This window comes from Protopterus annectens, chromosome 6.part0 (assembly GCF_019279795.1).
Source record: "Protopterus annectens isolate FY-2018-M chromosome 6.part0, PAN1.0, whole genome shotgun sequence".
In the NCBI taxonomy this organism is placed as follows: domain Eukaryota; kingdom Metazoa; phylum Chordata; order Ceratodontiformes; family Protopteridae; genus Protopterus; species Protopterus annectens.
Window position 1 is genome coordinate 924,599,060 of NC_056737.1, and position 288,358 is coordinate 924,887,417.

Consider the following 288,358-nt stretch of genomic DNA (forward strand, 5'->3'; position numbering starts at 1 on the left):
AAAACAATTGTGATCTGAACTATTCACTGCATGGCTGATTTAGAGTACAAAAGCACCTTCAGTGATCACTGTACACAAGCTACAGGAATGCGCTCTACCCACACAACTACAAGCCAGTTAGTATTTGCCAACCAATTAATAGGTGGTGTGGATATCCTGCCACTGCCGAACAATTAATATGTGATGCCCGTGCTCTGGCCCAGCAATCAAGGAGCCTCAATCTTCACCTCTAACACCAGTGTGGGGCGTCCATATAAGGAAAGGATAATAAATTCACACACAATAAAGTACAATTTCCCTTAAGAGCACACAGAGATCACAGTCAGTCTGGGGCTGATTTCTCCCTTTCTCTCCAGGTCCCCAATAAGACTCCCCACTGGCACAGCTATAGGGTCCAGATCTCAGCCTAGTGGGCAAGCTGAAACCTCTCTCTCTGTCCAAGCAGTGCTTCTTGTCCCTGAACAAGTAGCTGAGACACACACACTTTGAGATAAGAGTTATATACAACCACACAGACACTCCTGGGGAAGGCTGTCACAGGTTCTCCAGCTGTGCCCCTTTTACTATACAGTAGAAATCACTGCCACCACCCAGCTAATATTTATCAGCTAGTCAAAGGTCCTTATGAAAGGGCATTCAGTTATTACTGTGCAATATTATTATCCAAATGGTAAGTGTGACTGAACAGCAAAGCTTATTTGGAGTGACTTGGTACAGTATCACTATATACATGCAATGTACTCTTAGAGCTTAAATTATCTGTACACAAAACAGGCATAGTTGAAAGGTTTAAAATATCTAATAATAAATAAAAACATAAGATAATATTTCTTACTACACAGTGCTGGTCAAGAGTTCAAAGTTCACAGAGAAATGTTTAAAATAATACAGTAGAAAAGTTCTGACATCACAGCAAAATGCTTAGTCTAATCTTCTTAATTCCTAGCTATTTCTAAGAGAAACACAGTTCTACAATCCTACTTACATATAGACCAAGACAGTGCTGGTGATGTTGAATGTCCTCAAGACAAATGCTGTCATGCTCTCATTCTTTCTCTCCTTAAATTGATAACACTGTACCACTGATTCATTTCAGATTACATAATTTCTTTCTGGTTCCCAGGCTAACAGAACTCAGAGGTTAATAGCCCTACAGATATTGCAGCTGGTCAGGAAGCCAGGCAATAAAATAAATTATACATGCAAATTCTAGCCATTAACTCTGGCCTCAGAACAATAGGCAGGATGCCTCCCTCTAGACATCTTGGCTCCGAATTTTGACATCAAAGAATTGACTTATCAGCTTTGTTACAGCAGAGAGTACTGTTACATTTTTGCAGTTCCACATCTAACAGCATTTTTTCCCATTTAAAAGAACAAGCATGTGGCTTATATTAATATTTACAAATAATAGAATTGTCTACAAAATTCTATCTGGCTAGGCTGGTAGCCTTTACCTATCTTCACATAAAATAAGTGCCTTTCCATTGTAATATTAATTTGGGGGTTACATAGTTCTCTAAATTTACATTTCAAGCACTCGGGGTTTTCCCTTTACTCAGCTGGTACCACTATATTTCTGTGTTCCCCCTCCACTGCAAATACAGCAGGTGCATACACAAATGAGGCATTCCTTAAAAGGGAGAACATCGACATCTGTGCAGTGACAGAGAACTGGTTCAAAGCTCCAGAGAGCACCCCTGCATTACCAGGCTATAATTCATACCACACCTTTTGGCCACTTAACCTGGACAGAAACACTAAAGATGGAGGTGTGTCCATATTCATTAAGGATATTCACACCTCCAGGCTAGTTTCTCAGCATAATGCATCCGACATTATCCAAGTGCAACTAACTCTGGGCAAGACCGCAACGTAAATTGTAACTTGCTACAGATACCCCACCATTCCCCAGGATTCCCACTCCTCATTTCTTGATACACTGGAAAATATTAGAGTACAACACAGCACCCTAATAATGGGCGATTTCAACTACCCCACCATTAACTGGGAAAACTACTTATGTACCAACTCTTTTGCTCAACGTTTTCTGGAATTCATAAATTCCATAGCCTTGGATCCACTTATCCTCACCCTCACCAGAAGCAGCAATATCCTAGACCTGGTCATTACCAACATGGGCGACCGGTGTTCCACACCAGAGGTCAATTCCTCATTGGTCAGTTCCGACCAAAAGCGAATCAGCCTAGACATCCACATCCCGCCCCTGCCCCCCATTAGGGAAACCACCGTAAAAAATTTCTCCAAAGCCAACTTCACGCTTCTTAAGACAGAAGTGGCAAACTTCACAACACCCATGCAGATGGACAATAGAGGTACGACTGCTAAATCCTACACAAATGCACTTTATAAGCACTTACATGAGTGCATGGATCATGCTCAGAACCAAGATGCTATCCTCCAAAAAAAGGAAGCCAATCTGGTGGTTCCCTGCCATAAACAAACTCTACAACAGAAGAAAGAAACTGTTGCAAAAAAAAGTAAAATCCCATGATTGGAAGAACTCCCTGGTCAGCCTCAGTAAGAAGCTGAGATCCCTCATAAAATCCTCCTAAGCTAGTTATGAAAACAAAGTCACCACTTATTCTAAAGACAACCACAAAGCATTCTATAGCTATATCAAGAATCTCAATGGCAACACTCAGATCTGCTCTGAGTTACAGCACAATGGCACTAAATATACAGAACCAACTGATATTGCCAACATCCTGGCAGATAGTTTCAGTGCTAACTTTACCCCCCCACCCCCTAAAGTGCCCATCTCTATACCAGAAGAATGCAAAGTTCCTGTAATCACGGCTGCACAGGTAAAAACAACACTCTCCAAAGCCAAGAACACAGCATCCATGGGACCTGACAACATCCCAGGCTGCGTTCTACATGAATTACAGAATGAACTGGCACCCCACCTAAGCACCATGTTCAATCATAGCCTCACCTCAGGCTTTGTGCCCACTGAATGGCATCCCAGTGGTTATGCCACTCCACAAAGGCGGAGCCACCATGGACCCCAGGAACTACCGCCTCATTAGCCTAATGAGCCTGGTCTGCAAGGCCATGGAATGTATCATTATGGAACTTATAAACAAAGACATTGGTAATCTCCAAACTCTGGACTTACCCAGTTCGAGTTTGTAAAAGGCAGATCATGTCTTCTAAACCTGATTGACTTCTTTGAAGCAGTCACCAAAGCCATAGACAAGGGTAAGGTGGTTCACACAGCCTATGTAGATCTCGCCAAGGCTATTGACACCATCCTCCACTCTGGAATTATAGATAAACTCACTAAACTAGGTATAAATCCCAATGTCACAAGATGGGTTGCAAACTGGCTCACTGACAGAACCCACACTGTGAAAGTAGCAGACTCCAAATCCGACTTCAGAGCAGTGACAAGTGAAGTACCACAGGGTTCAATCCTGGGTCCTCTCCTGTTTGGTATCTACTTTTCTGAAGTACAGGCTAACACAGAAGGTCTTTGACTAATGAAGTTCACAGATGACTGCAAACTAGGAGCCATAATTGAAACTCCTAATGATGTGGACATCCTACAAAAGGGCCTCACTGAGACAGATGCCTGGTGTCAAAGCCATGGCCTCAAGCTCACTGCCAAAAAGTGCATTGTCATCCCCTTTGGTAAAACCTCTGTACCCATGAGCTACCACATAGGTAGTAATCTACTTAACACCGAAAGTGTGATAAGAGACCTTGGGACACAGGTGGACAGTAGTCTCTCCTTTGATAATCACATCACCACAGTAGTCAGGAAATTCTTCTATGTGGCATACCTCACCACAAAAGGTTTCTCATCGAGGAAAAAAAAGGTCATTGTTCCCCTCTACTCATCACTCATTAGACCCATTGTAGAGTACAATGCCCCTTTTGGTATGTACCTCACAAGACATCTACAACTGGAAAGGCCAAAGAAATACCTCACAAAGAGGATTACTGGCCTCAAACAGATGCCTTACTCAGACCGACTCAAAAAACTCCAGCTTTACTCTGTCCTCTGCCTAACATACAAAGCTATGCCAAACCCAGAGCTGTTGGACATGCTCCACTTAAAGAAATCCCAATCCCTCTGAGCTACACGCTCTAAGGACCTAAACCTTGTCACCAGAATAAACAGAACATGCTGGAGGGATAGATTCCTGTCCCAGAGACTTCCCATACTCTGGAACAAATTACCTATCTATATCAAACAAAGCTCCTCATTAGCAGTCTTCAAAAAAATCTTGATGATTGGATGGGAAATAGGAAATTCACCCCAGGGATAACCTCTGTGTCTCTGCTCAACAGGGGCACAGGAAAATCATTTTCTTGGGTGGTGAAAGCCAGGGTACCTTTTTGATTAGGCTTGTATAGGCCCTAGGGCAGATAGCCTAGTACCTACCTATGAACAATCTCTTTGTATGGCTTCTGAACCAGCTAAATTAAGCAGAATAAATGTATGGTCATATTTATCAGAAAATGCAGCTTGTATGAAAATATCATACTCTTGCTCAAACACTCTCCAATTCTCTGCAATATTATTATCAAATGGAAGCGGAGCTGGTCTACAAAATCTTTCAGCTATCCCAACAAATTATAGTAAAACACAATGCGGTCCAGGCCCCTTTGTAATTATATATGAACATGCACACACAGCCAGTACTTGCAATAACATTCCAATGCACAATAAACTCTTCAGAATACTGTAGTTTGTGAAATATGCTTTGGAATGGCAGTATTTTGCAAATCATTGTATTGTAATACTGCACAAACTTGCAAACACTCTGTATACTTCGGATATCTCGAATAGCTTTAATCAATGTGAAAAAGTAGCTCATAGTGGAAAAATGGGGTTGTTTTCCTTATTTTATGTGATTTGGATTTTATTTCAAACATTTTGCAGTGTTATTTGAATATTTTTATCAATCTGTCACAGTTTTGGACATTTCATTTACTTAGAAATTCATTTAGAGAGTTCTGAGTGCTTTGTTTTATATTTTTTGAGCAAGAAATCATTTAAGCAAGCTTTGATACCTGAAATAAATTTCTGACCTTTTTTGCGAGTTATACATGCAGTAGGGATGACACATTCTTCTATATTCCTCTACCATTAACTGGATCCCTTCTGGTCTTGATTCTGGATTTCTGCCTCCCATTCTGACATCATGTTGCTTGTCTTGGTTTACTATTGAAGACAAACAGGTGGGGTAGTTGATTTATATGCTTTATTACATAGAAACACACCAGGATGGATAGCAGCAGTACAAAATATAAATGAACTGATTGACAGACTGCACAGATATACATGCTTACATCTCAACAACTTACTACAAAATGGCAGTCAGGCTCACAAGTGCTCAGTATTTATACACTTGTGCAAGCACCTAGAAAGCTTCTTACATGTATACATACATATTGATCTACACCACCGATTGGCACAAGTTGTGCTTAACTAGGGATAGGGATGAACTATGCTTCACATGGATAGGGAGCCTGTTCCAGAGAATGAGAATTCTCTGAGAAGCATATCTGCCTCTCCAACATGTTCTATTTATGTTGCAAGCAAAATTTAGTATTTTAATCTGGTAGTTCTGATGCTGTTCATTTTGCGGATGTGCAAAAGATTCATCAAAACAGGGTCCAAGGATGCCTTGCATGCCAGGCAAAGATCACCTCTCAGAAGTATGTGTAATACTGAGTAAAGAGACAGGGCTATGATGCAATCAGTGTAGGGCAGTGTGTTTACTCCCTATATTCTATTTGTAAGGCACCTTTCTGGATGTTCCAATTTCTGCATGTGTCTGGTCTGGTACATACCGAAGGGGACAGTATATTCTATGATGATGAGTCTGATGAGGGCCAAGTACAGTGGTGGTATGACTTCTCTGGACCTAGAGCCCATGCCCTTGCTTATAAGTTGAGCAACATAGAAGTATTTCTTGCTACTTTGGACACGTTGGTCAAAGGCTAGGTTACTATCTACATGAGTTCCCAAATCCCTGACTAGTGAATTCACTTTTATGGGTGTTTTATTGATGATGTAGCTACTCGGGATGGCAGACCTCCCAAATGGTACTGTGATGCATTTCTTGGTATTGGGTTTTAAGTCATGGCTTTAGCACCAAGTGTTTGTATTAGACCTTCCTGAAGGGTGTTCTCATCTTGGGGGGATTTAGTGACTGCTCCCAGTTTGCAATCATCTGTGAACTTAATTAGCCAGAGACCTTTGACATTGGCTTTGGCATCTAAGAAGTAGATTCCAAAGAGAAGTGGGCTTAGCACAGAGCCCTTGGAAACTACACAGGTGAATGCCCTCTTTGTGGAGATAGACTCACCAGTTCTAACATCCTGGGTCTTATCAGTGAGCAAGGTAGCTAGCTATTCAGCATATTATAAAGGGGGGATGTTAAGTTGTCAATCTCGCCTTCATTCTTGCTTGATGGGTTCGGAGCCGATCCCTCGGCTCCGACTCGGCACTTGCTTTAGCTCGAGAACTCCTTTTACCAGCTCGAGGCAGCCCCATATCCCATGATGCAAGGCAGGAAGTACCCAGATCTCGTTTGCCGCTTCGCTTGGGAGGTCTTCTCTTTACCAGCTCCTGGTAAGTAATTCACATTTGTGACATTTAAGCCCCTTTTAGTTAAAAACTATTTGTTTTGATAGTTTAACTTTAAATTTAACTTTTTCTGACAGAATTCCCTGTCTCTTTTAAATTTTTTTAGTCAGTTAGTTTCCCTATCCCATCCCCCCCCTGTTAGGGTGTGTGTGTTGGTGTTTTTTACTAAATACCTTTTGGTATTAGTTTAATTTATTTGGACTGGTGTGTGTGTGTTGTGTTAGGGCACCATGTCTAAAGAGAGGGTTTCAGGTTTTAAGAAGTGTGACTCGTGCTGTCAGAAGATGTCTCTGACAGACGGTCACACTTCTTGCCTGTACTGTTTGGGCCCTCTTCACCTGCAGGACTCCTGTGCTATTTGTCACTCCTTCAGCCAGAGAGTCCTGCAGGAGAGACGGAATAAGTTGATTCTCAGGGGCCTTCTTAAGCCGGAGGGCTCTCCGGCTAAGTCGGCCCCTCAAAAGTCAACTAAATCTGCCAAGACCCAGGCTTCTGTTTCTAAGCCTGTGGCCTCGGCTCCGACTCGTATAGAGTCGAGATCGGCTCCGGCTGGAGCCGATTCTGGATCCACTAAGCTTTCGGCTCCGATGGCTATCGGTGCCGAATCTGCTTTGACCACTGTGGGGTCGGTTCCAACCGGCTCCGACACCCACGTGGCACGGGCATCGGTGTCGGCTCCGATCGGCTCCGACACCCATGTGGCACAGGCATCGGTGTCGGCTCCGATCGGCTCCGACACCGTTACTTTGGTGGCTGTATCGGCTCCGGCTGGAGCCGATACATCGAGACGTTCTGTCGGCTCCCGGAAGTCGGTGCCGACAGGATCTGTAGTATCGGCTCCGATGGCCCATTCCAGGAAGAGGTCGAGGTCTCCTTCCTTGGAGCCGATACTTTCGGCTCCGGCCTCGCCTCTTCTATCAGAGCGGAGCCATCGGAGCCGATCTTCAAGGTCATCCAGGTTGTCAGATCATGACCTCGAGAGAGTGGTCAGTAGATTGCTCAAGTCACAGGTACTGGCCCAAATGCTACACAGTCCGTCTCAGCAGGCGACTGTTGGTCCACACCCCGTTACAGTTCCTCCTTCAACTCTACCCCAGAGCTTGGAGTTGGAGTCTTCGGGTTTGGTTACTGCTACGGCTGGAGGACGGATACCCCCTTCTGTTCCTTCAGCCCCTACTCTTATCTCCTCTTCCTTAGAGGGATTCGGTGGTCGGGCTTCCATGGTCTCCTCCGAGGGGGTGAGTGGCATCGGACCCTTGTCCGAGCCCGCTCTTCCCCTTGGAGCCTCGGCCTTGGTGAGCTCGGCTCCGACATCTGCCTCGGAGACTTCCCTTTCGGTGGCCCCTGGAGTTCCTAGCTCTTCAGAGCGGGGCCTCTCGGACCTGCCTGGGAGGGGAGCATTCGAGGTGATGAAGAGTGTACTGGCAACTAGTATCAGTCAGCAGTCTCTTCCCGTAGCTCCTCCCTCTATTGTACCTGTTGACATCTCTGCCACTTCTCTTGCTACAGGACCCAGAGATCCTCCGCCTCAGGTTTCCCCATTGGGAATTTCCCCCTCTTCCGAGGATTCTCCTGATGTTTCGGGAGATCCTCCTAGGAAGAGGACTTGTAAGAGGAAGCATGTAGACTCCCCCGAGTCTGTCACTTCGGATACTGACTTTGATGAGTCAGAGGGATCCCCTAGATCCCCTCTGAGGATGTCTCCTTCTCAGACATCCTAGAACTTCTGAAACAGAGGGAAACTGGCCCACCAACAATCCCTCTGAGGATGAGTCAGTATACCTAGAGGCGTTTGGATCTCGGCCCTCCACCTCCTGGGTGTCTCCGCCTTTCGACCCCTGATGCAGGTTATTGCTCGAAAGGCGTGGACAGCTCCTGACTCTGTAGAGCCAGTCCCTAGGAGGCCTTCTAAATTTATAACTGCCCCTAGTGACAAGCTATTCCTTACCAAGGGTGTCCCCGCTGATGCCATGGTGGTGGCTGCGGCCACCAAAAAGGAACTTGCAGATCCTTCTGTGCCTGTCCATCCTCCTAATAAGGACTCTAGGACCATGGATAGGTACGGCAAGCGGATGTTTTCCTCAGCGACCTTTGCTATGCGTTCGCTGAATTATCTTTGTCACTTCACCAGACTCCAGAGAGATATCCTGAAGGAGCTGGGAGAAGTAGTTCAGGATCCTACAGCTGCAGGGGCCCAAGAAAAGATTGCTTCGCAGCTAGGAACCCTCAATTCCATTGCTAACTCCTCCATGCGGCTAATATCTTATGCTGCTGATGGAGCGAGTAGAGCCGCAGGCACAGGTGTGGCTCTTAGACGCCAAGCCTGGATGCGGCTATGTGATTTTTGGATCCCTTTAAGGCGTCCTTCACAAATTCTCCCTTTGATGGGTCAGCTTTGTTTGGCCCTCAGGTGAAGGAAACCTTGACCAGGTGTGAGCAGGACGGCAAGACTCTTTCTGCTGTTGGAGTCCGTTTTTCCACCCCTTCTAGGCCTTATCCCAAAGGACAGAAGGGTGGGAAGATGTGGTTCCGTAAATCCCAAGGAGTCACGCCGATTCACGTGGTCAGTTTACCCCTAGAGGCAGAGGGGTAACAACAACAGACGCTCTAGAGGCAGAGGGGGACCTAAGAACCAGGGCAACAGGGAGTCTCTTCCTGAGCAGTCCTTTCAGCATCTCTGAGGTGTTGCCCGGCTGTCCCTCCTTGGAGGCAGTCGGGGGAAGACTATCACTGTACCCAGAAGCCTGGCATTCCCTCACTCAAGACAGATGGGTACAGTCGATCATATCCAAGGGTTACATAATTCCTTTCGAGGAAAGTCCCTTCCCCTCAAGTTCCCTTCCAGATGTACCACCCGGTCTAAGGGACATTGCAGAGTTAGAAATCGCAAAACTACTGCAAAAAAGAGCCATTCAGCCAGTTACACTAGACCATTCAGAGCCGGAATCTACTCAAGGTTCTTTTGGTCCCCAAAAGACGGGAGACTGGAGACCAATATTGGATCTCAGCAGACTCAACAAGTCTGTCAGGAAGACAAGATTCCGAATGGTCACTCTTCAGTCAATTCTGCCCTTCTTACAGAAGGACAACTGGATGTGCTCAATAGATCTTCAGGATGCGTACTATCACATCAAAATTCACAGACGCTCCAGGAGATTTCTCCGCTTTCGGCTGGGGTCCAGTCATTTCCAGTTCAGAGCCCTGCCCTTTGGTCTCACTACAGCCCCCAGAGTGTTCACCAAATGCATGGCAGTGGTCACGGCTCACCTGAGACGTCAAGGATTCCAGGTGTTTCCGTATCTCGACGACTGGCTCCTGTCAGCCACCACCAGGCATCAGCTTATACAAGCCAGGGATTACACAATAGACCTTTGTTCTCATTTAGGCATCTCAATCAACATGCAAAAGTCATCCTTATCGCCCTGCCAATCTATTACCTTCATAGGCGCAAACTTAGACACTGTTCGGATGTCAGCTACCCTTACAGAACAAAGAGTTTCAGACATTCAGACTCATGTCAGGATCATTCTGGCCAGCAAGAAAGTACAGGCCAGGATGGTTCTAAAGGTATTAGGTCTCATGGCTGCGGCCATTACTCTTCTTCCCCTGGCTCGATTCTACATGCGCCTCCTTCAGTGGATGCTGTTCACACAGTGGTCATACCAGCAACTCCCTATGCGTCACCAGATTCTGGTGACACAGACATGCAAAGAACATCTTGCTTGGTGGATCACATCGTCTCAGGTTCACCAAGGCAGGTGCTTTGTTCCCCCGTCCCCGATAGCCACTGTCACCACGGATGCCTCCCTGATCGGGTGGGGGGGTCATTATCAGGGCAGGATGGTTCATGGGACGTGGCAACCGTTTGAGTACCATCTGCACATAAATGTCCTGGAGATGAGAGCAGTGCTTTTAATGTTGCAAGCCCTCAATGACTTTCTTCCCGTAGGGACAATTGCAGTCCACACAGACAACATGTCTGTAGTTTGGTATATCAACAAACAGGGCGGAACCAAGTCCTACCCCTTGTGTCGAGAAGCGCTCAGACTATGGCAATGGGCGATCTCCTCTCATCGGTTTCTGGTAGCAACGCATATCCCTGGGAAAACCAACATTCTAGCGGACAGATTGAGCAGAGCTATTCTCATGCCTCACGAGTGGTCTCTCAAGCAATCCATAGCGGAAGAGATTTTTCTGGAATGGGGTCGTCCATGTTGCGATCTTCTTGCTACTCCCCAAAACAGCAAATGTCCAGACTCCTTCAGCCTCTTCCCTCTATCAGGCCATCCCCAGAGACGCTCTGACCCAGGATTGGCCCCAGGGACTTCTTTATGCCTTCCCCATTTCCTCTGATCCCTCAGGTCATCCAGAAAGCTACCGTTTTGAGAGCCAAATTGATTCTCATTGCCCCTTACTGGCCTCGACAAGTTTGGTTCCCGTTCCTCCATCATCACCTTTTGGTGCAGCCGTGGCATCTGGACCCAGTGCCAGATCTACTGATTCACCAATCCGGTCAGCTGCACCGGTCAATCCCTTCTCTCAACCTCACAGCATGGTTGCTCCACTTCCTTCCCTAGCCAGGCTTCCTTTGATCTCTAACCCTGTTAGAGATATCATAGTAGCTTCACTAAAATCCTCTACCAGGAGGATTTACACGAGCAAATGGAAACGTTTCTCTTATTGGGCTAAGGCCCAAAATATTGATCCTTTACTGCCCCTGTTCAGGCAGTTCTGGACTTCTTAGCAGAGATTTTTCATGCAGGCTCTTCTTCTTCCACAGTCAGAGTTCAGTTGGCTGCTATTTCTAATTTTCATGTTGGGATAGCAGATCATAATATCATGTCCCATAGGCTCTGCAGGGCCTTCTTGAAAGGAATTTTCCTACTAAAGCCTCCAATCAGGAATCCTCCTCCTCAGTGGGATCTAAATTTAGTGCTGACATCCTTGATTCTTCCCCCCTTCGAGCCAGCTGTTTCTTGTTCCCTGAAATATCTTTCTTGGAAAACTTTATTCCTAGTGGCTATTACATCTGCCAGGAGGGTGTCTGAACTTCATGCTCTTTCGGTTCGACCCCCCTATTTGGTTTTTCACAAAGACTGAGTATCTTTGAGAACTAATCCATCATTTTTACCTAAGGTCGCTTCAAAAAACAATCTGAATCAATCCATTGATCTCCCTGTATTTTTTCCTAACTATTCAGATAGAGCTGAACAAAAGCTACATTATCTTGACGTCCACCGTCAGCTTAGATATTATTTGGACAGAACAAAAATTTAGGAAATCTGATCAACTTTTCGCTTCCTATGCGGATAATAAAAAGGCCTTCCTGTTTCTAAAGTGACTTTGTCCAGATGGCTTTCTTCGGTCATCACTGAAATTTATACGATCAGGGGAAAACAGCTGTGCTCAAAACCTAAAGCACATTCAACTAGGAGTTTAGCTACTTCTACAGCTTTTCAAGCTAGACTGCCTTTGGACACTATTTGTGCAGCGGCCACTTGGGCCACTCCTCACACTTTTGTTTCCCATTACAAATTGGACTTGGCCTCCAGGGACAGAGCCAGTTTTGGCTCTACAGTCCTCAAGAGTTTGTTCCATTGAGCCACCCAGGATAGAGGTGCTAGGGGCGGTCCCATCAAGCAAGAATGAAGGCGAGATTGACAACTTAACATTAAGAAGTTATGTTCCTACCATAACGTTCCATGTTAGTTGTCTTCTCTCGCCTTCTTTCTTGACCCTCCCTCCTTCCCCCTGGCCTGGACAGACCTTGTATAAGAAACTATTATGCTAAAGACCATTCTAACCTGGTCCTTTTTCCATCTGTAAGTTTCTTCTTCCTTTGGGAAGTATTTTTATGCTTGGTGTGATTGCCCTTTTGTCAACAAACGAGATCTGGGTACTTCCTGCCTTGCATCATGGGATATGGGGCTGCCTCGAGCTGGTAAAAGGAGTTCTCGAGCTAAAGCAAGTGCCGAGTCGGAGCCGAGGGATCGGCTCCGAACCCATCAAGCAAGAAAGAAGGCGAGAGAAGACAACTAACATGGAACGTTATGGTAGGAACATAACTTCTTATTACATTACTTTGTTGACAATGCCTTAGTGGGATATTGTATCAAGTGCCTTAGCCAGACCTAGGCAGGCACTATGCACCATCTCATCCATTGCCTTAGTGACCTTTTCAGAGAAGTCCATCAGATTCAGTAAGCATGACCTTCCTTAAACAAAGCAAAACTGGGATGGATCCAGTGTCTTGAGATCTCCTATGTCCTTGTTGAGAATTTCCGTGATAATTCTTTCTATGGCTTTGCAAACAAGACAGTGGAACAAAGCCTGTTTTAAGACTATAGTTAAATAATGACTGGGGGGGTTTGATAAGTCATATTTTAGACTGTCCAGGAGGCATCCTGTGATGTTATTGGGCCCATTGAGACCATATTCATGGCTTTAGTGAGTGCAGCCAGTACATGCTCCGTGGTTATAGTTTGAGAGGGTTATGTTTATGTTTAAGTGTATTTTTGGGGGCTGTCTGGGGGTGAGAGGAGGTAAACTTATAACTGAATTTGTCCACTAACAATTTCGCTATATCACCACGCTCAGTGAATGTGGCACCATTAACCACCTGTTCAGCGCACTGACGTTTGCTGTCCTTGAGGTTTCTGACATAGCAGTAGAAGGCCTTAAGGTTATCATTCACCTGGGAGGCTATCTTAATCTCAAAGTTGACTTTGCTTGACCTAATTAGCCCTCTTATTTGCCTATTTACTTTGATGGGAGCGTGTTTATCTTTATGGAAATTACCCTTCCTGATTTTTGCTAGAATTATTTTCCTTTTGTTGTATATCCTGTTTAATTTGAGATTCCACCAGGACAGTTAGTTTCTAGGGCTACTCCTGGGCTTACTTTTGGTAGGTATAGCAGCCTGTATGCAGCCACTGACATGGCTGTACAGAGTTTCTGAAAGCAATTCAGCACAGGCTACTGTGTTCTCTTTTGATTTTGAAGGAGACAGCTTTATGGTCAGACCCTACCAGGGAGGATGAGACATTGGGGGGGGGGTGCAGTATTCTCCCATATTTATATGCATGAGGTCCAGTATGTTGGAGCCTGTAGTGGTCTATTCATTCTTTGTACCTGTAGATTTGAGGTTGTGTAGGATTCCCAGTCTACAGAGGGGTAATTAAAGTCTCCCATGAGTACAGTGTTAAGGTGAATGGTTTCTTCAATATGTCAAAGTATGCATTTTAAGCTTTTGGGGACATGGAGGGTGACCTATAGCTGGCTAGGATATGGTGTGGGATTTTGTCTATGGTGGTCTGCATGTGGAAGAACTCTAGTAAGTCATTCTGTCTGCCCACCTTAGAGGAATGCTTGTTATTGATATTTATTGAGACACCTCTACCTTTAGCTCTTGTCTGTGCAGCTACTGGTCTAAAAGTGTGGAAGGCAGTGAAACCTTGCAATGCCAGGATACTGTCTGATGTTTTAAACCATGTCTTGGTAACTGTACAGATGTCTATATTTTCGAGTAAGAGGAGGGCTTGGAGGGAGTGTAGTTGTTTATTTAGCCTCCTGGCATTGAGCAGTAACACCTTGAGGTTCAGCTGAGTTGATTTTACTATGTCAGAAGGTTTGTCAATTTGGCAATGCCTAAAAAGGCATTACAGCGTAAATAAAATTTTAGCCAGTATTCAAAAGCCTAGAGGGAAAAGGTGCAGACTGTCTTTGGCAAAGTGACTTGGTCTGTTGACCTTGTCCCCCAAAGCTGACAAATATTGGATCCCCTTAGTATGACACCAGAAAGACAGCCAGTTGTTGAAATCATTCATTTTGTGTGCCCATATTGTGGGATCATCCTTGATGCTGATAATACGCTGCTTCCATTTGGGAGTCAGCCATCACCAATTTAGAGCCCTGCCATTTGGTCTTACCACAGCTCCCAGGGTGTTCACCAAATGCATGGCAGTAGTAGCAACTCATCTACGACATCAGGGATTCAAAATGTTCCCATATCTAGATGACTGGCTCATGGATGCTGTATCCAATGAATCCCTCCTCCAGATGAGACATTATTTTCTCTAGTTGTGTGTATCCATGGGAATCCCCATGAATTTAGCAAAATCCAGTTTGGTCCCCACTCAAAGTTTATTTTTTTCTAGGGTGTCTGTTGGACGATAATATAACAAAATCTTACTTTCATTTGAGAGAATTTCACCTTTGAGACAGGCTGAGTCCTTATAGATGCAGACTGCCCTACAGCACAGTTGATGATAGCTTTATGTTTAATTGCAGTATCTATATTTATGGTTCAGTTTGCACAGTATCACATGATGATTCTGCAATGGTTGCTTCAATCTCAGCGGTGTCAGAAGTATGATCTTTTTCCACTTCCTATATGAATAACACCATCTTGTCAAGCCCATCTGTAGTGGTGCCTCCACTCTTCTTTCATAACAACAGGAAGACCTTTCCAAGTTGCTCCACCAGTAGCAGTCATAACCACAGATGCCTTCTCCCTAGGGTAGAAAAGGCATTGTGAAGACAGAATGGTCCAAGGTATATGGTCAGAATTTGAAGTTTGTCTTCACATCAATGTTGTGAAAATGAGGCAGTTCTCCTTGTGTTGCAGTAATTTCAGGACTGGTTTCCTCTAGGTGTAGTAGTACACATTCAGACAAACAACATGATACTGATCTGGTATATACGCATGCAAGAAGGAGACAGATCTTATCTGCTCTGCCCCAAAGCCATGAGAGTGTGGCAGTGGGCAATGGCCTTTCATCAGTTTCTGACAGTAAGACACATCCCTGGAGGCTTAACAACCTTGTGGAGAGGTTGAGCAGAACTCTTCTAATTCCTCATGAGATGTCCCTAAATCAGACTGTGGCAAAGGAGATATTTGACCATTGAGGCGAATTGTGCTATGATCTGTTTGCAACCCCAAAAATTCCAAGTGCAGCAGCTATTTCACCATCCTCCCAAATGCAGAATTGAACCCCAGGGATGCTTCATCCAATCCTTGGCTTCTCTGGCTACTTTATGCTTTTTTCCTTCATCCCCTCATGACCAAGTTCAAACAGAAAGCAATTCAATGAAAGGACAAAATCATCCTCATTGCACCTTATTGGTCCAGAATTGGTTTCACCTTCTGAAACCCTACCCAAAGAAATCCATTTGGTTCCTAGATCCAATTCCAGACTGGATATCTCACCCATCTGGAAATCCTGTGCCTTCCCAATGTGGGATTAACCTCTTGATTTCTCCATTTCTGATGATGACATATGGCAACTCCTTTTCCTCTGATATTTTGCAGATTCTCACAGCTTCCCAAAAGTCTTCTACCTGGAAGGTGTACCATAGTAAATGGAAAATATTTACCATACAGGGTGAATCTTGGAACATAAACTCCATTACAGCCACAGTAGTGGACATTCTCCTGCTATCTTCCATATTTTCAGTAAGTTCTAGCTTCTCTACCATTAAGGTTCGGTTAGCTGCCATCTCCACTTTCCATGTGGATTTTCAAGACTAGTCCTTGGCTACTCATAAGTTGTGCAAACCTTTTCTCAAGGGACTATTTCACTTAAGACCGCCTATCAAGGATTCAGCTCCCACATGGGAGTTGAATTTAGTATTAGAAGCCTTGTCCAAACCTCCTTTTAAACCAGCAACTTTAGTGGATTTAAAGCTGTTGTCATAGAAAACATTTCTGTTATTGGCAGTCACTTCAGCCGAGAGGGTATCAGAACTCCATGTCCTGTTTTTGGTTCTCCATATATAATTTTCCATAAAGATAGGGATACTCTCAGAACTAGTCCTTCCTTTCTTCCAGAAGTAGCATTGGTGAGTAACTGTGCCTACCCTATTCAGCCTCCTCTTTTCTTACTGAATTATCAAATCAGAGGAAAATATATTCTGCACTCACTAGATGTTCACAGACAACTTTGCTTTAATCCACACAGGACTGCCTCCTTCAGAAAAAACGAACAGTTATTTTTTTCTTTTATACAGATTGTCTAGGGAGTTTAAAAAGTTTCCCTGTCACTGGGGATGTCAGATTGTTTTTCCTTTATTTATATTTTGACTCAAGCCCAAGGCCCACTTGACTACAGCAGTTTTTACTTCAGCAGCCTCTTTGAGGTTGTTGTTCATAGATAAGATTTGTATTCTTCTATGGCCAGTGCTTTCTTCAAGGCTTCCATCCTGAAAGGTCTTCTGTTTTGAGGCCACGCAGGACTCCAGTAGCTTGGGATTCTGACCCATATGTTGGATTGGATGGACTGAATGAACAGGATGCTAAAGTACTTACCATAATGATGCTTGTTTTCATTCCAGTCTGTCCGATATGACAACCTGCCCTCCTTCCTCCTGCCATTGTACATCTATCACATCTATCAGAGAACCTTATTCCTGAACCAAAAACAGTACAGATGTTCTCCAACTGGGTGCCAAACCTGATATGAATTAGTCAGGAGGGAGCAGGCCATTATAGGATAAGAAAAACTTGGAAAGGCTCGAGGCTGGGAACACTAAATTGGCCAGATCAGATCCAAGCAAGGGCTCGAGGACCCATGTGTCATACCAGAATGAAAGGATCTATCATTGTGGTAAAAAACATAATTTTCATTCCACTAATTATCTTTGCCTTAATAGAGACACACTAAGTTTCTGCAGAAGCAAAATTCAGGCTCCAAACTGAGAAATAGGGGATATGCATATTTTAGAGTCAAATGAGCAAAAATTTAGGCAAACCATGAAGTCTCTTCTGCATACTTTTGGAAGGCTAAGGTGAAGAAAATTGTAAATAAAGTAATTAGCAGTAACAACCCTAGTCTGATAATGATGTTAGGTACTCTGTTACCTGACCTAATTCAACAACATCTGAAAGAATTCATGATGTGCATGCCAATTATATGACAATGACAAGTCTTTATCAATGTAGAATGTAGCTGTTGTGGAGATCTTCTTAGCAACAAGAGATCCCAGACACATTCTTTAATGACAAGCTTGGCAGTAGTTCTGTCATCGAGTCACTTTGGAAGTCCAAAATTCAAGTAAATAGAACAGACAAGTGACAGACGTAGCTTTGTGGTAAAAAATCATTCAGGTGAAAAAGGCAGTGATGACATTTCGGCTTCTAATTGATGAAAGGAAACCACACATGCCAAAGCAGGAAGGGCTGCTAAGAATATTAATACAACAATGACAAACTGTTGGTAAAGCTGGATTTATCAGTCTTCAATGCAGCTAGAGTGGGTAGACATTGCTGCTTCTGGGTAAACCTGGATTAATTCGTGTGGAAGGCCATTATTGCTATATTACAAATGAAGCTGTTTTAAGAATAACAACTTTACTGTATCATGGCTCTCCTTTCTGTAACAGGCTCTGCAGTGGTGTAACCTGAGTGTGTGTTCTCAGGTGTGTGTATATGTATAATATAATACTTATACTGGACAAGCTGATGTCAAAAGTAAGGACATTTGCATACATTTCCTAGAGACAGAGAATTGTTCCTTTACAGTTGCATTTGTGGCTTTAGGGAAAACAGGTGAAAATAATAATTTATTACATGGATATGGCCAACATTTGGAGAAATATTTTGCACATTTTTTATAATTTGAGGTGGAAGTGAAACAGCATGGGTTTGTGAGTGCACAGTAAAAGATGTTCTTCATTAGATCACTGCTGCCATAGGCTAAGTTATATGGGTTTTATCCTGCCTAGTATATAACAGCCAACAACTGTACAAAAGCTTTGGAACACCTCTCATGCACCCAGACTGTTTTTCTTATTAATATTAAACACCTTTATTGAGTTATCACTTGTAACATAGGCACATGTTTTACTAAACACCTTTATTGAATTATCACTTGTAACATAGGCAAACTTACATTTATATAAAAGTAATCAAATTATATTAAGTTCACATTTACAAACATTATACTTCACATCTATTGCTATATATCATATAACCTAAGAAACATTAAGTAAATTATTCAATTCCTGCCCTTTTTTTAAACAAGAAACATCTTTATTAAACCATCACTTATGACATAGGAAATCATACATTTATATAAAAGAAAACAAACCACGCCGACACAATCCTAGTTGAAAGCATTTTACGTCACAAACCATACTGACACACTCCCAGTTGCAAACATTATACAACACTTACAGTCTACCCAATCATTTTCAGTCAAACATTACATAGTTCTCTTGAGTCCTGCCTTCAATTAAACTTCATTCCTCCCCTGTATGTATTGTTCCCACAATTCCCATTTTTTCCTATGTAGTTTGCTACCCTTTTCTAAAGATCTCAATTCCAGTTGTTTTATCTCTGTTACTATATTCACTACTTCTAGTATAGTTGGTTTAGATTTTGATTTCCATTTTCTAGTAATTTTTTTGGCAGCCAACATAATGAGACACAGCAAGACCTTACCATGTCTAGGCAATTCTGATTCTGTATCATAGCTCAGAAAAATCATCTCCCCATCACACCAATATGCCCACCCAGCATCTTCGTGCATCCCTCAGGGAATCCTTAAAGTCCACCATGCACCCAAATTGTTGATGTCTCAAGCACTGTTGGAAAAAAAAATTGTGGTCTTAGCACCAAACCCTTCAGAATTGTCCTCCAAAGTGCACTCCTCTTGTGGGCTTCAGAGGATTGACGGTCAGCTAATGCTTCTCCATTGTTAGGCAGATAAGTACCATTCAAGGAAGACCTTCTACTTTTATTACTTTTCTTAGCATTACAGTGAAGTCTATGACAAAATCTGTATTTTTTGCTAGGTTTAACGTTTATGTGACTGACTCAAGACACTTTTGTCAGACAAGGGAATTTGTCTTGTCAAAATACTTCTAATGCTAATTTTTTGTTTTAAACTGTTTTAAAAGACTTTTCTGCTTTATTGTAGAGATTGTATCTAGGAGGTGGGGGTTGTTTGTTTTGTGATTGTCACTGTGTATTTTGTCTGGGAATAGTACTTTTTTTTGTTTATCTCTGATTCCTTCAGGCTTCGCTAATCACTTTTCAGGGTTTTTTGTCAGTAGTATCATGACACTAAAAAACAACTAAACCCACACCAGAATAGAGTTTTTTTCCCTGTGTCAGTGTATTTCAGTTGCTTTTTTTTTTTTTTTTTTTTTTTTTTTTTTTTTTGTTAGAATCATGGAACAACCTAAAGGTCCCTCACTTCCTCTCTTCTCCAGATTCAAGAAAAAGAAAAGTATTAGACCCTGCCAACACAGCAGGCTCCTTTGCCCAGCTGCTGGTGGGTGACTCTATAGTGGCCATTTCAGGTTCCTCACACCATTCATTTTTATTCTTTAAATCTATCTGGTGCAGCCCTTTCAGCCACTAAGGACCAAAGGTTAGGCATGTCCTCTGTAGCTGTTGTAGTATCCCTTGTGTACATGGGAGAACCACTCTTGTTGGTATTGGAGGATGGAACAGGAAAAGCTTCTGTGCACAGCCAGACTGGCATGCTTGTGTCACGAAAGGAGATACTACCAGCACAACTGTCTGGAATTTTGTAAATGGTTATGTGTCATTTGTGAATGTCAGCATGCTTCATATAAGATGCTTGTGTTACAACTGCATTAAAACTATATGTTATGTGTATATCAAACGTGTGTATAGACGTATGTGTTGAAAAGGGTTTGTAAAGTACTGAGCTTAAAAATGCATCCACAGTGTGCCCTGCTGGAAGAGAACAGAAATGTACATACACTATTGTAACTGTTCAAATGTATATATTTTAACAGTGGAAACTGGAACACGGGAGGTTAACCTCAGTCTAGTAAATTTCAGAAAAATAGCTGAAATTAAATTACATTATGGCATCAAGGAGACATAATGTTTGCTCTGAGAAGCTTTCTTTATTGTCGTGGAAGTGTTTTATTGTTTTATGACTTCCATTCTCTGCCAAAGATCTGAGGTGTATGTATTTTCACAGGTAGATGCTAAATACTGCTAGCTCCAGCAGTGGCGGTTTCACCTGGAATAGAGTCAGATGACAAGAAATGATATAACTCTGCAAGCTATCCCAGCAGTAATATTTAAGATATTAATTTAAGAAGTCTCTTGAGTGAGACACAGCATTCTGTATTCTGTCTTGGACCTGACAAGAAAACTCAATCACCACACGTCTGCCTTACTCTGATGAAGTAAGTTACTAGGGAATAGTAATTCTCTTAGATAAAGTCAGGAGTACAGCAAAGTTTAGTTTAGATATTTTTCTTTATTTATTTGAGACTGTCCTGTAATGTTGTTTTAAATATTTCCTGTGATTTTGAACTCTGATGTCACTGTAAATATATATTTAGTATTGTTTTGTTCTTTTATTTTTTATTATTAAATATATTTAAACTTTTCACTGTGGCTGATCTGTGTAGAGATATTTAAGTTCTGAGAGTACTTGCATATTTATTTGGTGACACTGTGGGCCACTCCTAATAGCCTTGCTCTTGGTCAGGCTACCATTTGTATTGATAATAACATTACACAGTAAGATTTGTTAAGGTCCTTAAGTAGCTGCTAAGGAGCTGGCTGTTGGCAGTGATAGCTACCTTATAGTCTGGGCAAAAGGGAGCATAGCTAGTAAACCTGTGCCAGCCTTTCCCAGGTGTGTGTATAAATCAAATCTCAAAGAATGTATGTGTCAGCTACTTGGGCAGGGACACAAAGCACTGGTTGGACAGAAAGGGTGCTGGAGGTCTTGGCTTGGCCACTCAGTTGAGATCTCAACTCTATAGCTGTGCCAGTGGGGAGTCTTACTGGGGATCCAGAGAAAGAGGGAGAAACCAGCCCCAGACTGACTGTGGTCTCTGTGTGCTCCTAAGGGAAATTGCACTTGATGCAGAGAGCTGCATCTGGAAATACTGTGTGCGCATCCGTCATCCTCCCATTGTACACCCCCCTCGGTTCCCAGTGATGAGGATTGAGGCTTCTTGATTACTGGTCCAGTGGTGGGGCATCACATTTATTGGTTGGCAGTGGTGGGATATCCACATATTGGGATTCAGTGGTATGGATATTGAACTCATGTAGCCTGTAAACAGTGGTCACTAAAGAAGGTGTTTGTAACTCTCAAGCAGCCACACAGTGAACATTCAGAGTTTCAATTCACAATAGTTTTATTCATTTTTTGTTAGCTTAGTTAGTCAGGGAGAGCAGGCAAGGATGTTAGCAGAGGGGTATGGCAATCTGACAAAGAGCCATTTGGCTGAGATGTGCCAAGCCAAAGGACTGGGGTATGCCAACCTAACTAAAGCAGAAATAATAGCAGCCTTAGTCACAGCTGCATCACAGACCAGCAACCAGACTGGCCTTGGGGATGTACAACTCTCAGAAAATGGGCAGTTCAACTTTGCCTCAGAGGACTTAAAAATCCACCTGGAGTTAAAGAGACTTGAACAGAAGGCCAAACAGTTTAAACTAGAATCAGCAGAGAAACTGTGGTGTTTGAAGGCTGAAGAAAAGGAGAAACAGATAGCATTAGAATCAGTAGACAGACTGAGACATTTGGAAGCTGACGAAAATGAGAGGCAGAGGCAACATGAAAAAGAGATGCTGACTAGCCAGGGTCATGGAGGTAATGGGGAAGGGAGTAACCAAACCCTAGAAGCAATAAAGGTCAGTAAATTTCTTCCACAATTTACAGAGGTTGATAATTTTGATAGCTTTATTCATATGTTTGAAAGGGTATGTAAACAGTATAATTTTGACCACGGGCTCTGAGTATGGTTCTTGATCCCATTACTCCATGGTAAAGCTGTAACTGCTGTTTCTAAATTGTCTGATACTTCTTCTTCTTTCAGCTTTTTCCCGGTTAGGGGTCGCCACAGTGGATCACCTGTCTGCTCATAATTGGCAGTGGAGTTTTATGGTGTCAAGTTGCCAGCCCAGCGCCCAACCTTCCACGGAAGGCACACACATGCATGCACTCATGCCTAGAGCCAATTTAGAGTATCCAATTGACCTACAGCATGTCTTTGGGATGTGGGAGGAAACCGAAGCACCTGGAGGAAACCCACGCAACCACAGGGAGGACATGCAGACTCCATACAGAAGGCACCCCAGCCGAGGATCGAACTGGAGAACCTCTTGCTGTGAGATGCTAAATTGTCTGATACTGATTGCTTAAATTATAATACTGATAAAAATTGTTAACATCTGAAGCTTACAGAAAAAAAGTTTTGTGAGCATAGACGCAAGGCAGATGAAAGTGTGTGTGAATATATTGCTAAGTTAAGCACTTATTTTCATAGATGGTAGTGGATGTCAGGTCACCACTTTTGAAGGGCTGGCAGACCTTTTGGTGAGGAAACAAGCCCTTAGCACTTTGCCTGAGGACATAAGAATCTAGTTAGCAGATAGAGAATGCAATACTGCAGATGAGTTGGGGAAAAAGGGAGACCTATACCTAGCAAGCAGGGCATCCCTGCACAGGAAAGGGATGCCCAGTGCTGCACATGGGTGTAAGGGGAACCCATGGTGGGCAGCCCAAGCTGCCCCAACAGGGTCTGCCAGTAGCAGGGGAAGCCACTAGTCCAGGTACACAGCCAGGATCAAGGGTTAAATGTTTTAAATGCAACCAGTGGGGCCATGTAGCATATAGATTTCTGTGGAGGTAAGGTAGGGAAGAAAGGTGGGAGAGCCTGTAAGTGGGAATGACAGAATGCCAGCAGTAAGTTGTCTGGAGACAACAAGGGTACCAGACTACCACAAGAGGTTATATCTTATCTTAGTAGATGGAATACAGGCCACTGCTGAGAGAGACACAGCCTCTGACCTAATCATTATGAAGCCTGCAATGGTTACAGAGGAGCACTACTTGCTTGGGCAGTCAACTCCAGTCAGAGCTTTAGGAGGGACCCCATTCCAAATACCTTTGGCCAGGGTTCACCTTGACTGGGAGGGTGGAAAAGGAAGCAAGCAAGTAGGTATGTTTGATGATATCCATGCAGATGTCCTGATAGAGAATGATTTTGATAATGCAGTACCTTGTGTGCATGCAGTGACACTCAGTCAGGCTTGGGGACAAGCATGTGGATCTGGTAGACTGGCGGGAATCCAGAGAGACCACACATTTAAAGCCAGACTGGTGAGGTGGTTACTTCAGGGAGGGAGCTACCCAGCAGCAGTGAGACTGAAGGTGAGCTACAGCTGCTTGTGGGTACTGATGTTCCCTTGGACAGAGTGACTGCAAGGGCAGAGGTGAGTAGTAGTACCCAGGCTGACAGTGAGGCACCACTGTCAGCGAATACCAGATTTCCTGTGGAAGGGGAGCTGGAAAGGGTTACAAAGAGAGAGTTGAGACAGGCTCAGTTCTCAGACCCTAGATTACAAGGCCTGAGGGAAGTAGCTAGGGAGGCACCTGATTTTCAAGCAAAAGGGGAAGCTGCATACTGGTACAAAGGGTTACTGTATAGAGAGTGGACCCCTGGGGGAATGCTAGAGGGTGAGAGAATACAACAGCTGGTAGTGCCCAGAGCCTACCATCTGGCACTTCTAGCCATAGCCCATGATACTCCTTTTGCAGGTTATATGGGCATAAAGCATACCTATAGATGTATTATCCAGAACCTTTATTGGCCTGGAATTTCCAGAGATGTGACAGGGTACTGCAGGACCTGTGAGCAGTGCCAAAAAGTAGGCAAGGCAGGAGACAAGGACAAGGCTCCTTTTATGCCTTTGCCTGTGATTGAGGAGCTGTTTCAGAGGGTAGCTATGGATATTGTGAGGCCTCTGAGTACCCCAAGTTCCACAGGGAAGACGTATATCCTAGTGGCAGTAGAGTATGCTACCAGATACCCTGAGGTGGTGGCCCTGTCCTCCATTGAGGCCAAAAAGGTGGTAAATGCTTTGTTAGAGATTTTCAGCAGGGTAGGTTTCCCAAAAAAAAATACTGACTGACAAAGGTGACAATTTCATGTCAGATCTGCTGGCTTATCTGTGGGAGTGCTGTAGGGTGACGCACCTAAAGACCACCCCTACCACTCCCAGACTAATGGACTGGTGGAGAGGTTAAACTCTACACTCAAGACCATGCTACAGGCATTTGCAGACCAGTTTAAGAGGGAGTGGGACAAATATTTGCCCCATCTGTTGTTTACTTACAGGGAGGTGCTCCAGGAATTCACATGTTTTTCGTCATTTCAGTTGCTGTATGGGCATAGAGTGAGGGGACCTCTAGATTTAATTAGTGATGAGTGGGAGGGTGAGTGTGAATCTCACAAGGAGTGTGTTGTGGCATATGTCCTAAACCTTAGGGTAAGACTCGGGGAACTCATGGGCTTGGCCCAGGAGAACCTGACAAAAGGCCAACAGCAGAAAAAGGTCTGGTATGACAGGAATGCTCACACTAGAGAGTATGCTGTAGGCAGCAGGTTATGGTTCTCATTCCTGTCAGACACAACAAGCTTCAGGGCAGCTTGGAAGGGACCCTTCAAAGTGGTAAGGAAGGTCAGTGATGTGAACTACATGGTAGAACTGCTAGGCAGGAGGCAGGGGCACAAGCTGTACCATGTTAACATGATGAAACCTAAACACAATAGAGAGGCCCTTGTGCTGAGTATTTGCAGTGGATGGCAGGAGGAGTCTGAGGGGGATCTGGTGACTGATGTCCTCAGTGAGGCTTGGACTGACACCTCAGTGGAAGGGGTAGCACTCTCCTAGCTGCTATCCCCTACCCAGGTTTGAGAAATCTGAGCAGTGTTACAGGAGTTTGGGGGCATGTTCACTGGGAAACCAGGTGCACCCACCTGGTGCAGCACCATCTGGATACAGGACACCAAAAGCCTATTAAGCAGGCCCCTTATAGGGTGCCTGAGAGAGTCAAACAGGCTCTGAGGGAGGAGATAAAGGAAATGTTGGAACTAGGGGTAATCCAGAAGTCCAGCAGTCCCTGGGCCTCCCCAGTGGTGCTGGTACCAAAGAAAGATGACAGCACCAGGTTATGTGTGGACTACAGGAAATTAATAGTGACACAGAGTCAGATGCTTACCCCATGGCTAGGACAGATGAAGCCCTAGAACAGCTGGGTGGGGCTATGTATCTTACCACTATTGATCTTAGCAAGGGCTACTGGCATGTGCCCTTGACTCCCAAAGCTAGAGAGAGAGGTCAGCCTTTGTCACTCCCTTTCAGCTTGTATGAGTTCACAAAGATATCCTTTGGGATGAAAAATGCCCCAGCAACTTTCCAGAGGTTGGTAGATTGTATCATAGCAGGAACTTTTGCTCTTGCTTACCTGGATGATATTGCTATCTACAGCCATTCCTGGCAAAAGCACCTTCAGCATGTCACGGAGGTGCTGGCTGTGCAGACTACAGAGGGCAGGGTTGACCATTAAGTCCAGTAAGTGTCAGGTGGGTATGGCAGAGGTCTCCTAGCTGGGACATAGAGTGGGTAGTGGTAAGATCAGAACAGAACCTTCCAAAGTGGAATCCATTCAGGCATGGCCTGCCCCTCTTACCAAAAAGCAGGTGTGGGCATTCTTAGGGACAACAGGGTACTACAGAAAGTTTGTCCCCAATTATAGTACCATAGCTGCTCCCCTCCCAAATCTGACAAAGAAAAACAGGCCAGATACGGTAGTGTGGACCCCAGCATGTGAGCAGGCATTCCAGAAGCTTAAAGGAGCTTTGTGAGGACCCCCCTATGTTAGCCAGTCCAGAGTACAGCAAAGAATTTGTTGTGCAGGTGGATGCTTCAAACCATGGGTTGGGAGCTGTACTTAGCCAGGTCTCCTCAGAGGGAGAAGAGCACCCAGTGGTATATGTCAGACATAGGCTTCAACCCAGGGAGGAAGCGTCTATATTATACCTGATCGAACATTTAGGTTAGCAAATACTTAAACGTTGAACTGGTAATATCGAAAAATTAAAACAGTGAACAGCCGATTTAAAGTAGAAAATGAATTCCCTCGACCACAAAAAAAATTTTTAAACCAAAATGAAGTGGGGTCTTTGCCCCCCCCCATACCCCCCCTAACTAAATATACCAACTCCGAGATGACTCTACAGTGGGGAAAGGGGCAAAATTCACATTACGGCCAAGGGAATTCTTTCCCTGCATTAAAGCGGCAGTTCACTTTTTTTGCTGTCGCTATTACCAGATTGATGTTTAGGTATTCGCTAACCTAAATGTTCAATCAGGTAATAGGAACCTGGGAGGAATGCTATGCAGCTGTAGAAAAGGAATGTCTAGCCATAGTGTGGGCACTGCAGAAACTTCTTTATCTGTATGGAAGGAAATTCACTGTAGTTACAGACCACAATCCCTTAACATGGCTACATCGAGCCAGCCAGCAAAATGCAAAGTTACTAAGGTGGAGCCTAGGATTGCAGGGATATGATATGACAGTGCAGCACCACAGTGGGGTTATCAATGCCAACACAGATAGGCTGTCAAGACAGGGACTGGCATAAGTTATTCACAGATAGGCTCATCCCTCTCGAGCAACATTAGCTTAAGTCTTCTAGGGGGGAGTGTCATAAAGGAGATACTGCCAGCACTGCTGTCTGGAATTTTGTAAATGGTTATGTTTTTGTGATTGTCAACATGCTTCATATAAGATGCCTGTGTTACAAATGTATTAGAACTGTATGTTATGTGTATATCAAACTTGTTTGTAGAGACGTGTGTTGAAAAGGGTTTGTAAAATACTAAGCTTAAAGATGTAGCCACAGTGTGCCCTGCTGGAAGAGAACAGAAATGTACATACACTATTGTAACTGTTTAACTGTATATATTTTAACAGTGGAAACTGGAACACAGGAGGTTAACCTCAGTCTAGTAAATTTCAGAAAAAAATAGCTGAAATAAAATTACTTTATGGCATCAAAGAGACACAATGTCTGTGCTGAGAAGCTTTCTGTATTGTCTTGGAAGTGTTTTATTGTTTTATGACTTCCATTCTCTGTCAAAGATCTGAGGTCTATGTATTTTCACAGGTTGATGCTAAATACTGCTAGCTCCAGCATTGGGGGTTTCACCTGCGGTAGAGTCAGATGACAAGAAATGAGGTCATTCTGCAAGTTATCCCAGCAGCAATATTTAAGATATTAATTTAAGAACTCTCTTGAGTGAGACACAACATTCTGTATTCTGCCTTGGACCTGACAAGAAGACCCAATCACCAAACATCTGCTTTGCTCTGATGAAGTAAGTTACTAGGGAATAGTAATTCTCTTAGATACAGTCATGACTATAGCAAAGCTTAGATTAGATATTTTTCTTTATTTATTTGAGACTGTCCTGCAATGTTGTTTTAAATATTTTCTGTGATTTTGAACTCTGTCACTGTAAATATATATTTAGTATTATCTTGTTCTCTTATAATTCATTATTAAATATATTTAAAGCTTTCACTGTAGCTGATCTGTGTAGAGATATTTAAGTTCTGAGAGTACTTGCATATTTATTTGGTGACACTGTGGGCCACTTCTAATATCCCTGCTCTTGGTCAAACTACCAATTGTATTATAGGTTCATAGGTTGGTACTAGGCTATCGGCCCTAGGGCCTATGCAAGCCTAGCCATAACAAATCCCTGGATATTTCTTCCCACAATATTTACTTCTCCAGGCCCCTGTCTAGCAGGGTGACTGACATGATCCCTGGGGTGAATTTCCTATCTCCCATCCAATAATCAAGGTTCCTTTTGAAGAGGGCCAAAGAGGCGCTCTGCTTGATATGTATGGGCAGTCTATTCCAGAGTATGGGGAGTCTCTGGGTCAGGAACCTATCCCTCCAGCATGTTTTGTTCATTGTGATGACAAGGTTTTGATCCCTGGGGCGTGTGGCTCTGAGGTATTGGGATTTCTTTAAGTGGAGCATGTCCAACAGCTCAGGGTTTGACATGGCCTTGTATGTTAAGCAGAGATCGCCTCTGAGTAGACGATATGCCACAGAGTATAGCTGGAGTTTTTTAGACGGTCAGTGTATGGCATCTGCTTTAGGCCTGTGATTCTTTTAGTGAGGTATTTCTGTGGCCTTTCCAGCTGTTGCAGATGTCTTGTGAGGTACATACCAAACGGGGCATTATACTCTATAATGGGTCTAATGAGGGATGAGTACAGTGGGACAATGACCTCCTTTTTTCTGGATGAAAAGCCCTTAGTGATGATGTGTGCCACATAGAAGGATTTCCTGACTGTTGCGGCAATGTGGTTATCGAAAGTGAGACCACTGTCCACCTGTGTCCCTAAGTCTCTCATCACACTTTCGATGTTTAGTGTCCTGCCACCTATGTGGTAATTCATGGGTGCATGTTTTTTTTTCAAAGCGGATAACTATACATTTCTTGGCATTAAGCTTGAGCCCATGGCTCTGGCAGCAGGCATCTGTTTCTGTAAGGTCCTTTTGTAGAATATCCACATCATTTGGGGATTCAATAATGGCTCCCAGTTTGCAGTCATCTGCAAACTTTGTTAGCCAGAGTCCCTTAGTGTTGGCCTGTGCTTCAGAGAAGTAGATGCCAAACAAGAGTGGTCCCAGGACTGAACCCTGAGGTACTCCACTTGTCACTTGTCTGGAGCTGGATTTGGAGTTGGCTACTTTTACTGTCTGGGTTCTGTCAGTAAGCCAGTTAGCAACCCATCGAGTGACGTAGGGATTTATGCCCAGCTTAGTAAGTTTATCTATGATTCCAGAGTGGGGGATGGTGTCAAATGCCTTGGCAAGGTCCAGATAGGCTGTGTGGACTGCCTTACCCTCGTCCACAGCTCTGGAGACTGATTCGAAGAAGTCAATCAGATTCAGGAGACAAGATCGGCCCTTCACAAACCCAAACTGGGTGGGGTGTAGTGTTTGAAGGTTGCCAATGTCTTTGTTTATAAGTTCCATGATAATGCATTCCATGCCCTTGCAAATCAGGCTTGTCGGACTGATGGGATGGTAGTTCCCGGGATCCAAGGTGGATCCTCCCTTGTGGAGCAGGATAACTGTAGCTGTGCGCCACTCAGTGTTGATAGTAACATTACACAGTAAGATTGGACACCCTTTGTTAAGGGCCTTAAAGTAGCTGATAAGGAGCAGCTGGTGGCAGTAATAACTACCTTATAATCTGGGCAAAAGGGAGCATAGCTAGTAAACTTGTGCAAGCCTTTCCCAGGTGTGTGTGTGTGTGTGTGTGTGTGTGCGTGTAAATCAAACCTCAAAGAGCGTGTGTGTCAGCTACTTGGGCAATGACACAAAGCACTGGCTGTACAGAGAGGATGCTGAAGGTCTTGGGTTGGCCACTCAGCTGAGATCTTAACTCTATAGCTGTGCCACTGGGGAGTCTTATTGGGGATCTGGAGAAAGAGGGAGAAACCAGCCCCGAACTGACTGTTCTCTGTGTGCTCTTAAGGGAAATTGTACTTGATGCAGAGAGCTGCATCTGGAAATACTGTGTGTATGTACCTGTTATCCTCCCAATGTACGTCCTCCACTGTTGCCAGTGGTAAGGATTGAGGCTCCTTGATTACTGGTTCAGTGGTGGGGTGTCACTGCTTGATTCCTGCATTAGTGTTCCTGCTGGTAGTTGGTCTACTTCCAAGGACTCTCCTAGAAAAAAAAACAGAAAGGTAAATATACATCTTCCCCAGTATCAGTTTCACTTGACTAAGAATACTTGTTGGGCTTTGCCCAGGCCTTATTGTAGGCACTTAAACCCTTAAATTCTGATCCTTTTTATGGTGATAAAAGAAAAACAGAATGTTTTCTACTTCTGTAGACACCCAGTCTAAAGATCAGGGACTGGACTAGAGGGAAATTCTGTTATTTCTTCTCAAGCAACATTCTAATTCTGAAGAGAATGTTCATTTTGAAATTTCCTCTGGGGAATTTTATTTTTCTTGAAATCGTTTAAAGAATGAATCAGTTGTTTCAATGAGAACACAATTACATTCCAGTTTCGCTGAAAAATATGATTTATTATAACTAGATTTCCTCAACCTGCAGATGATCATGTTGTTTTACCAGTCTTGGAGGATGTTTTTCTACTAGCCTGCAGCCTGTCAGACAGCTAGCCTTCTGCCCCTAAAAATGCAGATAAATATTTATAAGACTGAGGAACTTGACATAGTCTATTTCTTATCCCAGGTCCGGCACTGCAGTGTTTTCCGTGACAAATCCTGCTGCAGATAAAACATTTTGTGAATGCTAACCCTACTCTTCTAATAAGGATGGAAAATTATTTGACAGATTTGGAAAAAAATTTATTATTCAGTCACATTAACATTTAGAATTCTCAGTTGTCAGGCTCACGTGTTAAAAGTTTTTGCTAACAACTTTTTGAGAATATTATTAGCATAACTGCCAGCTTTCTATCTACAGAAATCAAACATTCTATGAATTCTTTACTTGTTGCTGTTATTCAGGTAACCAAACCCTCTTTAAAGCATTCTTATAACTCTGTTGATGCTACAGCAGCTGCTGCTTCTGTTATAAGATTTACATGTTTACTTACACAAAGTTATCTGAAGATGTGAAAGCTGATAAGGACGTTTTTGACTATCTGCTGCTCAGGTCCCAAAAACATGATGAAAGAAGGAAACTGATCAATGGGTTACCCAAATGTTTTAATCCTCCTCCAAGTTTTTTAAAAAATTTCCCATCTAGGCAGTCACAGACAATTTCAGGCAAGGAGGCTGTAAAAAGAAGGAGCAAGCCTCCCAGAACCAAGGACAGCCCAATAAGTTGGAATGACTATCTATCCATCCAACTCCCCTTGCTCTCTCACCCTGGCAGTCCTTCAAACCTTTTCCAAAACTTGATAAGGAAGTCTTTGACTATCGGCTGCTCAGGTCCCAAAAAAAAAAAAAAAATGATGAAAGAAGGAAACTGATCAATGGGTTACCAAAATGTTTCAATCCTTCTCCAAGTTTGTTAAAAAATGTCCCATCTAACTCAGGATGTTTTTTTACAAATAATAGGCCGTCACAGCAAAATTCAGGCAAGGAGGCTGTAAAAAGAAGGATCAAGCCTCCCAGAACCAAGGACAGCCCAAATAAGTTGGAATGACTATCTATCCGTCCAACTCCCCTTGCTCTCTCACCCTGGCAATCCTTCAAACCTTTTCCAAAACTTGGATCTTCATTTCCCTCTTTGGATACAAGCTCAAACAAATGAGTTTTGAGTTCTCCAACAGGGATACAAATGGGAATGAAAGCCTCTTCCTCTTTTTCATGGGATTCCTCCACAGCTCCTAAATCAGACTTCCATATTTCCTCCAGTCATTCAGAAAATGCTGTCCCTGTATTGCAATAAGGGAAGGAGTTATATTCAAGAATATTATTTGTGACAAAGAGAAAAGCTTATTGGAGACAAGTTATTGATCTTTCCTTTTTCAACCAGTTTGTCAAAGTTCAAAATGCTGTCCCTTCAATACCTGTTACCACTTATGCCCCTTCTCAGTTTTATTGTAATTCTAGATTTAAAGGATGCTTATCATTACATACCAATTTCCTCAGAATTCAGGCAGAAATTCTCTGCATCTGCCTTACATGTTTAGTGTTATGCATCACCCTTTGGGTTATCTACTCCTCCAAGGATGTTTTACAACGTGTATCACTTCAGTGATGGCTCATTGCAGACTGCCATCACATTTTTTTCTTTTTTAGATGACTTTATTACCTTCAGGTTCCCTTTCAAAATGTCAGGAATCTCTTACTTGGGTAAGAAATCTCCTACTCAGATTGGGTTTCCAAGAGAATATTCAGAAATCTTTCATCCCTTCTCACAGGAGTGCTCTCCATTTGCCTTTTGGATACATTCATTTTATTTTATTTTTGCATTTAACTGCGCTAGTCCAACTGGGCCCAGAGAGTCCTTTTTCAGCAGAGACCCGAGGAGAAAAGCTCCAGGAAAGTAATTAAAAAAATAAGAAAAACCTAACAATTCAAGTTGTAAGATACTTAACAGTACAAAAACAGAGAGAAATATACAGTACGAATATATACAAGGCAAAAAATACAGTATTTTGAGAATGCAGTAACAATATGTTTGAGAAATTTGGTTAGCATTGTTATTCATAAGGAATGTAGCAACACCTAAAATAAAAAAAAAATTTCAGAGTAGCATCATGGTATAGTACAACAAAGATGGATTTAATAGCATAAGTACTAACTGCAGAGAGAGTAATATATATATAGACAGTTGAGGAAGACACCAGGTAGATATGTTAATTGAGAGAAGAAGAAAAATTCATTAGGTAATTTCTTGACAAGTACAGATCCACCCATGTTGCAAATGAATTTTAGTTGTTTTTTGAATTCGCCAATTTTGGTCATGGTGCGAAGGGACAATGGAAGTGTGTTCCATGAGTATGCAATTGAGTGACTGTAAAGTTGTTGTTGTTGTATCTTTCGGCTTTTCCCAGTTAGGGTATCGCCACAGCGGAACTCCGGTCCGCTAATAATTGGCAGTAGATTTTTACGTACCGACTTGCCAGGCCTGACGCACAACCTTCAACGAAGGTACGCCCATTCACGCATGTCTCCACACAGAAGATGCTTTAGCTGAGAATCGAACAGTACAACGTCTTACTGTGAGGCGACAACGCTACCTCAGTACCACCACCACTGTTAATTGAATGATTGTAAAGTATTTTTCCAAAATATTTGTTTGGCTTGGTCACCTGCAGAAGGTTTTGCTGTGTGCTTCTGATGTCACGATTGGATGTGTAGGGTGTAATTATGGATGTAAGGGCGGGGCAGGAATTGGAGCTATTTATGATGGTGTGTGTAATTTGTAGTTGTGACATTTGAAGCATATGGGGGAGCTCAGGCCATCTTAAGCTTTTCAGGGTTATACAGTGATGGCATTTGTAGCTATTACTGGCTCCAAATCTTGCTAGTGTGTTATAGGTGGTTTATTGTTTGGTTAAGAGATTATTTTGGAGGTTAGCATGCATGGAAGCAGCATACAGCAGGGATGGCAGAATAAATGTTTGAGCCAGTATAGGTCTAGATTTGGTAGGTATATATTTGTTGTTGCAGTATAGAAGATTTAGTTTTTGATTGGACTTTTTAATACATTTTAATATATGTAGGTAAAATTTTACTTGGTCATCTATAGTAACACCAAGCAATTTGGTTTTTGAGTCGGTGGTGATAATTGTATTATCCAAGGATGAGATGGTGAAGTTGTCTTTAGCTGGACTGAGGTTTTCTGGAAGGAAAAGGAGAAGCTTGGTCTTTTTGAGGTTGAGAAGCAGGTTGTTTTCAGTTAGCCATTGTTCTACTAGATGCAGAGATTGTTGAGTGACAGTGTGGACACTTTTTATATTGTCAGAGGTGCTAATAATTGTGGAATCATCTGCATATTGTGTTAAGGTAGAGTGAGGGCAGGAGACATGGAGGTTATTTGCAAATATATTAAAAAGTAGGGGGCCCAGGATAGAACCTTGGGGAACTTCGGTCTTAACAAGACGGAAAGGAGAGAAGGATGTTTGCCATCTGACGGACTGATACCTGTTTGAGAGGTAGCTGTTAAATCAGGAGGTAGTGGAGGTGTAGGATGGAAAGTTTGTTTAGGAGGATGGGATTGGAAACGGTATCAAATGCTCTGGATAGGTCAAGGAATAGAGCTGATACAAGTTTATTATTATCTCTGGCTTGGGCAATGTTGTGTGTGAAAGCTAGGGCACTGGTAGTACTGTGCGAGGGATAGAAACCATGCTGTGTGGGTGTAATTAGGTTTACTGTAAGAGGTGGTTTAGTATTTGTCTATGTATACATTTTTCCAGTATCTTGGATAAGGGGGATAATATGGCAATAGGCCTGTAATTTGAGGATTCTGTAGAATTTCCTCCCTTGTGGAGGGGTATTATGAAGAATTTTTTTCCAGATATCTGGTACTGTATTTTCTTGGATGGATCTATTGGTAAGTATAGATACAGGGTATGCTATGGATTCAGCTGCATGTTTAAGAAATAATGGAAAGTTTGTCAGCTCATGGGGAACAGGGTTTGAGTTTGTCAAGAAGTGATCTCATGAAGGCAGTTGCTACGGGTGCTAGGGAGAACAAGGGAAGAGATGAGGTGGAAGGTGGAGTCTTAATATCATGAGTTTCTGGTTTAGTAAGCTTTTCTATTGTTTTGATGAAAAAGTTGTTAAGTAGGGTTGCAATTTCATTAGAAGGTTTGTTATGGCAGGAGTTTGTTGAAGAGGGGTTCCCTGGAGATAGTAATTTGTTTATTGAGTGCCAGGATTTCTTTGGGTTGGAATGTGGGTTGCTCAGTGATTTTTGATAAAAATTTTTTTTGTCTAGTAGGACCTGCTTTTTTGTTTGGTTGTGAAGCTGTTTGTATAAGTTCAGGTGGAAAGTTGAGTTATTTTTTTCCATGTTCTCCAGGCACTGTCTCTCTTGTTCATAAGTGATCGAGTTGCCCCGTTTAGCCATGGTGAATAATTACATTTTAGCCTAATTTTTCTACTGGGAGACTGGGTGTTAATGGTTTCTAGGAATATATTGCTGAAGCTTTGGACAGCCTCATTAAGAGGTAATGTGTGTAGGAGTGACCAGTTTACAGTGGATAGTGATTTGTTTAGGGTGACAGGGTTATACTTTTTAAGGTTACGAGACTCTTTGTATTGGTGGCTCTTGTTTAGATTGGGAGAGTGTCTTACTACTGAGGTAGGGAGGTGGTCACTAAGGGAGCTAGGTAGGGTGGAAGGGTTATGATAGCACTGGAGATTGGATACTACTATCCAGTCGATGACTGAACCATTCTGGGAATTTTTTTGCTGGTGCGTGGGTGACGTGATCAATTGGGTAAAGCCATAATGGTTTGTAGAGTAGTTAGGGGATGCAGTATTAACAAGGTTCCATTTAATATTCATATCCTCAAGGATGATGGTTTCATAGGGAATGGATATAGAAATCCAAGAAAGAAACTGCTCAAGTATGGGAATGTTTTTACCTGAGGGTATGTAGATTGCTGCAATGACAATTAAGTTTTTTTGTGTTGATTTAGGTTACAGGTTGCTTTAAGTATTTCGTCAGGGCAGATAGCTATTGAGAGGGGGGGGAGAGAGAGAGCTGGTCAGAGTAGAGTATATCTACTCCTCCACCTTTTTTTTTTTTTTTAATTCTATCTAGTTGAACAATATTATAACCGAGGGGGGAGGGGTCGCAGTTTGTAATATGAGGTTTTAGCCATGTCTCAGATAGGGTAAGTATATCTGGGTTATACTGAGAAATCCAGGCGTGAAGGAGAGTACTTTTACTGACAATGCTTTGTATATTCATTAACAAAAAGATAGATTTTTGGAGGCTTGTAATCATAATAAGTTATTTGTGAGGCAGTTGGAAAGGGGGGGAGGGGTGCTGTATAAAAAGAAGTTATGTCTTACCATAACGCTCCATCTGCGTTGTTCATCTTCTTTCATTCATCACTGATCCACCTTTTCACCACTCTCGCACCAGCCAAAAACTCTCGCGATAAGCTTCTACCCAGAATGCCGTTTTCCCTGTTATCTCAGATTGAGTTTGCCAGAGATAGAGAAGTAAAGCCAAGGCCACTTCTGCGCAAATACCCTAGGACACAACTTGGACCCTACCCAAAGCATCCCCCAGGAGCCTTTGGAAGGGGAAGGAGGGTGGGAAGTGATGAATGAAAGAAGATGAACACAGATGGAACATTATGGTAAGACATAACTTCTTTATCTGATGTTGTTAATCTTCGTTCCATTCATCACTGATGGGACAGAATCCCAAGCTACCTTGAGGTCCATGGGCGGCCCTTATGGAAGAACATTCCTGAGTATCACTGAGCCGAAGGCAGCTCTCCCTCTGGAGACCAAGTCCAATTTGTAATGATTGATAAAGGTATCAGGCTTAGCCCAAGTGGCTGCTGTGCAAATGTCATCCATGGAAGCCATGGAATGGAAAGGTGCAGATGTTGCCATAGATCTAGTGGAGTAAGCCTTAACTTTTGGCATAGGTTTTTTTATGAGGGAATAGATGAAACGTATGCAGTCCCTTGGCCATTTTGATAATGTAACCTTGGAACAGCATTTCCCATTCTAGGCATAGCCGGCCTTAGGCATAGGCCAACTAGGCAGCCGCCTAGGGCGCCACTGTAGCAGGGGCGCTTTTCAAGTATTTATTTGGTGTAGGTAGACCAGAATGGGGGACTTGGGTGGTGTGGGGGGGCACCATGGAGCCCTTTTGCCTAGGACACCAGCTGACCTAAGGCCGCTGCTGATTCTAGGCCCAGAAAAGGAGCTGTTCAGACTTATGGATAGGTTTGGTCCTGTCTAGGTAAAATCTCAGTTGCCTATGTACATCCAAGGAGTGTAGACAGTACTCTCCTTTACTGAAAAAATTTGTAAAGAACACTGGTAGGTCAATGGTCTGGTTAATGGAAAATTCAGAAACAACTTTGGGTATGAAGGATGGATTCATCTGGAGTGATACTCTGTCTTTATGGAAGACCAGATAGGGCCTCTTGATACACAATTCCTGCAGCTCCGAGGCTCGTCTGGCTGACGTGATGGCTACTAAGAAAAAGGATTTCCAGGACAAGAACTTTAGGTCACATTTCGCTGTGGGTTCAAAGGGTTTTTGAGTCAAAGACTGAAGGACTAAAGTGAGGTTCCATGGTTCCACAGGCTGACAGGAGGCCTGATATGAGAGGTTCCCTTGAGAAAGGCTTTGCATAGATGTAAAGAGATGAGAGAGTGCCATCTATACCATTTTGTAAATTAGAAATTGCTGCCAGGTGTACTTGTATGGTAGAGGCAGAGGCTCCGTTATCAAAACACCCAAGTATTGCAGCACCGCAGTCACTGGAGCCGAATACGAGTCTAGCATGTTATCCTTAGACCAGATGGAGAGCCTTTTACATTTATCCTGGTATAGTCTTCTGGTGGATGGTTTATGAGAGGTCAGAATGATGTCTCAAACAGGTGAGTTGAGATTAGCTTGCCTGGCAACTAATGGAAGTGGAGAAACCAAACTGTCAGCTTGAGACTGGATAGATTTGGGTCGCTCAACCCTTGGGGGTGAGTAATCAGATCTGGAAGAGGGTCCATAATCCATGGCGGGTATACTAGGTAAGGCTGAAGGAAGGGGAACCAAACTTGTCGAGGCCAGAATGGAGCTATGAGGATCACCTTGCATCCCAACTGAAGAGCTTTCTTTAGAAATTGTGGAATCAGGGGAATGGGAGGATAAGCGTAAAGAAGTCCCGTGGGCCAATCATAGATTAGCGCGTCCCTCGGGGACTCCCCCTCCAGGGGAAACAGGGCAAAATAGCTGCTGAACTTGTTGTTCGATGGGGAGGCGAAAAGATCGCAGCAAGGCTGGCCCCAGTGGCTAAAGATTTTTGTCACCACCTCAGGATTGAGGGACCACTCGTGAGGCAGGAGGATGCATCTGCTCAGTTTGTCCGCAATTACGTTGGAGCTCCCCGGGATATACGTTGCTATCAGAAAGTGATTGGAAGCTATCACCCACTGCCAAATTCTCATGGCCTCTTGACACAGGGGGTAGGACTTGGTTCCTCCTTGCTTATTGATATACCAGACCACTGATGTTGTCAGACTGAATTGCAATTGTCCCAGAAGGGATAACCAAATGAAAAGCCTGCAAAGCTAACAGCACCGCTCTCAGTTCCAGAACATTGATATGCAGGTGGCCCTCTAAGGTGGACCATGGGCCTTGAACCATCTTTCCCTGGAAATGCCCCCCCCCACACACACCTGATCAGGGAAGCATCCGTGGTCACAATGAATGGCCCTGGGCTGAGGGGATTGAAATGGGCGATTCTAAAGTTCTGCATCTGGCCTCATCCACCAAAGGAGGTCCTGCCTGCAGGAGTTGGTTATTTGAATCTGGCAACTGAGGGGGGTCATAGTTTGGGAACCACTGACAAAAAAGGAGCCATTTTAGGATTCGCATGAGTAGCTTCGCTAGTGGTACTATTGAAATTGGAGCTGCCATGGATACTAGGGCCTGAAGAACTTCTCTTGCTGAAACTTGTTTGACAGAGTATCACTCAGAGCTGGAGCCTCAATTGCTGGTGTCTGTGATTTGGGAGTGACACTAGACAGGACCGGGTATTGAACACTGCTCCAATGAATTCTATTTGTTGTGTAGGAGTAAGGTTTGATTTCTCCCAATGTATTGTTATTCCCAAAATTTTTGCCAGAAAGAGTGTATAATGCAGTGCTGTAACCAAAAGATGCTTGTTGGGGGTGGTGAGGAGTCAGTTGTCCAAATATGAAACACTCAGAATCCTTGTAGTCTCAGGTGAGCTGTGACCACTGCCATATATTTTGTGAACACTCTGGGGGCTGTAGAGTGACTGAACAGCAGAGCATGAAATTGATAATGACTGGTCCCTAGCCAGAAGCGAAGCAGACTCCTGGAGCATGTCTATTTTGCTGTGTTAATACACATCCCGGAGATCTATCAAGCACATCCAATCACTTTCCCTTAAAAAGGGAGAATGGACTGAACCATGACCATCCAGAATTTGGTTTGGATGACAGACTTGTTTAAGCAGCTGAGATCCAAAATGGGTCTCCAGTCCCCTGTCTTTTTTGCCACCAAAAAGAATCTTGAGTAGAATCTGGATCCATGTTGGTCTGGTGGGACTGGTTGGATGACTCTTTTTTGAGACAGCTTTATTATCTCTGAAGCTGCCGCTTCTTCCCTTTGGCTGGGTGGAACATCAGGGAAGTTTTTTTGGAAGATTTGGTTAATAAGAAAGGGGAATAGTGTAACGTCTCATGATTATACTCTGCACCCAACGATCGGTGGTAATAGATTGCCAGGCAGCTTGGTGCAGAGAAAAATGACCCCCGACTGCTTCCAGAGGTAAGCAATTGGGCTGCTCCTCAGGAGCACTAGTAAGGCTGTGCAGTGAAGGAGTCCCTGGAGCTTTGGTTATGAGGACCCCCTCTGTCTCTGTAGGGGTGTCTTCCAGAATTATTACCCCCTCTCCCCTGGGGGTATCATCACCACGTGCATCACGAAAAGGACCCTAAGATATTTTGTGCCACATTTTTCCACTCCTCTGATTCCTGGAGAAGGTACTTTGAGAATTGGAAAATCATAGGCCTACAGCAGACAGGGTCTTGCCATCTTGCTCGCACATGGCTAGTGTGTCCTTCATTTTGGAGCCAAAAAAGGATGATGCTTCAATGGGAGCATTCAGAAAGGAAGACTTGAAGGGGTCCGCGAGGTCACAAATGCACATCCAGGCATGACGCCTCATGACAATGCCCGAACCAGCTGCTCTAGCCGCCCCTTTGGTCACATGTGATAGCAACCTCATGGATGAGTTGGAGATTGATTCCAGGGTTTCCAGCTGCGAGGTCACTTTGTCCCTGACCTCATCAGACAGCTGTCCTGTTTGTGTCCCAGAGAGTTCAGAGATCAAGTCCCTCTGGAGCCTCGTAAAATGTGCCAGATAGTTCAGTGACTGTATAGCAAAGGTTCCGATGCAAACACTCACTTCCCAAATCTGTCCACCACCCAGGACTCCCTGCTGGGTGGGTGGGCAGTGGGACTTTCCTCAGCCAAGTCCTTTTTCGTGGCCACTGCCACCACCATAGAGTCAACTGGTAACCCTCTTGACTAATGCAGGTTCTCCTCGGAAGGGGAAAGAATTTTGTCAGGTCTTTGAGGGATTGCCTTAATGAAATCAGGGTTCTTCCAAGCATGCTGCACAATGAGCTGGATGAGCTCGTTGGCAGGTGGGGTCACCGAAGAGGTAGAAGGCCGGGCATGGAAAGCCTGCAGGAACACGGACTCCTCAGATGAAGGGTTGGAGGGTGTCCAGTCACCTCTCTGTTTTAGCATTTCCAGGATGTCTCTGAAGGAGACATCATCAGGAGGTGACCGTGGGGACCCTTAACCTTCATCATAATCCATGTCTTCTGTTAAAGACTCCTTGGGTGAGTCCATGTGCTTCCTCTTGCACATCCTTTTTTGAGGGGGCTCCTCAGTGGGGGTCTCTGAGGAGGACTCTGAAGAGTGGGTACCCTGAACAGGGGGTGTCCTGTGGCTCCTCTGCTTGGTGCCCTGGGGGTGGACTGTGGCAGCTGTAGCTCAGGGGGCAAAAACTGTGGTTCCGATGTCAAAGGAGTGCTTCCAGAAGCGAGCCCTCTCCATCACGCGGAAAGCAGGTCTGCCTGAAGAGGGATGGGAGCCCAGAACAGAGAAAGACAACCTTGGGACCAGGGTCACACCCAGCTCCGATAAATCTGCCCCCATGGATGGAGCCTCAAGCAGGATCGGTACGGATGTGGCTATCGGCACCGAGGACGGAACTGAAGACAAACATGGATCCGTGCCCCAAACTGAGGCAGCCACCCCCCAATCCCTAGATTGAGGAAGGACCGGTTCCACAGGATCCGAAGACCAAAGGGACAAACCCGGAGCCTGAGTCAGGTCCACTATAGGAGCCGAGGTGATGGGTTCCGAGAAGGACATCGGAAAAGAAGGCTTCGGAACCAAAATGGTCAAAGGAGGAGTGTAAGAAGGAGTCTGTGGAGAAACCAACCCAAGTCCTGCAGACAGATGCATCTTAGAAAGTATGGGTATCCCCCTGGCTGCCAACAGCTGGTCCACAAGATGTACCACATCATGTTCTGACAGGCTCCTGGTGGATCTAGTGGATACTCTAGATGGAGAGTCAGGTTGGTCAATGAACGAGCTATACATCTGGCTCAGGAACATATCTATTGAAGGGGAGTATTAGGTCTGTGGTGCAAGGTCTGCAGGCACCGAAGTCTCAAGTTTTGAGACCAAGATTAATAGGGTCAAATCCAACTTGGTCGGAAAAACGCTTGGTGCCAAAGTGAGACTCAGAGCAGAAACAGTAGGTTCCAAAAAAAAAACTTACAAAGGTATCGAAGGCATGCCCTGAGCCATAGTGGCCACAGGTGCTGAAGTTGAAGTAGGCATAGTGAGGTCTATCATCAGTGCCGAAGCTGGCACCTGTATTGTAGGTTTCGAGATGCTCAGAGCCAAAAAGGACGGAACCATACAGGCAGATTTATGCCCCAATGACAACTTTGGGACCTATGATTTTACAGGCTTACCCTGATCACCCGCTGGGGAGGAGGGAACTGAGTGGGACCTCTTTTTGCCTTTTGTAGGAGGGGTTGAGACCTCCATCACAGAAATGTCCTCTGAAAAGGGAGACTTAAGTAACCCTTTCAGTATCAGTTTATTTTTGTGCTCATTAAGAATGCATTAACTGAAACTCTGACAAATGTCACAAGGAGGTTGCACCGAAAGGTGGGCACCCCCAAACAGTATAGACAATCATTGTGAGAATCACTATTCGGTAACTTGCCATTACAAGAAGCACAGTGCTTAAACCCTGAAGTACCTTTCTTATCCGACATCTTGACAGAGTGACACCACAGGCAAACAGTTTAACCAGTCTGTACTAATAAGTCAAAGATAGTACAAAAAGCCACACAGTTGTATCACTATAGCTATATATAAGTAAAACAGAAACACTTTACTAAAAAAAAAAAAAAACACTAACAGGCTAGGAAAGAAAGGAGAAATACCAGCTATGGTATTGAAGAAATACCACAAGGGTAGGGGGAGAAGGCTGTACCAACAATGGCACTTGAAAGTTTACCAATGGGTAGAGCAGAGAAGAAAGATCAAGGTCTGGCAGAAGAAACAAAACACTGTAGATACTAATCACTCACTAAAAGAGAAAATATCAAAAGTTTTTCACAGAAAATATCAAATAAATTTCCAGTTAGCTTAGAGCTGGGTTGAAACACGGCTTTACGGCTACACAGCAAATGAGATCTGAGGTAACAGGGAGAAGGGAATTCTGGGTAGAAGCTTAGCTTGAGAGTTGTTGGCTGGTGCGAGCTTGGTAAAAAGGCTGACTCGGTTCCGAGAGCACAGAACAGAACCCATCAGTGATGAATGGAAAGATTAACAACATCAGATGTATGGTTAGAGTGCTGTTGGCAAGGGCCTGGGTTGGGGTGAATATCACCAGAAAAGAGTGGTATTGTGCTTTGAAGTATTTGTACAAAGAAATATTTGCAAAGGAACTGATGTTTTGTTTTAATGAGAGATTGGGCATTTGGTATGTACAATAATTTGAACTTGTGAAATGATACAGTGGTATGGTTAAGGCGAGAGGAGGCAATAGGGGAGGAGTAGTTATTTGTATGGTGGTTAATGGGGTAAGAGAGTGTGGGAGATGGGGTGGTAAGTAGATGAGGAGTATGGTACGTGGTTAAAGCTGAGAGAAGAATTAGAAATAGGAGGGAGAGAAAGAGTTTTGAAAGCTATAGCCATGATTTAGTTTAAGATCAGAACTAATTAAAGGGTAACAGTTTATTTAAGGTTAGTAGAAGAAATCAGGATTGACTGAAGGAGTTTTATGAAGTGAGCGACTGAAAGAGTGAAAAGCAGGTAAGGCTCAGGAGGGGTGGGGAGTGGGTGTTACAGTTAATGGTGATGTGGGGTATGAGTAGAGAAAAGGGTGTATCTGTTGGCTAGTGCAGAGGTGGGGCAAAGCAGATATAGCTATAAAGGAAATGATGTCGGGGGTGGTGGAAATAGGGGTAGGGTAGAGGAGTACAGAGCGGGATGAATCAGAAAAAATGGACCAGGCCAGCTTCCAAAAAACAGTCAGGAAAACCAAGCTCAGTCAATTCCAGGCCACTGTGTTGTAGTATCTTCTTAATAACTAGAAATCTTGTGCTACTAATTTAGTACAGTGTGGTGAAAAGGACCACCACTTCTATAGGGAAAAACAATACAATTATAGGCTGCAGCTATATACGTAAACCTTTTCCAAGCGAAAGAAAGTAGTTTTAAGTAATTGACCTAGGAGTACAATAGGAAGAGAAAAAAAAAAAGAAAAATAGTGTTGCACACCTACAGTAAAATGCTATAGCAAAATGTCTTCAGTTTAGATGACAGATTAAATACAACTCTAAGATACACTAGTTTAGCTGAAAGCACTTTAACATTCCACCAATGCAGGGTCTCACAGTGCAGGGTAACCAGACAGCCTTTGCTTTATTGGAGGTTGGCCAGGACACAAAATAATACTTTTGCTGAGGCTAACTAGTTTAGCTGAAAGCACTTTAGTGTTCCACTGATGCAGAGTCTCACCATGCAGGGCAACCAGACAGTTTTTGGTTTATTGGAGGTTGGCCAGGACACAGAAAAATACTTTTGCTGAGGGGAATGTGAGCACACTACTGGGGATTCCAAAGAAGCAATGGTAGAAAAGCTAAGTCATAAGATGATGCCTTTCTACATCAGGTTTTTTTATTCCTCTTACATTCATTCAAAGAGCTTTTATCCCAGAAAGAAAATAAATCTATATTTAGATTTCTTCCTGACCTTTTTCCATTCAGTCAATGACTTCATCCAAAGAATTTGTCAGAATCTTAGGTTTTATGGCATCTATGATTCCAGACTCCATATGAAAAAAATCAGTGGTTCCAAAAATCTGTGTGGTCCTAACATCAACACCCCCTGACCTTTCAGATTTCAATTCTAGGATTTGTAAAAAGAGAGTTGTTGTTGGGGAGAGATCAGATCACAGCACTACAGTGATGTGGGACATGAACAGAGGGGTATCAGGTCTTACCCTCTGTGCAGAATAGCCATGGCAGCTTGAGATGTAGCAGTTCAACACTGTCTAACTTTACAGCCTTTTTATTTTCTGACAGAGTAAAACTTTGGAGCAAGCAAGCTGATAGACCCTCATGAAAGGAAACTGAAACCAAGACTCTTGCAGGATTTGATCCAGCTGTGGAAAATTCCTCAAACAGATCCATTTGCCTCAATTTACAAGACAATTAAAGACATTCTGCTCCAGGATTGCTTGCAGACTCTCTGGGATGGTAATGTTCCTGTATGCTATTCCATTGTTTCCACTGATAACTATGGCATTTCTGAAGATTCAGAAAGACTTTCAAAAAAATCATTGTGGTGCCTCCCTTCTTAAACAGGAGCAATGTGTTGCAGTACCAATTCTTATTCTTCTTGCCATACAGAAACCTGCAACAGGCCTGATTTCCAGAGTCCTTGCATCATCCCTAGCGGATAGACATCCAAAGACTGATACCTGATGTCTGGACATCAGGGTATAAGAAGGGAGTCCATCAGCACTATCTTCATTTCTTCCTAGCAGGAACAGAGGATCCAATGTAGCCTATTGTCATCCAATTTAACACATGGGTGGCTGGATCTGACCTCAGCACAGACTTTGAAGCTTGTTTTAATTCCAGGGTTATGACTCCACCCATACCCATAATTCCCTCTACTCCACCCTAATACCTCAGATCTTGGTTGCCACTGAAGACTTCAGATATGTTCTTGAGGGCTCCTTTTGCAGTGCGTGCCTTTCTGGATTTCAAACTATGACTTCTTCCCTACATAAAGTGCTTTTTGAAATTCTCTATTTTTTCTTGCTAAACTGTTGTTTCCTGTGTCCTGTGTCTTTAGTTTTTTTTCTATTAGAGATAATGTTAAGTAGCAGTAGATTAGTTCTGTTATTAAATAGCACTTATAGTAACTTTAGACAAGTATTTTAGTGTTTCTTTTCTAAGTAGTAGAAAACTTTTATACAGTATATAAACCTCTAGTGTGTTATTATAGTATGGAATATATATATATATAGTTTGATATTGTGTGATAAGGTAGCACAGTTTTTGGCTGTTTATCTTTGTGTTGTAACTTCAGCATGCTGGATTCCCAGGGGTTTAAGAAGTGTGCTCAGTGTGGGCACAAGCTGCCTCTTCATGATCCCTGTTTGCTCTGTTTATTGTTTGGGTCCTACCTACCTGGATTTGGATTGGCAGTCCTGTGCATCTTATAGGGCCTGGGCCCTACAAAATACATGAGAAAAAGTTATCGTGAAAGGATTACTCCCTCCACAGACAGGGCTTCAACTTCTGCAGGTTCTTCTTCCACTGCCACTTCTCCATCTAAGAGGTGGATAAATCTACGTCTAAGGAGAAGCCCAAGGATAAGGACAGAGCTAAGGAGAAAGATAAGCCTGAAAAGATCAAGAAACATGGGTCATATTCAACCAGGAAATGTTCTCTAGATCCAATGGTATTGGTTGGATCAGATCCAAAATCATCTTGGAGGTAAGAACCCTCAGCTCTGATTCTCTTCTCCTCGACCTTGGTTCTCACCGGAACTGGTAAGCCCAAGATTCCATTCTCCAATTCTCCAAGAAAGGAGCTTCTCTAGACCAGTGTTTTTCAACTGCCGGTCAGTGAACAGGGTCCTTTCCAACAGAAATTTCCTGCCTGTCCGTGAAAGATTAATTTTTTAAGGGTGTTCTTCTTTAAGAAGAATGCTGTTTGCATCTGGTCACGCAGACACAACAGGTGTGTGTGACCTGTTTGTGCAACCTGCTGTTTATATCTTTGTCTTCTGGATGCACACAGAATTTGAATGCCAAAAGATGTTTGGAATGCAGACAACGAATGGACATGTGAGAGGTAGGTGTGTGTGTTTGTTTAAGTGGTACATAGATAAGTGTGTGTGTATGTAAGAAGTAGGTAGGTAGGGATGTGTGTGTGTGTGTATGCAAAAATGAGGGAGGTGTCTCAACTGTCCAGATTTTTGCAGAATGTCCAAATTTTTGCCTCATAGTTTTAGTCTGGTCCTCATAAAATGTGTGTTTTTTGGGGGTTTATTGTGCCAAATCCGTAAGAATAGAATTCATTAAATAATGACAGGCATTTGAGTTTCAGACTTCATATCCTCCAGAAAATTCAAGATAATACATTTTATTCTAGCAACTTTATAAGCATGTGAGTGCAATATTTAAGGTTTGTCCCTATTTTGGGAGATTTGTCCCACCACTATTTTTAGCTTTGCCCAGATTTTTTGTGCTAAGACATGGAAAGGTATGGATAGAGTATATCAACACAACAAAAGGCTGGAAAAAATAGAAGAAGCTTTAAACAGATATTCAGATGAGATGATAAAGCTGCAAAAATCAGAGATCAAAATGAAGAAAAGGCTGGCTGAATAAGAGACTGCTCAAGAAGAAATATTTCAAACATATTAGAATTAGAAGACAGAGCATGTAGGGAAAACATGAGATTTTCAGCTTTACCAGAGAAGCTGGAAGAAACAGACTGCATTAATGAAAGCACAAATAAGCAACGGGGCTGGTATTACACAGCATGAGTTGAAAGAGCATATCATGTGTATGCTCCAAACCTGGTTATAAGAAAGCAGCCTAGGCCTTTAATAGTAAAGATGCAATCCTACCTACAAGCAGAAGGAGTTGATTCTGGCAAACCTGTGGCAGAAGGACAAAGTACTAAAAGTGGGAGATAGCAGAGTGTGTGGAGAATGATTATTCATTGTACAACAGACAGAACAAATTTATTCCACTATTCAGGGAATGTTGAGATGCAGGTGTGAGATTCAAACTGCTGTACCCAGCTGTCTTCAAGGTATTCTTCCCTGGAGGGCCAAAATCATTTTTTGATGAAGTACATGCTAAGGAGGAAATACAAAAGTTTGTCCAACAAAAAGTAAGCTGTGAAACAGAAGGAGATTCTGGTTCTTGTTCTACTGGTAATAAAAACCACAGAGGGACTGTCCCTGTAAACCTTTTTTAAAATTTTCAACGGAAAATGCTGGAGAGAAGGAAGGGATCATGAGAGTTGACTAGAAGAATCCAGAGTACATTGGAAATGAAGCAGAGACAGGATTTCAGAGATGAACAGTAATAAAACCAGTAACTTAATAAGGGATTACAATGCAATGATTATATTTTTGAAATATGACAGAACAAGAAAATCTGGAAATATTGGACTTTTTCAGAATTTGTTGGAATTGTGCCCTACTTCATGTCATTAATGTTCGGAAAAATGCTTTGGGGAGGGGAAGAGGAGGGAGTAAGTTAACTGTAAGTAAAGATTTTTTTCTTAAATAGTACTAATTTTGTGGCATCTGGTTTTCTTTACATGCTATAAAGTAAAGTTTTTTTAAGTGTAATGGGTATTGTAAATGGGTGCTGCTGTTCTTTTTTTCTCTCTTTCTTCTTGTTCAGTTTTAAGAAATGTAGGCATTACAATGTAAAAAAAAGCCTGGTTAAAAGCATGATAAAAGAAAAATTAATGTGCTTTTTCTCATTCTTGCATGGGTGAATGACTGTGTTAAAGACCTTAGATTTAGTAACAAGTTTTAAGAGAGAGAGTAAATGAAAAAGAACATTGAATATTATGAGCCTTTTTTCTAGCAAATACATATATGCTCAGTAATAATTCTGCAACTGGTCTTTATGTTTTCATGGAAACAACCTGAAAAAGAGAAACTGGCTGCCTGCTTCTCACATCTCCATGGAAACAATCTGATAAAGAGAAACTGACTACAGTCTGGTGGAGAGTGATTAGCTGAGGAAAAAATAATTGCCTAGGAGATAATGTTCTCTGAAAACATTCAGGGATTTTCCCAAGGTAGATAATGTTCCCTGAAAACATTCAGGGGCTTTCCCAAGGTAGTTAATGTTCTCTGAAAGTATTCATGGGTTTTCACAGCTGGGAGAGCTAAATATAAGACAAAACCAATCAGCACTTAGTAGAAGCACAGGCTGCACCATGCATCTTAGCATGGATAACATTTCTTCTTGGTTAACTCAAGTCTGTAAGTGTGGCTGTCAGTTTGGTACTTTTGTAAAAATGTCAGTATTTGAAGATGTACATAGTTTTGCATGTTAGTATTAAGTTAATAGGTTTTAGGGGGTATTGGAGATTTTTTTTTTTGAGAGAGCTTTTAATAAAACAAAATGTTTTATAAGATTTGACATAGGCTCAAATTGATATGACAAGAAACAACTTATAAAAGTTCAACCTGTCAAACAGTGTATGTATGTATCACAAAAGCTGGATATAGACATTTAACAAAAAAGGTGTTATACATAATAGGTGAGATTAATAACTTTTTAATACAATGATACTTTCTGTAATGTTTTTAAATGTAATAAATGGCCTCACAGATAAATACAAAAAGAAAGAGTAGTGAACTATATTAAAAAATGTAGAGTGCAAATAGTTATGTTACAAGAGACACACTTAGAAAGAATGGAACATGTGAATTTAATAAATTCAGTGGAATACCTGGGACAAAGGAAAAGAGGAGTACTTATATTAATTACAAGAGGAGCTCCAATAGTGATAGAAGAAGATAAAAAAAGATAATCATGGCAGATTTGTAGTGTTAAGGGACTACTGGCAAGGGAGGAGGATTACACTGGCATTCCACGTAAAACTGCCATTATGGAGCTTAAGAAAATTCTGGGAGAAATAATCAATTTTCATCAAGGAATATTACTTATAGGTGGGGACTGGAATTTGATTTGCATAAGTGAAGATGAGTCTGGGGGGCCCAGAAGAGAAAATATAACAAAGGAGGGTAGATTTTTGAAGAAATTTATGAAAATATTTGGCAGTGAAGATATGAATTCAGTAATAGAAGTTTGGAGTGAATTTACATACTATTTCTCAAGATATAAAACTGGGCTAGGCTAGACAGAATTTACATTTCACAGGAACACGTGCATTTAATTGAAGGTTTTGATACTCACCCAATAATTATTTCAGATCATGCGCCAATGATAGCTAAAATAAAAGCACAGGTTAATGAAATAAAAATGAGACCTTGGCTCTTTCCCACCTATCTGTTGAAAAGAGAGGAATTTAAGGAATGAGTACTGGAGATTATTCAAGAGCCATTTGAGAGGATAGAACTTTCTTCTGAAAATATAGCTAGGTAGTGGGATAAAATTAAGGTGGAATTTAAAAATAGCGTAGAAATAAAAAAAGAGAGCAATGGTTAAGAAGTAACAAGAATTATTTAGAGGGACTGACAAATGTTAAAGTATTGCAGAATAGGAGGAATCTCACAGAACAAGAAGAGTATCAACTGCAGAATGCTAAGCATAAAATAAGGGATTACCTTGATAATATCCACATGTTTAGAAAGATTGCTGTTAAGCAACTGTTTTTCGATAACACTAGAGCACAAAAACTTTTAGCACAACAACTCAAGCAACAGAAAGTAGAAAGGGCTGTCACCAAACTTAGGGAGCCTGAAACAAGGAAGGTAACAAGAGATCCTGTAAGGTATTAGAAATATTGCGGAGATTTTATGAGTGTCTATAAAGCAGAGAAATGTGAAACTCAAGAAAAGATACAAATGGGAATGTTTATGGAAGAATTAAATATGCCAAGGTTAGAGGTAGATGAGGCCCAATTACTAACAGTTAGGACAGGAGGAGATGAGATAAAAATTGTGATGTATAACCAATCTACAGGAAAGTCCCCAGAAATAGATGGTATTCCTGTGGAAGTTTGGAAGCTAGGAGAGGAAAAAAATTGATAAAGATCTGGAAGGTTTTATTTAACAGTATTTTAAGAGGAGAACTACCAATGTCCTGGAAGAAAGTAGTGGTAGCTGTGATACCTAAAGAGGGCAAAGATCCATCAGATCCAGCTACATACAGGCCCATGTCAATACTAAACCGTGATTATAAAGTGTTCATGCCTATAATAGCTAACTAAAATAATGGCAAAAGTAATGCCAAAACTGATAGATATGGGTTAATGTGTTTTTTTTGGAGGGGAGGCAAACATTTGACAACATTAATAGAACACTGGTGGTCCACGGGGAAGCAGAATGTAAGAAAATACCAGTGTTGTTGCTGGATCATGATCAGAGAAAGTATTTGACAGAGTAAGCTGGGACTTTATGAGCAGGGCAATGGAAACATTTGAATTTCCTGAAACAAAATTATAAAGTTGATTAGGAGGATATATGACAGACCAGAGGTGTAAATTAAAGTGGGTGGGGTCCTCTCTGATAATTTTTGCTTGAGAAGAGAACCACACAGAGGTGTTCTCTTTCCCCTTTATTATTTGTATTATATTTAGAACCACTGGCAAAAAAATAAAGGACTAAGAAATTCAAGGATATAATTGGTATGGTAAGTCAAGAAAAGCTGGCTTTATTTGCAGGCAATATTATTTTATACCTGACAAAACCAGAAAGAGACATTATAGTATTGTGGAACATTTTTTGACAGTTTCAGATCTTTTTGGGATACAAAATTAATGAAGCTAAGACATAGGCAATAGCGGTAAATTCTGTACCCACACACAAATTTGTTCAGGAATATCCATATTTATAGGGACATGATAAAATTAAGTATTTAGAAGTATGGATTAAAATGATTCTAGTGTGGCAGCCAAGGATATGTGGGAACAGACTAAACAAAAAATAATACAAAAACTGAGAAAATGGAAGCTTTGTTATATAGATATGGATAATATGATACAGGCAGTTAAAATGTTTTTAGCCCCTTTAGTCTTATACACAGGTCGGGGATATTTTTATTGACCAGAAGAGAAGATATGGATAGCAATTAATAAAGAGCTGAAGGACTTTATCTGGGAGGGAAAGATGGCAAGAGTCAAGTGGGATAAGCTGATTCTTCCAGTAGAACAGGGAGGATTGGGTTTACCCATTTTGAAGGGGTATTTCAGAGCTAAACAGTTAAGACTCCTAAACATAGCACAAGCAGAAGCAGAAAAAATATATTTCAAAGTGGAAAGAGATGATGATGAAACAGGGGGGAAGCTCAAGACGCAAGGAGACTAGGATTTTGGATGCAGGCCTTTAAGGAGAATAACAATAATCATACAGAATATTATACCCATAAAGTAGCAGAAAATATTCTAAGAACTATGCCAACATGGGATTGGAGAAAGGAGATTCTACCAATAGGTATAACTGCAATTAGGCATATAGGCAATAGGCAAGATGGGGCTGGAATTTATTGAAGAAAACTAGCAAAGGAACCAAGGTATTGGGAGGAAATAACTAAAGGGGGAAAGATTATAGAATAGGAAGATGCCAAGAATTTATTTGGACTGCAGAGGTTAGAGATTGCCTCCCATATCAGGGACTGATAGAGTATAGGCAAACAGAAAGAAATAGGGGATTCTAAACAAAAGTCCAGCACTGGTAGAGTTTTTAGTAGAATCTAGAACAGAAGCTGCCATTAAAAAAGGAATAATTAGTAGAGCATATGTAATATTGCAAGATAACTGTAAGAATCAATCAGAGGAGGTTAGGAAAGATTGGGAAGAGAGTGTGGATAAGCAGTTCACAGGGAAACAATGGGAGGATATATGTATGTCTCCCAAACATGCAACAAAATCTGGAAGATTTAGGATTCTTCCATGGAAAAGTAGACTCCAGAGAATTCTTCCTCAGGCAGACAGCAAATGTTGAATGTGTAACGGGGAAGAAAGAAATAACTGGAACATATTTCCTGGGAGTGCAGTGAACTGGCAGACTTTAAGGATTCCTTGTGGGATGCACTGTTGGAAATGATGGGTGGACAGATTGGTCTGATGAGGGAGATGATTTTTCTGAGCTATGATACAGAATCAGAATTGCCTAGGCATGGTAAGGCCTTGCTGTGTCTAATAATGTTGGCTGCCAAAAAAAGCAATTATTAGCAAATGGAAATCAAAATCTAAACCAACTATACTAGAAGTAGTGAATAGAGTAACAGAGATAAAACAACTGGAACTGAGATTTTTAGAAAAGGGTAGGACCAAACTACATAAGAAAAAATGGGAATTGTGGGAACAATACATACAAAGGAGGAATAAGATTTAAAAGGCAGCAGGACTTAAATGAGCTATGTAATGTTTGACTGAAAATTATTGGGTAGATTGTAAGTGATGTTTACAGATGGGAGTGTGTCAGTATGGTTTGTGATGTAAAATGCTTGCAACTGGGATTGTGTCAGTGTGGTTTGTTTTTATTTATATAAATGTATGATTACCTACGTTCATAGGTTGGTACTAGGCTATCAGCCCTAGGGCCTATACAAGCCTAGCCATAACAATTCCCTGGATATTTCTTCCCACAATATTTACTTCCCTGGACCCCTGTCTAGCAAGGAATGTAGTAAGTGAGGGTTTAATAAAGATGTTTCTTGTTAGAAAAAAGGCAGGAATTGAATAATTTATGTAATGTTACTTAGTTTATATGATATGTAGCAATATATGTGAAGTTAAATGTTTATGTTATTTATAGTGTGATTACTTTTATATGTATGTAGATTTGCCTATGTCACAAGTGATAATTCAATAAAGGTGTTTGGGGGAAAAAAAATTCCTTTTTTCTCTCAACTCTGATGCAGTTAGATCAGGGAGAGACTCAGAGCAAAAGCGTTAGTATCAGGTTCAAGGAGAGAGATCAACATTGAGGATATTGGAGTCATCTCTACCTGTCGAAGTCTCTGCCCTCGACAGCTTTGATCCAAGGTCAGCTTCAGGGTCGAGGTGCACTGGTGCCAAGGGATCTTTGTTGTCTATGGACAGGTGTAGGCCTTTGCATCAGATTGTATCCTTGGCTGTCGAGGCTTTTCACATGGTTTTAGCTATGCCTAAAGAGAAGACCCCTTCAACCAGTTTGGCTCCACTCAAACCCCAATACGACTCTTGCTCCTCTTCTTCCTCTTATCATTCTGCTGGATAAGGAAGGTCAGAACCATGAGGTTCTGAAATTCTGTGCTATGTTAGCACCCAGTCTAATTCTGAGCCTTCTTTGCCCCCATCAGAAACAGTACACAAGAAGCAGATGTGAAAGTAGAAACACACAGACTCATTTTCAGAGTGCTTCACAGAAGACACTGATTTGGATGAAGGTGAAGGACACCCCTCTCACTCCCACTCGGAAGACATCACCTTTGGTGAAATCCTTGAATTGATAAAGCAGAGCGGGGGATGGTCTGCCCAAGATCTCTCACCCGATGAGTCAGTTATCTTGGAAGCTTTTGGTTTTGGCCTAACATTGTCCTGAGTGATACCACCCATTGAACCCCTCATTGATCTTATGAGCAACAGGCATGGAAGGACCCTAATATAGTGGAAACATCTTAAGAAAGCAGACAGAATTTTGGTATCTCCAAAAGACAAAAAAAACATTGGAGCAAAGTCTTACAGCAGATGCAGTGGTGATAGCAGCAGCCACAAAAAAGGAATTATCTGAAAAATGTTCCTCTGTTCATTTCCTTAACAAGGAGTCTAGGGCAATGTACAGGTTTAGGAAACAGGCTTATACCTCAGCGATTTTTGGTGTCAGATTGCTGAATTGTTTGGCTCATGTTACTAGGTTCAAGAGGGATTTGACTAAGGAACCCTCTAAATCCCTTTCAAGTATCTCATCTGCAGATGTTCAGAAGACAGTGGACTCCCAGCTGTTTACCCTACAGTCAACCTCCAATGTAGCCATGTGACTGCTGTCCAATGCAGCTGATGGCATAGCCAAGGCAGCAGGCACTGGCATCACCACAATCTGTTATGCCTGGATGTGTCTTTGTGACTTTGTAGAAGGTTTCAAAACATCCTTTGTAAATGACCCAATAATGCGTCCACACCTTTGGGCTGAAACTCAAGAGATATACTTATCAGGAGTCAGCAGGATGGCAAGACGCCTTCTACAGTGGGAATCCATTTCTTCACTCCTGAAAGATCTTTTTCTAGGAATCAGAGGATGGGAAAGAAAATTTAGTAGCAAAACTCACAGAGTTCTTACCATGACTCTCCTAAAGATAGACCTCCTCATGTCAGAGGTGTACATCAGTGTTTTTCAACCTCTGGTCCGGCAGAAATTTCCTGCCGGTCCATGAAAGACTAGGGCTGACTGGCTGGTAGGGGGCCCCCAGTGGCTGGGAGGGGAGCCACTGGCCAGGAGACTTGTTTCTTAATTAAAAATAAAAAAAGTTTTTTTTTTTTTGTAAGGGTGTTCTTCTCTAAGAAGAAAGCCCTTTGCATCTGATCACACAGACATGACAGGTGTGTGTGACCTGCTATTTATGTCTTTGTCTTCTGCATGCAGAATTTGAATGCCAGAAGACATATGAAATGCAGACCATGAATGGACAAGTGAGAGGTAGGCGTGTGTGTTTAAGTGGGAGGTAGGCGTGTGTGTTTAAGTGGGAGGTAGGCGTGTGTTTAAGTGAGAGGTAGATAGGGGTGTGTATGTAAAAAGAGGGAGGTGTCTCTCAACTGTCCAGAGTTTTGCAGATGTTTACTTCATATTTTTAGTCTATTACTCATAATTTTTTTTTTGGTTTATTGTGGCAAATCTGTGAGGACAGAATTCACTAAATAATGACAGGCATTTAAGTTTCTGACTTCATATCCTTCAGAAAATTCACAGTAATGCAATACCTTTTATTTATTCTAACAACTTTATAAGTTTGTGAGAGCAATATTTAAAGTTTGTCCCTATTTTGGGGGCTTTGTCCCACCAATAATTTTGGCTTTGCCCAAATTTTTTGTGCTAAGGCGTTGAGAGGTATGGTCTGTGTGTATGTGTGTGTAAGAGGGAGGTAGGTAGCTGTGTTTGTGTGTGTGTAAGAAGGAGATAGGTAGGTGCATACCTCTCAGCTATCCCTGATTTTCAGGGACATCCCTGATTTTGAATTAAATTTTAGCCCTGTCCCTCTTAATCCCACCAAAAAGTGGTGACTTTTGGAGAAAAGGTAATGAATTGCACTTATTAAATAAAGACAATAATTAGAATTTCACACCTTTTACTTTAGAAAAAATACATATTCACACGTTCTATTATTTTTGTCAGTGCCTCAAGTTAGTAATACTAATATAAGAAAATTGTCCCTGGTTGTTTCTGGATTTGTCCCTGATTCTGTTAGGATTTGTCCCTTTTGGTTGAGAGGGGTGTGTGTGTGTGTGTGTGTGTGTGTGTGTGTGTGTGTGTGTGTGTACTCAGTTTTCCACATTTTTGCAGAAGATCCAGATTTTTGACCCATACATTTGTTCTGTACCTCATAAAACAGACTGAAGTTTCAGACTTCATATCTTTTGGCATACAACACTCAAACAATGATTGTTTTAATTGGTTCCTTATAAATAATGTTTTTATTTTTGCCTTAGCAGTCCCCAGAAAAATTCTCTTACTTTCACTGGTCCCCAAGTGTAAGAAAGTTAAAAACCACTAGTGTAGGCAACTCAAATCGACATGACCCTAGGAGCAGAGGCGAACAGCACAACTGGGGCTTCCGTGGACCTTTCTTAGAGAATTCCTATCAGCTCCCCTGAACAGTTGCCCAACTACTGCACTGTGGAGGCAGTCAGGGGGCATTTGATATGCACCCACATTCCTGTCAAAACATAACAGATTGTTGGGTGCTAAAGATGAGTAGCCCATGGAAATTAATTCCTTTTTCCCTTCCTTCTGAGGAAAAAGAGGAACATCCCCAATGTTCCACTCAATCAGTGGGAACCAGCAGCACCTAAAAGTTTTAAAACTACTAGAAAAAAATCATCTAACCAGACCCCCAAGAGCTGTTAGGATCTGGAGTCTACTCAAAGTTCTTTTTAGTACCAAAGAAAATGAGGGACCTCAGACTCCTGAATCAGTTCACGAAACAGACAAACCTCCAGATGGTCAAGCTTCAGTCCATATTGCCTTTGCTGAAGAAGGACAATTGGATGTGCTCAATAGACCTCCAGGATGCTTATTATCGTGTGAAAAAAATAGAAGCACTCCAGGAGATTCATCCATTTCTAGCTAGGAGCAAATCATTACCAATTCAGAACCCTGCCTTTCCATCTCAGGACAACCCCCAGGGCATTCACCAAGATAAAGGCAGTGGTGACAGTACATTTGCTAGGGATCCAAGTTTTCTCATATCTCAACGATTGGCTCCTAACTGCTACATCCAAGTATCCACTGTTATACCATATAGATCTTGTGCTCCATTAGTTGCAGAACTTAAGGCTAACAGTACATTTTCCCAAACACCATCTGACACCAACACAGCAAATCTAATTCATAGGATGCCACTTCAGTACCAACTTACAGATTGCCAGCCTTGCCCAAATCAGGGTTTTATCTCTGTGTCTAACAGAAATGCAGGTGCTTCGTCGTCCCTCACCTCCAAGACTGTCTTACATCTGTTGGGTCTAATAGCATCCACAAAATCGATGGTTCCACTAGTCATATACCACATTAGAGTACTTCAATGGACCTTAGCAGTACAATGGTCTCAGAGCATTCATTTGTTATGTATGAAGCTTTAGCTCACCCAAATATGCAGACGGCACATTGCCTGGTGGTTTATGTCCTCTTCAGTGACAGGTCACCCTTTTCACATGGACTCACCAGTAACAGTAGTAATCACAGACCCCTCCCTTGTAGAGCGGGTGGTGGGTATTTTAAAAAGGGAGAAGCATCCAAGGCACATGGTCACTCAGAGACTAACCCTCACATTAATATCATAGAGATGAGGGCAGACCTCCTAGTATTGAAAGCCTTTTAGGGTCTCTTCCCCAAGAGTGTGATTTCCATACAGATGGACAACATGACAGTGGTATAGTACAGCAACAACAAACAAGGAATAACATTCCTACCCACTGTGTCTAGAGGTCACAAGGGGCTGGCAGTGGGTGATGTCTTCACATTGCTTTCTGATAGCAATGCATATCCAGGGTTCACCCAGTGTCAGTGGACAGATTGAGCAGGATAATTCTGACACCTCACAAGTGGCCCCTCAACCCAACAGTGGCAACCCTGATCTTCCATTGCTGTGGCCATCTTTGCTGTAATCTCTTTTCCTCTTCTCTCAACAACAAATGCAGCAGTTACTTTGGACTGATCCCTTCACAGGGTCAGGGTCAATCTGTATGCTTTCCCCCTTATCTCTAATGAACGGGTTTATTCAGAAAGCTAGACAGTGCAAGGCCAGGGGGATCCTAATTGCTCCTTTCTGGCCCTGACAAACAATGGTTCCTCCTTCCTGTGGCCACTGTAGTACCCCCCATGGATGTTGAACCATTATCCAGATCTTCTGTCTTTATTTTAAACGAGGGGAACTGCAAAAGACCCACTGGGTAGTTTATATGGCTATTTGTGCTACATGCTTAAATTTTTATGTTGGTAAAACAGAAAGAGCTTTGAGGGTTAGGATTTATGAACATAATTACTATATGAATAAACATAATGAAAATAATGAACTTGACATGTTTAACAGACAAGGTTTTGAATTAATGAGATCCCTGATAAAGCACTATGAACATTTGACTTCTGTTATTTTAAAAGAAGTTGAACTTAATACTGGGATTAAAAATGATATATTGCTTTTCAGTATTACAAAAAGATATAATGTGATAATTTCTAAGGCTGATAAATATTGCCATTGTATTAAAAGTTGAAAGACTATAAAGATTTTAAGGGACATGAAACAATATGAACTTAATAACATGTACCCCCTAAGTAAAAACAAAAGAGACAAACATACCAATAGGTCTGATTAATTTTCTAATACTAAATCCCAACACAATAATCAGGATGAAGTAACTTCACACAATAAGGTCTTTGATTTAAACGGTGAAGGATTAGATCTTCATACAATCAACCCCTTAGAGTTTCCTTCCCATTGGTCAGAAATGATTGCACAGCAGACTGTGGGAGAGTATTATCACCTTCATCATGTTTCATTAGAAGGGCTGGTGAGGCCACCTACTTAGCCAAGGGACAGAGTAAAGGGAGGGGGTGAGGAACTACAGCCAGACAGACGGACACAGAACAGGCAAATCTCCAAATGGATGGCATAGTGTCTTCTATGAATTTCTTTTGTCCCTTCTCTTGGTTTAGCATTGAAGATGAACAGGAAGGGTAGTTCGTTTATATGCTTTATTATACAGAAGCACATCAGGATGGATAGCAGCAGTATAAAATATAAACAAACTGATTAACTAACAGACTGCACAGACATGTATGCTTACATCTCAACAGCTTACTACAAAATGGCAGTCAGGCTCGCACGTGCTCAGTATGTATACACTTGTGCAAGCCTCTGGAAAGCTTCTTAAGGGTATACATACATATTGAGCTACATCCTCCCTCTTTAATGAATCGCCCATAATAAAATGACATTTGGAAAAGAGACATGCAATCGTGTAGGCACTAACAAACAAACACAACACTTATGTCCTTATGTCCAAGTTGCCATGTATCTCGAAAATTATCTGGAAATGCGACCTGATCTAGTGATATAGCAATCAGACCTGGGTTTAGCAACAGAGACAGTCATTGGTGAGCAAACTGTTTCAGGAGTTTCAGGATTCTTCTCAGGAACAAGGATATTTACTGGAACGTCCTCTGGATAACTCACTCTAAGATTTAGAATCTTTCTCGCAGGTATGATACTGCAATACAGGCTCAGACACTGGGATCAAATGTTTCCGATTCCACCTAAATTCTGCTCCTTGTGATTCCACAATATACAGTCTCGGGTCAGGACATATACTTTTCATGACTCCAATCTGATCAAAACCTTTGGACGTCTGTATCCTCACCATCTCCCCTTCTCGTAATGGATTGAGCAGTTTGCTGGTCTTATGTCACTGATCTGTTGTATGGAACCAATAGATGACTGCTAATTGGTAGTGTGGCTCTGGTTTGTCTCAACAGAAGTCCCTGTACAGGTGAACCAAGATGTTTATCATGATGAGTATTTCTGAGATTCAAGAAAATGTTGCTATTGTCTTGTTTTGATTTCTCTAGTAATTGTTTTGCACTTTGACTGCAGATAATCAGGACTACTGATAATATGAGTAAAGTCCCATTCTTCAGCAAATCTTTTGAACTGTTAACTTGTAAACTGTGTACCATTGTCAGAAATAACTTTGTGCAGACTACCACGGACTGCAAAAATGATACTTTAACTTAGTAATGACAGCACTGGACACTAGATTAGGAAGTAGATCAATCTCGAACCAATTAGAATAAGAGTCTACTAACACGAAGTAATGCTAACCATTCCACTTGAAAATGCCCGTCACTAGTGTCAATCAAGGTAGTTCAGAAATCTGGTTTAGCTGAAGTGGTTCTTTCTGTTGATGTGGCTTAGTACTATTCATACAGAAAAACATGAAAGTACTATCTCAATATCCCTTGACATAGAAGACTAAAATACTAGATCTGTCACCCTTCTTTTGGGAGAATCAGTTCCTAGGTGGCCACAATGCACAATAGTAATATACTCTTGTTACAAGGACTTTGGGACAATCACTTTTGGACATTTCATGATGATACCATTGTCAAACAAAATCTCATCTCTGTAAGGAAAATATGGTTGCAGGTCATGAGGTAAACAAGATTGCTTCCATGGCCATCCTCGACTGATAAAGTGGTTGAGCTTCTGAAGAACTGGATCTGTGGCTGTTTGACTTCTAAGATCATCAAGATGGATGGAAGATAAATTTCTCCCTTCCATGACTTCAAAAATCAAGTTTCTCATTTTCATACTGTTCAGTGGTATTTCTGAGCTATCTGGATAATGTATTAGCAAGATAAAGAAGTTTGTCTTTTGTGTAGACAAAATGGAAATTATACTTTTGCAGTTTGAGCATCATGTGTTACAATCTAGCTATATGCATAGGCTTTCTCAAAATAGTGACTAGAGGTTGGTGATCTGTTTCAGTCTGGATAGGTCTACCATAAATATAATTATGGAACTTCGAACATGCAAGCACAATTGCCAAGAGCTCTTTCTCTACCTGTGTATACGGCATCTATGTTTGGGTTAGAGTTAGCTTGTACACTCTTTCAGGACTTCTAGTGAAGAACATGGTTTATCTACAACTATATAGAAAAAGAGTGTGCAAGCTAATCAATACGTACACAAGAACAGTATGCATGCTCCACATGTATTTCGCGGAGTAGTTAAGAGTGAGTAGGTTAAATACTGAGTAAGGAGGGTATATTCAACAGATGAAAGAAATAATGGAAGAATTTAAACAGAGAGGATATAGTCAGAGTTTATTACAAAATACCATGCATGAAGTGTCAACTAATAGGTCAGGTCAGGTCAGGCCAGGCCATATTTTGGGAGCAATGAAGTAAGCCTGGATGACTGTAATAGAGTATATAAAAAAAACGAGATAAACTAAGATATGTTATAAGATATAGTAGGAGAACTTCAGGGGGTGAAGGAAATAATAGCAAGGAATTGGCATATTCTAAAAGCTATGCCAGGTTTAGAAAAATTACAGATAGTGAACCCAGGTTTGCTTACAAAAATAGTAGGAGCTTGAAACAAAGGCTATGCTATAAGGAGATGAAATATCAGAAAACCATAAATATGAAGAGGAAGGGTACATGCCCATGTTATAATTGTGTTTGCTGTCCTTTTATTTTAATAAATAACAAATTTGTTCATTCCTTGACATCCCAGAACTATACCTTTTATCCCTATGCAACATGTAACACAGAGAATATAGCGCACCTCACTACTTGTATTGAATGTAATGCCTACTACATAGATAAATCTACAAGGAGGCTGAAAGATCGAATTATAGAACATCATTCTGATATACACAGGCAGATATTTAATAATGGATTGGCTAAACATGTAATAGATTTTGGTGTTAAACATGATTTTAAGCATAGAGCTATTGATGTAATAAGAAAAAATCCAAGAGGGGTAATATATGCAATGAAGTTGATATAAAAGAATATGAATGGATACTTAGATCAGCTTCAGACAATTATCCAGGACTTAATGTCGCCATTAGTTTGAAACCAGTTTTAGTGAAGAAACAAATGCAGTATAAATAATTGCAGTTATGTAAATATCTTAATTGTCACATGATGATGTTGTGGTCATGTGATTTTAATTAAATATAAAAGTGAATTGTGATTTTGATATGTTATTGCACTGAGGAAGGGCTGTTCCCAAAAGCTTTGCTTGATATTAATTGCGTTATTGTTTTATTAAACTATGGACTGACGCTCTTGGTCGAAGTTTTGTTTTTACTTGTTCTCTCAAATTGGCACTACTTTAGTAATGTCTTTTGACAGAGAGGGTGAAAATACTAGCCCTCTCGTCCTTTTGGTAGCTTCGGAACCTGGGTGGCCACGATGCAAAATCTGAATGCACTCATGTTGTAAGAAAGTAGGAACAATAACCTTAGGACCTTTGAAAATTATTCCATCATCTCATCTCTGTAAGGAAAATATGGTTGCACTTCTGTTGGTACACAAGATTGCTTTGACGGCCATCCAACATTGATGAAGTGGTTGAGCTTTTGCAAACCTGGATCAGTCTTTGTATGATCTCTTAGCTCATTAAGTCGTGTGGCAGAAAAATCATGCACCTCCATGACATCGAAGTCAAAATTTTCTGCATCAAGCTTATCTGTGGTATTTCTGGGTGATCTGTATAAGGTATCAGCCAGACAAAGAAGTCTGCCTTTTGTACAGTTTATTTTGAAGTTGTACTTTTGTAATCTTAGCATCATTCTTTGTAGTCATGCTGGAGCTGTATGCATAGGCTTCTTTAAAATAGTGACTAGAGGTTGATGATCAGTCTCGATCTGGATAGCTTGGCCATAAATATAATCATGGAACTTCGAACATGCGAACACAATTGCCAAAAGTTCCTTCTTAATTTGAGCATACTGCATCTCAGTTTGGGTAAGAGTTCTAGATACTGGTCTGTCTTCTTGAAGAATAACTGTGCCAAGACTGAACTTTGAAGCATCACAGGAAAGAATTACTGGTTTGTGGACATCATACTATCTCACCATAGGTGAACTGGCAATTTTCTGTTTAAGGTCATCAAATGCTCTCTGGTGTTGTTCCAAACATGACCAGGCAACATTTTTGCATGTAAGCTCTCTTAAAGGTGCTGATGATTCAGTGAATTCTGGTATAAACTTGCTCAAATAGTTAACCATATCAAGGAAACGCTGTAAGGCTTGGATATTGTCTGGAGCTGGCATCTCAAGAATGGCTGTTTGTTTGGAAGGGTTTGGTTGTAAGCCTGTATTGGTAAATGAATGACCTACATAAATAACTTGTGGCAGCCTGAATTTACATTTCAGGGGACTGAGCTTTAAATTCACTTCACTCCCTCTGTCAGGAACTTTCCTGAGCTTTCTATCATGCTCTGCTTCACCATTACTCCCAACTAGTAAATCATCTACTATTATAGCACACGGATAATCTGAAGAAATTTGCTCCACTGCACGCTGAAAGACTTCACCGGCAGAATTTATTCCAAAAGGCATTCTGAGAAATCTGTATCTACCAAATGTATCAAATGTAGTCAGTAATGAAGATTTACGATCAAGCATTACTTGCCAAAAATGAACTCGTTGCATCCAAGACAGAAAAAACTGTGGCATTTGGCATGAGGGTAGCAACCTCCTCGATTGTGCACATAGGATGGTGGGGCATCTTTAATGCATTAAGTCCCTTGGGTGAATATATACTCTGATTTCATCTGAGCTTTTCTTATGAGCAACTACCATGGAAGACACCCATTCAGTTGGTTCTGTAACTGGAAAAATCACACCTTGTTGCACCATTTTATCTGACTGGACCTTGACTTTGTCCTGTATAGCTATCAGAACTTTTCTTGCTGGTCTGACCAATGGACTGACCTCTGGGTCTAATTTCGTAGAGTATACATCTGGAAGTTTGCCTAGCTTGTCTTCGAAAAATCAGCATGCTCTGAGAAAATAGCATCAGTGAAACTGGAACAAGGACATGTGCTTACATGATGGACATCTTTGGTAAAAGGAAGCAGTTTCATTCTTAAACTGTCCCTGAGATCTAATAATGACTGCGCATGTCTTCTGACTACATAAAATTGCAAGCTGTAACTATTCCCAGCTGAATAGCATGAAAGTACTACAGAGCCTTTGGTTTGAATCTCTTCACCTCCATTAGCAACAAGCTTTGCACAATTGGCCAAATTAAATTGTTAACCAGCTCTTACTCTAGCAAATGTTTCTACTGACATAACATTGCACTTTGAACCAGTGTCTGCTTTGAGTTCCGTAAGTTTACCATCGATCAGAACATTACAAAACATTTCATTCTTTGCCAACAAATCTACTGCATTAACCTTTTCACCAACCACTGATACACCATCTACATAGAAAGCAGAGTTGCAGCTTTCTTTATGATCAACTTGCTTTTTTGAGTGACCTTTCTTAGTAAATGAATGAGGCTTGCCTGATTTACAAAACTTTTGAAAGTGGTTCCATTTTTTACACTTGTGGCATTGCTGACCAAATGCTAAGCACTTTTCTCTTTTAGACTCATGATTGGCACCACAACTATGACAGTTAATAATAAGACTTGAGTTAGATTTTGCTGACTCATCCTTGTGCTGCACTGAGCATGTTTGTTTTACTGACCTAGTTTTAGAACTTGCTGGAAAGTTACGGGCTCTCCCAGGAAATCCTGCAGGGGCTGCAGCTGCCATGTTCTTAGGCTTGTTTCTGTTAGACATGTGCTGCATGCTGTCTATGTTTCCTTTAGAAGCTGCTGAAACCATCATTGCAAGCATATCTGTGTGCCATTCTTTAAGCTCATGTATTTGACAAATCTCTATAGCTTTGCTCAACGTTAAATCTCTGTCACGAAGCAAAATCTTTCTCACAGCAGCATTATTAACACCACATACAAGCCTGTCCTTTATCAACTTGTCTTTCAGATCATCAAACCTGCACGTTTTAGCCTTGTTTCTTGAGTCAGTAATATAAGCTATAAAAGTTTCTCCTGGCTTTTGGTCTCTTGTATAAAATAGGTGCCTCTCCAATGTAACATTTGTCTGGGGGTTACACATTTCTCTAAATTTACATTTCAAACACTCAGGGTCTTCCCTTGACTGAGCTTGTACAACAATATGGTGGTTCTTCCCTTCTCCTGCATATACTGCTGGTGTATACACAAATGAACACTCTCTTTCACTGGCTTCTGATTCCATTAAGTTAAGCAAAATAAATGCCCCCTTGTACATGCATCTTTATCAGAAAAAGCTGCTTGTATGAAAATATCATAGTCCTGCTCAAATACTCTCCAGTTCTCTGCAATATTATGATCAAACACAAGTGGATTGGGTCTGCAAAATGCCTCTGCCATATCAACACACATTAATAAAGACCCTTGGAATTATGTATGAACATACACACATATATGTCAGAACTTGTAATTATGCCCAGTAGCACAACAGACTCTTTGAAATGACTGTACTTTGTGAAATAAGTCTCTGTAGAACAAGAACACTTCAAAATCAATATACATTGTGAAGCCACCCCTTATCATTGTAAGAAACACTTCGAAATGACTGCACTTTGCGAATGAGCTGTACACAGTACAAGAAACTTCTCAAAATGGCTGTACTTTGCAAAATAACTTTGTACAGTGTGAGAAACACTTTGAAATGACTGTGAAATTACTGCACTCTGTGAATGAAATGTACACAGCACAATAAACTTTTCGAAGTGACTGTATTCTTACTACACTTTGCAAAATAACTGTACTTTGCACACAGTAAACTCTTCAAGATAATTGCACTGTAATACAGCACACATTGCAAACACTGCACACTCTGAAATACTTCAAACAACTCAAGTTATACTTTGAATAGCTTTGGTCAGTGCGAAATAGTAGCTCATGTCAAAACATGGTCGTTTACTAAAAAACATGCAGTCGCCTTGCTTTTTTATGCTTATTTTGCCCTTTTATTGTACTTGGTATGCCCATTTGACCTCTTATCATGCTTGTTATACTTTTCTTGTGCTCATTTTACTTTAACATGCTGGTTATGCAAATCGGAAGTAACTCTGAACACCTACTTAAGTATTTCTGATTATTCTATCAAATATTGTGATTTCGAATATTTCATGTATTCAATAATGCTTTTTGCACCTTTCATTTGATTAATAATGCGTTATGTGCTTTGCGAATGCTTCGTATAATTTTATTTACAAAATAGATCATTTATGCGAGTTTTGGTTACCTGAAGTTCATTTCTGGCCTTTATTTTTAATCGTTTGAGCACTGTATCACCCAACCTGCTCAATGTACCTTCACTATTAACTCTGCACCTCATGGCTTGAAGAAGTTGCACTCTCTATCCTGGTTCTGACAATATCACTTATACAGTCAAGATAAAGCAGACAGTTGTGGGTTCGGTTCAAGCAGCTTTATTATACACAAACACATCAGGATTGAGGCTTAGTAACTTAAATAAACTTATAAACATACTGACTACTGCACTCATACATGTTAACAATCTGGCTGTTCTCTCAAAATGGCACTGCTGCCTGCACATGCTCTCTATCTACGTGCACGTGCCCTCACTTTGAAATGCTTCTTAAAGTTACAACACACACACTGTTCTACAATGAGGTCTTTTCAATGCCTTCTTCAAATCTCTAGGATCGATACATCATCTGAACTTTTCTTATGAGCTACCACCATGGAAGATACCCATTCAGTAGGTTCATGAACTGGACAAATTACGCCTTGCTGCACCATCTTTTTTCTAGCTCAGCCTTGACTCTGTTCTGCATAGCTACTGGAACTTGCCGGGCTGGTCTGACAACTGGATTGACTTCAGGGTCTAACTTCATGGAGTATATAATTGGTAGTTTGCCTAGTTTGTCTTCAAAAAGGCCAGCATAGGTAGAAAAAATAGACTGGGCAAAATTAGAACAGTGCTCTTTCAAGCTTACATGGTGCACTTCTTTATTAAATGAAAGTAGTCCCATTTTCAAACTGTCTCTGAGGCCTAATAATGAATGTATGTGCCTTTTGACTACGTAAAATTGCAAGTCATAGCTGTTCTCAGCAGAGTAACATGAAAGCACTACTGAATCTTCGGTTTGAATTTCTTCACCACCATAAACTACAAGCTTTGCACACTTTGCCAAATCAAGCTTCTCAGCAGCACATACTCTAGCAAATATTTCTGCTGACCTAACATTGCACTTTAAACCTGTGCCAACTTTGAGCTCTGTGGGTCTTCCATTTATCTGTATAGTACAAGATACTTCATTCTTTGCCCATAAATATACTGCATTGACTGTTTCATTAAGCACAGACAAACCATCGACATAAAATGAAGGGTCACAGCTTTCTAATTGATCAACTTGTCTCTGAATGTTCTATTTCAATAAAAGAATAAGCCTCTTTTGATTTACAAAATCTTTGGAAATGATTCCAACTTTTTACATCTGTGGCATTGCTGACCAAAAGCTAAGCATTTTCTCTTTTAGATACATGATGACCATGACAATTGCAACAGTTGACTATGAGGCTAGGTGAGGGAACATGCTTTGAATTTGCTAACTCACCCTTGTGCTTCACTGAGACTGTGTGCACTCTGGAATTTGCTAGAAAGCTACAGAGTTTCCCAGTAACTGTTGCACGGCTCACAGTTGCTGACATGTGCTTGGCCTGTTTCTTTTAAGCACATGCTGCATACTATCAACATGAGCACTAGAAGATACTGGAAGCATGCATTTCTCATTTGTAAGCATATTTGTGTGTTTTCTGTGAGCTCATATATCTGACAAATCTCAATGGCCTTATTCAAACTTAAATCACTGTCTTAAAGCAAAATCTTTCTCACAGCATCATCTTTAATACCACACACAAGTCTGTCTTTTATCAACTCATCTCTTAAATCACCAAATCTGCACGCTTTAGCTTTATTTCTCAAGTCAATTATATATACTGTAAAAGTTTCACCAGGCTTTTGTTCTCTTGTGTAAAATAAGTGCCTTTCCATCATAATGTTCATTTGGGGGTTATACATTTCTCTAAATTTACATTTTAAACACTTGGGTTCTTCCCTTGACTGAGCCAGTACCACTATATGGTGGTTTTCCCCCTTCCCTGCAAACACAGCAGGTGCATACACAAATGAATGCTCTCTTTCATTGGCTTCCGAACCAGCAAAATTAAGCAGAATAAATGCCTTTGTACCATCGTCTTTATCAGAAAATGCAGCGTGTATGAAAATATTGTACTCTTGTTCAAACACTCTCCAATTCTCTGCAATATTATTATCAAAGACAAGTGGACTGGGTTTTCGAAATCCTTCAGCAATGCCAACAAAGTATACACAAACACACAGAAAAAATGTCCCATATAATTATGAACGAACATGCACACACAGCTAGTACTTGTAATAACATTCAAATACTCAATAAATTCTTCAAAATAATGTGCTTTGAAATGGCTGTATTTTGCAAAATAACTGCACTGTAATACTACACAAACTTGCAAACACTGTATACTTCAGATATCTCAAATAGCTTTAATTAATGCAAAAAGGTAGCACATAGCAAACAATGTGGTCATTTTCCTTGTTTTATTCATTTTATGCTATTTGGACTTTATTTCAAACACATTTGCAACTCTTTTGAATATTTTTATCAATATGTCACAGTTTCGGACATTTCATTTAACTAGAAATTTGTTTTGAGTGTTCTGAGTTCTTTGTTTTATATTTTTGAGTATGAAATCATTTAAGCATGTTTTAGCACATGGAATTCGTTTTTGACCTGTTTTGAGCATTATACGTGCATTAGGGATAATCCATTCCTCTATATTTCTCCACCATTAACTGAGTGCCTTCTGGTCCTGAATCTGGATCTCTGGATCCCATTCTGACACCATGTCACTTGTCTTGGTTTACCATTGAAGATGAACAGGTGGGGTAGTTCGTTTATATGCTTTATTATACAGAAGCACATCAGGATGGATAGCAGCAGTATAAAATATAAACAAACTGATTAACTGACAGACTACACAGACATGCATGCTTACATCTCAACAGCTTACTACAAAATGGCAGTCAGGCTCGCAAGTGCTCAGTATTTATACACTTGTGCAAGCCCCTGGAAAGCTTCTTAAAGGTATATATACATATTGATCTACACTTTTCATATTTTTAATTACATTCATTTGGTAATTAAATGTACATACTTTTCCCTCTTTGAAAAGGGGCTCAATATGCCCCTAATTGTAACGTTATTGATTTTGATGATTTAATGTTTGAGTAAAAGCTATTTACATGGAAGCTTAACTTGATTTGTTATTTTAACCAAAATATTAAAGAACAGAGAACCTCACTGGATTTGAAACACAGGAAGAAAAGTTTTTCTTAATCCCCCTTTGAACCATATTTTTCAACTTTTTGAAAAAGCATGTGAGAGGACATTAGGTATTTATGACAGGCAGGGACCAACAGCAGAGTTATTTTTCAAAAGATGAAAACAACGTATTGAAATGTTAATCAATGACGAGCATTTTAGTTATGAAGCCTAATAAAGGGAGGTGGGGGCAGAAAAGTTTTATTCAACACAGATGACTAATCTGGGGTTATGTTAAATTTATTAAACAGTGATGGAACTTACATTCAGGTCTCTAGGAATGAAGTGAATATAGCCTATAGAAAGATATATATGGTTATTGAAGATTATCTATTGCAAAGATAGATTATTTTTTCTGGTAATAGTTTTTTTTTTCAGAAAAGCATCCATATGTTCTAACTATATTTGGAATCCCCAAAGTTCACAAGGATGTGGAAATATACACTTTTCAACCTATTGTTTCAGCACAAGGTTCCAAAACTTACCCTTTAGCTGAGTGTACAATCATACAAGTAAAATCTATTTTTGTGGTTTTTAAACATGTTAAAAAATTATTGACTCCTGTTAGGGAGAATGAACAGGGATGTAGGATAGTGAATTACTTTTTCTTACCATTGACAAGGGTGATTTATTCACATGTATCCCACAGGACATAGCGTTAGACTTTTTATTGCTTCACTCATGGACTATGTTTTTCTGAACAAGGAAAACTTGCTGGCTGACATGATGGGGCTGGGTGCTGGACAATTGTATACTTTTCAAAGAATAAATTTATAAATAAGTTAAAGGGATAGCTTATGGGGGCTAGTTGTACCCAAACATTTGCAAATCTGTTTCTTTCATCTTGGGAGCAGAAATATGTATTTATTTTAGAAATTTATGGGTTTTGTAAAATTTATCTTAGATACCCAGACAATATATTTATTCTGTGGAATGGCCCTTTTCACAAAATTGAGAATTTTATTGACTATATAAATAAATCAACAGATATATTTAAAGTTTACCTGTCAGGTTAACAGCACCTCAATGAATTATTTGGATATTACTAAAGGTGACCAAGGGTGTGTTTCAAACATATACTGAAAAATAACTTTTAGTAATACTTATTTACATTTTACAAGTTTGCATCCATATAGATAAAAAGAGGAGCATGGTGAAAGGGAAATTAATTAGGGTATCAGTTTTTGAAACTTTTGAGATTGAAAAGGAAAAGGTAGAAAATATTCTTTTAGCTAGGGGGTACTCAAAGGAAATGGTAAAAAAAAAAAAAAAATTAAGTAAACAAGTGGTGAAGCTAAGGAACACCAAATATCAACCCCTCATAGGGACTACATTGACAAAAACAACTGATGAAAAGGAGACAGAAAAGCACTTTCGGATACAGCTTGCTTTACCATATAATAATCAAGTAGGGAGTATAGTGAACATTATGTAGAACTGGAATATTTTGAAATGTGATGAAATTTGCAAAACTTTAGGTAAGGGTCCACAATACGTTTTTAAGATAGAACAAAATTGGTTAGAGTGTAAGAAATCAACATTTACCCACAAGGGTAAAAAGATATAATAGGACTAAATAGTGTGGGTACATGCTGGCAGTGTCCATGTTTTGGAAAATGAAAGTATTACCCTGAACAATGTATTTACATCAACTGTTTATTTTAAACCAGGGAACTGTAGGACCCAGAGGTAGTTTATATTTCTATTTGTGTTATATGCTTACGTTTTTATGTTGGTAAAATGGAAAGAGTTTTGAGGGTTAGGACTTATGAACACAATTATGATTTGAATAAACATAAGGAAAATAATGCACTATATGAACATTCATTGGTTTGCAATAGTTTTAGGAAGCCCGATTTTGTGATTTTTAGAACACATATCTAAAGATCATATGGGTAATATGTGGGAGATGAGACTTGAACACAAATAATTGCTATGGCAGTTGATATTAAGTGCCACACTACCCCTAAATGATAATATATCCATAAGTTCTGTTCTTCAGTTAAGAGCAGCTAAATTGTAACCAGCTATTTATTTATTGAGATTTATTGTTGGATTTTATTTATTATTTTGGCAAAAAAATGTTTGGAATTTTATGAGGAAATTATATATAAAAGATTAGTATATCAGCTGTTTAAGCCTCAGTGGTGCAGCAGTTAGCATTGTCACCTCACAGCAAGAGGTTCTCCCGTTTGATTCTCAGCTGGAGCGCCTTCTGTGTGGAGTCTGCAAGTCCTCCCTGTGGTCGAGTGATGTTAAAGACATGCAGGTAGGTGCGTGCATGAATGGGCATGTCTTCTTTGAAGGTTGGGCTTCAGGCTGGCAACTCAGCACTGTAAAAATCTACTGCCAATCATTAGCGGACGGGTGTTCCGCTGTGGCGACCCCTGAAAGACTTTTTTTAGTATATCAACTGTTTGGTTTTATTTTGAAAAAGTGATATTATTAAGAGAGGTCATATAGCTTTATGAGACCAGCATTTAAACAATAACTCTTATATATGCAATTCATTTCTGATGAAGTCCTGGTTTGAGATAGAAGAAAAGTGCTTAACATTTGTGGAATAAATTTTGTTGCTTTTATCTTTTTGCCAGTTTTATTTTGGCTCTTTCAACTTTTTTGAACTGAAACATTCATGGCATTTCCAGTAGGAGTTGTTGGATTGTGCTTTTTGTGGTTGCATGACTTTTTCAGACAACAGAATGTCATTTTTCAGTTATTCTTGAAAAGAAACTTACATTCATGTGGAACTTTGTAGAATCTGTCAGGACACTTTAGGGCTGTAGGCTGAGTCCAGAGCAGAGGACATGAATGTGAAAGAATCAAGCAAGGCATCCAGGACCACAGGGACAGTGGAAGGGGTTGGGGTACCCACTTCTAAAAGGCTGTAGTTATGTTTTCTGGACATCAGAGATTTGCTTAGACTTTCACTCAAAATGTTTCATATTTACAGTGGTCTCACCAAAAGAAGCCTCTTCCACAGAGGAAATGGTGGAGAGGGAATCATTATCTGAGAGTTCCTGACCGGGTGAATGAATTTAGAGGAGTATGCTAGGAATGATCATTTGAATCTAAGGCTTCCTCTTCATCTTCAGAGGAAGACTCCACATTAATCTTCTGTGGAGTGGACAGAGGGGTTGAAAAAGGAGGTTTAAGGGCCATAATGGCCTTGAAATGTCCCTATGAAAAGTCTATCTGCTCCTTCCTAGAAGTTTGGGGAAAGGGAATATGCTCAGCCTTCTGCCATTTCTTCTTAAGGGTAATATCCACATGGACCAAGCATGGAGGCTTTGATCCTTGATGTATCTTAATGATTCCAGAATCTCTTCTGGTACTAAAATTTGAGGGATACCTTCCATGCCCCTTTGAGATAACAATCTGAGGTTCTTCATTGCAGTAGCAGTCACTTTGTGTGGTCCTTGGATGTCATACTAGCCTCCAATGGGATAACAGTTGAGGGCATCTGAGGAAGAGTCAGATGTACTGTGTGTTCTGCAACTTCAGCGGATACGTTGGAATCTGCCTAAGCAGAGTGAACATCAGGCCTAGGCCTCTTGAATTTTTTTCTTTGGAGTGTAAAGTATGTCAGTTTTGTGTGTGTGTGTGTGTGTGTGTGTGTGTGTGTGTGGGGATCGGCCATCTTAGAATGGGCTGACCACTTTAGATGATAAGTCTCTGATAACGTATTCAGTGACGTCAAAAGGGAGGGCAAGGTCTTGGGTATGAAGCACTGGCAGATGGAATAAGATTTGTAGACATGCACTGTGTCTAAGCAGATAAAACACTAGGAATGGAGGTCTTTGTAGGGCATCTGTCAATCACACTCATGTTTTCCCCTCCTATCTGACATCTAACAAATTCAGAGATAAACAAGAAAGGAATGTTCCCCAATGGGGCACTTATCTGAATCCAAGAAGGCTTACAGTGCAAATGACCACAAGACCATCAGAGTAATGGGTGAGAGACCTGTGTTTGGGCTGGCAGTGTGATAGTCGGAGGATCTATGTTTATATGTCTGCTTATGTACCCTACTCCTATAGGCTGTCATACATCAGATGTATGGCTTACAGAGGTTTTAGGCTTTGGTACCCCAGATGGACATCAGTGGCAGAAACCCATCAGGAATACAGTAATAGTAGTTACAGTCAGTACATCAAAGAAATGCAAGTTATGTACTTACCATAATAGATATGTTTTGTTTTATTTTTCTCTGGTTCAACACGTGGGATGTCAGATCCAACCTCTGCACCTTATACCAGAGTATTGGATCTGAGAGTTCAAACTCTTCTCCTACCCATATAATTCCCCTCTCCTGTCTGAATTACATCAGATTGAATTTGCTGACTGAACCAGATGAAAATAAGACAACACAGATCTATTGTTATGGTAAGTACATAACTTAACATATCCAATGTTGTCTGTTTTCAATTGATTCAACATGTGTGACAGATTCCAAAGCTACCCAAAAAGGACCTGGGTGGACTCAAAGAATGACCTTCATGAATATGGCAGAGCCAAAGGAAGTGCAGGTCCTAGAGTGCACATCTAGCTAATGAGATACAAAGGTATGAGTTGTAGACCAAGTTGCAGCAGCAAATATATCACTGACAGGTACTCGTTTTGCAAATGTAATAGATGTTGCCATTGTTCTGGTAGAGTGAGCTTTGGGTTTAGAATATAAGGATAGCATAGCCCTTCTGACCTATAAATGAAGGAAATGCAATGTACTAACCATTTTGAAAGTGTAACTTTAGACACATTTGCCCAAGCTTTGTCTTAGAAAAGGATACAAATAATTGGTCAGACTTTCTGAAGCTCTTAGTACAGTGCAGATAGAATCAGAGTTGCCTATGGACGTCAAAGGTATGTTGGGTATAGTCTCCTTTGTTAGCAAAGGTTGGAAAGAATACTAGTAAATAAATTTATTTGTACAGGTTAGATTCTGAAACTTCCTTGGGAAGGAAGGAGGGGTTTGTCCTCAGTGAAACCATGTCCTTTTGAAAAAGAAGGACTGGTGGTTTGCAAGAAAGTGCTTGTAATTCCAACACACGTTTTGCTGTTGTAATGCAATCAGATAGACAGTTTTCCAAGAAAGGAGCTTCAGATTTGATGAAGCTACAGGTTCAAAGAGTTTTTGGGTCAAAGATTAAAACAAAATTGCAACATCCCAAGGAGGGACCAGATAATGAACCAGAGGTCTCAATAAAAATGTTCTTCCAAGAAAGACCTTGGTCACCTTAAAGGAAGCAATAGAGGAATCATGTCCCTTGTGAAAGTTTGAAATAGCAGCCATCTGGACTTTAATTGTAGAGTAGCTAGAGCCTCCTATAAAAAGGTCAGAAAAGAACTCTAGAACTGCTGGTAAAGGGGCTGAAAAGGGGGCTAATTATTTGAGGATGACCATACAGAACCAAGTTTCCATTTACTTTTGTAAGTCTTTTTGACTGAATACTTCTGAGAGGAAAATATTAAATGGACTGCAGGGGCAGAAAGCCTGGCATCTCTGGCAATTGCTAAAATTGGGGAAACCATACAGTTAGTTTTAGGGACTGGAGATCTGGTAGAGGCATCCTGGACAGGTGACTGTGGAGATCCAAGGTGGGATCCATAACCTATGGTGGGTGCAGAAGATGCCAAGGAAAGGGGAACGATATCTGCCGAAGCCAAAAGGGGGGGAATGAGGATTACCCTGGTCTTGCATTCCATGGCTTCCTGAATGAACTTGGTGGAAAGGCTTAAAGGAGACCTGGGACCCAAAAATGGACTAAAGCATCTCTTGGTGACTGTCCCTGTGGAGGGATGAGAGCAAAGTAACTGCTGCAGTTGTTATCTATGAAGCAAAGAGGATGTAGCAAAGTTAGCCCCACTGGCTGAAAATCTCCATTGCCACTGTGAGAGACCACTCATGAGGCAACAGTTCTGCTCAGCTTGTCCACTAGTATATTGGACATCCCAGGAATGTGTGTTGCTACTAGAAAATGGTTTGAAGACATTGTCCGCTGCCAAACTCACATGGCTTCCAGGAAAGAGGGCATGAATATGTTCCACTTTGTTTATATACCAGACCAATGACATATCAGAGTGGATGGCAATCACATCCTTGGGTAAATGGTCCTGAAAAGCCTGCAGTGTTAGGAGAGCCACCCACAGCTCCAATATATTGATGTAAAGTTTGGTCTCTGTTGATGACCGCATCTCTTGAACTGTGGTTCCTTTCATAATACCCCCTGCCCTAGAAGGGAGGCATCCTTGGTGACTGTGGCTTTGGGAGTAGGAGGACAAAATGATCTGCCCTGAACAACTGTCTGGGGCATAATCCACCACTGTATATGACCCCTGCAGATCTGCATAAGACAAATTCTGTTGTGAAGAGGGTGAAATTTCTGTAACCACTGCACTGCTAATGTCCACTATAGGACTCTTATCTGATATCTGGCAAAATGAATCAGAGTAATGGAAGAGGTCATTAGTCCTAAGAGTTGTAGAATAAGCCTTGCTTGTTGTCAAAAATGAGAAACCTCCTGAATTGCCTTTGGATCTTGATTTGATAGCAGGAGACCTAGAGATTGATACACCACATCCAATCATCCTTCCTCAAGAGGTAGAATGGACTGGACAGTGTCCTTCCAGAATGCTGTCTGTTTGACATACTGGTTTAAATTGCCGAGATCCAATATAGGTCTGAAGTCCTCTGTCTTTTTTGGAACTAAATGAACCTGGAATAGACTCTGATTCTAGTAGTGGGAGTACTGATGGAATGACTGACTTTTGTCGATTTTCATTTCCTCCTCGACGGGTGGGTCCATTTCCAAGTATTGGAACCAACTTGGCCATTATTACAGCTTGTGCTGGCCAAAAAGTCTCAAGCTATACCCTTACCCAGAATTCTCCTCTACCAGTTACCTCAGATCTTGTTTGTTGCTTTTCCTGACAGATGCTTTTGCCATCGCTCTCGAGCTAAGTAAACTTTAAAATATAGTTTTTCTGTTTTCACTTCTTATAATTCTCTTTTGCTAATTGCTTTCCTTTAAAACCCTACCCACTGTTATTTCCATCTAGTCTGAACTTCTCATCTCCCTTTTCTACATGCTGGTGTAATCTCATCTATCATCATTGATAGACTTTCCCTTTCTAATTCTCTTTCTTGCATGAGTATGTGTACTGGTGCCTTAGCTAACTGCATTTTTCACCATTGCTGACAACTTGTATTTGTTTGTCTCCATGGCTGATGAACCCAAGGTCCCTTCTGGTTTCAAATGATGCCAGAAATGTGGACAGAAAATATCTATCTATGTCAAATAATCACCTGTTATGTGCCTATTGCCTGGGTCCATCTTCAAGAAGACTGTTCATTATGTCATTGTTTTATTCACAGGGTACTTGTGGAAAGGAAAAATAAACTGATTTTGAAAGGTATGATACCCTCAGCCTTCAGTGAGGCTATATCTGGCTCAGACAAAACAAGGATCAAGACTGATGTGTTTTCCCCTTCTTCTTCATCTTCATCCACTAAAATGTCGGACAAGTCTAAGAAAAGAAGCCTGTAGGTTTCTTCTACCCCATTGGCACCTCCTTTGAAAAGATCAGAATCTTCGGTTCTGTTAGTATCCTTGGCACTGACTGCCTCCACAACTAAATTTTCTGCCCCAAAGGGTCCCATGGAACCAAATGTATCTATGCAGTCTAAATCTTTGACAGAGAAATTATCAGTGCAGATGTCTATCTCATTGCCAACTACTACGGCGCCGCATTTACAATCTGAGGAACCAAACATTGTGACTCTTGCAAGAACTTCGTATTCTCCCTCGATTGATTTATTTCATGGAAGACTACCATTACCTTTCTTGGAAAGATCAAAATTACCATCCACCCTGTCTGTTTGTTCCACCAAATGTTTAACTGAAGATGATGTGGAGACGATGGCGAATAAGATACTCTGGGCTAGAGAATTGTCTGGTACCTCCTCAGTTCCATCAGGTGTTGGAGATAAACCTTCCTTCACCCCTTCAGTTTTTCCTCCTCTGTCTTCATCTGAAGCATTAGAGTCTTTGGCTCTGAGCCTCCTGGTGCTGGCTGCATCAGCTCGAGATATCCATATCTTCTGAGCCAGTTCTCACTCTGAAATCTTCTGTCTATTTGGATCCAGAGACCTCTCAGGGCCAAATCTGTCCTGTCGGCTCCGAGGGGCAGGAGTCAACTCCTATTTTTTTGGGAGTCTTATCTGCACCTTGGGGCATCGTCATGGATCAGCTCAGCTCCGGCTTCTGTCTCTTCAGAGCGGGGAGTGACCACGGTTCTGAGGCAGTATTTCTCGGGTCTAGGCTCCTTTTCTTCTTCAGGATGGCCAGCTTTTGAGGTGATGGAGAGAGCTCTGACTGCCATAGTCAGACAGTCGACCCCTTCTACCTCGGCGAAAGTATCTCTTTCTTCCTCACGCCTAGATATTCAACCTGCACTCCCATTGGGTCAGTAGATGCCAAGGCCTCAGGAATCCCAGATAACAGTTCATCTGATGTCAATTTTCATTCCATCCTCGACTGATGGGTTTGGATCTGAGGCATCAGATCCCACCCATCCACTTGTAAAAGCTTGTGGCAATCCAAACCTCTCGAGCTTCTCCCTTACCCACACTGTATCCTCCTCATTAGCTCAGATTTCATTTGCCACCGTTGGGTGAAAGAGGTGGTTATTTCACTCTCATGCTACTAAGGTAGATAAGTGTGATTTTTGTGTTTTTTCTACCTTAAATTTTCTTCAGTTATCCTAATTTTTCTACCTTTGTAGTAGCGTACTCTAGATACTGTAATTAGTATATCTTCTCTGCACTTTTCCTTCTCCGTTGCCTTCTACATATAGTGTACCCTTACTACATTTGTAGGTAGTCCCCTTTTTTTCTCTTACTTGTTTAAAAAAACAAACATGTATATATGGATTCACTTTATAATCTCAAAATACTAACCAAAAAAATACAGAATTTTTATATCTCTGGACTATAAAGTCGAAAGCCCAAAAAACCGACACCCACAACCGTGAAATTCAAAATCGTGATCATTCACATACACACACCACCACACAAACAAGCACACATACACCTACCTAAAGACACTACAACAAACACAACATAAACAAACACACCTACCCTACTTATAACTGGGGGGAAGCCCCCCTACGACCCCACACCCCGCTTATATATACTAACTCTGAGGTCACATTAAACACACAAAACCCACCACTATACACACACTAAAATCCCTACCCAGTACCTTTAAAAGAACACCACTTACCTGAATCCTCAACTAAATCCACAAACCGCACTGCACGTCATGAACATGACAACACAATGGCAGATTCGACATTTCCGCATTCGATATTATGCAGTTTTGTGTAACTGCACTTTCGACTTTATAATCTCAAAATACTAAAATTCGGTATTTTAATATTTCGAGATTATAAAGTGAAACTATATATATATATATATATATATATATATATATATATAAAATATTAAGTTTTTTTTTCATTTTCTTGCTGCTGCTGTTAAGCCTTTCTGTACAGTTATTTACAGTCCTTTCTGTATGATTGCTGTTGCTGTGTATCATGGCTGAAAAAGAGAAAACACCAGCAGGGTTCAAGAAGTGTGGGAAATGCGACCAAAAGATTCCTTTTTCTGATGCATAAACTCTGTCTACTGTCTTGGTCCCCTTCACCTGCAAGAGAGTTGTGCAATCTGGCATGCCTTTAAACCCTGAGCATTGGCAGAGTGCAAAAATAAATTAATCTTGAAGGGACTTTTACCGTCCTCTTTTGGTGATGCCATTTCTGGAGAAACTTCCAAAAAGTTGCCTAAATCATCTCCGAGTTCTTTTTCAGTTTCATTGAAGACCTCGGAGAAAGTTTCAAAAAGGCCTTCTTCAGTTCAGACAGATTCTTTGGATCCATCTAAGAAGAAGAAAATTAAGTTGTCGGGTCCAACCCCCTCGGATCAGACAATAGGTTTATAGGATGATACCAGGCTATTGATCAGGAGGCCCTTATAAGCCTAGCCAAGAATTTCGTCCATGTTCCCATAAAGTCAGCACCTGTTTCCCCTGTCCAGCAGGGACACAGGTGGGATCCCAGGGGTGTTTTTTCTGTTTCCCATCCAGTTGTCCAGGTTCCTCTTAAAGAGGGCTAGAGAGGTGCACTGCTTGACATGTAAAGGGAGTCTGTTCCACAGATGGGGGAGTCTTTGGGACACAAATTTATCCAGCCAGCAAGTTCTATTAATGTCACAGACCATATTGAGGCCTTGCGTGCGGGTTGCTTAAGTGGAGTTTGACTTATGGATATGCAGCAACTCCATCAAGGCTGGGTCTGAGATGGCCTTGTATGCCAGACACAGATCAACACTGAACAGTCTGTATGAGACTGAGTAGAGGGACAGGGTTTTTAGCCTATCTGTATAGGATAGGTGTTTGAGACCCTGGATTTTCCTGGTCATGAATCTCTGTGGTCTCTGGATTTTCCTGGTCATGAACCTCTGTGGTCTCTCCAGCTGCTGCATGTGTTTGGCAAGGTACATGCCGAAGGAGGCATTGTACTCAGTAATGGGTCTGCTAATGGAGGAGTACAGGGATGTTATGACCTCCTTGTTCCTGGATGAAATACCCTTACTTATGAGGTGGCCATGTAGAAAACCTTCTATACAACAAAGGCAATATGGTGGTCAAAATTCAGGTTGCTATCAACCTGGGTGCCCAAATCCCTCACCACTCACAAAAAAAAGTACCTGTTCAGATTCAGATCTGAGGTCTCTGAAAAGACAGGATTCATCTGCTCCAAATACCTCCGATCCTCTTAATTTTTGGACACTACCTCAGACAAGGTACCCTGTCCAGTCAAGGGTGCCTTCTCCTTTTCTTTACAGACCAGACTCTCCCTCCAGGCAGTCCTCTTGCTCTTCTAGGAGCCTCATGGTAGAAGAAGTGGAGACGGTAGTAAGACAGATGCTTTCAGTGCACAGTCTCCCAGTTGTTTCAACTCCTACCCCTTCAGGTCAGGAAGCCCTTGTATCTAAGACTCCATCTTTGACTCTTCCTCCTCAGACTCCTTCTGTGGGTTTGGAGCCCTTGGTTCCAAGTCATCCAGGCTTGTCTTCTTTAGGTCCAAAGATCGTTGTAGCCTCAGATAACAAGTTTGCTCTGAGCTCCTCCATGCTATTGGATCCAGAGAGCTCTTAGAACCATTTCTATCCTGTCAAATTTGAGGTGTTTCAGTCAGCTCTGAGGGCTTCAGAGCCATCTCTTCACCTTGAGCTTTGGCAAGGGTTAGTTCAGCTCTAGCTTCTGCCTTGGGGAGCTTTCCTCAGGGCAGGGTGGGACCAGGGATCAGACCCAGGCTCCTATCCCTCTCCAGAAAGGTCAACCTTTAGGACCTTGGAGAGAGCCCTTTCAGCTTCCATGAAACAGATGGGTCCTATTCCCTCGGGTTCTGTATACCCTGCTGTGCTTCAGGAGTCTCAACTAACCCTCCCACAGGAGCAGCCAGTACCAAAATGTCAGGACACCCAGTTGGGTATTTCTACCTCTTCTGCTACCTCCTCAGATTATCCCAATAAAGAGGTTCCTCAGAAGAGGACACATAAGAGGAAGCATCTAGATTCCCCTGAATCTGTCACTGAAGACATGGATTTTGAGGAGGTTGAAGGATCCCCATGGTCACCTCCTATGGATGTCTCATTTGAAGACATCCTAGAAATCCTAAAACAGAGACATGGCTGGAAGCCCAGCAATCCTTTGTTGAAGGAATCTTTGAGGTGTTTGGTATGGGCCCATCTACATCTTGGGTGATTCTGCCTGGTGACAAGCTCCTAGATTTGGTCTCATGGCAGGCGTGGAAGGTGCCCGACTCCATTGAGCCCATACCAAAGAAGCCTGATAAAATTATGACCGTCTCCAGGAGACAGACAGTTCTGGACCAAGGGCCCCCTGTTGATGCCATGGACAAAGCAGCAGCCACCAGGAAGGAACTAGCTGGCAAAAGTACCTTGTTCATCCCCCAGACAAGGAGTCATTGGCCATGGACAGGTTTGGGAAGTGTGTCTACGCTTCAGGGACTTTTGCCTTCAGGTCCCTGAACTACCTTGCACATTTCATCAGATTGCAAAGGGATCTGATAAAGGAACACTCAGATACCCCTCTAGGAACCGGATCTGAGGAAGTGAATGACTCAGTCACCTCACAGCTGGCAACACTTCAATCAATATCAAACTCATCCATTAGGCTTATTTCCAATGTGGCAGAAGGAACCTCAAGGGCAGTGGGTTCAGGCATAGCCATCAGGAGACACACTTGGATGCACTTGTGTGACTTTGTGGAGCCTCTTAAGTCTACGTTTGTCAATGCTCCTTTTGAAGGCACCTCTCTTTTTGGCTACGTCCACATGTGAGAAGGATGGAAAGACTTTTTTCTGTCGTGAGAGTGCATTTTTCCACCCCCCCCCCCAAAGATCCTTCTCGAGGAATCATCAGGGAGGTGAAAAATGTGGTTTGAGAAATCAGAAGAATCTTTTCAAGACACACATGGGATGGACCTCCCCCAGAAGCAGAGGAGGAAACTCAAATGGTAGACGTTCTCCACATGGAAGAGGAGGTCCACAACATCAAGGGTCCAGAGAATCTTTCTTTGGCAAACCCTTCCAGTGCTCCTGAACAGAGGCCCAACTGTCCCCTTCCGGTGGCAATCGGGGATCATTTGTCCCTGCACCAGATAGCCTGGCTAGAGATAATAGAAGATACTTGGATGCAGAGGATATGTAATTCCATTTTCCCTTTCTCCTTTAATTTCCAGGAAAATCCCAGATGTTCCACCAAATCAGAGGGATCAAGCAGCCAGACAATTACAAAAGCTGTTAGACAAAAAGAGTCATCCAAGAGGTCTCCCCAGACAAGAAAGGATCTGGAACTTACTCAAGATTCTTTTTTGGGCTAAAGAAAACAGGGTACTGGACTCCAATTCTGGATCTCAGCAATCTAAACACATTTTTTCGAAACACAACATTTCGGATGGTCACAGTTCAGTCCATTCTTCTGTTTCTGGAAAAGGACCTCCAGGATGCATACTATCATATAAAAATAACCAGGCAATCCAGGAGATTCTTATGCTTCTGGCTAAGAGACAGTTATTATCAATTCAAAGCACTGCCCTTTGGCCTCACCACAGCCCCCAGGATGTTCAACAAATGTATGGCAGTGGTAGCAGCTCACTTGAGACTATAAGGATTCCATGCATTTCCATACTTAGACGACTGGCTCATTACCGTTCCTACCAGGAATCAACTCATTATGGCAAAAGAAGAGGTCATCCATGCTTGCACAAGATTAGGACTAACCATAAATTTTGAGAAGTCAAATCTTGTGCCAACTCAAATTCTAGAATTCATAGGAGATCTACTAGACACAAGGTCAACAATAGCCTCTCTTTCCCTTTCCAGAGTTCAAACTTTAAGGTCACAAGTCAACAAGATACTTTGCAGTACCACAATCTCGGCTCACCTAGTACTACAAGCTCTGGGATCAATGGCAGCAGTGATAACCCTTATTCCACTACCCAGGTTTCACATGGGAATTCTCCAATGGATACTGGCATCTCAGTGGTTGATTCATCAACTACCTTGTCAGCTCCAATATGAATTACAAACTCTTGCAAGAAAATTCTGATGTGGTGGATCCAATCGGTCAGGTACTACAGGGTTGTCCATTTGTCCCTGAAAACAGCCCAAGACCATTGTGACCATGGATGGTTCCCAGCTAGGGTGGTGGGGGCATTACCTGGAAAAGACAGTCCAAGGCATGTGGTCCGCTGAAGACGCCAATTTACATATTAACATTCTGGAGTTGACAGCAATGCTTTTAGCGTTGCAAGACTTTCAGGATGCTCTACCATCAGGAAGGACTGCAATTCAAATGGACAATATATCAGTGGTTTGGTACATCAACAAACAATGAGGAACCAGATTGTACCCCCTATGTCAAGAAGCGCTAAAGGTGAGGCAATGGGCACTATCTTCCAACCTCTTTCTCTTAGCAATGCATATTCTGGGAACTCCAGCATTCTAGCAGACAAGCTCAGCATCTGCATAATGTTACCTCATGAATGGTCCCTCAATCAGAAAGTGGTGGAACAAATTTTCTACAAATGGGCCTGGCCATGCTGCAGCCTCTTTGCATGCACCCTAAACAACAAATGCAGCAGCTATTTTGCCCTGAACCCCCCACAGAGAGAGTCACTGAGGGATGCTCTTCTCCATGACTGGTCCCCCGGATTACTTTACGCATATCCCCCAATTCCTCTAATCCCAAAATTCCTTCAGAGAGATGCCAGATTCAAGACCAAAGTTATCCTCATTGCCCCATTTTGGCCTTGACAGTTTTGGTTTCCCTTCCTGTTGCCTCACTTAGTTCAGAAACTTTGGATTCTAGACCCAGTTCCAGACCTCCTGTCTCATCTGATCGGCATGACACATCTGGACCTTCTGTGCCTCAAGCTGATGGCTTGGTTTCTCCAATTTCAATAATAGCCAGACAATCAATGCTCTCTTCCTTTTTGCGTCACATCTTACTATCTTCCCTTAAGCCATCCACTAGGAAACTTTACGCTACTAAGTGGAAAAGATTTGTACACTGGACTATTCAAAGGCATATAGACCCCTTCTCAGCACCAATTAATAATGTACTAGAGTTCTTGACACAGTTTTTCAACCAGGGGGCTAGTTCTTCACCAGCGAGAGTCCAGTTAGCAGCAATTTCTAATTTCTACAATGTATTTGATGGCCAGTCACTAGCCTCTCATAAACTATGTAAAGCCTTTTTGCGCAGCACAATTCTTCTTAAACCTCCTTTTAAAGATCCCACGCCACTGTGGGATCTCAAGTCCTTAATTCTACCACCCTTTGAGTCTGCCTATGATTGTGACCTAAAAGTTTTGTCTTGGAAGACCTTACTTTTAGTTGTCATCACCTCCACCAGACGAATTTTGGAAATTCAAAAGCATTGTCAGTGAAACGTCCATATCTCATTTTCCATAATGATAGAGTATCCTTACAAACTAATGCATCCTTTTAGTCCAAGGTGGTATTACAAATCAACATCAATGAATTAATTCTCCAGTATTCTTTCTGAACTATTCCAGCAAAGCAGAATGTTTGCTACACCTGCTAGATGTACATAGACAATATCCGTTCTATCTTCATAGGACAAAAGATATCACAAAAACTGATCACTTTGTATCATTTGCTAGATTGAAGTTGGGTGCACCTGTGTCTAAAAATCACCGTAGCTAAATGGCTCACTGACTGTATCTCTTATTTATAGTCTCCAGAAGTGGGATTGCCCCTTCCTGCCTGAGACTTCCTCTCTCTTTCTCTTCATCCAAATTGTACACACACACACACACACATATATATATATATATATATATATATATATATATATATATATATATATATATATATATATGTATATATATCTTAATTGTAAGAGTACATCTTTCTTTAGTGCTAAACAAGATCTGAGGTAATAGGGAGGATACATTATGGGTAAGGGAGAAGCTCAAGAGTTTTTGATTGCCATGAGTTTTTACAAGCAGCCAAGTCAGATCTGATGCCTCGGATCCGAACCCATCAGTCAAGGAAGAATGAAAAACGACAACACAGATGAATGCTGTGGTAAGTATATAACTTTTTTTCCTCTTCTGATACTTTTCCAGACCACCCCACTGAGGAGGTCCCTAAGAAGAGAAAGTGTAAGAGGAAACACTTGGATTCCCCGGAGGAATCAATCACCGAAGACACCGACTTCGATGAAGAAGAGGGATCTCCAAGGTCACTCCCTGAGGATGTCTCCTTTGGAGACATCCTGGAAATACTGAAGCAGAGGGGTGACTGGAAGTCCCAAAATCCTTCTTCTGAGGAGTCAATGCACTTGCAGGCTTTCAGCTTCTCTCTCAGTGGGCATGGAAGGCTCCTGATACTATAGAACCTATTTCCAGAAGACCTGATAAAATTCTCTCTGATCACAAAGACAAACAGTTCTGGGCTAAAGAGTTAGCTGTGGATGCCATGGTCATTGCTGTAGCTACAGAAAAGGAAATGGCCGATGAGAGCTCCTCTATCCATCCACCCAACAGAGAGTTTCAGGCAATGTATAGATTTGGGAAGCAGCTCTATGCATCATCGACCTTTGCCTTAAGGTCTTTGAATTTTTTGGCACACTTCACCAGACTTTGAAGGGATCTGGTCAAGGAGTTATCAGATACCCTGGCAGGATCTGTTTCAGAGGAAGTCCAAGATAAAGCATTTGACACCATTCCCCATTCGAGTATTATTGATAAGCTCACCAGCCTGGGCATAAACCCTTACGTCACAAGATGGATCACAAACTGGCTCTTAGACAGATCCCATAAAGTAAGAGTAGCAGGATCTATGTCCGAATCCAGACCAGTAATGAGTGGTGTGCCTCAGGGCTCTGTCCTGGGGCCCCTCCTGTTTAGCATATACTTCTCAGAAGTACTGGCAAGCATGGAAGGGCTGTGGCTGACTAAGTTTGCAGACGACTGCAAACTGGGTGCTATAATAGAGTCTCCGGCCGACATGGAGATCCTCCAGAAGGGCCTAAATGAGACTGATGCATGGTGCCAAAGCCATGGTCTCAAGCTAAATGCAAAAAAATGCGTAGTAATCCCCTTTGGAAAAAACAGAGTACCTGTAAACTACAACATAGGAGACAATCTCCTGAAATCTGAAGAAGAAATAAGGGATCTAGGGGACCCAAGTAGATAGCCAGTTTTCCTTTGATAACCATGTTGCCAAAGTGGTTAGAAAATCCTTCTATGTGACCCATCTGATCATGAAGGGGTTCGCATCAAGATCTAAGGATGTAATGGTGCCCCTCTACTCTTCCCTCATCAGACCCATTATTGAGTACAATGCACCAATTGGAATGTACCTGGCTAGACATCTCCAGCAGCTGGAGAGACCACAGAGGTACCTAACCAAGAGAATTACTGGCCTCAAACAGTTGCCCTATGCAGCATGATTGAAAAAGCGAAGACTGTTCTCTGTTGCATACTGCTTTCTCAGAGGCGATCTCTGTCTAACGTACAGAGCCATGTCCAACCCAGAATTGTTGAACATGCTCCATCTTAGCAAAACCAAATCTACTCGAGCTACACACTCTAGGGATATAAACCTCAACACAACAATGAATAGAACATGCTTGAGGGATAGATTCCCTTCACAGAAACTTCCCTTACTATGGAACAGGGTCCCGATCTACATAAGACAGAGCCCCTCACTATCACTCTTCAAGAGGAACCTTGATGAGTGGATGGGTAACAGAAAGTTCACACCGGGGATCACACCAACAGCACTATTAGATAGGGGCCAAGGGTACTAGCTGCTAGTACAAGGGTCTAGGGAACTACTAAAGGGATGGTGAATACCGCACAACGTGGCTGGGCTAATATATGCCTTCGGGCAGATAGCCCAGTACCAACCTATGAACCTATAAGGTTGCTTCTCAGTTGGGTACCCTGGAGTCTGGGTCTAACTTGTCCATGAGACTCATTGCTTATGCAGCCGAAGGGACCACTAGAGTGGCTGGTTTGGGTGTTACCATTAGGAGACAAACCTGGTTGCGCCTATGTGATTTTTTTGGAGTCATTTAAGTCTTCATTCATCAGTGCATCCTTTGATGAATCATCCATTTTTGGCCCAAAAGTTAAAGAAACTTTATCCAGGTGTGAGAAAGACCATTTCAGCCTTAGGCATACATTTTTCCACTCCCCAGTGATCCTTCTTGAAGAAGCAGAAAAGTAGCGGAAAGATGTGGTTCAAAAAGTCCCAAGGGCCTTTTCAGGACACACATGGAGGGAGTTCCCCTAGGGGCAGAGTGGGGCACTTTAATGGAAGACGCCATCCATATGGCAGAAGTGGGCCGTAGAACCAGAGTTTCAGGGATTCTTTTCCAGGAAAACCCCACCAGTGCTCCTGAATGGAGGCCCAATTGTCTTCCTTTGGAGGCAGTCAGGGGACACTTATCCTTGCTCAAAAACACCTGGCTACAAATAATGTCAGATACTTGGGTGTAGAGGATCATTTCCAGAGGCTATTCAATTCCCTTTTCCCTTCCTGTCCCATTATGCAAAAAAATACCCGATGTTCCACCCAGAGGAAATGAGCAGTTCTAGAAATCCAAAAACTGATAGAAATAAGAGTCATGCAAGAAGTCCAATCAGACCATATAGAGTCCAGAACTTACTTGAGATTCTTTTTAGTGCCAAAAAAGACAGGGGACTTGGGACCAATTTTGGATCCAAGTGCACTGAAAAAGTCAGTTCATCAAACCAAATTCAGGATGGTTGTAGTACAGTTCATACTTCCATTTTGGGAAAAGGATGACTGGATGTGCTCAATAGAGCTTCAGAATGCATATTATCATATAAAAATGGACAAATGATGCAGAAGGTTTCTCCACTTTCATCTGGGAGCAAATCACTATCAATTCAGAGCTCTGCCTTTTGGCCTCACTACCGCCCCCAGGGTGTTCACCAAATGTATGGCAGTGGTAGCAGCTCACTTGAGACTGCAGGGATTCAGAGTGTTTCCATATCTAGATGACTGGCTCATTACCAACTGTAAATTATGAAAAAGCAAAACTGACCCCATCACAGAATTTAGAATTTATAGGCGTGCTCCTAAATACCCGGACTTCCATAGCGTCTCTTCCCCCGTGAGGTTACAGAAACTAAAAATTCAGGTCCAGAAGATGATCAGCAACAGGAAAGTTACCACTCAGTCTTACAAGCACTAGGCTCCATGGTGGCAACAATAACTCTAGTTCCCTTAGCAAAATATCACATGAGAATACTACAATGGCTGCTAGCTGGCTGCTAGTGTCTCAATGGTCAGTGTTACACCAGTCCATGTTGGACTTGATCTTGATCACCAATCTTTGCAGAAAAGATTTAGCTTGGTGGATACACTCCAAAGTCATCCTTCCTGGCCGTTCCTTTGCCCCATCACAACCCAAAGGCATAGTGAGCACGGACACCTCCCAGATGGGATGGGGGAGGTTTTATCTGGGAAAGACTGCCCAAGTCACTCGGTCCCCTGCAGAGGCCAACTTGCATATCAATGTCCTGCAGTTAAGGGCAGTGCTCTTAGTGTTGCAAGCCTTTCAGACTGTTCCTCCTTCGGGAACAATTACGATCTAGACAATATGTCAGTGGTTTGGTACACCAACAAGCAGGGACAGACCAAATCCTAACCCCTATGTCGAGAAGCTCTCAGAGTGTGGCAATGGGCAATCTCTTCCAACTGCTTTCTGACAGCAATGCACATTCCAGAGAGTTCCAGTGTGATATGTGGAGTATTCTTCTGCCTCACAAGTGGTCTCTCAATCCAAAGGTGACAGAAAAGATTTTTCATCGGTGGGGCCAGCTTTGCTGTGACCTATTTGCCTTTCCCATAAACAAGTGTAGCAACTATTTTGCCTTGATCCCCCCTCTTGGGGAGTCCCCAAGAGATGCTCTTCTGCACACTTGGCCCTTTGGACTGCTGTATGCCTTTCCCCTGTTTTCCCTAATTCCCAAATTCCTACACAAAGCAATCAGGCTAAAGAGCAAAGTAATCATCATTGCACCTTATTGGTCTCGACAGATATGGTTCCCCTTCCTTTGGCCTTATCTGATTCAACAACCTTGGATTCTGGACCTGGTTTCAGAACTTCTGTCCCATCCAGGGTGAGTATTTCATCCAAACATTGTGAACCTCAAGCTGATAGCTTGGTTTCTCCAGTTAAATCAATAGCCAGGCTTCCTTCATTTTCTTTGCCACAACACAAAAAGCACCACGATATAGCCAATAAAAGGTTTTTATTGCAGATTTTACCCCCATTCACGACTAAATTATACATGTTTGCACCATCTGTGGGTTCACTTTGTTCATTCTGATAAACATTAAAATAATACCACAAATTAAGTTTACGGACTAGTTTAAACAGTTCAATTTTACATTGATACAACCTTGGCACAACTGTGGGCACAAATTTCAAACCACAGTTTAAAGCAATGCACAAATTGTCATTCAAAACATTTCCTGACAAATTAATAATCAAGTCTGTAATTGTTTTGTAAAAGTCAGTACCATTTAGTTATTTTGTTGTTCCGCCACTGTTGCTGTTGGTCTTCTCTCTGTGGTCCACGTTCAGGATAATTTCACTTCCTTTGTTTATTTCCCCCTGGGGATGAAAATTATCTTGCATATATTGTGCGTTATTTGCTACAGGTAAGGGTGAGTACTCTTCCTCGTCTTCATAATCACTTAGATATCTGCTGGTATCACTTGAAGACGATTCACTTCTCATTCTACCCTCCCCTTCCTGAAAACAGACCCGATAATGTTGTTTCTGACTGGTCTGCCTAAAAAAGGCAGTACCACTCTCATAGTCTTGCAGGTCCCTTTTAATTTTATGTAGCTTCTGATCTAATAGCGTTTTTTCAGATAGGCACAATTTATCTTGGATGTCATGTAAGCAAGGCTCAATGCAAACTTTATCCAATAATGCCATTAAGCTAACACAAACAGTACTATTTTCTTTCTTTAAGTTACAGTTTCACCTCATCTTGTTCTACCAAAATGCTAGTCCAGTCCACAGAACATCAGTGTGCTGCTTTCTCCCACCTCTGCTTAAATGCTTTATCTTCCGTGTTAGTTATGCAACCTTAATAGTAAAAAAGTCATTAAGTCCTTTGTGGAAATTCTGCGTTCAGGCTTAAGATTCTTGTCCAGTATTACATTGTCCAGTTCCTCAAATAAATCCTGTTAATTCTTGTAAAATGAAAAAAAAAAACATTGACATGCTGTGTTACTGAGCTCATCAGTCGGATCATCCGTTATAATGTTATAACATTAGCAAGGTTGCATTAAGGGGCTAGCTATAACCTTACATCCAAGCCAACCATACTGAAAGCTCTGCCTTTTAATTGCATTACTGGTGTAAATATTTAAATTGGACAAGATGCACTGGTCATTTTACAAGTTTCACTGAGATTTATGACCTTTTGCTTTGTACTTTATTCCAAACATTTCTGATGTATAATAGTTTTTCTGATGAAGTCCTGACACAATAAATGGGACAAAAGCGCTCAAATATTGGTTCACTGTCTCGTCTCTTATCATTGGTGTATATATATATATATATATATATATATATATATATATATACACACACACACACACACACACACACACACACACATGGAAGTACTTTACTATCTCGAAATAGTGAAATCTCAATTTTCAGTATCTCGAGACGAAAATGTTGAAAGTGCAGTTGAGCAAAACTGCACTTGATCGAATTTGAAGTGTCAAATTTTTGGTTGTAGTGGCGCGGTACGTGGGATTTGCTGTGTTTGTAAGGTGTGGTGTGTTGTGGGATATGGTTTGCCTGCTGTTGTGTGGATATATGTGGAAATTTAGGTAAGTGCTGTTTTTTTTAAGGGTTTTGGGTAGGCATTTGAGTTTATGTGAGTGTGCTGTGAAGTTTTAGGTGTAGGTTAGGGTAGGTAGGTAAGAGTGTGTATGTGTAAGTGTTGAGAGTGGTGGTGTTTGTACGTATGTGGTGTGTTTGTGCAAGGGGAATATAGAGTATGTAGTGGTGGGTTTAGTGTCTGTCTTTTTAGTGCGACCTCGGAGTTAGTATATATAAGTAGCAGGGGTATGGGGCACATGGGAGGTTCAGGGGGGCTTGCCCCCTACTTATATGTAGTGTAGGTGTGTGTATTTGTGTTGTTTTGTTTCTGTGTGTTTTGTTGGTTTGTTGTAGTACGGGGAGGAAAGGTGTATGTATGTTTGTGTGGTGGAGGGTGTATTTAAAAGTTGCGATTTTGAATTTCACGTTTTTGGGGTTTTGATATTGTGAATGTTTGGCTTCATAGTTTCGAGATACTGAAATTCGAGATTTCAGTATTTCGCGATTATAAAGTGAATATATATATATATATATATATATATATATATATATATATATATATATAAATTCCATGATGGCTGTTTCTTGGGATATTCCCTTTTCTTCAAGGTATAGTGATCTTGGAGTTTATACACACTAGTTTACAAGTTTGGCGAGAGTGTGTATGGGGGGTTGCTTGTTCCCCCTGTAAAAAAAAAAAAAAATTGAAGGAGAAGAGATATTTTTGAGATTTGCTCTTTTCCTGGGTTTGGGTTTTTTTCTGGCTTGTTGGCACTTGGCTTTTCGAGTGCTGACATTTCAATAGGGAGTCCTATCGAACACATTTACAGCTTCTGATACCACCACTACCAATGCTTTTTGTGTCCCCTCTACCTCATATAAAAATCAATGTGTTATCAATTGTTTGCCTTCCTTTTACAAACCCACATTGATCAGGACTCATTATCTATCATTATAGTACCGTTGTTATTCGATTTACTAAGACAGGCAAATATTTTTTGTGTGGTTCAAGACTACAATTGGTCTGTATCACCCTGGATTGGGGGAGGAGGGTCTTTCCCCTTCAATTGGCAGAACTGAAATTATTGCATTCTGCCATGACTCCAACATATTGCAATTCTTAAAATCTCATTATAATGCCACTTCTGATGTATTCCATCTCCCCCTTTCTCTACGTACTTCTAATGCTAGCCTGTCCCATCCTGGTGATTCTTCTCTCACTTGCACTTTGCTTCCTTACTTATTGGCATGTAATTGTCTGAATTAGATCTCTCCTTTCCTGACTTTTTCTTTTACAGCCTCCCCTATAAAAACTCTCAACAAATTTTCGTATCTTCTCCAGTTTTTTGTGCTGCATAAGGTTTCCTGTAAAAGTGTTGAAAACACCCTCGTTATCTGTTCTGGTTCCTTCCATATTCTTCCTGTCTGGGGATCCCATATTTTTTATATGCCCATCTACTTTCTGCTACCTAAGCCTACCAGCTAACAGTTTTTTAGGGCCAGCAAAATATTGCTGCACTGCTGCCTTTTAGCAATTTCTTCCTCTAGGTACAGTCTCCACTTTTCTTCAATCTCCTTTAACTACATATTTTCCCCATTCCTTAATTTATTCCCCTTCTGTTGGAGTTTCCTTAATCGCCCCCAATTTATACTTCTGCATCCCTACTTACTTACTCACTTCTTTGTATCCCCGAGGTTGAGGTCTCTCTTTCTACAGGAGACTCCTAAAATGTTTTCCAGGCCACATTCCACTTTTTCCTCGGTTAGGTCCTCCCAAAGTCTTTCTGAGGCAGAGATGGATAGGATGATGAGAACATTCCTCAGAACACAGATTTAGATGAGGGTCTTAGCGGCTCTGTCTTCCATCAGATCCATAAGCCTTAAACATTATTTCCAGCCTGTTATCACTGCTTCTCAGATCCGACCTACCAGTTCAAAGTCCGTGGATCTGATATCCCCAAGAGTTGAACCGTTGGATCCAAAGATTCTTCTTTCCTCCACTCTGGCAACTTCCCTGATCCAATCGGCACCTGCCCCTCTGGTGTATGATGGTTCTCAGAGCAGAAGCACTGGATCAGAGGGGTTGACTTTGACTCTGAAGCTTTTGGTACCATCACTTCTCCTTGGGGCTTTGGCATTGGACAACTCGGTTCAGACTCCTCTCTTGGAGTATAGGGTCAGGAAGGACCGGGGATCATCTCTAATTCGACTGTCCTCAGCTTCTCCAAGTCACTCCACCTTCAAGGTTGTGGAGAGGGTTTTCTCTCACCCCAGAGCAGTCCCGACTCCTGTGCCTTCAGATCCAGTCCTGGTTCACTCCTTAGATCCTATATCTCAGTCTACTCATCCTACACCTCTGGGATAGCCAGCCTGTATCATCTTCCAAGCAGTTCCAGTAAGGGAACTCCTCACTTCTTCAGACACCTCTCCAGAACACTCCACTGAAGAGGTCATGCAAGAGGTAGTACTTTGATTCCCCATGGGAATCCCTCAAAGAAGATACTGATTTTGATGAAGAAGGGTCCCCTAGACCTCCACCTAAGGATGTCTCATTTGGAGACATCTTAGAGATTCTTCATCAGAGAGGTGGTTATCTTCTCAACCCCCTTCCCAGGAGGAATCTGTGTCCTTGGAAGCCTTCAGGTCTGGACAGTCTACTTCTTGGGTTACCCCTCCTGTAGATGAGCTTATAGCCCTTGTCTCCTGCACGGGATGAAAGGAACTGGACTCTGGGGAACCAGTCTCCAAACGCCCAGGCAAAAGTTTGAGTGCCCCCTCCAACAGACAACACTGAATCAAGGGAATCCTTGTAGATGCCATGGTTATTGCTACAACCATGAAAAAAGAGCTGGCTGAGTCGAGCTCCATTTGTCCATCCCCGTAATAGGGAGTCTAAGGTGTTGGACAAGTTTGGGAAGTGAGTGTATCCTTAGGCGACCTTTACCTTATGGTGCATTTCACTAGGTTAAAGAGGGACTTAGTTAAGGAACTCTCTAACTCTACCCCAGGGTCCATATCTGCAGAGGAACAAAAATCTTTTTCCTCATGACTGGCCACCTTGCAAATCCATTATAAGCATGTCCATGAGGCTTACCTTGCATGCAGCTGAAGGTTCCTCGAGGACTGCTGGTTCAGGCATAGCTAGTAGGAGACATGGATGCATTGTGCAATTTTGCAGAGTCCTTCAAGGTGTCATTCATCAGTGCTCCATTTGATGGAGCTTCTCTCTTTGGACCAGCCGTTAGAGACACTTTCCCACAGTGAGCAGATGGGAAGAACTTGTCTGCCATGGGAATCTACTTTTCTACCCCACAGAGACCTTTTTCTAGGAATCAGTGCAGTGAGAAAAATATGTTGTTCCAGAAATCTCAAGGACCTTTCCAAGATTCAAGCAGAGATTTTTTTTCCCAGAGGCAGGGGGGAAACAGCTACAATGGAAGATGCTGCCCATACAGCAGAGAGGGTCTGCAGAATTAAGGGTCTCAAGACTCCTTCTCAGACAGATCCTTTCAGCACTCCTGAAAGGTTACCTGACTGCTCTTTTCTGGAGACAGTTGGAGGGCACTTGTCCTTGCACCTAAAAGTCTGGCTAGCCATCAGAAAAGATTCTTGGGTGCAAAGGATCATATCCAGAGGATATTTAATTCCCTTTTTACAAGTACCCCAAAGGAAAAGAAAATGTCTCCCCCATGCTCCATCCAGTCAGAGGGAGGTAGCAGCTCTACAGGTTCAAAAGCTCCTGGACAAGAGAGTCATCCAAGAGGTCACCCCAGACCAAAGAGGATCCGGAATTTACTCAAGGTTCTTTTTAGTGCCAAAGAAAAATGGGGAATTAAGACCCATTTTGAATCTCAGTTATCTGAATCAGATTGTAAAGAATTCCAAATTCTGGATGATCACGGTTCAGTCCATTCTGCCTCTCCAACAGTAGAATGACTGGATGTGCTCTATCAATCTTCAAGATGCTTACTATCACATCAAAATGAACAGGTGCTCTTGAAGATACCTACACTTCTGGGTGTGAGCCAGTCATTACCTGTTCAGAACCCTGCCCTTTGGTCTTACCACAGCCAACAGGGTGCTCTCCAAATACATGGCAGTGGTAGCAGCTCATCTAAGACTGCTTGGATTCAGAGTGTTTCCTTACTTAGATTTCTGTCTCCTTTCCATAAGAAGCCTGGTCTGTGCGGTAAGAGCCAGGGATTACTTGCTCCAATTATCTCACTCTCTGGGAATTACAATCAATCTGGCCAAGTCACAGCTTCAACCAGTTCAAGTCTTGGAGTTTATAGGGGCTCATCTAGACACACTCAATTGTGTAGCTCTTCTGCCTCAAAACAGAGTTCTTACTTTGAAATTGCATGTCAGGTTCTTTCTTATCCTTCTCCCCCAGCAAATATGGTACTCAAAGCCTTAGAGTCGATGGCTGCTGCAATAACTTTAATACCCACTGCTTGCCTTCATGAGAATTATTCAATGGACTCTAGAAATGGTCTTTTCATCGACATCCCTTATGACTTCCAATAAAATTATTTCAGGTTTGCAGAAAATCCCTAACTATGGTAGATACACTATGAAGAGATTTGTCAAGGGTATCCATGGTCTTTCTCATCCTTCTTCCCCAGCAAAAAATGGTACTCAAAGCCCTAGGGTCAATGGCCGCTGCAATAACTTTATTACCCACTACTCACCTTCATGAGAATTCTTCAATGGACTCTAGTAGCGCAATGGTCTTTTCAACATTCTTTACATCTGATAACATTATCTCAGGTTTGCAGAAAATCCCTGCTATGTTGGGGATATACTCTGAAGAAATTTGTCAAGGGCATTCATTCATTCTTTCTCCCCTGACCACCATGTTGACCACGGAACTTCCCAGTTGGGGTGGGGAAGCATTACTTGGGAAAGACCATTCAAGGCACATGGTCCCCAGAAGAGAACAATTTGCATATAAATGTCCTGGAGATAAGAGCAGTGCTTCTAGTGTTGCAGGCCCTTCACAGATCTGTTCCACTGGGAACTATTGGCATTCAAATGGTCAACATGTCAATAATCTGATACATTAACAAGCAGGGAGGAGCCTGATCTTAACCCCTTTGTAAAGAAGCAATGAGAGTTTGGCAGTGGGCAATCTTCTCCAACAGTTTTGTTGTAGAGATGCACATACTGGGGGGGGGGGGGGGGAGTCCAACATCTTGGCAGAAAAGCTCAGCAGGACCATCCTGATGTCTCACGTGTGGTCTCTCAATAAGTGGCAAATATGATCTTCCACAAATGAGGTCAACTGTGCTGTGATCTATTCACCTCTCCCCTCAAGAATAAATGCAGCAGGGTCTTTGCCCTAATTCCTCCTCAGGCACATTCACTGAGAGATGTTCTAGTACATGTTTGGCCCTCCTGTCTCCTTTATGCTTACTCAACCCTGCCTCTAATCCATAAGACTCTTCAGAAAGCGTTCCAGTTGAGGAGTAAAGTAATCCTCATTGCCCCCTTCTGGCCTCTGCAAGTGTGGCTTCCCTTTCTATGGTCTCACCTAGTATGTCCTCTATAGATACTGGATCCCAGTCCAGATCTCTTGTCACACCCGTCAGGGATGTTTCATCTTGACATTGCAGGCCTCAAGTTGACCGCATGGTTTCTCCAATTCCAATGACAGCTAGACATCCCAGGCTTTCCTCCCCAGTTCACCAAATCCTTTTTTCATCTCACAAGCCTTTGACTAGGAAGTTTTATAAGAGTAAGTGGAAGAGGTTTTCTTTTTGGGCTCATCAGAGAGTTGGATCCTTTCATTGCTCCTCTCCCTGCTGTTTTAGATTTCTTTGCCTCCAACTTTCAAAGCGCAGCAAGTTTCTCCACCATCAAAGTTCAGTTAGAAGCTATCTCCTACTACCACATTGGAGATGATGCTTCACCCTTGCCATCATCTAAGTTATGTAAGGGTTTTCTTAAATGTGTTTTTTTACATAGTTAAAAGGTTTTATTTTTATTTTAAAGGAGAACAGCACCCACAGACTCAAAAAACATGTTTATTTCATTATGGTTTTGTGTTTCCTACATTTTAACACCACTCTGGGACTATTTACAGGTTTTTAAATATTTTTATATGTAATTTCTGAGTCTGACCACTTGGGGTCTGGCATCTTGAAGTAATTCTGATTGCTTAGTCTGCTTCTAGGTATCCCACAATGCAGTTCTTGTCTGTAAAAAATTACATCATGCAGGCCTCTTTCTTCCTAAAGCTCCTGCCACTGCACTGATTTTACAAGCATACACTGGTGTCTTTAAGTTAGTTAGTTTTAAATAACATTTCATGCCATTCAATGACTACTTAAAACACAAACAGTGCAAATGCCACAGAACAGACTTTCAAAGTGCTTTTTACTGCTGCTGCTTTTTAGAATGGCTAAACTGTAGTCTTTTGTGAAGCCTGAATTGTACTATTTTGACTCATCTCCAATCCCCTTCACACAACTTCCCTAGCTTTCAAAATGCTAAGGGTAATTTGAGTTGTTACATGCTATGATTGACAGCTGACAGCAGGAGACTTGACTCATGTACTATTTCCTTGTTCTAGCCTTTACTTTCTGTATGGGTAGGGGAAGGACCAGGGAGCTGTGACATCACACCATGGGTGGGTTTTTAGGGCAGTCATAGTGATGTCAGTTTGGGGAGGGAATTGGCCAGAAAATTACCTGTATTCATTTGCCCTGAAGACATAAATGAATTGCAGACTGTAGCAAGCTTTTCTAGGGCGGGATAAAAGTTTTATGAACGTGAAACTACCACAGTACAGTAAGGTACTGTTCTAGTGGAGAAAATAGTAGATTTAAAATATTTCAAATACAGTATTGTTGTTTATTCTTAGCAGGGACAGTAAATAGGGAGAAAAAGGACAGAGAAGTTGAGCATTTAATAACAGAATCACATTGTTATCCTTTAACTACTAACAAAGCATGACAACACACTGAGCTACAATTATAGAAAAAGAAGTTATGCTCTTACCATAACATTCCATCTGTGCTGTTAGTCTTCATCCATTCATTACTGATGGGTATCTGTTCAGTCCTTGGAACTAAGTTGACCCTTATAACAAGCTTGCCTCAGCCAAAAAACTCCCGAGCTAAGCTTACCCATAGTGCCCCCTCTCTCTATCACTTCAGATCCAGTTTGCCTGTAAGAAAGAAAGTGGAGGCTTTATCTGATTCCTTATCAAGGAGCTTAGACCAAATCTGAACCTCCAGGCAGGGACGGCCTTTGGTCAACTGGTGCCTTAGACAAAAGGGCTCCACAGCGCCCCCCCAAACCACCCTGTGCACCCATCCTGGTCTATCTACACCATCCAGATTACTGGAAAACTGCCCCTGCTAGAGTGTCGTCCTAGGCGGCCGCCTAGCTGGCCTATGCCTAAGGCCAGCTATGCCTCCAGGAGTCTTTTGAGGGGGGGTAGGAGGGTGGGATGTAATGAATAAATGAAAATCAACAACACAGATGGAACGTTATGGTAAGAACTTAACTTCTTTATCTGATGTTGTTAATCTTCATTCATTAATTACTGATGGGAGGGAGTCCCTAGCTACTTTATGTCCTGGAAGGCCCTAAGGAAGAATATTCCTGAGCACCATTGAACCAAAGGATGCTCTCTCCCTGGAGACCAAGTCCAATTTGTAATGAGTGATAAAGGTATGAGGAGTAGCCCATGTTGCTGCTTTACAAATGTCATCCATGGAAGCTCTTGAATGAAAGGCAACATATGCTGCCACTGATCTGGTTGTATGCACTTTCACCTTTGTTGGTAGAAGAATTTTGTTTTGTTGGTAGATAAAGGAAATACAGTCTCTCAGCCATTTAGCTAAAGTTGCTTTAGAAACAGATTTTCCCAATTTTGGTCTTAAGAAGGATACGGATAATTGGTCAGTTTTCCGTAGTGATCTAGTCCTGTCCAAGTAGAAATGTAATTGTCTATGCACATCAAGCAAATGCAAGCAATATTCTTCTTTATTGGAAAGAAGACTGACAGGTCAATTGTTTGATTAATAGTCAGATCTGAGATAACTTTGGATAAGAAGGAGGGATTAGTCCGGAGTGATACTCTGTCTTTATGGAAAACCATGTAAAGACGTTTTATGCACAAAGCTTGTAGTTCAGATATTCACCTTGCTGAGGTAATAGCTACCAAGAATAGAGTTTTCCAAGATAAAAATTCCATATCGCAAGTGGCAGCAGGGTTTAAGGGAGGACAAGTCAAGGACTGTAGCACCAAAGTCAGATTCCAAGGTTCAATTGGTTCTTTGAAGGGTGGTCTAATGTGCGTGACACCTTTCAGAAAGGTTTCACAGAGATGGTGAGATATCAAGGACGGGTCCTGGAAGCCATTGTGGAAGTTTGAGATAGCCCCCAGGTGTACTCAAATAGTGGAAACTGTTGCTCCTGAATGGAGGATGTTTGATAAATTGTCCAGTATCGAACTCACTGGGGCCAAGAAGGGGTCAAGTGTTTTTATCTTGAAACCAAATTATTAATCTTCTCCATTTGCTAAGATAAAGTTTCCTGGTGGATGGTTTGTGGGAAGCCAGAAGAATGCTTCCTACAAGGGAGGATAAGTTATTCTGCCTAGCAATTACTGGAAGTAGAGGAACCAAGCTGTCAGCTTGAGACTCAGTATATTCGGATGGATCAACCTTTGCGGGTGCAATAGCAGTTCTGGAGTTGGATCCAGTATCCATGGTTGGTGGAGCAGGTGAGGCCAAAGGAAGGGAAACTAAACTTGCTGAGGCCAATAGGGGGCAATGAGGATTACTCTGCTTCCTTTAGGAGCTTTCTTTAGGAATTGCAAGATCAGAGGAAGAGGGTGATAGGCATAAAGGAGTCCTGTGGTACAATTGTGTATTAGACCATCCCTTGGGGACTCACCCTGAGGGGAGATCATGGCAAAGTAGCTGCTGCATTTGTGGTTTGCAGGGGATGCAAATAGATTGCAAGGCTGGCCCCAGCAACTGAAAATCTTAGTCCCTATGACAGGGTTGAGGGACCACTTGTGAGCCAGGAGAATCCATCTGCTCAGCTTGTCTGCAATTACATTGGAATCCCCGGGAATATGCATTGCTATCAGAAAGTGGTTGGAAGATATCACCCATTGCCAAATCCTCATGGCTTCTCGACACAACGGGTAGGATTTGGTTCCCCCTTGTTTGTTGACATACCAGACTACGGACATGTTGTCTGACTGGACAGCAATTGTCCCTGATGGGAGGACAGATTGGAATGCTTGCAACGCAAGAAGCACTGCCCTCAGTTCTAGAACACTGATGTGCAGGTTGGCCTCCATGGGGGACCAAGTGCCTTGGATTGTCTTTCCCTGGAAATGCCCCCACACCCCATCAGGAAAGTGTCTGTGTTCACTATGACCTTGGGCTGAGAGAGGGAGAAGGGACAACTCCATAGGTCTTTTTCTGGCTTCATCCACCAAATTAAGTCTAGTTTGCATCAATTTGTTATGCAGATCTGAAAGGACACAAGATGAGTTAGAGGGGACCACTGTGCTGCTAAGAGCCATTGTAGGAGTCTCATGTGTAGTCTTGCTAGGGAACCTACAGTGATCGATGCTGCCATTGATCCTAGAAGCTGAAGGACTGCATGAGCTGAGACCTGGTCCTGAGCGAGTATAACCTTGAGTTGAGACCTTAGTCTTTGTAACCTGTGAAGTAGAAGGGTGACTAGGCAAGACTGAGTGTCGAAAGCTGCTGCTATGAATTCCAGATTTTGAGTAGGAGTCAATTTGGACTTTTAATTTACTGAGATCCTTAAGGATCTTGCTAGCTTTAGGGTGTAATGTAGGGCTGTAATCAGCAGATGCTTGGTAGGGGCAGTAAGGAGCCAATCATCTAAATACAGAAACACCCAGAATACTTGCAGTCTCAAGTGAGCTGTTACCACTGCCATGCATTTGGTGAACACTCTGGGGGCCATAGAGAGACCAAAGGGCAGAACTTGGAATTGGTAGTGATTGGCTCCCAGCTGGAAGCAGATGAATCTCCTGGAATGTTTGTCCATTTTTATGTGATAATACGCATCCTGGAGATCTATCGAGCACATCCAATCATCCTTTTCCAGAAATAAAAGGATAGACTGAACCGTGACCATCTGGAATTTTGTCTGTCTGACAAACTTGTTTAGGATGCTGAGGTCCAAAATTGGTCTCCAGTCCCCTGTCTTTTTTGACAATAAAAAGAACCTTGAGTAAAATCCAGATTCTATCTGGTCTGGTGGGACTGTTTGGATGACTCTTTTTAAAAGCAGCTTTTGTATTTCTTGAACTGCTACATTCCATTGACCGGATAGGACATCGGGAATTTGCCTTTGTGGCTCCCAGAAAGAATGGAAAGGGATGTGATGACCTCTGGAAAATATCATCTGCACCCAATAATCTGTTGTTATGGATTGCCAGGCAAGGTGGTGCAGAGAGAATCATCTCCTGACTGCTTCCAGAGGTAAGCAATCAGACCGGTCTTCAGGAGCACTAATAGGGCTGCCTGGAGAAAAAAATCTCTAGATCCTTGATTACGTGGACCCCCTCTGCCTCTGGAGGGGTATCTTCCCGATGAGTTCCCCCCTCTACCCCAGGGGGAAAAAAGTACAGTTTTGTACCTACCATAAATGTAGATGTTCGAGTGTTCACACTGCCGCAGTCATTACACTTGGGTTATCCTGCCGTCAGCTGGTCCCGCAATCGGCCAGAGTTCCAAAGTCTTGGTCCGGCGTTGGTTGCTGTCGCTTCTTCCCTGACGTCAGTGCGCCAGGGGTATATCAGATGCATCCAACGCCATTTTCTTCAGTTTTTCTTGCCCCAGATGTCAGGTGCCCCCAAGTAGGTAGGCAATACATATTGCTAATAAAACATATATAAAAAATAAAAACAATACCTTCAGTTACAAACAAATACACCACAAAGGTTGTATAGGATAGAAAGGCATAGATAAGTCCAGCTAGGACAGAGGGGATGGAGGGAGGGTAACCTGGACTGCAGCAGTGTGAACACTCGAACATCTACATTTATGGTAGGTACAAAACTGTACTATGTTCATCATGTCACACTGCTGCAGTCATTACACTTGGGTAGAATCCCAAAGCTAAGGTTGGGTGGCTGGTCTATAAAGAGTTAGGATTGGCTATGAGGCCCTGCAGAACTGCAGTGGCAAATCCTGCTCTGGATTTAGAGTAAAGAGGCAAGTGGTAATGCTTGGTAAAGGTGTGCACTGAACTCCAAGTTGCAGCCTCCAAAATTTCCTTGGTTGGTACTCCTCTGAGAAAGGCTGTTGACGTGGCTGTTGCTCTGGTAGAATGTGGCCTAATGTTATTAGGGACTGATTTTCCATGCTGTGTGTAGCAGTAACGAATACAGTGTCCTATCCATTTTGAAATAGTCTGCTTTGAGACAGCCTTGCCCTATGATCCTGCAGCATATGCTACAAACAGTTGCTCAGTTTTCCTGAAAGCTTTTGTTTTGTCCAAGTAGAAGCATAGCTGCCTGTGTATGTCCAAAGAGTGCAGAAGTTTCTCCCCTTTATTCTGGGGGTTTGGATAAAAAGTTGGTAAATGAATGGTTTGGTTAAGAGCCACACTAGATACCACCTTTGGCATAAAGGTAGGGTTTGTCCTTAAAGAAACCTATTCCTGATGAAAAATTATAAAAGGTTCCACTGCCATTAATGCCTGTAGCTCTGAGACTCTTCGTGCTGAAGTTACTGCCAGGAGCAGAGCTGTTTTCCATGATAAAAATTTTAGATCGGCTGTATTGGCTGGCTCAAAAGGTGGCAGGGTCAGTTTTTTCAAAACAAAATTGAGGTCCCAAGTTGGTGTTGGTGCTCTCCGGGGCGGTCTTATGTTTTTAACCCCTCTAAGGTACTGCTTTAGCAAGGGATGAGAGAATAAAGGAGGATCCATATTGTAATGTGCTGAAATGGCAGAGGCGTGGATCTTAATTGATGAGAAGGATAGGCCTTTGTCCAGCATCTCAGTTAAGTATTGTAAAATCTGAGAAATGTTTGGGACAAGAGGGTCAAGGCTTTGAGCCTGGTTACAGGCACAGAATCTCTTCCATTTTTCTAAGTAACATTTCCTGGTGCTAGGCCTCCTGGCCTCCAAAATGACATCCATAACAGCTTTAGAGAGAGGTGTTGACTGTTTGACTAATGAATCTGCCATGCAGTCAGGTTTAGGGTTTTGAGCTGACCGTGCAGGATCTGATTGTTTTGTTGAGTCGGAAGGTGTGAAATTTGAGGCAAAATCCATAGTGGGCCTTGAGCCAAGTTCTTTAAGATTGGGTACCAGTGCTGGTGTGGCCAGTCTGGAGCAATCAGGATCATGTGTGGTTTTTCTTGTCTGGCTTTTAGAAGTACCTTTGAAAGGAGAGGCAGTGGTGGGATTCTGGGAAGGCATAAACTTTTAGGCTTTTCCAGCTGAATGAAAGAGCATCCACTTTCCATGCTTGTGTGTGGTAAGTCCTTGTGCAGAATTTTTGTAGTTGGCAATTCAGTGGGGAAGCAAAAAGATCCATGTGTGGGCATCCCCATTTTTGCGTTATCATGCTGAAGATTTGTGGATTAAATTTCCATTCGTGAGGGTCCATGATATTTCTGCTTAGATCGTCTGCCAGAGTATTTTTCTTTCCTGGCAGGAATTGTGCTTGCAGATGAACTTGATAAGTTAGAGCTGTGTTCCACAAGGTCATGGCTTGCCTGCATAGGGGATAAGAATGAGTGCCCCCTTGCTTGTTTATGTACCACATTACTGTGGTGTTGTCTGTCTTTAATAATAATTGCCCTGGATGCAGAAGGTCCTTGAAAGTTGTTAGGGCATTTTGAACAGACAACATCTCTTTTTGATTGATGTGAAGATGCATTTGGTCTGTGGTCCACTTGTAATACATTTTCCTGCCATGTGTGCTCCCCAGGCGTAATCTGAAGCATCTGTTGTTAGAGTCTGCCTGGCTGTGGGTAGAGTGAAAGGCTGACCCTTGTTGAGGTAACATGCCTGTGCCCACCATTGAAACTCCTGTTGTAGGCAGGGAATTATTGGTATTATTGCTTCTAAACTGTGAGAGTGTTGAGTCCAAACACTTTTTAGGTACCATTGTAATTTCCTCATATGCAGTCTGGCATATGGTATTAGTAGTATGCAGGATGCCATGAATCCCAGGGCCTGCAGAATTTTTCTTGCAGGGAGATGGGACTTTTTTGCCAGTAATTGAAAATATTGAGTCAGTTGTGCTTGTTTGGCATGAGATAAGCCATCCTGGCCGTTGTATTTAAGTTGGCACCCAGGAATATTATCTGTTGTGAGGGCACTAGTTTTGACTTCTTTTCATTTACTGTGTACCCTAGCGAGATTAGCAACCTTTTTACAAATGCCAGATGCTTTAGAAGAATGTCCTTTCTCTCTGCTTGAATGAGGCAGTCGTCCAAGTATGGATATATTTGAATTCCTTTTTGTCTGCAAAATGCAATTACTGGTGCCAGGCACTTTGTGAAGACTCTGGGCGCAGTTGATAAGCCAAAAGGCAGTGCAGAGAATTGGTAGTGCATTGTACCAGCTTTGAATCTGAGGTATCTTCTGCAATCTTGTCTGATAGGGACATGCAGGTATGCCTCTTTGAGGTCCAAAGTAACAAGCCAAGCCTTCTTGCCCAGCATGGGAAGAAGCTGCTGTAGTGTCAACATTTTGAATTTCAGAACATCCAGGTAAGTATTTAGAGTTGAAAGGTCTAGTATGGGTCTCCAGGCTTTGTCCTTTCTGGGGACCAGGAAGAGTCTTGAGTAAAATCCTTGTCCTTGTTCCTGCTGTGGTACTTTTTGAATAGCTCTCATGTCCATGAGGGCTGAAATTTGTTTGTGAGCCTCTGCCCATTGATTTTGTGGCAGGTTTGGCATTCCTTTTAGCCTTGGTAAAGTGTGAAAGTGGAACCTGTAACCTTGAGACACAATATTCAGAACCCATTTGTCTTGGGTGATTGTTTGCCAATTTTGAGAAAAAAGTGCTAGTTTTCCCCCTAAGGGGGCTGCCAAAAGGAAAGTGCTTGGCATACGAAGGGGGAAGTCATTGCGACTGTTTCCTGTAAGGTTGAGACTTGTCCTCACCTCCTTTTGGGGTTGAGGTACCCCACTGTCGTTGTCTGTTAGAGCCTTGGGGTTGAGATCTGCCTCTTGGGTGTCTGTATCTGCCTCTCTGTGGCCTGTCTGACACTGGAAAGGACCAATTCTTTGTAGGCCAATTTCTGCTAAATCGAGGTGGCTGTACCTGTAAGAAATCTTTGACTGTTTGCATAGATTTAGCTTTATCCTCCATTTTCTTTAACACCTCTTCTGCCTTAACACCAAACAAGGTATCATGCTGTAAAGGAGCATCCAATAATTTTGCTTTAACATGATCAGGTAAACTCTGTTCTTTTAACCAAGCATGTCTTCAAATCACAGAACCTGTAACTGTGGCTCTACAAGAGGCCTCTAAAGAATCAAAACCACATTGCAGAGTATGTTTTCCCACCTGTTCAACTGCATGCAATAAATCCTGCATTTCTTTATAGTCAGGAGCTTCTGAGCTTGCAAGCATTTTCTGTTTTAACTGAGCCATTAAATATTGTCGGTACTTAAGCATGTGAAACTGGCAATTTAAAGCCCTTACTGCTAAAGTTGCAGAAGTGTAAACTTTCTTCCCCCATCTATCCAATGCTCCAAAATCTCTGTCAGAGGGGACTGGATTTTTTGCAATGGAAGCCTTAACCCCTTTGGGACCCTGGAAAATGGTTTCTGGGTCAGCAGAAGGGTTTTTATAAAGAAACTTGAGAGTCAGGGACTCTATAATACCTATCTGGCTTGGCTGGTGCAGGGGGCAAAGAATCAGGAGATAAGCTGGATTCAGAGAACACATCATCCACAATACCTAGCACAGGCGGAATAGCCAGGGGCCTGTGCTGAGGCAATAAAAGGAAGTCCCTGAGCCTTTTCTTGGATTCTGAATAATCCTGACTTTCCCAATGGAAATGCTCCCTCATGGTATGTAAAGTTTCCCCAAAAGAGTAATCCTCAGGAGGAGAGGCTGAAGGGATAGATTCTTCAGCATCAGAGTCCTCATAGGGGGGTAGAGAGTATCCCTGGTCTGAAGAGGAAATGGAAACCTGATCAGAGGAATCATAGTCTGTATCCTGCCTAGGCCTTTTCTCAGGAGGGGATGGGAACCCCTGATTAGACTAATGAGGTCTTTGGCCATTTTAAGCATCTGTTTCTTAGGAATGGAGGACTGTCCAGGAGAATGCTGTACTTGCTTCTTTGTCTTTAATGGTGTTTTTGTCTTGGCTGTTGCTTTAATGGTAAGTTGTGAAGGTCTGAAAACACCCTCAGAAGCCGATGCCTGCTCAGAGGCTTTGGACCCATCTGAGGGATTAGTTTCCGTAGGCCCAATACCTTGAGTTTCCAGAGGTCTAGTTGTCTCCACGTGGGAGTCGGAGGCGGCCTGTGGCTTTGAGGTAGTGGGTGTCAGGGGCTGAGAAAGCGCCTCACTGAGAACCGGTGAACCGGTGACTGGCCTAGAAGAGGCTTCGTCATTGATTTTGGACCTCGGATGCCTGTCTTTATCCTTACAAACAAGAAGCCAACTAGGCTGGAATGCAGCAATAAAGGCAGACGCAGTTCCTCCGTTGAAGTCTTTAATAAGAAAAACACGATAAAAGCACAACTGTAAGCACCACAAGCACACAGTCCACTAGAAATTAATGACGATCCTCACTGAAAGTAACACACTCCGATGTTAAGCGCTTTCATCTGCCGATTGCAGACTTCATCAGAACAATATTCAGTGCTACTCTCTGTTCAATTTAAACAATAAATGGCGCCAAACTTGCACAAGTACTTAAAGGCACATCACTATATGTGTAAAACAGCATATTAGATAAGCTGTACTGTTTGATATAATAATACATAATTTCTGAGTAATTCAATGCATATTCAAAACATCTGTTCACCCTAATATGAAGCATAGCACATATTTTATACAATATATATATATTTTTTTGATTATTTAAAAACTACTAATGTATATGTAAAACCAATAAATATTTTATAAATAACTTATAATAAATTCATTATAAGCATATATGGCCCATAATGTCAAATGTCAATAAAAGGCATGAACTGATTCCTTGTGTGAATATAAACAAATATATGTCAATAAATATTTACCACAATAATATATAAATAAATAAAAATACCATAGACTTGCTCTAGTATTATATATATATATAAAATACATCACATTTTAAGGAATGGTTTAATGCTAATAAAATCATTTAATCCTGGGGTTCTAGTGGCATCTACCAACATCTGCCACTTACTCTCCCTACATGCTAGTTTGGTTTTCCAATCTCCCCCTAAAGGATTGCTAAATTCTTGATCTATTATAATGAAAGTAAAAACATGTTGTTCACCTGCATCTTTGATGTGTTTATATAAGGCGTTCTTTGGGTCCTTTGTTTTAATCTTATAATAGTGTTCGTATATTCGCTTCTTCAATTGCCTCTCCGTCTTTCCGATGTAGAAAGCGGGGCATAGATCACATTTAGCTAAATACACCACTTGTTTAGTATAACAAAACCCTCCTTTACTCTTAATTTTAGTATGATTCACATCTTCCAGTGTAATATGAGATGAGGTGTTAATGTATTTACATTGTTTACAGTATCCACATTTCTTAGTGTGTATTTGTGTATCCTTCATTTTATCTTCATAATTTTCTGTTCTCTCTAATAATTTCTTGATATTTGGTGCTGTCTTATACACTATAATCGGATACTGACCCAACTTTTCTCTGCAACCATCTGTAACAGTTATTATATCCCAATATCTATTCACTATGTCCTTGATACAATTGACAAAGGGAGAATAAGTTAAAACACAAACTCTACCTCCTCTGAATTTATTTATTGTTTGTGTTTTTAGTAAACTTTCATATTTACCCAATAAGGGAATGTATTTTAAATCCCACTGTGAGCTAACATAATTAATGGTGTCATCCAATAGTTCTTTCGGATAACCCCTATTCTTAAATAATTGGTAAATGTATTTCATTTCATTCTCCATCTCTTCTTTCTTGGATGACATCTTAGCTCCCCTAATACATTGACCTTTTACTATATTTTTGAAAATATGTCGAGGATGATTGCTAGTAAAGAATACATAGTCATTTGAGAACGTTGTCTTTCTGTGAACTTTGGATGCATATCCATCTACTGTCTTGTAGATGTAGGTATCCAAATATGATATACCACTGTCGCTTACTTTGTAAGTAAATTTTAAAAACTCTGTGGTAGTATTAATATACTCTATAAATTTGACTATGTCATCCTTGTCACCTTTCCATAAGACAAAAATGTCATCTAAAAATCTTGCATAAAAACTTATATTAGCTTTATAACTACTGTTGAAAACATGCTTAGTCTCCCAATCTAGCATGACTAAATTAGCAAAAATGGGTGCGCATGACGCACCCATAGCCACTCCTGTGTTTTGTCTAAAAACTTCGCCTTCAAAAAATATATAATTGTGGTCTAGTACCAATGACATCATATCTAAAATTAATACAATTCTATCCCAACTTAAGTTAGAATAATTCCTCAAACTGTTACAAAAGTGGTCTAAACCTTCTTCTTTAGGAATACTAGAAAACAAGTCACAAACATCTATCGTGACAAAAATATAGTCTGATTTACATACCAAAGGTGTTAATTTACCCAAAAAATCCCAAGAGTCAATAATAAGATGTGGGATATTATTGTAAGTATGGTTGACCCATTGAAAGGCAGTATAGAACAACAGATAGGAACAATGGTGAAAGGGAAACACGAGAGGAATACAAGGAAAATTTTCAAGGAGGCAGATTTCACCCCAATTTCAAGAAATTCCAAAAGTATCACTATCAACCCAACAGGAAATTTTAGTTCATAAGAAAGCTATAGAGACTGATATACATGAAAAAGAAGGAGTGTTAGATAGGGAAATTCCTTTGGTAGATGTCACTTTACCATGCTCTGGACAACCCATTTTATCAAATCACAAGACGATTATGAGTACATTCAATGGTTTCAATGTTTTTAATTATTCAGATTTTATCATTAAAGAAGAATTTTACCAATTATTAGCTAAAGGCATGAAATTTATTCCTAATTCAAGATTCAATCTGGTGGAAAGTATTAAAGACATTAAGTTATTTTGTAGGAAGCTGAATTTAGCCATGTTGTTTAATAGTGGTGAAGATGACAGACAAAATGTAGAAGGTATTTTAAAGAAAAAAAGTTGTTATATTCCCAACAGCAATCCCACAGTTAGTAACTACGAAAATCTGGTTTGCAATGACATTTATAGGCTCAAGAAACAAGTCAGAAGAAATACCCAATCAACTTATTTGCCTAAGGACAACTTAAGTATTGGAGAAAGAGAATGCCTAAACGAGTTGATTAAAAATCCAGACATTAGAATAATGAAACCAGATAAAGGGGGAGGAGTGGCTATATTCTCCAATCATGATTATAAAGCTGCCATTCAAAAAATTCTATATGAAACAGGTAATTATGAAGTGATATCTATGAATCAAGTGTTTATTGGATACAGATGCATAGATTCATATATTGAAGAATATTTGTTAGACAACAGAATTACTAAGGAGGATTATGATTTTATTCGTACAGATTATCCGATATTGGCTCATGTAGTGGGAATTCCCAAGATTCATAAATCAATATCCAATCCACCCTTCAGACCTATTATATCTGGGTCTAAATCCAAAACTTTTAATATAGGACATACTATAGATAGATGGGTCAAACATACTTACAATAATATCCCACATCCTATTATTGACTCTTGGGATTTTTTGGGTAAATTAACACCTTTGGTATGTAAATCAGACTATATTTTTGTCACGATAGATGTTTGTGACTTGTTTTCTAGTATTCCTAAAGAAGAAGGTTTAGACCACTTTTGTAACAGTTTGAGGAATTATTCTAACTTAAGTTGGGATAGAATTGTATTAATTTTAGATATGATGTCATTGGTACTAGACCACAATTATATATTTTTTGAAGGCGAAGTTTTTAGACAAAACACAGGAGTGGCTATGGGTGCGTCATGCGCACCCATTTTTGCTAATTTAGTCATGCTAGATTGGGAGACTAAGCATGTTTTCAACAGTAGTTATAAAGCTAATATAAGTTTTTATGCAAGATTTTTAGATGACATTTTTGTCTTATGGAAAGGTGACAAGGATGACATAGTCAAATTTATAGAGTATATTAATACTACCACAGAGTTTTTAAAATTTACTTACAAAGTAAGCGACAGTGGTATATCATATTTGGATACCTACATCTACAAGACAGTAGATGGATATGCATCCAAAGTTCACAGAAAGACAACGTTCTCAAATGACTATGTATTCTTTACTAGCAATCATCCTCGACATATTTTCAAAAATATAGTAAAAGGTCAATGTATTAGGGGAGCTAGGATGTCATCCAAGAAAGAAGAGATGGAGAATGAAATGAAATACATTTACCAATTATTTAAGAATAGGGGTTATCCGAAAGAACTATTGGATGACACCATTAATTATGTTAGCTCACAGTGGGATTTAAAATACATTCCCTTATTGGGTAAATATGAAAGTTTACTAAAAACACAAACAATAAATAAATTCAGAGGAGGTAGAGTTTGTGTTTTAACTTATTCTCCCTTTGTCAATTGTATCAAGGACACAGTGAATAGATATTGAGATATAATAACTGTTACAGATGGTTGTAGAGAAAAGTTGGGTCAGTATCCGATTATATTGTATAAGACAGCACCAAATATCAAGAAATTATTAGAGAGAACAGAAAATTATGAAGATAAAATGAAGGATACACAAATACACACTAAGAAATGTGGATACTGTAAACAATGTAAATACATTAACACCTCATCTCATATTACACTGGAAGATGTAAATCATACTAAAATTAAGAGTAAAGGAGGGTTTTGTTATACTAAACAAGTGGTGTATTTAGCTAAATGTGATCCTTACTCCGCTTTCTACATCAGAAAGACGGAGAGGCAATTGAAGAAGTGAATATACGAACACTATTATAAGATTAAAACAAAGGACCCAAAGAACGCCTTATATAGACACATCAAAGATGCAGGTGAACAACATGTTTTTACTTTCATTATAATAGATCAAGAATTTAGCAATCCTTTAGGGGGAGATTGGAAAACCAAACTAGCATGTAGGGAGAGTAAGTGGCAGATGTTGGTAGATGCCACTAGAACCCCAGGATTAAATGATTTTATTAGCATTAAACCATTCCTTAAAATGTGATGTATTTTATATATATATAATACTAGAGCAAGTCTATGGTATTTTTATTTATTTATATATTATTGTGGTAAATATTTATTGACATATATTTGTTTATATTCACACAAGGAATCAGTTCATGCCTTTTATTGACATTTGACATTATGGGCCATATATGCTTATAATGAATTTATTATAAGTTATTTATAAAATATTTATTGGTTTTACATATACATTAGTAGTTTTTAAATAATCAAAAAATATATATATATTGTATAAAATATGTGCTATGCTTCATATTAGGGTGAACAGATGTTTTGAATATCCATTGAATTACTCAGAAATTATGTATTATTATATCAAACAGTACAGCTTATCTAATATGCTGTTTTACACATATAGTGATGTGCCTTTAAGTACTTGTGCAAGTTTGTCGCCATTTATTGTTTAAATTGAACAGAGAGTAGCACTGAATATTGTTCTGATGAAGTCTGCAATCGGCAGATGAAAGCGCTTAACATCGGAGTGTGTTACTTTCAGTGAGGATCGTCATTAATTTCTAGTGGACTGTGTGCTTGTGGTGCTTACAGTTGTGCTTTTATCGTGTTTTTCTTATTAAAGACTTCAACGGAGGAACTGCGTCTGCCTTTATTGCTGCATTCCAGCCTAGTTGGCTTCTTGTTTGTGAGTTTTTGGGCTTGCTTTTTTTGATTCCTGGTTGCTGTCTTTATCCTTGTCTTTGTGTTTTTTAAGAATTGCGGTTGTCGGTTATTCCGACGGCATTGTATAATTGAACCTTCGGCCAAAGTAGTGCAAAGCAAAATCAAAACGTCATTTTATAGTGCATTTGTTAAATCTAGCACAAAACCGACAACTAGTGACGTCGTGATCAGGGCCTAGGCTTGGAATACAGTAAGAGTGGAAGTCCTTATGAGGTATTTGCTTCCCACAAGAAATACAATTATTAACTTTTTCTGACATAGGTCTGAGGCAAGAAAAAAGTTTCCCCAACGGGGTACTTAGCTTTATTGAAGACTTTGGATGTGAAATTCGACTTCGAAAATCTCAGAAGTCGGCCGACCGGCACTTGCGAACTGCTTTTGCTTCGGGCACTGTGCGGCAAGAAAGACTGAAGAAAATGGCTTCGGATGCATCTTATATACCCCTTGTGCACTGACATAGGGAAGAAGCGACAGCAACCGACGCCGGACCAAGACTTTGGAAATCTGGCCGACTGTGGGACCGCCTGATGGCAGGATAACCCAAGTGTAATGACTGCAGCAGTGTAACACGATGAACATCTCACCACGTGTGTCAAGGAAAGGACCCTGTTCTTTCCGTATACCACATCTTTCTACTCCTTTGATTCCTACAGAAGGATCATTGGGGGATGGAAAAATGCACACCCATGGCAGACAGGGTCTTGCCATCCTTTTCACACCTGGCTAATGTGTCTTTTACCTTTGGGCCAAAGAAAGAGGAAGCTTCCACAGGAGTATTGAGAAAGGATGACTTAAAAGGGTCTGCAAAATCACATAAGTGCATCCAGGCATGATGTCTCATGACAACGACTGCATCTGCTGCTCTATCTGCCTCTTTGGTAGTGTGAGAAATCAACTGTATGGATGAGTTAGATATAGACTCTAGGGTGGCAAGCTGTGAGGCAACTTTGTTGCGTACCTCATCAGATACTGCTCCTGCTAGTGTTCCCGAGAGTTCTGTGATCAGGTCTCTCTGGAGACGGGTAAAATGTGCCAAGTAATTCAAGGTCCGAATGGCAAAGGTTGATGAGGCATATACCTGCTTCCCTAACCTGTCCATCATCTGAGACTCACTGTTTGGGGGATGGACAGTAGGACTCACCTTGGTGAGTTCTTTCCTAGTGGCTGCCACCACCAACATAGCATCTACTGGTAAGTCTTTGGACCATTGGGGGTGATACTCTGGAGGGGAGAGAATTTTGTCTGTTCTCCAGTGGATAGGTTCAACAGTGTCAGGATTCCTCCAAACATACTGCATGATGAGCTGAACTAGTTCATCTGCAGGCAGGGTCACCCAGGAAGTAGAGGGTCAAGCAGAGAAAGCCTGCAAGAATACAGACTCTTCAGAGGAAGGGTTAGTGGGCTTCCAGTCTGCCTGCTGCTTTAAAATTTCTAGTATATCTCCAAAGAAGACATCTTCAGGGGGCAACCATGGGGACCCTTCCCCCTCATCATAGTCTGTATCTTCGGTAAGGGATTCTTCAGCGGAATCCACATGCTTCCTCTTGCACAATCTCTTATGGGGTACCTCCTTAGCGGGGGCATCTGAAGAGGACTCTGAAAAGTGGGTGACCTGTGGAGGGGTATCTTGAGCTTCCCATGCTCGATGTCCCAGAGTAGTGGACTGTGTCAGCTGTGGTTCAAAAGACATGTATATGTGGCATTCCAGCACTGAAAGAACCAGCTGCGAGCCTACTGAGGCAAGTGACCTCTCCATCATCTGGAAAGCAGGCCCACCGGAAGAGGGATAGGAGCCTGGAACCAAGAAAGACAACCTCGGAACAGGGGATCACACCCCGCTTTGATGAGCCCACCCCCAGGGAAAGAGCCACGAGTGGACTTGGTGCCACCAAGAAAATCGGAACTGTAGTAGGTGGTGTCATAGAAAAAGCAGGCGCCACACTAAAAAACATGGTGCTGACAGACCAGTTATGATTCTAAGGATGGGTCAGCTCCGATTGAGTCGAGGGCCATAGGGTAGGTTCCAGAGCCATGGTAAGATCTACCAATGGAACCGAAGAAGCTGGAAGTGGGATAGGCATTGGTGTCGAGGGCTCTGATACCTCCAAGGAGGTCGAAGGAAGAATATATATCAGAGTCTGTGGAGAAAAATCCTCGGCTCTGGGTGGGAAGGAAGATTTAGGAGGAATTGGAATTCCTCTGGTCACCAGGAGCTGATCCAAGAGTCTCACAATGTCGAGTTCTGTAAGGCTCCTGGAGGAACAGGTTGACATCCCAGATGGAGAATCAGGATGTTCTAGAAAAGGACTCAACTGTTGTTCGAAAAAGGGATCTACCATCAGGGAGTGTTGGGTCCAAGGTAAAATTTCACCCTTCGGTACTGTGATCAAAGGACCAGTAGATTGCGTGTGGGAGGTAGTGACCTGAATTGAAGAGACTATTTTTGGTGTCAAGAGGGACATCGGTACCATAGTGGAAGTTGGTACCGTAGGAGTTGAAGTCTTGGACGGTTCCATAATGGAGGATGGCACCATAGAAGGGGTTTGACGTCTGGGTGCAGAGGTTGCAGAAGTCAATTTAAGGAATTTTGCCTTTGGTTCTGTGGGGGACTTGCCACAGATAGAGCCTCCGAGAAAGGAGTTTTTAGGAGACCATTCAATATTAATTTATTTTTTCTATCAGTCAAAGTGCGGGTGCTAAAGCCCTTACATAAGTTGCAAAGGGTTGAACATTCATGTGCAGCACCCCGAAACAATAAACATAGGGCAAATGTCCGTCAGAATTCGGCATTTTCTTGCCACACTGATCGTGTTGCTTAAAGCCTGATGTCCCCTTCTTATCAGCCATTATCAACAATTCAAATAACGAGTCAACAAGTCGACAATGAAGGAAAGACACTGCCAGAATAACAGTATACGAAGCAGGCACAACCACACGCGCACACACAGTTCAGAAAAGAAAGGACTGAATTTTTTTTTTTTTTTTTTTTTTTAAATGAAGAAATACCCAACAGGTAAAGGAAGGAAAAGAGAGAGAGAAGTGGGGAGGTGTGTACCAGCAATGGTACAAAGAAATACCAAAATTTGGTAAAGAAACAGAAGAGAGTCACTCAACAGATAGCAAGGGTAAGCAAATTATAAATGACCAAAAATAAGGTAGAAAATCTCAAAGACAGAGAAAAATTATCCAAGCTGAAATATAAATTCTAAACCACTTAGATTGAGAGCTGGCCTGACATGTCTTGATACTCTACGCGGCAAATGAGATCTGGGGTGATAGTAAGAGGGGCACTATGGGTAAGCTTAGCTCAAGAGTTTTTTGGCTGGAGCGAGCTTGGTATAACAGCTGACTTGGTTCCCAGGATGGAACCGATATCCATCAGTAATGAATGAATGAAGAGTAACATCATCAGATCTATATTTAAGAAAACCCTTTTGTCTGAGCTTCATCAGATCCATCTAATAGAGTTGTTTCCACTTTGATCATTACAAATGCCTACTTTTATGAGGCTATCACCACACTTTATTAGTCTGTTTTGTAACACATGTAAAATGACAGGCTGTGTCCGCTTCAGTGGGGGTCATATCCCTTGACTCCAAGTGTGAAAGCTTTAGTGCAGAACTTTTTTCAGTCTATTACATGTAAAATGAGAGGCTGTGTCAACTCTTACAGGGCTGATTATCTCCTGACATATAATATGAAAGGCTAATATTCTCTTGTATAACAAAAAGTTATTCATGTATATGTGCTGTGTGTAGACAGCTCATACTGGTGTCTAATTATTTCTATATAATTGTGCTGTTACTGGTGGATAGAATCACATTAGAGACCCAGGACAGAGTGCTGCTTGCTATATTTTTATCTGTGACTGCATACCTGTCAGCTGAGGTCCCTTCTCACTGATGTGTTTTTCCAATTGGCTCAGTATCTGCATATTCTAGCAGTTGATTCAAGACATATTTTCCTGTATGCAGTAGCTATTTGCTCAGTTTGTTTTTGTAATCTTTATAATATATCTTTACCATCTCAAAGTGCTTACTCCTCTCTGTACTCTTCTTTTCTAGACCTAACACCACTCTTAAGTATTCAGCTGCTGTACCACCTTTATCTTGTATCCAACTGGTGGATACATTGTTATAGGAAAAGTGCAGTCCGGCTCTGAACCATCTGCAAACACAAAGAGCTAAAGATAACTTTGGGTATGTGTCTACCTGTTTGTGCTAATATTCATTATCCCCGGAGAGCACTTTGCTTTGGCTTGTAAGCAACACACACACACACACACACACACACACACACACACACACACACACACACACACACACACACACACACACACACACACACACACACACACACACACACACACACACACACACACACACACACACACTCATCTTCCATTTTCTCTTTTATTCCCTTCTGTTAGCAAACAGTATCCATAACTGATCAAATGCTGTGTGTTTGTTAATTTAAATTGAGACCACAGTAGCCTACTGATAAAAGGTTATCCTGTCTTTCCACCTGAGAAATGGTTAAGAAATGACTTACAGCTTCAGAGCAGTCCTTGGTCAATTCTGATTGTTTCTTAAACACAAACTTGTCTTTGCTTGGATCTTGGCTCATTAGCATCAGTACAAAAGAACTGCCTGCTCACACCCTTGTTCTGTCCTCCCCCTTCCCTGTTTATTACCATAAGCCAATCCCAAAGTTAATAAATATTACCTGTGGCAGGCACCATTTTTAAAACTACAACCACCCTTTGAGCACTTTATGCTCAGCCCTGCCATAAAACTTACTAAAACTGTTTGAACTGGGGCACAGCTAACTGATAGTTAGTGGAAATACAGGGTACCTACCTGAGTCTCCACATTCACTATCATATGTTCTTATATCAGTTTACTCTGTTATCTGATTGTTTCCAGCCCCCTCATAAGAGCAACTAACAGGGTCTCTGCCCCCACCCTGCACCCAATTTCCACCCACCCCCAGTGGTCCTACCTTTATTACACACGCAAACCCCTCCCATCTTTCCAACAGCCAACCACAGCACTAAACCCAAAACTACCTCCTCCATCTTTCCACTACTATCCCTCCTCCTCAGCTAACATGTATAAGCATACCATACCTATGCTCACTGCATGCACTCTCCTTGCATATCTTACATCCTACCAAAACATTTCCCCACTCAACCACTACCACTGTACTACTACTCACACCACCACTCATGTCTCACCCTCACTCAGATCCCCTCCCACCAACTCAAGAACCATTCCTTTGCACCCCCACATATTCTGTCACCTATATTACTCAAACAAAAAGCATCCCTACAACATAGTAACCCTCCCACCATACCTATTACCCACAGAGCACAATCATAAAGTTTCCCTAATAAATAAACAGATTCAAAAACTAAGAAAACTAATAATCTCATGCATATCAAAACTAGCCCTAAGTGGAGACATCCACCCCAGCCCTGGCCCCACCATCTCCAACCCCACTCCTCATAATCAGACTAGAAACCACAACTTTTCCCAAATCACAGCCAATAGAAAGCCAAGTGACCTCCTTCTACTAAGCTTAAATATTAAAAGTATATCCAACAAGGTCCATGAACTCCACGCCACCATAGACTTGAACTCCCAGATATAGTCATCCTGACAGAAACTTGGCTAAAACCTCACATTACCAGTGAGCAAATCCTCCCTACCAATTACGACATACTAAGAGTAGACCTGCTAAACAAGAAAGGAGGTGGTATAGCTATAATATTTAGACAGCATCTAAACATCCAGATCTTAAAATCATCACCTCCACAAATAGGCAATGAAGAAATAATACATACCATCCTCAAAATAAACCAAAATAAAACCATTAACATAATTGGATGCTACTTCCCACCTGGCCAAAACATCCCTCCACTAGAAAACCTCCTCAGCTGGACTACCCATCATCTCCCCCAAGAAACTATAATTTTATGTGATTTCAGTATTGACTGGCAATCCTGTTCTGGCAACCATCCAACCCATCATCTAAACCTTCATGGCTTCACCCTAGTCCAGTCACCAACCAGGATAAATAAAAACTCCAACAAGCACACTACCCTGGATTGGATACTAGTCAGTAAGAGCCCCCAGTCATATATAGCAGGCTGCTTACCAGATAGCCTCAGTGATCATTCCCCAACATTCCTACTCAAAAAACACCTATACCAAATTAAACCTGTCATCTACTGTCAAATACATAAAACACTAAACTTTAACCAACTCACATTCATCTCATCCCACAAAGAATGTAACTAGCATCCTCTAAAGTACCTCAGTCTTGATGATGCAGTTGAATTTTTTAATACTACCTTCCTGAGCATCCTTAATTACCACACCTCCATAAGACTTTCCAGAATCAAAGCACAACCCTCCCCATGGCTACAGAAAACCACTAAGTCAGAAATGAAAAACAGGGATAAAGCTTGGGAGCACTGGCACAAAACCAAAACCCCCTCAACTCGACAGAAATTTCTAGAACTATGTAACAGAGTCAAAAAGCTAATAAAACAGGACAGATTTCAATACTACCAGTCTGCCCTAGTCTCCTCCCAATACAACCCCAAACAATTCTGGTCCTCCATAAACTCCATCCTCTACCCAGGTAAAACCAGTACCCCTCCTCCTAACATCCCTCACTCCTCCAAAAATATTGCTACCTCATTTAACACACACTTCACACAAACCATACTATCACTAGCTAGACAACACAACCCCCCTCACCTCCAACCCACACCTTCAACTAGTAATCTCTCCACTGTCTTCTCTTTTTCTCCTGTTTCTACCTCCAACATAAAAAAACTATAAACTAAACTTAAGCCCACCAAATTAGCAGCAGACAACCTCCCAAGTGAATACCTACAAATCACAGCTGATGCTCTAGCCTACCCAGTATTCATCTTGATTAATCAAGCTCTGTCAGAAAGTTACGTTCCCACTTTATGGAAAGTATCACATATAATTCCCCTCCACAGAACTAACCAATTACCGCCCCATAGCTATTCTCTCTCCACTCTCCAAAATACTAAAGAGATGCATTCACTCTCAGGTCTCAGACTACCTCCTTACTAACAACATCCTTTGCAATACTCAGCATGGTTTCTGATCAAACCATAGCACCACCACTGCCTTACTCTCCCTTACTAACACTATCCTTCAGCATAAAAACAATGGCTATCTCTCCTCTGCTACTTTCCTAGACCTATCTAAAGCATTTGACATGGTCCCACACAAACAACTCATCTCTGTCCTCAATAACCTGTCCTTCTCTCAATCAGTAACCAACTGGTTTCAGAGTTACCTGTCTGATCACCAACAGTCCATTGTATGGCAGAATGACATATCTCCCCAACTACCTGTCTCTATAGGGGGTTCCCCAAGGATCCATCCTTGGACCCCTACTCTTCTCTATTTTCACCAATAATTTAGCCTCTGCCACCAAACATGGCACACTCATACAATACGTAGATAACTCAACCATCATCTGCTCAGCCCAGTCCCTACCCAAGCTGCAAAATGTCACACAGGAAGCCTTTTCCTCTGTTGAAACTTGGTTATCCAATGCCCAATTAATACTCAACACAAACAAAACTTAACTACTCATCTTCCAACCCACTAAACATACTCAAAACAACTCTCACTTTAACATCACAGCAAAAGACACCACTATACACCCAACAGATCACACCAAATTGCTAGGAGTGGAAATAGACAAACTAAAATTTGACATTCACATATCAATGACCATAAAAAAGTCCACAAAAAACTAGGAGCGTTATACAGAAATAAGCAACTTCTCACCAAAGCAGCAAAGATTTCAGTAGCAAATTCCCACCTTATCTCCACCCTACTTTATGCCTCTCCAATATATACCAACCTAAGGCAATGCGATCTAAACAAGCTCAAGACCTGCTAAAACAAAATCGCCAATTTCTCCACAGGGGCATCCTACCATAGTCACCACTGTCTCTCACTTGCTGAACTGGGCTGGCTTGAGCTCCCTCACCTCCTTCAATGGTATCAACTCCCACTTGCCCACAAACTAGTAAACCATCCACTAAAAGTCCCATCCCTCCAGAATCTACTCCAACCCTATCGCACCACCAGACCACTAAGATCCAGCAACAAAAATCACTTACAGGTCACTAAAGCCAATAAGTCTACTGGAGAAGCACTATTCTCTTGCACCATAGCCAAATTATGGAACTCCCTCTCACCCACAATTACCTCTGTACCATCATGTACCCACTTCAAAACTTTACTAAAAGCGCACCTAAAAACATGCTGGCTATGCCCTTGCAACTCCCCCTCTAATATCACCCACCCCGTCCACACACTATCTTTCTTTCCACCCCACTAACAACCTTGATTATAGCAAGCTCGGATGCTCATAAGCCTAACTACTTATTATACAGCAGGAACTTATTATTGTAACAATTGTTAATGTATGTTATGTACTTCACAGATGATAAAGATTATAGTTGCCTACTGATGTACTATGTTCATCTGTAACTATGTTTGTAATTTTTAATTGCTATGTTGATCAAATTGTTAATTGCTATGTAAAGCCAATGTAACTACTGTCTGTATATTTTAACTGTGGAGCTTTTCTCCCCGGGCCTCCACTGAAAATGGACCTACGTCCAGTCAGACACTCCCGGTCAACAAATGTAAATAAATAAATAAATTTACAGTGCCGGCTTTTACTGACATATATGGATCTATGTCAGATTATTGAAGTTCCGAAACTTCAAAATTCATGCGGCTGAGACCATATGATCAAAGTTTCGGAACTTTTGAACATTAAAAGAAAAATATAAAAAACAAAAAAATTCTATTTTTAATGTTTTTGCAGGGGGGGCAAACCCCTCTGCATCTCTGCTAATTAAATATATCAACTCCAAGATTGCACTACATTGCAGAAAAGGGTAAATTTCCTATTCTGCTATCTCCATTCAAAACATTTAAGTTTCAAAACTTTACTCATATGGTCCCGACCAAATATGTATGCATATATTAATGTGAACAGTCCCCGTTTTTCTTCCTCTTGATAAATACGGCCCTTTTATATGCAAGGGAAGTAGTCACTTAAAGCTTCATGAGGTAATTCTATTTAATAGTACATGCATCCAGAGAAATATACAGTGTAAACAAGTCACAGTGGTCATTTTTTTATTTATTTTTTTTACAGAGTTCATGAATGTGCACAAGTAGGAGGAGGGAAAAGTGAATAAATTCTGAGACCTCAGAAACTTTTGAGTGGGCTTACTGTGCCCATGGGATAAAAATTCAGCAAGTGGTGAACTGCAGAGTATGCAAACTCTTTTAATAAACATAAGAATCTCAGATCTTCTTTAAGCATAGGCAAATTGTGCCTATGGTGTAAAGAATATAGCAGTGTGGAGTGCTGTCCCAGAAAAAGAAGTTATGTCTTACCATAACATTCCACCTGTGTTGTTCATCTTCTCTCATTCATCACTGATGGGTTTGGTTCCGAGCCCTTGGAACCGAGTCGGCTTTTTTACCAAGCTCGCACCAGCCAAAACGTTCGAGCTAAGTCTCTCCCTGTTACCTCAGATTGAGTTTGCTAGAGAAAAAGAAGTAAAGCTGAGGACACTTCTGCACAAATACCCTAAGGCACCACTTAAACCCAAAGCATCCCCAGGAGCCTTTGGAGGGGGAAAGGAGGGTGGAAAGTGATGACTTAAAGAAGATGAACAACACAGATGAAACATTATGGTAAGACATAACTTCTTTATCTGATGTTGTTAATCTTCTTTCCATTCATCACTGATGGGACAGAATCCCAAGCTACCTTGAGGTCCATGGGCGGCCCTTATGGAAGAACATTCCTGAGTACCATTGAGCTGAAGGCAGCTCTCCCTCTGGAGACAAAGTTCAATTTGTAATGATTGATAAAGGTATGAGACTTAGCCCAAGAAGCTGCTGTGCAGATGTCATCCATGGAAGCCCTGGAATGGAATGCTATAGATGTTGCCATAGATCTAGTGGAGTGAGCTTTAACTTTTGGCATAGATTCATTATTGAGGGAATAGATGAAATGTATGCAGTCCCTTAGCCATCTTGATAATGTAACCTTGGAAACAGCCTCTCCCATTCTGGGCCCAGAAAAGGAGATGAAAAGCTGTTCAGATTTACGGATAGGTTTGGTCCTGTCTAGGTAAAATCTCAATTGTCTATGTATGTCTAAGGAGTGAAGGCAATATTCTCCTCTATTGGCAAAATTCGGAAAGAACAATGGTAGATCAATGGTCTGGTTAATGGAGAATTCAGAAACAACTTTGGGAAGAAAGGATGGATTCGTCCGAAGTGATACTCTGTCTTTATGAAAGACCAGATAGGGCCTCTTGATGCACAATGCCTGCAGCTCCCAAGACTCTTCTGGCAGAAGTGATGGCTACCAAGAACAAGGATTTCCAAGACAAAAACTTTAGGTCACTTCTTAGCAGCAGGTTCAAAAGGTTTTTGAGTCAAAGACTGAAGGACTAAAGTGAGGTTCCAGGGTTCCACGGGTTGTCTGACAAAAGGCCTGATATGAGAGGTCCCCTTGAGGAAAGTCTTGCAAAGGCATAAAGAGATAAGAGGGGTGCCATCTATACCATTGTGGAAATTGCCACTAGATGTACTCATACCGTAGAGGCAGAGGCTCCATTATCAAAAAACTTAGCCAAGTATTGAAGCACTGCAGTAACTGGAGCCAAATATGGGTCTAGCATGTTATCCTTGGACCAGATGGAGAACCTTTTCCATTTATCCTGTTATAGTCTTCTGGTTGATGGTTTGTGAAAGGCCAGAATGATGTCTCAAACAGGCGAGGAGAGATTAGTTTGCTTGGCGACTAGTGGAAGTGGAGAAACCAAACTGTCAGCTTGAGACTGGACAGATTTGGGTGACTCAACCCTTGGGGGTAAGTAATCAGATCTGGTAGAAGGTACAGAATCCATGGCAGGTATACTAGGTGAGGCCAAAGGAAGGGGAACCAAACTTGTCAAGGCCAGAATGGGGCTATGAGGATCACCTTTCATCTCAACTGAAGAGCTTTCTTTAGAAAGTGTGGGATCAGAGGGATGGTAGGATAAATGTAAAGAAGTCCCGTGGTCCCGCGATGACTCCCCCTCTGGGGGAAGTAGGGTGAAATAGCTGCTGCACTTGTTGTTTTATGGGGAGGTGAAAAGATCGCAGCAAGGCTGGCCCCAGTGGCTGAAGATTAATGACACCACCTTGGGTTAAGGGACCACTCGTGAGGCATGAAGATGCATCTGCTCAGTTTGTCCGCAATCACGTTGGAGCTCCCCAGGATATGCGTTGCTATCAGAAAATCGCCCACTGCAAAATTCTCATGGCTTCTCAACATAGGGGGTAGGACTTGGTTCCTCCTTGCTTGTTGATACACCAGACCACTGACATATTGTCTGATTGAATTGCAATTGTCCTGGAAGGGAGAGCCGAATGGAAGGCCTGCAACACTAACAGCACAGCTTTCAGTTCCAGAACATTGAAATGCAGGTGGACCATGTGGCTTGGACAGTCTTTCCTTGGAAATGCCCCCCCTCCACCCGATCAGGGAAGCATCTGCGGTCACAATGGCTATGGGCTGAGGAGATTGAAATGGATGACTCCAAAGTTCTACATCTGGCCTCATCCACCAAAGCAGGTCCTGTTTGCAGGAGTTGGTTATTCGAATCTGGTAACTGAGGGGGTGATAGTTTGGGAACCATTGATACAGAAGGAGCCATTACAGAATCCACATATGGAGCTTTGCTAGAGGCACTATTGGGATTGACGCTGCCATAGAACCTAGGGCCTGAAGAATTTCCCTTGCAGAGACTTTTGTTTGAGAGAGTATCACCCGGAGTTGAAGCCTCACTCGATGGAGTCTGTGAAAAGGGAGTGATAACAGACAGGACTGAGTACTGAACACTGCTCCAATGAACTCTATTTGTTGTGTAGGGGTAAGGTTTGATTTCACCTGATGCATCACTATTCCCAACAATTTTGCCAGAGAGAGAGTATAATGCAGTGCTGATACCAGAAGATGCTCGGTAGGGGCGGTAAGGAGCCAGTCGTCCAGATATGGAAACACCCGGAATCCTTTTAATCTCAAGTGAGCTATTACCACTGCCATGCATTTTGTGAACACTCTGGGAGCTGTAGAGAGACCAAATGGCAGGGCATGGAATTGATAATTACTGGCTCCTAGCCAGAAGTGAAGCAGACTCCTGGAGCATTTGTCCATCTTGATTTGGTAATACGCATCCCAGAGATCTATAGAGCACGTCCAATCACCTTCTCTTAAAAAGGGGAGAATGGTGACCATCCGGAATTTGGTTTGGGTGACAGACTTGTTTAAGCTGCTGAGATCCAAAATGGGTCTATAGTCCCCCATCTTTTTTGGCACCAAAAAGAATCTCAAGTGAAATCCGTGTCTGCACTGGTCTGGTGGGACTGGTTGGATGACTCTTTTTTTTGAGACAGCTTTATAATCTCTGAAGCTGCTTCTTCCCTTTGACTGGGTGGAACATCGGGAAGATTTCTTGGAAAATTTGGCTGACAAGAAAGGGGAATTGTGTAACCTCTGGTGATGATACTCTGCACCCAACGATCGGTGGTGATAGATTGCCAGGCAGCTTGGTGCAGAGAGAAATGACCCCTGACTGCTTCCAGAGGTAAGCAATTGGGCTGCTCCTCAGAAGCACTGATAAGGTTGTCCAGAGAAAGAGTCCTTGGAGCCTTGGTTACAAGGACCCCCTCTGCCTCTATAGGGGCATCTTCTGGAATTGTTACTCCATCTGCCTTGGGGGTATCATCACTACATATGGCACAAAAGGACCCTAAAATTTCTTATGCCACATTTTTTGCACTCCTCTGATTCCTAGAGAAGGTACATTGAGGGATGGAAAACCATAGGCCTATGGGAGACAGGGTCTTTCCATCTTGCTCGCACCTGACTAGCATGTCCTTCAGTTTGGAGCCAAAAAGGGACAGAGCTTCGATGGGAGCATTCTGAAAGGAAGATGTGAAGGGATTTGCAAGGTCACAAATGCGCATCCAGGCATGACACCTCATAACAATATCCGAACCTGCTGCTCTAGCTGCCCTTTTGGTCGCATGTGACAGCAACCTCATGGATAAGTTGGATGTTGATTCCAGGGTTGCAAGCTGCGAGGCCACTATGTCCCTGACCTCATCAGACAACTGTCCTGTGAGTGTCCTAGAGAGTTCGGAGATCATGACCTTCTGGAGCCTCGTAAAATGTGCCAAATAATTCTGGGACCAAATAGAAAAGGTCCCTGATGCAAAAAAAAAAAAACTTCCCAAGTCTGTCCACCTCCCAGGACTCCCTGTTGGGTGGGTGGACAGAGGGACTTTCCTCAGCTAAGTCCTTTTTCGTGGCTGCTGCTGCCACCACCATAGCATCAACTGGTAACCCTTTGGACTAATGCGGGTTCTCCTCGGGAGGGGAAAGCATTTTGTCTGGTCTCCGAGGGATCGCCTCAATGGAATCATGTTTCTTCCAAGCTGGATGAGCTCGTCGGCAGGCAAGGTCACCCAAGAGGTAGAAGGCCAGGTGTGAAAAGCCTGCAGGAACACGGACTCCTCAGACAAAGGGTTGGAGGGCTTTCAGTCACCTCTCTGCTTTAACATTTCCAGGATGTCTCCAAAGGAGACATCATCAGGTGGTGACCATGGGGACCCTTCACCATCATCATAATCCATGTCTTCCATTAAGGACTCCTCAGGTGAGTCCATGTGCTTCCTCTTGCATGCCTTCTTTTGAAGAGGCTCCTCAGTGGGGGTCTCTGAGGAGGACTTGGAAAAGCAGGTACCCTGAACAGGAGTGTCCTGTGGCTTCTCTGCCTGGTGTCTGGGGGGGTGATCTGTAACAGCTGTAGCTCAGGGGGAGAAAACTGGGGTTCCCACATCAGAGTGCTGCCAGAAAGAAGAGCCCTCTCCATCGTGCAGATGGCAGGCCCACCCAAAAAGGGATGGGAGCCCTAAACCGAGAAAGACAACCTCGGGACCGGGGTCACACCCCGCTCTGACAAACCCGCTTCCATGGATGGAGCCTCAAGCAGGATCAGCACAGATGCGGCTATTGGCACTGAGGATGAAACCAAGGAGAGAGGTGGCTCTGTAAGCCGGGCTGATGCGCCAGTCCCCCAATCCCCAAATTGAGGAAGGACCAGTTCAGTGGGAACCGAAGACCAAAGGGACAAACTCGGAGCCAGAGTGAGATGCACCATAGGCACCAAGGTGATGGATTCCAAGAAGGATGTCGGAGCAGAAGGCTTCAGAACTGAGATGGTCAAAGGAGGAGTGTAAGATGGAGTCCATGGATAAGACAACCCAAGTCCTGCAGGTGGATGGGTCTTAGAAAGTGAAGGAATCCCCGCTGGCTAACAACAGCTGGTCTACAAGATGCATCACATCATGTTCCGACAGGCTCTTGGTGGATCTAATGGATACTCTGGATTGGGAGTCAGGATGTTCGATGAAGGGGCTATATGCTTGGCCCAGAAATGGATCTACGGAAGGGAAGTATCGGGTCCATGGTGCAAGGTCTGCTGGCACCGAAGTCTCTGGTTTCGTGACCAGAAGTAAAGGGTTCAAATCCAGTGATGTCGGTACAATGCTCAGTGCTAAAGTGGCACTCAGAGCTGAAATGGTCAGTTCCAAAATGGAAGCTAATGGAGTAGTTGAAAGTGTGCCCTGAGCAGAAGTGGCCACATGTTCCAAAGTTGAAACAGACATAGTAAGGTCTATGATCGGTGCCAGAAGCAAGACCGGTGCCAAAACAGGTGCCGGTATTGAAGGTTTCAAGATGGTCAGAGCCGAGGAAGATGGAGCCGTAGAGGCAGATTTATGCTCTGAAGATAACTTTGAGATCTTTGATTTCCAGGCTTGCTCTGATCACCCGATGGTGAAGAAGCAACAGAGTGGGACCTCTTTTTGTCCGTAGTAGGAGGGGTTGAGACCTCATTCGCAGAAATGGCCTCTGAGAAGGGAGACTTGAGTAACCCTTTCAGAATGAGTTTATTTTTGTGCTCATTAAGAGTGCATTGACTGAAACTCTGACAAATGCCACACAGAGGCTGCACCAAAAGGTGGGGCACTCCCAAACAGTATACACAGTCATCATGTGAATCACTATTGGGTAACTTGCCCTTACATGAAGTACAATGCCTAAAATCTGAAGTACCCTTCATATCCAACATCTTGATAGAAAAAGCACCACAGGCCAACTGTATAATGTGACTAGAATAAAGTCAATTCCATTCTAAAAAGTCACAAAAATAACAATACACTGGTATGTAGAGAAAACACCTGAACCAAAGTCAAAGCTAATAGCTTAAACAAGAGAGACAATACCAACTATGGTACTGAAGAAATATCACAAGGGTAAGGGAGGAAAGGCTGCACCAACAATGGTAATTGAACGTTTACCAACGGTAACAATGGGTAGAGTGGAAAAACAAGGTTAGACAGAAGAAAAGACACTGAAATACTAATTGCTTATAATAAAATATGACGATATCCAAACATTTTCACACAAATATCAAAAAAGTTCCACTTAGATGAAAGCTCGGCTGAAACACAGCTTTACAGCTATGTGACAAATGAGATCTGGGATAACAGGGAGAAGGGCATTCTGGGGAGAGACTTAGCTTGAGAGTTTTTTGGCTGGTGCGAGCTTGGTAAAAAGGCCGACATGGTTCCGAGGGCTCGGAACTGAACCCATCAGTGATGAATGGAAAGAAGATTAACATCATCAGATCAACAATTTTCTTTGTACTGAAGATTGCAAAAATATTGTTAAATGCAAGTCCAGTGACTTCAGAATCTATACCTGGTTGCTGTGGAGTAGCCTCAGTGAGAAGTGAAATGCTCTTGGTCCAAGCATGGTTTTAAGGCACTCCAGTCTGGGATCTTCACTGTCAAACTTCTTTCTAAATCTAGGAGTTACTGATGCCTCTTCTGTTCAGATTCTTCCTCTCTGCTGCAGACTGCATGTTTCTATTCAGACACCGGCGCAGAGTATGATCTACCATCGAGATCAGATGAATATAACAAATTGCCTCAATTCTTAGAAAAGCAGGCTGTGGACTGGCTACCTAAGAACAGCTATGTCACAGGAAGAAAGGAGATGGCACACCATACCATGCAGTCCCACTTCAGTATTTCTTTTACACTCAGAAAGTACAGTTGTGTACACTTACCATAAATGTAGATAGTCAAGTGTATTCACTGTTGCAGTCATCACACTTGAGGTTCTCTGCCTGCAGGTAGCCCTCAGTCGGCCCGAATACCAGAGATTTAGTATTTCTGCTTTGGATGCTGTCACTCCTGGACCGACATCAGGTCATCAGGGGTATAAAATAAGGCAGCCGACGCCATTACATCAGTTTTTCTTGCCCCAAATGTCAGGAGCCCCCCCTAAATAGGGAGCTAAGTTATGGTGGGGAAAGCACCACCAGTAAAAAGTAAATACCAATACCAATACCCCTGATGGGTGAGTAATAGCCATAGAGAGAAGAGAGAGAGGGAAACCAGGGGGCTGGAGGGAGGGAAACCAGGACTGCAACAGTGAATACACTCGAACATCTACATTTATGGTAAGTGTACACAACTGTACTATGTTCTTCGTGTTTCACTGTTGCAGTCATCATACTTGGGTAGATTCCCAAAGCTGAAGAAGGGTTGCAAAGCCTGCCCGGGATTTGGAAAAGATAGGCAGGTGGTAATGCTTGGTGAAGGTGTGTACAGAACTCCAGGTAGCAGCTTCCAGGATGTCCCTGGTAGAGGCTCCTCTGAGAAATGCTGTAGAGGTAGATGTTGCCTTAGTAGAATGTGTTCTGATCCCCTGAGGGGTTGGTTTCCCAAGGTGCTTGTATCAGAAATGGATGCAATGTGCTATCCATTTGGAAATTGTTTGTTTTGAGATGGCCTTGCCCTCTGCCCCTGTTGCAAAGCTGACTAGTAACTGGTCAGATTTTCTGAAGGGCTTAGTCCTATCCAGGTAGGATCTGAGTGTTCTGTGCACATCCAAGGAGTGCAGGATCCTTTCCCCTTTATTTTGAGGATTAGGGAAGAAGGTTGGCAAATGGATGGATTGGTTGAGAGCCACACTGGACACTTTAGGCATAAAGGAAGGGTTAGTCCTGAGGGAAACCCTGTCAGCATGGAAAATAATGAAGGGTTCCACAGCCATAAGTGTTTGCAGCTCAGACACTCTCCTAGCTGAAGTGATGGCCAGAAGCAAGGCTGTTTTCCAAGAGAGGAATTTTAACTCTGTTGACACTGCAGGTTCAAAGGGGGGAAGCATGAGCTTTTCCAGTACAAAGTTAAGGTCCCAAGCAGGGGTGGGTGCTTTCCTTGGCGGCCTTAAGTTGTTTGCCCCTCTCAGGAACTGTTTGATAAGAGGGTGCAAGAAGAGAGGTGGCTCAGTGCTGTAATGAGCCGAAATGGCTGAGGCATGTATCTTAATGGAGGAGAAGGACAGGCCTTTGTGGAGTATATCTGCTAAGTAATCCAGGATTAAAGGCAGGGAGGGCAGAGTTGTGTCCTCTCCTTTAGCTTGAATCCAGGAACAGTACCTTTTCCACTTATCAGCATAGGATTTTCTTGTACTGGGTCTTCTAGCTTCAGGAATGATGTCCAGCACCTGCTTGCTTAGGGTTGCTGTGGGAGAATTCAAGGAATAAGCCAGGCTGCAAGATTTAGGGTTTGCAGTTGTGGATGCAAAATCTGTCCCTCCTGCTGAGACAGCAGGGTTGGGGGTCTGGTGTAGGTGCCATGGTGGCAGCGATGACATACTGCACAGGAGTGGGTACCAGTGCTAGCGTGGCCATTCCAGGGCAAACAGAATTGTCCTTGGTCTGTCCTGTCTTATCTTGAGTAATACTCCTGAGAGAAAGGGCAGTGGGGGAAAGGCATAGATTAAGAGATTTACCCACTGAAAAGATAGGGCATCCACTTTCCAGGCCCTGCTGTGAAGATTCCTGGTGCAGAATTTGCTGAGCTGGTGGTTGCAGGGGGAGAGACAGAGAGATCCACCTCTGGGGTCCTCCATTTCTGAATCAGAAGGTTGAAGGTGCTGGCCTCTAATTGCCACTCGTGTGGGTCTAGGAGATTTCTGCTTAAGTTGTCTGCCAGTGAGTTTTCTTTGCCTGGCAGGAATTGAGCTTGCAGATGGACCTGCATGTCCAAAGTTGTGTTCCACAGGGCCATGGCTAGCCTGCAGAGTGGGTAAGAATGGGTTCCCTCCCGGTTGTTGATGTACCATATAACTGTGGTGTTGTCTGTTTTTATTAGCAGGTGTCCTAGTGAGAGTAGGTATCTGAAAACTGTCAAAGCGTGCTGCACAGGTAGCATCTCTTTTTGGTTGATGGGCAGATGAATTTGACTTGGGCTCCAGTGACCCTGAATGCATTTGCCGTCCATGTGTGCTCCCCAGGCATAGTCTGATGCATCTGTGGTTAGGGTCTGTGTGGTGTGGGGTTGAGTAAAGGGCAGTCCCTTGTTGTGGTTACATGCTGCTGCCCACCAAAAAAACTCTGCCCTTAGACAGGGTATGATAGGAATGACAGTTTCCAGGTCCTGAGAATGTTGGCACCAAAGACTTTTTAAGTACCATTGAAGTTTCCTCATATGAAATCTGGCATATGGAAATTAGTAGGATGCATGAGGCCATGAACCCTAGGGCTTGCAGGATTTTCCTTGCAGATAGCTGGGTTCTGATGGCCATTTGAGTAAAATAGTCTGTCACATAGGCTTGTTTTTCTGAAGTGAGGAATGCCATCTGGGATGCTGTGTCCAAGCTTGCTCCCAGGAATACAATGTTTTGACTGGGGACTAGTTTTGATTTCTTTTCATTGATGGTGTACCCCAGGGATGTGAAGGTTTTTACAAATGTCAGGTGCTGCAACAGCTTTTCCTGACTGTCCGCCTGAATCAGGCAGTCATCCAAGTATGGGTAAATTTGGATATTTCTCTGCCTGCAGTAAGCAATGGCACTTTGTGAATACTCTGGGAGCAGTGGATAAGCCAAAGGGAAATGCAGAGAACTGATAATGCATAGATCTAGCCCTGAAACGTAGATATTTCCTGCATGACTCCCTTACAGAGATGTGCAGATAGGCTTCTTTTAAGTCTAGGGTGACTAATCAGGCATCTTTGGCTAGCATAGGTAGAAGCTACTGTAGGATGAGCATTTTGAATTTTGGTAACATCAGGAAGGTGTTGAGAATTGAAAGATCTAGGATTGGGCGCCAAGAGCCTTCTTTTCTGGGTACCAAGAAAAGTCTGGAATAGAATCCTTGACCTATCTGTTCCACAGGAACAGGTTGAATTGCCCTGATAGAGAGCAGGGATAGAACTTAGTTTTGTGCCTCTGCCCACTGGTTTGGAGGAAGGTCTGGGATCCCTTTTGGGGTTGGCAGAGAGTGGAAATAAAATTTGTACCCCTGGGATACAATGTTGAGGACCCATCGGTCTTTGGTGATGGACATCCATTTTTTTGCATGAAGGGCAAGTTTTCCTCCTAGGGGCACAAGCAGATGGGCAGAGGTGGGGAGTGGAGTAGAGAAGTCATTGTGAATTCTTCCCGTAAAGGGGTGGCTTAGCACTCCCTGCTTTGGAGGAGGAGGCACTCCATTGCTTAGATCTCTGCATACCCTGAGACTGTAGTCTGGGGGGCCTGTTTCCCCTGAGTCTAGTTAGAGATGGCCTTGAGGGAGTTGGAAAGGATGAATGTTTAGAGGGGCAATGCCTACTGAATCTAGGAGGCTGCACTTGTAAGAATTCTTTGACTGTCTGCATAGATTTAGCTTTTTCTTCCATCTTTTTAAGAACCTCTTCTGCTTTGGTGCCAAACAGATTGTCCTTGTTCAAAGGAGCATCTAAAAACTTTGATTTGACATGGTCTGGTCCTTAAGCCAAGCATGCCTTCTTAGTACAGAACCAGTGACTGCTGCCCTGCAAGATGCTTCTAAGGCGTCAAAGCCACACTGCAATCTATGCTTGCTGACTTGGTTTGCAGAATACATAAGCTCTTGCAATTCTTTATTTTCTGCAGTCTGTAAAGGTTGCTACTTTTTGCTTAATATGTTCCATAATATGTTGCTGGTACTTCAGCATGTGAAACTGACAATTCAAAGCCCTAATTGCGAGAGTTGCAGAGGTATATACCTTCTTACCCCATCTGTCCAAAGCTCTGGAATCCCTGTCTGAAGGGGTGGGATTCTTAACTGTAGTTGCTTTGATATCTTTAGGCCACTGGGAAATGATCTCTGGGTCAGCAGTAGGATTTTTGAAAAGGAATTTGTGAGAGTCAGGTACTCTGTAGTACCTGTCTGGTTTCCTAGGAGCAGGGGGTAAAGTATCAGGGGTAAGACTGGATTCCATAAAGACATCATCCACAACTTCCAGGACTGGGGGTATTGCTAAAGGTCTATGTTGTGGCAAATCTAGAAATTCTCTGAGTCTCTTTTTGGACTGAGGATAGTCTTGGCATTCCCAATGGAAATGCTCTCTTAAAGTATGTAAGGTTTCACCAAAAGAAAAGCCCTCTGGAGGAGAGGCAGACAGAATGGATTTCTCTGCATCTGAATCCTCATAAACAGATAAGGGCATATCTTCATAATCAGATACCTCACAGTCATCAGACTCTCGGTCTGTTGAAGCTGCTGGGGACTGGTCTCTTTTCTTCTTAGCAGGGGAAGGCTGACTTCCCCTTATCAGCATAATAAGGTCTTCTGCCATTTTAAGAATTTGATGTTGTAGCAAGGGAACGGGTGCATGCGCTTTGGTCGTCAATTTTCTAGGCGTAGCACGTACTCTTGGCCTTAGAAACTCGGTAGTTTTAGACAGAACTGAAGACGCGAAAGAAGTCGTCTGTCTGTGTCGAACATCGGTAGTGTGAAGAACTTCCTCAGAAGCCGGTGCCTGCACATTGACTCCGGACCTATCCAAGGTAGAGACATAGTCGAAAAAGAGTCTCGCTGCATACCAGACTTTGAACGGGTCTCGGTAGAGGCCTGAGAATCCACTGAATGGGCATCAGGGGCTGCGAAAGTGCCTCACTGAGTACCGGCGAACTGGTGACTAGCTTAATGGAAACGTCATTGGCAGCTTTGGACCTGTGCAGTCTGTCTCTGTCTTTATCCTTATGTTTTTTTTTTGGAATATCGTTAGTTGGATGGCTTACCGAAGCCATTTTGGAATACAGAGATCAAAAAAGAAAGCATTTAGTGACAATAAGGCCCCGACGACTAATAGTCTGGGCGTTGAACAAGGCACAAAACTGACAAAGAGGTATGTCGTGGTCTGGGCCTAAACAGGTGACACAGTAAGAATGGAAATCTTGGTGTGGTATTTGCTTTCCACAGGCAAGACAATTGTTAACTTTTTCTGACATCGGTTAGAGCAAGAAAAAAGGATCCCCAATGGGGTACTTAGCTTTAGAAGACTTCAGGATGATTCAATTCATAAACGAAAACTCAAGTAGCGGCCGACTGGCACTCATGCAAACTGCTTCTGCTTCAGGCTCCTCGGCAAGAAAGACTGATGTAATGGCGTTGGCTGCCTGGTTTTATACCCCTGACAACCTAACATCAGTCTTGGAGCGGCAGCATCCGATGCAGAAATACTAAGTCTCTGGTATTCGGGCTGACTGAGGGCTACCTGCAGGCAGATAACCCCAAGTGTGATGACTGCAACAGTGAAACACAAAGAACATTGTAAGCTTTAGGATAGTTATGGTAATAGTTCCTGCAAAGTGAAATTATGAAGGGTTTAATGTGCATCTTTTATAATTACAATGAAGACAAACTGAGCTATCTCAGCACTTGCAGTTCTGCCTCTGCTTAGCATCCTCATCACTTACTGTAAAATGGTTAAACAAAGATCAGTTTCCTGCCCCTCCAAGAACACAAGTTCCCCAAATGCCTCAAAACATTTACTTTGTACCCTAAGCAAACCTTTCAAAACCTCCAAGACAGTTAAATATGACAGTAAAGCAAAAAAGTACACAAACAATATCAAGAGTTTTTGATGTGAAGTCTGAGCTGAAACAATTTCAACAAAACCACACCAGTTTCAGTTCCTTCCAGAATTCACAAGCAATTTTCTCTCAGCCTCTCAAACATTTTTTGCAATAGACTAGGCACTTAAAATGACAAAGAAAAAATTAGTACTCACAAAATCAGACCTTCTTATACAGTGGTGTTTTTGGCACCAGTCTCACAAAAATTACGGAGATTAGGTCCAGATGCTCTTTTTCACTCATTTTAGAGCTCTGCTAAAATAATGTTTGCCTGGTACATAGACAAAATGCAGTGCTACTGTAGTCCATTACCTATTTGCAAGTGTACATGGCCTGTCTGCATTAGGAGTACATAAAAATTTAGGTTCATAGGTAAGTACTAGACCATTAATCTATAGACTACTGTTAAGTCTAAATAACCAGAGGTCAGAATCAAACTCTGTACCATACATCTCTGAGATAAAGACCTTAACTGTTATGCCAACACTACCTTACACTGTTAATGTACATTACAATACTGTTTGCTTTTTTTCTGTTTCTGTATTTTTTTTTTTTTGCAGAACTCCTGAAAGAATATGTTGCACCATTTTTCACAACCAAAGCTGCTGCTATCCAAGTTGGACTAAAAGCATTCTAAAAGACAAATTATGTACTTACCATCATGACAGATCCCTATGGTCCACGTCTCGATGATTGGGTTATCAACCCTTGTGATAGATCTGAGACGCCAATATATCACTTAGAAACTTCTTCTGTGTTTGAGCTTCCTCCTCCTTCCATAATGCACTGTATTTCTTCTTGTCCATCAGATTTAGTTTGCTCTTTGTCAGTTATGAAGGTACTGAAAAGATGGGCTGGATAAAGATGCTGTGTGTAGATCTACCAGGAAGGAAGGTGACAATTTGGAAGGGGAACAGTGGATGGGACACACATTTTGAGAGGTACATTAAGTACATAATTATGGTAAGTACATAACTCTCATATTCTGTATTGTCCACTCTATCGATATTGATGGATGGGACAGAATTTGCAGCTGCTTTCTTCCTAGCAGCACCATAGCAAGTTACCACTGAGTGGTGGAACCAAATGAAGCTCTTGACCTCATACTGTGGTGGAATAAGGCCAGTGTTACTGTTGCATCTGGTATTGTGTTGACATGCAAAAAGACTGTAGCAAGGCTAACCTCAGCAGCTGAATACCTTATCTGCCACTGTCTTGTAAAACATGAGGATACAATGACTGACCCCTGTCTGCTACAAGATCAGTCTAACCTAAAATGTGTGCTAACAGAAAATGCTGTGAAGACATTGCCCATTGCCACAGTCTCATGGCCTCAGGTTCCTCCTTGCTTATATACCATAAAAAACAAGTTATGCACTCACCATAACGTTACATCAGTCAATTTTTTCATCTCTCCTCACATATGGGTCCAGATCTGATTCATTGGATCTGACCTGGCCATTACTAAGCTCATGACAACCAAAAAACCTCTTGGATACCCCCCCCTACTCACAATGCATCTCTCACTGTTTTTTTCAGATCTTGTTTGCTATAATTATCCCTAAAAGAAAGAAGTGAACTTAAAGCTGAAAATTTTTAAGGAGACCATGTCTGGAGTATTGGAGATAATAAAGATGACCTGAATTTTGCTTCCTGTTCAACCAGAAGAACCAAAGGGGGGGGGGTTGGAGGGAGGGAATGTGAGGAGAGATGAAAAAATCAACAATACAGATGCAATGTTATGGTGAATACAGAACTTCTTTATCTGATATTGTCAATTTTTCATCTCATCCTCTTCCATTTACTCCTTTACAGTTTTTGAGTGGATGACTTATGGGAGGACATCAAAACATGACGGACCAGTGAGGAAAGCATGGGTTGTCTGGCAAACAATGGAATTGGAGGAACCAAACTGTCAGCTTGAGGTAGTGAAGAATCATTCTTGTTTGGTGTGATAGAAGGTCTGGAATGGGTTCAAGAATTCAGGGTTCCTTCAGTAGATGAGGCCAGAAGAAGGGAAACCAGATTTGTCAAAGCCAATACAGGGCAATGAGAATTACTGTTCTCTTCAACCTGTTTGCTTTCTGAAGGAATTCTGGAATCAAGGGAATGGGGGGAAAGGAGTAAAATAGAACGGGAGACCAATTGTGTATGACAGCATCTCTCGGGTGGGGTGAATTAGGATGAAATAGCTGCTGCATTTGTTGTTTAGGAGAGATGCAAAGAGGTCGCTGTAAGGCTGGCCCCATATGTGGAAAAGTCCTCTGCTACTGTCTGGTTGAGGGATCATTCATGAGTCATGAGAATGATCTGCTCAACTTGTCCACTATCACATTGGACTTTCCCAGAATTTGCATTGCTATAAGAAAGTGGTTGGATGAGATTGGCCATTGCCTCACTCGGAGTGCTTCTTGACCCATAGAGTATGATCTGGTTCCTCCTTGCTTGTTTATGTACCAGACCATAGACATGTTGTCTGACTGTTCCCAGAGGAAGAGCAGTCTGAAATGCCTGCAATGCTAGAAGCACTGCTCTTATCTCCAGGATGTTTATGTGCAGATTGGCCTTGTCTGCAGACCAGGTTCCTTGGACTGTCTTCCCCAGATAATGGCCCCCCACCATATCTGGAAACTATCTGTGGTCACTGTGGCCTGTGGCTGAGGGGGAAAAAAGGGTAGACCTTGCAAGAAAGTGTTATGAATGAATCCACCATAACATGGTCCTTTTGCATGCGTCTGTTATGAGAATTTGGTGAGACATCGGTTGAAAGATAATTGATCACTGGGCAGTTAGAAGCCATTGAGGTATTCGCATGTGAAATCTGGCTAACGGAACTAACACTATTGCCACAGCTATTGATCCTAAAGCCTGTAGAACATGATGAGCAGCTACCTTCTTGTTTCAGATTAATCTGTGTGTTTGTCACCTGATTAACACTCTGGAGCAGGGGAAGTTTCGCAATCATCTGAGTGGTGTCCAGTAGTGCTCTTATGAACTCTAGGCTTTGAGAAGGGTCCAGATGTGATTTTTGGTAATTTATGGTTATAACTAGTTCTGTACAGATTTAAAGAACAGAGTCTCTTGCATGGATAAATAGATGCCTGGTCATGGAGGATATGAGCGAGTCATGTAAATAAGGAAACAGCCGGAATCCTTATCTCAGGTGAGCCACAACCAGTGCCTTGCATTTGTTGAACACTCTGGGGGTGTAGAGAGACAAAAGCGCAGCACCCTGAACTGGTAATGACTGGCTCACAGCTGGAAGCATAGGTATCTTTTGAAACGTCTGCCCATTTTTATATGGTATTATGCATCCTAAAGGTCTGTAGAGCACATCCAATCTTCCTGCTCCAAGAAAGGAATTATGGACTGCACTATGACCATTCAGAACATGCAACATCGAACTGACTTGATTAAGCTGCTGAGATCCAGAATTGGTCTCCAGTCCCCTGTTTTCTTTGGAAATAAAAAGAGCCTTGAGTAAGTTCTGAATCCTCTCTGGTCTTGAGGGACATCTTGGATGACTCTTTTTCCAGCAGTTTTTGAATTTGAATGACTGCTTGATCCTTTTGACTGGGTGGAATGTCTGGGAATTTTTCTGTTGGGGGGGGTTGTTGAGAGAAGGGAATTTGGTAACCCCTGGATATTGTTCTCTGCACCCATATATCAGAAGTTATCTTATCGGGCTCTCCAGTGCAGGGATAGTTGATCCCCCCCCCCCGATTGCCTCCAGAGGTGGACAATTGGGCCTCCTTTTAGGAGTGCTGGAAGGGTTTCCCAAAGAAAGACTCTCAAGAACCTTGGTTCTGCAGGTCTCCTCTGCTGCGAGGGCAGCGTCTTCCATTATTGTTCCCCCCCTCTGCCTCTCGGGGAAAACTCTCCATGTATCCTGGTAAAACCCTTGAAACTTCTTGAACCACATTTTCTGCCACCTCTCTGACCTTTAGGGTAAGGTCTCTGAGGAGCGGAAAAATGTATGCCCATATCAGAAAGGGTCTTACCTTCTTTTCCACACCTGGATAGCATATCTTTGACCTTGGGACCAAAAAAGGATGTGCTGTCAAATGGGGCATTGACAAACGAAGACTTAAATGGCTCTACAAAATCACATAGGTGCATCCAAGCATGCCTCCTCAGAGATATGCCGGAAACTGCCTCTTAACTTGTTCCTTCGACTGCATGCACAATGAGCCACATGGAAGAGTTTGCTAAAGACTGCAGGGTCGCCAACTAGGAAACCACTTTTTCTCTTGCTCCCTCAGCTATTGCTCCTTCAAGAGTATCTGACAGTTCTTGATCAGACCGCTTTGCAACCTAGTGAAATGAGAAAGGTAGTTTAGCAATCACAAGGCAGAAGTTTCTGAAGAGAAGACTCACTTCCTGCATCTATCCATCATCCTGGAATCCTCATTAGGAGGATAAACAGTGAAACTCTCCTTCTTTGACACCACCTCTGCCATGACCAGGGCATCTACTGCAACTCCTTTTGTCCAGTAGGCCTTATCAGATGGAGTGGTAATTATATTTTTTTTCAATAAACATTGTTATTAAATTATCACATATGACAAAGGCAATCTTACATTTATATAAAGGAAAAACAAAGAACACTGGCATCACTTTACTTGCAAACATTATACATCACAGACACCACTGAAACAACTGTAGTTGCAAACATCACTTATAAGCTATCCAATCATTGTCAATTAAGCATTATATGGCTCATCCAAATCCTGCCTCTTAAACCTTGTTCCTTCTCTGCATATATTGTTCCCACAATTCCCATTTTTCCTATGCATTTTGCTCTGTCCCTTTTCTAAAGATCCCAATTTCAGTTGTTTTATCTCTATTACTATATTCACTACTTCTGGTAAAATTGTCAAGACTTTGATTTTCTAGTAATTGCTTTTTTTGGCAGCCACCATAATTAGACTCAGCGAGGATTTACTATGCCTAGGTAAATCCGATTCTGTATCATAGCAAAAAAAAAAAAATTATCTCCCCAGTCAGTCCAATCCACTCACCCAGCATCTCCAACAGAGTGGTTCGCAGGGAATCACTAAAGTCTGCCAGCTCATTACACTCCCAAAAAATATATTCTCAGCCACCTCTTTCTTGCCCATCACACCTCCAACATTTGCTTTCCACCTGAGGAAAAACTCTTTGGAGTCTACTTGGGGTATAAAAATACCTATGTAAACACTTCCAAGCAAAGATCCTAAATCGTCTAGACTTTGTTGCATATTTGGCAGATATACATATATCCCCCATTGCCTCTGTGAATTGATTATCCAATCTCTTTTCGCTCCTCTGATTTTTACAATCATCATGCAATATTTTATATGCTCTACTAATTATTCCTTTTTAATGGCAGCTTCTGTTCTAGATTCTATTAAAAATTCTACCAGTGCTGGTCTTTCATTTAGGAACCCGTTTCTTTCTCTTTGCCTATACTCTGATATCAATCCTTGATAGTGAAGGCAATCTCTAACTTGGAGTCCAAATAAATTCTTGGCCTCTTCCCATTCTGTTACCTTTCCCTTTCTAGTTATTTGCTCCCAATACCTTGGTTCCTTTGCCAGTTTTCTCCAATAAATTCCAGCCCCCTCTTGCCTATTATCTGTATCCCTAACCACAGTCATCCCTATCATCAGAATTTCTTTTCTCCATTCACATGCTGGTTTATTTTTTAGAATACTCCCTGCTGTTTTATGAATAGAATACTCTAATCTTCGCTGTTCTCCTTAAGAGTCTACATCCAAAACCCCAATCTCTCCTTATTTCTTGAGCCCCACCCCATATTATCATCATTCCTTTACTTTCTGAATTATAGTTTTCTGCTTGTGCTATGTATAAGAGCCTTAACTGTGTTGCTCTAAAATACCCCATCAAATTGGGTAATCCTAGTCCACCTTTTCTATTGGAAGACTCAATTTATCCCACTTGATCCTTGCTGTCTTCCCTTCCCAGATAAAATCCTCCAAAGTTTTTTAACTGCTATACACAGCTTCTCCTCTGACTGACAAAATATGCCTGACCTGTGTATAAGACTAAAGGGACTAAAAACACCTCAACTTCATCAATGCCAATGCATTGGATCAGCTGGCCGACACCCCCACAAGAGGTGAAAATATCCTGGACCTGATACTAACCAACATGAGTAGCCACTGTAGCACCCTTACAGTGTCATCCTCCTTGGTAAGATCCGACCATAAAGCAATCACTTTCAAAGTCACCATATCTCCACTGCCCCCCCCCCCCCTTGTAAGGGTCGAACAAAAAAACTTTTCCAAAGTTGACTACAACCTCCTGACAGCAGGTAAAAGCAGCTTCACAGCCACCACATCCCTTCAGTTGAATCAAGCACTAATGTCTAAGCCTACACCAAAAAAATATATGAGCATCTATATAGCTGCATGGCCTCAGCAATACTTGATAGGCCCAAATCATCTTCCTCAAGGAAGAGTAAACCTGTCTGCTGAACAGCAGCAATAAACAGACTCTATAATAAAAGGAAAAATTGCTGTCCAGGACCAAGAAAGAGCAGGTATAAAAGTTGGAACCAATCTCTCATTTGTCTGAACAAGCAAATAAGGTTACTGGTGAAATCCTCTAAGGCTAACTTCGAGTCCAAATTGGCCACATCCACTAAGGACAATCACAAGGCCTTCTTTGCATATGTCTGCAATCTCAAAGGTAACTCCCACATCTGCTCTGAACTGGTGATCAAGAATACCACATACACAAATGCCACAGATATAGCCAACCTGCTGTCAGGCAAGTTCAGTGAAAACTTCACCCTCCCTTGTTCCTCCCCCATCAGTAAACCAGAACATCCCCAGCACCTACTCCCCTCCCCTCATCACCAGGGAGCAGGTTATTAATGCCCTCTCAAAGGCAAAAAAATACAGCATCCATTGGGACCCGACAACATCCCTGGCTGTGCCCTACATGAACTCAAGCAAGAGCTCTCAGCACCACTAGGCACCCTATTCAACCAAAGCATGTGCTCCGGCCTCATCCCAGCAGAATGGAGGACAGCCACTGTCATCCCTCTGCACAAAGGTGGAGCGTCCACCGACCCAGGCAATTATAAGTCTACCTAGCCTGATCTGCAAGGCCATGGAATGCATTATCGTGGACCTAATAAACAAGGACATTGGCAACCTTCAAACACTTGATCCCGTACAGTTTGGTTTTGCCAAAGGGAGAGCATGCCTGTTAAACTTGGTCGCCTTCTTCGAAACAGTCACCAAAGCCATGGATGAGGGAAAGACAGTACACAATCTACCTTGACCTAGCCAAAGCCTTTGACACTATTCCCCACTTGGGCATAATAGATCAACTCTCCCAGCTAGGCATCAACCCATATGTTACCAGATGGGTAGCTAAATGGTTCACTGATAGAACCCACTCAGTCACCCACCTCTAGTAGTAGACCCATAACAACTGGCATAACCCAAGGATCGGTCTTGGGGTCTCTGTTTGGGATATACTTTTCTGAGGTACAAGCCAAAACAAGTGGTCTGTGGCTGACCAAGTTTGCAGAGCACGGCAAGCTGGGCACGGTCTCTGTTTGGGATATACTTTTCTGAGGTACAAGCCAAAACAAGTGGTCTGTGGCTGACCAGGTTTGCAGAGCACTGCAAGCTGGGCACTGTCATAAATTCCGCTAATGATGTGCACATCCTCCAAGAGGGCCTTAACCAAACTAATGACTGGTGCCAGAAGCATGGCTTCAAACTGAATGCCAAGAAATGCATCATTATCCCCATTGGGGAAAATGGTGTCCCCACTAATTATCACATTAATAACAATGTACTAAGCATGCAATTAGTCATGAGGGACTTGGGCACCCAGGTTGATAGCAACCTGACTTTTGACCACCATGTTGCCTCCGTTGTACGGACGGATTTCCACATGGCCCACCTCATAAATAAGGGTATTTCATCCAGGAACAAGGAAGTCATAACATCCCTGTACTCCTCCCTTATCAGAACCATTATCAAGTGCAATGCAGCCTTCAGCATGTATCTTGCCAAGCACATGCAGCAGCTGGAGAGACCATAGAGGTTCCTGACCAGGAAAATCCAGGGTCTCAAACACCTATCCTATACAGATAGGCTAAAAACCCTGTCCCTCTACTCAGTCTCATACAGACTGCTCAGGGGTGACCTGTGTCTGGCAGACAAGGTCATCTCAGACTCAGCCTTGATGGAGTTGCTGCATATCTGTAAGTCAAACTCCACTCACGCAACCTGCACACAAGGTCTCAAACTGGTCTGTGAGATTAATAGAACTTGTTGGCAGGATCAATTTGCATCCCGACTCCCCAATCTGTGGAATAGACTTCCTCTCCATTTCAGGCAGAGTACCTCACTAGCTCTCTTTAAGAGAAACCTGGACAACTGGATGGAAAACAGAAAATATACCCTTGGGATTCCACCTGTATCCCTGCTGGACAGGGAAAACAGATGCTGACTTCCATTTTATCATGTCCTCATAAATATGGATATTGTTGGACCAATTCATGTGTTGGTACATAATTTACCACTCTAGCTTTTGTTTAGCTTCATTAATTTTGTATCCTGAGAAGATCCAAAACTGTCTTAAAATGTTCCACAACACTGTAATGCCCCTTTCTGGTTTTGTCATGTTTAAAATAATATCATCTGCAAATAGAGCCAGCTTTTCCTGACTACCATACCAATTACATCCTTGACTTTGAGTCCCTTATTTTCTTTCCCTGTGGTTCTAAATATAATGCAAACAACAAACGGGAAAGCAGACAACCCTGCCTGGTTTCTCTACTCAAGCAGAAGTAAACATAGAGGATCCCACCCACTTTCATTTTTGCCTCCAATCCCTCATACATATACTCCTAATCAACCTTCTAATTGTATCAGGGAAGGAAAATGCTTCCATTGCTCTGCTCATGAAGTCCCAGTCTACTCTGTCAAATGTTTTCGCTCTTCATGTCCCACCAACAGTAGTGGCATTTTCTTACATTCTGCTTCCTTTCAGATCAACAGTGTTTTGTTAATATTGTCATATGTTTTCCTTTTCTCCACAAAACCACACTGATCCATATCTATCAATTTTGATATAATTTTTGCCATTCTTTTACCATTATAGACAAACACTTTATAGTCATGGTTTAGTAATGAAATGGGCCTGCATGAAGCTGGATCTGATGGATCTTTATCCTCTAAGTATTACTGTTACCACCGCCTTCTTCCAGGATGCTGGTACTTCTCCTATTCTTGTACAAAACCTTCCAGATCTTTATCAGTTTTTTCCCTCCTAGATTCCAAACTTCCACAGGAATACCATCTATTCCTGGAGGCTTTCCTGTAAAGTAGTTATACTTAGCCATTTTTATCTCATCTCTTCCTATCCTGTTAGTACTTGATCCTTATTTACTTTTAACCTTGGCATATGTAATTCTTCCATAAACATTTCCATTTGTACCTTTTCTTGATTTCCATATTTCTCTGCTTTATAAAAACTTTCATAAAATATCTGAAATATTTCTAATACATCTACAGGATCTCTTGTTATCTTCCTTGTTATAGGTTCCGGAAGCTTGGTGACAGCCTTTTCCCCTTCGTTGCCTGAGTCATTGTACTAAAAGTTTTTTTGCTCTAGAATTATTGTCAAAAAGCAGTTGCCTAACAGCAATATTTCTAAACTTGTACATATTATTGAGGTAATCCCTTATTTTCTGTTTAGCATTCTGCAGTTGCTCCTTTTGTTCTGAGAGATTCCCTCTATTTTGTAATACTTCAACATTTGTCAGTCCCTCTAAATAGTTCTGGTTACTTCTGTGCCACATCTCCCTTTCCTTTATTTCCATCCTAGTTTTAAACTCCACTTTAATGTTATCCCTAGGTATATTTTCAGAATAAATTTCTACCTTCTCTAGTAGCTCCTGAATTAATTCCAAAACCCATTCTTTAAATTCCTCTCTTTTCAACCAATAGGCGGAAAAACCCCAGTGTCATTTTTATTTCATTATCTTGCATTTTTATTTTAGTTATTATTGGTGCATGATCTGAAACAGTCATTGAGTGCATTTCAATCCCTTCAATTAAATGCACATGTTCCTGTGAGATATAAATTCTATCTACCCTACCATAGTTTTTGTATCTTGGAGAATAATATGTAAATTCACATCTTCCATGCCAAACATTTTCATAAAATTCTTCAAAAATCCATCCTCCATTGTTATATTTTTCTTTCTAGGCCCCCCCCCCCCCAAAACACATTTTCCCTGTTGCAAACCAAATTGTAGTCTCCACCTATAAGTAATATTCCTTGCTGAAAACTTATTTCTCCCAAAATTTTCATAAGCTCCATTATAGCAGTTTTAGGTGGAATGTAAATGCATGTCAGTGTAATTCTCCTCCCTTGCCAGCAACCCCTTAGTACTATATGTCTCCCATTATCTTTTTTCCCTCTTCTATCACTATTAAAGCTCCTTTTGCAATTAATACAACTACTTCTCTTTTCCTTTGCCCCAGATGTTCCATTGAATAACCATCCTGAAAACATTTCATCAAATTCAATGTTCAGTTCTTTCCAGGTGCATCTCCTCTAGCATAGCTATTTGTACTCCACATTTTCAATATAGTTCACTACTCTGTTTTTTATATTTATCAGTAAGATAATTTAGATTGAAAGACATTACAAAAAGCATCATTTTTGTATATAGTTATTATTACCACCTTTTATGTATAACTACTTGTTTAAACGTCTAGTTCCAACTTTTATTTTACATGCATATACTGTTCAGCAGGTTTGTCTTTTATGCAGTTGTTTCTTGTCTTATCCGTTTGAGCCTATGCCACATCTTACATAACTTTTTGTTTTTTTGAAATCCCTCAAACAGAACAAACAAGCCCCCCAAAATTAAACTTAAACTTAAAGAAGTTAAAACTTAAAGTGGGTTGGGAGGGTGGCCTAATGGTTAAGGTGTTTGCCTTACAAACACTAGATGTAGGGTTCGAGTCTCACAAGGGATAATTGGCTAGGCTTAAAAAAAAAATGGCTCGCAAGGCCAGTTAGCCTAGTACTAATCTATGAGCCTAAACCTATTAACTTAACACACAACTATGGACATCATCAAATATTGAAGCTTGTGCTTCCTAATAAGAACAAAAGTTCTAAGTTGATAGCCACAGATACAGGCTATATTTAACCTAAAAGAAACGAAAGTCATGCTAAGACGCATGGTATAGCCTGTGCTATTAATAAGTGCTATTTGATTTTGTCTATCTTTATAGCTCTCCCAGCAGAGAAAATACTTGAATGCTTTCAATAAATACTTTCTCCAAGCCATTTCTCTATCAAATTGCCTTTTAGTGACATGGAAACCAGACACAAAATTGCTAGAGGTACCTTGTGTACCGAAAAAAAAAAGTATAATATTCATATTCTTTTATTTCATTTACATGGTTTGTAATAAACTTGTTACTGGACAATACTTAGGGTCTTAACCCAGTCATTTCCCTATGCAAGCATGGGGAAAAAGCACACTGATTTTTCTTTTGTCATACCCTCTTAACCAGACCCTCCCACCTTTTTTTTTTTTTTTTTTTTTTTTAACATTGTTCAGTTTTAAGAAATGTAGACACTGCAAAGAAAAAGAAAGGGAGAAAAAGAAAAAAAACAAAAGCACTTGTTTATATTACTATCCCCATTACATTTCAAAAGAAAAACTGAGAAAACTTTACTTCAAGTCTAATTGATTTTGTCTTGTCTTTAAAGCCGTCCCAGCTGGCAAAATCCAATTGTTTTCAGAGAACATTATGTCCTAGCCAATTTCTCTTTTTTTCTTTTCCCTCAGCCATTCCCCTTCCACCAGACTGTCTCCAGTTTCTCTTAATCCGATTGTCTCTATGGAGACATGAGAACCAGACAGCTAGTTTCTCTTTATCAGATTGTGTCCATGGAAACATGAAGGCCAGCTGCAGAATTGCTACTAAGTATACAAGCATTTGTTAGACGGAAAAAACATCATAATATTCTTTTTCATTTACTTGCTCTCTCTTAAAACTAATTAAACTAAGGTCCTTACTACAGTCATTTCCCCATGCAAGAATGAAAAAAGCACATTTAATTTTAACTTTGTCATGGCTTAACAATGCCTTGCTTTTATTTTGTTTACATTGCATTGCCTATATTTCTCCAAACTGTACAAGAAAGAGAAAAGAGGGGAAAGAAAAACAGCAGCACCTGTATACAATCCCTGTTACATTTAAAAATAGCATGCAAAGAAAACCATACAGTACTGTTAAGAAAAGAAAATGTTTTCTTTACTTACAGTTAGCTTTCTCCCCTTTCTTCCCCTCCCCAAAGCATTTTTCCGATCATTAATGACATTAAGTTGGCATAGACTTGAGTCCCCCACCAATCCAAGAAATTTTTGAAAAAGTCCAAAATTTCCAGATTTTCTTGTTCTGTCATATTTCGCAAATATAATTACTGCATTGTAATCACACATTGAGTTACTGGTTTTATTACTGTTCTTCTCCATCACTCAAATCCTGTTGCTGCTTCATTTCCAACATACTCTCAGTTCTTCTAGTTGACTTACTCTTCCTTCTCTCCAACATTTTCTGTTGAAATACTGGAAAAGGTTTCACAGGTACAGTCTCTTTGTGGTCTTTTTTACCAGAACAACAACAAGCAGAATTTCTTCCTATTTCACAGTTCACTTTTTGTTGGACAAACTTTTGTATTTCCTCCTTAGCATGCACCTCATCAAAAAATTATTTTGTCCCTTCAGAGAAGAGTACTTTAAAGACAGCTAACTACAGCAGTTTGAATCTCCAACCGCATATCAACATTCCCTGAATAGTGGAATGAATTTACTCCTGTTCTGCCTGGTGTACAGTGAGTAATCATTCACCACAAACACTCTGCTGTCTCTCACTTTTATTATTTTGTCCTTCTGCCACAGTTTTGTTAAGAGTCATTTCCTTCTGCTGGTAGGATTGCATCTTTATTATTAAAGGTCTAGGTTGCTTTCTTATAGCTAGGTTTGGAGCATGCACACTATGTGTCCTTTCCACTAAACTCCTGCTGTGGAATACCAGTCCAGTTGCTTAGTTGTGCTTTCATAACATTAATGCAGTCTGTTCCTTCCAGCTTCTCTGGTATAGCTGAACATCTCAGGTTTTCCCTATGTGCTCTGTCCTCTAATTCTATTATTTTTTGAAACATCTCTTCCTGAGCAGTCTCATTCAGCCAGCCTTTTTTTACATTTTGACCTCTGATTTTTGCAGCTTTATTATCTCATCTGAATGTCTGTTTAAAGCTTCTTCCATTTTTTTACAATTTTTTGTTGTTTATGTTGATATACTCTATTAGTGTGTTGTTTAGTTGAACAAGGTCTGTATACAGTTGTCTTGTATCTTCCTGTAGTTTATTAGAAGTCATGTCTGAAGGTTGCATTGCTTTTTGCTGAACAGCTGCAGAAAGTACAGTTGTGTACACTTACCATAAATGTAGACGTTCGAGTGTGTTCACTGTTGCAGTCATTATATTTGGGGTAATCTACTGGCAGGTTGTCCTCAGTCAGCCTAAATAACAAAGTCTTGGGTCCTGCATCAGTTGCTGTCTCCTCTTCCATAACATCAGGTCATCAGGGGTATAAAACATGCAACCAATGCCATTTTAATCAGTTTTTCTTGCCCCAGATGTCAGGTGCCCCCCAAATGGGGAGCAAAAATATATATATATAAAACTGTAAATATATAAATACACTTTAGAAACATAAAATTTACCTTCAACTAAAAGCAAATACACCAAAAAGGCTTTTGAGTATAGTGAAGGAAAGAAAATGTATAGAAAGGGGGCTGGCAGGTGGGTAATCCGGACTGCAACAGTGAATATACTCGAACATCTACATTTATGGTAAGTGTACACAACTGTACTATGTTCTTCATATTTCACTGTTGCAGTCATTACATTTGGGTAGAATCCCAAAGCTATGGTTGGGAGGATGGAGCTAAATAGCATTAGGAGCATCTATAAGGCCCTGCAGGACTGCAGTGGCAAAGCCAGCCCTGGATTTAGAAAAGAGAGGTAAATGACAATGCTTTGTGAATGTATGAACTGAGCTCCAAGTAGCAGCTTCTAGAATGTCTCTGGTAGGGACTCCTCTGAGAAAAGCTGTTAAAGTAGAGGCAGCCCTGGTGGAATGGGATCTGATCCCCTTGGGCACAGGTTTACCATGGTGCAAGTAGCAGAAATGAATGCAATAGCTTATCCATTTAGAAATAGTCTGCTTTGATATAGCCTTCCCCTCTGATCCTGCAGCAAATGCCACCAGTAGCTGCTCAGACTTTCTTAGAGATTTTGTCCTGTTTAAGTAGAATCTTAGTTGTCTGTGTACATCCAATGAATGCAGAATCCGCTCCCCCTTGTTCTGCGGATTTGGGAAGAAAGTTGGCAGGTGAATGGTCTGGTTAACAGCCACACTGGATACCACCTTAGGCATAAAAGAAAGATTGGTCCTGAGGGCCACCCTGTCTGGGTAAAAAATAATGAAAGGCTCAACTGCCATGAGAGCCTGTAATTCTGAAACCCTTCTAGCTGAAGTGACTGCCAAAAGAAAAGCTGTCTTCCAAAAAATAAATTTTATATCTGCAGTAGCTGCTGGTTCAAAAGGAGGTAGGGTGAGTTTTTCCAGCACAAAATTGACGTCCCATGCAGGAGTTGGCACTCTCCTGGGAGGCCTTAAATTTTTGGCCCCTCTGAGGTACTGTTTTAGCAGGGGATGAGAAAAGAGGGGAGGCTCTGTGTTGTAATGAGCCGAGATGGCAGCGGCATGGATTTTTATTGAAGAAAAAGACAGGCCCTTGTCAAGCATCTCAGTTAAGTATTGTAAAATCTGAGGAATATTGGGCTTTGCTGTGTCTAACAATTTAGACTTATCAAATTACATGTCCGACATAAAAGATAATACGTCACGCAGGTGTTTTACAGACACCCAGGGTGAAGTGAGGCTTATCACCACATTTAATGTATACAGTTACAGTTTTTTAGACATTATCAAGAAAAATTGGGGCCTATTTAGGACCAACCCCTCTATTTATGCTAAGATGGGTGTTTTACCAAAGACAATCTTTAGGAGGGGTAGGAATCTCAAGAATTTACTTGAGCAACAACGAAGGCCCAGGTCAAGAATCCCGGGAATGTTTAAATGCCAAAATTGCAATTATTGCAAATTTGTAGTCAACACATATTTGGTGTCAGTGAATGGTTTTCATATTAAACTGAAATCAAGATTTAATTGTAACATGAAAATGGTGGTCTACATAGCAATATGCCAAAATTGTCCTGCTTTCTATGTGGGAAAAACGGACTGTAAGCTCCGCGAGAGAATTTATGAACATCAATATGCCATTAATAAAAATAAACAGCATAATGCGTTGGCGAAACATGTTCAGTCTAACTTAGACCACAAATTCAAATTCTCAATAATAGACCAAATTAACTCAGAAGTAAGGGGCGGACCAGTACTACTACGTCTGGAGGAGTTGGAACTACTTTGGCAAATTAGATTAAATGCTTACAATTTCCCTGGATTAAACAAAACATGTTCTATTAACAGTATTCTTAAACTTAAGAGTCTTAGACGGTGATGTACTGTCCTCTTTTAGAATACTAGTTAGTGAACATAAAATGATAAATTGACTTGAATATATACAACATTGACAAATTGTCATGAATTGTATAGCTCTAATTTTAAGTATGTACAGGAATATCCTTTCAGAATTTATCTGTATTTGCCTTATCAGCTAGTAGGGGGCAATTTCTGTTCAATGAAAATATTTTAGGTTTTTGCTCTTACTTTGTATAAGGTTAGGCATTTAATACACATTTTTTTACATAGTTTTGAGTGCATAACTTATTTTAATAGGACATTATTATGTCAACACTTTGGTATAATTCTTAATACATTATTATCAACCATTTGAAATACTGGTTGTACTTATGCTATTGCTAGACAACGAGTACATATATATTTGTAGTACTAAATTATATATTTATATTTGGAACTTTATATATGCATTTTTTACTTATTATACTTGTATTTATTTGTGAATGTATGTTTTTTAAGAGAAAAGGCTGGAAGAGAAGGTGACACGCTGTTTTAAGCGATGATTGGTTTGGCTGTAATTAGTTTAATTACAGTGACTATTTAAACCTGTGCTAGATTTTTAATTTGTAGATTGTTAGTTCTGAAGAAGTTTGCTAAAGACAGCAAACGAAAAGTGCTTCAACTTATTAAATCCTTTGTTCACAGTCAGTTGGTTTCGTGCTCTTGACTCTCCCAGTGCCTTATTTCTTGGTTTATTGTCTGCAGTCACTGTTGGTTTTTGGTTCGTTTCATTTCGGGCATGGCAGCCAGTCGGAGCAGTTTTCAACCTGACAAGACACCCGAAATACTCAGGAGCTGTGATAGTGTGCCTGTTGACACACCAGCTAATAGTGATACACCGAGTCAAAACAATAATATTTTGGACTCTTTACTGTCGAAGATGGAGTCGATTTTCACCGCCTTGACCGGTTAGACACCCAACAAAAAGAGCTATGTCTAACTTTACCGGTTATTCAGTGTTCTACTTTGATTACACCTTCGCCGGCGAATAATACTGCCAGCATTCAGGAGGCTGAACTTTCACCGAGAAGTTCTGTTGCTTTGCCAGCTTACAAGCAGGGAATAATGTCAAACCCAGCTCCAGTTCATCAGGAGCAGCAACCGCGAGTCACGGTATGTACGGCTCGGGTTGCACAAGGTCAACAGTTACAACCTCAAGAGACTTTCCAAGGTTTATTTAACCCATTGGACAATGCGGATGCTTCTAGCTTACCGCAGATTCGTAATGTTGGTAACAGTTCTAATTTACCAGTATTTCAACCTTGTGCTGTTGTTAATGCATTGGAAGAGGGTGAAGCAGCTGCACTAGGGTTACCAGAGCTTAATTAATTAATTTAATTTATTTATCATTTGTTGACTGGGAAAGTCCGACTAGGTTCCACAGAGCCTTTTTTCAGTGGAGGCCCAGGGAGAAATGCTCCAGATGCATGTCTTTGGAATGTGGGAGGAAACCGGAGTACCCAGAGGAAACCACGCGAACACAGGGAGAACATGCAAACTCCACACAGAAGGCAACCCAGCCGAGAATTGAACCGGTGGACCTCTTGCTGTGAGGTGACAATGTTAACCGCTGCACCACTGCGCCGCCCAGGCTTTCCATGGATTTTTCTTTTACTAAAGCCACACATACAAACTCGGACATTTTGGCACAAGATAAAGGTAACAGCACTTTATTTACAGATATAGTGGCTAAGTTGAAACTTTTTGACAGCCACCTAGTTAAAATGAAAAAATTACAGTTAGAAATAGCTTATTTTCGAGAATGTCTCATACGTAAACTAGTGCCAAAAGGCTTGAGACATTACCAATTTCCTACGGGTTTGGTAGCGAATTCTACATTCCATAAAGAACTAGTAGAGTTGTTTGACCAGCAGTGGTTACAATTGTTGGAACTCATGATTAAACACAATACAGTGATAAGATGATCAGCTTTAATAATTGGCTTAAATTCTGGTGTCATTCAAAGGGGATCCAATGTCTGTCTGCCTGGGATGACATGCTGGACAAGCCACGCTGCTTCGCAAGGGACGGCTTGCACCTGTCACCCCTGGGCTTCCGGATATTGGCAAAGGCACTTGCCACCCCCATATTGCCTTTTTTAGGCAAGGCTCAAATTCTAAACCTACCACCCTAGAACACCAAAAAGGAAAAAAACTAAGGGTAATGCTGCTCAATGCCAGAAGTCTCAATCTCAAGATGCACGCACTCGAGGCCCTTCTCAATATGGAGAACATCGATGTCTGTGCTGTGACAGAAACCTGGTTCAAGGCTCCTGAGAGCACCCCAGCACTAACAGGTTTCACCTCATATCATGCCCGGCCCCAAAATCCGGACAACACCAAGAAAGGAGGGGTGTCCATATTCATAAAGGACACCCACACCTCAAGGTTGGTGGCAACGCACGATGCATCGGAGACCATCCAGGTGCAATTAACCATAGGCAAGACTGCTCTGCAATTTGTAGCATGTTACAGGCCACCCTCTCAAACTCAGGAACCTCACATGGCCTTCCTGAAAACATTGGAGGGGATAAATGTATCTCCAAACACCATCATACTAGGTGACTTCAACTACCCTAATATAGACTGGGAACACTACTCAAGCCCAAACACTCTAAACCAAAGATTCCTGGAGTTCATAAACTCAAATGCCATGGAACAACTAGTCACCATCCCCACAAGAGGAGAAAACATACTTGATCTCATCATCACGAACATGGGATCAAAATGTTCAACACCGGAAGTATACCCCTCACTGGTGAGATCAGATCATAAACTAATCTCGCTGGAGGTCCTCATCCTGCCCCCACCTGAAACAAAAAAGACCACAGTGAAAAACTTCTCAAAAGCCGATTTCACACTTCTAAAAACTAGTGTGGTCTCCTTTAAGGCCCCTGAGCCAGTGGTAAACATTACTCAAACCACTGAATCACTTACAAATGCCTTCTACCAGCACCTACAGGACTGCATGGATCAGGCAATCCCAAACAAAACTAAGACTCTCTGTACCAAAGGCAAGCGTCCAGTCTGGTGGACCCCAGCCATAAACAAGCTCTACAACAAAAGGAGGAAGCTACTACAAGATAGAGCAAAATCCTTGAAAGGTAAGGCACCTTTGATCATTATAAGTAAAAAACTAAGAGCTCTCATAAAATCATCCAAGGCAAATTTTGAGAGAAAAATCGCCAAGGACTCTAAAGACAATCATAAGGCCTTCTTTAGCTATGTTAGAAACCTAGGAGGAAACTCCCAGATATGCTCAGAATTAGTTCAAAATGATGTGAAAATTACTGAACCTACACACATTGCCAATATACTGGCTGACAAGTTCAGTGCAAACTTCTCCCCTCTCCAAAAGGAGAGATATCTATTCCAGAGGATTGTAGCCTCCCAAACATCTCCAACGCCCAGGTGAGAACTGCCCTCACTAAGGCAAAAAACACAGCATCCATGGGACTGGATGGTGTCCCCAGCTGTGTGCTTCACGAACTCAACGAGGAATTAAACCCACAGTTAGGACAGCTGTTTAATCTTAGCCTCACCTCAGGATACGTACCCAAGGAGTGGCGCACGGCGACTGTGGTCCCACTTCATAAGGGCGGTGCCTCCACAGACCCTGGAAATTACCGCCCCATTAGCTTGACAAGCCTTATCTGCAAAGCCATGGAGAGGATCATAATGGAACTCATAAATAAAGACATAGGGAACTTGCAGACTTTGGATCCAACCCAGTTTGGCTTTGTCAAAGGCAGATCCTGCCTCTTAAACTTGGTTGACTTTTTCGAGACAGTCACCAAGGACATTGATGAGGGAAAGGCAGTCCATACAGCCTACCTCGACCTGGCAAAGGCCTTCGACACAATACCCCACTCAGGTATCATCGAAAAACTCATTAGCTTGAATGTAAACCCATACATCACAAGATGGGTTGCAAACTGGCTAAGTGACAGAACCCACAGGGTCAGAGTTGTTGGAGCCATGTCAGACTCAAAGCCTGTCACAAGTGGTGTCCCACAGGGCTCAGTCCTGGGTCCGCTCTTGTTCGGCATCGACTTTTCTGAAGTACAAGCAAATACAGGAGGGTTATGGCTGACAAAGTTTGCAGATGACTGCAAACTGGGCGCCATAGTCAAAAACACATCTGACACAGATATCCTCCAGAAGGGCCTCACAGAAACGGATAACTGGTGCCAGAGCCATGGCCTGAAGTTAAACGCCAAAAAATGCATAGTCATACCCTTCGGGAAAAACAAGGTTACCCCTAGCTACCATATAGGTGGCAATCCACTGAGCACAGAAAAAGTCATCAGGGATCTGGGGACCCAGGTTGACAGTAGCCTTTCGTTCGACACTCATGTTGCTAAAGTAGTTAGGAAAACCTTCTATATCGCCCACCTGATCATGAAGGGATTCACATCTAGATCAAGGGAGGTCATCGTCCCCCTGTACTCATCACTCATTAGACCTATGATTGAGTACAATGCCCGTTCGAATGTATCTGACCAGACACCTGCTGCAGCTTGAAAGGCCCCAAAAGTTCCTCACCAAAAGGATAAAGGGTCTCAAAATATGTCTTATGCTGCCCGACTGAAAGAACTCCAGCTCTATTCAGTCTCATACCGCTTGCTCAGAGGTGACCTGTGCCTGACATATAAGGCCATGTCAAACCCAGATTTGATGAATATGCTTCACCTCAAAAAATCTAGATCCCTCAGAACCACAAGGGCGGGAGACTTAAACCTGGACACGGTTATAAATAGAACATGCTGGAGGGACAGATTCATCACCCAGAGACTCCCTATGCTGTGGAACAAAATCCCAGTACATGTGAGGCAGAGCACCTCTCTGGCCTTGTTCAAGAGGAATCTTGACCAATGGATGGGAGATTGCAGATATACCCCAGGGATTACTTCAGTGTCACTGCTTGACAGAGGCACAGCAAAATGATAGGCATAGTTTTTATTCAAACTAAAGGGGTGGCGAAAGCCACATAACTATGGGCTAGGCTTATAAATGCCCTTGGGCAGATAGCCTAGTATGAACCTATGAACACTACACTCTGTGGGGGGAAGACCTTAATATAAAAGTAGTAGAACTTGATAAGAACATTAAATTGGATGTTGATTTCTATCGATACAAATATGAATACACTTGAATGTTCACTAGTATAGATGAATATTTGGCCAAACTGAAGAGTAATAAAATGAAGAAATTGGATCGGGATAGTAAAGCTTGCATGGAGGGGGCTGCTTATCCAACCCCTTCCACAGCTCAAGTTTGGCAACATAATTATCCAGTGTCTAATTCACAGAATGACTTTGCCTCTGGCAATGTAGGAAATAACCAGCCTCAATGTATGAATAACAATACACCATCCTTAATTACCAATACATCTAATTGTGGTAACCAAAATGAACAACAGGAACTAAGGAGGAGTGAAAGGTTATTCCATCTTCAACAGGCCCAGTACAGTAATGGTCAAGTTAATCAACATCCAAATTTTCGATCAACCAATACCACAGGGGCCCTACCAAAACAGCAGAACAATTAACAGGAGAAGAAACAACAGAGGAAACAAAACAAACAAAAAATGTAATAGACCACGTTAATTTAAGTTCAGCTTTAGGAGCAACCAGCCCAGTGTCCCCAACTGGTGTATTATCACCAGTTGATACGGATGCAAATGATTCAACAAGTGACAGCATGGTTTCTATTGACTGTAATGTTCTTAATGAAGGGTTGACACCTAAACCCATGATTATTACTAACCAGGCTGGTGACTTCAAAGTTTATAATTTTTCATCTGCTGTGATACCTCTGGATATTGTAGACTTCGTATCAAAGGGTTATACTTATGTCCCTGAGCAGAAACCCAACATAGTTAATACAATCATCGATCTTAAAGTCTTTACCAGGAAGCTTAACTTTAATTTAATGATGGGTGGTGTAGGCAAAGACTCTGAAATTTCACAATTTTATATTTCTAGTACATTTAATCCTCCCTTACATCCTTTACTATCAGTTTTTGAACAACTCTGTGAGTTGGACATCAGGCAGAGCATTAACAAGAGATCCCAGGTCACAAGCAAACAAAGCACTAATTCATTTGAGCTTGAATGTCTTGAATATTTGAACTCTCAAGACATCCGTATTTGCAAGCCAGATAAAGGCGGTGGCTTGGTAATTTTTGATAGCTGTGATTATGTAGAAAGGATGAATTTATTACTGGATAATCAAGCTTATGCTACTAGTTCTAGATCTGAAATAAACAAAGCATATAACCGCATAGAAACAGTATAGAAGATCTATTTATAGAAGGGAGAATAGAACAGAATATTTATAATTATATGTCCACCACCTATCCGAGATATCCTTACATGTTTGGAATACCAAAAATACACAAGGATATCATGAATCCACCTATGCGTCCATTAGTGGATGGTAGAGGTTCACCTACCTATCCTTGCAGTGAAGTAATAGATGCAATATTGCAAAAATATTTAAGTAAAGAGCAACAAATGTAAGGATTCTTGGTCATTCCTGGAAAGTCTGGATAAATTGGAGTTCAGTACAGAATACAACTTCCTCACAGTGGATGTGAGGGACTTGTATACATGTATACCCCAAGATATAGCTATAGAATAGGTGAATCTGCTGCTGATTAAACATTGAGCTACTGCTGGTGAGGTGACACTAGTTATTAGAATTGTTGGAAATTGTACTGTAACAACTTCTTCATGTTTGGCGACAAGTTTTATCTCCAAAAAATCGGAGTAGCTATGGGTTCCCCTTGTGGAGCCAGCATAGCGAACTCCGTTATGGCATATTGGGAATCCGAATATGTTTTTAAGAACACAAGGATCAAAGATATGATCATTTACTACACCAGGTATCTGGATGATATTTTCATCTTGTTTAAAGGTGATGCTGAAACAAGTAGGTTTATAGTTCGAACGTTTAATGAATCAACACAATTCCTACAATTCACGGCCACCTTTAATGAGGAAGTTATAGCATATTTAGATATACGATTATCCAAGAATTTAGAGCAAGGATGTTATGTCGCAAACATTTTCAGGAAGAGTACTTTTTCCAACTCGTTTTTACACTTCTCCAGTTGTCACCCTCACTACCAGAAACATTCCGTAGTAAAAGGGCAACTGGTGAGAGCTGCACGAATAGTCAGCATCGATCAGGAATTTATGGAGGAATGCCAGCTGTTAAAGTCAATGCTCCAACATAGTGGTTACCCATTAAAATTACTGGACGAATTAATAACAGAAGTCCAGCATAAAAGAATTAACGGGATGTACAAACCCCTATGAAGAGTTAAACCTAGTACTAACAATTTAGACTTATCAAATTACGTGTCGGACATAAAAGGTAATACGTCACGCAGGTGTTCTACAGACACTCAGGGTAAAGTGAGGCTTATCACCACATTTAATGTATATAGTTACAGTTTTTTAGACATTATCAAGAAAAATTGGGGCCTATTTAGGACCAACCCCTCTATTTATCTAAGATGGGTGTTTTACCAAAGACAATCTTTAGGAGGGGTAGGAATCTCAAGAATTTACTTGAGCAACAACGAAGGCCCAGGTCAAGAATCCCGGGAATGTTTAAATGCCAAAATTGCAATTATTGCAAATTTGTAAACACATATTTGGTGTCAGTGAATGGTTTTCATATTAAACTGAAATCAAGATTTAATTGCAACACGAAAATGGTGTTCTACATAGCAATATGCCAAAATTGTCCTGCTTTCTATGTGGGAAAAATGGAGCGTAAGCTCTGCGAGAGAATTTATGAACATCAATACGCCATTAATAAAAATAAACAGGATAATGCATTGGCGAAACATGTTCAGTCTAACTTAGACCACAAATTCAAATTCTCAATAATAGACCAGATTAACTCAGTCGTAAGGGGCGGACCAGTACCACTACATCTGGAGGAGTTGGAACTATTTTGGCAAATTAGATTAAATGCTTACAATTTCCCTGGATTAAACGAAACATGTTCTATTAGCAGTATTCTTAAACTTAAGAGTCTTAGACGGTGATGTACTGTCCTCTTTTAGAATACAAGTTAGTGAACATAAAATGATAAATCGACTTGAATATATACAACATTGACAAATTGTCCTGAATTGTATAGCTCTAATTTTAAGTATGTACAGGAATATCTTTTCAGAATTTATCTGTATTTGCCTTATCAGCTAGTAGGGGCAATTTCCCTTCAATGAAAATATTTTAGATTTTTGCTCTTACTTTGTATAAGTTTAGGCATTTAATACACATTTTTTACATAGTTTTGAGTGCATAACTTATTTTAATAGGGCATTATTATGTCAACACTTTGGTATACTTCTTAATACATTATTATCAACCATTTGAAATACTGGTTGTACTTATGTTATTGCTAGACAACGAGTACATATATATTTTTTAGTACTAAATGATATATTTATATTTGGAACTTTATATATGCATTTTTTACTTATTATACTTGTATTTATTTGTGAATGTATGTTTTTTAAGAGAAAAGGTTGGAAGTGAAGGTGACACGCTGTTTTAAGCGATGATTGGTTTGGCTGTAATTAGTTTAATTACAGTGACTATTTAAACCTGTGTTAGATTTTTAATTTGTAGATTGTTAGTTCTGAAGAAGTTTGCTAAAGACAGCAAATGAAAAGCACTTCAACTTATTAAATCCTTTGTTCACAGTCAGTTGGTTTCGTGCTCTTGACTCTCCCAGTGCCTTATTTCTTGGTTTATTGTCTGCAGTCACTGTTGGTTTTTGTGTCTATTTCTTGTGCTTGGTTCCAAGCACAGAATCTCTTCCATTTATCAGCATAAGATTTTCTAGTACTAGGCCTTCTGGCTTCTAAAATGACATCCATCACAGGTTTACTGAGAGATGTGGTTGTTAAAATTAGTTGATTAGCCATGCTGCAAGATTCAAAGTTTGGAGCTGAGTGTGCAGAATTTGATAGTTCTGCTGAGACAATAGGTGAGGTGTTTGAGGCAAGTACCATGGAGGAAGGTGTGACATATTCCTCAGAAGTGGGTACAAGCATTTTGCGAGGCCAGTCCGGAGCAATTAGAATCATTTTTGTTTTTTTCTGTCTGACTTTTAGCAAGACCTTGGAGAGTAGAGGCAGAGGGGGAAAGGCATAGACTGATAGGTTTTTACCAGCTGAAGGACAGAGCATCCACTTTCCATGCTTTTTTGTGATGAGTTTTTGTGCAGAATTTGTCCAACTGATAGTTTTGGGGAGAGGCAAATAGATCTATGTCTGGGCTTCCCCATTTTTGTCTTAACATGCTGAAGATTTGTGGATCCAGTTTCCATTCATGCAGGTCCATAAAATTTTTGCTTAGGTCATCTGCCAGAGTATTTTGCTTTCCTGGCAGGAATTGAGCTTGAAGATGTATTTGGTAAGTCAAGGCTGTGTTCCACAAGGCCATGGCTAGTCTGCAAAGGGGTAGGAGTGGGTACCCCCTGCTTGTTTATGTACCACATAACTGTGGCATTGTCCGTCTTTATCAGTAGTTGTCCTGGATGAAGTAAGTCCTTGAAGGCTGTCAGGGCATTCTGAACTGCTAGCATTTCTTTCTGGTTGATATGTAGATGCATTTGGTTTGGGCTCCATTTGCCCTGAATGCATCTCCCTGCCAGGTGGTCCCCCCAAGCATAGTCTGATGCTTCTGTAGTTAGGGTTTGGGCAGCAGGGGGTAGAATAAATGACATTCCCTTGTTTTGGTGACATGTCTCTGCCCACCAAAGAAACTCCTGCTGCAGGCAGGGAATGAAAGCAATCATTGTTTCCAGGCTGTGACAATGTTGACTCCATAAGCTTTTTAGGTACCACTGAAGTTTCCTCATATGCAGTCTCGCATATGGAATTAGTAGAATGCAGGATGCCATGAATCCCAAAGCCTGCAGAATTTGTCTTGCAGATAGCTGGGGTTTTGTTGCCATTTGTTTGAAGTATGTTGTCAATTGCATTTGTTTGTCTGGTGTGAGGTAAGCCATCTGGGCAGTTGTATTCAAGCTTGCACCCAGGAATGTAATTATATGAGAGGGTACCAGTTGTGATTTCTTTTCGTTTATGGTGTACCCTAAGCATGCTAGAAGCCTTTTCACAAATGCCAGATGTTGAAGAGTGTCCTTGTCCTCTGCCTGAATGAGACAATCGTCCAGATAAGGATAAATTTGAATGTTTCTTTGTCTGCAGAATGCAATTACTGGTGCCAGGTACTTTGTAAAGACCCTGGGTGCAGTAGATAAGCCAAAGGGCAGTGCAGAGAATTGGTAATGCAAAAAGCCTGCTTTGAAGCAGAGGTATCTTCTGCAAGATTCCCTTACTGGGATATGCAGGTATGCCTCTTTTAAGTCTAGAGTTACCTACCAGGCATTCTTGCCTAGTATAGGCAGCAGCTGTTGTAAAGTCAGCATTTTGAATTTTGGAATGTCCATGAACGTGTTCAGAATTGATAAGTCCAGAATTGGACGCCATGATTTGTCTTTTCTGGGTACCAGGAAAAGCCTTGACTAAAATCCTTGTCCTTTTTCCTTTTCTGGTACTGGTTGAATAGCCCTCATATCCATGTGGGACATGACTTGTTTCTGGGCCTCTACCCACTGGTTTGGTGGCAAATCTAGCCATCCATTTGGAATTGGCAACATGTGGAAATGAAATCTGTACCCCTGGGATACTATGTTTAATACCCATTTGTCCTGGGTAATTAAATGCCAATTTTGAGCATGAAGTGCTAGTTTTCCCCCCAAGGGGGCTGCCAAAAGATAAGTGCTTGGAGATGGTGGAGGAATGTCATTGAGACTGCTTACTGTAGGGTTGTGCTTTGTTACCTCCAGATTTGGAGGTGGAGGCTTTGACCTGTAAGATCCCTGTGATTGATATCTGGAGCCTTTGGAGCACCTGGGTTTGCCCTGGGTGGCTCTGTTGGACACAGGAAAGGACCAATTCTTAGTAGGCCAGTGCCTACTGAACCTGGGTGGCTGCACTTGCAAGAAATCTTTTACAGTTTGCATAGATTTAGCTTTGTCTTCCATTTTCTTTAAAATCTCTTCTGCCTTATTACCAAACAGACTATCATGCTGTAAAGGGGCATCCAACAATTTATCTTTAACATGATCAGGCAGATTTTGCTGCTTGAGCCAGGCATGCCTTCTTATCACAGATCCAGTTACGGAGGCCCTGCAAGAGGACTCCAAGGAATCAAAACCACATTGCAAAGTATGCTTTCCAACCTGTTCTGCTTAATGCAATGAATCCTATAACTCTTTATTTTCCACACAATCAAAAATCAACATCATTTTCTGTTTCAGTAAGCCCATAACATGCTGTTGATATTTAAGCATATGAAACTGGCAGTTTAAAGCCCTGATTGCCAAGGTTGCAGACGTATAAACCTTCTTACCCCATCTATCCAGTGCCCTGGAATCTCTATTAGAAGGGGTAGGATTTTTGGCTGTAGAAGCATTAACACCCTTGGGACCCTGAGAAATAGTCTCAGGATCAGCAGCAGGATTTTTGAAAAGAAATCTGTGGGAGTCAGGAACCCTGTAATATCTGTCTGGCTTACTAGGAGCCAGAGACAGGGAATCAGGAGTCATGCTTGATTCTGAGAACACATCATCAACAATGTCTAATACAGGAGGTATTGCCAAAGGCCTATGCTGAGGAAGAAGAAGAAAATCCCTAAGCCTCTTTTTTGATTCTGACTCTCCCAGTGAAAATGTTCCCTTAAAGTATGCAAAGTCTCTCCAAAAGAGTAATCCTCAGGAGGAGATGCAGATGGGATGGATTCCTCTGCATCAGAGTCCTCATATGGTGGAATAGAAAATTCTTGATCAGAAGAGGAATCAGAAGAAATGGAAACCTGATCTGAAGATTCATAATCAGTGCCTTGCCTAGGCCTCTTAGCAGGTGGGGTGGGGGGGGGGGGTTGGGAACCCTTGATCAAGGTAATTAAACCCTCAGCCATTTTGATCATTTGTTTTTTAGGCATAGGGGCCTGAGCACGTGGCTCATGCGTCAGTTTTGTTAGACATAGAAGTTGATTTTGACCTTGTTTTTGATGATGGCGTTAGTTTAATATAAAAATGCTGAGGCCTGAAAACACCCTAACACCCTCAGAAGCCAGTGCCTGCTCAGCGGCTCCGGACACATACAAAGGAGAGACATCCGTGGGTTCAATACTTGCATAATCTCGTGGCATACTCTGAATGGGTCTCAGTAGAGGCCGGCGACTCAAAAGTAGCGGGCATCAGGGGCTGCAAAAGCACCTCACTGAGTACCGGCAAACCAGTGACTGGCTTAGGAGAAGCTTCGTCATCGGTTTTGGACCTCGACGGTCTGTCTCTGTCTTTTTCCTTGCATTTTTGTGAACTCCGGTAGTCGGATTGCTAACCGACGACATTTCAGGGTAGTTAAATCTTGAACCAAAATATTTAGAAGCAAAAATATACTGATGCTTAATAGTGCGTTGGTTAAATTTAGCATAAAACTGACAGCAAGGCACGTTGTGATCAGGGCCTAGGCAAGGGATACAGTACAAATAAAAATCCTTATGAGGTATTTGCTTCCCACAAGTAATGCAATTATTAACTTTTACTGACATCAGTAAGGAGCAAGAAAAACTTTCCCCAATGAGGTACTTAGCTTTAGTTTGAAGACTTCGGTTCTGAAACTCAAAAATGAAAATTTCAGGAGTCGGCCGACCGGCACTTGCGAACTGCTTCTGCTTCGGGCACCAAGCGGCAAGAAAGACTGATTAAAATGGCATCGACTGCATGTTTTATACCCCTGATGACCTGATGTCATGGAAGAGGAGACAGCAACTGACACAAGACCCAAGACTTTATTCAGGCCGAAGGCAACCTGTCAGCAGATTACCCCAAATGTAATGACTGCAACAGTGAAACACGAAGAACATCGTTCCCCAGTCAGTGTTTTTTCCTCACTTTTTCTAGCTGATTTTTTTCCAGGTCTTCTGTATTTCTTTATTCTTGGCATCCAGGCAGTGCACTTATTAGCCATTTACTGAAACTGACCCATAAACACAAGTCTACTTGTCTTCTCTGCTGAGTTTCTGTTTTCAGACTGGGAGAGCTAGAAACCAGCTGTTACTCAGTGTGCAGCCATCTTGGAAGTCCTGGAGTGGTAATTTTGTTTGGTCTCCAGGGAATAGGTTTGATTAAATCTGGGGTCTCCCACACCCGCTGAGAAATCAAACCTATGAGCTCATTGGGTGGGCAGAGTTCACCCAGGAGTTAGATGGTTGGGAACCAAAGGCCACCAGATACACTGACTCCTCAGTTGAAGGATTACTGGACTGCCAGCCACCTCTCTGTTTCAGAATTTCCAGAATCTTCCCAAAGGAAACATCCTCAGGAGGGGACCATGGGAATCCTTCATAGAGGTCTGTGTCCTCTGTGGCTGACACTTCCATGAAGTCCAAATGCTTCCTCTGCAAAGTCTCTTCCAAAGGACCTCCTCAGTGGGGTGCTCTGGAGAGGTATAAGAGGCAGGGGTACTCCGATGGGTAACCTGGCAGCTGAGGTTTCACTGTCCCTTTGGAATGTCCTGGTCAGAAGTAGTGCTCAGGGAACATTGATGGGATTGAGGATCCAAGGGGGCAGGTGACCTTCTTGATCTGGTGGCAGCTATAGCCCTCTCCAGAGTCCCAACAGCTGATTTTCCTGAGTGGAGTAGGACTTCAGCTCCAACAAACCATGCTTGGAGGACGGGGTCCCCCCTCCAGCCCAGAAGACAGCTTGCCCAGGGTAGGAGCTGGAGCCGAGATCACCTGCCTGGAAGCCCAGAGGCACATTGACTGCTCTGAAGGTCTGGGAGTCAAGCGCACTCATGGTCCACGAGGTTCACTGCAGCTCCAGGAACTCTCCAGTTCCAAAAAGGCCGAAGAGCTCTGGGCAAAAGTCTGATCTGAGGAAAGAGACATCTTTGGATCCTATCTGAAAGACAGCAGGCGTATCAGATCCGACAACTCTGAAGCTTGCCCTGAAGTCGGAGGAGGAGTAAGTGGGGGAGTAGATGGCTTGGATAGACCTAGAACCATATGGGTCGAGGCCGAGGGGGACTCAGTGAAGCCCTACTCCCAAACGATCTTCTCTACCATTGGTTCCATGTCTTCTTCAGTAAGTCTCCTGTTTGAACAGCAAGAGGATGCTGATGAGGAATGAGGATGGTACCCTTGAAGGAACAGGATCAATGATCGGCAAGTAGAGTCCTTGGAAGTGTCATAATTGGCTTAAAAGGACTTTTTGCCAGATGTGACATCGACGGATCCAATTTAGCTTTACCTGACAGCCAAAGAAGATAGATTCCACATAGAAATGCTTGGTGCCAAAAGCTCTGAGTCACAGATTCAGCAGATTTGGAAGATTTTGAAATCCTAGTTCTCGGCTCTGAAGGGTCTGTCAGAGCAGAGGAAGGTCTCTTTCCTCTGTCACCACCTTTGGAGGAAAGAGAAGAAGCAGGACTTGAATGAGCCAATTTTGATTTTGAAGATGTTCATAGGTGTGTACTAGGCTAATGGCCCCTCTTTAGCATTTACAAGCATAGCCCATAGGATTACCCTGGCATTGTGCTACCCAACTTTAGTTCCTAGTGCCTCTGTCGAGTAGAGCCCACTGGAGTGATCCCGGGGCGAATTTTCTATTTCCCATCCAGTCTTCAAGATTTCTCTTAAAGAGGGCCAGTGAGGTGCTCTGCTTGACATGTATGGGAAGTCTATTCCAGAGCATAGGCAGTCTCTGGGTGAGGAAGCTGTCCCTCCAGCATGTTCTGTTGATTGTGGTAATGAGGTTCAGGTCTCTGGAATGTGTCATGTGGAGGGATTGGGATTTCTTTAGATGTAGCATTTCTAACAGAGCTGGATCAGACATGGCTTTGTAAGTCAAGCAGAGATCGCCTCTAAGTAGGTGATATGAGACAGAGAATAGTTGGAGGTTTTTGAGTCTGTCTATATAGGACAAGTGTTTAAGGCCTAGGATCCTCTTAGTGAGGTACTTTTGCAATCTCTCCAGTTGTTGCAGGTGTCTAGTGAGGTACATGCCAAATGGGACATTGCACTCGATGATTGGCCTAATGAGGGAAGAGTAGAGGAAGACAATGACCTCTTTCTTCCTGGATGCAAAACCCTTAGTAATGAGATGTGCCACATAGGAGGACTTTCTGACCACAGTGGCAACGTGGTGGTCAAAAGAGAGGTTGCTGTCAACCTGCGTTCCCAGATCTCTTATAACGCCTTCTGTGTTCAGTGGACTACCATCAATGTGGTAATTCAAGGGAACTGGGTTTTTCCCAAAGCGGATGAAGACATTTTTTGGCATTGAGCTTAAGGCTATGGTTGTGACACCAGTCGGTCTCACTGAGGCCTTTCTGTAGGATGTCAACATCACTTGGGGAGTTAATAATAGCTCCCAACTTGCAATCATCTGTGAACTTTGTCAGCCAGAGTCTCTTCATGTTGCCCTGGACTTCAGAGAAGTAGATACCAAACAGGAGAGGAGGACCAGACCCTGTGGGACTCCAACTCGTGACTGGTCGGCAGTCTGACTTGGAGTCAGCTACTTTCACGCTGTAGGTTCTATCTGTGAGCAGTTTGCAACCCATCTAGTGATATAGGGGTTGATGCCTAGCTTAGTAAGTTTTTCTATGATTCCTGAGTGGGGAATGGTATCAAAGGCCTTGGCCAGATCAAGGTATGAACCACCTTACCTTCATCCACAGCTCTGCTGACTGACTCAACCAAGTTGAGCAGGCAAGATCTAACCTTCACAAAACCAACCTGTGTAGGATCTAGAGTTTGGAGATTCCATATATCCTTGTTTATTAGGTCCATGATGATGCATTCCATAGCTTTGCATATCAGATGCCACCGATTTTGAATAACTTACCAGAATTAGTCTCTTCAAAAGCAGATGGCAGCATGCTCCTGAAAGTAAGCTTATTCTTCTTTTCAACCAAAGCCCTGTGGGTCAAAGGAATGACAGCGCAACCTTCCTGTAGAGCCCTAGACAGTAAACAGACAGGGAGTGCGAATCACTGAAGGGAATTTTGTGACTGCACTTTGTGCATTTTTTAATGTCTGCTGGCTTATCTTGCTTCTCCACCATGAAGGCAAAATAAATATGGAGAATACACTTACAGACACACGCACATTAAAAAACACACCAAAAAAAAAAAAAAAGAAAAGTTTTTCTTTATATAAATATATATATATATATATATATATATATATATATATATATATATATATATATATAGAGAGAGAGAGAGAGAGGGGGGGGGGACTAACAATAGTAGTTAAGAATACCACTAAAGGTATATGGGAGAGGGAGGAGTAACCTATTAAAAACAGTCACTAGCGGGGGGAGAGAGAGTGAAAGTAACCTAATAAAAAAGGGTTTACTGTTGAAAAAGAGTTTCAGAGATAAAGGGAAGATAGAAAAGGTTATGTACTCAAAAATGATAAGGAAATAAGAAGATAGGGAAAAATATTAAAAGATTATAATCTGGCACTCCAACAGCTAGATGGTCAGACCATGTCTTCACAAAGCAGCAAAAGAGATCTGAGGTAACAGGGAGAGATACACTGTGTGTAATGAGAGCTATCCAAGAGCTTTTTTGGTTGCCACAAGCTTAGTAACGGCAGAGTCGGATACAATGGATTGGATCTGGACCCATATGTGAGGACGAGATGAAAAATTGACAATATCAGATCAGATGTATTCCCTGTGTGGATGTATCTCGTACCCAGGGGAAGGAAATCCTGAAGTGCCTGAAATGATAGGAAAAGGAGGAAGTTTCAAGGTTGCTTTGCACTCTTGGTGTGTAAGCCTCCTAAAAGTCTTCTGAGCACATCAAGTCCTCTGCTGTAGGACAGGAAGGGTAGACTGCATAGTGACCATCAGGAATTTTATCTTTAATGTATGAGGAATGAGCCAGCTGAGCCCTGAGGACCTTGGGTCTACTTTGGAAATAAAAAGAATTTTGGAATTTCTGGATCTTCTCTAGTCTAGTGGACCTCTTGGATAGCTCTTTTTTTGAAGTGTAGATCTTTCTCAAGCTACTGCCCTTTTCTGGTGGGATGAGAACACATCTAGAAGGGGCAGTGTAGTTTTGGCAGGGTGTGAAATGAAAGATATTACACAGCCACTGGATAAAATGTTCTTCATCCATTTGTCTTCTGTAACGGTTGACCAAGTTTACAGGTAATGAGAAATAGGTTTCCTGACTGCCTCAGGAAGGGAGCAATTGAGCACCTTTTCAGGGGTGCCGAAAGGGTTTCCCTGAAAAGGGATCCTAAACCATTGGCTCTGAGAATGTCCTCTGCCCTTAGGACTGCATCCATTAAACATCTGGCAAAGGGGCTCTATCTGAAGAGAAATCATAAGACGAAAGCTGGAATTTCATGAACCAGAGTTCCTCATTACCCTTCAAGCTCCTAGAGTAAGACCCTTAAGGGATTTCAAATCAGACGGTGATGGCAGGTGTCTTCCCTTCCTGTTCACTCTTTGTCAGTCTTTTTTACATTTGGACTAAACAAGAATGATCATCAGTCATACAGGCCATTCAGAAAGGAAACTAACATTTTCTGCAAAATCACTGTTACTGCCATGTGCCGTTAAACCAGACAAGTATAAGTGCCTGCTGTTCTAGCTGCCCTAATGGCTTCATTAAAGAGTAGGCTCACTGACAGATTGGTGATTGAAAACATGGTTAGAGAGTTGGTCTTCCATCTGTTTTCTTGTGTCTGGTGTAGGGTCTATGCACAAGAAGTCCAGGGTCTGTTTAACCAGATCCCTCTGGAACCATGCAATGTGTGACACACATTTCAGTGATCTCAGGGAGAACGTGCATGCCTGTTTCCCCAAAATTGACCCTATTCCTAGATTCTCTGTTAGGAAGATGTACTGTGGAGCCCTCCATCAACAGCTCTTTTATACTGGCCAGTGCAACCACAATGGAATCAATTAGAGGGCTCTTTCTCCAATAAGACTGGTCCTTGAGAGGTCTCAATTTTATTGGTTATTAGTTCCATCACATCATGTTTTTGACATGTCCTTTCTGCCACTAGGTCAGTTGAGTGAGTGGTGTGAGGAACCACATAGGAAGTAGAGGGTTCAGATCTGAAGGCCTCAGAAACCACTTCCTCATCCAAGAAGCTGGGTTCTGATGGGTCATTTCCCCCTCTGCTGCATCATTTCCATAGCACCTCCAAAGTGTCTTCTGGAGGAGTGTGGGGAGAACCTTTCACTTTGAGGATAGTGTCCTATGCAAGAAATTCCATTGGGGAATCTATATGCCTTCTTTTACACTATTTATTATGCACCTCTATGAAGGAGGAATCACTGAGCAACCAGAATATCTATATGTCATTAGTGAAGGGAGGGTTTGAGATGCTCATTTCTGTCCCAAGGACAGACAATGTAGCCTGAAAGTCTCGCATAAACTGAGTAACAGGGGCAAAGCCAAAGCTGGAGGAGCACCCCTTTCCCACATAAAAGGGCAAGAGATAATCTCAAAAAAAAATCAAACTCCAAATCCAACCCTGACATCACCAAAGCAGCCTCCATCCAAGTGGTCTCCACAAGAGAGGCCCGATGGAACCAATGGGTGTACAAGAAATACCAAAGAACAGGTCCGGTACAAAGCGGTGATGAGACAAGATTTGTCAAGCACAGAGGAGTTGTCTCCATGAGACTATTCTAAATATTTTGAAGTCAAATGCATTGAACATATTGCTGGTGTCAACAGACAGGGTGCCATCACCACTGACTGGGGAAGCAATGGGATTAGCTTTGGTTTTGAAGCCACCGGCACAGAGATGGGTACTAGGGAATGAGCAAATGAGTGGGTAAGCCTGCTCTATTCACATTGTGTGCATGAGGGGATGAGAATTTCTACAAAGATTCTAATCATTCAGTCCCAGTCAATGTCCACTTCAATTCTGTTAGACCTAAGTGAAGAAACACATGGGAGTGGAGCCTATGAACCTCAAGAGCTCCCTCTCAGTAACATATTGTACATTACTATGGTATCGGTGTCAACAGGTTTAGACACCCCAGGGTCGAAACTAGTAGAGACAGTCTGGCTACTTTTTGGAGACTGACAAGAAGGCAGTGCCCCCACGTTTCATTTTTTCTTTCACATTCTCTCTCTCTCTCTCTCCTTATTGCATCTTTTTTTCCAAATTCTGACATGAATCTTCTCAGCACTTTTAGATGGCAGAGAAGTGTCATCTGTCAAGTCTCCTACAGTGGCAGGGAGAAGGGCTTTGAGTATTAATTTATTTAATATAATAAGGGCTTTAGCCCCAAACTGGTTGCATGTATCGACAAAATTGTGTGCCCATATTGGAACATTTTTTCCTTAACCCACAGCAACCAGAAACTGCAAAAAAAGCAGAATGATGTCAGGAAATTGTATAAAGGAAGACCCAGGAACTGGAAACGAAAAGAGACTTTTTTTTTTTTAAAGCGATTAAAAGAGGCTTGACTACACCTCTGAGAAGAAAAAAAAACAGCATACTGGTGAAAAATGCATGCTGAGCCTCTAAGGAAATACTTAATTGAAACTTTAGGTAAAAGACAGTGTTTGAATGTAAAGTCAAGGAAATAACTCATGCATCAGACTACACTTTAAACAGACTTAGGTAGGCCTCAGATAGAGAGTGGTGGATATGCAAAATTATCATATGTAAAAAAACTGAAGCCTTAGACTACAGAACAGGAACCACTTTAATGGAAAAGCTGTTAGCACTTTTGTGAACACATCATCATCAGTAGTACTTTTATCTGTGCTCTGTAAAGTCTAAGTTTTCTATTAAAATGGTTCATGTTCTCTAGTCTAAGTCTCCAGTCTATTTTTTAAATTTAAGTTACAATCCTGCTGATTTGAAGTTGTTTGTGAAGTGTACATTGCATATTATACATGTGTGTATGTATAGATTATATATGGATGCCTGACAAACTGGTCAAATCAAATTGCAGCTGATCAACTAAACAAACATTTGTTTTGCAGGGGGCCAAGCCTATGACCCCCACACCCTTTACTATTTACATATTCTAAGTCTGACATTGAATTACAGTGGGGAAAGGGGAAATACCCCAATCCCCACTGTACTGCTACCTCACACAAAACTGCCAGGATGTCAGATCAACTGATTTTCAATCAGTCATGCCAACAGTTATTTGGATTCCAGAACTTGTAGGTAACCAGTTATATATACATCTGTAAGAAGGAACACAGTCTGCCAGCTGCTCTACATGCAACATTGTGGTACAGTGGGGTCTGGAAAGTTGCCCTTTGCCTGCTGTTGTGTGATCTCAAATTAAGTATATATAATTAGTAGGGGATATAGGGGTGGAGGGGTGCTTACCCCATACAAAAATGTGTTTCCCCCCAAATTTTTAGCTTAATTTTAAGCAAGAAAAAACCCTCATTGTGTTTGTTCATTTGAGTGCTATTCAAAAGGACTACAACAGCTAGTCAGAAGTAGAATGAAAAGGAATAAAAGGAGTTATACAAACAGAAAATTAGGAGATATAATTTACCTTTTACTTTGTGAAACAAGCACTGGAGGATTGCTTCTGAGTGTTAAGAATGCCAAAAAATATCTGTGGGACAAGGAGGAACTGAATGCATTGCAGGAGAAGGGTAAGGTTGATTGATGGAGAAGCTTCTGAGAGATGTATTGCTGGCTTGGATCCACCACAACAGCTGATAACTCGACCATTGAGACAGACTGAGGGGACAATGCGGAATCTTTATCTTTGACTGAAATTAGATGTCTACCCATGAAAGTCCTAAGTATTCACTGTTAATGTTTATCCAGATGCAAAAATACTGCTGTAGTGGTACAGTCCAGCACTACTTCCAGAAACTGGAACCAGAGTTGGAGTTCTGTATGTTCATACAACCTCTAGACTCAGTCAGACACCAGCTATGTGGCTGTAATTAAGCCGCTATCCAAGTAGGAAAATGCCTATATATTGGTTCAGACTGGAGCTACACATCACACAGATCAGTACAGAATTCATTGTCCAAGTTTCAGTTCTAAGTCACAAATATTTTCTGTGGGTGGAGTATCCTTAAGGGAATATGGAGACAAACATCTCAAAGTCCAATGTTACTCATTTAGGTGTTCTGTCTTAATAAATGAAAACGATTAAAGGTGGTCAAAAGCGTCCCCCCACAAAGTAACACATCTCCATTTATTCACTTTATATTGGATAAAAGATCTTGAATGAAAAGCTTCTTTTGTTGAAAAGGTACTCTCTGCACTGAGTAACAGCTATAAGGCTAGATTACAAGGCTCTCTGTTTAGCTGCTGTGGTGATGAAAGTGAAAATCACCCAGATACAAACTAAGAAAAAATATGTACACCACCACCTGGAATTCATCTAGAGAACCCAATTTTTGAAATAATATGCATCCAAGAGTTGATGTGGTGTGTAATTTCTTTCAGGCTTGCCAACACTTCTTCCAGAAGGGACAGTACAATTGTGCAAGTAAACTTAAAGCAGATCACTGGTACAGTGGCTTAAACTATTTGGCTCCTGTCCCACTGAAAAGAGATTGAATAAGCAATTCACAAAGAAACAATGTAAGTATACATGTACGTCTCCCAAATATGCAACAGAATGTAGAAAATTTAGGATTTTTGCTTGGAAATGTTTACATAGACATATTTATACCCCAAGCAGACTCCAGAGAATTTTTCCTCAGGCAGGCAGCAAATGTTGGCGGTGTGATGGCGAAGAAAGAGGAAATTGGGAACAGATTTTCTGGGAGTGTGTTGGGTTGTCAGACTAAGGATTTCCTGTGGGATGCACTGTCGGAGTTGCTGGTGGATGGATTGGTGCGACAATGGAGATGATTTTTCTGAGCTATGATAACAGTAGTGGAATTGCCTAGACATCATAAGGCCTTGCTGTGTCTAATTATGGTGGCTGCCAAAAAAGCAATTACCAGAAAATGGAAATTAAAATCTAAACCAACTATATTAGTAGTAGTGAATATAGTAACAAAGACAAAACAAGTGGAATTGAGATCTTTAGAAAAGGGTAGAAGCAAACTACATAGAAAAGATGTAAATTGTGGGAACAATGCATACAAGGGATGAATGAGGTTTAAAAGAAAGCAGGCTTAAATGAGCTATTGAATGTCTGACTGAAAATGACTGGGTAGATTATAAGTGATGTATAATTTTTGCAACTGGGAGTGTGTCAGTATGGTTTGTGAAGTAAAACGCTTGTGATTAGGATTGTGTCGGTATGGTTTGTTTTCATTTATGTAAATGTGTGATTGTTTATGTGGTAAGTGATCATTTAATAAAGATGTTTCTTGTTTAAAAAAAAGAGGGGCAGGAATTGAATAATTTATGTAATGTTGCTTAGGTTATATGATATATAGCAATATATGTGAAGTATAATGTCTGTTAATGTTAATACAGTTTGATTACTTTTGTCTACATGTAAATTTGCCTATATATATATATATATATATATATATATAAACATATAAAAAAAACTCTGAGAATTAAGAAAAGAGGAACCAGACATGTTTAATAATAGTAGAAACCGAAGCTGGGGATGTCACAGACAGAAGCATATTTACCCACGAGTGCTCAATGTACTGGAAACTACTTAAACTAATGCTTCTGCCTGCAAGTCCAGCTACGTTTGCACAGAGTCCGGTACGTTTTCTGGAAATTACCTTGATACTATGTGCATCATCCAAAGAGTGTTCACAGTGGTATTTTAGAAGTTTAACAAAAGTTATGCACTCATAACGCTAGATCTGTGTTGTCTGCTTCCATTCTTTCTCAACAGATGAGTCTTTGGATCTGACCTCAGCCACTCCAGACTTTGGATACAAAGCTCATGCTCCCCCCTTATCCATAATCCTCTCCTGCCTGGAACATTACCTCAGATCAAGTTTGCTCAAGAATCTATAATGTAAAAAATACCTTATCCTCAAAGACCAGACTCCATAAAGACAATACTTAGCTCATGTTCAACTCTGGAGCGCAAAGAGGATATGAATAGGCCCAGGAGACTGGCAGTGCGGTTGTACCAGAAACCCAAAAAGGTAATAACTCCAAAAATAATGGGAATGGGAAGGTGAGAAAAAATGGAAGCAGACAACAAAAATAGAATAGCTGTGTAAAATCTTACCATAACCATAGATGCCCTTCTCTTACATGTTGCAGTATTTTAGTTGTGGGATTTCCAGCCCTCAAGCAACTCGTATGTTGGCTCCTATACAAAAGCTTCAGCTTGGCTGTTGCAGCGTGTGTGAGACATCAGACATAAGGCCATAAACCAGGGGCCTTAAATGTGATGTCTGCATGCACAATCCTCAGAACAAGAGGCCAGCAGGTAGAGAAGTAGGCCCAGCAGGAGGAATGCCAGTGGGGACAGGTGTGTGACCTTGGTGTCCTTCAGAAGCATAGATAGGTTCAGATCTTAGCTGGGACTAAAGGTGAAAACATTGGGGGTAATGGTGGGTGGGAAGGAATACTGCAACATGGAAGAGAAGGACATCTACGGTTATGGTATGATTTTACACAACTATTCTATGTCCTTCTGTTCCTATGTTGCAGTATTCTAGTTGTGCGAGAGTACCACAGCTTAGATGGATGAGAGGGTGGTGGATGCTGAAGAGGATTCTACAAAGCCCTGTAGGATTGCCCTGGTGAATCCTGCCCGTACTCTGTAAACTTGGTCAAGTTTGTAATGTTTGGTGAAAGTGTAGATAGTGGAGCATGTGGCTGCTTCCATAATGTATGCTATGTCCAGACCTTTTATGAAAACCTTAGAGGTGGCCACAGCCCTAGTGGAATGGGCCTTTACTCCCACTGTTTTTTTTTTCCATGGTGGGAGTAACAGAGACCGATAGTTTTCCTAATCGAGCATGCAATGATTTGTTTGGAGACTGCCTTGCCCAGAGCTCTGGGGTGAAAGGAGACAAAGATCTGCTTAGATTTCCTAATGATTTTGTGCAGGTATAATCTTAGTTGCCTGTGCACATCCAAGGAGTGCAGTATCCTCTCCCCTTCATTAGTGGGGGAGGGGAAAAGGTGGGTAGATGGATAGATTGGTTTAGAGACAAGTCATTGACCACCTTGGGCATAAAGGAGGGATTAGTTCACAGGGTGACTGTCTTTGTGGAAGGTGGTGTAGGGAGGACAAGCCATTAAGGCCTGCAACTCTGACACCCTTCTGGCTCAAGTGATAGCCACCAGAAGGACAGTTTTCCATGTACACATCTGTAGGGAAGAAGTCCCAACCAGTTCGAAAGGGTGCTGGGTTAGTTTTTCCAGGATGTAGTTAAGGTTCCAGGGTGGAGGGATAGGTTTCTTTGGTGGCCTTATGTGTAAGACCCTTTTAAGGAAGAGCGTTATGTCCAGCCTGGCTAGCAAGGGGGGATCAAGGGGCAAGCAGGCTGATATAGCAGAAAGGTGTACTTTCACTGAAGAGTAGGAAAGTCCGTTTTTAATCAACTGACACACATAAGTGAGAAGAATGGGGGCATCCGCAGAGCAAGGGTCCCTTACCTTGTCCTGACACCACTTTGGACATCTTCCCACTTAGCTAGGTAAGATTTTCTGGTGGTAGGTTTCCTTGCCTCCCTCAGGACTGAAAGCACATCCTCAGAGTAGTGGTGTCTGAAGGGGATCAAAAGTTTATCACCCACAGAGTCAGGGATAACATCTGCACGTGTGGGTGGACAGAGTTCCTTTGTCTTGTATCAGTAGGTCCATCTTGCAGGGGTAACTTGTAGTGATTGCCCTTGGCTAGATTGAGTAGTAGGGGGAACCAGTGCTGCCTTAGCCAGTAGGGAGTCACTAACAAGATTTCTGGTGTGTCCTTCTGGATTTTCAGGAGGACTTTCTGAATCACTGGAAAGGGGGGGAAGGCATAAAGAAACTTCCCCTCCCAAGAGATGTTGAAAGTGTCCACTCTCCATGCTAGAGGGGAGTAAGTCTGTCCACCGTCCTTTCATGCTGTGGATAGGAAGTCCTGCTTAGGAAATCTGCATGCTTGTTGTCCTGCGAAGGGATGTAGGCCACCTGCAGGACCAAGTTGTGGTGAGAGGCTAGGTCCCATATCAGCAGGGTCAGCCTGTACAGCTGATAGGCCTTTGTTCCTCCCTGGTTGTTGAGGTATCACATAACAGTGGTATTGTTGGTCACTATCCGGAGAACCCCTGGTACAAGAAGGGGAATGAAGGTTTTTAGAGCTAGGAAGACTGCTGTCATTTCCATGACATTGATGTGCTTGGCCTGTAAGAGAAGGGTGCCACTTTTCTTGAACCCTGTAGGATGCCAGTGTCGCTCCCCAACATAAATCTGAGGCATATGTATGCATTGTTTGGGTTGGGTTGGGTTGGGGGGTTGTAGTGGGAGTCCCAGGTTTAGTTGGACTTGTTGGATCCACCAGCTGATTTCAGTCTTTGGACAGGGAAGGAGGGGAATAACCTGTTCTAAGTGATGTAGGTGTTGGGACCAAATGTTTCTGAGGTACCACTGTAGCTTGCACATGTACATTCTGGCCATTGGTAGCATGGGGATGGTTGCTACCATTAAGCCCAGGAGATGAAGAAATTGCCTTGCCATCACCTTTTGTGAGTGAAGGGTTTCCTGGAAGTGGGAAGTAAGGGATAGAACCTTGTCCTGTGGAAGAAAGGCCTTCATTTTGTCCATTCTGATTCTGCTGCCTAGGAAGATCTTGTCCTGGCCTGGATTCAAGGAGGACTTCGGGAGGTTGATGATAAACCTTAGATTTTGCAGATGGGACATGGTGAAGTGCAGATCCCTGGAGAGGGTATCTTTGGACTCTGGTAGTATTAGGATGTCATCCAGATATGGCTAAATCTGGATTTCCTGAGTTCTGCAGAAGGCAATGGCTGGGGTTCACACTTTGTAAAGACTCGGGGGGGGGGGCAGTACACTGGAAATGAGAGGAAGGTCCAGAGGAACGCAGGAATTGTCTGTGGGAAGTCCTGATGAGTATGTGTAGGTAGGCTTCGTTTAGATCCAGGGTGGCTATAAAGGCCTTGGCTGGAATGAGAGGCAGCAGAGTAGGGAGTGACAGCATTTTGAAGGAGGGTACCTGAAGGTGTAGATTTATAAAGGAGAGATCTAAGATGGGCCGCCAGGGGCCATCTTTTTTGGGAACCAGGAAGAGACGGGAGTAGAATCCCTTTCCTTCCTGTCCTGAGGGGACAGGTTCTATGGTGCCTAGCTTTAGCAGATCTGACAAAACTTGTGGTAGGAGATGAAGTTGTTTTTTTTGGGGGGAAGGAATACCTTTCCTGGGTGTTTTTTCTTTCCAGGACAGGAAGTACCCTTTTTGGATAATGGATAGGACCCATTGGTCTGTGGTGATGGATTACAAGAGGGGGAGACAGTGGGGAAGGTGTGCAGAGAGTGGTAGGTGGGCAAGGCAGTCACGCATTATTGGGACTTCCTCTGTCCTGAAAGGGTTGTCTGGGCTGAGGGGGTGGTGCAGTAGCTCTGGACGCGGTAGGTCTTCTAGGCCCTCTTGTAGATCTGGAAGAGGAAGCAGCTGTCTAAGGGGGAGTTGCACCCTTACAAAAGTGGTTTTAGCAGGGTAGTTCCTGTAATACTTGGGAATGGGTGACACCAGCAGATATTTGATGTCCTGTAATCCTTTACTTTTTTCCTGCAGATTCTTGAAGAGGTCTGCAGATTGTTTTCCAAAAAGGAAATTGTGATCCAGGGGGCGTCCAAGATTTTGGACTTGAAGTCTTCAGGTAGATTCTGTAGTCTCAGCCAGGAGCATCTCCTGAGGACAGAAGTAGATGCTGCAGAGCAGTGAGATGCTTCTGCAGCATCATAGCTGCTTCTGATGGAGTGCCTGACTACTTGCTGACCCAAGGACAGTTTGGAGGTAATGACAGCCTTAATGGGGCTGTCAGGCATAGAAGCCAGCATGGAGGAGGCTTGAGACACTAAGTCTACAGCATACTTAGTCGTGTGGGTCTGATAATTTATGGCTCTGAAAGCCAAAGTAGAGGATGTGTATACCTTCTTTCCCATCCTATCCATATATTTGCTATCTTTATCAGTGGTTAGGAGGGAGGCAGCAGTCTAGACTGTTTATCAGGAGTGGTGGCAATCACAGCGGGGTCCACCAAGGGTGGTTTAACTAGGAATTTTTGCTCCTCTGGCACTTTATAGAAGTGGTCAGGGCACTTAGGGGCTGGAGGCTGGGAGTCTGGGGGCTTAGAAGCTGAACTAAAGACATCCAAGTAAGCAAATAGAACTGGAGGGACAGCAGAAGGAGAGGATGATTTTACTTGAAGCAGCTCAAAGTACCTCTTTTGGGTATCAGTCATTTGGGAAGTATCCCATTTGAAGTAATCTTTCATCTTGGTGATGGTTTCACCAAAGGTAATATCCTCAGGGGGAGAATCCCCTTCCACAGATTCCTCATCAGGAAAATAATACTCCTGGGGAGAAGCAGTCTGGGATGTATAAGAAATAGAATCCGCTGAAGAAGAAAAGGAAGAATCATGCTCTTCCCCTCCCTAACTTGAGAGGTCATGGGTGGGAGGGAAGAGGCAGATGCAGGCCTAGGGGTCAGTAAAGGCAGAGTAATGGGGGCTGAGGTTGAAGGCTTAACAGCCATAAAGGCCTGCATGAGAGAGAAAGTAAAGGCCTGCCAATCTGGTATGGCTTCTGGAGAGGAGGAGGTATGACTAGTTTTCTGCTTCTTTTTGGCTGGGGTTGAAGTAAGAACTGGGCTTGGGTCAGGTTTTGAAGTCAATATTTCTGAAGTCTGGATCCCGGTCAGAGGTACCACAGAAACTGGTTCCCCCTCGACATCGATGGTAGTCTGTGTCTGGGCAAGCTCCGAGGACGTGCTGGTGGTCGGTTGTGCAACGGCTTCCTCAAAGGATGTAGTTGAAGTTGATGGATCCATCGAGCACTCAACTCCTAGATCAGCAGTTGGCGGGGCATCGGGAAGTGAAGCAGCAGGTGAGGAAGGCCTAGGAATCTTCGCCTTTTTTCACGGTGGTTTGGATGCGGCCTCCGATGCGGGATCCATTCTAAGGGCCAACAGATTAAGGCACTGGTTTTCTAGGTAGAGGTTTAAAGTGGCCAGACAGCTGCATAGGGTCTTCAGCACAAATGATTGACAAATTCAGCAGGAGGAAGGTCGTGTTCCCGGCCTAAGCAAAAAAACACACATCATGGGTGTCTTTATGGGGTATCTGGAGCCCGCACTGGCACTTTCCCTTTTTACCTGACATCAACTAAAGGCTACAACAACCAAGCCTAAGCAATAACAATCAAGAAAAACAAGAAAAAAATAGAAACCAAATGGGTTACTTAGCTTTACTGATGTGATGTCTGTGAAAGAGCGATCGTACAATGCATAGGTCGTCTGCGACTGAAAAGTTCTGAGGACTGTGCGTGCAGACGTCACATTTAAGGCCCCTGGTTTATGGCCTTACTAATGACCATCCCATGCATGCTGCAACAGCCAAGCTGAAGCTTTTGTACAGGAGCCGACGTACGAGTCACCTGAGGGCAGGAAATCCCACAACTAGAATACTGCAACATAGGTTCATAGGTTCATACTAGGCTATCTGCCCTAGGGCATTTATAAGCCTAGCCAGAGTGTGTATGGCTTTCACCACCCATTTTAAATTAATTTTACTATGCCCTTTTTCGAGATTAGTATACTGTGCCTCTGTCTAACAGTGACACAGAAGTGATACCCAGGGTAAACCTACGATCTCCCATCCACTCATCAAGATTCCTCTTGAAGAGAGTCAATGAGGGACTCTGCCTAACCTGGACTGGGATTTTATTCCATTGTGAAAGGAGCCTCTGGGTTATGAATCTGTCCCTCCAGCATGTCCTATTTATGTCAGTGCTGAGGTTTAAGTCCCTCGAGCGCGTAGCTCGATGGGATTTGGATTTTCTGAGGTGCAGCATGTCCATTAATTCCGGGTTGGACATGGCTTTATACGTCAGGCACAGATCGCCTCTGATCAGGCGGTATGCCACTGAGTAGAGCTGGAGTTTCTTTAACCGGGCAGCATACGGCATCTGTTTGAGCCCCTTGATCCTCTTGGTGAGGTACTTTTGGGGGTCTTTCCAGTTGCTGCAGGTGTCTGGTAATGTACATCCCAAAAGGGGCATTGTACTCAATTATGGGCCTGGTGAGGGATGAGTAAAGAGGCACGATGACCTCCCCTGATCTAGATGTGAATCCCTTCATGATTAGGTGGGCTATATAAAATGTTTTTCTAACCACTTTGGCCACATGGTTGTCAAATGAGCGATTGCTATCAACTTGGGTCCCCAGGTCCCTAATTACTTCTTCTGTACTTAATGGATTACCACTTATGTGGTAATTTGTGGGCACTTTGTTTTTGCCAAAGGGGATGACTATACACTTTTTGGCATTTAGCTTGAGGCCATGGCTCTGGCACCAGTTGTCTGTTTCTATGAGACCCTTTTGGAGGATGCTTGTGTCAGCTGGAGAGTCTATTATGGTGCCCAGTTTGTAGTCATCTGCGAACTTGGTCAGCCACAGTCCTTCCATGTTGGCCTGTACCTCCGAGAAATATATACCGAACAAGAGATGTCCCAAGACTGAGCCTTGTGGGATGCCACTTGTAACTGGTTTGGAGTCTGACATGGCTCCAGCTATTCTAACCATGTGGGTTCTGTCCCTGAGCCAGTTTGCAATCCATCTAGTGACATAGGGGTCTATATTTACGCTGGTGAGCTTATCTATAATGCCCGAGTGGGGTATTGTATCGAAGGCTTTTGTGAGGTCCAGGTAGGCTGTGTGGACCACCTTCCCCTTGTCAATGGCCTTGGTGACTGTTTCAAAGAAATTGACCAGGTTTAAGAGGCAGGATCTGCCCTTAACAAAGCCGAACTGGGTAGGATCCAGTGTCTGTAGGTCCCCAATATCTTTATTTATAAGGTCCATGATGATCCTTTCCATAGCTTTGCAGACCAAGCTAGTGAGACTTATTGGGCGATAGTTTCCAGGATCCGTTGAGGCACCACCTTTGTGGAGAGGGACCACTGTTGCTGTACGCCACTCTTTGGGTACATATCCTGTAGTAAGGCTGAGACTGAACAGTAGTTTTAGGTTTGGGTTTAGCTCTTCTTGGAGTTCATGTAGGACGCAGCCCAGGACACCGTCTGGTACCATTGATGCTGTGTTTCTTGCTTTGGAGAGGGCAGCTCTTACCTGAGCATCTGAGATGTCAGGGGGGCAGCACTCTGCTGGGATAGATATTAGCCCTTTTGGTGGCGGGGAGAAGTTTGCGCTGAACCTGTCAGCTAGGATGTTGGCAATGTCTGTGGGTTCGGTGTATTTTTTGTCATTTTGGACTAATTCTGAGCATATCTGGGAATTCCCACCCAGGTTCCTAACATAACTAAAGAAAGCCTTGTGATTATCCTTAGTGTCCTGTGCAATTTTTCTCTCGAAGCTGGCCTTAGACGATTTTATGAGTGCCCATAGTTTTTTGCTAATACTGATCAGAGATGCCTTCCCTTTTTGGGATTTTGCTCTGTCATGTAGTAGCTTCCTCCTTCTATTGTATAGTTTGTTTATGGCTGGGGTCCACCAGACAGGACGTCTGCCTTTGGAGGATTGGGTCTTGGTTTTATTTGGGATTGCATGATCCATGCATTCCTGAAGGTGTTCATAGAATGCGTTTATAAAGGATTTTGTGGTCTGGGCAGATTATCCACAGGCCGGGGCTTTGAAGGATTTCACCTCGGTTTTGAGGAGTGTGAAATTTGCTTTAGAGAAGTTTTTCACTGTGGTTTTCTGGGCATGGGGTGGGGTCGGGATGTGAATATCCAGTGAGATTAGTTTATGGTCTGATCTTACCAGTGAGGGATACACTTCTGGTCTGGAGCATAGAGTCCCCATGTTGGTGATGATCAGGTCCAGTATGTTTTCCCCTCTTGTGGGAGTGGTAACAAGTTGTTCCATAGCATTTGAGTTTATAAATTCTAGGAACCTTTGGGCTAGGGTGTTGGAGTTAGAGTAATGCTCCCAGTCTATGGTTGGGTAGTTGAAGTCACCCAATATAATGGTGTTTGGAGAGATCTTCATATTTTCCAGTGTTCTCAGGAAGGCCGAGTGGGGTTCCTGGGTTTGGGAGGGTGGTCTGTAGCAGGCTATAAACTGGAAGGCAGTTTTACCCACTGTTAGTTGCACATGGATAGTCTCTGATGCTTTGTGCTGTGCCACCAACCTGGAGGTGTGGGTATCTTTGACGAATATTGATGCTCCCCCTCCTTTTGTGGTTCGGTCCAAGTTTTGGGGCGAAAAGCATGGTATGAGGTATAACCTGGTAGTGCTGGGGTGCTCTCGGGAGCCTTGAACCAGGTTTCTGTTACTGCACAGATATCGATGTTCTCCGTGCTAAGGAGAGTTTCGAGTGCATCTTGAGGTTTAGACTTCTGGCGTTGAGTAGCATTACTCTTAGTTTCTTATCCCTTGTGATACCTATGGAGGTGGGTTTGTCTTTTGAGCCTTGCCTAAAAAAGGCACTATGGGGGTAGCAAGAGCCTTTGCCAATATCTGAAAGCCCAGGGGTGACAGGTGCAAGCCGTCCCTAGCGAAGCATCGTGGCTTGTCGAGCATGTCATCCCAGGCTGACAGGCATTGGATCCCCTTTGAATGACACCAATACTTAAGCCAATTGTTGAAATTGATAATCTTGTCTTCATACTGTGGCATCATTCTTGGTGAGGGTAAGATGCTACTCAAGGTCAGGGTCATACCGGCCTGGGCTATATGCTCAGAGAGCTCCTCTATGTCTCTTTTCATGTAGTCCAGGGAGGTACGTCTCAGGTCATTCACACCAGCATGGACAATAACTGAGTCATATATGTACTTGCCTTGGAGTGATCTGAGTGCTTGTGTTATGTGGCGGATCCTAGCACCCGACAGGCAGCTCACCGTGACCTTCTCCTTGTTCAGCCTGGTGAGCGGGACGTCAGTGTGCCTGATGATAGAGTCACCTATTACAAGTGTATCAGGTGTGTTGTTTAGCCTTAAGGGCTGTGACTGTTCGGCACACTGGCTTTGTGAGTTATGTGTTGCACGTGTTTTGTTTTGGGGTAGCGGTTGCTTGGGTGTCTGCTTTGGAGGTCTCTGCTGCTTAGGCAGATTTTTATTTAGAGTCTCCAAGTATGTTTTTGTGTGTTTGGTTTGCTGTCGTGGTAGGTCTATGTGAGACTGGAATTGTAGTGAGTGTGGTTTCCTTCTCCTCCTGACTGGTTACACCAGTACTGAGTTGAGAGAGCTTAGCCTCCAGTTTGGCTATATGGTTGCATCTCTCACATGTGTTGGAATTTGTTGGGAGGAGGAGAGGGTTGTCTGTGTACATTAGGCAGTTGTAACATTGCCTCAAGATTCCCAGGTTCACCAGCTGGACCGGAGTGGAGATTGACAACTGACCTTTGGACATGCTAGAATAGTATTGGGAATTCCTTTATAATTAAAAAAAGGGCCAGTGGGGAACAAGTTACTCAAGGGGAGTTTGTGAGGGTGTAGTGCTTTTAATTTTTTAGTGCTGACTTATATAATTGCTTTAGTGAGCAAGTGCTAGGCTTAGAAGGATATCTATCATTATGGTGAAAACATAAAGTACAGTTGTGTAGACTTACCATAAATGTAGATGTTCGAGTGTATTCACTGTTGCAGTCATCACCTGTGGGTTATCCCTGCTGTGGTAGCCCTCGGCCGGCCTGAATACCAGAGTCAATGTTTTTGTGTGCCAGCTGCCATTGCCTGTAGTCTGCTGTCAGGTCATCAGTGCTATAAAGCAAGGCAGCCGATGTCATTACATCAGTTTTTCTTGTCCTAACCCATCAGAAGCACAGAGGAAAAGAGAGAAGTGGTTCTGGTGGCTAAAAGCCACCTTAGGAAGCTTGTGTCCCCCTAGGGGAAGATATTAAATGAGGGATGGAGGGAGGGAGGGAAACCAAGACTGCAACAGTAAATACACTCAAACATCTACATTTATGGTAAGTGTACACAACTGTACTATGTTCTTTGTGTTTCACTGTTGCAGTCATCACCTGTGGGAGGATTCCCAAAGGTGAGGAAAAGGGTGGAAGGATAGGTTGAGTCCTAGGTATGGGTTAGGAGGCCCTGCAGAATTAGAGAGGCAAACCCTGCCCTAGACTTAGAAAAGAGAGGTAGGTGGTAATGCTTTGTAAAGGTATGGACAGAGGTCTAGGTGGTTGCTTCCAAGATGTCCCTGGTAGGTACTTCCCTGAGGAAGGCAGCGGAAGTGGAGGTTGCCCTAGTGGAGTGGATATGGATAGACTTAGGGATGGGTTATCCATGTAGTCTGTAGCAAAAATGGATATAGTGTAAAATCCATTTGGAAATGGTTTGTTTGGAGATGGGCTTCCCCTCTGTCCCTGGGGCAAAGCTTACAAGAAGCTGGTCTGTTTTTCTGAATGGCTTAGTATGGTCCAGATAGTATCTGAGTTGTCTGTGCACGTCTAGTGAGTATAGAATTATTTCCCCCTTGTTTTGAGGGTTGGGAAAGAAGGTGGGAAGGTATATGGCCTTGTTAAGGGTCACATCAGATACCACCTTGGGCATAAAGGAGGGGTTAGTCCTCAGGAAGACTCTACATGGAATATTATGAAGGGCTCGACAGCCATGAAAGCTTGAAATTCCGAGACCTTTCTGGCTGAGGTGATAGCTAGTAGGAATGCAGTCTTCCAAGAGAGGCACTTTTAGTTCCGTTGAAGCAGCAGGTTCGAAAGGAGGTAAGGTTAGTTTCTCTAATACATAATTCAGGTCCCAGGGTGGCCTTGGGAGCCTTCCGGGAGGCCTGATATTAGAAGCCCCTTTGAGGAATTGTTTAATCAAAGGATGAGAAAAGAGGGGTGGGTCTCAAGTATAATGGGCAGAGATGGCAGAGGCATGAATTTTATTAGAGGAGAAAGAGAGGCCACTATTGAGCAACTCTGCTAGGTAATCCAGGATGAGAGGGATGGAAGGTTGGGAAGTACTGCACCCTTTTGATTGTTTCCAGGAGCAGAATCTTTTCCATTTTCTTGCATATGATTTTCTTGTGCTGGGTCTTCTGGCCTCTATGATGATGTCCAGGACCTGTCTGCTTAACAGGGACTCCTTGTTCGTTTTTAGTGTATGTTTGAGAGTCTGTAGGTCTGGGTGCAGTACCCTCCCCCTCTCCTGGGTCAAGAGGTCTGACATCAGGGGAAGCAGCTTTGGGGGCTGTAAGATCAGACTGCGTAATAAGGGGTAACAATGCTGTCTGGGCCAATCTGGAGCAATGAGGATGGCCTTTGGTCTCTCCTCTCTTATTTTGATCAGAACCTTGGGAATAAGGGGCAGAGGAGGGTATGCATACACAAAGAGGGAGCTCCAGGGGAAGGTAAAGGCATCCACCTTCCAGGCTAGGAGGTGGCACTCCCTGGTAAAAATCTTGTGCAGCTGGTGGTTGAGGTGCAGGGCAAAAAGGGGTCTACTACTGGGGTCCCCCACTCCTCGGTGATTTGCAGAAAGATTTCTCTGTGGAGTTGCCATTCATGGAGGTCCAGTAAGTTTCTTGTTGTTGATTCTTGGTAAGTATTGGGCAATTAGGTGTAGCCCCATAGAGGTGGCTGTAAGCCAGAGACTCATGGCTAACCTGCACAGGGGGTAAGATTGGGTGCCCCCCCCCTGCTTGTTGATGTACCACATTACTGTGGTGTTGTCTGTTTTTATGAGGAGGACCCATGGCTTGAGATGGGGTTGGAAGGAAGTCAGAGCCTTTTGCACTGGCATCATTTCTTTCTAGTTGCTGTGCAAGTGAAGTTGCTGGGCATTCCAAAGGCCTTGGGTACACCTGCCTTCTAGGTGAACACCCCAGGCAATGTCTGAGGCATCGGTGATGGTCTGGCCAGAAGGGCCTTTGCCCATCAGAGAAATTCAGTCCTTATACAAAGGATCAGAGGGAGAGTGGTCTCTAGGGACTGAGAGTGCTGACACCAAAGGTTCTTTAAGTACCACTGAAGTTTTCTCATGTGAAGCCTGATGAGAAGGATGCAAGATGCCATGTATCCCTGGCTTGCAGGAACTTCCTTGCAGTGAGGTGACTTCTGGAAGCCAGCTGGGTGAAGTAGAGAGGCAGGAAGCCCTACTTTTCTGGTGATAGGAAGGCCATTTATGTTGCCGTGTCTAGCACAGCTCCCATGAAAACAATTTTTCTGGTGGAGTTTTGCTTTGATTTTTTCCCGTTGATGGTGAATCCTAGAGAAATTAGGAGTGATTTGACAAAGAGAAGGTCCTGGAGCAACTTTTCTTTGCAGTCTGCCTGAATGAGGCAGTCATCTAGGTAAGGGTAAATCTGTATATTTCTCTGTCTGCAGAATGCTATAGCCAGGGCCAAGCATTTGGTGAATACTCTAGTAGCAGTAGATAAGCCAAAGGGCAGTGCAGAGAACTGAAAGTGTTGACAGCCTGCTCTGAAGTGCAGGAATTTTCTGCACGATTCCCTGATGGGGATGTGGAAGTAGGCATCTTTTAGGTCTAGTGTCAAAAGCCAGACATTTTGTGTGACCATATGCTGGAGCTGCTCCAAAGTTAGCATTTTGAATCTGGGGACCACCAAGCAGGTGTTCAGTTTGGATAGATCCAGGATGGGGTGCCAAGTGCCCTCTTTTCTGGGAACAAGGAATAGTCTGGAGTAAAAACCTTTTCCTGTTTGATCTGGAGGGGCAGGTTCTACTGCCCCCTGGATATTAGTGTTTGGATCTGTTTCAATGCCTCTGCCCACTGGTTTGGGGGAGGTCTGGGTACCCTCTTGGAATAGGGAGCTCACTGAAGGAGAATCTGTATCTCTGAGAAATGATTTTTAAGACCCCATTGGTCCTTGGTTATAGAGACCAAATTGTCCTTGAAGAGGGTAATCCTTCCTCCTAGTTTTTGATGAGTGAAAGGAGGGCAGAGGGGGAGGGGGAGGGGGAGTCATTGTGAGTGCTTGCCATAGAAGCTTGGCTTAAAACTCCCTGCCTTAGAGATGAAAGTGGTCCATTGTTTGCTTCTTTGCTGGCCCTGGGATAGGGGCCTAGATGGCCTGTCCCTGCGTGGCTTACCTTAGCCCTGTCTGCTATGTGCAGGGAAGGACCGGTGCTTAGAGGGGAAGTTCCTGCTATATCTGGGAGGTTGAACTTGAAAGAAATCTTTTACTGTTTGCATAGATTTTGCTTTGTCTTCCATCTTTTTTAAGCACCTCTTCTACATTTTCCCCAAACAGGGGTTCCTTATCTAGGGGTGCATCAGTAAGTTTAGACTTGACATGATCAGGGAGAGGTTGTTCCTTCAGCCATGCATGTCTTCTAATAACACATCCTGTCACTGCTGCCCTGCTAGAGGCTTCTAGGGTGTCATATCCACATTGTAAAGAGTGTTTGGCCACTAGACAAGCAGAGTGTAGTAATTTTGCCAGCTCGTTTGAGTTGGCACCGTCAGGAGAGGGAGCAATCTTCTGTTTTAATTGTTCCAAAGTGTGTTGATATTTTAACATATGGAACTGACAATTGAGTGCTCTGATAGCTAAGGTTGCAGAGGTGTATACTTTTGTACCCCATCTGTCCAGAGCTCTGGAGACTTTGTCAGAAGGAAGAGGATTCTTGGCAGAACTAGTCTTAGCTTCTTTGGGCCCCTGTGTAATGACCTCAGGGTCTGCAGCAGGCTTCCTGTACAAGTATTTGTGAGAATCCAGTACTCTGTAGTACCTGTCAGGTTTAGTTGGAGCAGGAGGCAGGGCATCAGGGGCTAAGCTGCATTCAAGGAAAACATCATCCACCACTTCCAAAATAGGTGGGATGGCCAGGGATCTGTGCTGGGGCAGGTCCAGAAACTCTCTAAGTTATTTATTTGAGTGTGGGAAGTCTTGAGATTCCCATTGAAAATGTTCCCCGAGGGAGTGAAGGGTTTCCCCAAAGGAAAGGTCCTCTGGAGGGGAGGCAGAAGGGATGGATTCCTCTGCATCTGAATCCTCTTAAACAGTTAAGGGATGTTGAACCAAAAGGCTGCTGATGTTGCCAATAACTAGTCCCCGAATTTTTCAGAAACAATGTTTATTATAAAACACAAATAACATAAGGATAAGCGCTTTCGTCACAATGACTTCATCAGAACAAGAAACTGTTGTAAAAATACCCATTTTATACAATTAGTATTGTCATATGACCCAAACAATTAAGTTTTAAAAAAACAGTCATAAAACATTTCGTATAGAAAACTTTAAAAATCTAAAAAAACTATGGAAATAAAGCCCTGCGTAATACAGAGATACAGGTTAGTGTTTTAACAACTTTAGAATTTAAAATTTATACATTTGAATAAACTAAGCCCAGGAAAAACTAGGTGATTCCAGGGCAGTTGAAAAAACAAAAGCTGGACTAGCAATTAAATGCCGAAAGGGAACTACACTAAAAGGTTATTGGTGTCATAATTTACAAGCCCCAAACCTTAATTCTGGTTTGATGCTGATAGCATCATTTAACCCTGGATATTCAGCAGCATTTAACCTTAATTGCCATTTAGCTTCAGCCCTCAATAGTTTATTTTTCCAATCCCCTCCTCTAAAATCCACCTGTACAACTTCCAATATACCAAACTTGAAACTATGAAATGGATTCTCTTGAATATGTTTAAATAGGGCATTTTTTTCATCCTTCCTGTTAATACAATAGCAATGTTCATATATCCTACGGTTTAATTTTCTTTCCATCTTGCCAATGTAATAACAAGAACAGGAATTACAACTGGCAAGATAAACAACACCTGAAGTGACGCATGAACCAGATGCAAAGTTAACATCAATGTCATAAGGGCCCAAACTCAGCTTAGAATTTTCATTAATATAACCACAATAATCACAACAACCACATTTGTGGGTACCTTTTTTCCTATTGTTTACATTAGGTTTATTTTCCAAAATATTCTTCAAATTGCTGCCAACCCTATAGGTAAAAATGGGTTCTCGGCCTATTACTTTAAAAAGGTCACTGTTTCCCTTCAACATGGCCCAATTGTTTTGTATGATCTTTTTTACCTCATTAGATGTTTCACCATATGTAATAACCATGGCTTGGGAAAAATCGTTTTGATCACTTTGATTGACATTTGTTAGTTCTACCCCAGCCCCTAATAATGGTTGATATCTACCATTCCATTCATTCAACACTTGGTCCCTGATATTCTCTACAAAATCGGATGGATATCCTCGATGTAAGAACATTTCTATAACTGTTTTGGTTTCTGCCTCTGCCAGGGTCCTATTGGAACACATCCTTACAACCCTAACCATTTGTCCTTTAACTATGTTCCTCTTGATATGTGGGGGGTGGTTACTTGAGAATTCAAGGTAATCGCTGGAGAAAGTAGATGTCCTATAAACCTTAGATTGAAATAAGTGGTTAGTAGTATCCTTAAATATTTTTACATCAAGAAAATTAATTTCTTCACTATTACCATTTCCAGTAAATTTAAAATAGTCACATATGGTATTCATATAATGGAGAAATTGTTCAAAAAAGGTGTCCCTCTTCCAAAAAATAAATAGATCATCTAAAAACCTTAGATACAGGTTGCCATTCATTTTTGTAGATAGAAGGGGAAATGAACTGGTTCTCCCATCCATATAAAACTAAATTAGCAAAAATGGGAGCACAGCTATTACCCATAGCAACTCTTCGAACCTGTTTGTAAAATTCCCCCTCAAAAGTAAAAAAATTGTTTTTCAACACAAGTTCCATTAATTCTGTTATAAAGTTGATCATGCTACCACTCAGATTGGTTCTACTTACTAGGACTTCGTTGAAAAATTGTAATCCTACCTCATGGGGAATGGAGGTGAAAAGATCCACTACATCAATAGTAGAAAAGTAGGTATCCTCATTAAAAAGTTCATCCCAAGAATCCACTAATACATACTCTAATGGGGTTAAGGCATGCTTAACCATTCGATCAATAAAGACCCCAAGGGAATAAGTAATACTGTTGTGCCCTGAGATGATGAGCCTGTAGGGTGGATCTTTTAAATTTTTGTGAGTTTTGGGGATGCCAAAACAAATAGGTATAACAGGATGCTCAACATGTAAAAAGTTAAAAACCTCTTCGTTTATTACACCTTGCATCAAGGAGTCCTCCAAAAAGAATTTTATCTTTCTATAGCTTATGTGAATTTCATTCCTAGAGACAATCTCATATTTTGTGTTGTCATTCAAAATATTGGTAATTTTATTTTTATAATCAACCGTGTTTACAATAGCCATACCCCCACCCTTGTCCGGTTTCATAAATCTAACGTTCAGGTTATCCCTTAACTCAAATAATAACTTTTTCTCTGCCAACGTCAAATTGTGTTTCCTATAAATATGTGTTCGTAGAGTTTTATAGATCTCTTGCTCAGTAACTTTTTCAAAAGAGTTTAATAGGGGTATAGGGGGGGGGGGTTCCAACAACTTTTTTTGTGTATAACAGAATTCCTTTTATTGTCAATATTTACTTTGTCTCTGTTTAAACATTTTAAATTCATTTTCCTAACAAAAATCCTAAAATCAGTTAAAATTTTACTAATTTCATCTCTATTAGAAGGCACAAATTTCATTCCCTTCATTAGTAAATGAAAAAGATCCTTACAAATAGGAAATTCAGCGTAATTAAAAATCTTGAAACCTTTGTACAAAAAAACATTGTTATCAGATACACTAATACCTTCATCATTGTTCACATCTTCATTGCCAAAAACTACTGGTAACTGTTCTTTCTCCGGTAGGAGGGATTTCTGTATTTGGATCTCGCTCCTCCTTCCCCCCGGGATCCTAAAAAAATCAGTTTCCTGTCTACCCTGATTTCTATTGAAAATCCTTTCGGATCTTCGTAGTGGTGGAAATTCAGTGTCATATTCATTCCCATCACTATTAAACCTATTGAAATTTGTGTTATCATGAAGGTGTTGTGATGAAGTTGTAGTGTTACCTTTATTCGAGTCCACCCCTAAATAAGCTTTGGGAAAAGGGTATGCCAAACCATTTTTGTACTCAAATTCAACCCTATATAATTTCTTCTTTTTCCTAAAAATGTTACTGTTTAATTCATTCTCTACTTTATCAAAAATAATATTATACCTAAAAGAATACTGATAAAAATGTGCATCATCCATCACAGACCTGTTAATTTCATCCACTTCTTTTAAAAAAAATCACAAATCTTTTTATTATTAATGTTCACAATAAATTCAATCAATTCAAGCCCATGACGATCAAACATTTGAATGAGCTCTTCACACTCTGGGTCACCCTTTTTTAACCCATTGGGAAATTTAAACATGCGAAGGCCCTTAGGAACCCTTTTACTATTAATACATTCCCTTAAATATGAATTATCACATTGTAATGCTCTAATTTTGTGCATTTTCATTTCCAGAGCCACTAACCTACTGTCCATGTTGTTTTTATCCTTATAATTGCTGTTGGTACCAAAAAATGAATGTTCCCTTCTGGACCAGTCCTTCAAGCGGTCAAGTGTAGGAATAAAATTACAGGTATCAGCTCTAGTTCCAGTACTGTTGATACCATTCGTATCTATTCAATTTTCCAAATTGCCAGCTCCTTGTAGTCCTATTTCCTTGTTGTTTACCCCACAAGCGCCAGCTCCATGTATCGTAGTTTCCTTAACGCGTAACACAGTCCCAGTTGCTGCCATACCTCGGGAAACAGGAAGTGTAACCTCCTTAGAATTCCCCAGGTTCGTCACGAAAATGTTCGTACCTGCATTATTACTATTTTGTAGTTGTTGAACTGCACCCTGCAGTTCAGTAACCTTTTCGGTTAAAGATAGAATAAGTTGAAACAAATTGTCGCTAGTAACTCCAGCCTGTTGACCACAGGGGAAGGTAGGAAAGTCTATTTCCTCCTCAAACACTGGTGAGAGCTCGTTGATATCCATATTATGAAAACGAGTCTAGTAGGCAACCAATGCACCCAAAACACGAAGAAGAAAGTAAATGGTGCCAAAAGCAGCGTAACAACCATGAACCAAAAGGCTGCTGATGTTGCCAATAATTAGTCCCCGAATTTTGCAGAAACAATGTTTATTATAAAACACAAATAACATAAGGATAAGCGCTTTCGTCACAATGACTTCATCAGAACAAGAAACTGTTGTAAAAATACCCATTTTATACAATTAATATTGTCATATGACCCAAACAATTAAGTTTTAAAAAAACAGTCATAAAACATTTCATATAGAAAACTTTAAAAATCTAAAAAACTATGGAAATAAAGCCCTGTGTAATGCAGAGATACAGGTTAGTGTTTTAACAACTTCAGAATTTAAAATTTATACATTTAAATAAACTAAGCCCAGGAAAAACTAGGTGATTCCAGGGCAGTTGAAAAAACAAAAGCTGGACTAGCAATTAAATGCCGAAAGGGAACTACACTAAAAGGTTATTGGTGTCATAATTTACAAGCCCTAAACCTTAATTCTGGTTTGATGCTGATAGCATCATTTAACCCTGGATATTCAGCAGCATTTAACCTTAATTGCCATTTAGCTTCAGCCCTCAATAGTTTATTTTTCCAATCCCCTCCTCTAAAATCCACCTGTACAACTTCCAATATACCAAACTTGAAACTATGAAGTGGATTCTCTTGAATATGTTTAAATAGGGCATTTTTTTCATCCTTCCTGTTAATACAATAGCAATGTTCATATATCCTATGGTTTAATTTTCTTTCCGTCTTGCCAATGTAATAACAAGAACAGGAATTACAACTGGCAAGATAAACCGTTGGCAAGATAAACTATTGAGGGCTGAAGCTAAATGGCAATTAAGGTTAAATGCTGCTGAATATCCAGGGTTAAATGATGCTATCAGCATCAAACCAGAATTAAGGTTTAGGGCTTGTAAATTATGACACTAATAACCTTTTAGTGTAGTTCCCTTTCGGCATTTAATTGCTAGTCCAGCTTTTGTTTTTTTCAACTGCCCTGGAATCACCTAGTTTTTCCTGGGCTTAGTTTATTCAAATGTATAAATTTTAAATTCTAAAGTTGTTAAAAGACTAACTTGTATCTCTGTATTACACAGGGCTTTATTTCCATAGTTTTTTAGATTTTTAAAGTTTTCTATATGAAATGTTTTATGACTTTTTTTAAAACGTAATTGTTTGGGTTATATGACAATATTAATTGTATAAAATGGGTATTTTTACAACAGTTTCTTGTTCTGATGAAGTCATTGTGACGAAAGCGCTTATCCTTATGTTATTTGTGTTTTATAATAAACATTGTTTCTGCAAAATTCGGAGACTAGTTATTGGCAACATCAGCAGCCTTTTGGTTCATGGTTGTTACGCTGCTTTTGGCACCATTTACTTTCTTCTTCTTCGTGTTTTGGGTGCATTGGTTGCCTACTAGACTCGTTTTCATAATATGGTTATCAACGAGCTCTCACCAGTGTTTGAGGAGGAAATAGACTCTCCTACCTTCCCCTGTGGTCAACAGGCTGGAGTTACTAGCGACAATTTGTTTCAACTTATTCTATCTTTAACCGAAAAGGTTACTGAACTGCAGGGTGCAGTTCAACAACTACAAAATAATAATAATGCAGGTACGAACATTTTCGCGACGAACCTGGGGAATTCTAAGGAGGTTACACTTCCTGTTTCCCCGAGGTATGGCAGCAACTGGGACTGTGTTATGCGTTAAGGAAACTACGATACAGGGAGCTGGCGCTTGTGGGGTAAACAACAAGGAAATAGGACTACAAGGAGCTGGCAATTTGGAAAATCGAATAGATACGAATGGTATCAACAGTACTGGAACTAGAGCTGATACCTGTAATTTTATTCCTACACTTGACCGCTTGAAGGACTGGTCCAGAAGGGAACATTCATTTTTTGGTACCAACAGCAATTATAAGGATAAAAACAACACGGACAGTAGGTTAGTGGCTCTGGAAATGAAAATGCACAAATTAGAGCATTACAATGTGATAATTCGTATTTAAGGGAATGTATTAATAGTAAAAGGGTTCCTAAAGGTCTTCGCATGTTTAAATTTCCCAATGGTTTAAAAAAGGGTGACCCAGAGTGTGAAGAGCTCATTCAAATGTTTGATCGTCATGGGCTTGAATTGATTGAATTTATTGTGAACATTAATAATAAAAAGATTTGTGATTTTTTAAAAGAAGTGGATGAAATTAACAGGTCTGTGATGGATGATGCACATTTTTATCAGTATTCTTTTAGGTATAATATTATTTTTGATAAAGTAGAGAATGAATTAAACAGTAACATTTTTATGGAAAAGAAGAAATTATCTAGGGATGAATTTGAGTACAAAAATGGTTTGGCATACCCTTTTCCCAAAGCTTATTTAGGGGTGGACTCGAATAAAGGTAACACTACAACTTCATCACAACACCTTCATGACAACACGAATTTCAATAGGTTTAATAGTGATGGGAATGAATATGACACTGAATTTCCACCACTACGAAGATCCGAAAGGATTTTCAATAGAAATCAGGGTAGACAGGAAACTGATTTTTTAGGATCCCGGGGGGAAGGGGGAGCGAGATCCAAATACAGAAATCCCTCCTACCAGAGAAAGAACAGTTACCAGTAGTTTTTGGCAATGAAGATGTGAACAATGATGAAGGTATTAGTGTATCTGATAACAATGTTTTTTTGTACAAAGGTTTCAAGATTTTTAATTACGCTGAATTTCCTATTTGTAAGGATCTTTTTCATTTACTAATGAAGGGAATGAAATTTGTGCCTTCTAATAGAGATGGAATTAGTAAAATTTTAACTGATTTTAGGATTTTTGTTAGGAAAATGAATTTAAAATGTTTAAACAGAGAAAGTAAATATTGACAATAAAAGGAATTCTGTTATACACAAAAAAAGTTGTTGGAACCCCCCCCCCTTATACCCCTATTAAACTCTTTTGAAAAAGTTACTGAGCAAGAGATCTATAAAACCCTACGAACACATATTTATAGGAAACACAATTTGACGTTGGCAGAGAAAAAGTTATTATTTGAGTTAAGGGATAACCTGAACGTTAGATTTATGAAACCGGACAAGGGTGGGGGTATGGCTATTGTAAACATGGTTGATTATAAAAATAAAATTACCAATATTTTGAATGACAACACAAAATATGAGATTGTCTCTAGGAATGAAATTCACATAAGCTATAGAAAGATAAAATTCTTTTTGGAGGACTCCTTGATGCAAGGTGTAATAAACGAAGAGGTTTTTAACTTTTTACATGTTGAGCATCCTGTTATACCTATTTGTTTTGGCATCCCCAAAACTCACAAAAATTTAAAAGATCCACCCTACAGGCTCATCATCTCAGGGCACAACAGTATTACTTATTCCCTTGGGGTCTTTATTGATCGAATGGTTAAGCATGCCTTAACCCCATTAGAGTATGTATTAGTGGATTCTTGGGATGAACTTTTTAATGAGGATACCTACTTTTCTACTATTGATGTAGTGGATCTTTTCACCTCCATTCCCCATGAGGTAGGATTACAATTTTTCAACGAAGTCCTAGTAAGTAGAACCAGTCTGAGTGGTAGCATGATCAACTTTATAACAGAATTAATGGAACTTGTGTTGAAAAACAATTTCTTTACTTTTGAGGGGGAATTTTACAAACAGGTTCGAGGAGTTGCTATGGGTAATAGCTGTGCTCCCATTTTTGCTAATTTAGTTTTATATGGATGGGAGAACCAGTTCATTTTCCCTTCTATCTACAAAAATTAATGGCAACCTGTATCTAAGGTTTTTAGATGATCTATTTATTTTTTGGAAGAGGGACACCTTCTTTGAACAATTTCTCCATTATATGAATACCATATGTGACTATTTTAAATGTACTGGAAATGGTAATAGTGAAGAAATTAATTTTCTTGATGTAAAAATATTTAAGGATACTACTAACCACTTATTTCAATCTAAGGTTTATAGGAAATCTACTTTCTCCAACGATTACCTTGAATTCTCAAGTAACCACCCCCCACATATCAAGAGGAACATAGTTAAAGGACAAATGGTTAGGCTTGTAAGGATGTGCTCCAATAGGACCCTGGCAGAGGCAGAAACCAAAACAGTTATGGAAATGTTCTTACATCGAGGATATCCATCAGATTTTGTAGAGAATATCAGGGTCCAAGTGTTGAATGAATGGAATGGCAGATATCAACCATTATTAGGGGCTGGGGTAGAACTAACAAATGTCAATCAAAACGATTTTTCCCAAGCCATGGTTATTACATATGGTGAAACATCTAATGAGGTAAAAAAAATCATACAAAACAATTGGGCCATGTTGAAGGGAAACCGTGACCTTTTTAAAGTAATAGGCCGAGAATCCATTTTTACCTATAGGGTTGGCAGCAATTTGAAGAATATTTTGGAAAATAAACCTAATGTAAACAATAGGAAAAAAGGTACCCACAAATGTGGTTGTTGTGATTATTGTGGTTATATTAATGAAAATTCTAAGCTGAGTTTTGGCCCTTATGACATTGATGTTAACTTTGCATCTGGTTCATGCGTCACTTCAGGTGTTGTTTATCTAGCCAGTTGTAATTCCTGTTCTTGTTATTACATTGGCAAAACGGAAAGAAAATTAAACCGTATTAACAGGAAGGATGAAAAAAATGCCCTATTTAAACATATTCAAGAGAATCCACTTCATAGTTTCAAGTTTGGTATATTGGAAGTTGTACGGGTGGATTTTAGAGGAGGGGATTGGAAAAATAAACTACTGAGGGCTGAAGCTAAATGGCAATTAAGGTTAAATGCTGCTGAATATCCAGGGTTAAATGATGCTATCAGCATCAAACCAGAATTAAGGTTTAGGGCTTGTAAATTATGACACCAGTAACCTTTTAGTGTAGTTCCCTTTTGGCATTTAATTGCTAGTCCAGCTTTTGTTTTTCAACTGCCCTGGAATCACCTAGTTTTTTCCTGGGCTTAGTTTATTCAAATGTATAAATTTTAAATTCTAAAGTTGTTAAAACACTAACCTGTATCTCTGTATTACACAGGGCTTTATTTCCATAGTTTTTTAGATTTTTAAAGTTTTCTATATGAAATGTTTTATGACTGTTTTTTTAAAACTTAATTGTTTGGGTCATATGACAATATTAATTGTATAAAATTGGTATTTTTACATCAGTTTCTTGTTCTTATGAAGTCATTGTGACGAAAGTGCTTATTCCTTATGTTATTTGTGTTTTATAATAAACATTGTTTCTGCAAAATTCGGGGACTAGTTATTGGCAACATCAGCAGCCTTTTGGTTCATGGTTGTTACGCTGCTTTTGGCACCATTTACTTTCTTCTTCGAGTGAAGGGATGTTGTTCCTCTTCAAAAGCAGAATAATCAGATTCCTCAGACTCTTGGTCTGTCAGTTTCTGGAGAAGGATGCCTTTTCCATTTTGGAGTGGGGGCCTGAGTACTTCGGATAAGGGAGATGAGAGCTTGGGGTGGGGGAGCAGTAGCAAGATAGTGGCTAGAAACAGATTTCCTAGGAGTGGCCTGGCGTCTAGGCCTGAGAGAATCTGTTGGTCTCTGAGAAGGGGTAATCGGATGCAAAGTCGTCAGTTTTTGTCTAGAATCGGTAGTGCGAAAGGCCCCCTCGGAAGCAGGTGCCTGCATCGCAGCTCCATACCCAACCGAGGCAGAGACGGCCAAAGGCTCAGAAGACAAAGTGGATTTCTGCGGCATACTGAACTCTGAAATGGTCTCGGCAGAGGCCTGCATAGAAAGCGAGTCGGGCATCAGGGGCTGTGAAAGCAACTCACTGAATTCCGGAGAACGGATGACTTGCTTAGCAGTAGTATCATCAGAAGGCTTAGCCTTGTGTGGTCTGTCTCCATCTTTGTCTCTACATTTTTTCAGAATGTTGACAGATTGTTGGCTAATGGATGCCATATTGGAATTCAAAGACGGAACACTAAAATAATTGTCTACAGAAAGAGCTCTACTGTGAATGGTTCTCACATTAAAGAGGGCATAGAACCGGCAATGAGGAACATCGTTGTCTGGGCCTAAACAAGTGATGCAGTAAGAATGAAAGTCTCAGAGTGAGATCTGCTTTCCACAGGTGAGACAATGTTAACTTTTTAAGACATCGATTAGAGCAAGAAAAAAGGGTCCCCAACGGGGTACTTAGCTTTAGACATTTTCTGCTGAAATTCAACTTCTGGTAGCGACCGACTGGCACTCGTGTGAACTGCTTCTGCTACAGTCTCCATGGCAAGAAAGACTGATGTAATGATGTTGGCTGCCTTGCTTTATAGCACTGACGCCCTGATGTCAGACTACAGGCCACGGCAGTTGGCACACAAAAACAGTGACTCTGGTATTCAGGCTGGCTGAGGGCTACCACAGCAGGGATGACCTACAGGTGATGACTGCAACAGTGAAACACGAAGAACATCTTTTGTTTCTATTGTCTCTTCTGTCCATTTCTCAACAAATAGGGCATAGTCACCATCTATGAAACCTCTGGGTGGTCTCATGAAAGGATATTCAGGAGGACAGCTGAAACAAAAGCAGCCCTATCTCTGGTGAACAAATCCAATTTATAATGAGAAATGAAGGTAGGAACATTAAACCAAAGTGGCTGCAGCACAAATATCAATGGACGCCCTTGTAAAGAAGGCAGTAGAAGTAACCCTAGATATAGTCAAATGAGCCTTAACTGGTTTGGGAAAAGTCATCTCCCTTCTCTCTCTATACATTGAGATACAGCTAGATAACCATCTAGATGGAGCCATGAGTCTTAACTGGTTTGGGCAAAGTCAACCCCTTCTGTGTGTGCATGTGTGAGATACAGCTGGATAATCCATCTAGATGGAGTCACTTTAGAAGCACCCTGTCCTATTTTGGCTGTTGAGAAACAACTGATCAGACTTAATTTTCTTTGGATGATTAAAGTAGAAAGGGACCTGACAACATACATCTAACAAGAACAGCATGTACCCTTTTTGTTGGTAAACTAGGGAAGAAAAAAAGAGAGATTGATTCAGGGTAGTCTCTGTAGCTACTTTAGGAACAAAAGATGGATTAGTTCACAAAAATATGCAATCCTTATGAAAAAAATTAGGAAAGGAGGTATGCAAGAAAGGGACTATAGTTCTGATACTCTTCAAGCTGAAGCAACTGCCATCAAAAAAACATACTTCCAGCTAGAAATTTGAAGCTCATCTTGGCTGCAGGTTCAAATGCAGGTCCAAGCAGAGCTTGCAACATAAAGAAAAGTTGTGTAAGAACTTACCATAACCACAGATGTCCTTCTCTTCCATGTTACAGTATTCTTCACCTTCGGGGGGTTGCTGCCTGCAGCACCGGGCATCCAGCCAGTATACCAAAGTCTTGAAATCAGGGGTATGTGCGACGTTGCATGCAAAAGCCATAAACTGATGCCAGCTATATCTGTGACGTCTGCACATACCCCAAATCAGAACTGCCACATAGAGAGCCCCAGGAATAGCAGTAGTAAAAGGTAGCATAAAACTCTTCTCAGACACAAGGTCAGTAGTCAGGGGAAGAACCAAGTTTATAATATGGTCAAAAAGAAGGCAGGTAGGTGGGTGGGTTCGAATAGTGCAACATGGAAGAAGTCATCTATGGTTATGGTAAGTTCCTACAAAATTATTCTATGTCCTTCTGCTCTCATGTTGCAATATTCTTCATCTTGGGGAGAGTACCAAAGCTCTCTAGGCAGTGGTGTGGGTGGCAGTTAAGGGAGCAGAGTCTATGAGACCCTGCAGAATAGACCTAGCAAACCCTGCTGTAGCCCTGGAGATGGAATCCAATTTGTAATGCTTGGTGAAGGTATGTACAGAGGACCAAACCCTGCTCTAGCCCTGGAGATGGAGTCCAATTTGTAATGCTTGGTGAAGGTATGTACAGAGGACCAAACCCTGCTCTAGCCCTGGAGATGGAGTCCACTCTGTAATGCTTGGTGAAGGCATGTATAGAGGACCAAGTTGCTGCCTCCAGAAGAGAAGAGCAATCAATGTCCTTGAAAAAGGCTGCTGAAGTGGAAACATCTCTGGTGGGATGGGCTTTGACAGATGAATTCAACTGTTTTCCATGAAAGGAGTTGCAAAAGGCAATAGCCTTAGAAATCCAAGAGGCAATTGTCTGTTTAGACACGGCCTTGCCTAAGGCCTTAGGATGAAAGGAGACAAAAAGTTGATCAGACTGTCTGAAGGATTTGGTCTTGTCTAAGTAGAACCTCAGTTGCCTATGAACATCCAAGGAATGCAAGGTCCCCTCTGAGAAGTTCTTTGGCTGAGGGTAGAAGACAGGCAAGTTAATGGTCTAATTTAGGAAGATCTCATTAACTACTTTTGGCATGAAGGAAGTGTTAGTCCTTAGGGAAACCCTATCTTTATGGAAGACAAGGTAGGCAGATGAAGCCATAAGGGCTTGGATCTCGGATACCCTCCTGGCAGAAGTGAGAGCCACTAACAGGACTGTTTTCCCAAGTACAAAACTTGAGAGTGGAAGAATGGGATGGCTCAAAGGGAGCTAGTGTAAGTTTTTACAGCACAAAGTTAAGGTCCCAAGGTAGGGGAATGGCTTACGAGGAGGCCTGACATAAAGGACCCCTTTCAAAAACAGCTTGACATCTAGCCTGGACGCCAGCGGTGGAGTCAAGGGGAAGGCAAGCAGAAATATGCACTTTTACTGAAGAATAAGTCATTACAGAAGAATAAGTCACCCGCGGTGGTGGTGCTGCGGTAGCATTGTCACCTCACAGTAAGACGCTGTCTGGTTCGATCCTCAGCTAGAGCGTCTTCTGCATGGAGACATGCGTGAATGGGCATACCTTCGTTGAAGGTTGTGCGTCAGGGCTGGTAACTTGGCATGTAAAAATCAACTACCAATCATTAGCGGACCGGAGTTCTGCTGTGGCGACCCCTAACCGGGAAAAGCCGAAAGACATAACAACTGAAGAATAAGTCAACCCTGAATGCAGCAATTCACATAAATAGGAAAGGACCAGTGGAACAGAAGCTTGAGATGGGTCCTGTTTACTCTTATGGCACCATTTGGAGAATCTTTTCCATTTAAATAAATAGTTCCTCCTAGTACTTGGTTTTCTGGCCTCCTGCAGAACATTGAGTATGTCCTCTGAATATAGGTGCCTAAAGGGGATCAAAACCCTATCACCCACACAGTCAGATTGAGACTGAAAAGGTGGGGATGAATAAGGGACCCCTTGTCTTGTGACAGTAGGTCGAAGCAGTGAGGTAACCTGTGGTGGTTGCCCTGGGCTAGATGAAAAACTAGGGGAAACCAATGCTGTCTTGGCCAGAAGAGAGTCATCAACAAGATTTTTGGTTTGTCATCCTGTATTTTCAGGAGGACTTTGTGAATCAGTGGAAATGGGGGAAGGCATAAAGAAACATTCCCTCCCATGAGAAGGAGAAGGCATCCACCTTCCAGGCTTGTGGATGGGGAAGCCTTATGCAAAAGGGGCATCTGTCTGTTCTGGGAGGAAGCAAACAGATCTGCCAGAGGAATACCCTAACTAGATTCAGAAACACCTCCTTCTGAAGCATCCATTTGTGGGAGGGTAAGGTCTTGCTCAAGGTGTCTGCCATCACATTGTCTACTGATGGGATGTAGACTGCCTGCAAATAAATCTGTAGTGCTGTTGCCAGGAACCAGATTTGAACTGCCAGACTACAAAGAGGGTAGGGTTTTGTTCCTCCCTGTTTATGTACCACAGGACTGTCATGTTGTCTGTGATGACCTGTAATGTGCCTGGCAGAAGGTTCCCTTGAAAATCTTGAACTGCCAAGTAAAGGGCCCTTAACTTTTTTATATGCATGTGGTTCCTTCTTTCTGGAATGGACCATTCCCCCTGCACCTTGTGCTGGATGTTGGAACTGTGAAGGACAGCCCCCCAACCTAGATCTGATGCATCTGTGTAAAGATGCTGTTGGAGGAAGCTGTAAATGCACCCCTTGATTGAGGGCGATAGTAGAGAGCCACCAGGTGAGTTCCTTTTTTAAACAAGGGAGAAGAGGCCTGTATGTAATTCAGACGCCCTTCTTGCTGAAGTGATTGCTAAAAGGAAGGCTGTTTCCCAAGAAAGGAATTTTAACTCTGCACTTGCAGCTGTCTAAAAAGGAGATAGAGTTTTTCCAATACAAAGTTAAGGTCCCAGGCTGGAGTTGGGGATCGCCTGGGTGATCTTAAGTCTTTGGCCCCTCTGAGGAACTGTTTGAGCAGTGGATGAGCAAAGAGGGGTGGTTCTGTGTTGTAATGAGCTAAAATGGCTGAGGCATGAATTTTGATGGAGGAAAAGGAAAGGCCCTTGTGAAGCATCTCAGTTAAGTATTGAAGAATCTGAGGTAAATTGGGTGCTGCTGTGCCCATCCCCTGAGTTTGATTCCAGGAACAAAATAATTTCCATTTTTCAGCATAAGATTTTCTAGTACTAGGCCTCCTTGCCTCCAGAATGACATCCAACACTTGTTTACTGAGGGATGGTAACGGAGAGATCAGGTAATTAGCCAGGTTGTCAGGTTCAGGGTTTGAAGCTGAGGATGCAGAATCTGGCCCTCCTGCTGGGACAGCAGGGTAGGGGTCTGAGGCAGGTGCCATGGTGCCAGCAGTGACACACTGTGCAAGAGAGGGTACCAGTGTTGGCGTGGCCAGTCTGGTGCAATCAGTATTGTCCTTGGTTTGTCCTGTTTGATCTTTAGTAGTACCTTGGAGAGGAGAGGCATAGCAGGAAAGGCATAAACTGATAGATGTTTCCAGGTGAAGGACAGGGCATCCACTTTCCAAGCTTGTTTGTGGGGAGTCCTTGTGCAGAATTTGTCCAATTGGTAGTTCTGGGAGGAGGCAAACAGGTCTATATCTGGGCTCCCCCATTTGTTTATCAACATGTTGAAAGTCTTTGGTTCCAGTTTCCACTCGTGTGGGTCCATGAGATTTCTGCTTATTTCATCTGCCAGTGTATTTAGCTTTCCTGGCAGGAATTGAGCCTGTAGATGCACCTGGTAGCTCAAGGCTGTGTTCCACAGAGCCATGGCTAGTCCACAGAGGGGGTATGAGTGGGTTCCCCCCTGCTTGTTTATGTACCACATAACAGTGGTGTTGTCCGTCTTTACCATTAATTGTCTTGGAAGAATGTGGTCCTTGAAGGCTATCAAAGCATTCTGTACAGCTAACGTTTCTTTTTGTTAGGGTTTGGACGGCAGGGGGTAGAGTGAATGGTAGTCCGTTGTTTTGGTGGCAGGCCTCTGCCCACCAAAGGAACTCTAAATTTAGGCAAGGTATGATAGGAATCATTGCTTCTAGATCCTGAGAATGTTGACACCATAGGCGTTTTAGATACCAATGTAGTTTCCTCATATACAGTCTTGCATATGGAATTAGGAGAATGCAGGAGGCCATTAACCCCAAGGCTTGTAGTATTTGTCTTGCAGATAGGGTTTTTGTGGCCATTAGTTTGAAGTAAGCTGTCAAATGAATTTGTTTCTCTGGAGTGAGGAAAGCCATCTAGGAAGTTGTGTTCAAGCTTGCTCCCAGGAATATAATTTGTTGACAGGGTACAAGATGTGATTTCTTTTCGTTTATGGTGTACCCCAGACAAGTTAGCACTTTTTGTACAAATGCCAGATGATTCAAAAGTATGCTCTGGCTTTCTGCCTGAATTAGACAATCGTCCAGGTATGGGTATATTTGAATATTTCTTTGCCTGCAAAATGCAATGACTGGAGCTAGGCACTTTGTGAATACCCTGGGCACAGTAGATAAGCCAAAGGGCAGTGCAGAGAACTGATAATGCAAGTAGCCTGCTTTGAAATGTAGGTATCTTCTGCAAGATTCCCTGATTGGGATTTGCAGGTAGGCTTCCTTTAAATCCAGTGTTGCCAACCAGACATCCTTGCCTAGCATAGGAAGCAACTGGTGAAGAGTTAGCATCTTGAATTTTGGGATCACCAAAAATATGTTTAGGATAGAAAGGTCCAGGATAGGACGCCATGTGTTGTCTTTTTTGGGTACCAGGAAAAGTCTTGAGTAGAAAGCTTGTCCCCTTTCCTCTTCTGGGACAGTTTGAATAGCCCTTATATTTAACAGAGAGAGTACTTGCTTTTGAACCTCTGCCCACTGATTTGGGGGTAGATCTGGCCAACCGTTTGGGGTTGGTAACACGTGGAAGTGAAATCTGTATCCTTGGGAAACTATATTTAAAACACATTTGTCCTGGGTAATGAGTTCCCAGTTTTTTGCCTGCAGAGCAATCTTTCCCCCTAAAGGAGCAGTCAGTTGAGAAGGGCTTGGAAGTTTTAAAGTTAAGTCATTGAGACAGTTTGCCATAGCGGGGAGTCTTACTACACCCTGACTTGGAAGTGGGAGCCCACCACTGCTTAGTCCTGTGCATACCTTGGGACTGAGGCCTGGGTGTTCTGCTGGTTCTGGGTTTGGACTGAGAAGGCCTGGAAGAGGCAGAAGAGGACCAATTCTTAGAGGGCCAATGCCTAGTAAATCTTGGAGGCTGTACTTGTAGGAAATCTTTTAACAGTTTGCATAGATTTAGCTTTTTCCTTCATCTCTTTAAGTACTACTTCTGCTTTGTTGCCAAACAGGCGGTCCTGATTTAAGGGAGCATCCAGCAATTTAGCTTTAACATGATCTGGCAAAGATTGCTCCTTAAGCCAAGCATGCCTTCTAAGTACAGATCCAGTGACAGCAGCCCTGCAAGATGCCTCTAGTGAATCAAAACCACATTGCAAAAGATGTTTTCCAACTTGTTCAGCAGAATGCATTAAATTCTGTAAATCCGTATTTTCAGCACAGTCAGGAATCAACATCATTTTCTGTTTAAGTAATCCAATAATATAATGCTGATACTTTAACATATGAAACTGGCAGTTTAAGGCCCTAATGGCCAAGGTTGCAGAAGTGTATACCTTCTTACCCCATCTATCCAGCTCCCTGGAATCTCTATCAGAGGGGGTAGGATTTTTGGCAGTAGTAGCCTTAATGCCCTTGGGTCCCTGTGTCTCAGGATCTGCAGTAGGATTTTTAAAAAGGAACTTGTGAGAGTTAGGAACCCGGTAATATCTATCAGGTTTTCTGGGAGCAGGAGGTAAGGAGTCAGGGGCCCAGCCAGATTCCAAAAAAGCATCATTAACAATGTCCAGTACAGGGGGAATAGCTAAAGCCCTGTGTTAGGGCAGGAGTAAGAAATCCCTAAGCCTCTTTTTAGAATCAAATCCTGGCTTTCCCAGCGAAAATGCTCCCTAAGAGTATGCAAGGTTTCACCAAAAGAGAAATTCTCTGGAGGGGAAGAAGAGGGAATAGAGTCCTCTGCATCAGAATCCTCATAGGTAGATAAGGGTAAATCCTGGTCTTCAGAGGAAACAGAAATTTCAGAATCCTGATCAGAAGTATCATAAGCAAATTCAGTCCTAGGTCTTTTAGAGGGGGAAGGTTGCGTTCCCCTGATTAAAGTAATAAGGTCTTCAGCCATTCTTATCATTTGTTTTTTAGGCATAGAGGCCTGACCATGCGGTCTGGGCTTGGGTTTTCTAGGCATGAATTGAGTTTTAGGCCTTGAAGAAGAAGATGGCATTGGTTTACTATGCAAGTCAGTAGGCCTGAATACACCCTTAGAAGCTGGTGCCCGCACAGCGGCTCCGGACCCATCCAAGGTAGAGGCATCCTCAGGTTCCACAGTTGAAGCATCTCGTGGCATATCGGACTCCAAATGGGTCTCAGTAGAGGCCTGAAAATCTGAAGTAGCAGGTATCAGGGGCTGCAAAAATGCCTGAGTACCGGCGAACTGGCGACTAGCTTAGGAGAAGCATCGTCGGCAGCTTTGGACCTAGGCAGCCTGTCTCTGTCTTTATCTTTGCGTTTTTTCGGAATGTTGGTAGTCGGGTGGCTTACTGAAGACATATCTGGATAATTGAACTGAGTACCAAAATATTTAGAAGTGTAAATATACAGACGATGAATAGTTTGTTGTTTAAATAAGGCACAAAACTGACAGCAGGGCACGTCGTGGTCAGGGCCTAGGCAAGGAATACAGTACGAATTAAAATCTTTATGAGGTATTTGCTTTCCACAAGAAATACAATTATTGACTTTTATTGACATCGGCTTAGAGCAAGAAAAAGTTTCCCCAATGGGGTACTTAGCTTTAGTTGAAGACTTCAGTTCTGAAACTTCAAAACGAAAATTTAAGGAGTCGGCCAACCGGCACTTGCGAACTGCTTCTGCTTCATGCACCGCATGGCAAGAAAGACTGATGTAATGGCGTCAGCTGCATGCTTTATACCCCTGACTACCTGACATCATGGAAGATGAGACGGCAACCGACGCAGGACCCAAGACTTTGATAATCAGGCCGACTGAGGGCTACTGCAAGCAGATAACCCAAATGTGATGACTGCAACAGTGAAACATGAAGAACATCTGTCATGTTGTTTTTGATTACCTTTAAGGTTCCTGGCAGGATAGAGGGTTGGAATGTTAGTAGGCCTAACAGCAAGGCTCTCATTTCATTGAAGTTGATGTGGTCTTTTACTCTAAGAGTGGACCATTTGCCTTGTACTGACAGGTGTTGTTAATTTGTTTGCAACACTGCCCCCCATCCTAGGTCCGAAGCATCAGTGTAAAGGCATTGAAGTGGAGCTGGGGTCTGAAGGTGGAGTCCTGGGTTGGTCTATACTGCAGATATCCAACCATTGGATCTCCCTCTTTAAACAAGGGAGGAGTGGGAGGAGCACATCCAAGGGTTGGGAATGCTGGTCCCACAGATTTTTCAGTACCCATTTAATTTTCACATGTGTAGTCTTGCCAAAGGCAGCATGTGTATAAGGGATACCACGTGGCCTAATAGTTTCAGAAATTCCCGAGGTATCAGAAAGGTTCGGAAAAGGATCTGTTTGAAGTACAGAGCAAGTTCCTGAACCCTTTGGTCTGGTATGAAGGGTTTCACACAGTCTGTGCGTAGTCTGCATCCCAAAAAAATCATGTCCTGAGAAGGAGTCAGGGGAGATTTTTCTACATTTATAGTAAATCCCAGAAGAGAGAGGGTGTGTGACACCTGCTGCAAATGAAGGAGTAGGAGTTGGTGGTCTTGGTCCAAGATGAGGTCATCTAGGTAGAGATATATTTGTATACCCTGTGTCCTGCAATGGGTAATGAAGGGGGCTAGACACTTGGTGAATACTCTGGGGGCTGTGGATAGACCAAAGGGCAGAGCAGAGAATTGAAAATGGCAAGACCTACAGAAAATCTGAGGAATTTCCTGTAATCCGGATGAATGGGGATGTGTAGGTAGGCATCCTTGAGATCTAGAGCCACCATGAAGGCTTGGGGGGAATTAGCGGCAAAAGAATAGGTATGGTTGTCATTTTGAAGCCGGGTACGAGAAGGAAAAGATTGAGAAGGAAAAGATCCAGGATAGGTTTCCTGGGGACCAGGAACATTCTGGAGTAGAACCCTGAGCTCTTTTGAGGGGCGGGAACTGGTTCTACGGTGCCTTGGTTTAGGAGTTGTTGAATAATGGGTGGGAATAGGTGAATCTGTTTTTTTTTTTGGTGGTTGTGGAATGCTCTGAATGGGTGGCAGCATCCATCAAGTCATGTAATATCCTCTTCTGGATGATGGAGAGGACTTATCATTCTTTTGTAATTTTCTGCCAGGAGGGGAGGTAGAGACAGTGAGACGGAGGGCTAGGGGAGTTTCTGGATGGAGGGTGGGTAAGTCACAGTGGAGGGGGCCTTGGATGGTCAGGCTGTCTCCAAAAGGGAGTGGCATAAGATCTTGAAGATAGTCTTGGGGTAGAAGTCTTTCTCTGCTGCCTACGTCCCTTGGATTGTTGTGTTGAGGAAAAGGATTCCCTTCGCACAAAGGATGGTTTTTGAGGGTAGTTCCTATGATATCTAGGAATGGGGGGCCACCAAAAGGTGTTTTGGATTTTGCAACTCTTTTCCATTCTCTTGGAGGAATTTGAGAAGCTCAGCAGTGGCTTGTCCAAAGAGTGCCTTATTGTCTAATGGAGCATCCAGAAGTTTGGTCTGAACATCCATAGGAAGGGGTTGTAGCCATACCCAGGAGTAACGATGCAGCACTGATCCAGAATCAGCTACCCGAGCATCACAGCTGCACTTAAGAGTGCCTGGTCACTTGTGATGTTGTGGAGAGGAGAGAGTTTAACTGTACTTTGGTGAGGGAGTCCTGGACCTCAGGAAAAAAGGCTGGTGGCTTTAGAAATGGTATCAAGTACAAACACTGCCATGTGGGTTTGGTAGTTCAGGGCCCTAATGGCCAGAGTGGAAGATGTGTAGACCTTTTTTCCTGTCCTGTCCATAAATTTGCTGTCTATCAGGATAAAGAGCAGAGGAAGGAACCTGTCTGGAGGTCTTGTCTGCAGAAACAGCTATAACAGCTGGGTTAGCAGGAGGATTCTTGTAAAGAAACTGGATGCCCTGGGGGACCCTATAAAATCTGTCTGGTCATTTAGCTGCTGGAGGTTGGGAGTCAGGAGACTGTGAAGCAGCTAAGAATGCATCTTGAAATGCAGGCTGCTCCATTTGCAGAAGGTCAAAGTATCTTTTCTTCGAATCAGAGACCTCAGAGGCCTGCCAATTGAAGTGTTCCCTCATGAGGGAGATAGTATCCCCAAAACTAAGTTCTTCCCCTGGAGAGTCTGCAGAAATAGAGTTCTCTTCATCTGGAGTAATGACCTCCTTGGGGTATTCAATTGGAGTCTCATAAGAGAAGGATTTCTCAGAGGAAGAATATTCCTCCTCAGACACATGGGTTGGTTGAGGAGTAAGAGTAGGTGGGAGTTGTTGGGATTGTAAGGCCTGAAAGGCCTTAAAGATGCTTTGGGAAAAGGATTTCCATCCTGACATCTGGGGGGGGGTTCAACATGTTTGGACTTCTGTTTCCTTTTGAAGGGTGTGGCAGACAAGGGAGAAGCAGATGTCAGCCTAGCAAGAGAAGGAGAAGCAGGGGCTTCCGAGAAGGTGAGCTGTGGATTCCCTCTGCCATCAGAATCTGATGGCTGAAATACCTCAGCAGACGTACCTTTGGTATCCCGCACCCCGGCTTCCATTGTGGTTCCCGGGCCTGCTTGGAAGACGGTCATCTGAATAGACTCCGGGTCTTCTATCACCTCTAGAGCTGGTTTGGATGCTTGAGGTGCTGCCTGGGATTCGGGCCTAAGTTTCTTTGCCTTCTTCCGAGGCGGCTCGTTGGATGGGCCTACACCTCCCTCCATGCCCAATGCCAAACGTCTGAGTATCTGATTCTCGAGGTAAAGATTTAAAGCCGCTAGTTCAGCTATGAAGGGTTTTGGGGACAAACGACTTACAGATAGAACAGGATGTATTGTCGTGGACCTCGCCTAGACAGAAAACACACTTATTGTGCGTGCCCTTGTGAGGAATCTGTCTCCCACAAGCACACTTCCCTTTCCTAGCTGATATGCAAGTCTAAAACAGCAAGCAAAACAAGTAAGAAAAAACCCCAGAGGGCACATATGAATGGTCCAAATGGTGGTCTGGTCTCGATACTCATAATTGTAGTCATCTGATCCTACTGTTATGAATACTGCAACATAAGAATAGAAGGCCATCAGTAGGATTTGCTGGCAGATTCTTAAAAAGGTACTGCTCCTTTGCAGACACTTTGTAAAATCTGTCTGGTCTTTTGTTAGCAGGAGGCTGCGACTCTGAGGAGCAGCTGAGAAGGCATCCTGGAAAGGTAAGAGTAAAGGAGGAACTGCAGATGGTGAGGGATACTCAATCTGCAGGAGTTCAAAATATCTTTTCTTGGTCTCAGAAACATCTGAGGCCTCCCACTTAAAATGCTGCCTAAGTAGGGAAATAGTGTCCCCAAAGGAGAAATCTTCTCCTGGGGAGTCAGAAGTGAGGGTCTCATCTTCCTCAGGAGTAGCAAAATCCTTAGGGAATTCAATCTGAGAACAAAATGTGAAGGATTCTCTGAGGAGGAATAGTCTTCCTCAGATTCTACCCGTGAAGCCACTGGTTGACCTAACTGGGAAGTCTGTGTCTGGAGTACCTGAAAGGCCTTAAAGTGTGAGAAAAGGTCTCCCAAGCTGGAGTAGGATCTTTAGCCCAGTGTTTTTCCTTCCATTTCCTTTTTAAAGGGGTGGAAGGAGCAGAAGTAGGCCTGGGTGCTGACGTTGGAATGGATGGCAAGGCAGTAGAAGGCCCCTCTGATGCCACAAGCCATGGTTCCCCCGCACCATCAGGAGACAATTGTTGTAAAGCTTTAGTGAATGTACTCTGGATATTCACTGCACCGGCTTCCATTTTGGTTCCCAGTAACAGGGAAGTATCCAAAGTCCAGAGCGACTCTGGGCTAACACTCACCTCGAGGATCTCACCGGATTCCTGAGGTGCAGCTTGGACGTCAGGCCTAACTTTTTAGCCTCCTTCCTTGGTGGCTCGTTGGAGGTACCCGCTCCGCCTTCCATCCTGGATGCCAGGCGACAAAGTCACTGATTCTCTAAATAGATATTTAAAGCAGACAAACAGCTTCTAAGGGTTTTGGGGACAAAAACTTGGCAAATATCACAGGACATGTAGTCATGACCTGCCCCTAAACAGAATGAACACTGATCATCTGTGTCCTTATGTGGAATGCATCTTCCACAGGTGCATTTTCCCTTCCTAGATGACATGCTCCTGAAACAGGTAAAGAAACAAGCAAAAAAACCCACAAAGGTACCTATCTGAATGCGGACAACCTGAAGTGATAGTCGGAAATGGATGGCTGAAGTCAAACACCGGATTACTGGAGATTGCGATCGGACATCTGAAATGCACTGCGGCAGAAAAATTCTGATTTGGGTATATGCAGACATCACAGATATAGCTGGCATCAGTTTATGGCTCTTACATGCAACATCACATGTACCCCTGATTTCAAGACTTTGGTATACTGGCCAGATGTCCGGTGCTGCAGGCAGCAACCCCCAAAGGTGAAGAATACTGCAACATGAGAAAAGGACATCAGAGATGTCCCCTAAGGGAAAGGTAGGAATCTTTAGGGGAGGACTAAGGAGGAACATGTCTCTTGGGAAAGCCTTGGATAATCCAAGACCAGCAATAAAAGACTAATTCTCTCCAATGTGAAAATTAAAAATAGAGGCTAAATGGACCTTATCAATGGAGTAACTGGACCCACTGTGAAAAAGGGAAGCCAGAAAATCAAACTGCTGGAACAGGATCTGAGAAATTATCCAGATTCTTCTGGGAAGCCCAAACAGAAAACATTTTCCACTTGTTTTTGTAAATCTTTGTGGTACATGGCCTTTCGGTTGAGGTGAGAATGTGAATTACTCAGGAAAAAAACTTGGACTAACTAGCCATCATTGGAAGGGGAGAAACCAAGTGGTTAATTTAAGGGATTGAATGTCTCGGTGAGGCATTCCAGATGGGTGATGGAGAAAATCTGAATTGGGATTTAGTCCCTTAGGAGGGTCTAGCAAATCAAGCCAGAGGAAAGTACAGTTGTGTACACTTACCATAAATGTCGAGGTTTGATTGTATTCACTGCTGCAGTCATTACATTTGGGTTATCCCTGCCAGGGTAGCCCTCGGCCGGCCAGAATACCAGAGACTTAGTATTTCTGCGCTGGTTGCTGTTGCTTGAAGACTGACGTCAGGTTGTCAGTAGTATAAAGTAAGGCAGCTGACGCCATTACATCAGTTTTTCTTGCCCTAACCTGTCATAAACCCCCAAGTGGGAGATGAGGTTCTGGTGGAAGGAACCCTACCAGTGGAAAATAAATACCAAAAAGTCCCTTGTAAGTTAAGGAGAACAACAAGGTAGAAGGGTAATAAATGGAGAAAGAGAAGGGGGATGGAGGGAGGGAAACCAGGACTCAACAGTGAATACACTCGAACATCTACATTTATGGTAAGTGTACCCAACTGTACTATGTTCTTCATGTTTCACTATTGCAGTCATTACATTTGGGTTGATTCCCAAAGCTGAGGAAAAGTATGGAGGCAGTCAATGCAACTAGGGGCTGGCTAGGATGCCCTGCAAGACTGCAGAGGCAAACCCTGCCCTGAATTTGGAGAAGAGAGGCAGGTGGTAATGCTTGGTAAAGGTGTGAACAGATGTTCAGGTGGCAGCCTCCATGATGTCTCTGGTGGGCACTCCTCTGAGGAAATCTGCAGAGGTGGAGGCTGCTCTGGTGGAGTGTGTCCTGACCCCCTTGGGGGAGGCTTTCCATGCTGTTTGTAGCAGAAATGGATGCAGTGTGCTATCCATTTTGAAATGGTTTGTTTGGAGATGGCTTTGCCTTCTGCCCCTGTAGCAAAGCTAACCAGCAATTGATCAGACTTCCTGAAGGATTTAGTTCTGTCAAGATAGAATGTGAGCTGTCTGTGCACATCTGGAGAGTGAAGAGTCATGTCTCCCTTGTTCTGTGGATTGGGAAAAAAAGAGCAAATGAATGGATTGGTTGACAGCCACACTGTAAACCACTTTGGGCATAAAGGATGGGTTAGCTCTGAGGGTAACGCTGTCTTCATGGAAGATGATGAAGGGTTCCACAGCCATGAGTGCTTACAGCTCAGAAACTCTTCTGGCTGAAGTGATGGCTAGAAGGAATACAGTTTTACAGGAGAGAAATTTTAGCTGTGCAGAAGAAGCTGGTTTGAAAGGGGGCAGGGTGAGTTTTTCCAAAACAAAGTTAAGGTCCCAAGCTGGTGTTGGTGCCCTTCTGGGTGGCCTCAAGTTGCTAGCCCCTCTTAGGAATTGTTTGATTAAAGGGTGTGAGAAAAGGGGCTGCTCAGTGGTAAAAATTAGCAGAAATAGCAGAGGCATGAATTTTTATGGAGGAGAAAGAGAGGCCACTGTGTAGTAGGTCAGCTAAGTAATATAGGATGAGAGGGAGGGAGGGCTGTGCTGTATTGGCTCCCTTAGCCTGGATCCAGGTGGAGAACCTTTTCCATTTGTCAGCATAACACTTTCTGGTGTTAGGTCATCTGGCCTCTTGGATAACATCCAGAAACCATTTACTGAGGTTGGCAGATTGGTTTGGGGTTAGAGAATAAGCCAATCTGCCAAATTGAGTGTCTGCAATTGGGGATACATGAATTCCCATTCCCTCTGTGTCAGGAGGTTTGGGATCTGAGAAAGATGCTAGGGGTGGAGTGGGGAGAGGCTGCGCAGTAAGGGGTACCAGTGCTGTTGGGGCCAGTCTGGAGCTTTAAGAATGGTCCTTGGTTTTTCCTCCTTTATTTTGAGCAGTACCCTGGGAATGAGAGGGAGGGGAGGAAAGGCATAGACCAATAGATTGACCCAGGGGAAGGACGGGGCATTCACTTTCCAAGCCATGTAATGATGCTCTCTGGTGCAGAATTTGCAGAGCTGATGGTTGGTGTGGGAGGCAAAGAGGTAGAACTTCAGAGTTCCCCATTTCTGTGTTATTAGGGTGAAGGTACTTCTGTTGAGTTGGCACTCATGTGGGTCCAGAAGATTTTTGCTTAATTGGTCTGCCAGAGAGTTGAGAGAGCCTGGTAGGAATTGTGCTAACAGGTGTAGTTGCATGGCAGAGGCTGTGTGCCAAAGGGTCATGGCTAGCCTGCAGAGGGTAGGAGTGAGTCCCTCCCTGCTTGATGTACCATATCACAGTGGTGTTGTCTGTTTTGATCAGGAGAGCCCCTGGAGAGAGAAGGGGCTTGAAAGGTATCAAAGCATACTGCACAGCCATCATCTCTTTGATTGATGTGCAGAGTGATTTGCTGTGGGCTCCATTGGCCCTGTATGCACCTGCCATCCAGGTGGGGACCACAAGCATAGTCTGAAGCATCTGTGGTGATGGTCTGGGCAGTGGGGAGAAGGACATTCCCTTGTTGTGGGAGCATGCTGCTGCCCACCAACAAAGATCTTTTCTGAAGCAAGGAATTATAGATAGAAGAGTTTCCATGTCCATAGAGTGTTGGCACCAAAGGCTGTTTAGGTACCATTAAAGTTTCCTCATATGCAGTTTGGCATATGGAATGAGTATAGTATGCAAGATGCCATGAACCCCAGAGCTTGCAGGATTTTCTTTGCAGTTAGCTGGGGCCTGGTGGCTAGATGAGAGAAGTAGGCTGTCAGGAAAATTTGTTTCTCTGTAGTAAGGTATGCCATCTGGGGTGTTGTGTCCAAAATTTGCTCCCAGGAATATTATCCTTTGGGTGGGCACCTGTATGGATTTCTTTTCATTGATTGTGTACCCTAGGGAGGTTAGTAGGGTTTTTATAAAGGCCAGGTGCTAGAGCAGCTTTTCCTGGGTGTCTGGCTGAATAAGGCAGTCGTCTAAGTAGGGGTAAATCTGAATATTTTTTTGTCTGCAAAATTGCCGGGGCCAGACATTTTGTGAAAACTCTGGGAGCAGTAGATAAGCCAAAGGGAAGTGCAGAGAACTGAAAGTGTTGAGATCCTGCCCTGAAGTGGAGATATTTCCTGCATGATTCCCTGATAGGAATGCTGAGGTAGACTTCTTTTAGATCTAGGGTGGCTAGCCAAGCGTCCTTGGAAAGCATGGGTAGCAGCTGCTGTAGGGTGAGCATTTTGAATTGTGGGATCACCAGGAAGGTGTTTGGAATGGATTGGTCTAGGATGGGGTGCCAGGTGCCCTTTTTTCTGGGTACCAGAAACAGTCTGGAGTAGAAACCTTGGCCTTTGTGCTCTACAGGAACGTGCTCTATTGCCTTCATAGAAAGCAGGGAAAGGATTTGCTTTTGAGCCTCTGCCCACTGAATTGGTGGTAAATCTGGGAACCCTTTTGGGGTTGGAAGAGTGGGGAAGGAAAATGTGTATCCCTGAGACACAATGTCCAGAACCCAGTGGTCCTTGTTAATGGTTGCTCTGATGCTTGAGTGAAAGAAGAGTTTTCCTCCTAGGGGTAAGTAAAGGTGGGCAGAGGGAGGGGTTGGAGGAGGTGAGTCATTGTGAGTTCTTACCTAAAGGGGATGGCTTAGACCTCCCTGGTTTTGAAGTGGAGGTAGTCCACTGCTTAGATCTCTGCATTGCCTGGGTCTGTTGTCTGGGGTGTCTGCTTCCACTGGGCCTCACCTGGGCCAGTTTACTGGGTGCAGGAAAGGACCAGCGCTTGGAGGCACAATGCCTACTGAACCTAGGGGGCTGGACTTGGAAGAAATCGTTAACTGTTTGCATAGATTTTGCTTTTTCTTCTATATTTTTTAAGACCTCTTCTGCCTTAGTGCCAAATAAGTTATCTTTGTGCAAGGGGGCATCCAACAATTTAGATATGATGTGGTCTGGCAGGGGCTGTTCCTAAAGCCATACATGTCTTCTAATGACAGAACCAGTGACTGCTGCCCTGCAAGAAGCTTATAGGGCATCAACCACAGTGCAAGGTGTGTTTAGTTACTTGATTTGCAGAATCCATTAAATCTTGTAAGTCTTTAGATTCTCCCAAGCAGGAAAGGAAGACATTTTTTGTTTAATGAGTTCTAAGGTATGTTGCTGAAAATTCAGCATACAGAACTGACAATTTAGTGCCTTGATAGCAAGAGTAGCTGAGGTGTATACTTTTTTACCCCATCTGTCCAATGCTCATGAATCCCTGTTGGAGGGGGAGGGATTCTTAGAAGAGGTTGCTTTAATCCCTTCTGACCCTTGAGAAATGACTTCAGGGTCAGCTGTAGGATTTTTAAAAAGATATTTGTGGGAGTCAGGGTCTCTGTAGTACCTGTCCGGTTTTCTGGGAGCAGGTGGAAGGGCATCAGGAGTCAAGCTGGATTCGAGGAAAACATCCTCCACAACATCCAGGACTGGGGAGATGGCTAAGGGTCTGTGTTGTAGAAGATCTAGGAATTCCCCTAGTCTTTTTAGACTGAGGGTAGTCCTGACTATCCCATTGGAAATGCTCCCTTAAAGTATGCAGGATTTCCCCAAAGGAAAAATCCTCGGGCGGAGAGGCTGAAGGAATGGAATCCTCTGAATCAGAATCCTCATAAGTGGAGAGGGGTTGCATGCCTTCATATTCAGATGCATCAAATTCATCTGACTCTTGTTCAGACAAAACTACAGGGGACAGATCTCTTCCTTTTGGAGGGTTAGCTTGGCCTCCCCTGATTAGCATGATAAGGTCTTCTGGCATTTTAAACATTTGAGACTGAGGCAATTTAGCAGGCGCCTGGGACTGGATCATCATTTTCCTGGGTGTAGTTCGTACCCTGGGCTTAAGAAACCTGGTAGTTTTAGAAAGAACGGTAGTCACGAAAAAAGACATAGGTTTGGGTTGAGATTCATAGCGTGAAGGACTTCCTCAGAAGCCAGTGCCTGCTCAGCAGGTCCAGACCCATCCGAGGGTGAGAAGACTGCAGGATCCTTAGTTGAAGAAGAGTTTTGCGGCATACTGGACTCTGAAAGGGTCTTGGTAGCAGCTTGTGAGTCAACAGCTTCAGGCATCAGGGGCTGCGAAAGCACCTCACTGAAAACCACAGAACGGATGACTAGCTTAACGGAAGCATCATCTGAAGGCTTGGACCTGTGCGGTCTGTCTCTATCTTTACTTTTTTTGGAAGATCTGCTGTCAGATGGCTTACCAAAGCCATATCAGAATTCGAGGACTGTAAGCAAAAATATCTGGCTACAATAAGGGCCCGATGACAGATATTTCTGGCACTGAAGAAAGCACAGAAGTGACAAGGAGGGACGTCGTGGTCTGGGCCTAAACAAGTGATGCAGTATGAGTGGAAGTCTCAGTGTGGTATCTGTTTTCCACAGGTGAGACAATTAACTTTTTCTGACATTGGTTAGTGCAAGAAAAAAAGACTCCCTAACGGGGTACTTAGCTTTAGATTACTTCAATTCAGTAGATGAAACTCAGGTAGTGGCCGACCGGCACTCGTGCAAACTGCTTCTGCTATGGGCTCCACGGCAAGAAAGACTGATGTAATGGCGTCGGCTGCCTTACTTTATACTACTGATGACCTAACGTCAGTCTTCAAGTAACAGCAACTGATGCAGAAATACTAAGTCTCTGGTATTCGGGCCGGCCGGGGGCTACCCTTGCAGGGATAACCCAAATGTAATGACTGCAACAGTGAAACACGAAGAAAGTACAGTTTTGTACCTACCATAAATGTAGATGTCCGATAGGAATGCATCTGCAGTCTTTACAAATGGGTTGTCCTGTCGTCAGGCAGCCCTTCGGTCGGCCGGATTCCAAAGTCTGGGTCTGGCTTCGGCTGGTGTCGCACTTCACCCGACGTCATTACGGCAGTTCTTCGGGTATAAAGGCATCAGCCGACGCCATTTTCCTCAGTGTTTCTTGCCCCAGATGCCAGGTGCCCTCTTGGATGGCTAAATTTGGATAAATGCCAAAGTTTCCAAATAGTAGAGAGCAAACACATAAAATAAGCATGTATGTACATATATACAAACAAATACACCATAATAGATCCCCCCCAAGCTAGCTGAAGGTTGGCAAATACCCTAGGAGTACCTCAGAGGGGAAGGTGGGTGGGTAATCCTGACTGCAGATGCATTCCTATCGGACATGTACATTTATGGTAGGTACAAAACTGTACTATGTCCTTCAAGGATGCATCTGCAGTCTTTACAAATGGGTAGAATACCATAGCTAAACTAGGGGAGGAGGAAAAGAGTAGAGATTATGGTGTAGTTAGGATCCCTTGCAAAACAGCAGTGGCAAAACCTGCTCGGGATCTAGAGTATAGAGGTAAATTGTAATGCTTGGCAAATGTATGCACGGAGGTCCAAGTAGCAGCCTCTATAATGTCCTTGGTAGCCACTCCTCGTAAGAAAGCTGTGGTAGTGGCTGTAGCCCTTGTGGAGTGAGGCCTGATGTTCTCTGGAGTTTTCTTTCCATGGTAGGAGTAACAAAATCTAATGCAATTTCCTATCCATTTGGAGATTGTCTGTTTTGAAATTGGTTTTCCTTCCTTTCCTGTTGCATATGCTACCAGAAGCTGGTCAGTTTTTCTATTGTTTTTTGTCCTGTCCAGGTAGTAGCGTAATTATCTATGTACATCCAAGGTATGCAAGAGTCTTTCTCCCCTGTTCTGTGGGTTGGGGAAGAATGTAGGTAGGTGGATAGCCTGATTTAAAGAGACTCTGGATACCACCTTAGGCATAAATGTAGGATTTGTTCTCATGGACACTCTATCTTGATGGAAGATCAGGAAGGTTTGCACTGCCATTAATGCCTGTAGTTCAGAGACCCTTCTTGCTGAAGTTATTGCCAGCAGGAAAGCAGTCTTCCAGGATAAGTATTGTAATTCTGCTGTTGCTGCTGGTTCGAAAGGGGAAGTGTCAATTTTTCTAGCACAAAGTTCAAGTCCCATGCTGGCAATGGAGGTTTCCTGGGAGGTTTCACATTTTTAATTCCTCTCAGAAACTGTCTGAGCAGAGGATGAGAGAAGACAGGAGGATCCAAGCTGTATTCTGCTGAAATAGCTGATGCATGTATCTTGATGGAAGAATAGGACAGGCCTGTATGGAAGAGCTCTGCCAAGTACTCCAGGATGTTGGCTATGTTCACCAGTGTCACATCTTGCCCCTTTGCAGTACTCCAAATGAGATATCTTTTCCATTTTGCTGCATAATTCTTTCTTGTTGAAGGTCTACGAGCCTCCAGGATTATGTCTTTAACCCTTTGGGATAAATTTGGGTTAATTGCTGTTATGTAATGTTCCAGGCAGTTAGCTGCAGAGTTTTCAGGTTTGGATGCAGGATGTTGTAGTTGTTCTGTGTTAACAGTAATGGGATCAGGGGTAGTGTCCATATTTGTTCCCAGGACATGCTCCTCAGCAATGGGTACCAATGTTGTCTTGGCCAGTCTGGAGCTATCAGAATGATCCTCGGACGTTCCTCTTTGATCTTCAGAAGCACCTTGTGCATCAAAGGAAGTGGTGGGAATGCATATGCTATCAGGTTTTTCCAACTGAAAGATAGGGAGTCCACCTTCCAAGCAAGTGGGTGGTACGTCCTTGTGCAGAATTTCTTTAGCTGGTGATTGAGTGGGGATGCAAACAAGTCTATTTGTGGTAATCCCCATTCTCTTGTGATGGCTTTGAAGATGTCCGGATGCAGCATCCATTCGTGGGCATCTGTGGTAGTTCTGCTTAATATGTCTGCTAGAATGTTTTCCTTCCCCGGTACATAAATTGCTTGTAACTGAATGTTGTAGCCCAGAGCCACATCCCATAGGTCCAGTGCCAGCCGGCATAGAGAATATGAATGTGTGCCTCCCTGTTTGTTGATGTACCACATAACTGTGGTGTTGTCTGTCCTTATCATCAACTGACCTTCTTGGAGAAAAGGTCTAAATGACTGGATTGCCAATTTTACTGCCATCATTTCCTTTAGATTTATGTGCAGGTGCAGCTGGTCTTGAGTCCACAGGCCTTGAATGCACTTGCCCAGCATGTATGCCCCCCAACCGAGGTCTGAGGCATCTGTCGTGATGGTTTGTCTTGGTTGACTTTTGCAGAAGGGCAATCCTGTGTTTGATTGACAGGCCTGAGCCCACCATAGGAACTCTTGCTTCAGGCATGGGATTATTGGAATTTTGGTTTCTAGGCTGTGCTTGTGTTGGGACCACAAATTCTTTAGGTACCACTGTAGCTTTCTCATATGCAGTCTGGCATGAGGGACCAGTATCATGCAGGATGCCATGAAGCCTAGAGCTTGTAGCACTTTTCTTGCAGTTAGATGGTTCTGCTTTGTTAATGCCAAGAAGTAGAGCGGAAGTTGCTCTTTCTTTTCTGCAGTTAGGAATGCCATTTGTTTTGATGTGTCCAGTTCTGCACCCAGAAAGGTTATTCTTTGGGATGGAATCAGCCTTGACTTTTTTATATTGACTGTATATCCCAGGGCTTGCAGCAGGTAAATGACTCTTTGTAAGTCTTCTGTTAGCTTGATTTTGTTGTCCGCTTGTATCAGGCAGTCGTCCAGGTAGGGATAGATTTGAATCCCCTGAAGTCTGCAATGAGCGATTACTGATGCCAGGCATTTCATGAACACTCTGGGCACAGTAGATAAGCCAAAGGGCAATGCTGAGAATTGATAATGCTCTGATCCTGCAAGAAATCTGAGGTATCTTCTGCAAATTGGTCGTATGGGGACGTGCAGGTATGCCTCCTTGAGATCAAGAGTTACCAGCCAAGACTCCTTGCCCAGCATGAGAAGAAGCTGCTGTAAGGTCAGCATTTTGAATTTTGGAACAATGAGGAATGTGTTTAAAGCGGACAGGTCTAGAATAGGCCTCCATTTGTTTTCTTTTCTTGGTACCAGGAAGAGTCTGGAGTAAAATCCCTTTCCTTGCTCCATAGATGGTACCTTTTCCACAGCTCTCATTCTTAATAATAGAGATATTTGCTTTAGAGCTTCTGTCCTTTGAGTAGGTGGTAGGTTTGGCATTCCTCTCTTTCCTGGTAGAGTATGGAAATGGAACCTGTAACCTTGGTCTATAGTTTGCAAAATCCATTTTTCTCTTGTGATGCAATGCCAGTTCTTTGAAAATAAGGTTAGCTTTCCGCCTAAGGGTGCTTCTAGTTGTTCCCTGGTAGGTCATGCCACCGCCAAGTCACTGTGATTGAGTTGTTGTAGTGGTGGTGGCTGCATCCGTGCCTCGCTGGTTGTTACCTTGCCACTGGCGTCCCCTGTAGGCACCCCTGGATTGGTTTCTGCCTCTAGAGCCTATTCCTGCCTCTTTGTGTCTTAGAGGAGTCCGGAAAGGACCAATTCTTGGAGGGCCAGTTCCTGCTAAACCTTGGAGGTTGAACTTGTAAGAAATCTTTCACTGTTTGTACAGATTTTGCCTTCTCTTCCATCTTTTTTAGTACCTGCTGTGCAGGGGAACCAAATAAATTGACCTTGTCCATAGGTGCATCCAAAAGCTTTGATTTGACATGGTCTGGTAATGCCTGTTCTTTCAACCATGCATGCCTCCTGATAACTGTGCCAGTCATGGCTGATCTAAAGGAAGCCTCCAGTGCATCATAGCCACATTTTAAAGAATGGTTACTAACCTGCTGTATGTTATGTACCATTTCTTGAACATACTTTTTATCTAAAGATTCTTCAGAGGACAGCTTTTTAGTCAACTGGTCAAGCATAAATTCTTGATATTGAATCATATGAAATTGGCAGTTCAAAGCCCTAGCTGACAAAGTAGCAGAGGTGTAAACTTTTTTACCCCATCTCTCTAAGGACCTGGATTCCCTTTCAGAGGGAGGGTTTTTAGTATAAGTAGCTGCTACAGCTTTAGGGCCCTGGGAGATAGTCTCTGGATCTGCAAAAGGAGCCTTGTATAAATGGTGATGAGTGTCCGGGACCCTGTAGAACCTATCGGGCTTAGCAGGAGCCGGAGGTAATGAATCAGGAGCAGTGCAAGCATCATTAAATGCATCATCAACAACAGAAAGAACTGGAGGTATAGCTAAAGGCCTATGTTGTGGCAAATGTAGAAAGGTCCTAAGCCTTTTTCAGGAGTCTGAGAAATCTTGGCCCTGCCACTGAAATTGTTCCCTCATAGCATGCAAGGTTTCCCCAAAGGAAAATTCCTCAGGCGGAGAGGCTGAAGGGATGGACTCTTCAGCATCAGAGTCTTCGTAAGGAGAATAAGGAGCCTCAGGAGGGTCTGTATGTTCTGAGTCATCAGAGGAATCATCTGTGGATACTGGCTCAGGGGGCTCTGCTCTGGGCCTCTTTTCTGGAGGAGGGAGAGAGGCCCTGTCTGGATGAGGCTGGGCTCCACGAATTAAAGAGATGAGATCCTCAGCCAAAGAAAGCATATGGGAGCTGGTGCTGGGCCTGTGAGAGGGGGGTTTGGCAGGCACCGTTTTTGATGCTTTGGCTGCTTTAGCCCTGGCAAAGGCCTTAATAGACATAGCTGCAGGAGGCCTAGCAGCTCCACGTGCAGGGGTTGAAATATCCAGGGGAATGGTGTCTGATAATTCCTGTGAAACCGCAACAGAAGGTTGGATTTCAGAAGCCGTTTCTACCAGGTTAGAAGAGGCCTCGGTAGAAGGCATGATTTCGGCTGAAGAAAGAACCGCTTGCTCGGTTTTGGCCGAAACCGAGACACTCGCGGTTTGCTTAACCGCGGTTTCGGCCGAAACCGCGGACCGCGAGTGTCGGTCCTTTTCTTTGCTTTTGGTAATTTGCGTTGTCGGAGGATCCGACGGCATAATATAGGCAAAATCGGAGCCGAAAATCTGTTCAGCAAACTCCGACCGACGTCTAAGCGTCCGTCGGTTAAAAGAAGCACAGGCTAGACAAGCTGCTACGTCGTGGTCTGGGCCTAAACAATGTATGCAATAGGAGTGGAAATCTTTATGAGGTATTTGTTTCCCACAAGATAAACAGTTATTCACTTTCTCTGACATCGGCTGAGGCAAGAAAGAGTCCCCAACGGGGTACTTAGCTTTTTAGAAGTCTTCGAAGTAATATTCGGTAGTAGTAATCTCTGGATCTGACCGACCGGCATTTGCGAACAGCTTCTGCTTCGGGCGACACGCGGCAAGAAAGACTGAGGAAAATGGCGTCGGCTGATGCCTTTATACCCGAAGAACTGCCGCAATGACGTCGGGTGAAGTGCGACACCAGCCGAAGCCAGACCCAGACTTTGGAATCCGGCCGACCGAAGGGCTGCCTGACGACAGGACAACCCATTTGTAAAGACTGCAGATGCATCCTTGAAGGACATAATCGGAAACCACAAATGACGAGGAGAGAGACAAGAAAGATAAATACAGTTGTGTACACTTACCATAAATGTAGACGTTCAAGTGTATTCACTGTTGCAGTCATCACATTTGGGTTATCCCTGCCAGGGTAGCCCTCAGTTGGCCCGAATACCAGAGGCTTAGTATTTCTGCGTCTGCTGCCATCGCTCCAGGACTGATGTCAGGTTGTGAGTGGTATAAAATAAGGCAGCCGACATCATTACATCAGTTTTTCTTGCCCTAACTGTCAGAAGCCCCCAAGAGGGAGCTAGGTTACGGTGGAAGAACACCACCAGCAGAAAGTAAATACCAAATATTCCATTTAAGGAGGGAGAGAGAGAGAGAGTGAGAAATTGAGAGAGAGACAAGGAGGGGAGAGGAAAGAAGTATAGTTGTATGCACTTACCATAAATGTAGATGTTTGAATGTATTCACTGTTGCAGTCATCACACTTGGGTTATTTGCCTGCAAGTAGCCCTCAGTTGGCCCGAATACCAGAGTCTTAGGATTTCTGCATCGGATGCTGCGCTTCTTCCATGACGTCAGGTCACCAGGGGTATAAAACAGGCAGCCAATGCCATTGCATCAGTTTTTCTTGCCCCAAATGTCAGGAGCCCCCAAACAGGAAGCTAGTATATGGTGGGGGAACACCACCAGTAAAAAGTAAATACCAATGCCATTAGGAATGGCCATAGAGAGGAGAGGTAAAAAGATATAGAAATCCAGGGGGCTGGAGGGAGGGAAACCAGGACTGCAACACTGAATACACTTGACCATCTACATTTATGCTAAGTGTACACAACTGTACTATGTTCTTCGTGTTTCACTGTTGCAGTCTTAACACTTGGGTTGATTCCCAAAGCTGAGGAAGGGTGGAGGCAGTCAAGAAGTGTTAGGGCTGGCTAGTAGGCCTTGCAGGACTGCTGTAGAAAATCCAGCTCTGGATTTTGAAAGGATTGGTAAGTGGTAATACTTGGTGAAGGTGTGTACAGAACTCCAGGTTGCAGCTTCCAGAATGTCCCTGGTAGAAACTCCCCTGAGAATGCTGTAGAGGTGGAAGTAGCCCTAGTGGAATGTGGTCTGATCCCCTGTGGGGTAGGTTTTCCATGGTGCTTGTAGAAGAAATAGATGCAGTGTGCTATCCATTTGGAAATAGTTTGCTTTGAAATGGCCTTATCCTTTGCCCCTGTAGCAAAGCAGTTGGTCAGATTTTCTGAAAGGTTTAGACCTGTCAAGGTGGAACCTGAGCTGTCTGTGCACATCCAAGGAGTGCAGGATCCTTTCCCCTTTATTCTGAGGGTTAGGGAAGAAGGTTGGCAAATGGATGGGTTGGTTTAGAACCACACTGGACACCACCTTAGACATAAAGGATGGGTTAGTCCTGAGGGAAACCCTGTCAGCATGGAGAATAATGAAGGGTTCCACAGCCAGTAGTGCCTGTAACTCAGACACTCTTCTTGCTGAAGTTATGGCTAAAAGTAAGGCTGTTTTCCAAGAGAGGAATTTTAACTCTGCTGAAGCTGCAGGTTCAAAAGGGGGAAGTGCGAGCTTTTCCAGCACAAAGTTAAGGTCCCAGGCAGGGGTGGTTGATCTCATAGGGGGCCTTAAGTTGTTAGCCCCTCTCAGGAACTGTTTGATGAGAGGGTGAGAAAATAGAGGTGGCTCAGTATTATAATGAGCTGAGATGGCACAGGCATGAATGTTAATGGAGAAGAAGGGTAGAACTCTGTGGAGTAGCTCTGCTAGGTAATCCAGGATTAGAGATAAGGAGGGGACTGCTGTGTCCTTCCCTTGAGACTTATTCCAAGAACAATATCTTTTCCACTTTTCAGCATAGGATTTCCTAGTACTAGGCCTGACTTCAAGAATGACATCCAGAACCTGTTTGCTGAGGGTTGCTGGTGGTGTATTCAAGGGATAAGCCAGGCTGCAAGGTTTAGGGATTGCAATTGTGGATGTAAAATCTGTCTCTCCTGCTGAGACAGCAGGGTAAGAGTCTGGTGAAGGTGCCAGAGTGGCACTGTTGTCAGACTGCACAAGAGTGGGTACACCAGTGCTGGCATGGCCAGTCTGGGGCAATAAGAATTGCCCTTGGTCTGTCCTGTTTTATCTTGAGTAGTACTTTTGAGAGGAGGGGCAAAGGGGGAAAGGCATAAACTGAGAGGTTTTCCCATTGAAAGGGATAGGGCATCCACCTTCCATGCCCTGCTGTGAGGGTTCCTGGTGCAGAATTTGCTCAACTGGTGGTTCTTGGGGGAGGCAAATAGGTCCACCTCCAGTGTCCCCCACCTCTGGATCAGAAGGTTGAAGGTGTTAGGCTCCAATTTCCACTTGTCTGGGTCTAGGAGATTTCTGCTTAGGTTGTCTGCCAGTGAATTTTGTTTGCTTGGCAGGAATTTAGCTTAAAGATGCACTGGGTTCCACAGGGCCATGGCTAACCTGCAGAGTGGGTAAGAATGGGTCCCCCCTGCTTGTTTATGTACCACATAACTGTGTTGTCTGTTTTTAGTTGCCCTGGAAGGATTAGGTATTTGAAGGCTGTCAAAGCATTCTGTAGAGCTAGCATCTCTTTTTGATTGATATGCAGGATAATCTGGGTTGGGCTCCAGTGGCCCTGAATGCATTTGCCTGCCATGTGAGCCCCCCATGCATAATCTGATGCCTCTGTTGTCAGGGTTTGGGTGGCGAGGGGTTGAGTGAAAAGCAGTCCCTTGCTGTGGTTGCATTCTTCTGCCCACCAAAGGAACTCTGCCCTTAGACAGGGTATGATTGGAATGACTGTTTCCGGGTCCTGAGAATGCTGGCACCAAAGACTTTTTAAGTACCTTTGAAGTTTCCTTATATGCAGTCTTGCATATGGAATTAGCAGTATACATGAGGCCATGAACCCTAGGGCTTGCAGTATTTTTCTTGCAGCTAGCTGGGTTCTGATGGCCATTTGTTTGATGTAGTTCGTCAGATAGACCTGTTTTTCTGAAGTGAGAAAAGCCATCTGGGAAGTTGTGCCAAGCTTGCTCTCAGGAATCCAATCTTTTGACTGGGCACCAGTTGTGATTTATTTTCGTTGATGGTGTACCCCAATGAAGTAAGAAAGCTTTTTACAAATGCCAGGTACTGAAGTAGCAATTCCCGACTGTCCACCTGAATCAGGCAGTTGTCCAAGTATGAGGAAATATGGATATTTCCCTGCCTGCAGTATGCAATGGCTGGAGCCAGGCACTTTGTGAATACTTTGGGCGCAGTAGATAAGCCAAAGGGAAGTGCAGAGAACTGATAGTGCATACAGCCTGCCCTGAAGCGTAGATCTTTTCTGCAAGACTCCCTTATGGGAATGTGCAGATAAGCTTCTTTTAAGTCTAGAGTGACTAACCAGGCATCCTTGGCTAGTATAGGGAGAAGCTGGTTGCAGGGTAAGCATCTTGAATTTTGGGACCACCAGAAATGTGTTGAGTGGATAGATCCAGGATTGGGTACCAAGCCAAGAGCTCTCTTTTCTGGGCACCAGGATATGTCGGGAGTAGAAACCCTGCCCCCTTTGTTCTTCTGGAACAGGTTGAATAGCTCTGATATTGAGCAGGGAAAGTACTTGCTTTTGAGCCTCTGCCCGCTGGTTTGAAGGAAAATCTGGAAACCCGCTTGGGGCTGGCAGTGTATGGAAGTAGAATCTGTACCCCTGGGATACAATGTTTAGGACTCATCAGTCCTCAGTAATAGACATCCAGTTTATTGCGTGAAGGGCAAGTTTTCCTCCTAGAGGCACAAGTAATTGGGCAGGGCTGGGAAGGATAATTGAAAAGTCATAGTGAACTTTTTCCATAAGGGGTCGACTTACCACTCCCTGTAATTTGAGGTGGGGGCACTCCATTGTTTAGATCTCTGCATACCTGGAGATTGTAGTGTGGATGGGCCATTTCCCCTGGGCTTGGTCTGAGAAGGCCTGGAAGGGGCTGGAAAGGACCAGTTTTTTGAAGGCCAATGCCTACTGAATCTAGGTGGTTGCACTTGTAAGAATTATTTAACAGTTTGCATAGATTTAGCTTTTTCTTCCATCTTTTTAAGAAACTCTTCTGCTTTGGTGCCAAATAAACAGTCCTTATTTAAAGGAGCATCTAGTAATTTGGATTTGACATGATCTGGCAAGGTTTGTTCCTTCAGCCAAGCATGCCTTCTCAGTACAGACCCAGTGACTGCAGCCCTGCAAGATGCTTCTAGGGCATCAAAGCCACACTGCAAAGTATGCTTACTAACTTGGTTTGCAGAATGCATTAGCTCTTGTAAATCTTTATTTTCTGCACAATCTGGGAGTAACACCATTTTTTGTTTAATTAGTTCCATAATATGCTGCTAGTACTTCAACATGTGAAGCTGGCAATTCAATGCCCTTATGGCAAGAGTTGCAGAGGTATATACCTCCTTACATCTGTCTAAAGCTGTGGAATATCCCTGTCCGCAGGGGTAGAATTTTTGGCTGTAGTAGCCTTAATACCTTTAGGTCCCTGGGAAATGGTCTCTGGATCTGCAGTAGGATTCTTGAAGAGAAATTTGTGGGAATCAGGTACTCTGTAGTACCTGTCAGGTTTCCTAGGGGCTGGGGGTAAAGTATCTGGAGTAAGACTGGATTCCATAAAAACATCATCTACAACATCCAGGACAGGGGGGTATAGCTAGAGAGGCCTGTGCTGAGACAACTCTAAAAATTTTCTGAGTCTTTTTTTGGACTGAGGGTGGTCCTGACATTCCCAGTGGAAATGCTCTCAAAGTATGCAAGGTTTCACCAAAAGAAAATTCCTCTGGAGGGGAGGCAGAGGGAATGGATTCCTCTGCATCTGAATCCTCATAGGTTGATAAGGGCATGTCCTGATAATCAAGGGTCAGAATCATCAGACTCCTAGTCTGTAGAATCAGAATGAAACTCAGTTCTTTGTCTCTTAGCAGGGGAAGCCTGGCTTCCCCTAATTAGGGTAAATAAGGTCTTCAGCCATTCTAAGCATTTGTTTTTGTGGTATGGGAGCTTGAGCATGGACTTTGGTTGTCGGTTTTCTAGGCGTAGTGCATACTCTAGGCCTCAGAAACTCGGTAGTTTTAGCTAAAAACGAAGTTGTCAGTTTAATTCGAACATCGGTAGGTCAGAATACACCCTCAGAAGCCGTTGCCTGCACAGCGGTTCCAGACCCATCCAAGGTAGAGACAGCCACAGGCTCCATTGTTGAAGAAGCATCTCGTGACATACCGGACTCCGAATGGGTCTCAGCAGAGGCCTGCGAATCTTTAGAGGTGGGCAATCAGGAGCTGCAAAGGTGCCTCACTGAGTTCCAGTGGACTGGCGACTAGCTTAACGGAAGTGTCATTGGTAGTTTTGAACCTATGCGGTCTGTCTCTGTCTTTATCTTTACGTATTTTCAGAAGATCGGTAGTCGGATGGCTTATTGAAGCCATTTCAGAATATGGAGAATGAGAGCGAAAGAATTTAGCAACAAAGATAGCCTGATGACAAATGGTTTGGGCGTTAAACAAGGCACAAAACTGACAGTGAGGGACTTTGTGGTCTGGGCCTAAACAGGTGACGCAGTAAGAATGAAAATCTCTGCGAGGTATTTGGTTTCCACAGGCAAGACAATTGTTAACTTTTTCTGACATTGGTTAGAGCAAGAAAAAAAGGATCCCCAATGGGGTACTTAGCTTTAGAAGACTTCAGGATTACAAACTCAAAAACGAAAATTTCAGGTAGGGGCCGACCAGCACTTGCGAACTGATTCTGCTTCGGGATCCTCCTCGGCAAGAAAGACTGATGTAATGGTGTCGGCTGCCTGTTTTATACCTCTGATGACCTGACGTCATGAAAGAAGTGACAGCATCTGATGCAGAAATCTTAAGACTCTGACTGAGGGCTGCCTACAGGCAGATAACCCAAGTCTGATGACTGCAACAGTGAAACACGAAGAACATCCAGGACTGCAACAGTGAACACACTCAAACATCAACATTTATGGTAAGTGTACACAACTGTACTATGTTCTTTGTGTTTCACTGTTGCAGTCATCACATTTGGGTTGATTCCCAAAGCTGAAGAAAAGGGTGGAGGCAGTCAAGAAGATTGGGAGCTGGTTAGGATGCCCTGCAAGACTGTGGTGGGAAAGCCTGCCCTGGATTTGGAGAAGATAGGCGGGTGGTAATGCTTGGTGAAGGTATGAACAGATGTCCATGTTGCAGCCTCCAGGATGTCCCTATTGGGGACCCCTCTGAGGAAAGCTGCAGAGGTGGAGATTGCTCTGGTAGAATGCGTCCTGACCCCCTTGGGGGGAGTTTCCCATGCTGCTTGTAGCAGAAATGGATGCAGTGTGTTATCCATTTGGAAATGGTTTGTTTGGATATGGCCTTGCCCTTTGCTTCTGCAGCAAAGCTGACTAACAATTGATCAGTCTTTCTAAATGATTTAGTGCTGTCTAGGTAAAATCTGAGCTGTCTGTGCACATCTAGAGAGTGCAGAATCCTTTCCCCCTTGTTTTGTGGGTTAGGGAAAAAGGTGGGTAAATGAATGGATTTGTTGAGAGCCACACTGGACACCACTTTTGGCATGAAGGATGGGTTAGTCCTGAGGGAGACCCTTGTCAGCATGGAAAATGATGAATTGCTCTACAGCCATAAGTATTTGTAGCTGGGATACTCTTCTAGCTGAAGTGATGGCGAGAAGCAAGGCTGGCTTCCAAGAGAGAAACTTTAACTCTGCTGAAGCTGCTGGTTCAAAGGGGGCAGGGTGAGCTTTTCCAACACAAAGTTTCTGTCCAAAGCTGGGGTAGTTGCTCTTCTGGGTGGCCTCAAGTTGTTAGCCCTTCTTAGGAACTGTTTGATGAGGGAGTGGGAGAAAAAGAGGTGGCTCTGTGCTGAAATGAACAGAGATGGCAGAGGCATGAATTTTAATAGAACAGAAGGATAGACCCCTGTGTAGTAGGTCAGTCAGGTAGTCCAGGATGAGAGGTAGGGAGGGATATGCCATTCTGGCTCCCTTAGCCTGGATCCAGGTGCAAAACCTTTTTCACTTGTCAGCATAAGACTTTCTAGTGCTAGGGCGTCTGGCCTCACGTATCACATCTAGAACTTGTTTGCTTAAACTGGCAGCTTGTAAAGTGGTCAGGGAATAAGCCAGGCTGCCAGATCGAGGGTCTGCAATTGGGGATGCATGAATTCTCCATTCCTCTGGGTCAGGAGTGTTAGGATCTGAGGGAGATGCCATGGTGGCAGGGGTGACAGGTTGCACAGCAGTGGGTACCAGTGCTGGTGTGGCCAGTCTAGGGCAATCAGGATTGGCCTCATTTTTTCCTCCCTTATTTTGAGCAGTACCCTTAAAATGCGCGGTAGAGGGGGAAATACATAGACTTAGAGGTTGACCCACTAGAAGTATACAGCATCCACTTTCCAGGCCTTGCTGTGAGGTTCCCTGGTGCAGAATTTGCTGAGCTGATGGTTGGAGTGGGAAACAAAGAGGTCGATCTTCGGGGTACCCCATTTTTGGGTTACAAGGGTGAAGGTTTTTTGGTCTAGCTGCCACTTGTGTGGGTCCAGAAGATTTTTGCTATAGTTGTCTGCCAGAGAGTTTAGAGACCTGGCAGGGATTGTGCTAACAGGTGTAGTTGCATGGCTGAGGTCATGTGCCAAAGGGTCATGGCGAGCCTGCACAGAGGGTACATGAGTGAGTCCCTCCCTGCTTGTTGATATACGACATCACAGTGGTGTCTGTTTTGATCAGTAGAGGCCCTGGGGAGAGTAGGGTTCTGAAGGCTGTCAGAGTGTGCTGAACAGCTAACATCTCTTTTTGGTTGATGTGCATATGTATTTGATTTGGGCTCCATTGGCCCTGAATGCACCTGCCATACAGGTGTGCACCCCAGGCATAGTCTGATGCATCTGTGGTGAGGGTCTGGGCAGCTTTAGGGTTGTGAATAGGGAAGTCCCTTGTTGTGGTAGCATGCTGCTGCCCACCAAAGAAAATCTTTCCTTAACCAAGGTATCACTGGTATAAGAGTTTCCAGGTCTTGGGAGTGCCGACACCAAAGGCTTTTTAGGTACCATTGTAGTTTCCTCATATGCAGTCTGGCCTATGGAATGAATAGAATGCAAGAAGCCATGAACCCCAGAGCTTGCAGGATTTTCCTTGCAGATAACTGGGGTCTTGTGGCTAGTTGAAAGAAGTATGCTGTCAGGTAGGTTTGTTTTTCTGGTGTAAGAAATGCCATCTGAGATGCTGTGTCCAGGCTTGCTCCCAGGAATAATTTTTTTGTGTAGGTACTAGTTTGGATTTCTTTTCATTGATAGTATACCCCAGGGAGTTCAATAGGTCCTTTACAAAGGTCAGGTGCTTTAGCAGCTTTTCCTGACTGCCTGAATCAGGCAGTCGTCTAAGTATGGGTAAATTTGAATATTTCTTTGTCTGCAAAAAGCAATGGTGGGAGCCAGACATTTTGTGAAAACTCTGGGAGCAGTGGATAAGCCAAAGGGAAGCACAGAGAACTGAAAGTGGAGTGATCCTGCCCTGAAACGTAGGTATTTCCTGCATGATTCCCTGATTGGGATGTGTAGGTAGGCCTCTTTTAGGTCTAGGGTGGCTAACCAAGCATCCTTGGAGAGCATAGGTAGGAGTTGCTGGAGGGTGAGCATTTTGAATTTTGGTATCACCAGAAAGGTGTTTAGAATGGATAGATCGAGGATGGGGCACCATGTGCCCTCTTTTCTGGGTACCAAGAAGAGTCTGGAGTAGAAACCTTGGCCTATCTGTTCTGCAGGAACATGCTCTATTGCTCTCATAGACAGCAGTTAAAGGACTTGCTTTTTGGCCTCTGCCCATTGGTTTGGGGGAAGATCTGGGAACCCTTTTGGGGTTTGCAGTGTGTGGAAATAAGATTTGTATCCCTGGGACACTATGTTGAGGACCCAATGGTTGTTGGTAATGGTGGCCCAGGTGCTTGCATGAAAGGAGAGTTTTCCTCCTAAGGGCAATAGCAGGTGGTCAGAGGGAGGGGGTGGAAGTGTAAAGTCATTGTGAGTTCTTACCATGAGGGGGTGGCTTAGAACTCCCTGCTTTTGAAGAGGAGGAACTCCATTGCTTAGATCTTTGCATTCCCTGGGGCTGTTGTCTAGGGGGCCTGCTTCCCTGGGGACTGCACTGAGCTGACCTGGAGGGTGCAGGAAAGGACCAGTGCTTGGAGGGGCAATGCCTACTGAACTTTGGTGGCTGTACCTGCAAGAAGTCTTTAACTATCTGCATAGATTTAGCTCTTTCTTCCATCTTTTTTAAGACCTCTTCTGCCTTGGTCCCAAATAAGTTGTCTTTGTGCAAGGGTGCGTCCAATAATTTGGATTTGACATGGTCTGGCAAGGGCTGTTCCTTAAGCCAAGCATTCCTTCTAAGCACAGAACCAGCGACTGCTATCCTGCAAGATGCTTCTAGGGCATCAAAACCACATTGTAAGGTGTGCTTAGTTACTTGACTTGCAGAATGCATTAACTCTTGTAACTCTATTTTCTGCACAAGCAGAAAAAGAAGATATTTTTTTGTTTGAGGAGTTCCATGGTATGTTGCTGATATTTCAGCATATGGAACTGACAATTTAGCGCTCTAATAGCAAGAGTAGCAGAGGTGTATACTTTTTTACTCCATCTGTCTAATGCTCGGGAATCCCTATCTGAGGGGGTGGGATTCTTAGCAGAAGTTGCTTTAATTCATTTAGGTCCTTGGGAGATAACCTCAGGGTCAGCAGTAGGATTTTTGAAAAGAAATTTGTGAGAATCAGGGACTCTACACTACCTGTCAGGTCTTCTGGGAGCAGAAGGGATGGTGTTGGGAGTCAAACTGGATTCAATAAAAACATCATCCACAACATCCAGGACAGGAGGAATGGCCAGGGGTCTGTGCTGTGGAAGATCTAAGAATTCCCAGAGTCTCTTTTTTTGACTGAGGGTAGTCCTGACATTCCCAATGGAAATGCTCTCTAAAGATATGTAGGGTTTCCCCAAAGGAAATATCCTCGGGTGGAGAGGCTGAAGGGATGGATTCCTCTGCATCAGAATCCTCATAATCAAGAGGGGTTGCATATCTTCATATTCAGATGCATCAGTCATCGGACTCCTGTTCAGATAAAACTACTGGGGACAAATCTCTCTTTCTTTTGGAAGGGGTAGCCTGGCTTCCCCTGATAAGCATTACAAGGTCTTCCACCATTTTAAGCATTTGAGACTGAGGCAAGGAAGCAGTTACCTGAGCTTGGGTCTTCGTTTTTTTGGGTGTGGTTTGTACCTTGGGCCTTAGAAACTTGGTAGTTTTCGAAAGAATGGTAGATTCTAAAGAAGTCGGTCTGTGTCGAGAATCGGTAGTGCAAAGTACTTCCTCGGAAGCCGGTGTTTGTTAAGCGGCTCCGGACCCAGTCAAGGTAGAGACATCAACAGGATCCTTAATCGATGAAGAGTCTCATGGCATTACTGGACTCCGAAAGGGTATCGGTAGTGGCCTGCGAATCCACAGAAGCTGGCATCAGGGGCTGCGAAAGCATCTCACTGAGGACCGGAGAACTGATGACTAGCTTAATTGAAGCGTTGTCGGCAGTTTTGGACCTGTGCGGTCTGTCTTTATCCTTACATTTTTTCAGAAGATCTGTTGTCAGATGGCTTACCAAAACCATAATGGAATTCGAGGAGTGAGAACAAAAATATCTAGCTACAATTAGGGCCCGACGATGTATAGTTCTGGAGTTGAACAAAGCACAAAAGCAACAGCGGGGGACGTCATGGTCTGGGGCTAAGTAAAGTGATGCAGTAAGAATGAAAGCCTCGGTGTAGTATTTGCATTCCACAGGCGAGACAATTGTTAACTTTTTCTGACATCGGTTAGAGCAAGAAAAAAGGATCCCCAATGGGGTACTTAGCTTTAGAAGACTTCAACTTCAATTCAGAAGCCACGTAGTTTATTCACAAGTTGCACAGAATCACAAAGAGGCACAGAATGAACGCTGCTACTGATACAAATGCGTTTTCGTATAGACACTTCTTCAGAAACTAATAAAACATGTGAATTTTCTCATTTAAATACTGTGACGACCCTCAAACTGCATTAACTATTGGATGACAAATCAACTACATTAATTTAAATGAATTGAATGGGATTTTTTAAAAAACAACTATTTAATTATACAAGTATATAAAAATTGATTCTAAAAAATTAATTTTAAACAATGTTGGACTCATCTTTTCCAATTCAGTAATACCAACTCTGTTAGTTTGATAAAAATTATATTAAAAAATGTTAAAAAATATATATTTGACAAAAATGTGTGGATTTAATTCTATATCCAAAGTTTCCATAAACACCATACAATACTGACCTCTAGTGGAGAAATTAAACCTCAATGTATGTGACATTATTATAATTTGGCAGATCTCAGCTTTAATACTGGTGTAATGGACAACATATCATTGAGTCCGGGTTCCCTAGTGACTTCCAAAATGATTTGCCAATATAGTTCCCGGTACTCTAATTTTGCTTCCCACATACCTCCCCGTATTTCTTTTGGCACAATCTCTAGAACAAAAAAGAAAAATTACACTTGTGTGCATGTTAACTTATGCCGATACAGTGCATTTCTGGAATTTGCCTTATTAATTTCATAATGGTGTTCGTAAATTCTGGTCCTTAATTTACGTTCTGTTTTTCCAACGTAAAAGGAACCACATTCCTTACATGAAACTAAATAGACTAAACCACTACTGTTACAGTTTGCATACCCCTTGCTCATAATTACTCTGTTTCTACTGGGAATTTCAACTGAGATTGTATTCATAATGTGTGTACAATGGGAGCATGCCCCGCATTTGTATGTACCGTGCTTTGTACGGGTATCGTTTTGTCGTTTCCCTGCCCTGTACTCAAAAAGACTTTTAAAATTCATCCCCTTTCTGTAAATAAACTGTAGTTGTCCGAGTACTGCTGGTGTGATGTCAGTGATCTGCATAAATTTGTCCCATTCCTGAGAGACCACCCTCTTGATGATGTTAGAATCACTGTTATAATCTAAAATGAACAAATCTTTGTGTTGTTTGGTTTCTTTATCAGAAATCGAAGATGGGGGTTCACTGATATCTTGACCCAATATGGGAGCAAATCTAGTCTTCCTACCTGTATTCACTTCATCGATTAGCTGCTGTATTAATTCAAGGGGGTAACCTCTGTTACTAAACATATCACTGATATTGTGACATTCTGCTTGGAAGTTTGTTTCTTTTGAGGTCATTCTACTGACCCTGACCAACTGTCCCTTAATGAGATTTTTCTTTTGAAAATAAGGGTGACCACTGTTAAAATGAAGATATGAATTTGAGAAAGTTTTCTTTCTAAAAATTTTTGAACAAAAACTTCCATTTTCCTTAGAAATACACACGTCCAGAAAATAAAGAATATCCTTATCCATAGAATAAGTAAATTTAAGAAAATTAGTGATACTTTGTGCATATTTCAAAAATTCAAAAAACTTGTCCTCAGTATCCGTCCATAACAGACAAATGTCATCTAAAAAACGTTTTTATAGTGACCAACAATCCTTAAACCTACTATTGAGAATAAATTTGAATTCCCAACAGGAAAGAATAATGTTAGCATAAGTAGGGGCACAACTTGCCCCCATCGCTACTCCTTTGTTTTGTTTGTAAAATTCTCCTTCAAAATACATGAAGTTGTTATTTAACAAAACTTCCATGAGAAGGAGAATGTTGTTAAAATCGTTGTGGGAAATTTCCAAATGTTAACAAATTCTTCTAACCAGTTCAACCCTGTATCATGCGGTATACAACCAAAAAGGTCTGCTATATCCAATGTAATGAATATTATGTTGTCACTGTAAACTTCAGATTTTAACTGTCTCAAAGTCCCACGAATCTTTGAGAACTGTGGTCCCTGCATATGCTAGTTCTTTGAGTTTGCTGTTCAAATATTGCGCAATAGGTGCTGTAATTGCACCTTCGGATGAGACAACCAACCTTAAAGGTGGATCTAATGGACTTTTGTGAACCTTCGGAATGCCAAAAACCGAAGGAACCCTAGGAAATTTATTGACTAAAAATTTGTGTATCAAAATCAATGGAACCTTCCAATAATAGGTCATCCAATGTCAAGTGAATCCTCGTGGTGGCAATATTGACCTCATTAATTGAAGCTAAACTGTATTTGGATGAGTTCTGAAGTTCATTTTTCATTTTGGATTCGTATTCAATACTGTCCATAATTACTTTACCGCCCCCCTTATTGGGTTGCATGATTCTAATGGTGCGGTCGGACCTTAACAAATCCAAATATTCCCTTTCTTTAACTGTTAAGTTAGAATGAATTTTATGTTTCAGAACTTCCTTTCTAATTTCCTTCTCCATGATATGCTCCAAATTTTTTAATTGTGGGTGTAATGGAGGGTTAAAAATGCTTTTTCTTTTTAATGTTAATTCCGGAATAATATTCGTTCCTTGCTTGCCAGAAAATAAGGCCAAATTCTTTTTCCTGATGAATAACTTGAGGTCAACAATCGTTTTAACTAGGTCCGCTTTCCTAAATGGGACAAATTTGAACCCCTTAGAAAAAAGTTCAAAATGCCCTTGATCAATGTTGATGTGACTGTAATTAAAAATACTATAATCCTTAAAAGTGTACACTTTGTCGGACACTACTATTGAATTTCCCTGTTGAACTTCTGAATTCAGTTGTTCATTCTCCTTTTGTAATATGGGTTGTTGTAATTGTAGTAAGCTTGAGGTTTGTTGCGAATTCTGTTGGTCCTCCTGGGTAAACCAGGAAATGTTTAACTCAACCAGTAATAGGACAGGACCAACGGTCAAAGATAACATGCATCGTCGGTCAAACTCTAACATTCCTAACAATGATTGCACAGGATTACCCAGCATTTTTCTTCTACAAGAGGAAGAAACGGAGGTAGAACCTGAAACGACTTTGGTGGAAGGGTCTAACCCTGGCGTGAACTCAAACGCTCACGCTAAACAAGGTGACTGTGTTTCCAACGGAGATTTTAACGCTATGCATTTTAAAGAATTTGTATTAAAACAATACGAGTTTTGTAATATAGTGGAACATGACCATTCAGCTATTAAATCTCTCAGAGAGAATTTAGATTGTTTGTACGTGTTCATGGATAAATTCAAAGGGTTAGAATGTGATAATGTGTATTTAAATGATTGTTTGAAACAAAAAGTTGTTCCCAAGGGTTTAAAAATTTGCAAATACCCGAATAGGGTTCAAAGTGGTTTAGAATTTCATTCTAACCTGGTTAAAATCTTCAATAATTGTGGTCTAGATATTGTGAAGGCTATTAGAGATGAGAATGAAAGAGAAAAAGTTAAATTATTAAAAGAAATGGAGAAAATTAATGACAATATTGTGCATGACTTATTATTCACGGTGGAAGATGAGAAGGCTAAATATTTTGATATTTTTAAATTAATAGACCAAAAATGTAGGGATAATATGAGCAGGAAACAGGGCAAACTACAAAGTGATTTAAAAGACTATAGGGACAATGTTGCATACCCCAAACCTAAGCCTTTTAAAAAACTTGTGACATCAGATTATGAAAACTCAAACGAAGGGAAACAACAGGATAGACACAGGGAAGATAACAATTTTTTTCAGTCATTTACTGAGGATGGGGAATTCCCTTTAGATCAATCATTCCCCCCTCTACCCAGGAGGTCCAACAGAATTCGCAACAAACCTCAAGCTTATTACAATTACAACAACCCATATTACAAAAGGAGAATGAACAACTGAATTCAGAAGTTCAACAGGGAAATTCAATAGTAGTGTCCGACAAAGTGTACACTTTTAAGGATTATAATATTTTTAATTACAGTCACATCAACATTGATCAAGGGCATTTTGAACTTTTTTCTAAGGGGTTCAAATTTGTCCCATTTAGGAAAGCGGACCTAGTTAAAACGATTGTTGACCTCAAGTTATTCATCAGGAAAAAGAATTTGGCCTTATTTTTTGGCAAACAAGGAATAAATATTATTCTGGAATTAACATTAAAAAGAAAAAGCATTTTTAACCCTCCATTACACCCACAATTAAAAAATTTGGAGCATATCATGGAGAAGGAAATTAGAAAGGAAGTTCTGAAACATAAAATTCATTCTAACTTAACAGTTAAAGAAAGGGAATATTTGGATTTGTTAAGGTCCGACCGCACCATTAGAATCATGCAACCCGATAAGGGGGGCGGTACAGTAATTATGGACAGTATTGAATATGAATCCAAAATGAAAAATGAACTTCAGAACTCATCCAAATACAGTTTAGCTTCAATTAATGAGGTCAATATTGCCACCACGAGGATTCACTTGACATTGGATGACCTATTATTGGAATGTTCCATTGATTTTGATGCACAAATTTTTAGTCAATAAATTTCCTAGGGTTCCTTCGGTTTTTGGCATTCCGAAGGTTCACAAAAGTCCATTAGATCCACCTTTAAGGTTGGTTGTCTCATCCGAAGGTGCAATTACAGCACCTATTGCGCAATATTTGGACAGCAAACTCAAAGAACTAGCATATGTAGGGACCACAGTTCTCAAAGATTCGTGGGACTTTGAGACAGTTAAAATCTGAAGTTTACAATGACAACATAATATTCATTACATTGGATATAGTAGACCTTTTTGGTTGTATACCGCATGATACAGGGTTGAACTGGTTAGAAGAATTTATGTTAACATTTGGAAATTTCCCACATAACGATTTTAACAAAATTCTCCTTCTCATGGAAGTTTTGTTACATAACAACTTCATGTATTTTGAAGGAGAATTTCACAAACAAAACAAAGGAGTAGCGATGGGGGCAAGTTGTGCCCCTACTTATGCTAACATTATTCTTTCCTGTTGGGAATTCAAATTTATTCTCAATTGTAGGTTTAAGGATTGTTGGTCACTATACAAACGTTTTTTAGATGACATTTGTCTGTTATGGACGGATACGGAGGACAAGTTTTTTGAATTTTTGAAATATGCACAAAGTACCTCTAATTTTCTTAAATTTACTTATTCTATGGATAAGGATATTCTTTATTTTCTGGACGTGTGTATTTCCAAGGAAAATGGAAGTTTTTGTTCAAAAATTTTTAGAAAGAAAACTTTCTCAAATTCATATCTTCATTTTAACAGTGGTCACCCTTATTTTCAAAAGAAAAATCTCATTAAGGGACAGTTGGTCAGGGTCAGTAGAATGACCTCAAAAGAAACAGACTTCCAAGCAGAATGTCACAATATCAGTGATATGTTTAGTAACAGAGGTTACCCCCTTGAATTAATACAGCAGCTAATCGATGAAGTGAGTATAGGTAGGAAGACTAGATTTGCTCCCATATTGGGTCAAGATATCAGTGAACCCCCATCTTCGATTTCTGATAAAGAAACCAAACAACACAAAGATTTGTTCATTTTAGATTATAACGGTGATTCTAACATCATCAAGAGGGTGGTCTTTCAGGAATGGGACAAATTTATGCAGATCACTGACATCACACCAACAGTACTCGGACAACTACAGTTTATTTACAGAAAGGGGATGAATTTTAAAGTCTTTTTGAGTACAGGGCAGGGAAATGACAAAACGATACCCGTACGAAGCACGGTACATACAAATGCGGGGCATGCTCCCAATGTACACACATTATGAATACAATCTCAGTTGAAATTCCCAGTAGAAACAGAGTAATTATGAGCAAGGGGTATGCAAACTGTAACAGTAGTGGTTTAGTCTATTTAGTTTCATGTAAGGAATGTGGTTCCTTTTACGTTGGAAAAACAGAACGTAAATTAAGGACCAGAATTTATGAACACCATTATGAAATTAATAAGGCGAATTCCAGAAATGCACTGTATCGGCATAAGTTAACATGCACACAAGCGTCATTTTTCTTTTTTGTTCTGGAGATTGTGCCAAAAGAAATACGGGGAGGTATGTGGGAAGCAAAATTAGAGTACCGGGAACTATATTGGCAAATCATTTTGGAAGCCACTAGGGAACCCGGACTCAATGATATGTTGTCCATTACACCAGTATTAAAGCTGAGATCTGCCAAATTATAATAATGTCACATACATTGAGGTTTAATTTCTCCACTAGAGGTCAGTATTGTATGGTGTTCATGGAAACTTTGGATATAGAATTAAATCCACACATTTTTGTCAAATATATATATTTTTAACATTTTTTAATATAATTATCATCAAATTAACAGAGTTGGTATTACTGAATTGGAAAAGATGAGTCCAACATTGTTTAAAATTAATTTTTTAGAATCAATTTTTATATACTTGTATAATTAAATAGTCGTTTTTTAAAAAATCCCATTCAATTCATTTAAATTAATGTAGTTGATTTGTCATCCAATAGTTAATACAGTTTGAGGGTCGTCACAGTATTTAAATGAGAGGATTCACATGTGTTATTAGTTTCTGAAGACGTGTGTATACGAAAACACATTTGTATCAGTAGCGGCGTTCATTCTGTGCCTCTTTGTGATTCTGTGCAACTTGTGAATAAACTACGTGGTTTTATGTTCATCCACTCCAGCTCTTATTTGGGTACTCATTTGGTTTTTGTTATTTGTCTTTTTGGAGCCATTTTTCCTTGGATTGTTCAATTCAGAAACAGAAAACTCAGGTAGTGGCCGACTAGCACTCATGCAAACTGCTTCTGCTTCGGGCTCCTCAGCAAGAAAGACTGATGTAATGGCATCTGCTGCCTTATTTTATACCACTGACGACCTGATGTCAGTCCTGGAGTGATGGCAACTGACACAGAAATACTAAGCCTCTGGTATTCAGGCCAACTGAGGGCTACCCTGACAGGGATAACCCAAATGTGATAACTGCAACAGTAAAACACGAAGAACATCTGATCTTCCTCTCCAATACTTTCTGTAGAAATTCTGTGATAAGACCAGGAAGAGGAAAGGATAAAACCACCTGGGGGGTCAAACCCCTCTGGGGAAGAGGGCAAAGTATCTGCTGCACTTTGGGTTGGAAGGGGAGACAAAAGACTGCTGCTAGTGACAAAGAAATGTTCTACCATAGTCAGATTGAGGGATTACTGGACAGGCAAGAAGGATAGACTTGCTCAACCTGTCCAGTATAACACAATCTCCCTGGGATGTGTGCTGGTATCAAGAAAGCAGTCGGAAGATATCACCCATTGCCATACTCTCATCTCTTCTCAACATAATGGGTAGGAGCATTTTCCACCCATTTGTTGAAGTACCTGATTACCAACATGCTGTCAGACTCTATGGATATCACCCCTAGAGGGAAGGAGCCCTGGAAGGCATGCAGCACTAGGAGGACTACCCTTATCTCCAGAATACTGATATGAAAACTGGCTCTGGAGGGGGATCATATAACTTGGACCATCTTTCCTATATAGTGGTCGCCTCACCCCAACTAGGAAGAGTCTGAGGTCAATGTGGCTTTGGGTGTGGGAGGGACAAATGGGCGACCCTGAGACACCTTCGTTGAGCCATTGGAAAAGTGTTCTGCAAATATTTGTTAGAGATACTTGGAAACTTGTGGATTGATTTCTGATGGACCATTTTGTTACAAGCATCCACTGGAGCACACACAATCATACTTGGCAAGAGGGACCAGAGTAATGGAAGCAGACAGAAGTTGAAGAATCAACCTTGCTGGTAAATTCTGGCAGGAAAGGTTCTCTTATCGCCTGAATGTGGATAGTGGTCAACCTGTTCTCTGAAGTCTCACAATCTGGCATCTTGTGTCCACGTATAAACCTATAAATTCTACTGTCTGGACCAGGAGAAACTTTGACTTGACTGAGTTCACTTTGATACCCAATCAATAGAAAAGGTGGAGCAAGTGACACAGATAGAGAGTCCTGGTAGGGGTAGAGTGAGCTAGCCATCTAGATGCAAAACACCTGGAACCCTTGTAGTCTGAGATGAGCTGCAACCACTGCCATATACCTGAACATTCAGGGGACTGTGGGAGGCTGAGAGAGACCAAATGGTAGGGCCCTGAACTGGAAATGACATGCTCCCAACTGGGAGTGGAAAAAGTACAGTTGTGTACACTTACCATAAATGTAGATGTTCAAGTGTATTCACTGTTGCAGTCATTACATTTGGGTAATCTGCTGGCAGGTTGCCCTCAGTCGGCCTGAATTCCAAAGTCTTGGGTCCTGCGTCGGTTGCTGTCTTCTCTTCCATGACGTCAGGTCATCAGGGGTATAAAACATGTAGCCAACGCCATTTTTTTTTTTGTTTTTCCTTGCCTCCGATGTCAGGTGCCCCCCAAAAGGTAGCAATATTATATATATATATATATATATATATATATATATATGTATATATACATGCATCAATATAAACTTTACCTTCATCTACAAGCAAATACACCACATAGGTTGTAGAAGATAGAAAAGGAAAGATAAACTGTAGAATGACAGGGGGATGGCGGGAGGGTAACCTGGACTGCAACAGTGAATACACTCGAACATCTACATTTATGGTAAGTGTACACAACTGTACTTTGTTCTTCATGTTTCACTGTTGCAGTCATTACAATTGGGTAGAATCCCAAAGCTATGGTTGGGAGGCTGGAGCTAAACAGCATTAGGTGAGGCTATAAGGCCCTGCAGCACTGCAATGGCAAAGCCTGCCCTGGACTTAAGATTAGAGAGGCAAATGGTAATGCTTTGTAAAGGTGTGAACAGAACTCCAAGTAGCAGCCTCTAGAATGTCCTTGGTTGGTACTCCTCTGAGAAAGGCTGCTGAAGTAGCTGCAGCTCTGGTGGAGTGAGACCTAATGCCCTTTGGCACAGGTTTCCCATGGTGTGAGTAGCAGAAACGGATGCAATGGCTTATCCACTTTGAAATTGTCTGTTTTGAAATAGCCTTTCCTTCTGATCCTGCAGCATATGACACTAGTAATTGCTCAGTTTTTCTTAGAGCTTTAGTCCTGCTCAAGTAGAATCTTAGCTGTCTGTATACGTCCAAGGAATGCAGAATTCTCTCCCCCTTGTTCTGTGGATTTGCATAAAAGGTTGGCAGATGAATTGTTTGGTTAACAGCCACACTGGAAACGACCTTAGGCATAAAAGTAGGATTTGTCCTCAGAGACACCCTGCCTGGGTAAAATATGATAAAAGGCTCTACAGTCATGAGGGCCTGTAGCTCTGAAACTTTTCTTGCTGAAGTAATTGCTAGTAGCAGAGCTGTCTTCCATGATAAGAACTTTATCAGTGGTAGCAGCTGGTTCAAATGGAGGCAGGGTAAGCTTTTCCAACACATAATTGAGGTCCCATGCAGGTAATGGTGATCTTCTAGGAGGCCTTAAATGTTTGGCTCCTCTAAGATACTGCTTTAGTAAAGGATGAGAAAAGATTGGTGGGTCTGTATTGTAATGAGCTGAAATGGCGGAGGCATGGATTTTGATTGTTGAAAAAGATAGGCCTTTGTCAAGCATCTCAGTTAAGTATTGTAATATCTGAGGAATATGTGGTTCTGCTGTATCAGTTCCTTGTGCTTGATTCCAAGCACAGAATCTCTTCCATTTGTCAGCATAAGATTTTCTAGTACTAGGCCTTCTGGTTTCCAAAATGACATCCATCACAGCTTTACTGAGAGGTGTCGTTTGTATGATTACAGGATTAGCCATGCTGCCAGGTTCAGAGTCTGTAGTTCATTGTGCAGGATCTGGTTGTTTTGCTGGGACAGTAGTTCTGGTTTTTGAGGCAAGGTCCAAGCTGGGTATTGAGACAAGTTCCTTAGGATTTGGTACCAGTATTGACGGGGTCAGTCCGGGGCAATTAATATAATCTTTGGCTTCTCTTGTCTGACTTTTAGGAGGACCTTGGGTAGAAGAGGCAAAGGAGGAAAGGCATAAACTGATAGGTTTTTCCAACTGAAGGATAGGGCATCCACTTTCCATGCTTGTCTGTGATAAGTCCTTGTGCAGAATCTTTTCAGTTGATAATTTTGAGGAGAGGCAAATAGATCTATGTCTGGGCTCCCCCATTTCTCTGTTATCATGCTGAAGGCTTGTGGATTTAGTTTCCACTCGTGTGGATCCATAAGCTTTCTGCTTAAATCGTCTGCCATAGAGTTTTGTTTTCCTGGCAGGAATTGAGCTTGAAGTTGTATTTGGTAGGTCAAAGTTGTGTCCCACAGTGCCATGGCTAACTTACAAAGGGGGTACGAGTGTGTGCCCCCCCTTGCTTATTTATATACCACATGACTGTGGTGTTGTCCGTCTTTATCAGTAGTTGTCCTGGATGAAGTAAGTCCTTGAAGGCTGTTAGGGCATTTTGAACAGCTAGCATCTCTTTCTGGTTGCTATGTAGATGCATTTGATTTGGTGCCCATATGCCCTGAATGCATCTTCCTGCCATGTGGGCCCCCCCAGGCGTAATCTGATGGGTCTGTTGTCAAGGTTTGGCTGGCAGGGGGTAGAGTAAAGGGCTGTCCTATGTTTTGGTGACAGGCCTTTGCCCACCATAGAAACTCCTGTTGCAGGCAGGAAATGAGAGGAATCATAGTTTCCAGGCTGTGTGAATGTTGACTCCATAAACTTTTTAGGTACCATTGAAGTTTCCTCATTTGCAATCTTGCATATGGAATTAGTAGGATGCAGGATGCCATGAAGCCCAGAGCCTGCAGAATTTGTCTTGGGTTTTTGTTGCCATCAGTTTGAAGTAAGTAGTCAGTTGCCTTTGTTTGTCTGGCGTGAGGTAAGCCATCTGGGCAGTTGTATTCAAGCATGCACCCAGGAATGTTATCTTTTGAGAGGGTACCAGTTATGATTTCTTTTCGTTTATTGTGTACCCTAGGCATGTTAGAAGCCTTTTCACAAATGCCAGGTGTCGTAGAAGAGTGTCCTTGTTCTCTGCTTGAATGAGACAGTCGTCCAATTAAGGATATATTTGTATATTTCTTTGTCTGCAAAATGCAATTACTGGTGCCAGGTACTTTGTAAACACCCTGGGCGCAGTAGATAAGCCAAAGGGCAGTGCAGAGAATTGGTAATGCGTTAAGCCAGCCTTGAATCTGAGGTATCTTCTGCACAACTGACTTATTGGGACATGCAGGTATGCCTCTTTTAGGTCTAAAGTCACCAGCCAAGCATTCTTGCCCAGCATGGGCAGAAGTTGCTGCAAAGTGAGCATTTTGAATTTTGGAATGTCCAGGAATGTGTTCAAAATCGATAAATCCAGTATTGGCCGCCAGGCCTTGTCCTTTTTGGGTACCAAGAACAGTCGAGTAAAAACCTTGTTCTTTTTCCTGTTCTGGTACTGTCTGAATGGCCCCCATATCCGTCAGGGTTTCTGTGCCTCTGCCCATTGATTTTTTGGCAGATCTGGCCAACCATTTGTCATTGGCAGAGTGTGGAAATGGAATCTGTATCCCTGTGATATGATGTTTAGTACCCACTTGTCCTGGGTTATTAACTGCCAATTTTGAGCAAAAAGTGCTAATTCTCTCCCTATGGGTGCTGCCAAAAGATACGTGCTTGGTGTAGGCAGAGGGAACTCATTGGGATTGCTTTCTGTAGGTTTGTGCTTTATCTCCTCCAGATTTTGAGGTGGATGCGCCCATTGCTTTGACCTGTACGAGTCTTGAGCCTGGAACCCTTAGGGTGTCTGGATTTGCCCCTTTGAGCTCTGTCTGACACAGGAAAGGACCAATTTTTTGTAGGCCAGTGTCTACTGAATGTTGGTGGCTGCACTTGTAAGAAATCTTTAACAGTTTGCATAGACTTAGCTTTGTCTTCCATTTTCTTTAAAACCTCTTCTGCCTTAATACCAAACAGAGAGTCATGCTGTAAAGGTGCATCTAGCAATTTAGCTTTAACATGATCAGGCAAATTTTGTTCCTTTAACCAGGCATGCCTCCTAATCACAGATCCAATAACTGCGGCCCTGCAGGAGGCCTCTAAAGAATCAAAACCACATTGCAAAGTATGCTTTCCAACTTGTTCAGCTGCGTGCAATAATTCCTGCAATTCTTTATTTTCTGCACATTCTGAAATCAACATCATTTTCTGTTTCAGCAATCCCATGACATGTTGTTGGTACTTATGCATATGAAATTGACAATTTAAGGCCCTGATTGCCAAGGTTGCAGATGTGTAAACCTTTTTTCCCCATCTAGCCAGTACCCTAGAATCTCTGTCAGAGGGGGTAGGATTTTTTTTTGCTGTTGAGGCCTTAACTCCCTTTGGACCCTGTGAAATAGTTTCAGGATCAGCAGCAGGGTTTCTAAATAAAAATTTATGAGTCGGGGACTCTGCAATATCTGTCAGGCTTACTGGGAGCTGGAGGTAAGGAGTCAGGGGTCAAGCTTGACTCCGAAAACACATCAGCCACAATGTCTAAAACAGGGGGAATGGCTAAAGGCTTGTGCTGAGGGAGAAGAAGGAAATCCCTGGGCCTCTTTTTTGATCCTGAGAAGTCTTGACTCTCCCAGGGAAAATGCTCCCTCAAAGTATGCAAGGTTTCTCCAAATGAATAATCCTCAGGAGGAGATGCAGATGGAATAGACTCCTCAGCATCAGAATCCTCATAGGGAGGTATAGATAATTCCTGAACAGAAGAGGGATCAGAAGAAATAGAAACCTGATCTGACGATTCATAATCAGTGTCTTGCCTAGGCCTTTTATCTGGAGGGGGATAGGTAACCCTCATCAAGGTAATAAGGTCTTCAGCCATTTTGATCATCTGTTTTTTAGGCATAGAGGCCTGTGCACGTGGCTCATGCATCAGTTTTTTTAGATTTAGAAGTTGCTTTTGTCTTTGGTTTTGCAGCTGTAGTCGGTTTGATGTACAAATGTTGAGGTCTGAATACACCCTCAGAAGCCGGTGCCTGCTCAGCGGCTCCGGACCCATCCGGGGGAGATACATCCGTCGGTCCAATACCTTGAGTATCTTGCGGCATGCCGGACTCCACATGGGTCTCTGTAGAGGCCTGCGACTTGAAGGTAGCGGGTATCAGGGGCTGCGAAAGTGCCTCGCTGAGTACTGGCGACTGGCTTAGTTAAGCTTCGTCATCGGTTTTGGATCTTGACTGCCTTTTCCTGTCCTTTTCTTTGCGTTTTTTATGTACTCCGGTAGTCGGATTGCTATCCGACAACATTTCTGGATAGTTAAATCTGTTTCCAAAATACTTTGATACAAAAATATACCGACGCTTAATAGTGCGTTGGTTAAACCTAGCACAAAACCGACAGCCAGGCACATTGTGATCAGGGCCTAGGCAAGAAATACAGTATAAATGGAAATCCTTATGAGGTATTTGCTTCCCACAAGTAATACAGTTATTAACTTTTTCTGACATCGGTAAAAAGCAAGAAAAAAGTTTCCCCAACGAGTACTTAGCTTTAGTGAAGACTTTGGTTCTGAAACTCAAACCCGAATATTTCAGTAGTCGGCCGACCAGCACTTGTGAAATGCTTCTGCTTTGGGCACCGCGTGGCAAGAAAGACTAAAGAAAATGGCGTCTGCTGCATGTTTTATACCACTGATGACCTGACGTCATGGAAGAGAAGACAGCAACCGACGCAAGACCCAAGACTTTGGAATTCAGGCCGACTGAGGGCAACCTGCCAGTAGATTACCCAAATGTAATGACTGCAACAGTGAAACATGAAGAACATCCTTCTGGATCTCCTGTTCATCATTATGTGGTAGTATGCATCCTAAAGGTCTAGTAAGCACAATCAACACTCCAACAGTGGGAGAATAGACTGCACTGTGATCATCTGGAACTTTGACATATTAATTAAGAGCACTGAGGTCCAAGACTGGCCTGAGGTCCCAGTTCTTTTTGGGTACCAGAAGGAATCTTCAGTGGGTTCCTAATCTGTGTTGATCTGGTGAGACCTCTTGGATGACTCACTTGTCCAGCATCTTATTTTCAAAACTGCTGCTTTTCTTTGTGAAGGTGGAATGTTGAGTAGCTTTTTTGACAGGGTGAAACAGAAAGAAAACTGAATAGTTTCTGGTTATGACCTTCTGCATCCATGCAACTCATATGATGGATGTCCAGGCCTTGAGGTGCAAGATATGCATCAGAGTCCCTTCAGAGTGCAAGCAGTTAGGCAACCATTCAGGAGCGCTGACAAGGCCTCTTGGAAAATGTTCCCCAGAAGCCTTGATTTTGCAGCCAATTTCAGCCAAGGGGGCTACTTCCAACATAAGAATCCCTCCCCACATCACAGGGGAGAGCGTCTATCTTCAGAAGTTTTGGAGGGGACTCTCTAGATTTCTAGAACCACAGCTTCTTGTCTCCCTTATGGTTCCTACAGAAAGAACTCTGGGGGTATATAGTACCATACTCCTATGAAAGAAAGGGTCTTCATGTCTTGCTCTCCTCTGGAAAGAGTCCTTAACTTTAGACCCAAATAGTGCTGAGCCATCATAAGGGTCACTAACAAAGGACATCTTGAAGTGCTCCAAAAAGTCACAAAAGCACATCCAGGCATGTCCCCCTACTATTATGCATATACCTGTGGGTCTCACGACACTATCACATTAAAAATTAAGTAAACCGGCATACTGAAAAGGGACTGCAGGATAGCCAGCTGCAAGTCCAGGGTTTTCTTGCTATCTGCAGAGATGGACCCAGACAGAGATCTGGAGAGCTCCTTTGTCAAATTTATCTGAAATTTTGTGGTGTGTGCTCAATAATTCCATGCCCTCAGACTGAAGGTCGATGAAGTGTACACCCACTTCCCAAATATGTCCAATGGTCTGGAGTCTCTGTTACAGGGGTGAACACAGCAGCTTTCTTCCAACAAGCTCCTCCTTAGTTGTGGCTGCCATTATCAAGGACTTGATGGCAGGACTCTTGTTCCAATGCGGACGGTCTTTGGGTGACACTAGATAATTTTCTGTTTAGCAGGTAATGGGTTCAGCCAGATCTGGCTCCTTAAATAAGAACAAAAGAACAATGCACCAAGGTAGCACACAATAGCGTCTTTAATAAAATAAAAGAAAACAGTGGTAAGCGCTTTCGCAACACTCAGTTGCTTCTTCAGACAAAATGTTAAAACAGCTCATTTCTTAAATACTCTTGAAACCAATTAGCATAATTAGTGATGTCATACCTGAAGGAGCATTTAAAGGCACAGACAAAAACATAAATCAGATAAAAAACATAACATAAGCTTCTACTAAGCATAAAAAAAATCTTTTTAAAAAATCAATCATGTAAAATTCATTCATAAGTAAGAGGCAATAAATATTATGCTTAAAATTATTATTTGTGTTTAAGACGTCTGGCTTTCAAAAAAGGGACCAGAGATGTGGGTACCATTAAGACCTGGATATTTGTCTGCATTGTTTCATTATCCATTTTTGTTCACAACCTTCAGTAATATTTTCTATATCCCCTCCTCTCAAATTTTTATGTATCTGTTGTAAGACAAAAAACTGGAAGGAATGTGAGGGATCAGTGTTCATGACATGATTAGCTAATGCATTTGTATGTTTTCTATTCCTGATATCACGAAGATGTTCCAAAATTCTATCTTTAAAAGATCTATTAGTCTTGCCAACATAGAAAACAGGACATCTCTTGCAGAAACCATAATAAACCACATCAGTACTTTTACAATCAGCATATGTATGGGAATACAGATGGAACTGTTTTGTTGGATGAGTATATGTATTTGTGCTATAAATGTAAGGACATGCACTACATGACCTGCATGGATAGGTACCCTGACGTGTGGAAAGAGAATTTGGCTTGTGTCTCTCTCTATTACAAAGATGCTGTTTGAGTGATTTATTATTCCTAAAGCTAAACTGTGGAATGCTAGTGGTAATAGCATTTAAATTAAGTACTTCTTGCAAAAGGTGCCAGTGTTTAACAACATCAATATATTGGTTTATGTTGCTGGCAAACTGAAACACTACTCTAAACTCATTAATAGGCAAGGTACCATTGCTATTAGTAGCAGGATTATCCATGGCTGGATTAAAGTAGGGTCTGCATTTTGTGTGCCTCAATTTCCAGGCATCAGAGACTGTTTTATCAATCTCAGTAGTATTATAGCCTCTTTGAAGAAAATCACATTTGAGATTATTAAGTGCTGCATGTGCATCCTCGACATTGTGTAATCTCAGGGTCCTGAATACTTGCCCTTTTAATACATTTCTTGGAATATGTCTGGGGTGCATGTTTGTTTTATGCAGGTATGTATTTTTTCTAGTAGGTTTGTGGTAAACTTGACTCCTTAGATTATTTAGATCAGATTTAGTCAAATGTACATCAAGAAAATCAATATTTTCAGCAGAGATCTGATATGAAAATCTTAAAAAATCAGTAGTAGTATGTAAGTAAGTCACAAAGGATGCAAAATTCAAACCATCACCTTTCCATAACATAAAAACGTCATCCACAAACCGTACATACCATAATACATGTTCTATAAAGGGATTTTGGCTGGAAAGAACAAATGTTTCTTCTCAACAAACTAAAGCTAGGATGGCGTAGCTATTGGCACAGGGAGTACCCATGGCCACGCCAACCTTTTGCAAAAAGAACTGTTCCTGAAATGTCATAACATTATTTTCAATATGATTTCTAGCAAGCTACATATTAATTGAACTTTATTGTTCATAAAACACCTGTTAGTTGTAAGAAATTTTCTAATCATCTCAATACCCCAAAAGTTGGGAATGCTGGTGAACAAAGACTCTATATCCATAGTAATCAATACAAAGTCCATATCCTATTTCAGTACTGGCCATTCTGTTATGTAATCTTTCGAGAAACATCTTGGTGTCTCTTAAAATGGTATGACAGTTATCCAGCAGACCATGTAAAGTGTCCTCAACAAAAATCGAAAGGGGCTCTGTACACCAACCGGCCCCAGACACTATAGGTCGCATAGGTGGTAAAGTCAGGTCTTTATGGATCTTCGGTAAGCCATAAATTTTAGGGACAATTGGTTTTAAAACATTAAAATATTTAAACAATGACTCATCTATTAATCCTGTAATAAGTAAATCAAAAAGTAAAAATGAGATTTTATCAATAATAGCATTAACTGTGATTTTAGAGATAGGTAGATATGTATCATTATTTAATAATAATTTATGCATTTGCTGTATATATAACTGTTTGTCTAAGAGGACAACACCACCTCCCTTGTCAGCCTGTTTAATAACCAGGGAGTGTAAGTTCTTCAGTTCATACAATGCTCTTTGCTCATCAACAGTTAAATTGTTGAAATGATAATTACTGAAATCTTGCTCATTTATATCTCTGAAAGCCATCTCACACATATCAGTAAACCTTTGAATACTAGGTGGAATATTTGGAATAAAACTGCTAGGGTGTTTGTATATATTATTTACATTCACTGTGTTGTTAGGAAACAAAGATTTTAAGGCTAAATTTCTTCCCAACAACTTTAAGTCCTTAATCATTTCTGTTAAATCAGCCTTTTTCGCTGGTATAAAAGACAGGCCTTTGCTAAGCAAATTTATCTGATCATCACTCAGTTTAAATGAAGAAATATTAACAACAAGACCTGTATTTATGTTCGTCTCCTTTTCGGTGACTGTATGGTCCTTTCGGTTTGATTTATCCTGGATAAGTGTCCCTTGTAGTTCTGGCTTCTTGTACGATTCCTGAATGGTAGATGTGCCTTCAGGGAGAAGTTGTTTTTGTTGTTGGTGTCTAAAAAAACACTGTCAGTGCTCCTGGATGCGTGAATATCTTGGCCAGCTGTTGTGGACGTCATATGAGCCTGCGATATTGTCGAGGATGGCAAAAGGCGTGTTTTTTTAGGAATGGCTCCTGTGTTAGCTTTATTTTGGTGTAAATCGATCGTTTCAATAGATTCAGCCACTAAAGGCTGCGAAACGAAAGCTACAGGAGCAATATTCAAGTTAGCTTGTGTACCAGGTAGCTCTGTATGCGTAGAACCGGAAGTGCTATCAGTAACAGTCTCAGATCGACTGCACTCACTTAAAGTGGTAGAGCGTGCTTTTTTGAAGTATCCAACGTATTTGAAGCAGAAATGCCCTGAAGCTGTCTTGCTTATGTTCTCTCTGGGCCAAGAAAAAACATTGTTCCTAGCAAAATCACGTTTATCTCTATTTAGTTTGGAGAGTTTAGTATTTTGAAGTCTTTTCTCATATATAATAATGGTCTCCTGAAGTTCACTCATTTTCTTAAATGTAATGTCATTAGGAAAGTTTTCATTAATCTTTGATTGCAAACCAATAATCTCTTGCTTAAGTTCAAGTTCAATAGGGGAAAAAAAGTCCAGTAGTAGTTCCATGTATTTTGAACTAAATTGTAGATTCAGTTCCTGCCATTTGCGTAAAAGAACTGGATAAGCATCCCCATAAGTAGGCATGTTTAGAACTCTAAGTCCGTGAGGGATAATCTTAGATTCTAATGAGGCTTGTAGATGTAAGCGCTGCCACTGCAGCCTCTTATACTTGTACATCAAGTTTTCCAAATTCTTATACTGAGCAAGAAATTCAGGTAAACGTTGAAGGTTGATATTTTCTTGCTGATTTACACGTATATCCACATTCAGAAGTGGATTAACTGGTACATCCAAAATTCTTAAGAAACGCTGGTGGTAACCATTGGTAGGTATTCCTGAAGTATTTCCAGTAGACATATCCTCCATGGATGCGTGTGCCCTTAAGCCGAATAAAAAACAAATAGTACTATCAAACGAAAATGGCTGTAGGTAAAACCAAGGTGCATAAATGCATGCTCCTTAAATGCCTGCTTTGAGATAAGGTCAACAATCTCATCGGCAGGAGGGACCACCCAAGTAGGACCTGGGCCAGACCCGAAGGCCTCAAGAAAAAACGATTCTTCTTGGGAGGGTGCTTCAGAGGACCACCCACTTGTACGTCTCAAAAGTTTGAGGATCTCCCCAAATGAAGTCTCAAGGGGGGATCTGTGGGAACCCCTCCCCTTCACTGAAATCAGTGCTTTCAGTTAATGACTTATGAGAAGAGTCAAAGTGTCTCCTTTTACACTTACATTTCCAAGGAGCTTCTATGGAGGGATGTTTCAGCAAGGACTCAGAAGAAGAATGGAAGATTCAAATACAGAGTCTTGAGGCTCGATGGGCCCAGCTGTTCGGACGGGATGGGATGAGAATTATCAGGACCAAACCAAAGGGTATTCTATAGAGGAGGTATGGAGCAGAGTGAGGAAGAGAAGCACGTTCATCTGACAAGAACAGCCCCCTCTCAGCCTCAAACACTGAAGCTGACGGCAAATCCAAAATTATCCCAGATGGAGCTGAAGCAGCTGCTCCTAGCAAATTCCAGTATTTGGTGTGACTAGGCTCAGAGACTGCCAGCGGAGTAGAACTATCTAGCCTCAAGGCTCTGTAAGGAAGGAACAGCTCCAAAAACTTTGTAGGTGACACCATCCCCCTGGATCCAGCACAGTCACTTTGGCCTAGAGATCTTTCCAGTTCAGAGCCACTCAGATCAGAAAAACGTCAGAATAGAAGACATCCAAGTCTTCAGATCCGACATCGACAAATTCTGGGTAACACTCTAATCCATAGTCCCTGAAACCAGAAAACTGATCAGGGTAGGAGCCACAATAGGATAAAGGGAAGGACCAAAGTGCATGGGTCCATCCGTGGCCGTATATGGGAGTGCCTCCAACTGAAGAGTCCTGAGAAACTATCACCTGATCCACATCTACTTTGGATAGCCTTCTTGTAGACCAGACTGCCCACAAAGAGGAGGCTTGCTGAAAGGGATGAAAAGGATCTGTGAAACTACCTCTCTTGGAAAAAAAAAAAAAGAAGCAAAGCAAAGCCTTAGAGAAATGGGCTCAGGTTGCAGAGGAATACTGAATTAAACTGTGACTGGCAAAGAGTGGGATTGGATCAGGATCAGAGAACTTTGGTCTTTTCTGGGCTGAAGCAGTGGACACAGCAGATGAGGAAGAGTAGCTCATGGAGCTATTCCTAGAATCTTTAGACTTCTCACTGGGTCTAGCTGCACTTTTCTCTCTCTTATGTCTGACAAAGGACTTCTTAATGATGGGGGGGAACTCCAGTAGCAGTAGACTGAGCGTGGCATGAACTTACTGCAGGGGCAGGAAGGAACTCCTTAAGTTTCAGCTTTTTTTGTCTTCACTAATTACTCTAGAACTGAAAGCAGTGCAAATGGTGCACTGCTTGTCCAAATGGGCAACCTCAAAACCATATATATGCATTCACTGTGCTAGTCCGAATTTGAAATTTTTGTGACCACATTATACACATTCTTCAAATCCTGATGGTTTTTCAGACATTGTGAAAAGAAAAACACCAACAAGGTTAAGAAGCACTTTTTAGCCTTTTTTTTTTTTTTTTTTTGCTGGAGGAGGAGGAGGAACAAGGCAAGACAAAGAAAATACTAAAGATATCAAAAAAAAAATCACTGAGAAAAATCTCAGTGTTAATAGCCCAAGCCTGCTGATAGAAATCTGCTTCTGAAGCAAAAGAGCGGCAAACAAAATCTGAGGCTATGTCAGGGGCAAGAGGGAATTATAGGTAAGGGGAGGAGGCTGAGCTTTTAATATAAAGTCTAGAGTGGCCAAAGTTGGATCAGAGGTTAGATCCAATGACCCATTTGTTGAGTAATGGATGGAAGATGCATCAGATAGTACAGTTGTGTACACTTACCATAAATGTAGATGTTTGGAGTGTATTCACTGTTGCAGTCATTACATTTCGGTTATCCCTGCCAGGTTAGCCCTCAGCCGGCCAGAACACCAGAGACTTAGTATTTCTGCATCAGTTGCTGTCACTCGAAGACTGACATCAGGTCATCAGTAGTATAAAGTAAGGCAGCTGACGCCATTACATCAGTTTTTCTTGCCCTAACCTGTCAGGAGCCCCCAAGTAGGAGGTGAGGTTCTGGTGGAAGAAACCCCACCAGTGGAAAATAAATACCAAAAAGTCCCCGTACGTTAAGGAGAATAACAAGGTAGAAGGGTAATAAATGGAGAAAGAGAAGGGGGATGGAGGAAGGGAAACCAGGACTCAACAGTGAATACACTCGTGCATCTACATTTATGGTAAAGTGTACACAACTTTACTATGTTCTTCATGTTTCACTATTGCAGTCATTACATTTGGGTTTATTCCCAAAGCTGAGGAAAAGGGTGGAGGCAGTCAATGCAACCAGAGGCTGGCTAAGATACCCTGCAAGACTGCAGAGGCAAACCCTGCCCTGGATTTGGTGAAGAGAGGCAGGTGGTAATGCTTGGTAAAGGTGTGAACAGACGTCCAGGTGACAACCTCCATGATGTCTCTGGTGGGGACTCCTCTGAGGAAAGCTGCAGAGGTGGAGACTGCTCTAGTGGTGTGTGTCCTGACCCCTTTGGGGAGAGGCTTTCCATGCTGTTAGTAGCAGAAATGGATGCAGTGTGTTATCCATTTTGAAATGGTTTGTTTGGAGATGGCTTTGCCTTCTGCCCCTGTAGCAAAGCTAACCAGCAATTGATCGGACTTCCTGAAGGATTTAGTCCTGTCAAGATACAATCTGAGCTGTCTGTACACATCTAGAGAGTGAAGAATCCTTTCCCCCTTGTTCTGTGGATTGGGAAAAAAGGTGGGCAAATGAATGGATTGGTTGAGAGCCACACTGGAAACCACTTTGGGCATAAAGGATGGGTTAGTTCTAAGGGAAACCCTGTCTGCATGGAAGATGATGAAGGGCTCCACAGCCATGAGTGATTGCAGCTCAGAAACACTTCTGGCTGAAGTGATGGTCAGAAGGAATGCAGTTTTCCAGGAGAGAAATTTTAGCTCTGCAGAAGAAGCTGGTTTGAAAGGGGGCAGGGTGAACTTTTCCAAAACAAAGTTAAGGTCCCAAGCTGGTGTTGGTGCCTTTCTGGGTGGCCTCAAGTTATTAGCCCCTCTTAGGAACCAATTGATCAAAGGGTGTGAGAAAAGGGGCTCCTCAATGGTAAAATGAACAGGAATAGCAGAGGCATGAGTTTTTATAGAGGAGAAAGAGAGGTCACTGTGTAGTAGGTCAGTTAAGTAATCCAGGATGAGAGGGAGGGAAGGCTGTGCTGTATTGGCTCCCTTAGCCTGGATCCAGGTGCAGAACCTTTTCCACTTGACAGCATAAGACTTTCTGGTGCTAGGTCATCTGGTCTCTCAGATAACATCCAGAACCGGTTTAGAGAGGTTGGCAGATTGGTTCGGGGTTAGGGAATAAGCCAAGCTGCCAAATTGAGGGTCTGCAACTGGGGATGCATGAATTCCCCTTCCCTCTGGGTCAGGAGGCTTGGGATCCGAGGAAGATGCCGGGGGAGTGGGGAGACACTGCGCAATAAGGGGTACCAGTGCTGTCTGTGCCAGTCTGGAGCTATAAGAATGGTCCTTGATTTGTCCTCCCTTATTTTGAGCAGTACCCTGGGGATGAGAGGGAGGGAAGGAAAGGCATAGACCGATAGACTGACCCAGGGGAAGAACAGGGCATCCACTTTCCAAGCCATGTAGTGATGCTCTTTGGTGCAGAATTTGCTGAGCTGATGGTTGGTGTGGGAGGCAAAGAGGTTGACCTTCGGGGTTCCCCATTTCTGAGTCATTAGGGTGAGGGTACTTCTGTTGAGTTGCCACTCGTGTGGGTCCAGAAGATTACTGCCTAATTGGTCTGCCAGAGAGTTGAGAGAGCGTAGTAGGAATTGTGGTAACAGGTGTAGTTGCATGACAGAGGCTGTGTGCCAATGGGTCATGGCCAGCCTACATAGAGGGTAGGAGTGAGTCCCTCATGGCTTGTTGATGTACCACATCACTGTGGTGTTGTCTAGTTTGATCAGGAGAGCCCCTGGAGAGAGAATGGGCTTGGAAGCTATCAAGGCATACTGCACAGTCATCTCTTTTTGACTGATTTGCAGAGGGATTTGCTGCAGGCTCCATTGGCCCTGTATGCACCTGCCATCCAGGCGGGCACCCAAGCATAGTCTGTTGCGTCTGGGTGGTGGGAGGTGGGGAGAAGGGCATTCCCTCATTGTGGGAGAATGCTGCTGCTCACCAAAGAAAATCTTTTCTGAAGCAAGGAATTATAGGTAGAAGAGTTTCCATGTCCTGAGAGTGTTGGCACCAAAGGCTCTTTAGGTACCACTGAAGTTTCCTCATATGCAGTCTGGCATATGGAATGAGTAGTATGCAAGATGCCATGATCCCCAGAGCTTGCAGGATTTTCCTTGCAGTTAACTGAGGTCTGGTGGCTAGTTGAGAGAAGTAGGCTGTCAGGAAAATTTGTTTCACTGCAGTGAGGTATGCCATCTGGGATGCTGTGTAGTGAGGTATGCCATCTGGGATGCTGTGTTCAGACTTGCTCCCAGGAACATTATCCTTTGGGTGGCACCTGTTTGGATTTCTTTTCATTGATTATGTACCCTAGGGAGGTTAGTAGGGTCTTTACACAGGCCAGGTGCTTGAGCAGCTTTTCCTGGGTGTCTGCCTGAATAAGGCAGTCATCTAAGTATGGGTAAATCTGAATATTTCTTAGTCTGCAAAAGGCAATGGCTGGATCCAGACATTATGTGAAACTATATGGGAGCAGTAGATAAGTCAAAGGGAAGCACAGAGAACTGAAAGCGTTGAGATCCTGCCCTGAAGTGAAGATATTTCCTGCATGATTCCTTGATAGGAATGTGGAGGTAGGCTTCTTTTAGATCTAGGGTGGGTAGCCAAGCATTCTTGGAAAGCATGGGTAGCAGCTGCTGTAGGATGAGCATTTTGAATTTGGGGATCAACCAGGAAGGTGTTCAGAATGGATAGGTATAGGATGGGGCGCCATGTGCCCTCTTTTCTGGGTACCAGAAACAGTCTGGATTAGAAAAGTACAGTTGTGTACACTTACCATAAATGTAGATGTTCTAGTATATTCACTATTGCAGCCATTACATTTGGGTTATCTGCTTGCCGGTAGCCCTCAGTCAGCCTGATTAACAAAGTCTTGGGTCCTGCGTTGGTTGCTGTTCCTTCTTCCATGACGTCAGGTCGTCAAGGGTATAAAACAAGCAGCCGACGCCATTACATCAGTTTTTCTTGCACCAGATGTCAGGTGCCCCCCTAATGGGAAGCAATTAAATATAAAAGTACAATGATGTACCGCTAACAACAAAGCAAATACACCAAAATGGCTTTTAAGCATAGTAAAGGAAAGTACAGGTATAACTAAAGAAGTTAGGGGGCTGGAGGGAGGATAACCAGGACTGCAACAGTGAATACACTCGAACATCTACATTTATGGTAAGTGTACACAACTGTACTATGTTCTTCGTGGTTCACTGTTGCAGTCATTACATTTGGGTAGATTCCCAAAGCTAAGGATGGGAGGAGGAAATTAGATAGCATTAGGACCAGCTATAAGGCCCTGCAAGACTGCAGTGGCAAAGCCAGCTCTGGATTTAGAGAAAATTGGCAGATGGTAATGCTTGGTGAAAGTATGTACAGAACTCCAGGTAGCAGCTTCTAGGATGTCCCTGGTAGGGACGCCTCTGAGAAAGGCTGTAGAGGTAGATGCAGCCCTGGTTGAGTGGGGACTGATCCCCTGTGGGATAGGTTTTCCATGGTGCTTGTAGCAAAAATGAATGCAATGGCCTATTCATTTGGAAATGGTTTGCTTTGAAATAGCCTTCCCCTCTGCCCCTGCAGCAAATGCCACCAGCAGATGGTCAGATTTCCTTTGAGGTTTAGTCCTGTCCAAGTAGAATGTAAGTTGTCTGTGCACATCTAAGGAGTGCAGTATCCGTTCCCCTTTGTTCTGTGGATAAGGAAAGAAGGTTGGCAAATGAATGGATACCACCTTGGGCATGAAGAAGGGATTGGTCCTGAGGGACACCCTGTCTGCATGAAAGATGATGAAAGGCTCCACTGCCATAACGGCCTGCAATTCAGATACCCTTCTTGCTGAAGTGATAGCTAGAAGGAAGGCTGTTTTCCAAGAAAGGAATTTCAACTCTGCATTTGCAGCTGGCTCAAAGGGAGGTAGAGTGAGCTTTTCCAATACAACGTTAAGGTCCCAGGCTGGAGTAGGGGCTCTCCTGGGTGGTCTTAAGTTTTTGGCCCCTCTGAGGAATTGCTTCAGCAGTGGATGAGAGAAGAGGGGTGGCTCTGTATTATAATGTGCTGAAATGGCAGAGGCATGAATTTTAATAGAAGAAAAGGAAAGGCCCTTGTGAAGCATCTCAGTTAAGTATTGAAGAATGTGCGGTAAATTCGGCACTGTTGTGCCAATCCCCTGCGTTTGGCACCAGGAACAGAATCTTTTCCATTTTTCAGCATAGAATTTTCTAGTACTAGGCCTCCATTGTTCACTTGCTTACTGAGGGATGATAACAGAGAGCTCAGGTAATTAGCCAGGCTGCAAGGTTCAGGGTTGGAAGCTGGAGGTGCAGAATCTGGCCCTCCTGCTGGGACAGCAGGGAAGGGGTCTGAGGCAGGTGCCATGGTTCCAGCAGTGACACACCACGCAAGAGGGGGTACCCAGTGTTGGCGTAGCCAGTCTAGTGCAGAGAGTATTGTCCTTGGTTTGTCCTGTTTAATCTTTAGTAGAACTTTGGAGAGGAGAGGCAGAGGGGGAAAGGCATAAACTGATAGTTTTTTTCAGGTGAAGGACAGGGCATCTACTTTCCAAATCTGTCTGTGGGGAGTCCTTGTGCAGAATTTATCCAATTGGTAGTTCGGGGGGAGCCAAACAGGTCTATCTCTAGGCTCCCCCATTTGTTTCTCAAAATGTTGAATATCTTTGGTTCCAGTTTCCACTTGTGTGGGCCCATGAGATTTCTGCTTAGGTCTGACAGTGTATTTAGCTTGCCTGGCAGGAATTCAGCTTGTAGATGTTCTTGGTAGCTCAAGGCTGTGTTCCACAGAGCCATGGTTCATCTGCAAAGAGGGTATAAGTGGGTTCCCCCCTGCTTGTTTATGTACCAAATAACAGTGGTGTTGTCTGTCTTTACCAATAATTGTCCTGGAAGAATGTGGTCCTTGAAGGTTGTCAGAGCATTCTGAACAGCTAACATTTCTTTTTGATTGATATACAGGTGCATTTGACTCGGGTCCCATTTGCCCTGAATGCACTGCCCTGCCAAGTGAGCCCCCCATACACTGTCTGATGCATCTGTCATTAGGGATTTAGTGGCAGGGGGTAGAGTGAATGTCAGTCCCTACTGGTGGCAGGCCTCTGCCCACCAAAGGAACTCTATCTTTAGACAAGGGATAATAAGAATTATTGATTCCAGGCCCTGAGAATGTTGACACCATAAGCTTTTTAGATACCATTGTAGTTTCCTCACATGAAATTAGTAGAATGCAAGAGGCCATGAACCCCCAGCACTTGCAGTATTTTCCTTGCAGATAGCTGGGTGTTTGTGGCCAGTAGTTTGAAGTAGGCTGTCAAATAAACTTATTTCTCTGGCATGAGGTAGGCCATCTGGGAAGTTGTATTCAAGCTTGCTACCAGAAATACAATTTGTTGGCAGGGTATTAGATGGGATTTCTTTTCGTTTATGGTGTATCCCAGAGAAGTTAGTAATTTCTTTACAAATGCCAGATGATTTAATAGTATGTCCTGGCTTTCTGCCTGAATTAGACAATCATCCAGGTATAGGTTTGTTTGTGTCTTTCGGCTTTTCCCGGTTAGGGGTCGCCACAGCGGAACTCTGGTCTGCTAATGATAGGTATATTTAAATATTTCTTTGCCTGCAGAATGCAATGACTGGAGCTAGGCACTTTGTGAATACCCTGGGCACAGTAGATAAGCCAAAGGGCAGTGCAGAGACTGATAGTGCATGTAGCCTGCTCTGAAGTGTAGGCATTTTCTGCAAGATTCCCTTATTGGGATGTGCAGGTAGGCTTCCTTTAAATCCAGTGTTTCCAACCAGGCATTTTTGCCTAGCATGGGAAGCAGCTGATAAAGGGTTAGCATTTTGAATTTTGGGATTACCAAAAAGGGGTTTAGGATAGACAGGTCCAGGATGGGATTCCAGGAATGGTCTTTTCTGGGTACCAGGAAAAGTCTGGAATAAAACCTTGCCCCCATTCCTCTTCTGGGACAGGTTGAATAGTCCTGATAGTTAGAAGAGAGAAAACCTGCTTTTGAGCCTCTGCCCACTGATTTGGGGGTAGGTCTGGCCAACCATTTGGGGTTGGTAAGGAGTGGAAGTGGAATCTGTATCCTTGGGAAACTATATTTAAAACCCATTTGTCTTGGGTAATGAGTTCCCAGTTTTTTGCATGCAGGGCGATCTTTCCCCCTAAAGGAACAGTCAGTTGAGCAGGGCTTGGAAGGTTTAAAGTTAAGTCATTGTGAAAGTTTACCATAAGGGGGTGTCTTACTACTTCCAGCTTTGGAAGTGGGAGCCCCCCACTCTTTAGGCTTGTGAGTACCTTGAGACTGAAGCCTGGGTGGTCTGCTGGCCCTGGGTTTGGACTGAAAAGGCCTGGAAGAGACAGGAAAGGACCGATTCTTAGAAGGCCAGTGCCTACTAAATCTGGGAGGCTGTATTTGCAGGAAATCTTTAACACTTTGCATAGATTTAGCTTTTTCCTCCATCTTCTGCTTTGTTGCCAAACAGGCGGTCTTGGTTTAAGGGAGCATCCAGTAATTTAGCTTTAACATGATCTTTCAAAGTTTGCTTCTTAAGCCAAGCATGCCTTCTAAGTACAGACCCAGTGACAGCAGCCCTGCAAGATGCCTCTAATGAATCAAAACCACATTGCAAAGTATGTTTTCCAACTTGCTCAGCAGAATGCATTAAATCCTGTAATTCTTTATTTTCAGCACAGTCAGGAATCAACATTTTCTGTTTAAGCAATCCAGTAATATGCTGCTGATACTTTAACATATGAAACTGGCAGTTTAAGGCCAAAGTAGCAGAAGTGTATACCTTCTTACCCCATCTGTCCAGGGCCCTGGAATCTCTATCAGAGGGGGTGGGGTTTTTGTCAGTAGTAGCCTTAATGCCTTTGGGTCCCTGTGAAATAGTCTCAGGATCTGCAGTAGGATTCTTAAAGAGGAACTTGAGAGAGTCAGGTACTCTGTAATACGTCAGGTTTTCTGGGAGCCGGAGGTAAAGTGTCAGGGGCCAGGCTAGGTTCCAAGAAGGCATCGTCTACAATGACCAGTACAGGAGGGATAGCTAAAGGCCTGTGTTGAGATAGGAGTAAGAATTGTCTAAGCCTCTTTTTGGAGTCAGAATAATCCTGGCTTTCCCTGCAGAAATGCTCCCTAAGAGTATGCAAAGTTTCACCAAAAGGGAAATCCTCTGGAGGGGAAGCAGAGGGAATGGAGTCCTCTGCATCAGAATCCTCAAAGGTAGATAAGGGCAACTCCTGGTCATCAGAGAAAAAGTACAGCTGTCTACACTTACCATAAATGTAGATGTTCGAGTGCATTCACTGTTGCAGTCATTACATTTGGGTAATCTGCTGGCAGGTTGCCCTCAGTTGGCCCGATTAATAAAGTCTTGGATCCTGCATCGGTTGCTGTCCCTTCTTCCATGACGTCAGGTCGTCAGGGGTATAAAACATGCAGCCGACACCATTACATCAGTTTTTCTTGCCCCAGATGTCAGGTGCCCCCCAAATGGGGAGCAAATAAAATTAAAAACACAAAAAATATACCTCCAATCCCAAAAGCAAATACACCAAAAGGGTTTTTAAACATAGTGAAAGAAAGTAGCGGTATAGCCAAAGAAAAATTGGGGGCTGGAGGGAAGGTAAAGTACAGTTTTGTATCTACCATAAATGTAGATGTTCGAGTGCTAATACAGCTGCAGTCATAACAGATGGGTTATCCTGCCGTCAGGCGGGTCCTCGGTCAGCCGAATTCCAAAGTCTAGGTCCGGCGTCGGTTGTCATCGCTTCCTCCCTGACGTCAGTGCGGCAGGGGTATAAAAGAACCAGCCGACGCCATCTTCTTCAGTTTTTCTTGCCCCAGATGTCAGGTGCCCCCAGAAGGAAAGCAAAACATAAACTTATGTAATAATGCAATGTAAAATAATTAAAAAAAAGTAGTTTGCAAGCAAATACACCATAAAAGAATACCCCAATCAGGTTGTATGAGGAGGTGTTTGTCATAAGGCCTGTCCCAAGAGGGGATGGAGGGAGGGAAACCTGGACTGCAGCTGTATTAGCACTCGAACATCTACATTTATGGTAGGGACAAAACTGTACTATGTTCATCGTGCATACAGCTGCAGTCATAACAGATGGGTAGAATCCCAAAGCTAAAAAGGGGTGGCAGGAACTAGGAGGAGCAAGGATGCCCTGCAAGACTGCTGTGGCAAAGCCCGCTCTAGATTTAGAGTAAAGTGGAAGGTGATAGTGCTTGGAGAAAGTGTGCACAGAACTCCAAGTGGCTGCTTCCAAAATGTCCTTGGTAGGAACCCCCCTGAGGAAAGCTGCAGAGGTAGCTGTGGCCCTTGTGGAGTGAGATCTGATGCTTGTAGGCACAGTTTTTCCATGAAATGAGTAACAAAAGCGTATGCAGTGGGCTATCCATTTTGAGATTGTCTGTTTGGAGATAGCCTTTCCTTGAGCACCTGTAGCATAGGACACAAAGAGTTGCTCGGATTTTCTGAATGGCTTTGTCCTGTCCAAATAATAACGAAGTTGTCTGTGAATGTCCAAGGAATGTAGTAGTATTTCCCCTTTGTTTTGTGGGTTAGGATAAAAGGTAGGTAAAGTGGATAGTCTGATTCAAAGCTACACTGGATACTACCTTTGGCATAAAGGAAGGGTTGGTTCGTAAGGAAACTCTGTCCTGATGGAAAATGATGAAAGGTTGTACAGCCATGAGGGCCTGTAGTTCCGAAACCCTGCGTGCTGAGGTGATAGCCAGAAGGAAGGCTGTTTTCCATGACAAATATTGCAGTTCTGTTGAAGCAGCTGGCTCAAATGGAGGCAGGGTCAGTTTTTCCAACATGAAGTTGAGGTCCCAAGCAGGTACTGGTGGTTTCCTTGGGGGTTTTGTATTCTTAGCCCCTCGGAGGAACTGTCTTAAGAGAGGATGAGAGAATAAAGGAGGATCTGTGTTGTAGTGTGCAGAAATGGCTGAAGCATGGATCTTGATGGAGGAGAAGGAAAGTCCACTGTTTAACATCTCAGCTAGGTACTGTAATATTTGAGGTAAATTTAGTACCCAAGGATTCTGGCCCTTTTTCTGATTCCAGGCACAAAACCGTTTCCATTTGGTGGAGTAGGCTTTTCTAGTAGAAGGTCTTCTGGCCTCCAAGATGACATCCTGCACCTCCTTTGAGAGGAGGGTCTGTTGGGAAATCAAGGAATCCTCCATGCGGCTAGATTGAGGGTTTTCAGCTGACTGTGAAGAGTTTTGAAGTTGTGCTGGGACAACAGAAGAGGCACTAGAGTCAGGATCCATGGTGGGGAATGCGTCAGGCTCTTCAGGAGTGGATACCAGTGTTGTCTTGGCCAGTCTGGAGCAATGAGAATCATGTTTGGCCTCTCTGCTCTGGCTTTTAACAGAACTTTGGGCAGCAGAGGAAGAGGTGGAAAGGCATAGACTGTCAATGTTGTCCAATTGAAAGAAAGTGCATCCACTTTCCAGGCCTGTGGATGATAGGTCCTTGAGCAAAATTTTTTCAGTTGGTAATTTCTGTGGGTAGCAAAGAGATCTATGTCTGGCTGTCCCCATGCCTGAATTATCTTTGCGAAAACTTGAGGATGCAACTTTCATTCGTGTGGATCTGTCATATTTCTGCTTAGGTTGTCTGCTAGTGTGTTTTCCTTCCCTGGCAGAAATTGTGCTTGAAGTTGGATTTGCAATTCCAGAGCCGTATTCCAAAGGGACATGGCTAGTCTGCACAGGGGATATGAATGAGTTCCTCCCTGTTTGTTTATGTACCACATCACTGTGGTGTTGTCTGTCCTTATCAATAGCTGGCCTGGATGCAGTAGGTCTTTGAAGGCTATAATAGCATTTTGTACTGCTAGCATTTCCTTTTGATTGATGTGTAGGTGCTTCTCTTTTTGGGACCATTTGCCCTGAATGCACTGATCTGTCATGTGCACCCCCCAGGCGTAGTCCGAGGCGTCTGTTGTGATGATTTGATTTGCTTGAGGCATGCAGAAGGGGAGACCTATGTTTCTTTGGCATGCTTGAGTCCACCACAGAAATTCCTTTGAAGACATGGAATGAGTGGTATAATTGTTTCCAAACTGTGGCTGTGTTGAGACCATAAGCTTTTTAGGTACCATTGTAGTTTCCTCATGTGCCGCTTTGCACATAGGATCAGCAGGATGCAAGATGCCATGAATCCCAGAGCCTGCAGGACTTTCATTGCAGTCAGCCTGGTGAAGGTTGCCATTTTGCTGAAGTATTGAGATAGTTGCCCTTGCTTCTCTGGCGTGAGGTAGGCCATCTGGGTGTTTGTATTCAAGCTGGCACCCAGGAAATTTATTGTTTGAGAGGGTATTAGTTTTGATTTCTTTTTGTTGACTGTGTATCCCAGAAAGTTCAACAATTTTATTACAAATGCCAGGTGTTTCAGAAGTATGTGCTTGCTGTCCACTTGGATCAGGCAGTCGTCCAGATATGGGTATATTTGTATCCCTTGAAGTCTGCAGAAGGCAATTACTGATGCCAGGCATTTCGTAAACACTCTGGGCACAGTAGATAAGCCAAAGGGCAATGCAGAGAATTGATAATGGGTTGAACCTGCAAGAAATCTGAGGTATCTTCTGCAATCTTGTCTGATAGGGACATGCAGGTATGCCTCCTTGAGGTCCAATGTTACCAGCCAAGACTCCTTGCCCAGCATGGGAAAAAGCTGCTGTAATGTGAGCATCTTGAAGTTTGGTACGAGTAAATATGTGTTTAGGATGGATAGGTCCAAAATAGGTCTCCAATCTTTGTCCTTCCTTGGTACCAGGAATAGTCTGGAATAAAAACCTTGACCCTGTTCTTTTGCAGGTACCTCTTGAATAGCTTTCATGTCCATGAGAGCTGAAATTTGTTTTTGTGCCTCTGCCCTTTGATTTTGTGGCAGGTTTGGCATGCCTCTCATTTTTGGAAGGGTGTGAAAGTGGAATCTGTAGCCTCTGTCTATAATGTCCAGGATACATTTGTCTTTTGTGACAATATGCCAGTTTTTTTGAAAATAATGCCAGTTTTCCACCTAAAGGTGTTGCCATTAAAGCTTTGCTTGGCATGCAAAGGGGAAAGTCATTGTGTCTGCTTTCTGAATGACTGTGATCTATCTTCTCCACCTCTTGGTGTAGGTGCTTGCCATTGTCTGGCTCTGAATGATCCTTGAGATTGCCCTCTACCCCTCAGGCGCCTGTATCTGCCTCTTTGAGGTCTGTCCGTGGCTGGAAAGGACCAATTTTTTGAAGGCCAGTTTCTGCTGAAACGTGGAGGTTGTACCTGTAGGAAATCTTTCACTGTTTGCATTGATCTTGCCTTTTCCTCCATTTTCTTTAGTACCTCCTCAGCTTTAACACCAAACAATACATCTTTTTAAAGAGGTGCATCTAGTAATTTAGCTTTGACATGATCTGGTAAGGTTTGCTCTTTGAGCCAAGCATGTCTATGTATGACAGACCCTGTAACAGCAGCTCTACATGAGGCCTCTAAAGCATCAAAACCACATTGCAAGGTATGTTTACCCACTTGCTCTGCACTATGCAACAAATCCTGCAACTCCTTTAAATCTGGTTGCTCAGGTTGTGTCATTTTGCTTTTCAACTGAGATAACAAAAACTGTTGATACTTTAACATATGAAACTGATAGTTTAATGCCCTCATGGTTAAAGTGGCCGAGGTATACACCTTTTTCCCCCACCTTTCTAAAGCTCTGGAATCTCTCTCTGAAGGTAATGGGTTTTTGGCAGTAGAGGCCTTAATTCCCTTGGGACCCTGTGAAATAGTTTCTGGGTCAGCAGCATGGCTTTTGTATAGGAATTGGTGTGAATCAGGAACCCGGTAATACCTGTCAGGTTTAACAGGAGCTGGAGGTAAAGAATCTGGGTTGAGGCTGGCTTCTGTGTACACATCATCTAATATATCCAAGACAGGAGGGATAACCAGAGGCCTGTGCTGGGGTAGCAAGAGAAATTCCCTGAGCCTTTTCTTGTAATCTTGGCCTTCCCAGTGAAAGTGTTCCCTTAAGGTATGTAGAGTTTCCCCAAAAGAATAGTTCTCCGTGGGGGAGACCGAGGGAATGGACTCCTCAGCATCAGAGTCTTCAAAAGGGGAATATGAATATTCCTGGTCCTCAGAATGTTCTGAGGTAATAGAGGCTTGATCTGAGGAAGGGTAGTCTTCCTCCAATCTGGGCCTTTTGTCCGAGGGGGGTTGAGAACCCCTGATAAGAGTAATCAAATCCTCAGCCATTTTGAGGATCTGTTTTTTAGGCATGGGGCCTTGAGAGGGGCTCTGTAGACCTTGTCTTTTAGTTTTCATGGCTGCTTTAGATTTTGTGAAAGCCTTAATGGAAAAGGAGGAAGGCCTGAAGACACCTTGAGAAGTGGCAGGCCTGTCTGAACTCTGAGTTTCCCCAAGAGTGGCGTCGGTATCTGTAGTCGGAATGGGGGCCGAGGAGCCTGCGACCTCGGGCACAGAAGACACCGCTAAAGAAGCGTCATCGGTACTAAGGGGCTGCGTAGGTGCCTCACTGAGAACCGGAGCACCGGTAGTCGGCTTTAGCGTGGTGTCGGTAGAAGTCGCGGACCTTGTATGTCGGTCCTTATCTTTGCGTCTTTTACTCAAAACTGGAGTCGGAGTATCCGACGACATAATGTAATTAATTTTTTTACCAAAATAGTGTTGGGCGAACTCCGCCCGACACTTAATAGTGCGTTTGTTGAATCTAGCACAAAAACTGCAGGCCGAGACGTCGTGGTCTGGGCCTAAGCAAGGAATACAGAAAGAATGGAAATCCTTATGCGGTATTTGCTTCCCACATGAAATGCAATTATTAACTTTGTCTGACATCGGTCTGAGGCAAGAAAAGTTTCCCAAACGGGGTACTTAGCTTTCAAGAAGACTTCGGCTGAAATATTTTCGTAAATCTCAGGAGCTGGCCGACCGGCACTTGCGAACTGCTTCTGCTTCGGGCACCGTGCGGCAAGAAAGACTGAAGATGGCGTTGGCTGGTTCTTTTATACCCCTGCCGCACTGACGTCAGGGAGGAAGTGACGACAACAGACGCCGGACCTAGACTTTGGAATTCAGCCGACCGAGGACCCGCCTGACGGCAGGATAACCCATCTGTTATGACTGCAGCTGTATGCACGATGAACATCCAGGACTGCAACAGTGAATACACTCGAACATCTACATTTATGGTAAGTGTAGACAACTGTACTATGTTCTTCGCGTTTCACTGTTGCAGTCATTACATTTGGGTAGATTCCCAAAGCAATGGTTGGGTGGAGGGAATTATACAGCATTACGACCAGCTATAAGGCTCTGCAGGACAGCAGTGGCAAAGCCAGCTCTGGATTTAGAGGAAAAATGGTAATGTTTGATGAACGTATGAACTGAGCTCCAGGTAGCAGCTTCTAGAATGTCCCTGGTAGGAACACCTCTGAGAAAGGCTGCCAAAGTAGATGCAGCCCTGGTGGAAGGGGATCTGATCCCCTGGGGGATAGTCTTTCCATGGCGCATATAGCAGAAATGAATACAATGGCTTATACATTTGGAAATGGTTTGCTTTGAAATAGCCTTTCCCTCTGCCCCTGCAGCAAATGCCACCAGCAATTGTTCAGATTTTCTTTGAGACTTTGTTCTGCTTAAGTAAAATCTAAGTTGTCTGTGTACATTCAATGAATGCAGAATCCGCTTCCCCTTGTTCTGTGGATTGGGAAAGAAAGTTGGCAAATGAATGGTCTGATTAAGAGCCACACTGGATACCACCTTAGGCATGAAGGATGGATTGGTCCTGAGAGATGCCCTGTCCGCATGAAAAATAATGAAAGGCTCCACTGCCATAAGAGCCTGTAATTCTGAAATCCTTCTAGCTGAAGTGACTGCTAAAAGGAAAGCTGTTTTCCAGAATATACATTTTAAGTCTGCAGTAGCAGCTGGCTCGAAAGGAGGGAGAGTGAGCTTTTCCAATACCAAATTGAGGTCCCAGGCAGGGGTTGGAGCTCTCCTGGGTGGTCTTAAGTTTTTGGCCCCTCTGAGATACTGCTTTAGCAGAGGATGAGAGAAGAGGGGAGGTTCTGTGTTGTAATGAGCTGAAATGGCTGAGGCATGGAATTTTATGGAAGAAAAAGACAGGCCCCTGTGAAGCATCTCAGTTAAGTATTATAAAATCTGTGGAATGTTGGGCATTGCTGTGATTATCCCTTGAGATTGATTCCAGGCACAGAATCTTTTCCATTTGTCAGCATAAGATTTTCTAGTACTAGGCCTTCTCGCCTCCAAAATGACATCCATCACAGGTTTGCTGAGGGATGCTAAGGGTGAATTTAGGTGATTAGCCACGCTGCAAGGTTCAAAGTTTGGAGCTGAGTGCAGAATTTGTTTGTTCTGCTGAGACAGTAAGTAAGTTGTCTGAGGCAGGTGCCATGGTGGAAGGTGTGACACATTGTGCAGGAATGGGTACTAGTGTTGGCGAGGCCAGTCTGGAGCAATCAAAAGCATTTTTGGTTTGTCCTGTTTGACTTTTAGTAGAACTTTGGAGAGCAGAGGCAGAGGGGGAAAGGCATAGACTGATAGGTTTTTCCAGGCTTTTTTGTGATGAGTTCTTGTGCAAAATTTGTCCAGCTGATAGTTCTTTACCCCAGAACTATGTCTGGGCTCCCCCAGTTGCCAGAGTATTCAGCTTTCCTGGCAGGAATTGAGCTTGTAGTTGTACTTGATAGGTCAAGGCTGTGTTCCACAATGCCATGGCTAGTCTGCAAAGGGGGTAGGAGTGTGTACCTCCTGCTTATGTACCACATAACCGTGGTGTTGTCGGTCTTTATCATTAATTGTACTGGAAGAAGGTAGTCCTTGAAGGCTGTCAGTGCATTCTGTACAGCTAGCATTTCTTTTTGATTGATATGAAGGTGCATTTGATTTGGGCTCCATTTGCCCCTAATGCACTTCCCTGCCAGATGTGCCCCCCAAGCATAGCCTGATGTGTCTGTAGTTAGGGTTTGGGTGGCAGGGGGTGGTGTGAATGGCAGTCCCTTGGTTTGGTGGCAGGCCTCTGCCCACCATAGCAACTCTAGTTGCAGGCAAGGTATGATAGGAATCATTGTTTCCAGGCTGTGACAATGCTGACTCCATAGACTTTTTAAGTACCACTGAAGTTTCCTCATATGCAGTCTTGCATATGGAATTAGAAGAATGCAGGAGGCCATGAACCCCAAGGCTAGCATTATTTGCCTTGCAGAAAGCAGGGTTTTTGTGGCCACCAGTTTGAAGTCAGTCACCAAATGAATTTTCTTCTCTGGCGTAAGGAAAGCCATCTGGGCAGTTGTATTCAAGCTTGCACCCAGGAATGTAGTTTTTTGAGAGGGTACCAGTTGTGATTTATTTTCGTTTACAGTGTACCCTAGACAAGTTAGAACCCTTTTTACAAACGCCAGATGGTTTGAAGTGTGTCCTTGTTCTCTGCCTGAATTAGACAATCGTCCAGGTATGGACATATTTGAATATTTCTTTGCCTGCAAAATGCAATTACTGGAGCCAGGCACTTTGTAAAGACCCTGGGTGCAGTAGATAAGCCAAAGGGCAGTGCAGAGAACTGGTAATGCAAGTAGCCTGCTTTGAAGCGGAGGTATCTTCTGCAAGATTCCCTGATTGGGATATGCAGGTAAGCCCCTCTTAAATCTAGAGTTGCCAACCAGGCATCTTTGCCTAGCATAGGAAGTAACTGGTGAAGAGTCAGCATCTTGAATTTTGGAATGTCCAGAAAGGTGTTTAGAGTAGATAAGTCCAGAATTGGACGCCATGATTTGTCTTTTCTGGATACCAGGAAAAGTCTTGAATAGAAACCTTGTCCCTTTTCCTCTTCTGGTACTGGTTGAATAGCCCCCATGCTCATGAGGGAAAGTACTTGTTTATGGGCCTCTGCCCACAGATTTGGGGGCAGGTCTGGCCATTCATTTGGAATTGGCAACATGTGGAAATGAAATCTGTATCCCTGGGATACTATATTTAAAACCCATTTGTCCTGGGTTATAAGTTGCCAGTTTCTTGCATGAAGAGCCAGTTTTCCCCACAAAGGTGTGGCTAAAAGGTAAGTGCTTGGTAAGTGTAAAGGGAAGTCATTGAGACTGCTTACCATAGGGAGGTGTCTTGTTGTTTCCAGATTTGGAAGAGGAGGCACCCCATTGTTTTTTCTGAAAGTCCCTTGTGACTGAAACCTGGAGCCTTTGGAATGTCTGGGTTTGACTTGAGTGGCTGTCGAAGGAACTGGAAAGGACCAGTTCTTAGTAGGCCAGTGCTTAATAAATCTTGGAGGTTGCACTTGTAAGAAATCTTTCACAGTTTGCATAGATTTAACTTTATCTTCCATCTTTCTTAAAACTTCTTCAGCCTTATTACCAAAGAGATGGTCCTGTTGTAAAGGAGCATCCAACAATTTTGCTTTAACATGATCAGGCAGACTTTGCTCTTTGAGTCAAGCATGCCTTCTTAGCACAGACCCAGTTACTGCAGCCCTGCAAGAGGCCTCCAAAGAATAAAAACCACATTGCAAAGTATGTTTTCCAACTTGTTCGGCTGAATGCAATAAATCCTGTAAATCTTTGTTTTCCACACAGTCAGAAATTAACATCATTTTCTGTTTAAGCAGTCCCATGATATGCTGTTGATATTTTAGCATATGAAATTGACAGTTTAAAGCCCTGATTGCCAAGGTTGCAGAAGTGTAAACCTTTTTACCCCATCTATCCAGCGCCCCGGAATCTCTTATCAGAAGGGGTAGGATTTTTAGCTGTAGAAGCCTTAATGCCCTTGGGACCCTGAGAAATTGTTTCAGGACCTGCAACAGGATTTTTGAAAAGGAATTTGTGAGAGTCAGGAACCCTGTAGTATCTGTCTGGCTTACAAGGAGCCAGAGGCAGAGAATCAGGAGCCATACTAGATTCTGAAAAAACATCATCAACAATGTATAGAACAGGAGGTATAGCCAAAGGCCTATGCTGAGGAAGAAGAAGAAAATCCCAGTGTCTACTTTTAGATTCAGAGACATCCTGACTTTCCCAGTGGAAATGTTCCCTTAAGGTATGTAAAGTTTCCTCAAAAGAAAAATCTTCAGGGGGAGAAGCAGAAGGAATGGAATCTTCTGCATCAGAGTCCTCATAAGTAGGTATAGACAATTCCTGTTCATTAGAAGAGTCAGAAAAAATAGAATCCTGTTCAGAAGATTCATAATCAATGTCTTGCCTAGACCTCTTAGAAGGGGGAGTTGGCTACCCCTGATCAGAGTAAATAAATCTTCAGCCATTTTGATCATTTGTTTTTTAGGCATAGGGGCCTGCACATGTGGCCCAGGCATCATTTTTTTAGGCATAGGTCGAGATTTTGGCCTTAGTTTTGAAGATGGTGTCGGTCTAATATACAGATCAGTAGGCCTGAAAACACCCTCAGAAGCCAGTGCCTGCACAGTGGCTCCAGACCCATCCAAGGTGGAGACATCCGCAGGTTCCATAATTGAATTATCTCGTGGCATACCAGACTCCGAATGGGTCTCAGTAGAGGCCTGCGAATCAGAAGTAGCAGGTATCAGGGGCTGGGAAAGCACCTCACGGAGTACCGAACTGGCGACTGGCTTAGGAGAAGCGTCGTCGGCAGTTTTGGACCTCAACAGCCTGTCTCTTTTTCTTTGCGTTTTTTAGGTATTCCAGTAGTTGGATTGTTAACAGATGACATTTCCGGATACTTAAAGCACGAGTCAAAATATTTAGAAGCAAAAAAGGACCGACGTTTGATGCATTGATTAAATAAAGCACTAAACCGACAGCAAGGTACGTTATGGTCAGGGCCTAATCAAGGAATACAGTACAAATGAAAATCCTTATTAGGTATTTGCTTCCCACAAGTAATGCAATTATTAACTTTTACTGATATCAGTAAGGAGCAAGAAAAAGTTTCCCCAACGGGGTACTTAGCTTTTTAGTTGAAGACTTCGGATCTGAAACTCGAAAATGAAAATTTCAGGAGGCGGCCGACCGGCATGTGTGAACTGCTTCTGCTTCGGGCACCGCGCGGCAGGAAAGACTGATGTAATGGCATTGGCTGCATGTTTTATACCCCTGAAGACCTGATGTCATGGAAGAAGGGACAGCAACCAACGCAGGACCCAAGACTTTGGGAATCAGGCCGACTGAGGGCAACCTGCCAGTAGATTACCCAAATGTAATGATCAGAAGGAAAATCAGTTCTAGGTCTCAAAGGGAGAAGGGTGGCTTCCCCTGATTAGAGTAATAAGGTCTTCAGGCATTCATATCATTTGCTTTTTAGGCATAGGGGCCTGACTATGCGGTCTGGGTGTCGGTTTTCTAGGCATGGATCGAATTTTAGGCCTTGAAGAAGAAGATGTTGTCGTTTAATATGGAAGTCAGTAGGCCTGAATACACCCTCAGAAGCCAGTGCCTGCACAGTGGCTCCGGACCCATCCAAGGTAGAGACATCCGCAACTTCCACAGTCGAAGAAGCATCTCGCAGCATACCGGACTCCGAATGGGTTTCAGTAGAGGCCTGTGAATCTGAAGTAGTGGGCATCAGGGGCTGCGAAAGCGCCTCACTGAGTACTGGCGAACTGGCGACTAGCTTAACAGAAGCATCATCGGCAGCTTTGGACCTATGCGGTCTGTCTTTATCTTTGTGTTTTTTTGGAATGTCTGTAGTCGGGTGGCTTACCAAAGCCATTTCTGGATAATTGAACCGACTACCAAAATATTTAGATGCGAAAATGAACAGACAATGAATAGTTCTAGGTTTGAATAAGGCGCAAAACCAACAGCGAGGGACGTCGTGGTCTGGGCCTAAGCAGGGAGTGCAGTACGAATGAAAATCTTTATGAGGTATTTGCTTTCCACAAGAAATACAATTGTTAACTTTTACTGACATCGGTTTAGAGCAAGAAAAAGGATCCCCAACGGGGTACTTAGCTTTGCTGAAGACTTCGGATCTGAAACTCAAAAACGAAAATTTCAGGAGTTGGCCAACTGGCACTTGCGAACTGTTTCTGCTTCGGACACCGCACGGCAAGAAAGACTGCTGCAATGGTGTTGGCTGCATGCTTTATCCCCTTGATTACCTGATGTCTTGGAAGATGAGACAGCAACCGACGCAGGACCCAAGACTTTGATAATCAGGTCGACTGAGGGATACCTGCAAACAGATGACCCAAATGTAATGATTGCAACAGTGAAACACTAAGAACATCTGTACTATGTTCTTCATGTTTCACTGTTGCAGTCATCACATTTGGGTTGATTCCCAAAGCTAAGGAAGGGAGGAGGTAGTTAAAGAGCATTAGGGTGAGCTATTAAGCCCTGCAAGACTGCTGTGCAAATCCATCTCTGGATTTAGAAAAGATAGGCAGGTGGTAATGCTTGGTGAAGGTATGTACAGAACTCCAGGTAGCAGCTTCCAGGATGTCCCTGGTAGAGACTCCTCTGAGAAATGCCGTAGAGGTAGATGCAGCCCTGGTGGAATGTGATCTTATCCCCTGTGGGGTAGTGGAATGTGATATTATCCCCTGTGGGGTAGTGGAATGTGATCTTATCACCCTGTGGGGTAGGTTTTCCATGGTGCTTGTAGCAGAAATGAATGCAATGGGCTATCCATTTGAAAATGGTTTGCTTTGAAATGGCCTTCCCCTCTGCCCCTGCAGCAAAGCCAACTAGCAGCTGGTCAGATTTTTCTGAGGCGCTTAGTCTTGTCCAAATAGAATCCAGGTTGTCTGTGCACATCTAGAGTGTGCAGTATCCGTTCCCCTTCGTTTTGTGGATTAGAGAAAAAAGTAGGCAAATGAATGGACTGGTTTAGGGCCAGACTAGACACCACCTTGGGCATAAAGGAAGGATTAGTCCTGATGGAAACCCTGTCCGCATAGAAGATAATGAAGGGTTCCACTGCCATGAGGGCCTGTAATTCAGACACACTTCTTGCTGAAGTGATGGCTAGAAGTAAGGCTGTTTTCCAAAAAAAGGAATTTCAATGCTGCTGTTGCAGCTGGCTCAAAGGAGGGAAGAGTGAGCTTTTCCAATTCAAAGTTAAGGTCCCAGGCTGGAGTGGGAGCTCTCCTGGGGGGTTTTAATTTTTGGCCCCTCTAAGGAATTGTTTTAGCAAGGGGTGAGAGAAGAGAGGTGACTCAGTATTATAATGTGCTGAAACGGCAGAGGCATGAATCTTAATTGACAAGAAGAATAGGCCCTTGTGGAGCATTTCTGTTAAGTACTTTAGAATATGAGGTAAGCTGGGCACCGTTGTGCCCATCCCCTGAGCCTGGCTCCAGGAACAGTATCTTTTCCACTTTTCAGCATAGGATTTTCTGGTACTAGGCCTTCTTGCCTCCAGAATGACATCCAGCACCTGCTTACTGAGGGATGCTAGAGGAGAGCTCATGGAATTAGCCAGGCTGCAAGGTTCAGGGTTTGAAGCTGAGGGTGCAGAATCTGGCCCGCCTGCTGGGACAGCAAGGAAGGGGTCTGAGGCAGGTGCCATGGTTGTAGCAGTGTCAGACTGCACAAGAGGGGGTACCAATGCTGGTGTGACTAGTCTGGTGCAATCAGTATTGTCCTTGGCTTGTCCTGTTTGATCTTTAGTAGAACCTTCGAGAGGAGAGGCAGAGGGGGAAAGGCATAAACTGAGAGGCTTTCCCAGGTAAAGGACAGGGCATCCACTTTAGAAGATTGACTGTGGGGAATAGTAGTTCTGAGGGGAGACTAACAGGTCTGCCTCTGGAGTCCCCCATTTGTTCCTCAAGAGGTTGAATTTTTTGGGTTCTAGTTTCCATTCGTGTGGGTCCATGAGATTTCTGCTTAAGTAGTCTGCCAGTGAATTTAGTTTGCCTGACAGGAATTGAGCTTGTAGGTGCACTTGGTAGCTCAAGGCTGTGCTCCACAGAGCCATGGCTAGTCTGCAGAGAGAGTAGGAGTGGGTTCCCCCCTGCTTGTTTATGTACCACATAACTGTAGTGTTATCTGTCTTTGCCAACAGTTGTCCTGGAAGAATAAGGTCTTTGAAGGCTGTCCGAGCATTCTGTACAGCCAACATTTCTTTTTGATTGATATGCAGGTGCATCTGTCTCGGGTTCCATTTGCCCTGAATGCACTGCCCTGCCATGTGAGCCCCCCATGCATAGTTTAATGCGTCTGTTGTTAGGGTCTGGGCAGCAGGGGGTAGAGTGAAAGGGAGTCCCTTGTTGTGGTAGCAGGCCTCTGCCACCAAAGGAGCTCTGTCCTTAGAGAAGAAATAATAGGAATTATTGTTTCCAGGTCCTGAGAATGTTGACACCATAGACTTTTTAGATACCATTGGAGTTTCCTCATATGCAGTCTTGCATATGGAATTAGCAGAATGCAAGAGGCCATGAACCCCAGAGCTTGCATTATTTTCCTTGAAGATAGCTGGGTTTTTTCGGCCAATAGTTTGAAGTAGGTTGCCCGATAAACTTGTTTCTCTGGAGTGAGGAATGCCGTCTGGAAGTTGTGTTCAAGCTTGCTCCCAGGAATACAATCTGTTGGCAGGGTACTAGGTGAGATTTCTTTTCGTTGATGGGTACCCCAGTGAGGGTAGAAGTTTATTTACAAATGCCAGGTGTTGTAATAGCAAGTCCTGGCTTTCTGCCTGAATCAGACAATTGTCCAAGTATGGGTAAATCTGAATATTTCTCTGCCTGCAAAATGCAATGGCTGGAGATAGACACTTTGTGAACACCCTGGGCACAGTAGATATGCCAAAGGGAAGTGCAGAGAAAGTACATTTGTGTACACTTACCATAAATGTAGATGTTTGAGTGTATTCACTGTTGTAGTCATCACATTTGGGTTATCTGCTTGCAGTAGCCCTCAGTTCACCTGATTAACAAAGTCTTTGGTCATGCGTCAGTTGCTGTCCCTTCTTCCGTGATGTCAGGTCATTAGGGGTATAAAACATGCAGCAGACGCCATTACATCAGTTTTTATTGCCCCAGATGCCTCCCTAATGGGAAGCAATTAAATCTATAAATATACAAGGTTATACCTCCAACAAAAAGGCAAGTACACCAAAAAGCTTAAGCATAGTTGAGTAGAGGTATAGCCAAAAGAAGTAAAGGGGCTGGAGGGAGGGTAACCATGACTGCAACAGTGAATACACTCGAACATCTACATTCATGGTAAGTGTACACAACTGTACTATGTTCTTCATGTTTCACTGTTGCAGTCATCACATTTGGGTAGATTCCCAAAGCTAAGGAAGGGAGGAGGAATTTAGACAGCATTAGGACCAGCTATAATGCCCTGAAAGACTGCAGTGGCAAAGCCAGCTCTGGATTTAGAGAAAATTGGCAGATGGTAATGCTTGGTGAAAGTATGTACAGAACTCCAGGTAGCAGCTTCTAGGATGCCCCTGGTAGGGACGCCGCTGAGGAAGGCTGTAGAGGAAGATGCAGCCCTGGTTGAGTGGGGTCTAATCCCCTGTGGGATAGGTTTTCCATGGTGTTTGTAGCAGAAATGAATGCAATGGCCTGTCCATTTGGAAATGGTTTGCTTTGAAATAACCTTCCCCTCTGCCCCTGCAGAAAATGCCACCAGCAGTTGGTCAGATTTCCTTTGAGGTTTAGTCCTGTCCAAGTAGAATCTAAGTTGTATGTGCACATCTAAGGAGTGCAGTATCCATTCCTCTTTGTTCTGTGGATTAAGAAAGAAGGTTGACAAATGAGTGAACTGATTGAGGGCCACACTAGATACCACCTTGGGGAGGAAGGAGGGATTGGTCCTGAGAGACACCCTGTCCACATGAAAAATGATGAAAGGCTCCACTGCCATGAGGGGCTGTAATTCAGATAACCTTCTTGCTGAAGTGATTGCTAAAAGGAAAGCTGTTTTCCAAGAAAGGAATTTTAAGTCTGCAGCAGCAGCTGGCTCGAAAGGAGGCAGAGAGAGTTTCTCCAATACAAAGTTAAGGTCCCAGGCTGGAGTTGGAGCTCTCCTGGGTGGTCGTAAATTTTTGGCCCCTCTGAGGAACTGCTTGAGCAATGGATGAGAGAAGAGGGGAGGTTCTGTGCTATAATGAGCTGAAATGGCTGAGGCGTGAATTTTGATGGAGGAGAAAGACAGGCCCTTGTGAAGCATCTCAGTTAAATATTGTAAAATCTGAGGTAAGCTGGGCACTGCTGTGCTCATCCCTTGAGATTGGTTCCAGGCACAGAATCTTTTCCATTTTTCAGCATAAGATTTTCTAGTTCTAGGCCTCCTTGCCTCTAAAATATCCATCACTGGTTTACTGAGGGATGGTAAAGGAGAGATTAGGTAATTAGCCCGGCTGCTAGGATCAGTGTTTGAAGCTGAGGGTGCATGATCTGGTTTTCCTGCTGAGATAATAGGGTAGGAGTCTGAGGCAGGTGCCATGGGGCCAACAGTGACACGCAGTGCAAGAGGGGGTACCAGTATTGGTGTAGCCATTCTGGTGCAATCAAAATCATCCTTAGTTTGTCTTGTTTGATCTTTAGTAGTACTTTGGAGAGCAGAGGCAGAGGAGGAAAGACAAACTGAGAGGTTTTTCCAGTTGAAGGACAGAGCATCCAATTTCCAAGCTTGTTTGTGGGGGGGGGGGGTCCTTGTGCAAAATTTGTCCAATTGATAGTTCTGGGGGGAGGCAAACAGGTCTATATATGGGCTTCCCCATTTGCTTGTCAACATGTTGAAAATCCTTGGTTCCAGTTTCCACTCGTGTGGGTCCATGAGGTTTCTGCTGAGTTCGTCTGCCAGTGTATTTTGTTTTCCTGGCAGGAATTGAGCTTGTAGATGCACTTGGTAGCCCAGGGCTGTGTTCCACAATGCAATGGCTAGTCTGCAGAGTGGGTAAGAATGTGTACCTCCCTGCTTGTTTATGTACCACATAACAGTGGTGCTGTCCGTCTTTACCATTAATTGTCCTGGAAGAATGTGGTCCTTGAAGGCTGTCGGAGCATTCTGTAAAGCTAACATTTCTTTTTGACTGATATGCAGGTGCATTTGACTTGGGTTCCATTTGCCCTGAATGCACTTCCCCGCCAGGTGAGCCCCCCATGCATAGTCTGATATGTCTGTTGTTAGGGTTTTAGGGTTGTTAGGGGGTAGTGTGAATGGTAGTCCCTTGTTTTGGTGGCAGGCCTCTACCCACCAAAGAAAGTCTAGTCTAGACATAGGCAAGGTATGATAGGAATCATTGCTTCTAGAACCTGAGAATGTTGACACCATAGGCTTTTTAGATACCATTGTAGTTTCCTCATATGCAGTCTTGCATATGGAATTAGAAGAATGCAGGAGGCCATGAACCCCAAGTCTTGTAGTATTTGCCTTGCAGATAGCAGGGTTTTTGTGGCCACTTGTTTGAAGTAGGTTGTCAAATGAATTTGTTTCTCTGACGTGAGGAAAGCCATCTGGGAAGTTGTATTCAAGCTTGCTCCCAGGAATATAATTTGTTGACAGGGTACCAGGTGTGATTTCTTTTCATTTACAGTGTATCCCAGACAAGTTAGCACTCTTTGTAGAAAGGCCAGATGATTCAAAAGTATGTCCTGCCTTTCTGCCTGAATTAAACAATCATCCAGGTATGGGTATATTTGAATATTTCTTTGCCTGCAAAATGCAATGACTGGAGCTAGGCACTTTGTGAATACCCTGGGTATGGGTACAGTAGATAAGCCAAAGGGCAGTACAGAGAACTGATGGTACGTGTAGCCTGCTTTGAAGCATAGGTATCTTCTGCAAGATTCCCTGATTGGGATGTGCAGGTATGCTTCCTTTAAATGTAGTGTTGCCAACCAGGCGTCTTTGCCTAGCATAGGGAGCAACTGGTGAAGAGTCAGCATCTTGAATTTTGGGATCACCAAAAAGGTGTTTAGAGTAGGCAGGTCCAAGATAGGACGCCATGAACTGTCTTTTCTGGGTACCAGGAAAAGTCTTGAGTAGAAACCTTTGTCCCTTTTCCTCTTCTGGTACCAATTGAATAGCCCCCATGCTTAAGAGAGAAAGTACTTGCTTTTGGGCCTCTGCCCACTGATTTGAGGGTAGATGTGGCCATCCGCTTGATGTTGGTAACGTGTGGAAGTGTAATCTGTATCCTTGGGACACTATTTAAAACCCATTTGTCCTGCGTAATGAGTTCCCAATTCTTTGCATGAAGAGCAATCTTTCCCCCCAGAGGGGCAGTTAATTGAGAAGTGCTTGGAAGTTTTAAAAAGTCATTGAGACAGTTTACCCTAGGGGGGAGTTTTATTACTCCCAGATTTGGAAGTGGAGGCCCCCCACTGCTTAGTCCTGTGCATACCCTGGGACTGAAGCCTGGGAGCTCTGCTGGATATGGGTTTGGACTGAGAAGGTCTGGAAGAGGCAGGAAAGGACCAATTCTTTTAAGGCCAATGCCTACTAAACCTTGGAGGTTGTACTTGTAAAAAAATCTAACAGTTTGCTATTTTTCTCCATCTTTTTAGGAACTTCTTCTGCCTTGTTGCCAAACAGGCGGTCCTGGTTTAAGGGAGCATCCAGTAATTTCACTTTAACATGATCTGGCAAGGATTGCTTCTTAAGCCAAGCATGCCTTTAAGTAAAGACCCAGTTACAGCAGCCCTGCAAGATGCCTCTAGTGAATCAAAACCACATTGCAAAGTATGTTTTCCAACTTGTTCAGCTGAGTGCAATAAATCCTGTAAATCCTTATTTTCAGCACAATCAGGAATCAACATCATTTTCTGTTTAAGCAATCCAATAATATGCTGCTGATACTTTAACATATGAAACTGGCACTTTGAGGCCCTAATGGCCAAAGTTGCAGAAGTGTATACCTTTTTACTCCATCTATCCAGTGCCCTGGAGTCTCTATCAGAGGGGGTAGGATTTTTGGCAGTAGTAGCCTTAATGCCCTTGGGTCCCTGTGAAATGGTCTCAGGATCCGCAGCAGGATTTTTGAAAAGGAACTTGTGAGTCAGGAACCCTGTAATATCTATCAGGCTTTCTGGGAGCAGGAGGTAAAGAGTCAGGGGCCAAGCTAGATTCCAAAAAGGCATCATCAACAATATCTAGTACAGGAGGAATGGCTAAAGGCCTGTGCTGGGGCAGAAGTAAGAAATCCCTAAGCCTCTTTTTATAATCAGAGAAATCCTGACCTTCCCAACAAAAATGTTCCCTGAGAGTATGCAAGGTTTCACCAAAAGAGAAATCATCTGGGGGAGAAGCAGAGGGAATAGAGTCCTCAGCATCAGAATCCTCATAGGTAGATGAGGGTAAATCCTGGTCATCAGAGGAAACAGAAAATTCAGAATCCTGGTCAGAAGTATCATAAGAAAACTAAGTCCTAGGTCTCAGAGGGGGAAAGGCTGGCTTACCCCGATTAAAGTAATAAGGTCTTCAGCCATTCTTATCATTTGTTTTTTAGGCATAGAGGCCTGACGATGCAGTCTGGGTGTCAGCTTTCTAGGCATGGTACAAGTTTTAGGCCTTGAAAAAGATGGCATCTGTTTAATACGCAAGTCAGTAGGCCTGAATACACCCTCAGAAGCTGATGCCTGCACAGTGGCTCCAGACCCATGCAAGGTAGAGACATCCGCAGGTTCCACAATTGGAGCATCTCGCGGCATACTGGACTCCGAATGGGTTTCAGTAGAGGTCTGTGAATCTGAAGTAGCGGGTATCAGGAGCTGCAAAAGCGCCTCACTGAGTACCGGTGAACTGGCGACTGGCTTAGAAGAGTCGTCGGCAGGTTTAGACCTAGGCAGCCTGTCTCTGTCTTTATCTTTGCGTTTTTTTCGGAATGTCAGTAGTCGGATGGCTTACCGAAGACATATCAAGATAATTGAACCGAGCACCAAAATATCTAGAAGTGAAAATATACCAACAACAGATAGCTCGTGGTTTAAATAAGGCACAAAACTGACAGCGAGGTACATCGTGGTCAGGGCCTAGGCAAGGAATGCAGTACGAATGAAAATCTTTATGAGGTATTTGCTTTCCACAAGTGATGCAATTATTTACTTTTACTGACATCGATTTAGAGCAAGAAAAAGTTTTCTCAACGGGGTACTTGGCTTTTAGTTGAAGATTTCGGTTCTGTAACTCGAAAATGAAAATTTCAGGAGTTGGCCGACCGGCACTTGCAAACTGCTTCTGCTTCGGGCACCGCACGGCAAGAATGACTGATGTAATGGTGTTGGCTGCATGTTTTATACCCCTGATGACCTGACGTCATGGAAGCAGGGACAGCAACCGATGCAAGACCCAAGACTTTGTTAATCAGGCCGACTGGGGGCTACTGCAAGCAGACAACCCAAATGTGATGACTGCAACAGTGAAACACGAAGAACATCTGAAAGTACATGGAGCCCTCCCTGAAACATAGGTATTGTCTGCAGGGTTCTCTTATTGGGATGTGCAGGTAAGCTTCCTTTAAGTGTAGGGTTGCCAGCCAGACATCCTTGGCTAGCATAGGAAGAAGCTCTTGAGTTAGCATTTTGAATTTTGGAACCACAAGAAAGGTGTTGAGAATAGAGAGGTCCAGGATGGGACACCAAAAGTTCTCTTTTCTGGGTACCAGAAAAAGTCTTGAATAAAAACCTTGTCCCCTTAATTCTGCTGGGACAGGTTAAATAGCCCTGATACTGAGGAGAGAGAGAACCTGCTGTTGGGCCTCCACCCATTGATTTGGGGGGAGGTCTGGCCAACCATTTGGGGTTGGTAGTGTGTGGAAATGGAATCTGTATCCTCGGGAAACTATGTTCAAAAAGTACAGTTGTGTACACTTACCATAAATGTAGATGTTCCGAGTGTATTCACTGTTGCAGTCATTACATTTGGGGTAATCTACTGGCAGGTTGCCCTCAGTCGTCCTGAATAACAAAGTCTTGGGTTGTGCATTGGTTGCTGTCTCCTCTTCCATGACGTCAGGTCATCAGGGGTATAAAACATGCAGCAGACACCATTTTATTCAGTTTTTCTTGCCCCAGATGTCAGGTGCCCCCCAAATGGGTTGCAAAAAAAAAAATATATACACACATATATATATATATATATATATAAATAAACAGAAATATATGTAAATGCACTTTTAGCAACATAACTTCACCTTTATCCAATAGCAAATACACCACAAAGGCTTTAGTATATAGTGAAGGAAAGAAAAGGGGGATGGTGGGTGGGTAACCCGGACTGCAACAGTGAATTCACTCGAACATCTACATTTACGGTAAGTGTACACAACTGTACTATGTTCTTCGTGTTTCACTGTTGCAGTCATTACATTTGGGTAGAATCCCAAAGCTATGGATGGGAGCATGGAGCTAAACAGCATTAGGAGCGGCTATAAGGCCCTGCAGAACTGCAGTGGCAAAGCCTGCCCTGGATTTGGAGAAGTGAGGCAAATGATAATGCTTTGTGAAGGTATGAACAGAGCTCCAAGTAGCAGCCTCTAGAATGTCTTTGGTTGGAACCCCTCCGAGAAAGCCTGCTGAGGTAGAGGCAGCCCTGATGGAATGAGATCTGATCCCCTTGGACACAGGTTTACCATGGTGCAGGTAGCAGAAATGAATGCAGTGGCTTATCCACTTAGAAATAGTCTGCTTTGATATAGCCTTCCCCTCTGACCCTGCAGTAAATGCTACCAGCAGCTGCTCAGACTTTCTTAGAGATTTGGTCCTGTTCAAGTAGAATCTTAGTTGTCTGTGTACGTCTAATGAATGCAGAATCCGCTCCCCCTTGTTCTGCAGATTTGGGTACAAAGTTGGCAGGTGAATTGTCTAGTTAAGAGCCACACTGGATACCACCTTAGGCATAAAAGAAGGGTTGGTCCTGAGGGACACCCTGTCCGGGTAAAATGTAATAAAAGGCTTCACAGCCATGAGAGCCTGTAGTTCTGAAACCCTTCTTGCTGAAGTGACGGCCAAGAGAAAAGCTGTTTTCCAAGATAGAAATTTTATATCCGCAGTAGCTGCTGGTTCAAAAGGAGGCAGGGTGAGTTTTTCCAGCACAAAACTGAGGTCCCATGCAGGAGTTGGTGATCTTCTGGGAGGCCTTAAATTTTTGGCCCCTCTAAGATACTGTTTAAGCAGAGGATGAGAAAAGAGGGGAGGCTCTGTGTTGTAATGAGCTGAGATGGCAGAGGCTAGGATTTTTATTGAAGAAAAAGATAGGCCCTTGTCAAGCATCTCAGTCAAATATTGTAAAATCGGAGGAATATTGGGCTTTGCTGCGTCTCTTCCTTGTGCTTGGTTCCAAGCACAGAATCTCTTCCATTTATCAGCATAAGATTTTCTAGTACTAGGCTTTCTGGCTTCCAAAATGACATCCATCACAGATTTACTGAGAGGCGTTTGAATAATTAAATGATCAGCCATGCAGCAAGGTTCAGAGTTTGGAGCTGAGTGTGCAGAATTTAATTGTTCTACTGAGACAGTAGTTGAGGTATTTGAGGCAAGTACCAAGGGGGAAATTGAGACATATTCCTTAGAAGTGGGTACCAGTGCTGTCGAAGCCAGTCTGGAGCAACTAGGATCATTTTTGTTTTTTCTGTTTGACTTTTAGTAAGACCTTGGAGAGAAGAGGCAGAGGGGGAAAGGCATAGACTGATAGGTTTTTCAAACTGAAGGATAGGGCATCCACTTTCCATGCTTTTTTGTGATGAATTCTTGTGCAGAATTTTTCCAGCTGATAATTTTGGGGAGAGGCAAATAGATCTATGTCTGGGTTCCCCCATTTCCATGTTAACATAATGACGATTTGTGGATCCAGTTTCCATTCGTGTGGGTCCATAAGATGTCTGCTTAGGTCATCTGCCAGAGTATTTTGTTTTCCGGGCAGGAATTGAGCTTGAAGATGTATTTGGTAAGTCAAAGCTGTGTTCCACAATGCCATGGCTAGTCAGCAAAGGGGGTAGGAATGTGTACCTCCCCTGCTTGTTTATGTACCACATAACTGTGGTGTTGTCCATCTGTATAAGTTGTTGTCCTGGATGAAGTAAGTCCTTGAAGGCTGTCAGAGCATTCTGAACAGCTAGCATCTCTTTCTGGTTGATATGCAGATGCATTTGTTTTGGGCTCCATTTGCCCTAAATGCATCTCCCCACCAGGTGGGCCCCCCAAGCATAGTCTGATGAGTCTGTAGTTAGGGTTTGGGTGGCAAGGAATGACAGTCCCTTGTTTTGGTGACATGTCTCCACCCACCAAAGAAACTCCTGTTGTAGGCAGGGAATGAGAGGAATCATTGTTTCCAGACTGTGACAATGTTGGCTCCATAAACTTTTTAGGTACCATTGTAGTTTCCTCAAATGCAGTCTTGCATATGGGAATTAGTAGAATGCAGGGTGCCATGAACCCCAAAGCCTGCAGAATTAGTCTTGCAAATAACTGGGTTTTTGTTGTCATTTGTTTGAAGTATATTGTCAGTTGCCTTTGTTTGCCTTGCATAAGGTAAGCCATCTGGGCAGTTGTATTCAAGCTTGCACCCAGGAATGTAATTCTTTGAGAGGGTACCAGTTGGGATTTCTTTTCATTCATTGTGTACCCTAGGCATGTTAGAAGCCTTTTTACAAATGCCAGATGTTGAAAAAGAGTGTCCTTGTCCTCTGCTTGAACGAGACAGTCGTCCAGATAAAGATAAATTTGTATGCCTCTGTCTGCAGAATGCAATTACTGGTGCCAGACACTTTGTAAAGACCCTGGGCGCAGTAGATAAGCCAAAGAGCAGTGCAGAGAATTTGTAATGCAAAAAACCTGCCTTAAAGCAGAGGTATCTTCTGCACGATTCCCTTATTGGGATATGCAGGTATGCCTCTTAAGTCTAGAGTCACTAACCAAACATTTCTGCCCAGCATAGGCAGTAGCTGTTGTAAAGTCAGCATTTTGAATTTTGGAATGGCCAGGAAAGTGTTCACAATCAATAAATCCAGTATTGGACGCCAATAATTGTCTTTTCTCGGTACCAGGAAAAGTCTTGAATAAAAACCTTGTCCTTTTTCCTTTTCTGGTACCGGCTGAATAGCCCTCATATCCATGAGGGACATAATTTGTTTCTGAGCTTCTGCCCACTGATTTTGTGGCAGATCTGGCCATCTGTTTGGAATTGGCAAAGTATGGAAATGAAATTTGTACCCCTGGGATACTATGTTCAATACCCACTGGTCATAGGTAATGAACTGCCAATTTTGAGCATGAAGTGCTAATTTTCACCCCAAGGGGGCTGCCAAAAGATAAGTGCTTGGTGGTGGTGGTGGTAGAGGAAAGTCATTGAGACTGCTTACTGTAGGGTTGCCCCCTTGTTTCTTCCAGATCTGGAGGTGGAGGCACCCCATTGCTTTGACCTGTAAGAACCCTGTGATTGGTAACTGGAGCCTTTTGAGCACCTGGATTTGCCTTGAGTGGCTCTGTTGGACACAGGAAAGGGTCAATTTTTAGTAGGCCAGTGCCTACTGAACCTGGGTGGCTGCACTTGCAAGAAATCTTTGACAGTTTGCATAGATTTAGCTTTGTCTTCCATCGTCTTTAAAACCTCTTCCGCCTTATTACCAGAGTGTCATGCTGCAAGGGGGCATCCAACAATTTAGCTTTAACATGATCAGGCAGACTTTGCTCCTTGAGCCAGGCATGCCTTCTAATCACAGATCTAGTAACTGCGGCCCTGCAAGAGGCCTCCAAGGAATCAAAACCACATTGCAAAGAATGCTTTCCAACCTGTTCTGCTGAATGCAATAATTCCTGTAACTCTATTTTACACACAATCAGAAATCAACATAATTTTCTGTTTCAGTAGGCCCATAACATGCTGTTGATATTTAAGCATATGAAACTGGCAGTTTAAGGCTCTGATTGCCAAGGTAGCAGACGTATAAACCTTTCCCCATCTATCCAGCGCCCTGGAATCTCTATCAGAGGGGGTAGGATTTTTGGCTGTAGAGGCCTCACCACCCTTGGGACCCTGTGAAATAGTCTCAGGGTCAGCAGCAGGATTTTTGAATAGAAATTTGTGAGTCAGGAACCCTGTAATATCTGTCTGGCTTACTAGGAGCTGGAGGTAGGGAATCAGGAGCCATGCTTGATTCCGAAAACACATCACCAACAATGTCTAATACAGGAGGTATAACCAAAGGCCTATGCGGAGGAAGAAGGAGGAAATCCCTAAGCCTCTTTTTTGATTCAGAGAAGTCCTGACTCTCCCAGTGAAAATGTTCCCTTAAAGTATGCAAAGTTTCTCCAAAAGAGTAATCCTCAGCAGGAGATGCAGATGGGATGGATTCCTCTGCATCAGAATCCTCATAGGGTGGAATGGAAAATTCCTGATCAGAAGAAATGGAAACCTGATCTGAAGATTCATAATCAGTGCCGTGCCTAGGCCTCTTAGCAGTGAGGGGGGGGGGGGTTGGGAATCCCTGATCAAGGTAACCAAGTCCTCAGCCATTTTGATCATCTGTTGTTTAGGCATAGGGGCCTGAGCACATGGCTCATGCATCGTTTTTTTAGACGTAGAAGATGCTTTTGACCTTGTTTTTGAGGCTGGCTTCAGTTTTATATAAAAATGTTGAGGCCTGAAAACACCCTCAGAAGCTGGTGTCTGCCCAGTGGCTCCAGACCCAGCCAAGGGAGAGACATCCACGGGTTCAATACTCTGAGAATCTTGTGGCATACCGGACTCCGAATGGGTCTCGGTAGAGGCCTGAGACTCAAAAGTAGCGGGTATCAGGGGCTGCAAAAGCGCCTCACTGAGTACCTGCGATCCAGCGACTGACTTAGGAGAAGCTTCATCGTCATTTTTGGACCTCAACGGTCTGTGTCTGTCTTTTTCTTTGCGTTTTTTCTGAACTCCGGTAGTTGGATTGCTAACAGACAACATTTCAGGTTAATTAAATCTTGATCCAAAATATTCAGAAGCAAAACTATGCAGAAGCTTAATAGTGCATTGATTAAATCTAGCACAAAACCCACAGCAAGGCACATTATGATCTGGGCCTAGGCAAGGAATACAGTATAAATGAAAATCCTTATGAGGTATTTGCTTCCAAGTAATGCAATTATTAACTTTTACTGACATTGGTAAGGAGCAAGAGAAAGTTTCCCCAACGGGGTACTTAGCTTTAGTTTGAAGACTTTGGTACTGAAACTCGAATGCGAAAATTTCAGGAGTCGGCCGACCGACACTTGCGAACTGCTGCTGCTTCGGGCACTGCGCGGCAAGAAAGACTGAATAAAATGGCGTCGGTTACATGTTTTTATACCCCTTACATCATGGAAAGGAGACAGCAACCGATGCAGGACCCAAGACTTCGTTATTCAGGCCGACTGAGGGCAACCTGGCAGCAGATTACCCCAAATGTAATGACTGCAACAGTGAAACATGAAGAACATCCCATATGTCCTGGGTAATGAGTTCCCAGTTTTTGCATGCAGGGCGAGCTTTCCTCCTAAGGGAGCAAGTAGTTGAGTAGGGCTTGGAAGGGTTAAGGTTAAGTCATTGTGCCATTTTTCTGTAGGGGGGTAGCTTACTACTCCCAGCTTTGGAAGTGGGAGTCCCCCACTGCTTAGACCTGTGTGTAGCCTGAGACTGAAGTTCTGGTGGTCTGCTGTTCCTGGGTTTGGACTGAGAAGGTCTGGAAGGGACTGAAAAGGACCAGTTCAAGGCCAATGCCTACTGAATCTGGGAGGCTGTACTTGTAGGAAATCTTTAACAGTTTGCATAGATTTAGCTTTTTCCTCCATCCTTTTGAGGACTTCTGCTTTGTTGCCAAAAAGGTGGTCTTGGTTTAAGGGTGCATCCAGTAATTTAGCTTTAACATGATCTGGCAAGTTTTGTTCCTTAAGGCAAGCATGCCTTCTAAGTACAGACCCAGTGACAGCAACTCTGCACGATGCTTCTAAAGCATCAAAACCACATTGCAAAGTATGTTTACCAACTTGTTCTGCAGAATGCATTCATCTTGTAAGCCTTTGTGTTCAGCACAGTCAGGAATCAACATAATTTTCTGTTTAAGTAGTCCCATAATATGCTGCTGATACTTTAACATATGAAACTGGCAATTTAAAGCCCTAATGGCCAAAGTAGAAGAAGTGTATACCTTCTTACCCCATCTGTCTAAGGCTCTAGAATCTCTATCAGAAGGGGTAGGATTTTTGGCAACAGTAGCCTCAATGCCTTTTGGTCCTTGGGAAATGGTCTCTGGATCCGCAGTAGGATTCTTGAAGAAGAACATTTGAGAGTCAGGTACTCTGTAGTACCTGTCAGGTTTTCTGGGAGCTGGAGGTAAAGTGTCTGGGGTATGGCTAGATTCCAAGAAAATCATCTACAATAGCTGAATAGGAGGGATAGCTAGAGGCCTGTGCTGAGGCAGGAGTAAGAATTCCCCAAGTCTCTTTTCTTCTTGTCCTGGTTTTCCCAGCGGAAAAGCTCCCTAAAGGTATGCAAGGTTTCACCAAAAGAAAAATCTCCTGGAGGGGAAGCAGAGGGAATGGAATCCTCTGCATCTGAATCCTCATAAGTAGATAAGGGCAAATCCTGGTAATCAGGAGGAGCAGAGATATCAGATTCCTGATCAGAAGAATCAGAAAGAAAATCGGTTCTAGGTCTCTTAGAGGGGGAAGGCTCGTTTCCCCTAATCAAGGTAATAAGGTCTTCAGCCATTCCAAGCATTTGTTTTTGAGGCATATGGGCCTGAGTGTGCGGTTTGGTGGACGGTTTTCTAGGCATAGTGCGAGTTTTACGCCTGAGGAATTCGGTACTTCTAGTTGGAAATGCCATTGGTTTAATATGAAAGTCTGTAGGCCTGAATACACCCTCAGAAGCAGGTGCCTGCACAGTGGCTCCGGAACCATCCAAGGTAGAGACATCCGCAGATTCCATAGTCGAAGAAGCCTCTCGTGGCATACTGGAGTCCGAATGGGTCTCAGTAGAGGCCTGCAAATCTGTAGTAGTGGGTATCAGGGGCTGCGAAAGCACCTCACTGAATACCGGCGGACTGGCGACTAGCTTAATGGAAGCGTTGTCGGCAGTTTTGGACCTACGCGGTATGTCTCTGTCTTTATTCTTACATTTTTTCAGAAGATCGATAGTCGGATAGCTTAACAAAGCCATTTCGAAGTATGGAGATCGAGCACAAAAGTATTTGGCTACAAAAATATTCCGACAACGAATAGTTTGGGTGTTGAACAAGGCATAAAACCAACAGCGAAGGACATCGTGGTCTGAGCCTAAACCGGTGACGCAGTAAGAATGAAAATCTCTATTTGGTATTTGCTTTCCACAGGCAAGA